The sequence below is a fragment of the Thunnus maccoyii genome, chromosome 16 (assembly GCF_910596095.1).
Source record: "Thunnus maccoyii chromosome 16, fThuMac1.1, whole genome shotgun sequence".
Classification (NCBI taxonomy): Eukaryota; Metazoa; Chordata; class Actinopteri; order Scombriformes; family Scombridae; genus Thunnus; species Thunnus maccoyii.
Window position 1 is genome coordinate 3,386,137 of NC_056548.1, and position 288,358 is coordinate 3,674,494.

At 39.7% G+C, this 288,358-nt stretch overlaps 3 protein-coding genes and 1 long non-coding RNA gene across 8 annotated transcripts; 2 read left to right on the plus strand and 2 right to left on the minus strand.

The window, feature by feature from the left end:
• The first annotated feature begins 2,393 nt into the window (after positions 1-2,393).
• Positions 2,394-18,627, plus strand: LOC121880997. The gene is made up of 3 exons (XR_006091683.1): positions 2,394-2,604; positions 3,599-3,697; positions 18,526-18,627. It is a non-coding gene; the product is annotated as an uncharacterized LOC121880997 (long non-coding RNA).
• gphb5 (glycoprotein hormone subunit beta 5) lies at positions 15,208-19,399 on the minus strand. Its single transcript, XM_042388648.1, has 4 exons — positions 19,347-19,399; positions 18,831-18,885; positions 18,542-18,740; positions 15,208-15,879 (listed from the first exon to the last, which is right to left on the minus strand). Exons 2-4 carry the CDS (start codon positions 18,857-18,859, stop codon positions 15,688-15,690), a joined length of 420 nt encoding a protein of 139 aa, XP_042244582.1. The 5' UTR covers positions 18,860-18,885; positions 19,347-19,399; the 3' UTR covers positions 15,208-15,687.
• A 4,356-nt stretch (positions 19,400-23,755) lies between these two features.
• On the plus strand, positions 23,756-194,327 carry syne2b (spectrin repeat containing, nuclear envelope 2b). The gene is made up of 133 exons (XM_042388688.1): positions 23,756-24,155; positions 33,302-33,425; positions 43,858-43,919; positions 47,573-47,668; positions 47,781-47,858; positions 48,115-48,207; positions 48,633-48,835; positions 49,693-49,892; positions 52,013-52,113; positions 55,565-55,678; positions 55,876-56,013; positions 56,315-56,479; positions 56,703-56,815; positions 57,379-57,547; positions 58,127-58,223; positions 58,444-58,643; positions 59,347-59,511; positions 60,927-61,067; positions 61,418-61,519; positions 62,365-62,538; positions 62,705-62,863; positions 63,138-66,584; positions 66,959-67,093; positions 68,254-68,447; positions 68,718-68,799; positions 68,993-69,093; positions 69,217-69,337; positions 69,489-69,788; positions 70,343-70,938; positions 71,237-71,392; positions 71,581-71,731; positions 72,115-72,273; positions 73,030-73,197; positions 73,367-73,468; positions 73,639-73,839; positions 74,035-74,242; positions 74,576-74,688; positions 74,773-74,975; positions 75,174-75,281; positions 75,962-76,241; positions 76,919-77,248; positions 77,364-77,693; positions 77,809-78,138; positions 78,254-78,583; positions 78,699-79,028; positions 79,144-79,473; positions 80,284-80,583; positions 81,184-81,411; positions 82,335-82,451; positions 83,125-83,451; positions 84,373-84,717; positions 84,890-85,068; positions 85,452-85,668; positions 85,853-85,951; positions 86,664-86,828; positions 87,288-87,635; positions 87,810-87,946; positions 88,560-88,689; positions 89,143-89,316; positions 89,461-91,488; positions 92,379-92,570; positions 93,053-93,208; positions 93,473-93,714; positions 94,007-96,068; positions 96,960-97,294; positions 97,409-97,553; positions 97,646-97,846; positions 97,957-98,216; positions 99,041-99,200; positions 102,082-102,237; positions 102,797-102,937; positions 104,367-104,543; positions 105,260-105,397; positions 106,099-106,284; positions 106,433-106,546; positions 106,725-106,877; positions 106,977-107,093; positions 107,635-107,772; positions 109,169-109,213; positions 110,192-110,269; positions 111,513-111,608; positions 114,215-114,652; positions 116,102-116,425; positions 123,014-123,253; positions 124,291-124,413; positions 125,055-125,170; positions 126,002-126,113; positions 126,349-126,483; positions 127,279-127,440; positions 127,534-127,728; positions 128,887-128,991; positions 129,589-129,708; positions 129,837-130,037; positions 130,131-130,304; positions 130,754-130,885; positions 132,044-132,237; positions 132,382-132,517; positions 133,129-133,359; positions 134,817-134,963; positions 135,254-135,430; positions 135,853-136,008; positions 136,116-136,256; positions 136,497-136,667; positions 138,311-138,444; positions 138,651-138,855; positions 140,367-140,549; positions 140,926-141,036; positions 141,809-141,963; positions 143,022-143,169; positions 143,254-143,348; positions 144,929-145,160; positions 145,972-146,166; positions 148,612-148,737; positions 149,783-149,938; positions 152,659-152,817; positions 154,841-155,007; positions 170,768-170,930; positions 175,602-175,789; positions 176,087-176,237; positions 178,749-178,931; positions 180,988-181,125; positions 181,312-181,506; positions 182,134-182,443; positions 183,681-183,749; positions 184,187-184,323; positions 184,417-184,546; positions 185,630-185,841; positions 186,036-186,236; positions 186,334-186,462; positions 186,619-186,810; positions 187,723-187,803; positions 188,503-188,552; positions 190,125-194,327. The coding sequence occupies exons 2-133, from the start codon at positions 33,341-33,343 to the stop codon at positions 190,333-190,335; spliced, it is 30,282 nt and encodes a 10,093-aa protein (XP_042244622.1). The 5' UTR covers positions 23,756-24,155; positions 33,302-33,340; the 3' UTR covers positions 190,336-194,327.
• Positions 194,328-195,039: 712 nt separating this feature from the next.
• esr2b (estrogen receptor 2b) lies at positions 195,040-236,592 on the minus strand. Of its 5 annotated transcripts, none has more exons than XM_042387830.1 (11): positions 236,340-236,591; positions 232,760-232,892; positions 215,154-215,669; positions 213,386-213,582; positions 213,178-213,294; positions 208,860-209,210; positions 206,377-206,515; positions 201,390-201,523; positions 198,479-198,662; positions 196,750-197,091; positions 195,040-195,974 (listed from the first exon to the last, which is right to left on the minus strand). In XM_042387830.1, the coding sequence occupies exons 3-11, from the start codon at positions 215,594-215,596 to the stop codon at positions 195,860-195,862; spliced, it is 2,022 nt and encodes a 673-aa protein (XP_042243764.1). In that variant the 5' UTR covers positions 215,597-215,669; positions 232,760-232,892; positions 236,340-236,591; the 3' UTR covers positions 195,040-195,859. The 5 variants fall into 5 exon arrangements, with proteins under 5 accessions (XP_042243764.1, XP_042243763.1, XP_042243762.1 ...); XM_042387829.1 differs by lacking the exon at positions 232,760-232,892 and adding an exon at positions 233,415-233,585; XM_042387831.1 differs by lacking the exon at positions 232,760-232,892 and adding an exon at positions 196,570-196,662 and having other exon boundaries at positions 195,886-195,974; positions 236,340-236,592.
• Between the last annotated feature and the right edge of the window lie 51,766 nt (positions 236,593-288,358).

The window sequence follows — 288,358 nt, forward strand, 5'->3', positions numbered from 1 at the left end:
CTTCCTTCCAACCTTCCCATAGTTGCATCTTTTGGAGAAACCATCCCCTGAATTGAGACACAGGTAAGGCCATAAGGTCATACTACTTCCTGCATTCAAAACCAACGTTGCCTCAAAATACTGATCATGACCATGAATGCAGAGAAAAGTTTTATATGGACACAATTTTAACTTTTTTTGGTTGAGTTCATCGTCTCCTGAATATCCCTGAACTTCAACAATCAGATTTTCTTTCTTAACTGTTCCATCAGAAGTCAAATAAAGATTTTGGAAACTTCAAGTCATGTGTTTTCTTCCTGTCCTCCCAGTTTAACATTTTAGATACCTTAATAATATTAATTGTAAGTAATATTCATTGTTCTCCCTTCTCTTCTCAGGCTCTTCCTCGTCGATGTAATATGAAATAATCTTTAGCCCCAGTTTTATGCCACAGAATCTTATTAAAGGGGACTTATTATTGGAAGGGAGATTTTCATTTCTTTTTTGATAATAAAGCTGATCTAAGTGCTATTTAAATACTGTGAAAGTATCAAAATGTTCAGTCCATGAGGAAATGCACATAGACTGTGTTCAGAAATTGTGCCTTTAAATGAGCCGTTTGGATTTCCGTAAGATTGTGATGTCACAACTATACACTCAGCGTTTCCTCTACGCTCCGCCCCTCCTGAAAAAACAAATATCTGTATTTATGTTATTTACCTAATTCATGTGCACCCGATTTATGAGATTTGTGAGAGTCTCTACTGTGTTTTGCTGTAGTTTATGGTCATGCTAGTTTCTCTCCTCTGCAGTGCTCGCTGTGCAGTCAGCCAATCAGAAGAGAGGGGCATTGAGCAGACACAAAACAGCCCCTTTCAGGCCGAGAGGGACTGGCTTATCCAGCTGTAACCAGGTGTTTTTTGACCGTAAAAACATGCAAATGTCTGTAAATAAACCATGAAAATGAAAGTATTAAACTGGGAAAGGGGCATAATATGACCTCTTTAAGATCCTTTGAGAGAAGTGTTTACAGACTTTTTGTGTTGAACTTCTGTTATTTCACCATTCCAAAAGCGTAGCTATTTATTTGTCTGCCTTTCCATCCATTAATCTGTCCAACTAATCCAATCAGGCACCTCTCTGACATCAGGGACAGTTTGTGGTGTGAAAGGCTTTGAATCTCTGTGGGCAATTACCGGCAGACAGCAGAATTATCACGGTTAGTTTCCCGTGGACGGTGAGTGCCGACGGCGAGCCAAAGGAAACACAGAGGAGAAATTAGCCTGTCAAGACTCGGCTGCAGCTCCAGCATGCCCACCTGCGGCTCTGCCCAGACACATGAAGGCTCCATTGTCTCCACATTTTGGTGCCTGCATGCTTATGCCCATTAGCGTCTCCTCACTGCCCGTGAAAATAGAGAGGAGGAGACACACTCTTTTACCCAAATTGACACCCGTCAACTCGGGATGTGCTGGCAGATTCTCATGGAAAAATATACTTAATTGCTGCTGGTGAAAAGTGAAAGTGTGAAACCGCAGTTTGAAGTTAAGCAGGAAGGTGCTTCTGAAGCTCGTTTACTCCAGAATTGTTTGTTTATTAGTGTCAATCATTTTGTGTAGCTGTTTTCTTTTTGTGTGGAAAAAAACAGCTTTAGTGGCAATTTCACTTAGTATTTTATAGTAGTTTTCAAAGTCAAAACATTGTTACAACTCAACTGGACAGACCTGCTCCAAAATGAAAAAAAAATATAGTACTAAGCATAAAATTGTGCACCTTTGTATGTCTAAAATACAGAGTTTGACATCAGCAAGTGTATTTCTTTCCCTTTTTATTCAAAAACTGCAAAAAATGGGTGCAAAGAATTAGCAGCAGCCATGTGAAGAGATCACATCCAAACCTATTTATTATTCATATGTGATTTCAGCTGCACTATTTCATTGCTCTCAGTATGGATTCGGCTGGGTGACTCATTAAATATCGATGATTAGAACAAAAAAGATTTGTGAGATTATTTTACACTTGTTAAAGTTACCAAAATGTTGGAAAATGAGATTCTATGATTCAACAAGATGTCACAGGTGATATTAATATTTAAAATAAGTGGCTTGAGGCTGAATCCAGGAAGTAGAAGAGGAAGTACATTAAAGTGCAATACCACCGATGGCCACTAGATCCTGGCTCCAATTGACTTTCATTCAAAAAGTGTCAACTTCTCTCTAGAAATTCTAAGTCAATCATTTTTTTCAACAAGTCATTATGGTCTCATTTTAGAAATTATAAAATTGAAGACTTACAGTAGCTGTTGTGAGCCTGTTGTGAGGAAACACTTGACACATGAGAAAGATGATATTTCAGTCACTCATTCATAAAATTAGTTACCAGAAAAATCTTAAAAATAACAACTCAACAGGTGAAAGGCAATCTTCTTAGTGACTGTGAGATTAAGTTTAATGCAGCATCGACGTCAGGAGGGCGTAAAGTAATCTCGCCATTATTTTCCTATTTCAGGACACTAGCTAACGGTTTCGCTAACTCCACTAGCTAGCTTGCCAACATAGCCACTCCAACTAGCCTGCTTATGGTTTGTCTGCTAAATGGATAATACACTAGCAAGGTCTATCACAGGTACAGTCTTCAGTCTTCATAATTTCTTTTTATCTAGAGTCCATTTTATAGTACGCTAGCAGTGTCCCAGTACAGGGAACTGGGACACTGGTGGAGGGAACTCTTATTTTTGGACTCTGCTTGGTTCATTATTTTCCTATTTCAGGACACTTGTGTTGTATTTAACCAGCAAATTGTCTATTACCATAAACATAATTTATTCCCAATACTAACTGCCACTCTGCAAATTTGCTTAACTTATAGGATAGCTGTATGCATTGCCATGTTTCGAACATTCATGTCATCGAACCATTGATTTGCAAGTTTATCTTGTAGTCTTTATGAAGATGCAATCTTGCAAGACAAGTGCAAGAGTCATGTGAGGATTAAGTACTGTGCGTGTATGCTCAGTAGGTACAGCAATATATGAATAAATTAGCACTAAATTGCCTTGAAAAGACTTTGGTTGACATGAGGCGTCCATGTTTGCTTTTATCAGGCACTTCCGGATTATTTAGAGCCAAGTTAGATACGTCGGAGCTTCCAGAAAAATGAGTCATACCAGAAGTTGGAAACTCATAATCATTGTAACTTCCACATGATCAGAACCTGTGGCATAAGTGTCAATTAAAACTGACAACTAGACACTGTTGGTAAGGACAACAATTTAAAAAATATCCATTTGGTCCGAACATCATGCTAATTCCGCCGGTGCCATCATCATAATTAAACAGCTGATCTGGATCGATAGATTGTCAAACATCAGTAGAAACACCCTAAAGAAATGAGAATCTTGTCTCTCTTGGATCTATTGCTCTTTGAAGAGACCATCACTGTCTTCACAAATGATCAGATTATCCTCCGTGCTTGTTTTGAAGTGAGTGTGTGTGTGTGTATGCATCATTTTGAATCTTGTGGACTGTGCCGTCATGTATATCTATGTACAGTGTGTGCGTGTCTGTATGTGTTCTGGGTCTGTTTCTTACATGATAAATCATTTGTTTGATTTCAGCAGATTACATCATCAAGAGGAGGTGGAAAGGAATCCAACTGGTGGAATATTCAGGATCTAAAGCCCACCGACCCACTGAGCTAACATCATCATAACTGACAGGTGTGCTCCAATTGGCTCCAATTGCCCTTGCTAAAACGCTTCATAAATAAGTAACTAACCCTGTATAGCAATTTTCAAATCAGAAAGTACAATCTTCACAGAGAGGAAAAAGAAAAAGACAATAAAAGGAGAGGAGCATGAAATAGCCAAAGAATACAAGTGAGTTTTAAGATTTTTTTTTTTTTAAATGTGCACTTATTTGGTATATTTGTTGGTTTGTGTTCCAAAGGCACAAAAGCTGTCATTTCAAATATTTTTTAATTGTAATGGACCACAGATGCAAATTAGCTTCAAGCTAACTCTGGTGCAGTGCATCATTTATGCTTAATACTGCACACTGTCCTAGTCAATAAATCAATTCAATCGATCAATCATTCATTTGGAGTCATGTTTCTGTCCACCTGGTGATTATAAGTCCAATATTCACTCTCTTTTAGCTCTGTTTTTGTTCTCCACCAACTCCTGAGGGAAATATCTGGTTCTTTAGCTGCTAAATGCTCCACTATGTTCACCAGCTAGTTTACAGCTAACTGTGTCAGTTTGCCGTTTGGTGCTGAGCAGGTAGTATACAGTGGCTTTTTACAGCTTTTTCTCTGAAAACGACGCTATGAGAGCGCTGAGAGTGAACCAAAACAGTTAAGTTACAGCCGGACAGATAAACAATGAGCTGAAACTCACTATAAAGCTCCGTAAAGCCGATGGGAGCTGTAGAGTCAGTGATAACTCTCTGTAGGTTCATCAATATGAGCCACGCCCAACACATTACACACTGTCATTTCATACATTGGCATTTAAAAAAATATCAATTATATCAGTTTTAAATCACAGTTTAATACCACGTTTGTTGTTGCCAGAATCAATTTCTGTCTTTTAATTTACAAACAGAGACATTAAATCAACTGCACAGTGTATCTCATTATCTCTCCTCTACTTGTATCCTTCTGTTTCACCACCATCTGTTCCTGAGGTCACTGCATCATCATCAGGTCACAGACATTTTCACATTTGTACTCGTCTCTGTATTGTTTTGCTTCTAAGTATTTGGTACCTGCAGATGAAAGCATCAGCTTAAATCCCTAAAATATGAATGTAGAAGTCTGTATCTCTCTGTGTTGATAAAAAATGCTTTGGCATTTTTTTTTATGCTCCTGGCTGAATGAGATTATGTAATGCCTAACACAGCAGTGTAGTGGCAGTGGGGTGACCTCCCGTTGTTGTAGTGGCATTATTGTTTTTATCTCCTGTAGAGGAGGTGGGCGTGCTGTGACCCCACCGCCACCCGTCACGGTTATATTATATGTCAATGGTATTCAAGGCTGATAGGCTGACAGATTGTATCCGGTGGGCGATCTGCCCTAATGCAGCGAGGGGGGGATGGTGAGACCTATGAACCAATGGTCGAAGTGAATTAAGTAAAACAGATATATCACAGTAGAAATTTACTCTTCTCAGGTAAAAGTATGTGTTCAAAATTATATAAAGGTAAACAAATGTTAATAGGAAAGTATCCAAAGTATAAGGACTCTCATGTGTTCATGTACTTTTGTTTTTATTACATTTACACCATTACTCCATTGCAACTGCATGGAAACTGTATTTCTTATTCTATCTTATTCTACTTTAACAGACTTTATCCTCCTCTCTCTCTAGTGAGTAGTTAGTGGCTGAGTCATTATTTTCCTCTTGTAGAATATTGTATAAATATTGTTCTAATATATTTTTTTCTTTCTATAAAGCGCTTTGAACATTTTGCTTATGTGAATGTGTGTCTAGTTCCAGAATTTTTTTTTTGCATATGGATCAGCTGAACAAGAAATGGAAGGAAAGAAGGAAAGACATTAGGAAGTGTGAAATAAAGATAAGATGGAAAGAACAGGGAAAGAAATAAAATAATAAAGTAGAATGAATGAAGACAGAAAGTTATTACTGCTATTTATCAGCTTATCCCACAAGAAGTCCTCCAAACTAAATATCGATGGCCAAAGCGCAAAACCTCCTATCTGCAGAATTTTCTGATTGGTGGATTTCACTTTGGATGATGAGAACAAAGAAGGCTGCTCATATTCAGTCTGTCTGCAAGATAATCCCGCCCTTCGTTGTGACAGAAAAGTCACACAACAAAACAAAAACACAACGCAGAGTCTCTGGATGTGTAGAGAAGCTACAGCACGAATCACTGAACATTCATTTCCAGCGGACAAGGAGGCAAATATACTGAATTTAAGGAATTTTGACCCCACTATACTACAATGTAGTAACTATTACATTTACTACATCTTTTTACCAGAAAACAATTTTATTTTTGATTTAATTTTAATTATTAACTTAATTTAGAGCATTGTTTTATAGAACCTCTTCCAACTTGCACCAAGTGCAAATGCTCCTATCTGCACTTTGCGAGGCATTAATATCTAGTCGGTATTGTTAACAAATAATATAATTATAAAGTATAATATAATAATATAGTCCAAAAACAGCATATTATGTATTGGGTGTCCTTAACAAATAGCATTCTGCAAGAAAACAAGTTTTTTTTAGTTTTCTCAAAAAAGTGCATTTTTCAGGTAGGAGGTTTTGCTCTTCAGCCATCAATATGTTGTTTGTAATTTCCTTCCAAAATTACCCCTGTCAGCATTTCCGATCTCGCAGCCCTATCAGCCAGTCCCAGTCATGTATCCTAGGAAGTAAGTCCATATTGGATTTACACAGCTCCCTCTAGAGCCACAAAAGGCTTTAGACCTGTTCACATTAGTGGCACTCCCCAAGACCTGTAAACTCAGTTGAGTTCCCCTGTAATTATAGGCACAAAGGCTACATGTTAGAGGTAAGAGAAATTTCGGTTTTGGCACAAAAATGAATTAGTTAGTAAGGTTAAGACAAGATCATGGTTTGGGTTAAAATTACATGCACATTTCCAGGTCTATATGTCTTATTCTGGGGCTCTACTGGAATATCTTTGCATGATTTACAGTTAAAAACTCCTTATTTATCTTCTACTGGCCCTTTATGCAGCCCCTCAGTTCAGCATCTGTCTGAAACAGGCTTTTTTTAGCTCCTGTCTCTTCAAGGACCCCCTCCCACCTCCCAATGAGTCCGCTCTCTAGTAGTCGGAGTGTGCTTCTTTTTCCTGTTCCTGTTCTTTACTGGAAATATAAAGAAAATCAAAAAATCCCTAATGTATATAACCAAGTAAAGTACCAGTACCTGCAAATGTACTTTCCTCCTTAGTTTAAAACCAACAAAGAAACTGATAAATTATTACTTCCCATGTTTCTTTCCATGATTCCACAGCTGGAAAAAAAATGCTGTGTGCAGAATCATCTGCCAATGAAAGCATGTTCATCAATCAGCCATCATTCACGTCACCTCTGTCATATTACATGTCAATGGCAATAAAGGCGATAACGATCTACAGTGGGGTACGTCCCTGGAGAAATCTCACCCAACTCAGCCGCTCTACCACTCTCTCCATCTAAAGGAAGCTCCATCATCCACACAGATCCTCCTCGCCATCCCCGTTTCCCTGCAGGAGCGACTGTATAATTCATAACCCCAGTTGGTATCTGTCAAGCTGTTTCAGAGGCAGCGGAAAGGGAGGTTGCCCTTAAGGTTTGACAGCAAAATCATCTCACCTGCCCTTAATCCCACCCTGTGGGTTATCAGTGAGAAGAAGTGGGAAACTGACCCAGTTTTAGTGACCTACACTTACAGTAGTAGTTTGAGAGAAAGAGCCTGAAAGATGTCAATTAGATGGATTTTAGGTATGTAATTGCCAGGTTGGCACAGCAGTGTAGTGTCACTTCTAATACTGGTTTGTGACTACCATTTAAATCGAGAAAACTACATGTAAAGGCATGTAGTTTGGTTATTTTACTATCTGAAACAGGTTTTATGATCACAAACCACAACATAATTACCTTGTTTCATTGCTGATTAGATTTCTGATTTGGAATTACAACATTTTAGCTTTTTTGACCATGTTACCCCTTCAGAAAATCAAACCTGCACGAAGGATCAACAGTTTGTTATAGTTTTCAGTTTTTCAAGTTCAGGAACTCTCTAATAGGGGTGTGCCTGAATACAAATACATTATTCGGCAAAGCACAAATAGTGGGTTTTATAGGAATATTTGTTTCATACAAATATTTTAAAAATTATTTGAGCATAAGAAAGCTTTACCCAGAGATAAAGCTGAGCTACTGACACAAGCAAAGTGCTCCAAAGGGACTCTCCATAACCTGATGTTCCCCTTCTCCTTTCCACAAAGTTAGGTTGTAAAAAAATAGGCAATAAATGAAAAGTGCAAAGCAATAGTTGCCTTTGAAGTTATTCCCTACACATTACATGGTGTGCTGTCTCTGTGTTATGGGTGTATAAATAGGTAGAGGTCTGTCTGCATGAGGCGATGTCATCTATGATCTGGGAGACTCCAGTTCAAGACCCGATGTGGGGACCTCCGTCATAAGGTAGTTTATTCATGAAAACTTATTGTAACACTTTAATTTTCTAAAATGAAAAGTGTCATAAAAACAAAAACAGGATTTTTAAGCCTCTTTCCACTTTTATTCGAATACAGATACAGATACAAATAATTTTGCTGCCTCAACAAATACAGATACAAATACAAATACTGGGATCTCTGCACATCCCTACTCTCTACACATCTTCAGTGGTAAAATCGCTTTGTGGCAATGTCAGCTGTTGTTTTTCTATGCTCCTTTATTGCTTTTCTTATTCTCAGATTTCATGCAGTTTCAAGTTTGACATTTGCACATAATTATGCAACCAATGAGATGACAATCGTCAGCAACATAACCTGAAAGCGACTCGTGATGAATAAAAAGGATGAGAAAGGTTTCATGCACCCAAACTCTTCTTGTCACCGTCTTAATTTTCTTTATCTCTGATAAAAGATCATTACGAGCGCTTTTTTGTGTTAAACTGTGTAAACTTATTTCTGTATTAAACGAAGAACATCTCACCCTAACCTTAACAAAGTACTGCCAGTGCTTAAACATAACCATACTGCAAGATCAGATATTTTGGTAGGAAAGAAAAGGTCACTGAACATTTCACTTTTTGCAATTTGCCAAATACACTAATTAACAACTTTTCTCATTATGTTGAGAGTCATATATGAGTATAATTTCTTGGAGAGGGGTTGTGCTCTGCCTCTAATCCCACTGATCATATAGAGAGCCTGACGCCTTTGAAGAGCTTTGCTTGACAAGTGTCTTTTTTGCCTCTGAGATATAATGATTGTTCAGTTCTTTTGCTTTGAGTGATTTGGCCATGTGGGGAAGAGGAACTTCCACAAGAGTTGTGTTTATGTCCACCTGATGATTCCCCCCCCCCAACTTTCTTCACCAGCTGGTCACTAACTTTGCCACTCTTTGCTGGTTGGTGCTGGGCAGGTAGTGTGCAGAGTAGGGATGTGCAGAGGGCCCAGTATTTGTATTTGTATCTGTATTTGTTGAGGCAGCAAAATTATTTGTATTTGTATTCGAATAAAAGTGGACAGAGGCTTAAAAATCAATAAGTGCTCATGAAGTGTTCCCTTGGGAGCACCTCATTTGTGTCAGTAGTTCAGCTTTATCTCTGGGGAACATCCCCCAACTCAGGGACTGATGTCCAAATTAGGAAATGTGCATCATGTAGCAGGTGGATGTGACTCCCCTTGTTGAGACCTGCTGATAGACGTAACAGCGGAGCAGAGGAGAGACACTGGGATAGCGATGTAACCGACCTGTGCGCTGGTATTTAACATGATTTTTTTTCTTCCTGAAAACAAATCATTTTTAAAATATTTGTGTAAAACAAATATATGTAAAAAAAAAACAACAACAAAAGGCACTATTTGTGCTTTGCCGAATAACATATTTGTATTTGGGCACACCCCTTGTGCAGAGCTTATTCACTGAAAACAGCTGAACCAGACAGGCTAAAAAGCTTCAAAAAGCTGCAGTGTTGGGGGATAATTCTTTTAATCACCATCAACAGCTCTTTTTACATTACATACAGTCTCTTGATTCATTTTTAATATTAAAATAGCTTTACACAATGAAAATACTAAGCTAGAAGGTATATCATCGTTTTTGTTTCAAAATTCAGAGCATGGGTTGGAAAGTGACTTGTAAAATCAAAAATCTCACCATCTAACAAAGAATTTGTCACAGTAACACAGTTATAGACCCTCTGGATTACCTTTTTAAAAATAAGAATGGCTCGTTTCACCCTGAATAAAGGGCATCTGGCTGAGTCATTGTGTCTCCCTCTGAGCTCCCAGAGGAGGTTTCAGACCTCAGGTTAGGAATCTCTGTTGATGGTAAGAACCTCCTCCTCCGTCTCTGCTTCTGCGTTATAGTCCTCCTGCCAAGAGCTGTTCCAACCACCCCCCCCCCCCCCCCCCCCCCCCACCCCCCCACAGCCGAAGGAGGAAGTGGTAATGTCAGGAATGATTAGGACAGCGGGAGTTGTTAGAGCAACTCTCCTGTCAGGGATGTTGAAGATAATAGAGGTCCCAGGAGAGCTAACCTCTCCTCTGTTTCTCCTTTTAACCTCTCCGTTCTCCCGTCACCCTTAAAAGCCTCTGCAGTATTCACACAGACTGATGTTTGTTTATGCATGTTCCCGTCTTTAGTTACAGCTGTGTAATGTGGTGTTTTCAGCTTCTGCAGGACTGATGGGTGCAAATAATTGCCTTCATTCATAATCATTGCTAGTATTGCTATCGTTGTTGTTATTGTCCTCGGGTTATGTAAAAGGCACTTACAATTGAATTTTTCATTATTATTATTATTATTATTATTATTATAGTATTTTCATTTTATTAGCTGCATATATATATGTACACATACATAATACACACATAATTTCATTTTTTGTATTCTTTAGAGTTGTGTTGAATTATACTGTATCTGCTTTTTCAAACATAGCAATTTTGATTTTTTTCTTTTGTTTGTCTGAATTAAAACTACATTTTGCTTGAATTCCAAATAAGCAAATGCAACGTAAACTCTCCACATTTCACATATAATCTCACATATAAATTAAAACACTCATCTGCAGTAATGTAAAATATAAGTGTAACATTTTAATTCAGATCAAATCTGTAAGAAATAAGTTAAAAGCAGTATTCACTTTTGCATTATTTATCGACAGTTTGGACTTCTACAAAAGGAAAAAAAACACCATATATGCTTCAATGTTTTTTTGTTCACTGTAATATTTAAAAATGTTCACTTGTGTACTCGCTAATGTGGTGTGTACTTATCTAACTGTTGGCAACTGAGCAGATTAAACTGAGCAGGGTGACTCAACCAGATCTATCAGTGGGGTTAGGGTTAGGGTTAGGGTTAGGAGTTAGGGGTTAGGGTTAGGGTTAGGGTTAGGGGGTTAGGGTTAGGGGGTTAGGGTTGGGGTTAGGGTTAGGGGGTTAGGGTTGGGTTAGGGTTAGGGTTAGGATTAGGGGTTAGGTTTAGGGTTAGGGTTAGGGGTTAGGGTTAGGGTTAGGGGCTTAGTGTACTTAGAGGCTGCTCTGTAATTTAAAAGGTCTTTACAAGAGCTCCATCAACAGACAAGCATCTAGTCCTGAACCCATCTGATCCCTGCCTTTAACGTATGTAGATAAGAGTGTCGTCTGTCTGCTGTAACATGTGCTGTAAAAGAAGACAGTAAGCAGATGTAACTTTAGTCTCAACATAGGCCAGTCAAAATACATTTTACTTTGACAGATTACGGTAAGTTTCAGTTTCAGCTTCTAAAAATAGTCTAAAATCAACAACAAAAGGATTCTTCTGTGCATTAAAGGGTACATTTCACTTACAGTCACTCACTGTTTTGAATGTGAAAGTCAACCTGTTAGTTTTACTTGACTCCTATTAGTCAACCAGGTATATATCAAAGTACTGATTTAGCTTCTAAAAATGGAGCAGGATCAATGGCACCTAACGATTATCTTTGCGCTAAGTGACACAGTGTCAGTCATGATGATAACACATCGTCTCTTAGTGTCACTTCGATCTGACCTGACCGGAGCCGGAAGGTCACAAGTTTGGTCGATGTGAGGACATTTACTTTGTCAAAATAAACCTCTAACCTTTTAATTAACTGACACTGAGAATATCAGATAAAATATATGAATGCAGTGATGAATTTGAAAGGAAGTATGTAATGAAAAGGGACAATTTCAATAATATTCTATTTTTTTCTTTTTAATGCTTTGTTTAGGCCTGTCTGAGGTCTGGAAATGTACAATTTATAGCATAAAAACATTTTCTATGAGCTGCACGATGACATTTTAGTCTGTGTGTACAATATAAGTGTGTGGGCTTAGACAGAGGAAAGAAAAGACCTGATTTATATAGAAACAATACAATTTGAAAAAAAAATAGATAAGAGACTGGCTGTGAGTGTGCGTATGTGAGTGAATGAGCATGTTTACACTGCAGCTTACAGCGACTTAGCCCTGATTTAGTTTACAGATTGTATGTTCTCAATGAATTCACAAAATCACCAAGTCTGAACACGTGTGTCTTTATAACATCTGACAGTCAATCACATAGTAAATAGGCTTATTGTTTTCACTTGGCAAAGGCTTTCGTACTGGAGTCTCCCAGATCATAGATGACTGCGCTGACTACTGAGCTAAAACTTTACTCATTGCCTCATTGCAGACAGACCTCTACACTACAGCACACTGTGTAATGTGTAGGGAAGAACTTCAAAGGTGATTATTGCTTTGCACTTTTCATTTATTGCCTATTTTATTGCCCTTTCTTCTTTCTAAAGGAGAGTGGGAACAACAGGTAATGGAGAGTCCCTTGGAAGCACTTCATGTGTCAGTAGCTCAGCTTTATCTCTGGGGAACACCTCTCAACTCCGGGACTGATGTCCAAATTAGGAAATGTGCGTCATGTAGCAGGTGGATGTGACTCCTCTCGTTGAGACCTGCTGATGGACGTAACAGCGGAGCAGAGGAGAGACACTGAGATAGCGATGTGATGACCTGCACTCTGTTATTTGACATGTTTTTATAGGGGTTTCAAATCAGGCTATATTAAAGATGTTCACACCAAACGCTGAGACCAGAGAGATGAGTAGACAACCAGCGGGAGTTTATTTCATTTCACACGAACATACAAAACTCAGAAAATCACCGATGCAGCAGCCCCTTTCAGCTCACACCCAACCCCTATTTATACCAAAGCGAACGTGACTTTTGGCACTTTCGTGAGTCAATGATCACTTGGATTTTGACCAATGGGAGTAGGACATTTCTTAATTTCGTCTTTGCAAGCTGTGTGCAAAGACTATTCCCAGATGTCTCCTGTTTGTCTGGCGGCCTGACATTTTTTGGGTGTGTCAATGATCGGCATAGGTCAGCGCGACCTGGCAACAAGAGTATTTGCTTCTCCAGAGATTGTAACCGGACCTTTTGAAAACAACTCCTCATCTATCTCCTCTGGTTACCCAGCTGTTGTTTTAACATGAAGTGCTCTGTGCTCTGTGTATCAGTTGGCACAAACAACTCTTTATCTAACTTTTCTGGTTATGCAGCTGTTTATTTAACCTGAGGTGCTCTGTGTATTGTTTGGTACGATTCCAAACGCTATCACGTTTCTTAGCTTCTACATTTTCTTTTTCTTCCCGAAAACAAATAATTTTTAAAATATTTGTATGAAACAAATATTCATAAAAAACCCACTATTTGTGCTTTGCTGAGTAACGTATTTGTATTTGGGCACACCCCTAATCACAGCATTTTACAGTGAACAAGGTCGTCTTGTGATGAGGACAGATCAAAATGTCTCTAATAGTAAAAAATGAAGACACAAATGGGGATAAAAACACAATTAAGTTGTTGACTATGCACCAGTAATAAAAAAAAGCTTCAAATTTAATTTTTAAAACAGATTTTCTCCAGATATTTTATTTTGCCCATGTTTTAACATTCAAAATTTTAAAAATTGAGACGGCAGAGTAAAGCCATCCAAAAATAAAATTGGATTCCTGCAGCAGTTGAAAGTGAAGCACGAGGATCTGCAGTGTGAACGAAGCCAAACAGATTTAGACAGAGGAACGGGGAGGGTTTTGTATCGTGGGAGGACTGTGTTCTGTTTCCCTCGCAGCGCCGGGGCTCAAACGCAGCCCCGGCAACCCCTCAGTGACATGTGAGCGCTCAGACGTTACATAAACCCTGTTCTCCTTGGGAATCATACAAATAACAACACTTAGTAAGGGCTGTTTTTCTGCCCCGCCACTGATGACTAACCAGCAGGAAGTTTGGCCTCAGAGCTCAGGTCGGTTAATTAAACACTAACGAGCGGTCACATCACTATGCAACCATCAAAGTCTGATTATTCTTTAAAAGACCAATTATTAATTATGTCAATTACTGCAATCGCAAACCTTACAATGATTGCCTTCTAAGAAAAAGTTATAGCTGCTGCTACTGTGGTGATGTAGTTTGTGGTACAATATAATATGTGATCATATTATTATATTAGGATGATAAGTGGAAGGTCTGAGAAATACTACTAGCAGAATTCTGCATCCCTACTTACTCCAGAGATGCTGTTCTGCAGCTGGGCTTGACCTTTGATCTGCCAATAGAGCTTGTTAAAAGAAAACACACATTTCTAGAGGAGAAAAAACACAGTAAGGGTTGGTGCTCATAGTATTTTAATGAGGAAATGGTTTGACTAAAATGATAATTTTAGATCAAATATGTGCATTTACAGTAGGTGTAAGAGTGGACTTGACTTAAATGATCTATTTGGAATATAATGCAATGTAGGTTAGAGATGCACTCACAATTGTACAGATGAAACTGACATTTATTGTCATTAAAGCAAAGATAGAAAATAAAAATCATAAAATATTAAAAGATAGCAATTACAGTATGAATTACCCAAACATTTCCACTGAATACCTAATGAATTCTTATTGGCAGTTTACAGAATAGAGCATCTGGATTACATTATAAGCAGAGCAGGAAACTACAATAAACATTTCTATAAAGCCAGATAGTTTCAAAGTTACATTTACCTTCAATATTTGGTTCAGAAACAAGATGATCGCCTACTTAACAAACTGGTTGTAGAGTACAAAAATGATGGCTTGGGTTAGTTTTATGTATTTAATGTCTGTTATATAACCTTTTCTAGAGACAGAAATCATTTGAATGGTTAAAGTACTTCTAATAGTGCCAAAGAGCCATCCTCTGAATTTAAAGATTATGGCTGGTGATTTTCTATATTTTTCTTGTTGTTAACAAATCTCACATTTTCAGTCTCTGGAGAGTAGTTCTGTGTAAGCTAGCTTGTTGCGCTACATATCACAACCTCTTGAGTTTATACAAAAGTTATTTACAGCGTACAATGTTGTACAAAGTCTATAGATTGTGATATGTAGTGAAGCACTACAAACGTAACCGCATTCCTGAACATGCTCAGTGGCGTCTGCCTTACATGGAACTACTCTCCGGAGACTGAAAACCTGATCGCTGTTATTATTAGTCTTTGGAGCCATTTCTTAACAAACTATTGATGTGACTCACTGATGTGTTTTTAATAGTTCTGGAGGTGGAAAGTGGAGGTCTCTACAACACGGAGGAATAAGATATATCAGGCTTTGGATGGACACTTCTTAGTAGATCGATTCTTTGTTGGTTTGGCTCTGCAGGAAATGTGTTGACAATAAGAAAAATATAGAAAATCGCCAGATGTATCCTTTAAAGGCAAATCTAAATGGCAAAATCCAAAGTGAGTTTCTTTATTAACCTGTTTATTCTCAATCTCAGATCAGATCCTTTTTTACATTGATCAGTTTTACTTAACAAGCAAATCTGCTTCTATGGCTCATCCACTGATATTTCACTCAACCAATGAGATTCATAGATCTAAATTTACATTTTTCTGATTCCCTGGCAGTAATTAAAGCAAAAAAAAAAAAGTGAAAGCTTTAAAAAATGCGTGTCCAGATTAGTTTTACACAGAGGTGATACACTCAGTGGTGCTGGTCAGACAGACTCCACAGTCACATCTCAGAGCCACAGGATAGGTGTACATCGGGTCAACGTTTGGCAGGCAGCTGGGAAGTTTCACGGTGACCATACGAGTCTCGTTGTACGTACAAACCCGCTGGTAGGACTCAATGAAGGGAGGGTCCACGACAGGCTTCTGGAAACACAAACGAGAAAAAAAAAATCTTGTTTAACTTTTCTCCTGAGATATTTTCTCATCTGATATAGGTGATTAATATGGAAATATCTGATTTATATTTGATTACTCTCGGAGTTCTGCTCTGACTCAGGTCTCAGGTGTAAAACTCTCTGGTGGCCATATTGGATTTCTTCAGCTCAAGAGCAACAAGCTTTTTTCTCTAAATGTACAACTTGGCTCTCTTTGTGCTAATTTTCATAAACAGTTGGTCTTTTAATCACTTCAGAAATGTGTTATGTGATGTCAGATTTTCAGCTCTAGTCAACACATTTGTTCAGCTAATTCCTCTCTAGCTTGAGTTTGGTAGCTAACGGAGAAAACAACTTGGCAACACGAGTGTAAGATTTAAACATCCTGATCAAGACCTTATGGCGAAACAAGATGGCGAAATACAGAAGATTCTTCAAGTAAAAGTAGTTTTTTCACATTCGGTCCTTTGTTAGTTGAGCATCTTATTAGCCATTGAAGTAGCAACATTCACATTTTATCTGCTTTGCTAAATTTGCATCCTAGCAAATTATCTGAGCAATGAAGCCAGTTGAGTATAATTTATTTACCATTTCAGACTAAAGCAGTTCAAATGCTTTACATGATAATAAAATGATAAAACAAATATCTGCTTACACACACACATACATACATACACACATCCATACAAGCACAAGAAATTACATTCATACATTCATGCACATATATACACACACATTGATACATATATACATACTGAGATATGCATTCCTACACCCTCCTTTGATAGATTGAGAAAAAAAATTCTAATATTTTAATTAATATATGTATCTGTATGCTGGAATGCCATCATAAAAATGGCGCCTTTATTGTGTTTGGAGGAGCTCGGATTTTTGAAGTTGCACTTATCTAACCTATTTGTGTATCATTAAGGCTTGTCATTTGTTAAATGCTTGTTCTACATCATATAAAACACCTGCATTTATTACATTAGTTTGTGCTTTTCTTCTTCTTCTCTTTTAAGCGCCACATTTCACACCATTTACAGCAAACACTGAAACACATTTCAGCCCTTTGCAGTTGGCAAAAACGTACCCTTGTGTTTGTGTGCATGTACATACAAGCAATACATGGAACTGCTCCTCAAAACATCACTCATAGCACCAGCAGTGGTCACAATGTGCTACCTTAAATTACTTTTTTTCAAGCAACAAATCTACCTGTCACAGTAACCTAACGTGGAAACAAATCCACCTTATTAGAGTTCTCATTTTTAATAAATTCTTTTTCTCAGCTCGTCACTATTTCCACATAACTAATTTTTCCCGGCGAACCTCCGTTTTTTTTGCGATCGAGCCGTGTTTGACTGGAGATTTATGACACATCTGCAAAGCCTCTGTTAATTGCTTGTAGTGCTGCTGTTCCAGGAATTTAATCTTATTCTGCTGTTGCGGTAATTAAAAGTTTCTCCGGATCAGAACTTCAGCTGAATGCACAGAAGGAAAAAAAAAAAAAAAAGTAAATCCTAAAGCTGAGTAGTTGCAATTAGAGAATGTGTCCTGTGACCTTAAGGTCTCAGATTTGACCCCTCACCCTTTAACTGTCTGTCCTACAGACTGTCCCTAAAGCATTGACATTGACTCCCTCTGCTGCGTTCTGACCTCCCTTTGGGGTAGAGCAAACAAAAAGATGACTCTCCTCCCCCGAGGGTGGGGGGGGCGGGGGAGGGGGATCCAAAGAGTATCGCAAAACAAAGCCCGAGGCCTCCTGCGTACACACACACACACCAGCTACACTGCAATAATGAATCCGAGAGAATCATGAGCTTCCTAATGCCTCCTGTCACTGAATACAATGTACCAGATGAAACTTCAGATTTCACTGCATTTTTTTGTAATCAGTATCCGGCGATTTATGAAATCCAATTGTGTCTTTTATGCACTTGAGGCATTGTTAAGGAAACCGCTGCTGTCACTTCAATCTCTGGATTCCACGCTGCTTTCCATTCTTGCAGAACGCTAACTCAATTTCGGTGCATGCCCGCTCTGAAAGCCTTCTGCAAGCCTCCACCCGCATGCAAGATTTACACTTCAGTCAGCGTCTCATTACTGGGTGACAAAGCTTAGATCTTACTGGGGTATTATAAACACAGAATATATATTTCTTTGACACCACATGTATATATATCCGTCTCTCTGTCTGTCTATATATCTGTCAGTCTATCTATTGTGTCTGTGCTGCAGCTGATTCTCTGCTTGTACTCGCAGCCGACCTTGCACTGACCTCACTGTGGAGGGAGGAAAGTGAAAACAAATTTTCTCCATGGGGATCACCGATCTTTGTATCTACAGTATTTGTCTCCCTGTCTGACTGTGTGTGTCTCCCTCTCTCTCTCTCTCTCTCTCTCTCTGCATTTGGCCGTCCGACTGACTGAATCTGTATCTAATCCTTCTTCTTCTTCTTCTTCTTCTTCTTCTTCTTCTTCTTCTCTCCTTCTGCAAATAAAAGCTGATGCAAACAGCAGACTAATTTCTTTTGTGTAAAGTTGTCAGCTTTGCTTACGTCACCTCCCGGTATAATCACATTTACACTCCTCTCCTCTCCTCTGAATGTGTGTGTGTGTGTGTGTGTGTACAGTACGACAGCTCCTCACCTCCCAAGTCTCACAGCGCCCCCAGCAGGCATCGGTGGTGATGTGCAGGCCCTTGCAGCCGGGCTTCTTGGCCAGGAAGGTGAACTCCCGGACGGCACAACCGATGAAACGCCTCAGGTTGACGGCTGACGCCCGGTGGAGGGAGTCTGGTTGTAGAGAGATCCAGAGCAGAAAGCAGCACAGCAGCGGTCCAGGTCTCCTGAAGGTGAGAAACAGAGAAACAGAACATAAGTGGCTTTTTAATGTCTTGTGTCATCAGATTTAAAGGATAAAGGTTGAATCCACTTACCATTGTGATTTCCTCCTCTGCAGGGTCATCTTAACTGTGACTCACCGTCGTCGTCCTGCAGCCAAACACAGGAATTAAAGCCGCTAATGTTGAAAACACACTTAAATACAATGAAACGCTTAAGTTTAAGCAGGTTTTTGCTACCTAACAAGAAGTTACTCTCACTGTTTTAGCACCCAGACCTGTAGTACTTGCTCTGAAGTTATTCCCTGGCAGTACTCGTCACGGTACGCTCCTCAGACCCAACCCGCCTGCTAATGGATTTGAAAGTACAAGCTGGGGCTTTTTATCATCCTGTGTCCTGCCAATCAGAGGCTGAAGTCCTCACCTCAGTCTCTCTTCTTCCTGACATCATAAATCCCCCCCGGAGGGCCCTTCCACCTGTTGCTGCCCATCTAGTTCAAGCCAGCCAGCTTGTTCCCACTCCATTAGCTTGATTAAGGAAAGAGTCTGCCCTTTTGTTCATAGTCACCCACATGGAAGAAGGAGAACAACATACTCAAACACAGCGCCTACCTGTGTCTACTCTCACTCATCCGAGCTCAATTAGCCGGCTCCAGAGACAGACCCGGCTCCTGTTCTTACATGCCCCGAGCTCCGACACTGTGCTGTTTGCCCTCTATTCATCCACTTTTACTCATGTCTTTCTTTGTTGCCATTTGACATTTCAACATGACATTTCCTCACACACACAAAGAGAGAAAGCTGGATATTACTCAAGCCTCACCACATGGATCGCTCACTGGGACACACACACAGGAAGGATGCATCAGCCCTGGCAGGAAACAATGACAGACGGAGGAGAAAGAGACAGAGACATGTGAAGAAGAAGGAAGAATTGATTTGGGTGAGTAAACGCCTCATCAAGAAATTACCATCATGAGAGGCCCCTGCGGGCAGCGTGTGGAGCCAGCAGAGCAGAACCGCTCTCAAGTAGTTTGGGAAATGAATCTTTTCAAAGTAAAGTTGAAAGTTGAGGCCAAGCAATTAAAGTTAGATTAGAGAAAACATTGAAGAGGATGAGTCAGGGACAGGTTAACACTCCTCTCAGACACTCTGTCCTCCTTGCTGTCAGAGAGAATTACCCATCTGGAGGCTATTATTGAACAATGTGCATGGTGTGGAATAACAAAATGCATGAAATTGGATAACAGAAGTGATTACAAAGAGGTTAATTGTAATCCAGTACAGAGGGAGTAAGCCTGGATTTTCACAATCCGGCTTTTTGAATTGCAAATGAAAGGTTTTAGCTTAATGTCTATGGGGGGAAATTCATCTTCTTCATTTAACCCGTCCTGATTATTATGAAAGAGTTGATGAGGCCACACTGCAGCAACCAGGAACCACATCTTAGATCTGAGGACAACAAAGAGTTAATAAAAACAGTTATAAGATATTATTTAAAAAAAAAAATCAGATACTAAAGCTTTAAAACCTCCAAGGGGAATAAAAGACTCAATGAGTAGCACCTGAAGCCAGTTCTGCCTAGATTAGTGCCAACATGTGAGATATCTGAGGATAAATAGAGTTACTGCAGGCAAAATATGTAGAAATTGATCATCTAATAAAGAAAGTTTTTAAGTTATCCTCATATGAATAAAGACATCACCAGCCCGGTATAACATGATGTTGTACTGACCTCTGCTGATCACTTGTAGTATTAATACTTTCCAAAAACCTGTGAACACACCCCTTGACTTTTATTGTGAGATATGATATTTCACGATATCTAAGATTAGTTTTTGCTTTTATGCCATTCTAGTTGTGTATAAATTGTTTTTACTGAGATCCCTGCTTGAATTCTTGAATGCTTTAAGTTTTGCTGGAACATTTTTCTTGTCTGTTTTTACTGTGTTTAAGCCAATAAAACAGTGAATGTGAATAACCTTGTGGTGGAATAAAAAACAACTATTTTTAATGCACAAGCTACCTCTGGTGATGACTTCAAACCTACAAAATATACTGAGTACTGGTCTTTCATTTACTTTTGTCCTTCCTTTATACTCTGTCTTTTAGGAGCCTTATTTGTCACAATTTTCTTACTGTAATTGATATTATTGACAAATTAAGATGCCAATAATAAATCAATGTTTTACAGATGTAATTTGTCTGGACACTAGAGCTCCACATAGAGCTCAACAGCTGCTCTCCACTGCTGAGCCTGAGCCTGAGTGACCTTTGACCTCTGTGCCGTGTCATCCGATGTGATCCGCAGGGAATCGTACTGTATGGATAGAAGGTGTTTTAACTTGCTTTGTGGTTTTACATCAGCGTAGATGTGCACCAGCATAAACAAACCTTTCATTGTGACAAACACCTGCTCATTTTAAATGCATTAATCAAAATAATTAATCACACAGTAAAGTCGTGGCCATATAGAGAGAATGACATTCAGTGATGGGCGACGCCACAGTGTAAAAATACTGTAAAAGTTCTGTATTAAAGATTTTACTTAAGTAAAAGTATTAACATAGCAACATATTAATTATATTAATTAAAGTAACAAAAGTAAAAGTTACTTTAATGATGCAGCTGTTAAAGGCGGGACCCATTTTAACTACTTCAAATACTGCTGGGTAGCTTAATCTATAATAACACATCATAATTTATTCATTTATTATATTTTGTATCAATAATTTAAAGCAAAGTAACTATTGTATTTCAATAAATGTAGTGGATTAGAAGTAGGAAGTAGCATGAAGGGAATTATTAATTTAAAGTACATGTACCTCACAGTTGTACTTCAATATATTACGTTCCCCGACTGTTGACATTGACCTGTAGCCTAAATATTCTTCATAATTTTCCGACCAAAGTTTTTCTTCCTTATGCCGATTACGTTCATGTACATAACCATCAGCTATAGAAACAGGCAGGTTTACTGCTTCCACTGAAGAGAAAAGACTCTGTTTGCTGTGAGACTGAAAATAAAGTCCATTTTATATTTTATTGCTGATTATATGATGATTTAAGGGCTACACTGTGTAGTAAAATGACCTTCATTTCTGATGATTTTTTTTGGTAGCTGATTTTGTTTGTAGAGTTTAGTACAGAAGACAAAGTCTTTGTAATGTAATGTAAGACGTGTTGTTCTTATACTGTATTTTGGTGTTTTGACAGTTTATGTTGGCTGGACACTAGTATGTGCGATTCATCTTCAAAACCTACACAAAGGATGGCTTTCCCATAACATTTGATAAATTCAAGCATGTGCTCCGGGCGATGACTGTACGCTGTCTGTGTTTGTATGTGCGTTGATGTCTGTGCGTGTTCTTGAATGTGTCCTTTATGGTTTTCTTTTCTTTTGTGTGCCAATGTCAATGGAAAGTACTTTGTGACCTGTGTTAACAAAAATGCTATATAAATAAAGTTTTACTTACTTACTTACAAAATGTGGACGCTTTGAGAAAGTTGTCCTCAAACAAACTTGGTTATAATATAATATATAACTCGGGATAATGTTAGTTGTAACATTTTGAATCTCCATGTAAAGTTGTTCAGTACTTGGTTTCAGTGGTGCACAAATAAAAAGGCCACAGTTTACTGTTTATTGTCATCAGGTAAACAGGACTAAACACATTTTGATGATTTATTGTTGTTGGTGGCATTAAATGCTGCACATTGGTTCAGCATCTGCAGTAAGTTGTCAGAATTAATGCATTAATGCAATTTTTGTAATTTCAACGGTCAGTTAGAAAACTGACTGATCAGCATGTTTTCATCATTTTATTTATTTAATTTATGTAGAAATCTTGATCATACTGAGGCTGAGTGATTTATTAGTTATGTTATGTTTAATAGGCCTTCATGCTGGTGGAGAGTAAGATGTCTGATCCTTAAATACTTGGTTTAACTGATTCTCTTTCCTACAATAGCCTGGCTTTATCAATATTTATGAAGGATAAATTTTACACACAACTTCAAAAGCTATTTTATGGGGACTTTATTTTCTTTTCTGTTAGTTTATGGGATCTTTAGTCTTCTCCAGTTATGGAGATAAGCTTAGAAGAAATCTTGGCTTCCACTGAAGGCTTTCAAATTTACAAAAGAAACATTCAGCAAAAAAATCATTAGCAAAAAAAGAAATTCAGTACAGATAACACGACACAGAAATGGTGACAAATTGGCACAAGTGTGGCACAGAAATGACACAAATCCGGCAGTTACACCTGTTTATACAGGAGCAACACAAACATATTGACCACACTGCCTGCAGTGGTTGTCTCAGGGTCTCCATCTGATAAGATTTTTGCTTTTAGATGTTTTATTACAGAAAGTTTATGAGACCCAGGACCAAAATAGTAAAACATTCTGTCATTGTGTTTCTTATGGATTATATTATAGCGAAAATAAATTATCCCCCTTTTTGCTGGAGACCCCCTGGAACCTCCTAAAGGACCCCTGGGGGTCCTTTGAGAACCACTGTTCTAAGGTATCTGTGCTAATATATATACATATATATAATATCAAATTTAGCAGCTATTTCAGTTCTGCTTTATACACACAAAACAGAAATAATGTTTCAAACCGATTTAACGGAAAACTGCTCTGCACGTGTGAACAACCAACCAAAACAATCGCTGTTTTTTTTATAAGTGCATCAAACAACATTAAACTTCTATTTTACAGCATTAAGATCTCAAACTAATATAAGATCGCCTACTTGTTAAACGCTCTCACCGTTGGAACCAGTGGCCGCCCAGTAAAAAGTAGCGCGTTATGTTGGACTTCCGGTATTTTCCCTGCGCTCCCTGACCAGCAGACACAACCGCTCCAACCTCCCTCCACCCCTCCCTCCACCCTCCACCCCCGCTGTCCAGAGTAAGCATCCCCAGCCGGGGACTTCATCCACATGGACTTTTGTTTTTAGACATTATGATTTTACCATCTGGTTACATTTATATCATACATCTCAGTGTTTGTGAATGAATTAGAGGGGTTGCCGGGCCCTGGATTTGTCCCAGACTGAGCTGACATTACTAAACATGTTGCGGCTGGACCTTTAACCCAGGTGACAGCCACCAGTGCCAAACTGAGGAGTGGGCGTGTGTGTGTTGAACCCTGACTGGTTTCTATATTTAGTGTCCCAGTGAGTTTCCTGCTCGGCCCCCGGTATGGCTCTGGCTTCTCCGGTGACACCCGGTCCGTCCTGGAGCTCTGCAGACTCCAGATCTGTCAAGCTGCGCTTCAGGTTTCATCTCCACCAACTAGTGTTCACTTCAACTGAGAAAGATCTGTTCTTACATACCGAGGATCATTATTATCTGGACCTGCATCTTCACTGTATCCTGCATCTTCAACAAAAACTATCGACTTCTGCTGCATGTGAGTACAATCCACGTTTTAAATGTTTTTTTTTTATTAATCAGAAACGTCATAATAACGGACATAATCCAGCTGTAATTGATCCCAGGTATCAGGTTTCCTCTGCAGCGTGTGTTTTGTAATTACAGCTATAACTGCAGGGCAACCGCTTGTTATCTGCTGTATTAAAAAGTCCTCTGGTCTTCCTCAAGGACTAATTATACGGCTCGGATGAGCTGGTCTGAAAGCAGCCGTACACACACGTGTTCACTGCTGCTATTTTTGGGCCCTGACAGATTCATAACACGGACACTATCTCACATTCCTGCAGTCAACGGTGCACTGCACTTTGCAGCGGTTATAAATTATTGTATGATGTAGTAATAGATTATTTGTGATATTTGTCATTTAATTTATAAAGGATGTAGCGTTTGTTGGTGGTTAATCGACTCCTGTCATTACATTAGTCAGCATTATTTAGGGCTGCATTTAATGGTTATTTTCATTATCAGTTAATCTAGTAATTGTTCGATTAATCAATTAGTCCTTTCGTCTATAAACTGTCTGTAAATGGTGAAAAATGTCTCGTTTTGTCCACAACACAAAGATATTCAATTTACTGTAAGAAAAAAAAAAAAAAAAACATTAAAATATTGACATTTAAGAAGCTGAAATGAAATATTTTTTGTATTTTTTCTTTAAAAAATGACTCAGAATGATTAATCGATGAATCGAAAATGTTTAAATTAATTTAATAGTTGGCAAATAATTGATTAATCAACTATTCATTGCAGTTCTAGCATTATTATAACATCATCATCTCTATCATCATAATAAAAATAAAGCGATGTGGTCTCATCATCAGCACTAATTACTGTATTGACATTTTATTACACACTTCATTTAATACACAGTCATTTAATATTTGTGTTTAGAGCTGAATTGACTTAGTCGATCGACAGAAAGATGATTAGAGCTACAACAATTGGTTGATTAATCGATCAGTCGATCGATAGAAAATTAATCTGCAACTATGTGTAACATTTGCTGGTTGCAGTGGTGAGAATATGAAACTTTTCTGTGTCAAACATGATAATAAACTGAATGTTTGTCCGACAAAACAAAACATTTGAAGATGTCGCCTTTGTCTTTAAGAAATTATAACAGGCAGTTTTCACTGTTTTCTGTCATTTTACAGACATGCATGTGACTAATCGATTAATGGGCTGATAAATCGATAATGAAAATAAGTAACTGAGTTTCCTGTTTCTCAGTTTTGAAGATTTGATGTTTTTCTTTGTCTCATGTGACAGTAAACTCAATATCTTTAGGTCACTTTAGTCATTTTTAGTCACTTTTATCAGCTTAAATTAATCTGGAAACAAGCAGCAGATTAATTGATTATAAAAATAATTGTTAGTTGCAGTCGTATCTGTGTTATGATGGATGTGTTGACTTCATACAGTCACCTTAAACGCATTTTCAGTTTTGGAGAAGTGCAGAATAATCACCATTTCACTCATAATGATGACGCTTGTTAAAATACATGATTTTTTAACAAGCGTCGTTATCCCCGGTGTTATTATCATATAAATGTGTGCACATTGCTGAGTGTTGGAGTTTATTTACTACATCAGTGGTTGTGATGGTAGTGATGGTAGGGGGCAGCATGCTGTTTAACTAGTGTCTCTCCTATAATAAGCAGAGCTGCTGGCTGTGATATTTATACAGACTCTATGACACTAATGTGTCCCTGTGTGAGTCTGTTTGTGACAGTTTTGCTAACAGGTTTATTTTCAGGCTCTAATATGTTCAAACCCATCACACTCTCAAGTGATTTTTTTGGACAGAAAACTGCTGATTGGTACTGTTGCACTTAACAGAACTGTTTATTATCAGGCTGTACTGTCCCACACTGGCTCCTCCATCACATACTTCAGCGTTGTCACAACGTTAGACAGAGCAGCATCTGGAGTATATTCAAGTTATTGAAGCTGTATATGCATCAAAATCTTCTCTGATGTTTCTGAGTTACAGGGTTTGTCTAACTTTAATTGCTTTCTTGTGTAAAGTACAGTATTATGTTGTCAGAGGGTGTTGTTGTAGCTCTTTGTTTGGAACAGTAAGATCTCATTAAAACATGTATGACATGCAAGTCAACACCTCCCGGCCGGTAAAAAGCCGATGAACAACATTTATATAACCCACCTATGCGCAGGATAATTGGTGAACTGAGAGTCGTTCCGCTAAGCACATTGGATTAGAAATGCATTTCATAATGTGAGCAGGTTTAATAAAGGGCATCCCGGGGAACAGTGTCAGCTCAAAGGTTACGGCAGCAAGCTGCTAAATAGGAGTCAAATCTCTCAACCGTCCAGGAAAAGCTTGACGGAGACTGTGACTGTCAGGGCGTTCAGACCCAAAAATAGCCATGTGTTAAAAAAATTCAGAGAGTAGTGAGTCAGTGGTGGTATGTTCAGGTACTAGTGAGACCAAATATGATCCAAGACTACAAGATTTATGAGATCCGTGACTCTGAAGGCTTCTCTGATGCCAAAACACATGAAAAATGTAGGAAAGTTGTCACTGTGACGATAATTTTACCTTTTATTGCAGCAATCACCAGGTTAACCGTAGAAACACACGCTTGAGGTTGCATCAAAATATCCACAAATCATTTTGTTTTGTTCATGTGTTTGATCGGCCTACTGGATGAAATTGCAAACTCCTTTTGCTGGACAACCTGTGCTTTTGCTTGCTGCCTTAATAACATCTGTTAACTGCCATTTATCAAGTTGCTTTAAGTAACAAAGAAGTGACCAAGGAGCTGTTTTTTGTGCCATTTCTGGAATATAATCTCCCCCAGATTATCCTCTTGTATATTTCTGTCAAAATCCCGACTGTCTTTGCTGCAAAACATTTTAATCCTGTTACTGATATTGTTCTGTATCAATAGACATTAACAAGAACGATGCCACACAGTTGTTTGTTAGTTTAAACACTCAACAGAGTGACTGTTGGCCATCATCATCACACCCTCTATTATTAAATCCCTGCAGTGTATTCCACCCCAGCACCCTTTGTTAAAGAAGACGTATCCTGCACATTTCCAGGTCTATATTTATATTCTGGGGCTCTACAGGAATATTTTTGCATGATTTACAGTTCAAAAAACAAAAAAAATATCTTCTACTGGTCCTTTATGTAGCCCCTCAGTTCAGCCTCTGTGTGAAACAGGCCGTTTTAGCTCCTGTCTCTTTAAGGCCCCTGATGAGCCCATTCTGTTCTGATTGGTCAGCTCCCAGAAGCTTCCTCCTGCTCCAGAGGCGACGTAAACAAACAATAGTTGTAGGATTTTGCTTCTATTTCTCCTTCTTAACTTGAAATGGAAGCTTCTCAAACACATCCAATCTGATCCAAAATATGTTGAACATAGAACAACCTTCACAACAAAGACCGCAGAACAGACGGCTGTTTGTAGGCGCAAACAATCTGAGGATGGAAGTAGAGGAAACTTTGCAAACAAAGTATTCAGAGCAGGTTGAAGTCTTGACTTTTGACTTTCAGGGATCATTTCTACATACGTTCACCTTGAGTTTTGGAACTTTGATCATGTTTAACATAGACATCCGACATTACAACAGTATATGAATATGCTTTTTGTGATTTTCTAAATCACAAAAAGATAAATAGAAAATAACAAAAAGCATGATACGTCCCCTTTAACAAGAAATAAGTTCAATTAAGACAGCAAGATGTTCTGAAAATAAGAGTTTTATTGTGTCTTCAACCTCCAGTTTTGCTCCAGTTTCTGCAGCGTAGTGACCAGCAGTAAAACTGGTGATACTGAATGAAAGCAGAAATGGCCTCTCCCCCGTGTTATTATCATATCTTCCAGGGTGTGTTCGTAAACAGGTTCAGCAGCACTGACTCTATAGATTCATTATTCAGGCTCATAGAGCGTAAAAAGACCTGCTGGAAAACATTTAGAGAGAGTTAATGACAGTCTGTTGTTGTTGTTGTTGCAGAGAGACTCACTGCACTGATGATGATGATGATGATGAGAAGGAAGTGTCAGGAGGGAAACTGTCAAACCTTAAACTGCAAAGGATTGTGGTAGATGTGGTTTCCACAGGTGTTTGTTTACAACTACAGTTCCAAGTCTTCAGTTCTGGTTACATCTGAGTAATTCAGATTAGTTTTGTTCAATCAAGTTGTCAGTTCAGTCTATTTCCATTTGAATCTTTATATATATATATATATATTATACTGTACAAAACATCAGGGAAGTTCTTTGAATTCTGTCTTTTGCACAGAATAAAACAGAATCCAAACACTGCAGACTAACAGGTTTGTTGCTATGGTTGCAGGAGAAGCTTATTACAATGATTGAAGAACTGTAAGAGGACACATTAGTCTCATGTAGAGTAAATTGGGTAAAATAATGATTTTTTAAGTATGTCACTTCTCTGTTAATGTTCATTTGACTTGTGCCTCTGAGCATTATAAATTTATAGAACAGATTGTGCCTGATTGTCTTCACTTTCACTCTCATAGTGAGAATGAAAGTATGAAAGGAAAGTTCTCTCACAGATAAAGCAACAGTCTCTGCACGTATGAATGTAAGAACTTCTCAACACCGGATAGAAGCTATAATTCTGAATGTATTTCTAATTCATTATGATGGTTGTCACATCTGTGTCAAACACTTAAGTGAAGATATTCTGATAGTTAATGACAAATGGTTTGATTTTAGTTTGTATGCTGGCGTTTTTTGTCACTTGGTGTCATTTTTTCCAGTATGAATGCTCCACATACTCAGTGTATCCAGCTCTGTTGTAAGTTAGAGGAGGTTTTGTGACCCAGATCTCATTTATTGTCGGCACCTGGAAGTTGCGTGACGTCCTCATATATGTTTAAAGTCTATTTATAATATCAACATCCTGATTTTCTGTCTGTAATTTTGTCATTTTGGGTCATTCTGAGTGCATAACATCTGTTACACATCTGCAGGAGAGGGACACTGTGCTGTAGAGCATATAACTGATATCAGGTTTATATAAATAGAATTGATTTGACTCGGTCGTACCTCTAACCTAACTCTACCAATTTATCAAAATGAAGGTGTTAAGCGATTACCTGGAAAGTTGTGTTCAGCCCAACATCAGTGTTGCATCATAAAAACACAACTTCCCAGTGAGAACTCTGCATTATCACTTCATTGTTTTGGTTTCTGATTAACTTCACAGTGTTATTTTATGCCCAAAAACCTGTGAAGGATAGCTGACGTAAATTTAATCCATTTGAGATAAGAGGATGAGTGAACTTGAACAACATCCAGAAACTTTTTCATCCAATTAGTTGTATTTATTTTTATGTTTCTGTTTTTTTTCTCCATCTTCTCAGACTCTCTTGTATTCTGTTTTTGTGTCAGTAGTGGGTGCAGTAAAAGGAAAGGTTTGGAGATTTCTGCAGTTTAATCAGAGTTTGATCTGTGCTGTAAGATCATCTGATGTGTGTAGTTTTTAGTTGTGATCCTGACTGAATGCATCCTCCACACAGGCTCTTGCTGCTGCTGTTGTAATGTCTGTGCACCTTGACTGGATGAATACATCTAAAAAGCATCTAAAGCGGACGTTCCCCCTCCCTGTGTGTTTTCCACAGTGGTGTGCGATGTGTTTCGCTGCCCTTTGCCTCGATGCTACAATTAGAGCTGACCGGAGTGACTTGTGACTTTGACTCAGGGAAACTCACAGTCAGTCACGGGCTCGCTCTCTGTTTCTGTTTCTCACTTATCCTCTGTTATCCTTTTCTCCCTTCAGTCTCAGACTGTTGCTCTTTACCTCGTGTCTCTTTCTCTCACTTGCTTTGGTTCGTCTGTCTTTCTCTCTTTGTCATTCTCTTCCTCTTTCTCCCTCCTTCGTCGTCTTCTTACTCTCTTGCTATTTTCTTCTCTTATGCCTTGTTTACACTCTTTCCTTTATAATGACTCAGTTAGTTAGGGTTAATGTCCTTTTGGAAATGAAATTGTAGCCTGTGACATCAGAAAAAGACACACAAAAAGTCAAAAATAGTAGCAATGTGCTCTTTATATAACGATAACACCAACAAGCAAGAATGAAGTGCAATTAAATGCAAAATTTGTGGGCATGGGACACCCCCCTCCACCCCCCCCCCCCCCCCCCCCCCCCCCCCCATCACTCATTCTGCAGCTGACATGAAGCCTAGGGATAGCTCAAATGCCGTGCTATAGTGGTTTAACCCCCCCCACCCCCAGGCCCCCCCTCCTCATACACACACACACACACACACACACACATACTTCCCAGTGTAGCTTTATTTCAGTGTGTGTCCACGTGTCCACTTTAATGTTAGAGGGCAGCGGTTCACTTCTGTCCTTGTGTTTTTAGAAATCGCACGTGTTAATTACTGCGGGACTCTTGTGTGGAGGTTTAACGGCTCCGTGGGTCTAACCTCAGACGAATTTCGGCGTCATAGTTGTAATTTTGGTTCATTTGAATACCAGATGTCTCAACGTCAGTGTTATTAAATATTTTGCTTTTAATTTGATATGGAATTGTTTGTACTGACAGTTGCAAACTTGTCTTTCTGAAATGTGATTATATGAAATTATTTGTGTTTATGAGGTGATTGTGATAGCAACTGACAAGGTGTGAAGCCATGTTGTGATCAGTTAAGTTATTAAATGAGAGTCTTAATAATTTGATATGTGCTGCTCAGATTCCCTGAGGGTCAACTTTTTATTTCATAAAGATGTATCTAGTGTCAGTATGTTACTGGAGGTGCTTTCAGGGTTTCCATGGAATTGCTGAACAATAAATGTTTGATATTGATCCAGCAGTTCTAAAGAATTTTTTTTTTTTTTTTTAATGAAACTGACATGTTTACTCCTGCAGTTACTTGAATAAGAACATCTGACACATCCTGTGATTATCCGACACTATCGGAATCCAGATGCAGACGAAACATGTTTGATTCTTAAAATTAAACAAAATTTGACAATTGTGCAAAGTCATTCATTTGTCGGTTTAGAGCACATTAATAAACAGTTATTTTTCATCTGCAGTCCCCGGACAGATGTTACAGAGTCACACTAAAAACAGAATATAAGATTTATTATAAGCATACAGAGCAATAATAAAAGGAAAAGAGAATATTAATGTTAATAATCTTATACTACGTTGTGAGGTACTAATACAGACACAAGCAAAAATACAGACTAAATAAGACCATGTTGTGCTGCATCGTTAGACTGAAACATGCAAAGCAGAAGCACAGACATAAAAATCATCAATCATCAAGGTAAAACCTTTCTGTGAGTCTTTTCTAGCTTTTAGAAAGTTATTATTGACATGCTAAACACTTCATGATGTCTAAACTTTACCCCTTTAGCCTGATAATAAATATGACTTTGACCTTTAATGACTTCATGTCTGTCAGCACAAGGCGAAGACTTCCTGGATTTACATTTTTGTACCTGTGCTACCGGGAGTCTTAGGTATCTAGGGTTTGACACGTAGGCAGTACGGGACATCTGATTCCTCCGTTGTTTAATTAAGGTTAAAACAAACAAACTGCTGCTAGCCAACCTTGTCTGACATGTCGGTGAGGCTTGGCGCTATTTCACACCTTTTTATTTTAGCCCGGCTCACCTGTCCGTCCGCTATAGCTGTCAGTCACACACAGAGAGAAAGACGTTCTGGTCGAATCAAAGGCGCCTTTTTATTTCTCAAGGGTGTCGTTTGTTTAGGCAGGCGTGTTCGGAGAGATGTCAAAATGTCAGATATTTTTTCTCAGCTCACTTATTCATATCCCAGGGTGAGGTGGAACAAGACAAAACACATCCTTCATCCAGCGCACAATGTAAACCGACAGGACAGTGTTTCATTGCTCTATTAAAGATGGAACAAATCCCACTGTTGAGGTGTTTTCTGCTGGATTGTTGTGTTAGCGGTGGTTTATGGCTTTCTAGTGTCTTTGAATGATGCAACCGCTGCACTTGAGGTCTCTTTGTGAGTCTGTTTGGGCTTTTTCTTCTCTGTGTGCCTGTTTGTTCGCTGTCTTCTTTTTCTCGCTTTTTAAAGCACTTTTTAACAAAAGCATCTTACAAATATCTGGCACTTGGCTACATGTGTGCTCGAGGAGAAGTGAACATTTTTTTGGCCTTTTTCTGACAGTGAGGTTCAGAAGATTTACAGCCACTAAGCCAGGAGGTTTTACTTCATTGTTTAGATGATGAAAAGACTTTAAATCCGCCTTGTCTTGTCTTTTCATCACTCTTTATTTCATGCGGGGTTGATTGATCTTTTTTTGCTGTATGCATCTATAGTCCAGCTGCAGATGTAGTTGCAGTTTTAGATGTATAAACAGTACTGTATGTGTGCAAAACCACAATGATGAACCAACAAAGTGGTTTTCATTTTGAAGTAAATATTAATAACTTTTATTGATTGTGATTGGCAATTAGTGGCATTTGTAGTAATACATTACTATGGTTTCTATTGACATAAAGGTTGGTCAGACTCCCCCAGTGGGAATCAAACCTTCTGTTATTTTTATATTGCTATAATGTCAGATGTCTGTGTTAAACATAATCAATGTTCCAAAACTTGAGGTAAACATTTGTAAAAATGCTCCCTGAAAATCAAAAACCAGGGCATCGGCCTGCTCTGCACGCTTCTTATGAAAAGTTACCTCTACTTCCTCCTTGTGATGATGTCAGATTGTTTGCCAGTGCCTACTCTGTTGGTAGCCTTTGTTGCTAAGGTGGTTGCTAAGGTAGTTCCACAGGTTCCTTGCATTGTCCATTTGTATATTTTGGATCAGATTCGGGCTCAAACATGTAGATGTATTTGAGAAGTTTCCATTTCAAGTAAAGAAGGAGAAAAAGAAGTGAAAGCCAACTGCTATAGTTTGTTTACGTAGCCTCCAGAGCTGGTAGAAACTGACCAATCAGAACAGAGCGGGCTCATTAAAGAGACAGGAGCTAAAACGACCTGTTTCAGACAGAGGCTGAACTGAGGGGGGCTGCACAAAGGACCAAACTATTAATATAGACGTGGAAATGTGCATGATACATTACCTTTAAACCTTGCAGAAACACTGTTGTGTTTTAGTTTTTAACACTTTTTCTCTTTATCTTCCAGAGCGGTGCCATGCTGGCGGGAGGCTGTGGATGAGAAAGTATGTCGTCAGACGTATACAGTGATGATGTGGTGGAGAGGGGGTTCCTCCCCCTGGACATCGACAACGTCCACATGCTGCTGCAGGGTCAGTGTCTCCTCACTTCCAGCAAACACAGTGGTTTTAGTTTTCACTGTGGTTTGGTTTTTTTAGTTTCTACACTATTTTTACAGGTTTTAATGATCAAAAATGCTGACCAAGTAGTACGTTTAATACTTTAAACGGTTGGTTCTGGTCTCAGTTGTGGGTTTTTACAACAGCTGTGGCGCTTAAAAGATCAGTGATTTATTTGATAGAAGAGTGAAGGCTCGTTGTTTCTGCTCTTTGCTCACCCTGAGAGAAGTCTGAGGTCATGCACATGAAAAAAGAAATGCCTCATGTCTTGATTTCAGTGTTTTATCTCGGTTACCATGGAAACATAATAACTATTAAGCTCCAGTTATGTGTCCCGCTCAGGGGAGCAGTTTGATGATCTCGTCTCAGTCCACTGCTGGCTATGTCCTGTTTCACTTTCGTCACTTTTTTTTTTTCTTTGAGGTCATGCTTGGTTTAATCTGCTGAAACCGAACCCCTCCACCCCCCCACCCCCCCACCCCTGTTCACTGAGAGGCAGCATGAGTCATATTGCAAAGAGCCATAAGAGCCATCCAGAGGGAGCGAGTGGGAGGGTGGAGGAGATAATAAACGTTGCTCGCTCATCCACTCGTGTGTCTCTCGGGGCATTTTGGAACATTTGAAGAAAAGCTGTGATGCGCTGAGGCTGTCATTCGATCGTATTCTCACTCCATCTATCACAAGATATAAAAACTTTTCAGTGGATGTTTGTGTGTTTTTCCTTTTCTGGTGTTATGAAATGTTTTATTTCAAAATGAGACATGAGAAATCCGCTATGCTGATCTATTCTTATTGATTAGAGCCAAAACAATACATTTTTTTAGTCCATTGGCAAAATATTATTTATCATTTATCAATTATAATAATAATAAATGTGAGTAAATGCTGATTGTCTCAGCTTTGTATCATTGTAGGATCAATACCTTTGGCTTTGCACTTGGGCTGCAACTAATAATTATTGACATTATAGATTAATCTACTGATAATTTTCTCATTTAATTGTTAGTCATCAAATGTCCTGTTTTTCCCAAAAATCCCCAAATACTTAATTAGCTATAATGTAAGACAAGAAGGAAATTCTTCATCAAATCAAGCATTTCTGCTTGAAAAATGACTTAAACGATTAATCAATCAAAATAGTTGTCCATCGACTAATCGATTAATTGACTAATCGCTGCAGCTCTTGTTTGCAATGTTTGTCAGGCAGAACAAGCACTAAGAGAAATTGCGATGAGTTAATCAGAAAAATAATCAAGATTATATTAAGATATTAATTATCATTAGTTGTAGCCCTATGAATGATCAATAGCACAAAATTCACATGACTTATTTAAAAAGAATTAAGTTTGACAGAATCTTACAAATACTTTATTATCCAAAGAAACATAATATACTGTACATTACTAAAATCACAGCCTTATTGTCATGGAGGAGTGTGTGTATCTCTGTGTTGTCAGAGAAACATGTGTGACATTAAGTAGCTTGATTGTACCTTTTTTTTCTTTTAAAAAAAGATATATGAAATAATCAATGTGGCGCTGAAATTCAGTTTTCCCAGTGTGCGTGACGTTTGCAGGAAGGCTTTGATCTTCTGTGTGATCTTATTGCAGCTCTTTTCGGTAAAGTTGTCTGTTATCGAGACCTGGTTCGTTGTCAAAGTTGATTCTCTGGTGACGAGCACGAGGTCACAGTTAAATTCTGAGGCCGGCAGTTTGAGCAGGTATCTGCCCGGGAGACGGTAAATCCGACACGGCTTCATCTTCTCTTTGTACTCATGTGATGATTTGCACCAGTAACTGACTGTGGCGCTGGTTCTGACTGGTTCATTCTCGTTTTATCTCTTTTTTTTGTTACCAATTGTTTTTATTTCCAAAGAAAAAACATAACAGAATTTGTTGCAATAACAACACAAAATAACAAAGTAAAATAACATAAGATATCCCAATGTAACGTGAAGGGGGCAACAGATTTGAAACATTCCAGTAAAGTCCGATACTAATAATGATCTGTCACAACACAACTGACAACAGTGCAGACAATTTTAGGGATTCTTCAAGCAATTAAGATGAACTAAAGTTGCATTCATTTTCTCAAATGAGCAGATTGAATACATATCTTCATAATTCATGATAATAAACTGTTAGACAATACCGATACCATTCAACTTAACAGTTAGGAGATTGCTCGAACATTTACTGTGGTAATACTTATTCAATTAGTTTGCTGAAAAATCCATTATTGGACTGGATGTTTGAGATGCTTATCACTTATCCCTGCCTCCTTCCACCCATGTGGTGTTCAGTTCCCTCCCCTCCTAACCCACAATAGTTCATTGATACATGCTGGAGAAATGCATAAAATTACAACATTACATCAACTTATAATTGCATATCTTATAATGTCACATGAAAACATATTCAAACCAACATCTGTTTAACCTCCGCTATTGCAGAGGCCCATGACTGGACAGTCGATTCTAGCTATGGATTGTTCCATGTATAAAATACTCAGAAAAGACATCATCCATTAAGAATAGGTAAGGGAATGAGGAGGTTTCCATCTAAGAGCTAGCATTTTTTTCGCTGCAGTAATACCTGCAAATAAGATAAATCATTTGGTAGATGGCAGGTTAAGTGTTGAAGTATTGTTCAGAATCAACAATCTGGGACAACAAGGAATGTGCACCCCCAGAAGATTTGATAATGCAGAAGTTATTACTTTCCAGAATGGGCACTCCCAGTACATATGTACAAATGAGCCCACACAGCCTGGAGTACATAGATGACAAAACGGAGAGGGTGAGAGTTTCATAAGATGGAATTTTCTAGGAGTAAGATAAAGTCTATGTAAAAAATTAAAATTAATAAGTTTATGGGTAGGATTTTTAGATGTGCGGTCCAAATTACCCCAAACTGTAAACCAATTGATCATTGATCAATTGTTTTTTTCTCTCTTTGATTTCTTTTCATTGTCTCTCTCTCTCTCTGTCTACATTCACCTCTTTCCTCACCTGTTCTTGCATCTCATATATGAGATCTGTATTGTTCTTGTTCTCACCTCCGTTCTGTCTTCTTGTTTTTTTGGGGACGTCATCATTGGAAGGTTTCTGCATCGAACTATTTTTAGCACATCGCTCCCCACTTTTCCTTCCCGCATTTAGAACATGGTGTTTTTACTGAAGCCTTGTAAATTCTATTCCAGATATGTCATTTCCAGCTGGTACAATTTGCAGAACAGATGATGTAAGCTTAACGCCCCCGTGACAAGCCAGCTTGTTAAAAGACTGGGGAACTTTTTTTTTTTTTTCTCTTTTGTGTGTAAATTTGAAGAGGTAATGATGAAGGAATTTCACTGAAAATAGCTCGTACAGTGTGTGAATGTTGGGTGTATCTGATGTCTGGAGCAGGGTTACTTAAGTTACTTGAGTTACAGGCAGAGAATTTGAAGTGGAAATGTAACAAACTTGAAAACGACAAACAGAAAATAATAATGTAATGAATAAATGAAATAAGAAAACAATCTAAGTGAGTGTTAAGAAGTGGATTAAAAAGGAACAAAGTCAGGTTTAGAAGCTGTATCACAATGTTATCTTTAAGTGGAACAATTGAACTGTGCTCATGTAGTATTACCTGTATTTTGTGTTTAGGTGATGTTAATATCTGTGACAATTATGCATAAGTCAAATAATGACTCTCTAAGATCCTGACATCCAAGCAGCAACTACCACTTACTGAGGCTGAATCGTCTTAAAATTCCACGAACAGCCACTAGATGCTCCAATAAATACAAACAAAAAGTGTTGTGCTCTCAGCTGTGGGTTGTACAGATTCTGATGATCCCACCATCACCGCTGTCAGTCTCTGAAAAGATCCCTGCTCAACATCCGACGAGTCTGAAAAATGAAATTCTTGTTGCAAAACCAACGTCTGTCAAGAAATGTCTAAATGAGACAGACTCGTCCACTGCATGTAAACACCTGCAGGAGTATAAGGAAGCTTTATCTGTGCTGCATTAATTGTATGTAACAGCCTTGATAATTGTTCTTCAGCATCATGTGTCCTATGAGTCATAACCCTCCATCATTACACTGTGTTACATGAAAGAAAGAGGTTAGTTTTAGGGTTAGTGTTAGGGTTAGGGTTAGGGCCAGGGTTAGGGTTAGGGGTTAGGGTTAGGGTTAGGGTTAGGGTTAGGGCCAGGGTTAGGGTTAGGGTTAGGGCCAGGGTTAGGGTTAGGGTTGGGGTCAGGGTTAAGGGTTAGGGTTAGGGTTAGGGTTATTTAGTGATCTTGGCCAATGAGAAATCAATAACAAATACCTTAGACATGGATGAATTTGTTAGAATTTTTGCCATCGGAAACAGGACATTTATCACTGATACATATAATATATAGATAATAATATACTATATATTTATGTGTGTGTATGTGTGTGTGTGTGTGTGCATGTGTATATATATATATATATATAGTTTGAAATTTGAGTACAGGCTTTAGTTGTTTTCAGTTTAAGTAAGTAAGTAAGTAAGTAAAACTTTATTTATATATCACCTTTTTTAACACAGGTTACAAAGTGCTTTACAGTGACATTGGGACACAAAGAAAATAGGACACAAAAACCATGAAAGACACATTCAAGAACACATACAGACATCTCACACATACGAACACAGCAAGCATACAGTCATCACCCAGAGCACACACTTGAATTTATGAAATGTTATGAGAAGGCCATTCTAAAAAAGTAGGTTTTTAGGTGTTTTTTTGAAACAGTCAACAGATTCAGCTGATCTGATGGAAGTCTGGGTGCCATGGCAACAAAAGCACATTCGACTTTGGTTTCTAGTTTGGCACGTGGTACGGCCAACAGGTTTTGGTTGGAAGACCTAAGTGACGGTAGTATACGGGCTCAGTAGCTCGAATATATATGCAGAAGCTAAACCGTGTAAGTTTGAATAAAACTACCTTCTAGTTTGGTAAATATTGGAATAAACAATCAAATCATGATTTATATATGAGAGCTCAAACTTAATTTATTACTTAGTGACTATTATCAGTTCTGTTTTCTATAGAATACTGAGGAAAGTACTAATTTATATATTATTATAGTAATACTGCAGATTATTATCATCTATAAAAAAATCTGCATGCCATACTTTTGTTAAATATGATGCATATGTACATGCAATTTATTTGAATGCAATACAGTATAAAACAGCCAAAAGTTAAACAGTAACTAAAAATAGAAACATACAGCAGTGCTAATGTTTGTAACAGAAATCAGTCAAAAAATATCAAAAACAGCATCTCCCATTCGTCTCTTCTTCTTCACCACATTGGTGGATCATTCAGACGAGCTTATGTTGAGTAAATGTTGCACAGCTGCTAAGATCAGAAATTTAACCCACTTTCTATTGTTGCATAAAGTACCCATGATGCTGCTGGAGGACCAGCTTGTTACAGGTCTTGTTTGGGCAGGTCTGAAAACCTCTGTGAGTCAGATTTAAAAGAGGCGGAGCGCGACTGAACTCACCTGCTTCCCTCCAGGCTGGATTTGTTAGCTGGTTTGACAAGAAATTACTCTCAAACTTATATCAGTTTTTGTCTCTTCGCCTACAATCATGGATCTACGGCAGTCAGTGGAGTAAACCATGTGTTTACAGGAAAAAGACGTTTGGTTTAAAGTGATGTGCAGCAACTGAGTAACATTCCCTCCTGAATCCCATCATGGGTGAGTTTTTTTATTTGTTGTTGTTATAATGACTTATTGGTACAGAACAAAAGTAAAGGAAGAATAAGATATCGGTCTAGACTGGAGAAGTTTAATCTTATCTGTGATTTAATTATAAAAAAATGCAAATTCTCTAAAACGTAATTCAGCTCATATGAGGGGTTGACATAAATACGCAAGGAACAAGTCATGATTTGTCAGTTTACCCGCGTTTTTGTAGGCCACAAGCTTCAACTTCTTGAACTTGTCTCAATTTAGAACATATACACACATATATGAGCATATGTTGAAATACTGTATGTTGTATATTAACCCACTATTGGGGGGGGAAAGGCTCCTATACAGAGACTTTACCTTCATCTGATGTCCATAAAACACTGAATGGAGCTTTGCCCTGAAGGCAGATCTCTGCTGTGACATTTAAGAGAATCCATGTCTGCTCTGCAGGAAACTGGGGAATCACTGTGTGAAAGTTAACACCAAGGTGAAGAGGGTGGAAAATCCCCATCAGTCACCAGTTCAATGCTTTTATGGCTGCTACTGGTTTGCTACTTTTAGACATCATTTTGGATCCTGAACCAAAAGCATCTAGTTCTTTTATAGGTTTTGTGTCGTTTGGTCGCCTGGAAATAGGTTAGCAGGCTTATTTAGCAATGTTAATGTTTACATGGGACTACTAGATTTTACTACTGCTAGCATAAGACCACTATTAGTATGTAAATCAGCCATGTTAACAAGATGGTGGTTGTTAACTAAGCAGATACTAGGTTACAGGCATGGATGTATAATAAGAGCTGCCAATTTTTCCCAGTGGCCACTCGCGGTATTGCAGCAAAAAATCCCCCTGCAGCCCCAAAAAGGATTTTCCACATAGACCATCATTGTAAAAAAGACGCCTGTAAAACTGTTGACAGGACGCCTCAAACTGCAAACAACGTCAATTATGACTCTTTCTGTTATGAACTTTTGATCCATGGAGGTTTTATGTTTGTAAAACTTTCCTCGAGCCGAGAAAAGTGATTTAAAAATCCATGACGTCATCGCAATGTAAAGTCTGTGGGCCGAGTGGGAGCTCGTGGGCGGGGCCAGCAAGGGAGACACTACTGTGCATATTCAGTGGGCCGCACAACACGGAAGCAAACCCGGAAGCTAGAAACTTTTTTTGGCATATGCGCCAGGTGAGCAATTCCTATAGGACTGAATGGGCGCCATTTTTAGTCCGGTATCCAGCTCTTATAATACATCCATGGTTACAGGCATGGATGTATAAAGAGAACTGGATACAGCGTCGGAGGCGGGGCCTCGTTCATTCCTATGAAAGTTGCTCAGTGGTGCATGAAGCAAAAAATAATTGACTTCCTGGTATGAAAGTACCCAGATCTTCTGCATCTGTGCAGCTCATAGAGCATGCGCACTGGTGACTATCGGCCGAGTCGGCTACTTCCTGTTTAGCCCTCCGGCTAACTTGAATGGGGATAAAATAATTCAATCATTCAGCTCTTTTAGGCTTTTGAGATGATTTACAGACGTCTCTTTCACAATGTAAGTCTATGGGAAAAAGTCTTTTTGGGCATCACGTGATGTTGTCGTTACACGGTTTGGCCGCCATGTCAAATTGGCTTCAAAGTCCGGCGTTCTTCCTGGGGGCGTGGTTGCAGGTGTGTTGTTTTTTGTCCCGACTAACAACCCAAAGATATTCAGTTTAAACACCTAGAAGACGAAAGAAACTAGAAAATATTCACATATCAATCAGAATATTTGGAAATTGTCTCCTTGAAAAATGACTTGAATTGATTAATTTATTATCAAAATAGTTGGCAACTAATTGATTAATCCGCTAATTGTTGCAGCTCCTGGTGAGTTGTAGTTTTACATTCAGAACCTGATGTTTCAGCTCTGTAAGGTCTCTGAAATATAACTGAAAATTTTCCTCTTCTTTTTAATTTACATTTTGTCATTTGCTGGATGTTGATACTTTTATAAATTGTCATTCAAGGGGTTACGTTATCAGGAGCATACACAGTTACTAATATGGCAGCACTGTGAACCTCATTAAAGTGCTGTGGGTTTGTTTAAAATAATTCTTCTGGCAAACCCTCAAGTGTGTCGCAGCTCTCTGGTTTCTTCATCCTCTTAATCTGCCAGTCAGGAATTCTTAAAAATACAAATCGGCAAATCGTCACTTTTTTTGCTTTTCCATCGGTTCAGATCAGAGATCAGCTGTGCGTCTGTCCAAAGAGTCGTGTTTCCAAAGAAAAATGAATCCCTTCCTCCTCTGTATCTTTTTGATATCAGATTAATTATAACTCGATGAGTCATCACAGGCTCCCTATGATTAAGATTAGACTGCTAGTGAACTGAAGCCAGAGGTTGCCTGTGCTGTAAAACATATTAAGGCAGAAAATAGTCTCTAAACTGTCAGTTCATGCATCCCAGAGGACCAGGCGGACTGTTGGAAGGAGAGCTGGAGCTCAGCATGGAGGAGAATGGACTTTTGTGAACTGGGAAACTAAAAGATCAAACTTAAACTGGACTTTAGTTTAAATGATGAGGCACTTCTGAAAAGATTTGAGGTAGAAATTGGAGTTTTTGTCATTTCATAGCTATCTTACCTCATAAATACTGTTGATTTTTTACTTTTTTTGCACCGAGCAACAGTTACAACAACCAGGGCCTGTGGAACGAGCTAAATAAAGCTTTGTGAACATATTCCAAAGAACTATTTGGCTCTTGTTGTAAGGTAGTTTGCAAAAAAAAAAGAGATAGGAGGAGATCATTTCTTGGGAGATTCAGATTTTAATCTGACAACCGCAGTGAAACCTCGAGGGAGAAAAGCTTTCACCGAGTAGTTTGCTGAGTCAGGAAGTTGACCTTATGAGGACAATGGAAAATGAGGACTGGATAATATGTGAGACTCTTCATATTGTCGCAGACCTGGATGACTTCATCGAGTTTTACGATGGTGAGTTCTGACCGAGCCTGTCGTTAATGACGCCGCTGAGACCTTTCTGCAGCCTGTTTCACATAATTATGCATATGTAATTATATTTTACAGCTGCTCTTTGTCAGTTACTCCCTTCTTTACATTCACACAGTTACATATTTCTACAGGTGGCAGCTGTCAGGAGGCCAGTACAGTACACATTTTAAATGTATTAATGTGTCAACAGTATATTTAAATGTATTTTCAACATGCAGTTGATACATTTCTCCTGTACTAGCAGAGAAGATTGCAGCTCATCTATTAAACTGTCTACCAGTTATATTTCAAATCTACTGCAAGTGCTTTAAAATTTATTGCAGATGTATATCAGAAATGTACTGCAAACTTGAAACATGTATTTTAGTACGTCAAAACCAAAAATTTATGAATAACAAGGTTTTAAACATCTATATAGGATGCTTGGATATGTGTGTTATTTGTAGTCTTCTTTCTGAGGCTCTCTGCTCGATCAGGAAACACTCAGACTTAAATACTTGTGTTTGTGATTATTATTCCAGAGTGATTGGCCAAACCCTTGAGTGTCAGCAGCTTTAATCATAACCAGCTTTTTTTTAAAGGGCAAAGTTATTACTTCATAAACACCCCGGCTAATTTCACAACAGCCGTACAAAACACTTTATTCCTATTAAATCCTACCATTTAAACAAGAACCTTCTGAGTGTTTTGTGGCCCACAGCTGAGTGTTAAACACTTGATTCCTTTTCACATCTGTCATAGCGGCTCAAGTTGACTTGTTTATATGTGTATCACCTTCTAGAGAAGTCATGTTTTATCGCTACGGGGGATCTAAGAAGGCGTGTTGTGTTTGAAGAATCATGCCATGTGTTTTTGCGATGCATAACACTGGGTGTAGTGGTGCCTTGTATCTAAATGATAAATTATATTTGATAAAGGTGCATGTGACTCGTAAACATCTGGTCAAATTTAGCCATTAAAACAACTTGTTAAAGACAGTTTGTGGTCATGCCTAAGAGAACAGATGCCAGTTTGTAATGTTGAAGTCAGAGTTCAGGTTAGTATATTAGTTGTTTTTTAAGCTACTTGCACACAAAACTGTCATTTTTCTGGAGTGGAAAGTGTTTGTCTTGATCTCATGGTGCCTGCACTTAAAGAGGAACTCCACTGATTTTACAGGTGTTGGGGAGGACTACTGCATATGTGGAAAAAAGTAGTCTTTTGTGTCTCCAGAGGGAGATGTGTGTGAAATCTGATAAATTGCCTCAAGTGAACTTTGAAATTGACAAAAACCTGGAGGTGTGGAGTTAGAGAGCAGTGAGGTTACCAGACATCTGTAGCCTGCTCCTCTCATCTCTCTCTTTGAGGGTAACAGCTCCAGGCCACGATAGTAGCAGAACACACCAGAACTGTAGCCGGTCGGGTTGCATTGTGGGAAATGTAGGCACCAGGTTTTTGACAAGACTGTGTAATATAAAAAAAGACAAGTTCTTCATCCTTTTTTTAACTATGCGATGCTAAATCGGTGGAGTACAGAGATATACAGCACGCACATGCTGTTGCTGATAATATTAGCAGTTCAGGAAATTGAGCCAACTCTTCTGTTACATCATGACCTTAAAGTCATACGATTCACACGCCCGCTACTACTGTGTGGTTTACTGTTGATAGTATAAGTTAAATTAATATCCTGTGTTTCTTCTTTCTTTCTTCAACAGTGGAACAAGTACAGATTCAGAAAAGGACCTTCACTAACTGGGTCAACGCTCAGCTGGCAAAGGTGAGCCGAGTCTCTGACCTCTGACCTCTGACCTCTCTGTAAGGATTGAAGAATTTAAGATGATTCGTCATCATTAGCTGCGCTGGATGTCAGCATGAAATAAGAAGCTTCTAGAAATGACTTGTAATATGTTGAAGAATTAGTCCAGAGAAGACAAAGGTTTCTTCTTTGTGTCTTAAAGTTAGCAGCTTTACAGTGAGTCTAACCATCATTAACATATACAGTTAGCTTGGGAATGCTATAAGACACCTAACCCTAAACCAGAGAAACATAAACGCTGAGTTGCTGCAGTTTAATAACAGCTTGTTCACCTGCATGCAGGAACATGTGATGGCTCACATATTTCTTTCATATATCAAATACTTTCATAATAAGGTGGTGCCAGATAATCAGAAACCAGCGATTAGACACTGAAATATGTTTTCATAACACTGAATTAAAGTCACTCACAGTTTGTTTTGTGCTAATAATAATTATATCCTAGATAGAGATAAGATGATGCATATTTTTAGAGAGAATATATCACTAATACGATTTCAACAAGACATGCGGTTAACTGAAGAGTTTAGATTTAAAATGCTTCCTCATCTGATTATCTTTGTCTTTTTCTGATTGGTCTAAATGTCTCAGGATTGATGTAATAATAATAATAATAACAATAAAGTTTATTTATATACAGTAGCACTTATCAGTATTACAAAGTATTTAACGAGGCATACATAAAAGGAAGAAAGGACAGCATCAAATACACACACATTCCCACATATATATCATTAAAACAAATGTGAATAAATCAATAAATAACAAATATAAGAAAGTCTTACAATAAAAGTGAGTTTTCAGGAGAATTACAAATACGATAGTGAATATTGGTGCTCTGACAGGAAAATCTTTGTCCCCTTTAGACTAAAAGTTTAAGAATAATCATTCAGCTGATTCACCTCATCAGTGGACTTTGTAACCTCTAAAATATGAAGAACATAATCCCTGTCAATTTGTAAAGCATTTAATCCTTTAACATCCACCGAGTCGCCAGCGACCTGCTTAAGCCAGTTGTAAGCGGCAGCATCACAGTAATGAGTCAAAGCAATTGGCACAATTTGGCCAATTGGAGATGATTGGAGAGGTTCAGTGACACCACAAGCTAAAAACTCCCATAAGGTTAGACCTAGAGGTCTGGAATCTTATACAGGTTGACAAGATGTAGAAGGTTTATGGTGTTCTGCATAGTTCTGTCATAAAGCATGTCCTAATTATTGTTATTCAATTGTGACTCATTATAGACGAGGACCAAAAACACTTTTTTGAGCCTCATTTGAACTGATGTAGTTTTGTTTGTGTTTTAGCCACATGCTAAACAAACACATTTCCAGAAACTACAAGATGTCACCTGTCAAATGAAGTCTAATACATGCATCATGGCCTTACAGTTCTTCTGTTATAAGCTTTTCCATTTGGGTGTGTCAAACAGGCGAAAATTCTATAAAAAGGGTGGATGTTAAGGGGTTAATAATCATCATATTAAATTCTTCCTGGAAGACCTCAATTAGCAAAGGTAAACAAACTTAATCCATTCTTTATGAGAGATATCAAACCCTAAAAACATGACTAGAACCTCATTTTAACGACCTATTTGAGGGTTTTGTCAGTCAGCAGTTTGTGTTTTTACTCTAAAATTCAACCAAAGAGCATAAAGAGAGAGAATACAAATCATTACTCGCTTCTTCTCAAACTCCGTCCTAAGACTGAGTCAGCAGGAGCAGCAGCAGGCTGTCGGGTGTCTCTGCTACATGTTGGAGGTCAGCTGTGAATGTGACAGTGGAAGATGGTGGGGTGGGGGGCAGTGGGGGGCGGTGGGGGGGGGGACTGCGTACATAAATATAGCATTGAGGAGCAAGGTTCACAGCACACACAGACAGACAGCAACAGACGGACACCACCCTCCCCTCCCCTTCCCTTCCCTCTGCCACCGCCCACTGCTCACACCCCCATGACCCCCCCCCCGCCCCTCCATCCAGCTCTGGGCTCAGTACTGGTCTCACATCCAGGAGACTCTGCCAATAAACCGAATGGTGGAGATAATTGTTAATCCTTTGGTGGTTGTTCACATTAGAGCTCACATGGCAGCAAACCTTGTGTCACACGTGAATAGCTTTCTTACCCATAATGCTCTACGTCTATTTTGGAAAGTCCAAACTAGTTTAAGTAAAGGAAAAACATGAACACTGCATTGTTTATGTCAGGTATAGACTACTATGAGACATATAGGACATGTTTACAAGACACTAACTTGTTGCTTCTTCATATTAGTTTTTGTCATTTTGGAAACTAAATAAAGGTCGTTTGACTGCTGCGGTTTGTAACTAAAAGGCCTTGTGAAGCAGGTAGTTCATGGATTGTTTTGAATATTTAAAGAAAGTTCAAGAAAATAGGCATTAAAGGTGAAATAAGTTAACATTAACGTTTGACTAATCACTCAGTTTTTCATGTTGTTACTCATATCTAGAGCTGCAACAATTAGATGATTAACCAACCAGCAGAAAGTTCATCGTTTTAGTCATTTTTTTTAAAGGAAAAATGCCAAAAATTTGCTGGTTGTAGTTTCTAAAATGTGAGGATTTGAAGCTTTTCTGTGTCATACATGGCAGAAAACTGAATATCTTTGGGTTTTGGACTGTTGACCTGAAAAAATAAGACATTGGAAGACATCAGTTTGGGCTCTAAGAAATTAGAACAAGCAGACAGTTTATAGACAGCCCTGCTCTTATCAATATTTAAATGAGATAACAAATATATTTAGAAATATTTCAGCCAATATTTGTTTTACGTATCCCATCAATTTGATTATTAAAGAATTGCGTTTTGAGTGGAAAATTTTACAGTTAAAAAATAACCTTGTTAGAGCTTTCAGTTGGACAAATTATATAACAGCAATGATGTTATTCAGTTATTTCAATTCTAAATGACTTCAAACACACCTGACATTTCTGTATTGAATGTAGCATCACAGTAAAGATAAATAAACTGTTCCTCTATCACATCAAGAAAGTGATGATTAACGAGTGATTATATTACCAAAGAAGAAGAATCAGAGCAGGTCTACATCATTATAACATTTTTATCATCATTAAAATTACATAAATAGCACAAAAAAGGTGTCAGTATTGTCACAGAAAATGATGATATAGTTTTATCCTGAGCTTTGATTTGCCTGTCAGGAATAAATACTGAAACTACAATAATCATCATCATCTTCAGAACATTTCACATCTTCTCCAAAACGTCAGTTTGTCAGAAACTAACAGCTTTGTTTTTAGTTTGATCATCACGTATTAAAAGGTTTATCTAGTCTGAGCTACATACACATGGAAACTTCCAAAGTTGCACGTCTTGCAAATTTCTTGACAGATTTTCCAGCAGTTAAACTGTGTTGCTGAACTTTTTTTCAACTCCACATCTCCTCCAATCATCACTGAAATTGATACGTTTTTGCAAAAAACAGCCATAACTCTTCGACTATTATAACTATCTAAAACATATCAGCTTTCTCTTTTTATAAAACTGTAGATCCTGCAGAATTGGTGAACATATGAGTGTTTTCTAGTATCTAACGTGAGCATAAACTAAATGAACGGTGTGTGTTGTTGTGACAGAGGAGGCCACCATGTATGGTCGTGGATCTGTTCAAGGATTTCTGTGACGGCTCCAAACTGTTGGACCTGCTGGAGACGATGAGCGGCCAGCGCATCGTGAGTCCCCGTCTCAGCTACACACTTAACATACTTTCCAGCCAACAGGCCAAAGTTTCAATGGCAACCGACCGACTGACTGACCGACTGAAACTCTGCTTGTGTTTTACAGAGCCGGGAGAGAGGCAGAGGGACTTTTCAGCACAGGAGCAACATTGAGAAAGCTCTCTCCTTTTTAAAGAGTAAATCGGTAAATGATACACTAACAGGTTTCTCCAACTGCCAAATGCCAAATGCAAGCACCAACCATATAGCAAGAAGTATACAGATGATGTTGACAATTTATTCAGGCATAAGATTATATTAATCTGTATATCTGCAGGTCAAAAATTCTGACTCTGGACTGATGAGATCATTAAATTTCAACGAGGATGTTTTTTAACCTTCCTAATGTCTTAATTGAGACTTTGTGCAAGTTTGAAATATTTCCCCCTTTTTCTCTTCAGATCAAACTAGTCAACATAAACATTCCTGACATCATGGATGGTAAACCGTCCATCATCCTCGGCCTCATATGGACGATCATTCTGCAGTATCATGTGAGTTGAATATGTTTTCGTTTTTACAGATTTTCTTTCGTCGTCTTGTCTCTTTTTGTTTCTCGTTATCCTCCCTGATTTACAGCATATTTATCTCATGAAATCATTTCCTGTCGGGCCTGTCAGATAAGGCCTGTCTCTGAGGATTGTAGCAAATTAGAGCAAGAGAGAAATCTCTTATGATGCAGGAAATATGCACATTTATTCAATTTAACATCTCAGAAATATTATGTGTGTAAGCCAGTGGTGTCCAGCAGGTTTTAGATGTAATTTTTGCTATTTTAAGCTTCTTATTTTGTGCATTAGAAGCACTTGTCCTTCCTTTATCTTTCGGAGGTTATTCGTCATTTGACACCTTTCGACCTTTTCACACAGTTTCCAAACATAAATGCTAACCAGAAACTGTGTGTTGATGGTTTCTTCAGATCGAGGAGTTGGCCAGCAGTCTGTCGTTCAGCTCCCGTCAGTCTTCCATGGAGTCTCTGGCCAGTCTGGACTCTCGCTCCACCCTGTCGAGCCGCTCGGCCAGCAGCAGCCCCACTCCTCCCAGAGGCTCGCCGCTGCACAACCGCTTCAGGGTTTCTGCCAAGAAAGCCCTCATGCTCTGGGTCCGGGAGCAGTGCCACAAGTAAGCACCCGATGGAGCGAAACACGCGTCTACATGCGTTGTGTAGAGTTCATGTAGGGACGCGTTGATATATACCAGCTTGTCAAAGCAGAGGAAGCTCTAATAGAGGCCAAGCATGATGTAAGGAGTGATATATCCTCACACAGGGACCTCTCTGATATTCCCATGTCTGGACTTAAATCCAAAAACTGATCAGGGCTTTACTTAGATATTGGAGTTCAAGATGCTTTGCTCTATAATAGACTCCTATACACATGGGCTTTCATAGTATTTCAATAGAAATAGTGATTTTGTCACATATTTAAATCCTGCATCTATTTATAAAATATCAAATTGCTGTTGTGTTCATTTACTGCCATTTGCTGTGTTTTACAGTATATATATATATACATATATATATGTATATATATATATATATAAAAGCTCATAATTCATTTTAAAATAGCTTTTTTAAAGCTGCCTTCGTGTCCAATGACGCCGAGAGGTTATGTGAATTTAAATATGGCACGCTGTTTATTTCTAGAGCACGGAGGGAGCTCCTTTAAGGAAACACCTTTATTTTTAAAACTGAAAATATATCAAGCACATATCAGTATACCCCATTTCATCCGTTATGTTATATCTATTTGGTTTTTACTTAAATATTGTTGGATTCATTCTATTGTCTTTATGATTGTTCATTGTATCCTTATGTATTTTGCTATTTCTGCTTGTCTGTTTTAGTCGTTGATCTTAAAGCCCTTGTGTATTTGATTTGAACGTCTGAATTTCTATAGAAAAAAACTTCAGACAGCAGCGTTTGAAACATTAACTTTTAGTATTATAATAATAATAATAAAACGATTCTTCCCTCTCAGAGCCGGCTGTTCGATAAATGTGAAAGACTTCAAGGCGAGCTGGAGGAGCGGAGTCGTCTTTCTGGCGATCTTATACGCTCTGCGATCCGACCTGGTGGATCTGTCCAAAGCCAGAACCAGAAGCAACAGGCAGAACCTGGAGGAGGCCTTTCGCATCGCGGAGCAAGAGCTGAAGATCCCCAGACTGCTGGATCCTGCCGGTGAGTGACTGAGCTTTACTACGGATAGTTAGTCCGAACACAAGTTTATCTCAGCAGCAGATGAGATAATCCCCAAGATTTCTGTTTTATTTTGTTCTTGGATTTTGTGTTGTTGATGCAGCTTTAGTGGAAAATGTTGAACTTTAATTAAACTGTGTCCCAAATCTATTCCTCCTATCATTCAGATCAATATTTCATGACAACTAAAACAATAATCTGACCTTTTTCATTCAGATTTCTCATTTAGTCCTAAATCTGATAAATATGTTTGTACAGTGATGTACATGTGTTGCTGTTTTCATGTGATTATTTGCAACATTTATCACAGCTCTTTGTTCATCGCAGCTGCAGTGAAGTTATTTAGTAGAGAAACACTAATCAAAGCCTCTTGTTTGCGCTAAACTGATGGTAACGGCAGATAAAGGCTGCAGCGGTGTGTGTGTGTGTTCTCCTGTTTGTGCTGGTTACACACACACACAGCTTCTTACACTGTTTGACTAAAGCAATAACATATGTTAAAGTCAATGTTTAGCTGAAGCTACTGTATGTTAATAAGAGACATAAATGCAGAACTGATACATAGATGTAGGAATAGTTTAAAATACTGTTTGTCTTGCATGTTAAGCTCATTGTCACTGAACCATACCAGTTATAAATCCCCATAAGTGTTTCCCATGTGCACACATTTTTTATTACATATTACGTATCGCTTTCATGACAGAGAAATACAAAGATCAATAGCTAATCTCACATTTAAGCGAGTGTTGTTGTGCCGAGTTTGACTATTCCGGAGAGTTCGTTCTTGTTTTTGACGGTCAGGACGGACGGGAACGCAGGCTGGAAAACTATACGGGAGCTAAGGAGTGAATGGGGAACAGGTCAGAGTCAGGTGACTGGGACGGCAGGAAGGACTGGGGTTAATCGGAGGGCGGCTTAGTTTCAAAGTTATGGTTTGGTTCATGATATTATGGTAAAACATTCAGGTACAGGGACGACCATAACACTTTGAAAGTAGAGGCCAGTGTCTTCAAAATAATTGTAATTATTATTTAGTATCACTGAATCTGTTGATTATTTTCTCAGTTAATCAATATTCAGTTTGCTGTCATAGAAGACTAAAGAAACTAAATAAATTTTTAAATATTCTCTTCTGTTATTTGAGAAGCTGGAATTTAGTTGTTTTTTTCTTAAAAAATGACTCCAAACGATTAATCGATCATCAAAATAGTAAACATATAATTTAAATCGACTGATCATTGCAGCTCTAGTGATGAATATGATAGCTGAAAGACTGAAAATGAAACGCTTACGTACTGTTTCTGCAGATTAAATACATTTTTATATATTTGCACTTTTTTTATCAAACATCTGTAAAACACATTTCCATTTTTATCATCATCAGTCGTTTCTTCTTCTTTAGATCATCGACTCATTTCGACTTGTTTTTTTCATTCTCCTTGCAATTTGTCAAGATGATGCTGATGCAGAAACCGTCTGAGTTTTAAAAAACGCAGACTCACACGGCATGTACATGTGTTGCACGTTTTATTTTAGATTTATGAGTCTTGTCTTCCACACTCTGTTTACTTCACTTGAACTTCCTTAGTTCTACTTATTTCCACGTGAGCTCTGTTGAAGTCTTTTGCTCATTCCTGAGATGATCTCAACATGCTTCTCTTAGGTCTAGGGCCTCCCCCCCCCCCACCCCAAAACAATCTTTCTCCAAATATTCCCACTTTTCTCAATGACCTGCTTGTGTATCGGTAATTGATGTGGTGCCATGTGAATCTTTGTTAATGTGTGCAGATCAGTGTTGTGACTGAACCATGCCCAGCGAGCCTGAGGGCGGGTGGGATGACGATCTGACAGTCTGCTGACTCGCTCGCTGGTTGTTTTGCTTCAGTCTTAGATAAAACCCTCGCTTGTTTCACTTCGCTCTGCCTGTTAGCTTATTAATTTTTATCAGCCGGATGCCATAAAGACAGACAAGTAACACCTTTATTTCTCCGATTTTAATATCAAACTTGAGGAGAGCAGGAGGAAGATTACTGATTATGTTAGTCTAAACCTTTCGGCAGTAGTGTAGAGACTGATCATGGAGGATTGTGATGTCGATGCAGATGTGGATGTCCGAGACCCCGATGAGAAGTCCATCATGACGTACGTGGCCCAGTTCCTGCAGTACTCCAGAGACCAGCCGGTGCTCGAGGAAGAAATGCAGGTCAGTATCATATTCTATGCAAACGCTGAGCAATATATTGCACCATTTCACATTGCTGCAACGCTTGCAGGAAAGTTTTAATGTCACTTGACCACATGTAAACGGATATTTCCCCTCTCCATTTTTAAAAAAATTTGTGTGCACATGACTTTATTAAATATCTCTGCACACACGAGAACCCAACAATGACTACAAACAATTAAAGAAACACGCCGTGCCAGCAGGTAGCGATAAAGCCTACAGCTGTGCAGAGTCAACAACAGGAATGAAGGTTAAAAACTGGGCAAAAATAGTTTGAAAAGTGAGATTTTTAGACTCCAAAGTTACATATTAAATATGAATTTTTGTGACTATATTTCAAAGTGAAACAGGTCCTAACTAGACTGAAATGTAGTCATTGAAACACTGTTAAAATAACAATTTTCTCCAGTTTTAATCTAGACACCTTCATGTTTTACATCCGCAAATGACCAAATCAGTGCTGAACTGTTTCCTTTTCTTTTAACTTCTCCAATCTGTGTGTTTGCTTGTGTCTGATTGACACTTTTGAAGCTGTTGCCAAGATCAATTTTTGAGTTTAAAGATGAATATATATATATATATATATATATATATATATATATATGTGTGTGTGTGTGTGTGTCATGTGTACAGATGTTTAGTTGGGATCCTTTAAACTAAGTCATCAAAGGCTTGTTGTAAAGAACATAAACCAGAGGCAGGGTATTTTCCAGTAGAACAATAAATGTATTATTCTTAACTATTATTTCATAACTCATGTGGTGCAAACAGTCTTGTAAACACTGGAGTCTGCTTTGTAATGTAGTATATATAATGATAACTGTTTCTTACCCCAGATGCACTTTTTGATGGAGTTTGCAAACTGGCCAGTATTTATGCAAATACAGTTATTTATGAGAGGTTGATATTAGTCTTTGATTAATTACGCAGGGTTAATTGTGTTTGGTGGTTACAGCTTGTAGATGATATTTTGTAAATTCAGTATTTTATGTGCTTTATCCAAATTGTATTGTATCTTTCCACTAAAATATTTTGTTTTGGGGTTGGGATTTCTCTCCTTTATGGCCTCCTCTCCTCTTCTCTCTTCTCTTCTCCTTTTTTCCTCCTCACAGACACAATACCTGACTCCTTCTCAATCTCCTTCTCCTATCAACTTGCCTGTTCACTACACTCCTGCTGTTTCCGCTTCACCTCTGCGACAGGTAGACCTGACCGTCACGATCCACCTCCATATTATGTCTCACCTTTCATCCACCTACTAACCTTCCTGTTACTCCAGCGCACTCTAGACTCAATAATAAGTGATGACAGCATAAATCTCCCTGTGAAGTCTTAGTAGCACCTCTTAATGATATGTTGGCTTAACACAAAGACTAAAAATAGGGGGAAACAGCTAGTCTCAGTAAGCAAATAAGCATTTTATTTCCCAAAATGTTTGCGTGAGTTCATCAGTTCCACAACGCCCTACCGCTGCTGTAATGCTTTAAAATTAGGAGGTGGCTACTGGTACGGATTCCTCCATGTCAATAGTCTGTTTATTGTTGGTACAATATTATAAGGCAAGATCACATGATCAAATTCAAATAGTTCCAAAACAGAAGAACATTTTTGCTTGGAGGTGATTTTTTAGGTTAAAATGGTTAAGTTTAGGCACAAAAAACACTTGGTTAGGGTTAGAGAAAGATCATGGTTTGGGGGTTAGGGTTAGGGTTAGGGTTAGGGTTAGGGTTAAGACAATAAAATGCCCTAAAATGTCCTGTTTAATTGCACTAAAATACCCAACCTGATGGTCAAAATGTCTGGTAAATATGTCCCATTTAACGGCACAAAAATGCCTGATGTGATGGTGAAAAAATGTCTGGTTCTTAGTCTACAAGACCGGAAATCTACAAGTATGGCAATAAATTCCGGAAAGCCGTCCCGTACCAATAGAACAAACCACTATCTCCGCTGAAAACCAGTCCAGACCAGCAGCCTGCGGACTACTGGTGCAGGAATCCCGTTCCGTGTCGATCGTCGGTAAATTATTGTGCTGGTTCCGTAGTCGTAGCCGGTGCCTTCAAAACGAACGGATGTTTTTCTCAGCTCATGCCGTGTGTTTGGAAATCCTCTGGCTTGCTAGTTTGGATTTGGCAGCATCATTACTGCCGTGTCACACAGCGTAAATCAGCCACACCAAAACCTTTATAGCACCCACAAATGACTATTTATTTTTATTGTCAAAGATTATATCTCATAAAGACATGGCGCTGCAGCTACTTCAAGCAAAAATCCAGCCGCTAAAAGCCAAGATTAACTTCAAATCACATGGTGGTTAAAACAGCAAGACTGATCACGCAGAATTGGACTAGTTTGCCTTGTTTTCTGGGAACGGATCCAAAGCCACAGGGAGGGTGTGTTTCTCTGCCTCCCATGAGATGAATAAAACGCTTCACGGGGCGACTCTGCAGTGCAGCAATTCCTTCCACTGAGATCCCTGCTGCTGTCGCCTGTCACAGAACTCATGACGGATCAGTCATGGTCAGCTCAGGTTTCTGACGAGATATCAGCGAGTTTAGACGTGGCTGCTGTAGACATTTGAGATTTCGTGTCGGTGTTATTTCATAACTTGGGAAGAACCCTTGCTCTGCTGTGTCTGTGCAAAGATTTGTTGCACAGAAGTTCTGCAAAATGAGGAGTTTTGTTCAAATTTGAGAAAGAAATCTGAAAAATACATCTAAAAGTCCTGGATCTTGCCGCTACACATGGTATTCTTCATATGGTGTGCACATACAACAACACATAACGTTGCAGTTTACAGTGGGAGGAGGATAAAAGGAGGCTGTGCACATGTTCCCATCCTCTTAAGGATAAAAACACCTTGTAGCCAAAACAAACCTCAGTAATTGCTGGGTTTTCCTCTGTGCACAGGCTTACTCACCAAACTAGAAAGAATTTGGCACACCACTCTCTTGTGTAAAATATCTCATGACTGGAGTCGGTGCCTTGTGGGAAAACATTTTGATTAGCTCTAAGTCTGTATCGCCTTTGTTAACATCATTTTTAGCACTAAATATAATATTATGCATGTAAATAAGCCCTTTTTCACAGCGTGTTCATTCGGTTGCCATCTAGTTTGTCTCAGATGTCAAAGATGATAATATAGGACCACTGTTACGCTGTTTTCATGGGTTCAGAGAAGACGGATAAAGGCTTTCTGCTTGCTTGATCACATGGTTGAGGGACTACAGGTGTTCTTCAATCGCATTAGAGCAGAGTAATTGTCATAATCTTTAAATGGACCATGCATTGAAATGCAGAAAAATATTTGTGTATATAAGGCCTTTAATGTGCAGGCAAGATCCATCTATCTATCTAAATCAAACTACATATACAGTATCTTATCACAACAAATACTGACAAATGATGCAACATCGCTCTACGTTGCCAGGTGACACCTGATCGCAAGGCACAGGAAGTGACATGCTGGCTGGTTCAGGCCTATGACGAGCTGCTGGAGGGATGGGACTCCACGGAGGGAGAGAGCTACTCCGAGAGATACAGTGTAGGTTCCCATCAAGATACATTAAGTATCTCCAGTCTTTATTGCTAATGCTATTGTTAGCTTATTTCTACTTAATGTTTAATGTTGTGCTTGTTGTGTTATCAATATGTTGGTTGGTTTACAACTTTGTTGTATAAATTTGAATCCTTTGTTTGTTTTTCCTGTTTAAGTGATTTCAATGATTTTCTGTCTCTCAGGTGTTTCAGACATTTCTGGTGTCCTTCAACGAGCAGCGACGTCCCATCATGCCTTTGCTGACGGCGATGAGACGAACTTCGAAACTGAGCGAGGAGCAGCGGGCGCTCAGAGAGGCATGGGACACCCTGACAGAAAAGGTCAGTTCCACTCAAATCTCTGATCCTATCCATCCTTAAAAAAAATGTACAGAAAGTAAACATTTTGAAGCTGTATGCTCTACATTTCAGCTTCTTTCGTACGGTTGAGTCTGGTTTGTTTTAGTGTAACAATGAATATAAAAAACAAACACTAGCTTTAAAAATGGATCTACCTCTCTGTTATATGCTTCTTTACACATTACTTGTAGCTGTTTGCAGTTTAATGTAAAACAGTGTGTTTCCTTGTAATAAAATGCATTAACTTGACTTTCTTTCTGTCTTTTTTTTTTTTTTAATGTAGCTACGTGAATACAGAATCGAGTTAGATATGAGTCTCCCAGCCCCCCTGGACACAGTGGCGCGCTGGCTGTTGAGAGCGGAGGGGGTTCTGACTGAGGAGCAGGGCGACCCTCAGGACCACGGCCGGGCTGCTGACGAAGCCAGAGAGAAACAGGAACTACTCAAAGTGAGTATTTACTTCATTCAACCATAAACTATTAAAGTGGTTTAAACTGTTCTTCTTCCTCAGAAAACCCACCTCAGGCAGGATTCTTCACATTAAAGAACAAAAAATGCTTTTAAACTGGGGAATGAGGCTTTATCTGGAATAAAAACGCTCCTTGTAAGGTGTTAAAATACAGACTTTTGTTGGATATGCATGTGAATGTGCTCACTGCTGTGTGCTGCAGGTTTGCCTGGAGGAGATGCCCCAGCAGCTGAAGACCTTCCAGGCCTTCCAGAACCTGGACGAGTACGGAAACATGCTGGTTCCTACGGACAAGATGGATGAGCTGAAGAGGAGGTGAGGGTTTCTTCTTCCCAGGAGGTGGACTGTGTGTGTTCTTGTACAGTATTTGTGCACATGTGTGAAATCGTATCTACTGTGCATGAAGTTAAATGTTCTAGAAATACATCTAATGTCATGACCTTCAGCTGGAGATAATCAAAGCTGTTGTTCAAATGCTGATAAAAACATCTGCAACAGTTACAGCGCAAGACACAAAAGTGTTTCGGTTGAATGACACATGAACAAAATGATCCAAGAAAAGCAAAATTAACTTTTACACTGGTGATTATGCTGTTATATTTAAGCCATGAATCATGGAAATGTGATGAGATTTCCAGGCCACATTTATGTCATTATACATATGATTACATTTCAAGTTGTTCAGCAGGAAGTTTGTTGTCTTTCTTAAGTGGAATCTATTTCTTTCAATTCCTTAAAGGCCTTTTTTTTTTTCATCTCACTTTCACAGTTTCCCTGCTTCTGTCCAATTTCTGTCCATTTTTTATCAGTCTTTTTTTTTTTTTTTTTTTTTGCAGTTCTTCAAAGTTTATCTCACTGTCTCAACCTTTCTTCACCAGGTTCACCAGTGTAAGAGTGACCGCTAAGTACCACGGGATCAAGCTGGAGTACCGGGAGCAACGCCACACCGTTTTGGATCTGTTGGGGCAGATCAGGACCAAGCTCCGGGTCTGGAAGAGGCCTTATATATCCCCAGAGGCTGTCAGGGTGCTGCTGCAGGAATGGCATGTGAGTATTTGTTCAGATTTGCCATCTTAATAATGGGAGTAGTTTAAAGGAAGTAATATATTGGCCTTTTACACATTATATGATATATTTTGGGTAAAAGTATACTAATAGATAGAGAAGAAAGTATAATTGTATCATGGAGATTTGGTACAGACATTGACGAACCCCAGAGGATGAATCCAAATGACTTTGGAGATGCCCTGACTTTACCTTTAACGCCAACTATGAGGTCAATATTTCAACTTGTCAAATATTTCCCACAGTTCATGTAAGGATGCCTCAAAAACTGACAAAAAAACTACTGTAACAGTACACACTAAAGTTAGCATGTTTAGCTTTGAGGTAAGTATATGTGCCATGCTAGCATTAATAATGCCAAGGTGCTAATTGTAATGCTAAACATACTAATGCTTACAACAGTATTAGGAAGTTGTGCATTTACCATCTGACAGCTGAGGAGGAAAACAGCCACCATACATCAAATAAACTATTTTGATGTATTTTACATTTTTTAGTGGAAATGATACAAGAAAAGCAAAGTCATCTCTCATTTTTTTTTATAATTTTGTCATTTCACAGGAGCTGGTAAACACGCAGGAGCTGCCTTCTATGTTGGATGCAGCCCTTCATAAGTTGAAGCAGGATTCTGAGAAATATTCAAGCAAATCTGCTCTTGGTAAGTGTTCTGGGACTGCATGACTGATGTATAAAATTCCTTCAGTTTGACTCCTTTTCGTCCAACTGATTAAAGAATGTTGCCGTTCAGCACTTTTTCCTTAACTGTGAACGGAGCAGACAACATCTGTTTTGCTCCTTGCAGCTGGATTGACACTTCACTTCGAGCGATCAGGCCCAGTTTACAGATTGACTGACTTGTTTGTCTCTGTGCTCTTTAGCTGCAGACTACCGCCACGTCAGTCAGCAGGTGAAGCAGCTGCAGGAGGACACGGCCACGGTTTTGGAGGAGGTAACTGCAGCCAAGAGCTCTATGGGACGGGTGCTGTCCACCTGGGACTCCTACAGCGACTGCCTCAGCTCCATGCAGGCATGGATGGAGCAGGGCTCTGCAACACACAGCCACGGCCACAGACCAGAGGTATTATAAACATGTCCTCTATAAACAGTGCAGTCATAGTGGACACGAACGCCGTGGTAATGGTGGTTATCTTTACTCGTGTCATCACTGGCTCTCTGTACAAAGCTGATCTTTTATTTTATTTATGTTGTGTTGGGCGGAGCAGCAAGGAGACAGGGATAGAATAAGAATAAAGTATTTATTTTAAAGGCTGGGGAAAGGGAATGCAGGCCTTGGGAAGCTTGGGTAGACAACTAGGAAACTGGGGCTGGAGATTAGGCTGAAAGCTGGGAACCAGGAGTTGAGCCTCAGCCTTGTACTGGAAGGTCGGGAACCTGGGGCTGGAGCTTGGACCGGAAGCTGGGAAAAGTGGGGGTCCAGGGCAGGGAAGCTTAATCATGTGGCAGAGATAATGCCATTGACCTAATTGTTATGAATAACCAAAAAAAGGAAAATAAAACAATTTTGAAACTGAAAAAGGAGGAAATCTGGTCAAAGTAAAAGATGACATCAGCTAGGCTCCGCTGACTGAAACTTAACTAATCTAATGAGGTTATTCCTGCCTCCAGAGCAGTTCTGTGATTGGAGGAATGTTTGTGTAGATGTATGCTAAAACCTCTGCTAAAATATATCAGAAAATCAATACATTATTATATATCAATAACATATAATCACTTTTCCCTGTCTCTTGATTAAGACTTTTATTTTTCATGTTTTCATGAAGGTGACATCTGAGTCTCTGGCTGAGTGGGGCTCCCGGCAGGCTCATCTGAACGAGATGGGTAACTTCCTGATGGAGTCGACTGACCCTCAGACCAGCAGGAATCTGGCGGAGGAGCTGCGCAGACTTAACATGCAGTGGGCCGAGTTCGTCAAGAGACACACGTTTGTAAGTTACCAAACGAGGAAAAACAGCGAATCATATGTTCTTTGATCAATACCATTAATTTTTGCTGACATCTTTACTGTTAATGTCTCATCCATGATAAATACCCAGTTATTTTTCTGTTTCTACACAAACCACTGATTCTACTTATGAAACTATAAAACTGTTGTTTAACTATTGTTCACCAGAGGATTCATAGATAGATCGATAGACTGACTGTAGGTTGAGCATACTGCTATTGGCCACAAGAAATATGAGATGCAGAGTTAATTTACATGAAATAAGGCTGCAAATAATGATTATAATTATGATTATTTAATTGTCACATCTATCACTTACGATTTTCAATCGTTTACTCTGTAACATGTCAAAAAATAGTAACAGAAAGGCACCTCATGAGTCTGAGGTGACGTCTTCACATTGCTTGTTTTGTCCAACCAACAGTCCTCAACTGTCCAAAACAAAAAAAACAGCAATACAAACAATAATAAAAAACAGAAATGCAACCAATTTGCACTTTTGAGAAGCTGGGAACCAGTAAATAGTGCACATTAAGGACTCGGTGTTTTATCATTGACATGAATGCTCTGCAGATAATAATAATAACAATAATAAGCTTTATTTATAGAGCACCTTTCATGACATAAAATGCATATACACATAGATACATACACACACATATACATATATATACATACAGATATACACACACATACATACATGTATGTGTACATTCATTCACATACATACGCATTAAAATGGGATAAATATCAGTTAAGACATAGTAAAAGAGTAAAAGAGAATTCTGGAAAAGGGATAAAATCATAGAGGTAAAACAAAATCAATTAAATATGAAGTATAGATGAAGAAGTATTTATCTACAGTTTATACTGTTCTCATATATCTAACTCTCTCTGCAGGGCTTTGTCTTTATCAGGACGAGTGTCTTTGTTGTCCTAATGTGTTGGCCTAGTTTCTCCTGTTTTTATAAGGGGGCAGGTGACAGGATTTGGGTAACTTTATCTCTCAGATGATTGGAATTGAAGCTATGATCGTCCCATTGTTATAATTATTCCCAAGCTGTAATATTAAGGAGTGGCTTCGAGTTGACTTTACAGTTTGTGTGGAGGCAATTATAAGTGCATGGCCTTCATCATGCCGTTTCATTGTTTTCTCAGGTTGCATAATGGACAGCTGTATTGTGCACACTGTGGTATTAAATACAGGCCCATTAAAATGCTGGGAGTACATCTGATAAACACACAAACTATGATTTTATCTTTAAAATCAGTCCAAACACATTTCTAGTAAAAGCAAGTTGTTACTTTTTTACAAGCTTTTGTTGTTTGTCTCATTGTTGGGGTTTTTTTTTTTGTAATCTTTTTGTTATTTAACCCCTTTGCTCGTGCTTTTTCCAGGATAGCGTGGCTGAGCCCAGTGCTGACGCCCAGGCCAGACCTGAGGACCTACAGGCTATAATCAGAGAAGCCACTCTTATTCTCAAAGAGCCTCTGGAGACGATGGCAGGTCCTCTACGTACCTACAGGAAAAGAATACAGGTAGGACTAATGGATGAGTAAATCACACGTTGACAGACTGGAGTAGAGTCAGTAGCTCTCTCTTTGACTCAGCTCTAAGCAGAACATAAACATTAAATGTACAATTTTAAGGGAAAAGGAACAAACAGTCCTGTATCCACATAGTGGAGTCTGTTTTCATGCTTATGATACTGATGACATAAAATACTGATTCAAATGGTAATTTTGTATGGTATTAGAAGATTAGTTACAAGATTAATCAATTAGCCTGTCAAGTGTTGAGTGATCATCTTATACACTGTTACAACCATATTACTTTAAATCTCCAGATATGTTTCTCTTGTGTTAACTGTTTGCTTTTTGCCCTTCAGTTTATAATGAGGAAGATAAAAGAAGTGGATCTGGAGGCTCTGGCTCCCTCCCCAGAATGCCCGATGGATCAATTACAGAGACTGAAGCTAGCTATACCTGAAGTATGGACATTTCCTTCCTTTTTTATTCTCTTCATAAAATATCTACCAAATATAAGACAAACTCCCTTTTCCAACACATGTCTTTTACAAAAGACTTTTTGAAGTTGCGAAACATTTTCACACTAGTCCTGATGGGAAATTTTCCCTGACATACTATTAATCCAAGAAGAAAAGAGTCCTCGTCCTTGAATCCTTTTCCCTCATTAAAGTGAAATAAAACTATTAAAGCAGAATGTAAATCCCACATTTGTGTGGCTTGTCTATCAGTTACATATTCACATTCTTTCCTGTCAGTCTCATGGAAACTGTCAAAATCATTTTCTCCAGTAGTTATCTGTAGTTATTCCTCAGACTGCGTTTTTGTCTTGTTGAGCTCCTCGTCATCTGTGACAGTACTAATTCTTGGCTGCTTGATAGAGTGGTCTGTTTCCGAAGTAAAGACGTCAGAAGATGCTTTGGACTTTTTCATTTTCACTCATAAATGTATTTCCAAAGCACATTACAAGAGGTATCAGGAACTCCTGCAAGTGACAGTGGTCTAACGAAACACTTCTAGAGCCAGCTAACTCTAACAGACTCATTATAAATGGACCTGAGGACACTTGTTAGCCAAGCAAACTTAAGGCTACAACCCACAATGCAACACTGGTACTCTCTCCATTCAAAACAAATATCTAATAATGTGAACATGTAATTGTCTTGTTCTCGAATATAAGACGACCCTCAAGTAATTTTCCAGAAATTCTTATATTCAGGCATAGATTGTAATTCATACAGTATGTAATTGTTGCATTGTGCATGTAAGTTTGCCTGTTTGTTACCATCCATGTTCTTGTTGTTGCCAGGTAATGCAGACCCTGTGTGAGGCAGAACAGGTGTGTGCAGAGCTGCAGCACAGTGTGTCGGGCCTGGACAGTCGCTTGGCTGAACTTCTGCACTGGGAGAGAGAAGCCAGGGAGCTCTACCAGCTGCTGAGGGCCGCAGAGCGACAGCAGCAGGGCCAGGACCCAAGAGCCAGGGTGAGATGATCCACAGAAAAGGGAGATTGTTGTGATGTGACTGTATATCCAAATTGCGGTTATTGTGAAAGAATTACAGCTTCAGTAACAAGCTTATTTCATAAAGAAACCAGAATGCTTATTTGGGGAATTGTCAATAGGTATTAGACACTATTTATTCCTGCAGGTCTTGATTTCCCGTGGACTACAGCTGGAGGGTCAAGTTGTGACAGAGGAGCAGGACCTTCAAGTGATGGTGATGACAAATCAGAAGAGCTCTCCCATCCAGTACCTCCATGCATCCGCCATGCAGGACCGAGTGCGAGCTGCTGTTGCTCAGTCACAGGCCAGTTATATTTATATTATTGACTAACCACTGAGTTTGACATGTTCTGTTCTTGAGACAATAGGAAACGAGAAAAGTTAAGGGGGTTTGTTTTCATCCTCATTCCTTCATCTGGTCCATTCAAAGACATTTGTAGGAACAGAGGCTTAAAACAATCATAGCTCCTCCATGAATCAAGTCACGCTCCATTTATGCCAATCTGTCAACACTTATTGTCATGTAATACAATATATCACGAGGTCAGTTTTTGTAATGTCAATTATTCCAATTTCAGGAAGCAGTAGGTATGCTGAGCAGCATAGGAGCCAGAAGAGACAGAAGTAGAAGCCCCCCAGAAGGACCTCCATCAAAAATCTTTATCAAGGCTAAAGACAAACCTCAACATCTGAGAGAGCCGGACACCATGGAGCCAACTCAGGAGCCCGAAACACCAGACATTTCTCATCAATATCAGGAAACTATTGTGCCAAAGATAGTGGTGCAGGAATACAGAGACGAACAAATGACTTCTCCTCCATTGCCATATAGCTATGCACAAGCTGTGACGCAGACTAGGACAAAGTCGCCTCCAGAAGGCCAGGCTGAGGCCTACACAGTGACTACTGCAGAGACTAAGGAGCAAGTATTGATACAGCAACAACAGCTGCAGCAGCAAGAACAACTTGACACACAAATGGAAAAAGAGCTAAAACACCAAAAACCCAAACAGAAGCCACCACAAGAAGTAGTGCAGGAACTGATGCCTAAACAACCACAACAGCAGCAGAAGCAAGAACAAGAACAGATGGAGCAACATCAGGTAGAAATGCATCAATATCAAGCTCAAGAGCATGTGGTCACACATATACAGGTTGAAACACAAGTTAAACAGACACCTGAGACCCACATGCAGACTTCACCCCAACAACCAGCAGCAAAGAAACCTCTAAGCACCAAAGAGCTTCAAAGCAGAAAGGCTCAGGCCATGAAGAACCGGCCCTGGCTTCAGAAACAAGGCTCAGGAGAGCATAAAACTCCAGCTCCAAAGGCAGACCAGGACTCCACTCAGAAACCAGTCCAGACTACACAGCCTGAGGCACATGCTAAGGCTCCTAAACAACCACAAAAACAGCAAAAGAAGCAACAAACACAAACACAGAAGCCTAAAAATCTAGAGCAGCAGCAAAAACAACTTCCAAAACAACAGCAAAAGCAACAGGAAGAATTGTTGCAGCATCAACAACTACAGGAACAACAAAAACAACCACCGCCTATTGTAAAACAGGAACAACCAGATTCAGACGCAAAGGCTAAATCCCAGACTGCAACTATGGTTCAGCCTCACCCACAAACAAAGGCTCAAAGTCAGTCAAAACCTCAAACTATGGTTGAATCTAAATCTCAGGCAGTGGTTCAAGTGCAAGTGCAGTCCACAAGTGTGTCCCACACCACTACAGACAGTCAGCAACAACTGAAGACCATGTCACAAACCACAGTGAGCCAAGGTCAATCACAGACACAAGTTCCTCCACAGCCCCATGGTCCTGTGATTACACAGTTATCGACCCAGACACAGCCACAGCCACAGTTCCAGCCCCAAGGTCCAGTTCAGTCACAGACACGCACCCCAGCTGGGCCTCAGCTGTCTATGCAGCCACAGGGTCAGCTCCAAGCTGTTGCCCCTGGCCAAGCTGTGGCTCAAGTGCAGGCATGGGCTCAAGTCAGACCTTCATCTCCAATGCAGAGCCAAATTCAGCCTCCTTTGCCATCCCACATTCAGCTTCGTAGTCATCCACAGTCATGGGCCCCTGTCAGACCACCCTCCCCAAAGCCACCTATACAAACTCAGGCCAAAACTCACACTCAGTCAATAACGATGGCTCAAACCCATGTCCAAGTGATGGCTGATCCTCAAACTCATGCTCAGTCAATCTTGCATTCTCAAAGCCAACCTCAGTCCATGGCCCAGGTTCAGACTCATCCTCAGTCAATGGTCCGGGGTCAAACCTATCCTCAGCCAAATACCCAGCCTCAAATGCATGCTCAGTCCATGTCCCAGGCTCAAACCCATGTTCAGCGTATGCCCCAGCCTCATACCAATGTTCAACAAATGACACAGCCTCTAATGCATACTCAACCAATGGCTAAATCCCAAGTTCCAACTGCCCAGTCTCAAACCCTTGCCCAGCCAATGGCCCAAACAAGTCGTACCCAAACTTTGACTCAACATCAAACCCAAGCTCGACCTGTTGTCCAGCCTCAGCATCATTCTCATCCTATGACTCAGTATCAAACACATCCTCAGCCCGCAGCCCAGCACCCAGGCCATGTGTCCCAGGGCCAACTGCAGGCTTGGACTCAAGTCAGAACCTCATCCCCAATGCCTATCCAGCGTCCACAGGCTACGGCACAACCCCAGCTCTACCCCCCGGGTTACTCCCAGGCTCACTCTCCATCTCAAGCTCCACAGTCTCAGGGTTATCCAACAGCTCAGGCTGTGCCACAGTGGGGCCAAGCTAGGCCCCAGCAAGGACCTCAAATGGGGCCCCCTGGGTATTCTCACATGGGGCCATCATATACTCAGCCTCAGTTGCAGCAACAAACACAAACCCAACTTTGGGCTCAAGCACAAACCCAAATGAGGCCCCAGAGTCCCATGCAACAACAGCCTCAGATGAGCGCTTATAATATGGTTCATATCCAGACACAAAAAGGCCAAGTTCAGCAACAGACCTGGATGCAGGCTCCACCACATCTCCAGCCCCAGCCTTATCCCCAGGCCCAGCAATATTCACAGGTTGAGCATCAGTCCCAAACTCAGCGTCACCCTCAGCCTCATATCCAAGCTCAAATACCTCCTCAATCACAAACACCACACCATCCTCAGCGTCCTGCACAGCTCCAGCTCCAACCTCAGCTGCAGGCTCAGTCCCAAACATACATTCAGACACAGCCATCTGTACAATCAAATCTTCAGGCCCAGACTCAGCAGCCTCAGCTCAAGCCTCAGTTCCAGCAGGCACCTCCACAAACCAAACCTCAGGCCCAGCTACAACCACAGCTGGAAATTCAGGCACCAACTCAATCTAAAGCTGAATCACAGCCACAGCCCAAACAATTGGTCCCATTAGCACTACAACCTGAAGTTAAATCACCAACTGAACCTAAGGTTCAGTCACCAACCCAACCCAAAGCTGAAAAGCTGCCACAACCCATACCTGAGTCCCAGTTACCACCACAACCCAAGGATCAGTCACCAACCAAACCTGAGGCTGAATCACCACCACAACCCAAACCAGAGGCCCAGATAGCACCACAACCCGAGGCTCAATCACCAGCTCAACCCGAGGCTCAATCACCAACCCAACCCAATGCTGAGTCACTGCCTCAATCCAAGCCTCAATCACCCCCACAAGCCAGCATCCAGACCCAGCCACTTCCACAGTCAACACCTCAAACCCAGTCTCCTCTGCAACCCAAACCTCAACAGCCGCAAACCATTCTCCTCTCCCAGGTCAATGTGTTGCCTCAGGCCCAGGCTGACTCGCCAGACCTCTGCATCAAACCTCTGGCCCTGGCCCAGGCACCTCCCCAGGCCTACACAGAGGCTTACGCCAAAGCCCAAGCTTTGGCCAGGAACGGCTTTGAGGAGGCCAAGCACTGCCTGCAGGAGCACATCCTGGAAGCCATCAATGTCTTCAAAGACAAACGTATATCAGCTGATCAAGCATCAGTGAAAGAGGTAATCATAAATACTGATAATAATTTCTGTAATATCAGTCTTACTAACCACAAGTAGTATTTTTATTCAAGTATATATTTGTTTTAATGCTCTCCATTGCCAGATGATGTAACAGTTAAAACCACATAGTTGGTTATTCTTTCTTGGAAAAAAAATCATATGACACACAGGAGATGAACATTGCATATTTCTGGCAATAGACTGAGAAACTGTGCTGTAATAACTTTTAAAGAGGAAATATTTACAAAAATAATACGCAAAATATGCCAAAATGAGCACACTACTTATCTTTTTTCTTATTTCAGTTGTTTGTAACAAATCAACCGATTTGCAAGGATCCAATCTGCTCATTAAATATGTGCCTTTCCCCTCAGGAGACTCTAAGGGCCCTGGATCCAGAGTTGCTGGAGGAGTTCCTGAGAGCAGCCGAGGGCATGGAGGCCTTCTGTACCCCTTCACAGCTCAGTGACATGGAGTTCTTCACCCAGTCTGTCAGGTCACAGTGGGAGGTAGGACACAAACTCACTTGATATGGGAGTTATGGGTGTTAATGCGTGGTATTTTAATTGCTATTGAGAGTGGAGCAGTAACATATGTTAATTCTAATGAGGCTTTATTGTGTTATTTGAGGTTTGACTGTGCAAGATAATTGCTTGTGCATGTCTTTAAACCACAAATGTGCTACTGTTGGAACATTTTTCTGCCTTTGTCAGCTTTTTGGAAATATGAATGCCAGAAAACTGTTTATTTGTATGCATATAAAGCATGCACATAAAGAATTAATGTCATTACATTTTTATTGAATTCTATGTTCTAACATGTCATGTGGTTTTTCTTAATCCATTTTATTTGATCACCCAGGCCGTGAGAGCTGAAATCTCAGGCTTTTTGCAACAATTACGGTTTGAAGTAACAAGGAAACACTTTAACACAGTTGCCCTGCAGTGTGAGATGAATTTACGCTGCCAATTACGAAACCAAGCCCAGGTAGCTAAATCACTAGAGCTGAACTCTTGGCAGGTGTGGTTTGGTGGATAGATAAGCAGCCAAATTATCTGCTTTGCATATCTTACTTTTTTCTTCCTCCTTCTTTGAATGCCTCAAAGGAGACACTGAGACTGGGACGTGGTAATTGTGATACTTCATTCTGGTTGCATGTCTAAGAGACTGCTGTTTTTATTGGAGTGTGTTTTTACAGTACCGTAAAAGACAAATTATTGCCTTCACAGTATTTTAACAGAAAAAACAGACAAACAACCAGTTTAACCATATTAATTTAAATGAATTTCTCATGAGTTATACAATATAAGCAACACAGTATAGATGACATTACATTTTTAGTAAAAGAAAAAACAGCATTCTTTTATTATTTGTGCTATACTCCTATTGGCTGCTACCATCTGGGGGATGCCTTGCATGTTGCAGTATGCCTGTTAAGCTGTCTTAACTAAAAATGAGAAATAAATTTATTTTAATTTTTTTTTAAATTATTTTATTAATATTAGATTCAAATAAACAGGTGGGTTAAATATATTGTAAGTCTCTATAGATTTTGTAAAATATTTTGGAAAAAAAAAGTAGGACATTTGTAGTATTAATCCTCTGGTTGCAAATGTAATTATTACTATACCTGTTTGCTCACTGTTTCTGATGTGTCAACATTCACCAGGCTTGCTTCTCAGCGGACGGCAGCCTTGCCCAGGCAGAGCAGCACCTGGAGGCCTTGAATGAGCTGTGTGACACGCTGAGCCCTGAGGATGCTCACCGCCTGGCCCAGACTCAGCTGAGGGAATGCGAGAAGAGACTGGCTGCCATCCAGCGTCAGTTCAGCGGAGACCAAGATGCACCACTCCCTGATACAAGGTGAGATATGATAAATAGTGAAAACAGCAAGAAGTGAGCAGCCCCCCCAAAAGTTGTACTTTCTGAATCTGAGGTTAAATCACTTATATATATGTTTGGAGATAAAGATGGACCAGAACAGAAAACCATTTCAGTTAAATTCTGGGTCATGAAGTCCTTCAAACTGTGAAATGTTCCAGTTCCTGTCATGGCTTTTTAAAGACAGATGTTGTCTTGTGCAGCACTTCAGATAAAATGTTAAAATCATTATTATCATTTCTGTTTTTGCAGGATTCCTGTTGTCTTCGGTGAAGATCTGACCCCCAAAAAGGAGCCTACAGGACCAAGTGACAAGCCTCAGGTCACAGCTGAGGTTTGACTCTCTCCCATAGAAACCATGCACTGTCTAGATAAAACTCAACAAGTAGAATTCATTTAAATCTTTAAACTGTTTTCATCCAGGTAAATTTTGCAGACCATGCTAGAACTTCTAACTACCAGTTTCCTTGATTCCAGCTGATCACTGAGCAACTCCATGCAGATAACATACTATTATTCTTCTTTAGGTGTCACAAGTGACAATGAAGACAGTCACTGTGGAGAGGAGGGAGGTTGAAAAGCAGACATCTGTAGAGGAAGAAGTCAACAAAAAGGAGGTTTTAGAAAGGTAAACTGAATTTAGAGCAGTCGAGGCTTCTTGATAAGCTAACATGACACACAGTGTTGTCAAACCTGTCTGGAGGTTAATATATTCAATGTCTCTGTTTGTTTTAACTTATAAAATCTCCAGATATGAGAATTGTAAAAGGACTCTGCAAGCCCAGCTGGCTAAAAATGAACAGAGCATCAAAGATGTTCCCTCGGACTCCGTCTCTCTTAAAGGCCTGCACACACGGCTCCAGGAAATACAGGTACAATATAAGTTTGCGTGTATCAGACTTAAATATTAAATACATATTGGAAGATTGTTTCAGTGTCAGGGGTTCACATTTGTTCTTATGTTTAATAAGCAAACAAATCCCCATGATATGCTAGTAGTTTTGAGTTGAACTCCTTTCTCAGTTTCTGAGGCAGGAAACAGAGTCTCTGTGGTCAGAGTATGCAAACCACTGCTCCCAGTGTTCCCAATTGAGCGGGAACAATGGTCTGGAGCAGGAGAAGGTGGAGCTGAATGAGCAGTGGCGCAGCCAACAGTCCAACCTTCAGAGGAGAGGCAGCTCGCTGGGTTCCGCCCTCAGACAGATCGACTCCACCGAGAACCACATGGTGGACTTCACGGATCGTCTGGACCGCTACTTGAGGCAACCCAAAGACATCACCGCCTTCACACTGTCCAATACCAACATGCTGAAAGACATCAAGGTCTGCTGTCAGCCATGAGTACCTTTCTTTTCTGTTTAATTTAGTCAAATCTGTCCCACAAAAATTATCTATCCATTCATAGATATTTAGGGACCCCTCCCTGAGGCCCAGATTAAGTAAATGTTGAGAAGAGCGCAGCCTGTATTATCAAAATGTAGGAAAAGTAGGAAAACCATTCTGGACACCAAATGAGATGCTTTAAATGCACCGGTGAAATGTGCAAATATCAATTATAGATATTCATATAAAGGCTACCAGCCTTAATAGCTAAAGAATGAATTTGCACTTGTTCTTTTTGTGTGTTTGATTATTTGCAGTTTGTGAGAAATACTAAAGGTATGTTCAGACTGAATCTGAAGTGTTCATTGACTGTAGTGAATAAACAGACCGCAAAAACAGTCTGGTGGTTAAATTTAAACCATTAAAGGCAGGCAAAAACTTGCTTTGCATTTAGTCTGAACACATCTTAACACTGTTTCTAGCTCAAGCAGCTTTGCCACTAAAATGTATAAACCCCCCTAACACGTGTGGTATTTTAACTCCTTTTGCTTCAGGAACTTGATGACAATATCCAGAGTGAACTGGACCAGCTGTCCCGTCTGGACCCTGAATCCAGCAACCTGGACCCCAGAGACTGCTTCCCTCTGTCCCGTGAAGTCAGGACCCACAGAACCAGCCTGGATCAGCTCCGACAGCAGGTCCGGAAGAGTGAAGCAGCTGCTCGTGCCCTTGACCGCTTCCTCATGTCACTTCGCACTGTAGATGAAGACATCTCTGGAGTCCAGGGTGCCCCATGCAGCGATGCTGTGGTACTGCAAGAGTGCCGCTCCAAGCTGGGTCTGATCAGACAGAGCATTGACAGTCTGAAAGACAAGGCGCCTCAGCTGGATCTGCTCCTGCAGGGGGCCAGGCTGACAGTCACCAGGGATGGTGTTCCAGCGTCCTGCCTGGACATGGTGAGCGCTCTGCTGAGGAAGCTGGAGGAGGCTGACAGTGGGCTGGTAGGCCAGCAGAAGAGCCTCAAGAAGGAGACCCAGAGTAAGTCCCTGGGCCTGAGGAAGAGGACGCTGCTGGGGGAGCTGAAGAAGCTTCAGGATACCATTGAAACTCGAGGCCTGAAGGAGCCCACCATGCCTGCTGTGCAACAGAGGTGTGTGTTGAGTGTCTGCTATGCTTTTGATATCATTGTTTAAATGGATTTTTTCAGGTTTAAGGTTTTATTTCAAGTTTTTTAAATGTGTTTACTCTTTTCCCTTGCTGTTTGTGTTTTTGATTACATCTTTTACATTGAAGTGTGTTGTGTGAAAGGTCATACTGTGAACCAGAGTTGTGCACACACAAGATATCTCTTAAAATGTTGATCTGAGAAGTATCTTAATACATTTCTGTGAAGGAGAAAAGCCTGAATTCCAAAAATGATCTCGTAACAATAATCTTGTATTTTTCAGGCTTCGTGTCCTGTCAGATTTGGAGGGTCAGCTGCAGGCTCAGAACTCAGAGCTCCAGAGCCTCCGTGAACTCCAAGAGGGGCAGGAAGGAGAAGAAAACCCCCTTCAGGAGCTGGAGACTCAGTATGAGGAGACTCAGAGCACTTTGACTGACAGGTAGGTTAGACAGGAGGAGCATGTTCAGTACACTGGCCACCTCATAATCATGTGTTTACTAAAAACAGTGATGTTATGTGTCAGTTTTTTATTCAGTTTTGTTTAGACGGTTGACAGACACTGTTGGCCATCAGAGGATACGTGTACATCACCCTAAAATCCCTTCTGTTATCTTCCTCGTCCTGCAGGAAGCAGCAGTGCAGCGTCCTGGTGGAGCTGCTGAAGAAGTTCCAGAGCTGCCGAAGCCACCTGAGCAACACCATGCAGAGAGCAGAGCAGACCATCAGTGATCAGGCCTCCTACATGGGCAAGGACAACCTGCAGAGAAGTATAACCAAGGTGAGTCCACAAAATTATTTTTACACCGTCTACAATATAATTCTTTCTAAATTCAACATTTAATTCTGTAAGCTATGACCCACCCAATAACAAACTTTTTTATGAAATGTTTTTTATATAATAGTGTAACCTTGCAAAGTGCTTTAAACAGCTTAAGATCATGAATAAAAAGCATTTATACATTTATACATATAAGACCACAAATATACAAAACATGATATAGATAAATAGATTTTAAATTTTGTCTCAATTGTTTAAACAAATGCAAACACACACACACATAAACAGTAATTATAATGAACCAGTAGATGGCAGACATATTCTAGAATAAGATCACTGTGTGTTCAGGTGTGTTGTAAGTTCACATGTGTACATTTGTGCAGGTCAGTGATATTAAGGAGGAGCTGAGCGGCCTCGGGGAGCGTATGGAAGAGATGAGGGGTGTTTGCAGGCAGCTCCAGTCCCAACTGAAGAAGTTCCCAGACTGCAGCGAGACTCCGTTCGAGGCAGAGGCTGATACAATGATGGACAGCTGGCTGGATGTAAGCACTTATGTGGGGAAGTGAGATGGGAACGTAACAATTAAGAGAGATTTTGCTAAACTTGTAGTTATAGCAAAATTTATTCAGATCTGTAGATGGAGAGATTTTGAAGTTTTGACACAACTGGGATATGAATTGTAGCAAACAGGCCTTGAGAGTCAGATAATGTAATATGGTGTGATTGAAGTTTTACATTGTAGGAAAAAGTGAGGAAATTTGTTTAGAAACTCCAAAGACTAATAACAGTGATCATGTTTTCAGTCTCTGGAGAATAGTTCTGTGTAAGGAAGATGCCACTGAGCATGTGCAGGAAGGTCAGTTCCATTAGCTTCATTAGCTTGTTGTGCTACATATCACAACTTCTTATAGAATAGAAACCATATAGAAAATCATCAGCTATATCCTTTGATAAAGTACATACAATTAAAAAGTACATACAATGAAATTCTGTTGTGTGCATTACAGTTGATTTTCTTGCAGGTGTAATCCAGTAAATTAGTGGATCCAGCAGCAGCAGTATTAGTATTATTGTATAAACGTGACTAATCGTAATTACTCTGTAAAAGCTCTAAAAATGCTTGGCTGCACCCACTGAGATAGTGGTATCTCCAGCCAACTGATCAGCTTTGCCTCTTAATAAAGATAAAACTAAAAACAGGACATAAGTCTAATTTTGGGAAGATGGGAAAATGGGAAGATCACTTCTGTCTTCAGCTAATCTGAACTGATGATCGATGTTTTTCGGTGCTCTTGCAGGTGACTGAGAAGACAGATGCATACATGGATAACCTCCGGGTGGCACTGGAGGTGTGGGAGAAGCAGCTGATTATGGGGGGAGAGGTAGACAGCTGGGCAGGAGCCAAACTGGTCCTGTTCTCAGAGAGCCACCCCTTCAATAACGAGCAGCAAGTACTTGCCATGAGGGTAAGATTCCCATAGAAGCCTCACAGATATCCTCAGCCGCACCCAACAAGTGTATTCTTATGTGATAGGGATGCAAAATCTTCAGTTATATTGATTACATCTCCAGTTTATGTGATCTACAGTATATTTATAACTTAAGAGTTTTACTAAACTTTGTAATATTTTGTAGGATGATATCCAGCACAATGAGGAGAACATTGAGCATTTCCACAAGAAGTCTGTAGAAATCCAGCAAATGCTGCAGACTCAGGAGGCTCCACTGGAGCTGCAGGTGAGTATCCTTTCTGCTTTTATTATTATGAACATAAACTGATATGAGTGATCCACATTCAATACTTTTGGTGTTCTTGGTTTCACTTCTTTTACAGTGTCTGTGCCTTATTACAGTGTTTTATTCTACTCTACCCTGCTTGTCTCTTTTCTCTTCTCTGCATCTTCCAGGTGATGGAAAGCCAGCTGAGGAAGAGGATGGAGCAGGTGAAGGAGCTGTTTACCGACTGCACTGATGTCTTTGAGGAGCTGATAGCTGTGAAGAAACACCTGGCCGAGAAGATGGAGGAGTGCCAGTCAGCTATAGAGAATATCCAGTGTTCTCTCAGTAAGGTCGATGCTTCAGAGCCAAACGTGGAAACTAAGATTCAGGTAAACAGCTGACTGATGTCGCAACTCACTTTGGTTTAATCCTTTATTCTGGAGACTTACTGTTGTATTTTAGCTTCTGTATCTGTAAAGGATGTTCCACATTGGCGAGTTTAACCCTCACTGGCTGATTTTCTTTGGATTCTGCTGTAACTTGGATACCTTGAATTTCATTGTTGTATATCTCGTCCTCACCAGGATCTGTGTGATGATCTGGAGGCTCAGGAGGACCAGGCTGAGGCCGTGCTGAAGGAGGTGGGTTTGGTTTCCAGTGTGGCTAGTCCTCAGGTGCTGGAGGCGCTCTCAGTGGACTGCAGCAGACTGAAGGAGGCCATCTCCCGCACCAAGGACATGATCCATCTGAAGAGAGAGGAGAGGGACAAGGGTCTTCTGAAGGTTATCAAAGGTTCGTGTTTGAAGTTGTGTCAGCTTTCGTTGCTTTTAGTTTAGTATCCTGTGGAAAGTGACAGGAAGTATTGTGGAGATAAATGATGATATATAATAAAGTTGTGCTGTCTATTGTGATTTTTGATTACTTATTGTGTTTATTTTTCCAATGACAATAATTTCCACAATGAAATATGAAAGAAAAGATGGATATTTAACCAGAAAATGTTGTTTTTGTCCTTGTTTTTCCATATAAATTATACTCATCTTTTATTTATCTTACATTTTGGATATTTTATTCCTTTTTATAGTAAATTGTGATTATAATAATATTATAATTATTTTTCCCTAGATGAAAGACAGTCATTTGAGGAATGGTTCCAGGACTTGCAACTGGCCGTCAATGAGTGCTTTGAGAACCCTGAGAGCAGAACATTTGTGGAAACATATCTGCAAAGACTCACTGTAAGGCTCCAGTGCTGTCCAGTGATGACTGAGACTGTAAATATAAGATGAATAGATCCTTACAGTTGCTCTTCTGTCCATCAGAGCTTCTTAAAATCTAAGGATGCAGAGAGACGTTTGGACCAGCTGAGAGGTCAGCTGGAGAGAGGCGGCGAGCAGATTCCTCCTCAGCAGCTCTCTGAGCTCACAGACTGGCTGAGGGAGCAGCAGGAGGAGGTGGCCACATTCAGAACCCACTGCCACAACAGGCAGACACAAATGGAGTCTCTCCTTAGCGACTTGAACAGGTAAATGCTTCCTTGGTTCCCTCAACAGCACCAGAGCTAATAAATTTCCATTTATGCAAAAAAAAATTTAGCTGTAAATCCACAAGCATAAAAATTTGGACTTTTTTTTAGGAATCTCACAATTTGGAGTGAAATGATGAGTGTGATTGTAACCATTAAGTGAACCTTGTTTCTTGATGTGTGTCATTTATTCTCTAGTCTACAGAAGCATCACAGTAGCTTCTGTGAGTGGCTGCAGAGCAGAGAAAAACAGTCCGTGGAGTCAGACAAAGTCAAACATCTTCTGAAAGACCTTCAGGACGAGAGGTGAGCTCTAATATTCACACAACCAAGACTGGAGATAATGCAGTTAAAAGCAGTACAAATAATACCATTAGAAAACATAGGTATTAATACACAGAAGTGAACATTTCATGTGTAATTCTAAAAAACTGAAGATGCAAATGCATTTTAGTAGCTTTTTGTGGCAAAGTATGATATTGGACGTAATGTTCCAGTGTTTGTTTGATGTCTGTCAACACTTGGTATCATTTCCTGTTAGTACAAAATGTACAGTACTGTGTTATTTACTCTACAGTACAGCATTTAAAACAGTAACAATAGAAACCATTAATATAATAGTCAAAGACACAAACACAAATACAACAAAAAAAATACAACCAAAGCTATATTAAACTTAAGTCAAGAAATGCAAGGATCAAATTCAACCTTTAAAACATTTACCATACTGCAGTTACCACATGTTGACATATTGACATATCTGTAATAAGCCAGAGTTGGCTGAATATATCTCCTTACCATTGTAATGAATGGGCTGTAGAATTTGATTACCTACTTACAGTATCTTCAGTAACCTTGTGTTCATAGACTCCATATTTAAAGAAAGCTAAACTGCCAAAAAACTAGAAAATGAGGCTTAAAATTCAACAAACCAAGAGATCATATGCTATTTTTTTCTTTCTACTTTTTCTTTTTCCATGTCACAGTCAAAGAGCCGACACCCTCAGCGAGCTGTTAGCATCAGTACGCAGACAAGGCGTCAGAGCTGACAGCATCCTGAAGGAAGGAGACAACCTGATACAGCGGTACCAAAACCTGGAGTCCAAGCTACAGAAGCAGGCAGAGGCCCAGAGCGCCCTGGAGGGAGAGTTTGAGAAGTTTAATACCCAGGCTGAGAGCACCAGGGCCTGGCTCAAAGACCTCCTGCAACCCCTCACCTCTCTTGGCAGAGACTCCCAGACGGAAGAGATGAAACAAAAAGCACAGGTCAGTGAGAGGAGTTTAAATCCAATATGACTGACATCAGTATATGAAGATATTAAAAAAGTAATAACCTCTATAGCCTTTGAACAAATTGTGCTGTTTTTTTTCCCTCTTTCTGATTTCTTAGAACCAAAAAACTATCTTTTTAGTGTAGATTTTCTTATTAAAATGTCCAAATTTATAAGCTAATCTGCATGTACCAGGACAGAAAACAAGACAGGAACAAGAGGGGAACACACTGATGAGACTAAATTCAACCTAGCCAGTCTCACACAGAGTTCATATGTTATTGATCCCTCTATCATGTATTCATTTTAGCCTGTTAGCATACCTTTAGCCTCAATCTCAAATCTCTGATCAAAATTCAGTCGTTAGTTTTAGAGGTATCTCTTCATGAACTGAATCGTTGGACAAAAAGAAAATTGAACTTGTTGGTTGCATGAGATGAAAAATCAGGATACCACCAAAGTTATTAGAATTCATCCTCTGGGGGCAGTAAATATCTGACCAAAATTTCATGTCAATCCATCCAAGACTTTTTGCAATATTTCAATCTTAGACGAGACTGTTTGACCAACAGACTGACAGAAATTTGCAATTCCTAGAGCCACACTGCTAACATGTCTAAAAATATTTTTCTTTCCAAACGTTTTCATAATTACTCCCTTTTTTGACACCAGGCCATCCTGAGTTCCAAACCCGAGGGAGACTCTATGGTGAACAACCTGAGAAGACAAAGCCAGACTCTGTGTGAGCACAAGGACCTGGAGGAGAGCAAGAAACAAGAAGTCCATCAGTCAGTCAAGGATACAGAGGAGCAGTGGAGGAGAGTCCTGCAGGCTGCTGAGGAGGCTCTCAACAAGGCAGAAACACAAGAACTTCTAGACAAAGACCTGGACTCTTTCAAAACCGAGAATGAAAGTGTCCAGTCTTGGATCAGAGACCAGGATCAGAACCTCCAGTGTCTTGGTGGTCACATGCAAATTGAAAAGAAGCTACAGATTGCACAAGTGAGTTTAGAATGATTGTTGAAGGTTGCGTTGTGTTGTAGAGAATGTCTTGTGAACACTTGTTTTTGAAGATCAAGGCAAAGTGGTCACCTAAAGGGATATTTGTTCTCTTTAGGCTACTCTGAACTCTAAGGCTGACGGAGAGTCAAAGCTCCAGGACCTGAAGAGACGCTGCCAGAGTCTATGTGACAACCAGGACTTGGATGAATGCCAGAGACGAGACGTTCAGGAAGCAGTGAGACACACAGAGGAGCAGTGGAGGAGAGTCCTGCAGGTTGCTGAGGAGGTTCTCAACAAGGCAGAGACACAAGGACTTTTAGACAAAGACCTGGACGCTTTCAAAACCCAGAATGAAAGTGTCCAGTCCTGGATCAGAGAGCAGAATCAGAACCTGCAGTCTATTGATGGTCACATGCAAGTTGAAGAAAAGCGACAGATTGCACAAGTGAGTTAGGAATGATTGTTGAAGGTTGCAGTGTGTTGTAGAGAATGTCTTGTGAACACTTGTTTTAGAAGATCAAGGCAAAGTATTCACCTAAAGAGATATTTGTTCTCTTTAGGCTACTCTGAACTCCAAGGCTGATGGAGAATCAAAGCTCCAGGACCTGAAGGGACGATGCCAGAGTCTATGTGACAACCCGGACTTGGATGAACGCCGGAAACAAGACGTTCAGGAAGCAGTGAGACACACAGAGGAGCAGTGGAAGACAGTCCTGCAAGTTGCTGAGGAGGCTGTCAACAAGACAGAGACACAAGGACTTTTAGACAAAGACCTGGATGCTTTCAAAACCCAGAATGAAAGTGTCCAGTCCTGGATCAGAGACCGGTATCAGAACCTGCAGTCTCTTGATGGTCACATGCAAGTTGAAGAAAAGCTACAGATTACACAAGTGAGTTTAGAATGATTGTTGAAGGTTGTGGTGTGTTGTAGAGAATGTCTTGTGAACACTTGTTTTTGAAGATCAAGGCAAAGTATTCACCTAAAGGGATATTTGTTCTCTTTAGGCTACTCTGAGCTCCAAGGCTGATGGAGAATCAAAGCTCCAGGACCTGAAGGGACGATGCCAGAGTCTATGTGACAACCAGGACTTGGATGAATGCCGGAGACAAGAGGTTCAAGAAGCAGTGAGACACACGAAGGAGCAGTGGAGGACAGTCCTGCAGGTTGCTGAGGAGGCCCTAAACAAGGCAGAGACACAAGGACTTTTAGACAAAGACCTGGATGCTTTCAAAACCCAGAATGAAAGTGTCCAGTCCTGGATCAGAGACCTGGATCAGAACCTGCAGTCTATTGATGGTCACATGCAAGTTGAAGAAAAGCGACAAATTGCACAAGTGAGTTAGGAATGATTGTTGAAGGTTGTGGTGTGTTGTAGAGAATGTCTTGTGAACACTTGTTTTAGGAGATCAAGACAAAGTGGTCACCGAAAGGCATATTTTTTCTCTCTAGGCTACTCTGAACTCCAAGGCTGACGGAGAATCAAAGCTCCGGGACCTGAAGGGACGATGCCAGAGTCTATGTGACAACCAGGACTTGGATGAATGCCGGAGACGAGACGTTCAGGAAGCAGTGAGACACACAGAGGAGCAGTGGAGGACAGTCCTGCAGGTTGCTGAGGAGGCCCTAAACAAGGCAGAGACACAAGGACTTTTAGACAAAGACCTGGATGCTTTCAAAACCCAGAATGAAAGTGTCCAGTCCTGGATCAGAGACCTGGATCAGAACCTGCAGTCTCTTGGTGGTCACATGCAAGTTGAAGAAAAGCTACAGATTGCACAAGTGAGTTTAGAATGATTGTTGCCTGTTGCAGTGTGTTGTAGAGAATGTCTGGTGAACACTTGTTTTAGAAAATCAAGACAAAGTGGTCACCTAAAGGGATATTTGTTCTCTTTAGGCTATCCTGAGCTCCAAGCCTGACGGAGAATCAAAGCTCCAGGACCTGAAGGGACGATGCCAGAGTCTATGTGACAACCAGGACATGGATGAATGCCGAAGACGAGAGGTTCAGGAAGCAGTGAGACACACTCAGGAGCAGTGGAGGACAGTCCTGCATGTTGCCAAGGAGGTTGTCAACCATGCAGACACCGAAGCCACCACTGAAAGAGAATTTGTTGCCTTCAAGAGCAACAATGAAAGCATCCAGTCCTGGATCAGAGAGCAGAAGCAGAAGCTGTTGTCCCTCGGTAGTCATATGCCATTTGAAGAAAGGTTAAAGACTGCACAGGTGAGTTTATAAGTAAGGATTGGATTGAAAGTCTCAAGTAGTAAAGCGTCTGTAATCAGAAATTATAATTTGGTTTCAGTGTTGTATTTTTGTGAAAGTTTTTGTCACTTTGCCAGTGTTATTGGAACCATTTTCTAAATTCCAATATTTTAATTTTCATTGTTTTTTCAGATCTAGACACAACAGCATAAGCACACACATGATATAACATTAAACACGTAGTTGCCAATAGCAACTCAGACATGAATACACTCTCAAATTTCCAGTTATTCCATATCCCAAAAGCTAAATGTGAAATATAAATGATCCACTTTTTCCAGTTATTGTCAAAAATATTTCCCTTTAACTCCCAGCAGGTAGGTCAACTTTTCCACTGAGTAAATATCCCAGACAATTCCAAATCATTGCTCTTTCCATGGAGGATCAGCTTTACACCATTCCCCTTTTATAGCTTTTCTGCTGGCTATAAGCTAAAGTTTTCCCAGATATCTGTTTTTTCATTGTATTGCCTCCTCAATCCTACTGAGATGCTAGTGGAACCATTTTCAAACAGCAGATTGGATGATGCTTATATCTTACACCTGGATATCACATGGCTTTCAGTTCATTGTATGAAGAACACTGAATTGCTTTTTAAACAAAATGTCCTACATCATGTTTGATTGATTAATGACCCTGTAGTTTTTACAAGTAACAACTTAATTGTTGGAGTAAAGTCAAGAGCAACTTTTTACCTTTAAGTTCATTTAACTGGCTTACCTTTAAGTACTTTAAGTACCGTCATTGTCATTTATCTGTCTTCACCTTTAGGCTGTTTTGACTTCCAAACTTGAGGGAGAATCCAAGGTGCTCGACCTGAAGACACAAGGAGAACGTCTGTGCAAGCAGCTGGAGGAGAGCAGGAAACCTGAGATTGAGCAGCTGGTAAAAGACACCGAGCAGCAGTGGAAAACAGTCCTGCAAGCCGCCAAACAGGCAGAACTCCGAAGTCTTTCAGACGACTTCGACAGTCAGAGTCAAAACACTCAGTCCTGGATCAGAGACCACCAACAGCAGCTACAGTTTGTGGGCAGTCAAACACCACCTGAAGAAAGATGTGACACAGCTGAGGTCTGTCTGAATTCACTGATATTATAGTAGCAATGTGATTGATAAGTTGGATTTAACAAGATATATGAGATATTAAGAGTCATTTTAAGGTGACCCTGATGCTGGGAACTGTAGAACTAATGGGGATCGATAGTGTTCTGAAATACAAGTTAGTGGGGAACATTGTTTGAATGGAAAGTACAGAGAACAACAGGAGTTTCAGAGGCCAGAATCTCAGCAACATAATAAATGCTGCCTGCAGGACAAACTTAACATATCTGGCCTCACTAGATATAAGATCTAAGAATAGCTAAGAGCATTGCAGCCTCGCTTTCCTCTCCATCATAATATGTTGTCTTATCCAATTAATTATTTTAAAGGAGGTTTTATCAAATCAGTTTTTTCCAAATCTATTATTATCATTAAGTATTAATTTATTCATTTTATTTTCATATTAAAAGTCACGTTCTTTTAATTTTGATATTTTACTTGTATCTTGGTGGTCATTAGTCTCCCAATCCATATTTACCATCCTGTGTGTTTGTCAATCACTTGGTTGTTTTTTAGTTCTGGATGAATGAACTATTGTATTTATTGAATATTGTTTTTTTTTGTCACCAGACTATCTTGAGCTCCAAACCTGACGGCGATTGTATGGTGAACAACCTGAGGAGGCGAGGCCAGAGTCTGTGTGACCATCAGGATGTTGAAGAGAGGAGAAAACTCCAAGTTCAGCAGACAGTCAGAGACACAGAGGAGGAGTGGAGGGCTCTCCTGCATGCTGCTAAACAAATGGAGGCAGCTGCACAAGTTGAGATCACCCAGGACACTGAGAGGAGAAAGATGGAGGTGAGAGAACTCAGTGTTAACTTTTTGACAGTTGTTACAGTTTTCATGAATTGCGGGGGCTCGTCCATATCAAATAAAATGGCTCATAACCAACCTATGAAACATTCTGAAACCTGATCAAGGTCAAGGTAGAATTAAGTAATTTTCTGCATATACAACACTCATTATACAGGGGAACAAAACTGTGGGCTCCAACTAATGATTATTTTCATTGACTTATCTGCCGAATTTGGTCTATAAAATGTCAAAAATAGTGAAAATTTCAACTGAGGCGAGGCTGATGCCGAGGCTCATGTCTTTAAATGTCTTTTTTTGTCCGAACAATAGTTCAAAACCCAAAGACATTCAGCTCGCCATCACAGAAGACAAAGAAAAACATAAAATCCTCATATTTTAGAAGCTGGAATCAGCAAATGTTTGGCGTTTTTGCTTAAAAAATGACTGAAATGATTATTTGATTATCAGAATAGTTGCCCAATTTTCTGTCGATCGATAAATAATTGCAGCTCTGCTTCAGTGCTCCAAGAACACCATAAACACAAATACAATTAAAAGACATCAAAGTGCAAGTAGTATTGAATAGTAAGTGCAATGGAAGAAAAATGTTGTCATACATGTAGGGATGTGCTAATGGATAGAAAATGTACATAAAAATAATAATACTACCTGCAACAATAAAGTGTGAGTTTAGATGACTTTGAATATATTTAATTAATAAATATTAATGTCAGATGCTTCTTTGATTTAAGTAAGTGTCTTAAGTGTGCACTTAAAGTGGGAGTGTATGATGAAGAAATGCTACATTAACATGAGCCAATCAAAAAGGCCAAACAGTTAATGCAATTAATTACTAAAGAAACTTGGTTTTCATGGAGCCATTTTTAACCACCTCATTATTTAATTGGGTATATTTTTCTTTTCAGCTGAGAGAATTTAACACCTGTCATCAGGACACCGGCCACTGGCTCACAGACCTCCAACAACGACTGGAGTCACTGAGCAGCCAAACCAAAGCTGAGGACAGACTGCAAGCAGCACAGGTGAGCGGACAGGTCAGGAGGAGTGTGCATCATGTTACAGCGAGAAATGACATCCTTTGGTGGCACAAAGATGCATTGATAAGAAAGGTGGGTTTTTTTAATGATTTGATCACCAATTCAGCTCCCAGTAAGAGCTCTTTTAGCCTCCTTTAGCTCATTGTTTTGATTATATAGCATATTTACTGTATGTACTGCATACAGTCTCAGCATTTGCAGCAGCAGACAGCTGTTTTCAGGAAACAAGCTCTGATAAAGATACTGTAAACTACTTACCCAGCACCAAACAGCAGGCAGACAAAGTTAAAGACTAACTGGTGAACATATTGGAGCGTTTAGCAGCTAATAATCCAGATATTTGTTGGTGGAGACCAAACCAGTGCTAAAAGAAGAGTGAATTTTAGGCTTTAATTCATCAGGTGGACACAAACACAACTCCAAATGTATGGTAATGTTGCTCTGTGTGTGCTCGATATTTAAATAGTGAACCACAGTATCATTTGTGGACTGTTGGGTTAGTGTTTTTTAGTCAGTCATATGCTTTACTGACCTGAGTATGTAGGTTTGTGCCCCAACCAAACAATAATGCTGTTGATTTGACAGACTGTGTTCACAGCTGAACTCAGGTAAAACAACTCGTACCTTCTTGATATGACTTCTATCATTTTATCCCCAGGCTATTACAAGCTTCAAGCCTGAGGGAGACTCCAAGCTCCAGCAGCTGAAGAGACAAGGCCAGAGTTTGTGCAGTCAGGACCTCGAGGAAGACAAGAAACAAGAGGTTCAGCAGACAGCGAAAGACGTTGAGGAGAAGTGGTTAAGAATCCTGCGGGATGCTAAAAAGGCACTGGATCAGGCTGAGAAGCGGTGCGCTATGGAGACTCAGCTGATGATCTATGAAGCCCTGAGAGAAAACACCAGAGTCTGGCTGGAAGAGAGGCAGCAGCGCCTCATCTCTCTGGACAGTCACACAGATCCTGAACAGACAATAAACACTGCACAGGTCAGTTTCAACATTAAAGGGTTTGACTGAATGTTAAAACATCCAAACACATACACACCTGTGCAAACTAATACACATTAAAATGTAACTTTAGCTTACAAGCATGACGTTGTGGACCTTTGTCTACCTTTTGCATATATCTGTCTTTTATTTGCCTTCAGGTGTGCACAAACTAAATAAATATAATTTCTTAGTTGTCCTGTCCTCCGCTAAGAAAGTTGTGTTTTTGCCCTTGTTGGTTTCTCTTGTCATCAAAATTTCAGGATATTTGGTGGTGAAATTGATCCTGAATTAAGTTCATATTGGATCATTTTGTTTTATCTGTAACTATGTTACTGACAGATGTTTGGACTTTGAATCAATTTCACTTCAACTGACAGGATTGACTAGAGTGTTAAGTTTATTTTGTCAGACAAGATTAAGTGCTTTGGTATAAATTCTTACATTCTCTCTTATACGTACTCTTCCATAGTTATATTATATTTTCTCTGTCTTTTTAGAGCTGAAATAATTAGTTGATTAATCAGTTAATTGATCAACAGAAAATCTACAACTGCTTAAATAATCAAATAATCTTTAAAGTCATTTTACAAACAATGAAAATCAAACATTTTCTATTTGCAGCTCTTGAATTAGGAGGATTTGATGTTCCTCGTTATCTTATGTGATAGTAAATTGATCATTTTGGAGTTTTGAGCTGTTGATGTGAGAAGTTATTTGGGCTTTAGGAAATGAGCACAATATTAAGACATGTTATCAACCAAACGGCTAATAAAAAACACAATCAGCTGATCAAACAATGATAAAAAAAATATATGCTGCCCAAAACCATTTATGGTGTTTCTTTTGTTAATAAAATGCTTTGTAACCTCAGAGTTGAATAAAACAAAGACTTAACTTAGATTTTTGTTTTATCCTCAGACCATCCTGAGCTCCAAACCTGTTGGAGACTCCAAGCTGGCAGAGCTGAGGAGACAAAGCCGGACTCTGTGTGACCGAGACGACCTGGAAGAGAGCACAAGACAAGAGGCTCAGCAGAGAGTAAAAGACTCAGAAGAGCAGTGGACGACGATCCTGCAGACGGCCGAGAACGCTCTGAAAAAAGCTGAGATCCAATACTCACTCTCCAGAGAGCTGGAAGCCTTCTATACCCAAGCAAGGAGCACTAAAACCTGGGTTGAAGAGCTGCAGCAACGGGCCGACTCCAATGGTAGTGGTACTCAGGGCAGCCAGGCTCAGATAGAGGACAGGCTGAACGCAACACAGGTAAAACATAGAATAGGAGTTTTTATTTAATTATACAGTGTTTTATTCCAAAATACTATGTACATGATTAATTAGTCACTGTTTTGAAATACAGGTAGATACATTATTCTAATGGTGGATATTGATTCAGTATATAAATATTAAAAAACTGTTTTTTTGGTTTTGTCCGCAGGCCATCTTGAGCTCCAAGTCGAATGGTGAGACTCAAATGATGGAGCTGAAGAGACGAGCACAGAGTCTGTGTGACCACGAGGAGCTGGAGGGAGACAAGAAACTGGAGGTTCAGGAGAAGGTCAGAGACACAGAAGAGCAGTGGAGGACAGTCCTGCAGGCTGCTGACGACGCACACAGGTACAGGAAGCCGTTTATATATGTCTTCCACTTCTTTCTTTCACATATATTCTACTGCGAGGCTCAGCTTCAGATCAGCACCCTGAAGCTTGCTCTAAGTGTCCTTAAAAAACACAATAAATTCACAGTATTTAGGTTAACCATCTATTTAAAGTAAATAATATTAGTAAAATTAGACTGACACCTGAAAGATAACACTTTTATTTGTTAGCTACAAGAAGACCTGAATGTTTTATTAACTGCTCACTAATAAAAAAAGAGGTTTGAGCTTAAAAATCAGGGAATTTTTATCAACATTGAACCCATTTTTAGAACTCCCAAAAAGTTGAATTAAAACCGAATTCATTCTAATTTCTAACGTTTCATCTGCTGGTACCTATCAGGCAGTTGCAGGGTGTTGTGCAGCGTCTGGGGTCCTGTCGCAGCCAGAGAGACCAGGCTGAGGCCCGTCTGGCTGAGCTCCAGAAGCAGACGTCCAACCTGCCGCGTGTCTTCCCCTGGCCGGGCCTTGGAGAGCGGAGGCAGGTGGTGGAAGAGGCCCGGACCCTGCTGGACAAGAGCACAGCCCTGGCCCCCGTCCTGTCAGACCTCCACAAACAGGTAGAGCTCAAACTGGACAGAGTGTTCAACTGTCTGATATCTTGGTGTTGTCAAAGTTTTGTAAGTTCATAAGGAGAATTTCCTACTTTTCCCGTATGTGTGAATGAGGGAAATATTATTAGATTGAGTTGCTCACAAAATCAAAGTAAAACATCTACACTGTATTACAACTGTTCTCCCTCAGGCTACAGAGATGTTTGAGATCACACAGCACCCCAGCTGGTCCGATCCCTCGTGGAGAACTATGGAGGAGTCAATCCCTGCTCTACTCAAAGAGATAACCGTGAGTTCATCACTCTCTACTGACAAGATACACAGTAATCCTAGAGAAAAAATATACAATTTATCTTTTATGTGTCACTAACTCATGTAAATCTGTCAGAAAACAGAGCCAAAAATTCCTCCATATTCCGCCTCCTCGTTCCCATTGCCCCAATATAAATGTATATTTGTACTGACACGCTGGGCCCTGGTTGCAAATGCAATGATAAGTGCAGCATGGTAGGTCTTAAATGCACAGACAGTGTGGGTGTCTTCAGTGCAACGTGCAAAAGGGCTGGGTGAAGGTGACTATAGATCAGCGGGTGTGGTGATTATTAAATACTTTCTCAGCCAATCACAGAGCCCGTTGTGTTGATGTAAATATGTCTAAATATGACTCAGTTAACTCTTATGAATCAGTGGGTAATCACTAGTTACTGAGGTATGAAATGTCTTATTTAGCAATTCATAATGTGTCAGTCAGCATAGAAAATGGAAGTGTCTGCTGTCTTTTACATTCTATTATTGGTGGACCCTTTAATTTGTGAATGCTGCCCACTTCAATGTTGCATTACACAATCATGTGTGGTCTCTTGTCTTCTGGATAAAAGCTAACAATGTATCATTCAGCACAGCTGTCTCCTTCATCCCTTTGTTTCCTTTCTTTTCCCTTTCAAAACTAAAATATCTTACACTTACCATGTGTGTGTAAAAGTATCTTCTTTTGTCATCAGGAGGCGATACCTAACCTGGAGCAGGGAATCCTGACGGAGAGGCAGTGCACCCAGCTGGTAGAGCAGCATGAAGCAGCACAGGACTGGCTGAGAGAGCAGGTTAAAGGCCTGGGAGCTCCTCCAGCAGACAGACAGGGTCTGCACAGCGCTGTCAACACTCTGAAGGTCAGATAATAAAACACAAACACAGTAGGAGTCTTGAGAGAAGCCAGTAGTTTTATCTCAGTGAAAATTTCCTGTTGCATTGAATCAAACTGAGGAATATGTCCAGTTATTCACTAACATGCAGCAAAAGTCATACTGTACCTAAGTGAGGCATGATCTAGACTATTTTAACAAGCTGAAGAATTAAAACCATGTTATTAAATTATATACAGTAGACAACTGGTGTGAAACAAAGATGAACATTTTGCTATTGATTTGGTCTCCTTTTTGTTCTCATTTCATCCTTGTTCTAAACAGTCCATAATGCACCTGTTGAGCGCTCTTATCATGGACGTATCTGAATCTAACCATTGTCCCCAAGTCTTTGACTTTGAGCCAGCAGCTCGTTCTAATGATGTGAAAACTGCTGACACTGCATTGTAATAATCTGGTTCTCCTCCTTCTCTTTCCCGGTGCCAGGCTTTACTCCAGACACTGGACAGGGAGAAGAGGGAGATGAAGGAGCTGGACTCTGCCAGAGACAGTTTGCTGAGCCTCTGCACCCCTGGAGGTCAGGATGCCCTGACCCTGGAGGTCAGCCACCTTCATGACCTTTGCGCCACCTCAGAACAGGAGGTGAGGCAGCGCCTGACGGCCTGTGAGGCCCAGCTGGAGGAGCTGGACAAGCAGCTGGCCAAGAGAACCGAGGAGCTGAAGGAGAGAGCTGCAGCCCTGCAGTGGGAGCTCCGATCTCTGGACCAGGCGCTCAGTTACAGCGAGTCACAGAACAACATCACTCAGCTGCAACAGCACTGGCACAGCCTTCAGGTTATTACTACTTTATTCATCCAAGCACGTGATCTGACGTAACTACACCACTGAATGATCTATTTGGGCTGAAAAAAGGGGTGTGTTAGTGAATAATAGAGTTGGTAGCTGCCAGATGAGACTGTGCAAATATCACGTACTTAATTATGTGATGTTCTTGCCCCCTTCTGTTAGAACTGTGAGAAGTCACTGGAAAGTTTGGGTGTGAAAGTTCATGAGCTGCACCAGGAAGTGAAGTCTGCACCTGCCGCCAACGAGCTGCCGGCAGAAATAATCACCGTGGTGGATTCTTTATGCCAGCAACATGACAGGTATCATGATGAATGATGATATTGTAATAAAGCTGTCACCAATAAATAATGAAGAATGCAATAAGATAAGATGGGTGGACTATTGTTACCACTTTTTTAAATTCATATTTGTTTGATTCCCAATATATTCCAGATATCGTCCAATACAAACCTGATCTGCACACATGGCACGCAGCCACATCTGTCCACTTCACCACTGGGGCTTTTTAAACTGTACATTGTGCACTTAAGCAGATTTAACATGACAAATTCTCAGCTGGCATTCCTCTATTTCAATTAAGCTTTCAATTATTTTTACATGCCTCAGCCGGTCATTCTGCTCTTGATCAATGACATGAAAACACAGAGTTCGCTTTTATTAAAACCTATTTAAGACATCTAAAGAATAATACATCTAATCTGATGCCTAGTCTCTTGAACTCAGCAATAGGACACATGCATCTTTCTTTTGTTAGTTAATGTGTCAGAAAAAGGTTTTTTTTTATGATTTGTTCTTGCAGTAGTTCATTTTGTGTTCTATTTTACTCAGATTTGCTTTTCTTGAATTTTTATTTATATTTTAGTATACCTGCAAATGCCATACAAAACAATAAATGTGATTTGATGTTTACAGTCTGAAGTCCAGGCTGAGTGAGCGTCAGGGTACCTGCTCTACAAACACAGTTCGCTGTCTGACAGATTCTCTACACGCCCTGCAGCAATGGAAAAACAGCAAGCCATCAGAGTCCGTCGCTTCTGTGCAGGTTCCTGTTTTTTAATCTACTTTTACTTATGTATAATGTACATACGTGATTTCAGGTCGGCTTTCGGTAACATTTTTGATTGTAATACACAGTATATGTATAGCTTTTCTTCTCCTGTTAGGTGAGTGTTTACCTCAGGGGCATCTTGCTGATAGATGTTGGACATATGAAGAGTGTCATTCATTCAGTCCATGCCCACATTTTTAATGCTATCTTAAACTAATTAAGCAGCCAGTATTTGAAAGAAAAGAATCCAACAAAAGTTCTCCGCTTTAAAAAGATTTGTGAGTTTAGGGATTTGTGATGTAACATTTTAACACTGTGGAACAAATCAGTGGCTTTTTTATGCTCAATTGGCAACGTGTGATCCATTTGCACATAATATTTCACGCACAAATGCACAGATTTGTCATCACTACAAAAACTTCAACATCTCTTTCCTCCTGGTGTTAGGTGACATTAGACGAAGGTGAAAAGTTGCAGGCTGTCTTGCGGGAGGCGCTTTCTCACCAGCAGTTTCTAACAGACTGTCTGGCACCGGACTTGTTTGAGAAACTGGTGAGAGAAGGTTCAGAGACGCTCCGAGAAGCAGACACGCAGAAGACTTCTCTCAGCAAAAGCTTAAAGGTATTTAAATTAAATGTATTTGAGTGCATCACAGGATGTCATACCAGTTTTTAAAACAATCTAAAATCCTTACTATAACATATCTCATGCAACTGCAGTTATACCTCTGTAGTAATTAATGTCATTTTTATCCTTCCATTAAAGGAACTGGATGAAAGGGAAAAACAAAAACACCCTGACGTTCAGCCATCTGATGTCGTTCGTAGCAATCTAGAGGAGATGAAGACATCTGTGGTGGCACCACCACGGAAAAACAAGCGCTCAGCTGAGAAAAACCAACTTAAACTACAACAAAACATTCCCGTAACAGACAAATCTACTTCAGTTGAGACTGAATTGTCAGCTTCAGCTGACTCCTTGCAAACTGAGGCTAAAACATTTAAGTCTGCTGTGACAATGGAAGACACAAAAAGTACTGCTGTGGAGCAAATCAAAATTGAAACGAGTCCAACATATGGTCCAGAACCTATTACAGCACAAAGTTGTGACCACCCAGAGTTTGGTGGAGAGCAAGTTGAAACTGCTGTTGTGGAACAAAGAAAGCTTCTACCACCCAAGAGAAGGTCAAAGAGTACAGAACTTTCTCTTAAACTTGCTGACACTGAGGCACCACAGACAAAGGACGAAGATGAAGGTCAAAAATCTTTGAGTTCCAATGATCAAAATAAAAGTGTTATCAAAGAAACAAAGCTTGTACCAACAAGAAGAAAGTCCAAGACTACTGACCTTTCCACACCTTCAGAGCCAGTCGTTACCCATATTAGAACTACTGATGTGGAGTCTTCAACTCCAGATGTGGTCACAGGATCAGCTGAATTTACTGTTGTGCAAAAAGGTAAACTCTCACCAACCAAAAGGAGGTCAAAGGGCCTGAAAAGTTCTCCAGAACTTGCTACTGAGGAGGTGACCATGAAAGAGCCTGACAGTGGGAAAGCTCATTCAACTGCACAGGTAGTCACAGAGGTAACTGAGGCTGCTATTGTGGAAGAAGGAAAGCTCTTGCCAACCAAAAGAAGATCAAAGAGTGTAAAGGCTTCTCCCGAACTTTCTAAAAAAGAGCCGACAGAGACAAAGGAGGAAGCTGACAGTCAGAGGCCCTCTTCAACTCCAGATGTGGTCACAAGACCTACTGAAATTACTGTTGTGGAAAAAGGTAAAATCTCACCAACCAAAAGAAAGTCAAAGGATCTGAAGGTTTCCCCAGAACTTGCTACCAAAGAGGCATCAGAGATTGTGAAAGAGTCTGACAGTCATACGGTTTCTGATTCTAGAGAGCAAACTGAAGAAGTAGTTTCGGAAGTAACAAAGCTCATACCAACCAAGAGGAAGTCAAAAAGTCTTGGTGTTTCCACAGCTCCAGAGCCGGTCTCTGCCCTTGGTGGAGCCACTGATTTGGTGTCTAAGGAAGCTAGGAAAGAACCTGAAAGTGAGAAAGCCTCTTCAACTGCCCAGGTAATCACAGGAGTAACTGAAGCTGCTATTGTGGAGGAAGGAAAGCTCTCACCAACCAAAAGAAAGTCAAAAAGTCCAAAGGCTTCCCCAGAACTTTCCTACAAGGAGAAAGTTTCACCTGCTGTCCCTCAAGAAGTGCAAACCATAGAGAGTCAAACTACGGTTGAAGGCATCGATGCCATTCAGGAGAGTCCAGAAAAGAAAGTGGCTAAACCTACACATTCTGACTTACAGGAGCCTAAAGGCAGATCCAAAGAGGCCCCAGAACAAACCACTGCCCAGTCTACAGAGAGAAGTACAGTGCCTCAAACACAACCACCTCTCGAGTCTACTGACCCTCTGTATGGGGCAAATTACATGGACAACTTATGGAGCAACACAGCTGAGATTCAGAAGAGATATTTCGTCCTAGACCTGCCCGACGTAGGAGTTACCCAGACTTCTGGTTTTGCAGCAGTGCAGCCACATGAAGCAGAGACATTTACAGAAATAAGCTTATCTGAAGAAACAAACATCTCAGTTCAAACAGTGTCTGAAGACCAATATATGACTACTGCTGATGCCAAGTCAAAGAAGCCTGAGATAGAACTGCACAGTAGCAGCATGATTCAGGAAGAGGAACAGGGAAAAGTTGACAGGTTTGAACCACAAAATGTTCCTCCCCCAATGGCCACAGCAACCACCACTGAAGTGAGGCTTCAGAGGGTGGATTTGCCACAGGTAAGACACAAGGGGAACTGATCTGCCTTCTTTAATTATTGTTTGAAAAAGTGTAAGTTTTGTTTGTTTTGGGGGACTGTCTTCTGTGAACTGTAAGTGAACTACCATTCCAGAGAACAATTGCAGTATTTTGCATTTTTCAGTAGAAGATACTCATCAATATTTGTAGTGTTTAATAAGCTACCCTTTTTTGAAGAACCACATGTATCACCACTAATTTGTGGCCAATATCCATCCAATTAAAATATTTCTCTCACTCTACAGTATGTCTTTAAAGAGATATATGCTGTATTAAACAAATGGGAATCCTATTCTCCCTTTCAATTTTCTTTTTTCTTCCCTTAAGAAACATGCCAGTTTGCAGTATCAGTAACAGTGCAATATATATATATATACAATATTTATATAATATAATTTTACATATTCAAAGACAAGTTGAGGAGAGAGACAAAAAATTATCCAAAGAATAAGAGAATAAATAGAGTTTTACATCCTCTATTGCTCTCGGGTCCTGCATTTACTTGTTTTCATTTGCTCCATAACATTCTTCATTTACCTTTAAAACTTCTGTAAAAGCTGAGTTCTGAAAATATTTGCTTTATTATTGCAGTTGTACAAGTGACATACAATTCTACATTTACATTACAAAGCAAAGAATATAAGCCTGACGCATTTATACCTGTCCTACTAAAGGTTTCAGGTTACTGCAGGAATATGAGTTAACTCGTATATGATATCATTGTCTTACAAGTCATAGCTTGGTGCACCTTAAGACATAAAATATAATTCAAAGTACATACAGTTGTTGCACAAGGTTCAACTGAACAGTATACAATCTTATGTTAGATATTTTCAAGTGTTAATACTGATGTTTTGTGTCACTATCGCAGCAGGCTGACATTACCCCTGGTGAGGTAACCCAGGTGGAAGAACTACCCTCTAAGGAAAACCAAGCTGCTGCAGAAACTAGTGTTGTGAAGACTGCAGAACTAGTTCTTGACATACCAGACTCTCCGATGAAGAACATCTTCTTAGAGATACAGCAGCTCACGGGGACAGGACCCATCAGTCATCTCATTGAGGTATTAGTGAGTTAAGTCTGCCATAGTGTCTTTTCTGATATTACCACAAAGTTAGAAATGGTCACGTCTTATCTGTAGGGGCTTGTGTAAGAAATATTAAATGAGATTTGCACCACTGAGCATTTTTGTCACTCGTTGCTGGTTTGAATCTAGTCATGTTATCCTGCCTCCGCTGTATATTAACTAGGGGTGTAATGGTACACAATATTCACGTGACACTACATGAGCAGGGTAGTCAGGGTAACTGAGAATCCTGTACCAAACGGTTCAACATGAATACACATACTGCTATACCCCCAATATTAACAAATACACTTGGTAAAAGTAGTAACTTTAATCCTGTTGATGGGTGCTATATTTCAGTGCATCGATCGTCACATTTTACATGCATTTAGGAGGACAAATGAGATTCAATTGAGTTTCTTATTTTATTATTTCTTATCTAAATTGGTTGTAAAGCAAGATTGTTTTTCTGTCTTAAGGGTAAACCACTTGAGGATTCTCCAGAGGCTCTGATAACATCCACAAATGATCTGGATGATCGACTTAGCAGGCTGGTTTCTAAACTCCTGAGCTGCAAGAATCGCCCAGCTGAGCTCAACCCAACAGCCATGGCCCAGCAGGTGGAGGAGTCTCAGGTGAGACTCCACATGATAGACTGCATGACTCACCAGACAAATAAAAAATAAGTTATTGCAGCTGCTGGATTTGTAGATACTGATGGAGTTGGACAGCAGGTTGACAAAACCTAGGTAGTGATGCCAAAATGCCTCCAGAATTGGGCCTCTCTAAAACTTATCAGTACCTGCTTGTTTCAGAAAATCTCAACATAAAATAACATTTGCAATGAAAATACAAGCTTTTAATAATTTTCTATGTTAACTTGTACTTCCTGAGTACAGGAGTGTCAGAAGAATGCACAGGCCCAGGTGTTGTTGCTCTCACAGCTGAGAGGAGCTGAGGCTGAAAACACAGATGCTCTGGAGTATATGGAGGACCGGTGGAGCACTGCTGCCCAGGATGCAGTTGCCGTCATCCAGAGTAAAGAAACCCAGCTGCAACTGGTGACCGATTACTGCAAACACACCCAAGCAGCCAAGGACACGCTGGAGAGACTGACGGCAGAACTGGATGCTGTGAAAATGTGAGTTGTTGTCTAATGGTTTCCATTTATTTTCTAAACTGATGGTTGTGGTTGAAGAGATTATGTAAAATACAATACAATTTTTAACCTTTAATCTCTTTAATCTAGAAATTGTGCATTCTCTGTAATGTTCTGATTGAAGAAATTAGCAGTGTGTTCTTGGCAATATAAATAAAAATCAAGTGCATCTTGGTACACACTCAGCCTCATTATACCTAATGTCTTGTATAATCTGTTGCCAAAGCCTAAATGCCAAACACATGGTTTATAGACTCTACTGTTTTTCTTTCAGGTCCCCAGCAGAGAGCAGCTCCAAGGAGACAGAGCGACTGTGTTCCTTACAGAAAAGTATGGAGGAGAACCGGATGGTGCTCGGGGAGTTGCTCATGACCTATACCGAGTTGTGCCCCCACCTCAGCTGGTCTGAGCGAGCAACTGCAAAGATTGAGCAGAAGAGCCTACAGGAGGGGTGGAGCGGCCTGGAAAGAGCTGTGGAGAAGTCATTGCATTGCACAAATGTTCACTCTGACGAGACCAGCAGCCTTCTGTTGGCGATGTCACATCTGCAGGAACACCTGAAAACAATCGACAAAGACTTTGAAGGCAAGTCTGTTCCTCAGTGGAATTGCAAGAAGGCCCGGCAGCTGATGGTGGCAAATGCGGAGGTTAAAGGTGCGCAGCGAACATATCTCCATTTGCAGCAGCTGTCAGAGGCGCTACTCCTCAGCTCACAGTGGAAGAAGGAAACAAAGGAGATACAACAGGAGCTCCAGAGGGTCAAAGACCAACTTTGCCACACAGAGGAACTAGTTTCCACCCAAACTGACAACAGCAGTAATCCCATCATGGAGAAAATTATCATGGTGACGAAGGATGGCCTTGCCTGGGCTAAGCAGACAGAGAGTGACATTGAGGGCAGGAGGAAGAGGGTGGCTCTTCTACCTGAGGAGGTTCACCAACAGCTCAGGGATCTGAAGAAGCTGCAGTCTGAGGTCATAGTCAAAGAGGGTCAGTTGGAGTCACTGGTGGAGGAGGTAACAGAGCTCCTTCCACAGCTGGATCAGGCTGAGGAGGTGCCTATGGTGCGCTCCTCTCTGGAATCCCTGGAAGAACTCTCAAAGTCCACCACTGAGAAGCTGGCCACGGCAATGAGAGAGATGGAATCAGGCCTGCAGACCAGAGAAAAGCTGTCAGAGCAGATTGCTGATCTAGACTCCTGGGTTGTGGCTCACCTGCACAGAGAGGCCTCTAGGAGTGCAGAAGGGGAGCTCAGGAGCCCCGCTGAACTTGATCGCAGAGCTCGTCAGATCCAAGAGACACTGGTTGAGGCTGAGAAGCAGGCCGCTGTCTGTGAGGCTCTTTTAATCAAGAGTAAAGACATTGCCTCAGAGCTCAGCATCACAGAGAACTGCCAGCTTTATGACAAGCTTACCAACCTCCAGAAGAACATCAGAGCCATTAGCAGCTATGAGGAGGCCAACAAAAAGGAGCTGGATGAACTCATCCAGGCTGTAGATTCAAGCAAGAAAGACCTAATCACAGTCGAAAAAAGCCTGATGGAGATGTTAGTAAAGCTGAGCGAACACAGGTTCCCAATCACAAAAGAGTCCCTGCAAGCTTTGGAACCTTTCAAACACACGATTTTGGAACATAAGGCCCAAGTTGACCTTCTGAAACCCTGGATTCCTCAGGAAAAGACACGGGAACTGCACTCACTCATTTCTGAAATTCACAGCAAAATGGTTACCTTGCAAATGAAGGCCAGAGATCACGAGATGTACCTGAACACGAGGCAGTGTGTGGAGGACCTCAGGGAGAGTGTTCAGGAGCAGGTCCATCAGAGCAACGACAACAGCAGGGAGGTGGAGGAGAAGTACAAGATCTGTCAGACGCTCCTTGTTCAGTTTCCTCTGATCAAAGGTCTATGTGAGGAGGCTGGCTCCAAACTCCAGGCGATCTCCGCTGACCTCTACCCCTCACAGCTGCACACAGAGCAACAGAGACTTAAACAAAATGAGGGGAAGCTTAACACCTGTGAGATGACGGTCTACAACAACCTCAGCTTCATCGAGTGGAGTCTACTGAAAGAACTGAACCTTAACACAGAAACAAAAGTCACTCAGGCCTCCCTCAGGGCGACCCAGCAGGAGCTCAAGACACTTCCTGTGATGGAGCCAAAAGAAACAGCGATTAATAAGGAATACAAGAGAATCATGTCTTTGAAGAAAACTGTCGAGTCAATAATGAGAGCATGGGAGCTTTTAGAGCAAAAGAAAGGACACAAACAAGGAAGTGGATCCCAGGATCTGATGGACTTGAAGAATGCAGTGCTACATGAATGTGACTGCCAAATGGCAAGTTTTTGTTGTTTTTTGGTATTGATAATTAGGCTTTAAGAAGTTTGGCCAATCACAGAGAACCATTAAAAGTTAATTTACTATATTATTATATGTCTAACAACACTTATATCCTAGTATATAATACATGAGTATGATATGTAGACTGCTTTAAGTTCAACTCCAAGACATCTCCAAGGACAAGTCCACTAAAGTTTGTGTAAGGATGTGGTTCAACACAAAGTCAACAAGCCAGATCACACTCAGTCCTTTTCAAAACTTAATGCAGAAAAACTCCTGATTCAGAAATAGTGAAAAGAGTTTCCTAAAAGAAAATTCTGCATTGTGTTTGTTTATTTTAGCTTATGTCGGTAGGTGCAAGGCTATTAAAAACATCACCAAAAAGAAAAGAGTAACATCTGTACACTAAACCACAATTTTTATTCAAATAGACAACATTTCAATCCAAGTCAGATCTTCATCAGGTCAAACTGTTATGTTGAAATTTTTTTTACAATTAGGGTCATATTTTCATACTAATTGGCCATCAACGTCTACCATCAGTGATGAAATTTCAGACTTAATTAGCTGAAATCTGAGCATGCGGTAACATCATCAACAAGTTTTACCACACAATGACTATATACTTTACTCAGTAATCACTACAGTAAGCCATTACCCAAACTGTCAAATCTTGAACCTGCCACAATTACTGTAATTGTATGTTCACAAAATATTTCAAAACAATTTAACAATTATTTTTGTGCTAATATTTACTTTTAATTCCCAGATAAGTTTAGATAAAACGTTGAAAATGTGTCTAAAAAATGGACTGCAAAACTAAGATGATGTAAGTGGTTCAGCCCTGATATGATAACAAGTTAACAAGTGCTGTTAATTACATTTCAGGAGAACATCTCCCAGGCTGGGGAGTCTTTGAGGAGCTACACCTGTGCTGTTAAACAAGCAGTACAGTTCCTGAGGGACACCGAGGTCTTTCTGCTGCCGCCGCAGGGCCCAGCCGGACTCTGCTCTGAAAGGCTGGAGGAGACCCGGCAGGTCTTGGCTTTACTGGACCAGCACTTCCAGACTCATGTGGACCTTCTCCAGAGCAAGGCTCCCCTGCATCCTTACTTATCCACCCAAGAAGTAGAGCGTCTCAAAGAGAATATTCTGAGCCAGCTCCTGGTGAGGATGTCCACGCTCAAGGCAAAGGTCCACGTGCAACTGGAGTTTTTCAGCAGGTATTAATCTCAAAGATGAAAGTCTGATCCCTCAACCTCACATGAAAGTATTCTAGGTGTCAGTGGGTACATACATCATCTTGTACATTAACAGATCAAATTTGCGTCTTTCAGGTGTGCAGAACATTACCAAAAATACAGTAAAAGCAAAGAAGACATCAGCCAGAGTGTGAAGAGCGCAGAGCAGAGCCTCTCACAGTTAATCTCTCAAAAGGTCACCTGTCTCGCTGACTGCACCGACCAACACGAGAAGCTCAGAGTACGTATCAGACTGCTTCTCTACAAGGTTGACAACTGAGAAAAGTCTCTCATCACTCAATTTGTCGTGACCCTCTTGGCTCTCTGGTACAGGCTCTGTGTGAGGACGTGGAGTCTTTGCAGAAGCGTCTGGAAGAGCTGATGGAGTGGTGCCCGCAGCAGAGCTGTCGTGGAGGCAGGGAGATCGCCGCCGCCGCTGCGTGGAAACGAGTATCAAGTCTACGTCGCTGCACACAGGAGCTGACAACTTGTAGCAAACAGAGGATTGCAGAATGGAGCGATATCACCAACAGTGTAAGTACAAGTTTCTTGATTTCTCAAGTAAATGCATAAATATCTCAGCGACTGGTTAAAGAATATTCTGTGATAATATGCTAAGACCATCCTGCGGTCCCTCCTCTCAGGTGGAGAAGGCCTCTGCCGTCCTGCAGCAGGTGGAGGCGGAGCTTCCCGTTGACTCAGGGGCGAAGGCCTCCACTGAGGAGCTTCATGACCTGCTGCTGTCCTGGGAACAGTACCAGGACAGACTGGACTGCGAACATCGCGCTTTGTCCGCACTGGAACTCCGCATCGCCAGGCTGCTGGGCGTCCCCGCCCACCTGGAGCAGGCCCCTCCCACTCCAGTCTGTCAGCAGCTACAAGCGATGCAGGGCAGGTACAGCAGGTGAGATGCTGTTTAAACCTGAAGTTCATAACTTAATTTGCATCATCTATCACTGTTGATGAAGACTTCTGGAGAAGATCTATGAGAGTCAAGTTTGATATTCTTTTATTGGTTAACTTACATTAGTATGGCATCATTAACTAACAGTTTATGTGAATAGTTGCATTGGAAAATAGATGATGGATAATATACATGTACAATTTAAGTTTCCCTAGAAAATCCCATCGTATTGATAAAGTTCATCGTTTGGTCACAAAGAAACATCCAACTTAAAACACACAAGATAAAAAGCAGTTTATAAAACCATATTGCATATTGTCATCTATCTCTGCTCCTGTAAAGTCTTTATTGAGAAAATTAGGCACAAAAACTCATTTACCCATAAATCCTGTCACCTGCTATGCCTGACTAAGCAATCAGGGGAAAGTGGGTCAGACGTAGACCGCAGTACCTCTGAAGTTGTGCAGTGTTTAAATTTGATTACACTGATGGTTCTTAAACTCTGGTCTTTGAGTTTAATTTTGATGTTGTTCTTAATGAAGACTTTCACTGTCATGGATTTAGGGTAAGAGACTGCAAAGCTGTGTGTCTGTTGATGTTGTTGTTGTTTAAAGGCTGGTTTAAAGTGAAATTTATCTTTACCCTGTGGGATTGAAAAAGTGACTTGTACACTAGACCGCTTTGACATTGCATAACAACAGTTAGATTTTATGTAACAAGTGATGCTCTCCTGACTGAAACAAAGGATGTAGTGTAGATACATTGAACATATTAGATTATATATATATAAATTGCTGGATGTATGTGTTTGTGTGTTTCCAAAGTGTGAAGAAGAGGAGCAAGGAGGGTTTGGAGACAGCCAAACTGGAGCTGGAGGAGAGGGAAAAGTTCGGGAAGGAGCTGCACGGCGTCCAGGTTTGGCTGGAGGCTGCCGACAGCCTTCTGTCAGAGATGGAGCAGAGCAGCAGCACGCAGGAGCTACAGGTGGGACGATTCTTCCTTTAAGCTCAGGACATCTGCAAGTCCTGACAAGTCCTAAAAAAGCATCAAATTTAGTTTCCTCAGAAAAGACTTTAGTTAGTTATGAGATGTAATTCTATCTGATTGCGGACTGCCAGGAGACGTTATACACCTACAGACATGTTTGAGGACAAACAAATACTGCTTGGGAATTGTGTCCATTCTCAGTGTTTGTGCATTGGAGACTTCAAGTTTCCACATCACACTTGTGTGAGTTGCATACTGGACCTGGATCGACTCCCAAACTAGTTGTGATGTCACAAATCATGCTTGACATGTTAGATTGAGCTCAGAGAAGAGAACAACTAAAGAGAATAAGAAGAAAAATTTGACTGGAGGGTGACTTCAAGTATTTATCATTAAGCAAGTAAAACACCAGGATAGGGGTGTGCCCAAATACAAATATATTATTCAGCAAAGCACAAATAGTGGGGTTTTTTTTACGAATATTTATTTCGTACAAATATTTCAAAAATTATTTGTTTTCAGGAAGAAAAATAAACCATGTCAAATACCAGAGCGCATGTCGGTTACATCGCTATCTCAGTGTCTCTCCTCTGCTCCGCTGTGACGTCTATCAGCAGGTCTCAGCGAGGGGAGTCACATCCACCTGCTACATGACGCATATTTCCTAATTTGGACATCAGTCCCCGAGTTGGGAGTGTTGCCCAGAGATAAAGCTGAGCTACTGACACACACTTCATGAACACTTATTGTAGCACTTTAATTTTCTAAAATTAATAATAAAAACAAAAACAGGATTTTTAAACCTTTTTCCACTTTTATTCGAATACAAATACAAATAATTTTGCTGCCTCAACAAATACAGATACAAATACAAATACTGGGCTCTCTGCACATCCCTACGTCAGGACCCTCTGAGGGACCTCAGGGGGTCTTCAGATCCCACTAAACAACACATCACAGTGGGTTTAGAGTTTTGAGTGTCTCTTTCCCTCCCGGCCGTTGGAGTGTAAGTAACTGGTTTCTAATGAGACCAGTTGAATTGTCTGAACTGAAAACACAAAGGAACGTTTGTACTCAACATCATACAGTAGCTCATTGCTATTTTTAACATTGTAGGAAACTCACTGGTCTTCAAATCTGGAGAGCAAAGACACACTGAAAGTAATGTTAAGATTATGACAACTAATATTAAAAAACTGGCGAAAATCTGATTTAAAAAGTCAAACAATGACATCCTCTCAGATCTGCCGTTAAAAGCTTTTCTTAAACGTTCTGAATGAATGTAGAGATAGAGAGCGGCTGTTGACTGAGACAGTTTGCTGTAAATATGAAACGTCTGAATCTAACCGTCGGCCTGGCCTCGGTCCCAGAGGCTGTTTGGTGTTCACTTCTATCATCCCACCAAACAGAAGAATCACTCTGCCCTTTGTCCCGAAACCTGAGCACAGGCCAACATCTCCCCATCCACACACACAAACACACACACACACACACATTTCCCTTCCCCTGCAGAGGGTCTGTATTGCTGAAAGACCCGAACAACCCCCTCACTGCCCCCTCCTCCATCATCCCCACCCCTCCTCTTGTACCAGACACCTTTTGTTCCCTGTTGTAAGTGGATCTTCCAGGTGGCCTCTGTGGCCAAGTCACTTCATAGACACACACACGATTGTACTACATTGTAAACCTGTGAGGACACTTATTGACATAATGCATTCCTCAGCCCCTAAAACCTAAAACTAAGTCTGAACATTCAAATAGCTCTTGAGGGTTAAAGGCCGGACAGAATGTCCTCACTTTCCAAAAATCAAGATCGAAGATTTCTTTATTGTTATTTCTCTTTCAGAATAAACGATTTAAACGAACTTAACTGCTAAAAATATAGCATATTTATTAAGTAAGTTTCAGAAACATAAAATAAATGAATTATATAAATACACACAAGTACATCAAAGTATAAAAGCAGCAAAGGTAAATGTAGACTTTCTAAAAACATCCTGTCCTTTGAAAAATGTACATTTTCTTCTTTCAAAAATGACTTTTTCTTCCTAAAATATCTTCACTATCCAAAAACGTACTTAAAAAAAAGTCCTCACTCTCCATAAATGTCTTCTCATCTTAAATATACTCAGTTTTATAAAAGTTTCTTCACTAGAAAGGTCTAAAAATGCAAATCGGTCGTCACTAAGATAGACATACAAGAACACACACACACACTCACACACTTCTGCACTCAGCATGTCCCTCTCTCCAAAAAAGAAAACCATCTCCCCCCGTCCCCTCTCTTCCTCCCCTCCTTTGTATCACACACACACACACACACACACACACACACACACACACACACACACACACACAAACATGCTCCGTTTCTCAGTGATAACAAGATTCACCTCCCTCTGTAGCAGAGCATCGGGACACTCAGGTAGCCTCCCCCCGTGTTATGTCTTACATTTCTTAACATTTTTTTTACAAATGTTCTTTTTTTTACTTTTGTGTTTGAAAAGTAGAATCTCGTTGAGGTGAAAAAGTTCACTCTTAACTCTTGTGGGAATGAAGGACTTGGAGAGGAAGGCTGTGTTTGATGAAAGAAGCAAAGGAGAGAGCGAACAAAGCAGCTTCGAGCAGTTTGTTCAGTGAGAGATGTAGATGAGATCGATGTCTGTGTGATTTTATTTCAGATTTCTGTTTGAAAAATTACAACCTTTCTGACAAAAATGTTAAAAAAGTTAAAAATCTGCTTGCAAGAATTTCTTTGAAAGAAGCAAATTTAAGTTTATGTTGAGAAATTACTGATATGTGGTATTTTCCTTCATCAGACTTGACTTCTCTGCGTCTCTTCTATTTACACAGTTCTTCTCTCTCTCTGTGGTTTCAGGAGGTTCATAGCCAGCTGTGCATCCAGAAGGCTTTGCTGCAGCGCATCATGGAGAACCTGAGGATGAAATATTCTGACATGTACACGCTGGTCCCCGTCGAGATCGAAGGCCAAATGCAGGAGATCACACAGGCGCTGGAGCAAGTAGAAGTAAAGGTACACAGTGTTTTGGTTTTACCGTGGCTAGTATTAGGTTAAAGGATCATTCCTCCTGTTCATACTGGATATTAAAAGATCCTTCAAATATGCTTTCAATGTAAGTGATGGAGGCCAAAATCCACAGTGAAGCTTATATTCAGCTTCAGCAGTCTGAGTTAGTCATATCAAGTGGATATCTGACACATTTACAGTCTTTTTAGCATCAAATTCCCTCTTTGTGTTTCCTCGGACAGTGTTTCCCTGTTGAGCTGCAGGTGGAAGTATAGTAACAAAAAGAGGGACTTTGGCACTAAAAAGACTGTAACGTTGAACGATATGCAATATGCAATATATTTTTGCACAGGAGGAGGACTGTGGATTTTGTCCTCCATCACTTACATTGTAAGGTCATTATGAAGGGATCTTCTAACGGTCAGTCTGAACAGGAGGATATTTTTAGATTTAAAAAGGGGATTAGATTAGTTATCCAATTTTGGCTGTGATGCTCAACACCTAAACCTGGAAACCTATCTTCTTCTGTAATTATTGATGTTTTTGTACATGGTTGGTCCATCAGGTGACAGAGGCGGTGGAGAGGAGCGGTCCCGTCCACAGGCTCGGCGCCAAGCTGTCCGAGATCCAGGCCGGCCTGAAGTCAGTGCAGAATAGACTGGACCATATAAGTCCCACTGTGGCTGAAGCAAAGTTCACTCAGAAGGTGAGAAGTGACGACGACTTAAATCTGTCTTCTAACAGAAAAATGTCTAATCATATATGAATGTCAAGTAGCTTATGATGGATAGAGCCAAACTTTTTGCTTTTAGGACAGCTTGAGTCTTCCTTGTAAGTCTTTAAAAGCATTTAGCAGGATAGCAAACTTTTCTCCAAGCTGCAAAGCCTCTGTTTCTTTGAGGAGTGGAGCATTAAAGGTACACTATGCAGGATTTTCCTAAAAAAACAATGCATAGACTACAAAAATAATCATCACTTTTGACCCACTAGAAGTGTTTGGCGGTGTATGTATCTACAGAGACTCTGCCCTCTGCCTGTATTTCCTTATTTTCTTATTATTCTGCTGTGTTCGAGAAGCCTCTGGGCGTCAACCTTTAGGCAGCGGGTGTGTAGCTCGCAGCCATTAACAGTGCGCAGGGTGTGAGGTCGGGACTGGTAGCGTAGCGACCAGGTTACATGGCTGTCTCCGTGTCTCTCCTCTGCTCCGCTCTGCTCTGTGTCTCTGTGTCATGGATGTATAAAGAGCAGCAGGTCTGTGTGTGTCTGTTTGACCGAGTTACACACACGCAGAGCGGAGAGGCCACAGCGGACAGGATGGAGCTCTGCATTCACATGAAATACAGCAACGCAGCACCGTCCTGCAGGGTTGTGCATGTTTGCTTTAGAACGTAGCCACCATGAAACGATCAGAAAATAAAGTTTTATTTATCAGATTCACTTTGGCTTTGTTCTCGCCGGCGCTGCTCGCTCTCTTCATTCACTCTCTAGCTCGCTCGACCACTCTCTCTCTCAGCTCACTCCTTTCAAACACCAACCAACAAATCCTGCATATTATACGTTTAAGTATTCAGCTTTCTATACGGATGAAGTGATTTTTGTATCGAGTCACTGGGACTGGGGAGGCCATGGAAAACATTTGACTCCATTCTGGTATTTTTACAAATCCAATTTAGAAAATCTAATTTGTTTTGTGGTGCTTTGATGTCTTGTCAAGACCACAAGCAAATAGGAACATCAATAGGGCACATTGTCTTCACCAGAGCACACCTGGTCCTATTCATCAGACTAAAATTCATACTACCATGATACCACTGTTACTTTCTGCTAATGCGGTTTGTCTGTGTTTGAGATTTGTAAGGTTGTGATTGTTGTTTGGCGTCTGTGGACTGCAGTAAAGCTTAAAACATGGAAAGAAAATAGAACTGTTGATGGTCAATGCTGTTTAAAAGCTTAAATTTACTCCTAAGTGATATGTTAAAGCAGCTATAATCAATATTTTTATAATAAAAATGTATGAAATGATGAGTGTTGTGTTCACTACGTGTTTCTGCTGAAAACTAGTGGACAAAAAAATCAGTTAATGCAGGTTTAATTCATGTTAATTGCTCCTCACGCTCGCTGGTATCTGTGTACAGCGTGTGTGGGACGAGCTGGACAAGTGGCACTCGAGTCTGGCGTCGCTGGAGGTGGACATGCAGGACCTGGAGAAGCCAGAGGACACGATGATCCTCACAGAGAGACTGGTGGAGGTGCAGCAGCTCCACTCTCAGCTGGCCAAGCAGGCGGAGCAGAGGACGACCTTCCTCAGCAAGGTCAGAGAAACTTCAGTAACAACCTTTCCCTTCTTCTTCTGTCGTATGGCTGTCAGTGTTTAGTGTTAACTTCCCAAATCCGTCCTCATGAGTGCTGAGTTGTAATTTTGAGCTGTTGTGACTCCAGATTTGTTTGGTAATAACTAGTTTTATTTGTTGCTGTTGTAATTTTGAAATCACACAGCTTAATTAATGTTTATACTGTTTGTTTGATCGTCACTGCTGAACATCTGATGTTGTGCGTCACTCTCGCCTGCTCAACAACACTTATTAGCAGAGTTTCCCGCAGAGCCTTTTAGGAAACACACATGACCTTCACCTCAGTAGTTACATCTATGAACAACAAAAAAATCTTTCCCACTTGTTCAGCAAGCAGCACTTTGTTGTGTCAATCATGTGAACTGATTTCTAATTTCTGACAGTTTTTCCTCATAATTCACTGTGTGATGAGTAGTCTATCCCCCTTATACACTATAATGTAGTTGCGAGCAGCTAAAAGAACATTTTTATCTGTTTTATTATGTATTTGTCAACAATTATAACTTCTATGTCCTTATAGTTGCTTACAATATTATAGTGAGTTATAAACAATTTGAAATACTACTCATAAATGCTAAATAGAGGAGGTTAAAGTGTTACCCATAAAACATTTGAATAGCTTTTATGCAACATGTGTTTAGGTTTATATTAAATGTTGTTTTGTTGTTTCTGGTCAGATCCATACTTGGCTTCAGGAGCATCAGGAGATGATCAAAAGCTCTAAAAGCTGGATGACTGAAGCTCAGTCGTGGCTCGCTGCTCCCTGCACCTACACCACGGCTAAATGTCTGAGCAGCCACGTGCACGCTCTGAAGGTCGGTACTCTGACTCTCTGAACTGCACTTTATACAGTGTTTTACTCTTCCATTATATACTGGTCAACCTTTTCAACCAAGTAAATGTGATAAATGTTAAGGTATATCATGTTTTAGACTTAAATGCTTCTTTATGGATCAGATTTTTGTAATAATAATGTAATTGTCGCATTAATATCTTGATTTGTTTTGAAGTGATGAGGCAATAATATAATAAAAATCCAATACTTAGGCTTTGACAGCATTTCAGACATTACGTTACAAGTAAATTATACCCAACAGTAGACAACATATATTTAAAATGTATTCAACATTTACATGTGCAACAATATAATTTACATAATCAATCAGATGGGCCTTTTAATCAGGTATTGTTCTAAAAATTACAATACACTAACCAGTAATTGAGAAAGATCTCTGCACACCTGGATATGCGACAGGTGTGTCAGAGGAAGGTGCAACTTGAAAACAATGAGAAGAACTCCTGCACGCTGTCTCGCTTACTGCTGGAATATTGATGAAATCACAACGTTTCTATCTAAAGATCTCTGCACACCTGCTAGAATAAATATTCCAGCTGTAAGCCAAACTGTGTGCAAGAGTTTTTCTCATTGTTTTCACAATAAAATTCCCAAAAATGAAGCTACCTACCGTGTCGTCCATGTTTTTGCTGATGGATCTTATTTGTCTTATGTTGTCAGATGGTGTTGGATGACTCGGCACAGATCCGAACCACCCTGCAGGGTTTCAGGTCAGTCCTGAAGGAAATGTCAGAAGTCTGTGATGTCACGGCTCTCGAGGAACAGCTGATGGAAGCTGATCACCAAGTGGCCGCTGTTCAAGACAACTTCATAGCTCCTCTGTCTCAACTAGAGCACGCTGCTGATGTGAGTCTTATTCTTTTTACATTTTCTTTCTCAAGTGCAGTTTTTCTCTCTTTATGGTGTCTGTTAATCTGTTCTTATGCCTCTGCTCATATACCTCACTGTTTTTTTATAAATAACCAAATATATTGATTGATTTCTTGTTTTCTAGGAGGTTGAAGCCATCGAGAGTGAAGTCAGGAGGATGGAGAATGACGTTGCCCAGATCAAGACTTTATTATCTTCTCCAGAGACTTTCCCCAGCCCCAGAGAGGAGAGCCTCAAGGTGAGACATGGCAAAAGATCCTGTGATTGTCTGTACAGGAAAACTGATCAAGTGATTGTAGATGTAGGAAGTATGCTTTAGAACAAAAAAGGCATGTTTCTAAACTGACCAACAGTTCCAGTTTGGTTAGTTTGGTCACTAAAAATACAAAAGAATGGTTTTATTTTGTTGTTCACAGGTGGTTGAGGAGAGGATCCAGTCCATGAGGACGACCATCGCTGAGATCCAGAGATGTAAACCAGGACTTTGTCTTCCAGAGAAAGCTGAAGAGACTCTGACCGTCTTTACTGTAGTAGATCAGCTCCAGAATCTGCTGCTGGAACTGGAGAAGGTCAGTCAGTCGATCAACCAATCAATCAATTAATTAATTGGTGAGACGGGTAATTGAACTAGAAGTGGCCAACACCTGTTTTCTGTTTGACTCTTGTAGAAAGTCCCGGCTTTGTTTATCCAGCAGCCTCCGACCCCGATCCAAGCCAAAGCTCCGTCAGTCCAGCAAAAGGAATCTCAGCCTCAACTCCAAAAATCCACTTCAGTGGAGGCCGAGGTGAGTCTGGTGCTTTTGACTGATCTGAAAGTGGTTTAGAAGATATGTGTTTCAGTGAAATATTCAGTAAATATTTCAGGAAATATCTAAAAGTTTTCTTTTGATTTGGGATAAATGTTTTTACTTTAACTTGTAAATGAAAGCAGCGGTCAAGTGGCGCCTATTTGTATTAAAATAACATGACTTTTATTAAAGGTTACAAATGCCAAGTCTTATTTTTAAACCATAAATCGTATCCTGTTTCCTGCCAAACATTGGCCATTTACAACCACAAAGAAATTAATGTAGAATAAAAACAAAACAAAATACAAGACAAATACAGACAGATAATGGATATTAAATCTTATATTTTGTCATATTAATATGAAAAAGTTGAACAAATGTTAACCTTTTATATTACTAGACTTATCCAAAGTTCTGCAATGACTGTGAAGTAGTCGGAAAAGTATGTTAAGTGACTTTAAATCCAAGAATATGAACAGCCACAAAGTCATCATGTGTGATAAGTAGGAATAATCTACACTTTTTTTCCATCTGTCAGAGGGAAGACACAGAGCAGGGCCAAATCAGAATCGTCCATGTTGAAGAGGACGTACTGAAAAGATCCGGAGCCCAGCTGCTGACTGTGGAGCAGAGCTCACCTGAACAGAGGCTGTCACGGACACCTGACAGTGTTCAGGTAAGGAAGCCGGGGATCAATCCGTTTGTCCCTGCTTGCTGAAGCTCTTGTTTGTGGAAACCTACAACAATAAAAACTGCATCTTAACGTGCAAACAGTGGAACGAAACCTTCAGTGGTGTGTGATGTGTGAAATGAGCTTCACTAGATAGAAAAAAACTTACACCCAAAGGTAGCTGTGAAAAATGTATAGTTTGATCTTTTGTTAGTCCAGAGTACTCACATGCATGCTCTTTTATGTGTTATTAAAAAAAATATTTGTTCCCTTTGTTCCCTGCATGCGTAATACCACTAATTTTTCTATCGGAAATGTTTTTTTGGGTATGTGTTCAGCACATACTGTTAAAAGAGCTGATGTTTGAGTTATTGCTGTGAACTCATTAGCAGTGAGATAAACCTCTGCAACTGGATTCAAGAGAAAAGCTTTGTGTAAACCTGCTAAACTTTTACTTTATTTTCAAGTGGAGATTCCAGAGTATGTCAGGTTAAATTTAGGGGGAAATTGTATAAAATTTTATAAAAGATATGTAGGATAAAGGTACGGCCATCAACTATAAGCATGGTTTCCTGAGTTTTGATATGACATTTAGCGGAGACATCGTAGGTTAAATTATGTGTGTTAACATTAAACTATCATGGTATACAAGTGTCAGAGTTGATGAGAAAAAAGCAAAAATGTTAAAGGGGACATAATATGCACATTTCCAGGCATATATTTTTATTCTGGGGCTCTATTGGAATATCTTTTCATGATTTGCAGTTCAAAAAACACCTTATTTATCTCATACTGGTCCTTTATGCAGCCCCTCAGTTCAGCCTCTGTCTGAAACAAACCGTTTTAGCTCCTGTCTCTTTAAGTAAACCCCCCAAAAAAACCATGAAACAAACTATAGAGGTAGGACTTCACTACTTTTTCTCATTCTTTGCTCGACAACAAGCTAACGTCAGCTTGTTGTCAAGGTAGGAAAAAACGTTGCAAACGAAGCTTTAAGATCACATTGAAGCCCCGGATTTTGACTTGCAGGGAGAATTTCTACATATGTTTGCCTCAAGTTTTGGAGCTTTGAAAATGTTTAACATCCAACATCATTACAGTGTATAAACAAGAGAAAATCTGAAGAAGCATAATATGTCTCCTTTAAGAAATCCATTAAAAGAAATCTGCCCCAAAACTTTACTTGTTTCTTGACCTATGGCCTAATCTTTGTCTAAATGTCATTGGACGAAGAGAGACTATGTTTTTTTTATTATTTTTTTAAAGCTGCTTTGAGTGCAAAAAGTAAATAATGACACTCAAGCAGCAGCAGCAGCAGCAGCAGCCGCAGCAATGACCAGGCTTGCAGCTCGGTGTGCCAGATGTACTTTTACTACACTCCGACCGTGTTTCGTGTCAGCAGCAGCGGGAGTATCAGCTCCAGGCTGAAGAAGCCGGTGAGAAAAACGTGAGTGAGGAGCAGAAAAAGGAAGAAGGTGGGGGTGGTGTTCTCTGGTGGCTCTGGGATGCTTTCCTGGGTGTTTCTCCGGAGGTAAAAAAAAAAAAAGATGGAGAGCTGCTGTGGAAAAACCTTTCATCCATTTTTCATCCATTTTTCTTTCTCTGTCCTTAAACATTTTTTTGGTCACCTGTTTTTCACCTCGGGGTTTCCTGTGACCCAAGGTTAGCTTCTTAAAATGCAGGCCAGAGGGATTCTATAACGAGTTAAAGAACAAATTATAGGAGTTAATTAATTTTTTCTTAGACTGATAATACACCTGAGACAACATGACTAATCCCATCATCCTAAATCCCAACAATCTAGTTCCAATTAAATCATTTCTAACAGCTGTATGACTAAAACCTTCTTTGACCTGGGTCACTCTGCTCTCCACGTCACCGCTGGCACTGAGTTCATTCGCCTCCCTCACCTCTACTGCCATCTTTTTTTTATCAGAAAGCTTTTATGAATGTTTGATATGTTGTTTTGACAGTGTGTAACTTCATTTTATTCCCCTCTGTTTTTCTTTTAATTGTCATTTGTTTGTTTTTTTCCTTTCCATTAAGCACTTTGTAGCTTTGTTAAGAAAGGTGCTATATAAATAAAGTTTATTATTATTATTATTATTATTATTATTATCTCCCTCATCATGCTCATCATATCAGCTGCTTGCTGCTTCTTCAAACCCATTTTCTGATCCTATAATACATCTCTTCACTCTGCATTTTCTGATTCACCTCCAACCTCAACTGTCTGTATACTTTTCTTCCTCTAGAGGGCAGAATCGAACAGTGTTTGCATGTTGTGTGACAGCATATAGACAGTTAAATCATTAAAGCTTACCAACAGCATTTGGTCAGTTAGTTCACTATTGATTATCCTTGTTAACATTTTGGTTTTGTTGCTTGTATGGAGTGTTTTAATATTTGTTGTTGTCGGTGTCAGGAACCTGTGGTTAATATCCCAGAAGAGACTGAAGCTGCCACTGGACAGACTGAAAGCCAGTCTGGAGAAGACAGAAAGGTAACTTAACTTTCAAACACTGTCAAAGATTGTAATCGGCATTACTGGAGTTATTTAAATCATTAGTTCTCAACCTTTTTAATTGGAAAAAGTCTGGTGATATTCTGTATTTTCTTATTGTCAACAAAAGTCATGGAACTTCTAACAAGTATGGTGTGTAGGGCTGCAACTAACGATTATTACGTTATCATTAATCTGCAGATTATTTTCTTGATTAATCCATCGGTGCATAAAATGTTGAAACAGTCCAAACACTAATGATTTTTAATTAACTGTTAGATATGACAAAGAAAAGCAGCAAATCCTCTCATTTAAGAAGCTTAAAACAGAGAATATTTGGCATTTTTGCTTGAAAAATTACGAAATCAATTATTCATTTATCAACATAGTTGCCCATTAATTTTCTGTCTATCAACAAATCGATTAATTGACTATTTGTTGCAACTCGAATCATGTGTGTATCCAAAGCCTGATGAATCTTATTCCTCTGTGCCCCATCATTGTCCAAAAACTATTAAAAACACATCAATGACCCATGAACACACACACACTGTAGTTTATCTGGACTCCTGCTGCCAGAAATACTCACTAGAGCACCAAAGGTGTATTAATCCGCCACTGAAAATAGTCCCCAACAAATGCACTATTTACTACTATTTCAGTAAAGTTTGCAAAAAAAACAACAACTACACAGCTCTTTTGGGAAATTGTTTAGTCTTTCTTAGAAATGAAGGTATATATTCATCAACATCATAATATATCAACAAATATATCATATATCAACATCATAAATGGTTGGTTTTTGTCTTTTCATGGGATTAGTTGACAATAACAACAATATAGAATATCGCCAGCCTTATCTTTTCATTAATCTCCAGTATAGTTTTTCGGTGGATATTTGTTTCTTATCAGTTACTTTTCAGTATTTGAGATAGAGTTTGTGCCACATGCCTATGTTGTACTCGCTGTGTAGTGTGTAAGTGTAAAATTACTTTATATTTACATTTACATTATTGATGTCAGCTTCCATATTCTTGGCGAATCCTTTACTAAGTATTGAAAACTGTTAATAAGAACCACTGGATTTGTAGGTTGTATAAGATGACATAACCAAAAGATGTCCGTAACATGATGTAATATAATTCCTTAACAGAGTGTGTCAGTAACTGTGTGACCCCTTAGCTTTGATTAATGTATTTAACTGACTGACTTGACTGATCTTCTAACCCTGCTCATGTTTCAGGATGTTGATGTCTCTGACACCACAGAAGCAAGTTCATCTGAAGCTAATTCAAAAACCCCGGGCACAGTCAGAACTCAGACCCTGCCTCAGAGCATGGTAAACACTTCCTCGACCGTATACGTCACCAAATACGACCCTGCGTCCCAGCAGAAATGTGTAGTCTCCTAGATCTAGAACCTGTATGAGTAGAACTTCTCACCTCTTATGAATCTAAGCCTGAGACTTCTGTGCAGAAAACCCTCCTAGAAGCAAGCCTAGATTCCACTGTTTCTTCTAGAACCAAAACACCAATGTCCTCCCCAACTTTTTCTAGATCTCCCGACATCTTCTAGATCTAATCATAAATGGAGTGTGTTTTCTAGAATCAAACTTAGATTTCAAGATCTTCCAGAGCAAGGTTTGAAATCCTACCTCCTCCACCAAAGCGTTGGAACTCCCAAAGTCTTGTAGACCAGATCTAAAGCTTCATTCTTATTTTTACTTTTTCAAGAATTATGTTTTAAGGTTTCAGCAAAACTTCAGAACTCCTAACTCCTTCTATAACCAACCCTAGAAGATTTTCTTCTACAGTGTATTCTAGATCTCCCAATATCTTCTAGATCAAAAGGCAGGACTCCCAATGTCTCCCAGACTCAAGCCTAGATTTCAAGGCTTGCTCTAGAAGCCTCTAGAAAAGGGCCTGGCACTCCTACCTCTTCCAGAGCATCTTAACTCCCAAATTCCTCTAGTCCAAAGTCTAGAGCTTCTACATCTACATCCAGACCTTGAGCAGATTGTAGAGCTCTATGTTTTTTTTCTACAACCAACCTCAGAACTCTTAATTTCTTCTAGAGTCAAACCTAGAGCGCCAGTTTCTTGTTAAACCTATATTAGGGCTCCTGTTTTCTTTTAGATTCAATCTGAGAGCTTTAGAGAGTGTCTTTTACAATAAAGCCTAAATTTCAAGGATTCCTTGAAGAACAAGCCATGGAGCACATCTAGCCCCATCTTCCAGCACAAAGCCAACAACCAAGTCTAGAGCTCTGTACTTCAGTTTTCATCAGCTGTAGAGCTCTTGACATTTTTTAGAACCAAATCCAGAAAACTCTTCTACAACCTGTACTAGAATTTTCCCAATATCCTCCAGATTACAATTCCTAGCATGTTCTAGCGTAGAGTTCATAACGCAATCTAGAGTTCTACAATTTATACTTTTTGTAGGACATTGTAATTCCTCTAGTCTATAACCCCTACGCCTACACCCGGATCTAGAGCTCCATATTTCTTCTCCAGGTAGCAGTAGAGCCACTGACCTAATAACATCACCTTCTTCTAGATCCTACCAAAGAGCATGCATCCTAAATTGAAAGGCTTCCTCTAGAGTCTTCTAGAACAAACCCTGGAACTCACTCTTTACTTTTTACTACATCCAATGCTTCTCTAAAACCAAACTTCTTCTTGAACACTCACCTTTTTAGAACCGAGTCTAGAACAACTGATGTATTCAAGCGCCAAGCCTAGACCTCTTCTAGAGTTCTTCTAGAACTTTTTCTCTTTCAACCGTCAGTGCATTTACATGGCAAGAATTCCATATATTGGTTTCAGTGTTATTTTAATAAAAATAGAGGATATGATTAAGTAATTAAAATAAGTTAATGTGTGCCAAAGATCTACTTTTTCTACTTGTATGTTTACATGAAGGATCTGTCTAGTCAGTTATATGTGTAGATGTGGCTCATGGCTGTGAAAGATGATACAGTGCATTATTTGAAACTAAGTGAGGAGTGTTGGACAGGGTGACGGTTACTATTTTCACCAAAAACTGAAAACAGACTGGTGGTATTTAGCATGTGTGGTGGATGGTTTTTTAACAGTCTGACATATGTTTTTGCATGGACCTTTACTTCTGATGTTTTTATAAAAGGCAGTCTTTAATTCTGTGCAATTTTAAGTCTACTAATAGACAGATTTTGTGAACTATGTTTTATAATGTATCATATAGGGAATGGAGATTAAAAGTAGATAATCTTTTTGATTGTTGACTTTTCATTTACTACCTGAGGTTTTATGCCAACAAACGCAGAGCTTATGTTAAAATAAACCATTGTTTGCTTTGCTTATATGAATCTGCTATTTGTATTTCCACAAGCTGAACATGATAATAAACTGAAGTATGTTGTTTACAGAGATTGAATGATAATTGCCCAGTCGCTGCCTGGCAGCAGGAGAGTATGGAGAAAGATTCCTGCTTGTTATGAACCAGCATATTCACTCTACAATACAGCTTTTATACTCAAGAAAATTACCTTTTAAGATGATTGTTGGCCATGAAAATGCACTGGTTTGACATTATTACTGATTAACACATTGCTGTTAACAGGTGAAAACCACATAACTCCAAATTTTCCACATTATTTGATAGAAAGATTGGTTCAAATAGTGTGACTCAAACTTTGTAGCCCTTTCAAAGGCTCATTTATGATTTCAGCTATATGTTGATATCAATTTAGAAATAAAAGTAATTACACCTGAACTGTTGGCCTTTTTTTTTTTTTTTTGGAGATTTCACCTGAAAGCAGTAGTATTGAGACGTCTTACATTACATGGCATGTACATTGTTCCACTTTTGTCTTTCCATTCTGTCTACATATCCAAACAAGAGTACAAATACAAATAAACTCACAACAGTGATCTACTCCTCCGTCTCTCTTTTTCTGTGTCAGGAGCTCATGAGGGGACAGAGAGGGCTTGCATGGAGGGGGGATGACAGCCAGCCAGAGGGGCTGAAGACACACCCAGCATATACACACTGCACACAGGCTGAGGACTCATTCACACCTGTCCAAAACACACTCACGAAGGACTCATGTACACATAGCGAGGAAATCAAGGATCTCACAGCTGTAAGATCAGAAAGTGGTGAGGTAGACAGCGGTATGTGGTCAGTGGAGACATTTCAGAGCCTGGGTCAGCCATGTTCTCCTGAATCTGTAGAGTTAAAACCCTCTACGATCCCTCTAGAAACAGCATCAACCATCACACTTTCACACGCAACATCAGCAGAGCAAGCAGAGGCCTCAGAGCCTATAACTGCCCCCGCCTCCACATTCAGACCCCAGCATCAGGACGACACTGAGGGCCTGCGACCCGCAGACGCCCCGGTAAGCAAAAGATAAATAAAATAAAATGACACTCACTGCTCTGGTTCCAGCATGATACACAAACAAGAGCACCGTCCTCCTGCTAACTCTCTAACCGTGGAGGACTGTATGCACACAAATAACTCTCTGATGGATTGAGTTGACAAAACTGTCTCTCAGTCAGATGATAATTATGGTTAATTTGTTGACTGATTTTAGCAAAACACCAATTTTTCTGGCACTTGGCATTTTTGAAGTGCAAGTTGTTTTGAGTTTACTCACTCTGAACCCTTTATTTGTTTGATTAGCATTTACCTTTTGTGCATTTTTATAACATGTTTTTACATTACATTCATTATGAGCTTGGGAGGTGTCACAAGGGGGGAAAGTTATTTCTCTAAATGAGCAATTTGTGGCCTTAAATTACTGATTATTGCACTTCACATACTTGTTTAGTTGCATAAATTTAGTAATTTGTATTCTTAATCTCATCCCATTTGTCTTTGTCACCTCACACACTCACTATGTACTGTACATTTAATTTAAATCCACAGATATACTTCAAACGTAGCCACTAAACACCATGTTTTGTTATCTTTGACGTTCCTTGTTGAATTAGTTTTGCTGCCCTCCAGAACAGAAGCGAGGGGCAAATTATTTTCAGAGCATAATCTAGTATTTCAAACGCACAAATCATGCATTTGAGGGAACAATTTGAGTAATTTGAAAGTATAAGATACATAAATCAGTTTACTAGAGCATACAATAAGTGTACTGACTGCACAAATTAATCATTTTAGGGAACTTTTTATGTGACATATTCTCCTTTATGAAATACCGGGCTCTTAGATTTTTACTGACACCAAATCCTGTTGAATGGTCGAGTTGAGTGATTAATCCTGACATTCAAACTGGGTTTGTTGACTCTTGGTGTTCACCTCCTGTTAATGCATTGTAAGCTGTGTTTTGGACCTGCAACATGCTCATAATTCAGTCTTTAGAGGAAGCAGGGGAAACAGAACCAAACTCTTAACATGAAGCTCTGATAGTATTGACTATTTGGATGATTGACAGCTACAAGCTACACTAAGAGCTCCAGGAGGAAGTAGGAAAGGGTTTGCTGTGCTGTGTTTACTGCTTACTCAGCTCACCCGGCCCTCCGTCTGGGCTCCACCCCTGTAGCCTGAGGCCTCTTTCTTTTTCAGTCTCTATGTCATTCTCTCTCGTGCTCTCTGTGATAATGAGTCGCTGTCACTGGAGCCCTGCCACCGCTCCAGGAAGTAGTTTCTGCCACAGGTGGGTGGAGCAGACAGGGAAAGAAAAGAGCAAAGAGAGAGAGAGTGAGTGCAAGGGGAGAAAGAGAAAGAGAGATAAGTGAGCAGGGAGTGGAAAGACAGTGTGAGAAGTTACAGGTTTTAAGTCTTTGTTTAATTCTTTTATCAACATTAGAGCTACAACCTGCTCAGGTAGACTCAACTGAAAGCTCCAGTTTGCTCAGGACACAGTTCAGCTCTCACCCTCCCTTCCCCTTTCCTCTCTTTGCCTGCGATCCTGGAGCAGCAGAGAGGCTCAGTCAGGTGTCTTGTGTCCGTGTCCCAGACCCCGGAGGAGCCTCGGCCGGACGGGTCCCATCCCGGGCCCCGCCGCCCCGGAGAAGGTGTCCTCCATGTGTGTCTGGAGAGGGTCAGCCAGCTGGAGCTGTGGCTGCAGAAAGCCCAGGGGAGCCTGGTAGCCGGCGGGGCTGCCGGTTCAACCATGCAGGACAGCGTGGAGCAGCAACTCCTCACCTGCCAGGTAGGATCCGCCCACCAGGACACTCCCAGTAAAAACTGAGCTGGTGGATTGTTTTTACATGTCTGGGTTACATGTAACTGGTGTTTAAATGACAACCTTTCAATAACAAGTGGATCCTAACTACATGTTTAGGTATTCTCATTGAAATGCTATTTAAGAATTTCAAATTTAAATGTAAATAAACAAATTTAGACGAGTTTTCTAGGTTTCCATGATTAGAGATGTCATTCTCATAAGAACAGGTGTGTGCTTTGAAACATAAACTATTAATTAATAATTAATATTTTCTATATTTGCTCATGTAAACCTGTAGTATCAGACAGATCTTTCTAGTCACACATTCACACAAAAAATAACAATAAAAATAGAAAATACGAGACATAAGCCTGAGAAAACAGAAAGGATTTAAGTTTTCTTTTAAACGTGGAAACAGCAGTGATTGATCTCAGGTCATCTGGTAGTTTGATTCAGAGAGCAGGACCAAAGTAACTCACAGCTCCCTCTGAAGACCTGGATCTTATCCTGGGTACAGTTAGACCACAACTACCAGGTGACCTGAGGGATCTAGTTGAACTGTAGTCAGTGAGCAGGTCAGGAATATACTGAGAAGCCAAAAACCTTTAAGTGATTTTTAGACTATTTTAGCAGAATTTTGAAGTTCATTCTGTGCTGTACTGGGAGCCAGTGAAGAGATTAAAGAACTGGTGTAATATGTTTGTATTTCCGTGTTTGTGGAAGAGGTCTAGCTGCTGTATTCTGAATGAGCTGCGGCCTCCAGCATAGAGAGCATTACAGTAGTCCAGTCTGCTAGAGATGATGCATGGACCAGTTTTTCAGAATCTGCTTGAGATATGAACCCTTTGACTTTGGATTTATTCTTTACGTAATAGAAAGCTGTCCCAGTTATGCACCAACATGACTTTCAAAGTAAAACTCTGCTCACCTGCTCACTATATTGTAGAGACAGTGAATCTAAATGTGAATATATTTTCTGTCTCTGTTTTGTTTTCTCTTTTCTCTCTCTCACTCCGTCTCTCTCTGATGAGATGAGCTCATTTGATCGGCCATTACTGAAGCTCTCCCCAACTCCACCTGCTGACTTTATATTCCTCCCACTAATATTGTATTCAGTCTCTCCTCCACATTGCGCCTGGCTGAGCCCAGAGTGTCCTTCTGCTTATCAGGAAAAATGCAAAAATGTATTGGACTCACCCACACATGCTCCAGTAATTAAATTTTGGATCTGCACTTACGCCCCATTCCAGGGAAATTGTTTTAAGAACTAAGAAGAAGTTAAACCAGCTTCTCAGATCTGTGTGCATCAGTTAGTTAAATATAGTAACATTAATAGGTCACTGCTCACGTCATGTGACGCTACAAACATTTTAAGTTGCACAATTTAGTTTCAAGAGCAAAATATGATTCATGAATTATTTCCTAATTCTTGCAACATCAGCTCACCACACATTTCAGGCCTTTTCTTCCAGAGATGCAAAGTTAAGAAACTACATGCTGAGGAGTAATTTGGCACCTCAGAGGTTTAAATTTTCCTCCCACACTGGTTTGTTTCAGTCTAACATATGATGTAAGAATTATGATACATGAGGCTCTGGTGCAGGGAGAAATATTAAAGACATATTTGCATGTCTGTGAACGCTGTGCTTGTGTGAACTGTGACACAAACAGACCGTCTGTCTGTGTTCTCCAGCAGCTGAACGTCGCAGCTCTGACTCATAGTGTAGGTTAATGATCTGTTTGTTTTTACTATCTCAGTGATGATAACATGATAATGCGGACAGTGTCACCATTTACTGCTGTAAACACAACTGTCATATTAAATTTGATGTGTGTGTGTGTTTTATGGCTCGGTGCCAACAGCTTCACGGTTAAAAGATCCTTTAGAACAAAGTCCCTTAAACTTTCACTGCTGCTGCTGCTTCGTGGATTAAACTTCAACTAAGTTTTTGGTGCCAAAGAGAACCATCTTTAAATTAAAGTGACCATAAAATGGAAATGTATAATGTTAAAGAGAAGTGGATTTGTAAATGGAATATGGTCTGGCACACACACATCAAAAAAATGGAATAAAAAAAAAATGCGACAGTAAAAATTGCAATTTTGCAATTTCATTTTAAAATGCTGTCATTAATTCATCATTTCAAGGAAGGAAATTATTAATAGAATTTTTGATTGGCAATTTGTGTCATCTTTTTGTAATTTTTTTGATTATTAACACATAATTTAAACACAAATTCAAAGAAAAAGTCTATGATTATTCATTCCAAGGGTATTCTATAAACTATACATTCAATACTCATCATATAAACTCTGAGCTATAACCAGTATTGCTTTTTGTAGTTGACATTTGATGATATTCACCTGACAACAGCAACATGCAGAAGTGGAATTAATGAATAACGCATCTATATAAAATGCTAAATAACTGTAATTATTCAGATTTATCCACAGTTTACATGATTTTAGTCAAACATGTCTTTTTTTATTTTTAGCTTTTTTTAAAAAAAATTACAGTCTGAATAATAACTCACATTGTAAAATTTAACAACATTAACAAAGTTTAACACAAGTTATGAAGCCAGCATTGTACTGCATCCCAAAAATATTTTCAGAATATCTTTAAAATAGTTTTAAAATATACAATATCTAGATGTAAGATATTATTGTCATTCCTGGACATAAACTGTTGGATGATATTATTGTTCCTTCCTTGTTCTCAGGTCAGAGCGTCCCCAGATGAGTCTCAGTGACCAGAATTCATTAACAGTTCATATTTTATAACCTCTGCTTGTAAATGAAAGACTGTCCAATCAAAATCAAGGAAAATGAAAGAATAACTCTGTCAATCTTTAACCCAAAGCCCTCTAGTTCAAACATCAAATAGTTTTATTACCTATTTAACTACTGCTGTCTGACTCTTTTTTAAATGTACTGATGCTCCATATAATAATATTTAGGGCCTGAGCCCCAAAGTGGCGAAGACCCTCTTGTATCTGTTCTGTTTCTTTCTTTCTTTCTTTCTTTCTGTATTATCTCGCCACTTCAGACCCAAATTTGACCCTCTAAACATCGGTATCGGCTTCAAACTTAAATACATGACTTATCACACTCTGCTGAACAAAAGTTGTTAAAAACTTTGTAATAACGGTTTAGATTCAATAAGCCCCGAAAGTTGAGAGTGCCTCATCGCACCTTACGATGTAAACCAATGGGGAGGCGATCTCTGGGCGTGGACTTTGTGCCAAACTGGGGCGTCTGACGTCTAAACTATAAGTCAGACCACTTTCAAACCTGTATCAATGGATTCGCGACGAAAATTCCTACAAAAATGTGATTTTTAATGTAAGATTTGGCCAAAGTCATGGGATTTATGAAGATATTTCCACTAGAAGACTGCTCTGAAATCAATCTGACAGGGAGAAGGAGGGAAGAAAGGCGTGGGATGGGTGTGACAGTTGAATGTAGCTCAGTTTTATAGGGTCTATATACTTACAGTACATTATATACAAACTTTGTATGAAGTTTGGTGTTATTATCATTTATTTTACAATAATTGTAGGTCTTATCTGTATAATCAGTCGTGGGGATGACCTATGAGGGGAAGGGAAAAAATGGAGTGAGGCTGACAGTAAAGTGATAAAGTGCTGCAGAAAAATAAAATCATAACTAAATTTCCGGTCGCACCAAACTTTACATGTTTGTGAAGTCAGACCTGTCAGCCCAGGTCTGGAGACATCTACATGCCCGTAACAGAACCCCTTGGACTGCACCGCGCCCCGACATGCGCAAGGGTGGGAAGGCCCGTTCAACGCTGCTTGCAGCTTTAATTTAGATTGTGACTGGAACTCTTTTTTTTGTTGATTGAACTGAGGACATACAGACTAGGACTTATAGAGAGCAACTGTTTAACAAACACTAACTGCCAGCTGCTGGTATTTGCATTGAGGGCGCAGTGTGGCTGCAGAGGTGGTGACCAAACATACAAAGATCAGGAGGTCAGAAATCAACGAATCAAGTGCTGTAGTTTGAAACTCAGCCAAGAACTGCCTAACTACCAAATAAACACATGAAAACATCTAACAGGCTGCAGTTTAGTTTGTTCTGTTGTGTAAATTCTCTAAATACTATTTGTGTCTAAAATGCACGTATTGTTATCAAGATCTAAAGGTTGTTTATGCCTAAAAAGTTCCTGAAAGTTCCTAACAAGTTTACATTGTGGACATACAATATTTTTACCCATCAGCATCCATATTTTATGGGCTCGTCTCATGTTTAATGTTTAATGTTTAACTCCAGTTATCAGAGAAATTAAGACATTTCAGTGGCAGGAAAGTAGAAAATCTCAAAGAATGAAAATACTCATGCAAAGTACAAAATACCCCATAATCACACTTAAAGATTTAGGACTTTATCACCTCATACCTGGTACACAGGTTTAAACTTGTACTTGACATTTTATGTTTTATGACCTGTATGACCCAGACTATGGTGGAGTGGAATTAAATCAATGGAGTCGTGTCCTCACAGGCTTCATCATTATGTCTTTTTTTCAAAGCTTTTGCAAGAGTTTTCCTCCCAGTATTCACTCCCTGTTGACCCTGAGAGTGTAACTGGAGCCCCCATTAAAGTTTCAGAGGTTAAACACAGCCCACGTTCACACACGTCACATTTGAGTGAAGCTTTGTGGGCAAACAAACACAACTTGTGAGATCTTGTCTCCTATTCAAATGTACTAAAGAGAATCCTTCTTCAATAACGCACATCTGACCTTAGCATCATATGTGAACCTTTGTGTTGTTCACAACTGACATGAAGTGTTGTTTTTGGCACAATAGTGTCAGCAAAAATGAAACCAGGTTATGAGGGTAAAGAGATTGTTAAGATATAAAAGAGGAGTTCAAAAACCAGAGAAGAAAAATACAGACAAGGGAGTGTTTAGCAGGTGGCCCAGAGTGGCCAAGGCAAACCATCACATCCTGACATCCTGAATTATGATTACACGTTGGCCACGTTAGAGGCGGTCCCATCAAGACAGTAATATTTAGCTCAAAACTGAGATTCCCACAGTCATGTTGCTCTACACAGAGGAAAACAAACAGGAGCTTTTATGTGATACAAAAACAGTATTTGTGACTGAACTTGCAAAGTAATAAAAACATTACCTGAGCTACTGGGCTGGTTGAAAACATTTAAAATTGTTTACTAAACATATTGGAACTGGCAGATTTCTATAAAGATAATTTACATGTGCCTACCTTAGCTGAAAATTGCAGCACTGAAAGAAACTGAAGTGTCAGTAGACATGAAAGTGCTGAAAGTTGCTGAAGACTCAGTGCAAGTGCGGAAGGAGTTGAAGAGTTAGTTGATGTGTAAGCACAAAGTGTAAGCACTGAAAGGAGTTGAAGAGTTGGTGTAAGCAGTGAAAGGAGTTGAAGAGCTGGTATAAGCACTGAAAGGAGTTGAAGAGCTGGTGTAAGCACTGAAAGGATTTGAAGAGTTAGTGTAAGCACTGAAAGGAGTTGAAGAGTTGGTATAAGCACTGAAAAGAGTTGAAGAGCTGGTGTAAGCACTGAAAGGAGTTGAAGAGTTGGTGTAAGCACTGAAAGGAGTTGAAGAGTTGGTGTAAGCACTGAAAGGAGTTGAAGAGCTGGTGTAAGCAGTGAAAGGAGTTGAAGAGTTGGTGTAAGCAGTGAAAGGAGTTGAAATGTCAGTTGAACTGTGAGCACTTATTTCCACTGAAGTGTCAGTGGAAGTAAAAATGCTGAATGGAGTTAAAGAGTCAGGTTAAGTGTAAGCACTGAAAGGACTTGAAGAGTTAGTTAAAGGAGACGCACAGTTAAAGCGTAAGCACAGAAAAGAGTTAAAGACTTAATTGAAGTTCAAGCGCTGAAAGGAGTTAAAGTATCAGTAGAAGTAAAACTGCTAAAAGGAGTTGAAGAGTCTTTTCAGTGAGACTTTTCAGTGCAAGCACTGAAAGCATTGAGTTTGTTTGTTGAAGCACTAAAAGGAGTTAAAGTGTTAAAGTGTAAGAACAAAATATAAACACTGAAAAGAATGAAAGTGTCAGTGTAAGTGCAGAAAGGAGTTGAAGAGTTAATTGAGTTGTAAGCATGAAGTGTAAGCACTGAAATGAAATATAAGTTAAAGAGTAACCACTGAAAGACATTTAGTTGTCAGAGGAAGAAAATATGTTGAAAGGCACTTAAGAGTTAGCTGAAGTGCAGACACTGAAAGCTGTCGAGAGTTAAAGAGTAAGCGGTGAAAGAAGGTGAAGAGTTAGTTGAAGAGAAAACATGAGGTGAAAGCACTGAAAGGGATTCAAATGTCAGTTGAAGTGAAGTGTAAACATTACAAGGAGTTGCAGCGTAAGCACTGAGAGGGGTGTAATGATAGCACGCAGGATGAGGATGACCACACCAATTCATTTGCTAAAACAATGTTAACAATTTAATAAATTAAACAAAAATATAAGCCAGTTTTTGCAATGTTTCTACTCTCCGCATCACTTTGCTGAATATCTTATTCAGAGAAATGATTTGATGTGTGTGTGTATGTGTTTTCCATGTGTAGGAGATGTTCCTGGAGATCGAGCAGAAGGTAGCCAGCCTCTCTGCGCTCGGTCAGGCCACTGATCAGCAGCAACAGCAGCAGCAGGATGAACTGGGAGCTGTGGGATCCCAGCAGGAGGCGGCTGAACTGCTCTCCTCCAAACTGGAACTCCTGAAGTCAAACCTGGTCGTCTTCCAGCAGCTGCTAATGGACAAACAGGTAGAGGAGAAGACGATCATCCATAAAGAGCCACAAGAACAGGTACCATACATCCGGTCTGTATTACTAGATATCAGCCAATCATGTCTGGTGTCATATCTCAAATCTTTGCCAATTTTAGTTGTGTGACCTCTCTGGTTTTGTCATACTGATCCAATAAAAATATTGCAAAAACAATTTCAGAATATGAGAGAAATGCAGATATTCCTGTATATCAGGTCAATCAGTTTCATTATAAATAAACTTCAGTGTTACCAGAGTTTCTGCCCCACTATTATTCAGATAATTTATTATTTTAATATGTCAGCATGAAGATACAATTTTAATATTTATCATCAAAACTTTCATGATGTTACAGAAGAAACTGACCAACTTTTCTTCTCAAAAACTGTTAATGTACTTTACAGGTTTAGAGGTTTCTGCTGCTGACAGCAGACACTGCACATGTGACAAAGTCGCTCCTTGATAATTATTAACAAGTTTGCAAATAAACCATTACAGACTCACCTTGTCAGTGGTTTCCTGCTCAGTGTGGAAGCAGATCTGTGTAGTTTCATACCTGCGGGTTCGAAGCAGGTCCCAGTTAAATCACAAGTCTTCATAAGCAAACTGCCAGTCAAGATACAAGTCTTGAGTTCTGACCTTTACAAGCGTTTTCCTTTCAAAGCTTTGTTAAAGTCAAAACCAAAGACGTGAATATTTCTGTTTCAAGTGGAGTCAAGTCTGTTGAAAATCAAATCTCAAGTTAGTCAAATTTCAAGTGTCAAGTCCTGATTTTTAAGTCTGACTTGAGTCCAAGTCTAATGTATAAAGACTAACTCTTCTTAGACATATTTGTAATCTGATAATAAATAAATGTACATGTTCACAAACTAACAAATGACCACAACATGCCTCCAAGATGTTGATTGATACGTTAGACAATAGCTATGACAAACTTTTCTTAGACTCTGAAACGCTTGTTAGTTGAAATCATTTTGGTTTTAATAATGAAAGCAATGCTGACTAGAACTGTTACCATAACGATGATGCTTAAAACACTAATAAACTTCTTCCTTTCTTTTATCATTCCTCCTCAGATGTCGGTACCTCAGGCAGAGCGCCACCTTGAGCCGAGGTTGAAGCGCAGCAGCAGCGTTCAGGAGATTTTCTCCTCACCGAGAAACAAACTGCTCAGACAGAGCAGCCTGCAGCAGCAGAAGGTAGTCGGACTCTACTGACTGCTGAGATTTACAGTTTGACTGATGTGGGATTTTGAACGGATGCCAGTGTTTCAAATGAATGAATCATCAAATTTTGACCTTTTTTTGAGCTGTTAGACCATCACGGGACACTAAACGTCTCCACTGAAATGCAAAACTAATAAATAAAACTGTTTTTACTGATACTTTTCTGTAGCTTTGAGGAAAGTCTATATCAGAGATGGATGACATGACTGATTACATAATTAATACATAAACATCAACCTCGCTGTAAAGCAAACTAGCGTATCATCACCTTCCTAAAATAATGGCCCAAGTCATTTTTTGACAAAAATGATTTTTTTGCCTAAATCATCTCCTCATGATGCCACCTCTGGTAAAACTCTCCGAGCATCCTTCCTCTATGTGTCCCACACTTCTGCTGTTTTTGAGCAAATGCAACATCAGGAAGGCCTTTAGTAGCCCAAAATAAATCCAAAATCCAGTCTGTTATCTTGATACGCTCAATGGTCATTTTGAGTCACTTATATGTTAAGTGTCATAAACTTTATATGTTAAATATGGTAAATAAAGCAGCTACATGTTCTGTACATGTAACTGTATGACATGTTGTTGTTTGTTTGTTTGTATTTGTTGTGCAGGAGTTGGAGCAGCAGCTGACCGAGCAGAGAGGTTTGACTCAGGCCATCGCGCGGCAGGGCAGCAGAGCTCGACTCCACAGCCTGGAGACAGAGGACCACAGCTTGCCGTCGCCACGGTAACACGTTACATCTTCACTCTGTTATATGATCATATGTAGGCTCCTGTTTATGTTAAATGCATTACAGTGTGTATGTGATTCTGTTCTGTTTTTCTTTATCTTAGTTAATTTTTACCAATTTTAATTCAGCTACACAAAAATAAATAAAATCATTTTATCCTTTATGAGTCCTTAAAAGATTTTGTGTTTTTAAAAGTTAAAAAAAATCTGCCAATGGGCTTTTTTCCAATACAAATCAATTTATTTCAAGAAATTTCTAGAAATAAGAAACAAGACAGAATAATGCACACAGCAGCGCTAGAATAAAAGACAATGACATTTTATATAAAATATATATTTCTGTTTATATATAATGAAGTGTGATTATGTGAAATACTGTATAACTGCAATGTTCATGGTTTGATTCTGGACACTGACCTGTGTTGCATGTCTCATTCTACCCTTGTTATCTTGTCTATCTGGACTTTTGACTATCAATTAAAGGCAAAAAAATATTAATAGATAATAAAATATTAATAAAATAATGAATAACATAAATATAAATACAATAATAAACAAATGAAACATATGAATGCATAAAAAAATGGGAAAAAACAGGATTTTTGTTCAGTTTATTGCAGTTTTTTTAATTTATTTTTTGATTCAATGCAGTTTGATTTTTATATCCATTTCCTAATTTGGACAAAAGTAGGAATGTGATTAGAACAGAAAGAAAGAAAGATTGACAAAAGAAAGAAAATGACAGAAACTAGTAAAAAAAAGAAAGACAGAAAAATGGAGTGAAAAATGAAATGAAGTGTTAATTTTCGGCTTTTTCTCTCCCCGCAGGTTGCCTCCCGCTGAGGCTGATGTGGAGGAGGACTCTGCTCAGAGGAAGTGGGATCGTCTTCACAGTCGGCTGCTGGCTTTGGAGGAGAGCTGGCTGCTTCCTCCCTCTGAAGTAAAGTCTTCATCATGAGAGCTGAAGTGCTTGATTATCACTTTTCAAATACAAAAAAAAAGAAAAAAAAGAAAAGAGAAATCGGTGTTCCTGCCATGCTTGATTATCACCTTCTTTGAGCAGAAGGCACTTTGTTGTCTCTTTTGGTGTTATGGGGGACTCCTGCAGGGCTGGATAAGAGTCATGTGTGGCTCAGAGTTCTCTTTATATGTGACTCTTTCTTGTCTGTCTGAAGGTGACAAACTCATCTGGGAGGCTCGGTGATGGAACAGCGGGACGTATGATTGGCACACAAACCGTGAAAGAGCTCCAAACTCACATCGGACATTTGACAGAGCTGGGACACGCGGCCGCAGATCTTCTCAGTCGGGTGAGGAGCCGTTATGATGGAGGTTTATCGGACAGGATGTGACGTGTGACTCCTGGTTTCATTCGCTACACCCAGATTTTCCCAACTTGAGGTTTAAGGTCCTTCTTGGGGGTCACAAGATGATTAAACCCTTAAAATCCTGTTTTCCCCTTTTACGTGTAGCTTTTAAAGCATAAGGCTGACTTCCTGTTTCATGTAAAGAGAAAAATAAACTGGAAACAACCTCAGATTTACCACCTTGATGAGAGCAAGATCGCACAAAAAGTTCAGGGAACAAAACATAATGAGAGTTGTGCAACTTTTATTAAAGTGCAAAAAAAACCCAACAACAGTAGTTTCTTGTCTAGTCTTTGTAGATCAGATTTCGATCAGATTTCTTTGTGGTCTGATGAAATGAAAATGAGCTCAAAATAAAATTGTGTCTGTCTGGAATCTCTGCCCACCACACGAGATGTATTTTGACATCACACTTTACAACAAGAGGAACAACAAACATGAAAGACGGCTGGCTGGACACATGTTGTAAAGGTGCTTCTTCAATAACACAGCACATAGCAGCCTCATCTTCCTCTTCCTCTTCCTCCCTGAATAAGTTCTGACTATAAAATGTTTCATGACAACAGTCAGAAAAAGCAAAAATTCAGTCTAACTGACTCATTTGTCGCATCTCAGTTTCTTGTTTTCTTTTGAAAACTATTTAAACTCACATCCTGTCTCGACTTCGGAAAAAAACTTGATGTTCAACTTGATGACAAGTTCGTGTTCTAGTTTGAGATCTTACTATCTGCTCTCCAGGCCTCCCCTGTGGACGACGGCTCCCGTCAGACGCTGGACGAGGGTTTGTTCGATGTTTTGTCCGGGTTGTCCCTGTCTCTGTCCTCCATCAACAACCTGCTGCACTCGCCCGCCAGGACGACACATGAAGAAGACGCACAGCAGAGGCTGCTACAGCTGCAGGTGGGACGAACACTCAGTTATGTTCAGTTCATTATTAATTAGGACCATAATTAAGACTTCCCTTGTTATGACAATGATGTCGTTCCTTTTCAGAGTCTGTCAGCAGAGCTGTCCACCCTGGGCAGCGAGTTGGCCTCTCAGGGTTCAAAGGTCAGCGGTGTTCTGGGGTCAGGGTCGGGTCAGCGGTGTGCAGACGACCTCTGCAGATTCCTTCCTGTGGTCCAGGCTGCTCTGACCAGCAGAGAGAAGCAGCTCAGAGACCTGCTGGAGGAGACTGCGAAGCAACAGGTCAGACTTTAAAGAATGTCATCATTAACTTTTACTTTACTGCACAGCTTGAAGATGAATACAATCAACCACCCAGAAACAAACATACCACTATACAACACTGGATCTACAACCGCTACAACCACTTTACACTGGATCAGGCTGACAACAGCTGTAGTTGAGCTGAATATTTACTCTCATTTGGAACAGACAGTGATGGTTGTCAGCCTTGTTTTAGCTGGATGATGCTACTTTTTTGGCAAAGAGTTTTAAACAAGCCAAGTGTTAAAAAATGATCTCAACCCATGGGAACATGTAACCTTTCAACTGATTTTAACCCTTTAACATCCACCCTTTTTATAGAATTTTATTATTTATTTATTCACCTATTTGGCATACCCAAATGGAAAAGCTTATAACAGAAGAACTGTAAGGCCATGATGCATGTATTAGACTTCATTTGACATCTTCTAGTTTCTGGAAATGTGTTTGTTTAGCATGTGGCTAAAACACAAACAAAACTACATCAGTTCAAATAAGGCTCAAAAAAGTGTTTTTCCTTGTCTATAATGAGTCATATTTGAATAACAGTAATTAGGACATGCTTTATGCAAGAACTATGCAGAACACCATAAACCTTCTACATCTTGTCAACCTGTATAAAATCTCAGACCTCTAGGCCGAACATTATGGGAGCTAGCCAGTTATCTCCTTATGGGAGCTAGGGGAGTTTTTAGTTTGTGGTGTCACTCGTGTCCCCGAACCTCTCCAATCAAACTGTGCCAATTGCTTTTACTCATTACTGCGTGATGCTACCACTGGATGTTAAGAGGTTAAAGCAAATGATGAAAATCACTAAAAATTTAGATAAAGGATTTCACCTGACAGCAAAGTGTTTGTTTTTGTCTTCCTGTGTAACCCTTTTTTTTTTACTGTGCAGTGATAATTTAATCAGTATGGTTATTTTTTATTATTTAATGGTCTGTTTGTCCGTTCTACTATCTTCTGTTTCCTTCCTGTTTCCCATTTTTCTGTAACTCACCTCCTCGATATTATACCTGAGTCCAAAACTTACCTATAACAAGTACAGTTTTATCAGAAACATCAAATATTTTTCTGTTTGTTCACTTTGTTCAGTGAATGGAAGCATGCAACAGTGTTTTCTGTCTAACCCAACAGAGACTCCTTAAAGAATTGCATGCAGCCTTCACTTCTAACCAGACAACTGTTCAGCACATAATTAATGAATCCAACGGAACGCCGGGACTTAACGAACGACTGCAGGTACCATTTCCATAGAGTTGTCAAACTGTTGCAGAATGCTCGTATTATAAACATGTCAGAATGTATAAACACTATTTGTTGTTCATTTAAATGCAGGTCTGTCTTATTAATATTTTACCAGATAATTACATCATCAACCCTTTAGCTCACGAGCCTCTGTCATGATGGACAAAACTAATTGTTTGAAAGGTCAAAGGTCATGCATGTCAAGCTTGTTATTGTAAATCTATACAGTAGGTTGCATTTTATTCAGCCCAAATTAAAGGAACAAATGTTAAAAGCGTAAAAATAACATTACAAGGAAAAATATAAGCAATATCTTAAGGAAGATAAGCTGCAATCAAACATAGAGAATCTATCTGGTTCTATGAGGGAGTATCATGTTTTATTTACTGGTATTTATCATTATCTTTGTGCAGTAAACCATTTTAACTGTATGTAACATCAGCCAACAGCCTCTTCTTCATCTGGAGATCTAAAATGTTCAATAACATCAAAGATAACTGTGTCTGTGTTCGGGAAGAGTTAGTTTCGTCTGTTTGTCTGCTGTCATAAACTTTTCCATTTATTACAGTGGATGTGTGTTTTATTTTGCAGGCTGTGGTTCAGATGCAGGAGTCTCTGCAGCTGCAGGCTGAGCAGGTGAACTCTCTGCTGGAGGAGGCTGACGGACAAAACCTGCCCGCCTCTCTCATTCACCAGGCCACACGGCTGCAGGTACGTTAGCTGCTGTATGTCATACATGAGTCAGGTGTTTAAAAGGAAGCTTACACCCTAAACATAAAGGAAATACGAGATGATTAAGTTGCCACATGCATCTTCAAATTGTGTTTTTCTCTGTGCAGGGTGAGCTGGACGGTACACTCGGCGGTGTTCGCTCCCACTGTGAGGAGCTGAGGAGCAGCGTGGAGCTGCAGCAGCAGTACAAGCGGCTGGTCCACAGTCTGAAGGAGTTGCTCGATGTGGGCTCTGAACGTCTCACACAACAGCCTGACACAGAGTTCCAGAGCAGAGCTCAGCTCCAGCAGCAGCTCAACAGTCATACGGTCAGTGTGTGAGAGAAACAGATGATCTCACTACTAAGATCACTAAAATGCTTAAAAATCATCTTAAACACCACACATCCTTTTTATTTTCAGAAGTTCTTCCAGTTCCTGGGCCACCATTTTCACATCCTGCAGTACTTGACCCAGAGAGTTCCAGAGAGCGCCCTCCAGAGTTGGGAGGGTGTAGTGACGGGTCTGCAGGATGAGGTGGCCCGACTGCAGCAGCGTGGACTCGAGAGAGGAACCAGCATGCAGGAAACCTTACAGGTAGCAATGCAGTTCATTTATGAGTGTGTGAAGTTAAGTTATAAAAGATTAATACAGTAATAGAAAAAGTGTTAAATCCCCCCAGAAAAGATACAAACAAGCAACCTGAGAGCCGACAAGACAAGACACTACTTAAAAATGTTGAAATATGATTTATTTCTGTACGTCCACAAACAGTATTTTCTCCCATCATATTTACACCATCCAAAAAAGTAAAGTACAATTCAATTTGGGGCCATAATTCTGTATAATAAGTGTTATGATATGCAACTACAGCTTGTGTTATGGACTAAGTAGTAAAATATTACAAGGTTTTTTTTCATTCATTTTCATTTAATTTCATTTTTTCATTCATGAATAAGTGGAGTTAATCAGAGCTATCATCAAATTAGAAGAATCATTAAAAAGCTAATTTAATTTTACTAACAGCATCATCTCTTCTGTCTCAGATGTGGTCTTGGTGGGAGGAGGACAGCGCCTGGTCCGACTCCCTGCTGAGAGACACAGAGACTTCATTTCCCAAGAGGCATGGCGGGAGGGATCCTGAGGAACAGATATCAGCGAGGCTCTCTGTTTACCGGGTAATTTTTATTAGATCTTCTTACTGTCGGGGGATAATCCTGATTTAAGCAGCAGACCAGAGGACGGAGCGCATGTTGTAATGTTCTCATTTGGAGACTCCAAAACCTAATTGGCCCAATTAAAGAGGGACTGCACACTTAAACGTGTTTTTTGAGCGGTAAACTAAATTATATGACTGTACTGTGATGAAACACTGGTTTCGTGACACCAAATTTATAAAAAAAATCACCATTTCATGGGTTGAAAATGGGTCAACACATTTTCTTTTTGTTTTAAATCAGCCCTGAACTGTACAAAGCCAATGCTGACATAGAGTTGACTGTTTGGGGCTTATCTACGTCATGAAATACCTCCCCGTGTCATACACTGTCAGATATCCACTTGATATGACTAACTCAGACTGCTGAAGCCTCATATAAGCTTCACAGAGACTTTTAAATGACTGTGTGGACACACTGTGGATTTTGGCCTCCATCACTTCCATTGAAAGCACATTTGAAGGATCTTTTTATATCCAGTATGAACGGGAGGAATGATTACAGCGAGGGAAACCTCTTTCACTGTTCATATGGACACCTGACTGCTATTTTGAGATACACTGGAAAAATTGTGAATCTGTCCTTTAATGCTAATGTTCATGCTAGCATGCTAATTAAAGGAAAAGTCTGGCGATTTTCTATATTTTTCTTACTGTCAACAAATATCATGTTTGGATCCAAACCAACAATGAACTGATCTACTAACAAGAGCTGTGTGCCTGATATATCTTATTCCTCTGTGCCGTAGATGTCTGTTGTTGTCCAAAACTCAAACAAACAAAAAAACAGTCAATAACAAGTGAGTTGCTTCGCCCTGAAGACAGTGGTTATGTAGCTTGCTTAGAAACGGCTCCAAAAACTAATACCAGCAATCATATTTTCACTCTCAGGAGAGAAGTTCCTTGTAAGACAGACACCACTGAACATGTGCAGGAATGCTAGCTTCACTAGCTTGTTGTGCTACATATAACAGCCTCTTGACTTGACTGGCACATGTACAGTGGCGTTTGCCTTACAAAGAACTACTCTCCAGAGACTAAAAATGTAATCGCTACAGTCTATCGCACCGAGGAATGAATTTATCGGTGTGTGTTACAAAGTTGTGTTATTCTCTGGCAGGAGCTGGATGGCGTTCTGGAGGAGAACAAGGCGAGGTTCGGTCGGATGCTGGAGGTGGGGCTAAGACTGCAGAAGGCGGGCTGTAGGGGAGTGGGCGTGGCCAGCAGCGAGCTGGAAGCACGCTGGAGAGCTCTGCACAGGAGGGTGAAGCAAGAAAGCGTTAACACAGAGAGGAACAGGAAGTTGAAGAACAGGTGAGCTTAACAACATGTTTTCAATTTTAAATAAAACAGCATGAGATAAGAATCTATATACATATAATAAAAGTCATTATTTAGATGCTACTGTATTCTGGCTGATTTTTAAATCAAAATTTGTTGTTTTCCTTCAAATAACAGGTTTGTTTGTGGTTCTGCTGTACTGACCGACTGGATGGGCGGCGCCAGAGAGCTGATTGACAAATGGAGTCAAATCACCTCAGCCAATGAGGACACAGATCTCGAGCAGAGGCGCGAGCACTACCATCAGTTTGTGGTGAGTTTACAGATGGAAACAATCTCTAAATTCATGGAACCAAATATTTTATTACATTTGTTGCAAGACATAACATCATCAGCAGGATTGACTAGAACGTGCCATAAAAATGAATTATTGCCTCAAGTTTTTCTTCTTTTCGTCTTTTCTGAATTAGAATTTGAGCAGCAAGTTTTGATGTCAGTATAGACCTTTGACTTTGCTTCATTTTGTTTAGTTTTAAGTGGTTCAGTGATTGCAGTGAGGGAGCGTTAAAACCAGGCTCAATTTGGTTGAAAAGTCAAAGTTTTTTATGACGTCCAAGTTACATATATTCACAGTTTCAACATAATTTTAATGGTCGTATTTCAGTGTGTAGCAGGTTGTAACTGCACATTGAAATATTGTAACTGAAAGGATGTTTAAACAAACTTTTTAACCAAATTTGACGATGCTTCTAGGTTCTTTTGTATAACTGAAAATGGCAAAGATTTACCTTTTTAATAAAAAGAGAGTATATATGATAGGTGTTGATTCATGACTCTATCAAACCTCACAGAAAAACTGTATTTTGGCCACATTTTAACTTCTGTTGTGGACAAAAATCTAAAAAAAAAATGCTTCTTTGTCAGGCGTTGACCAAAGAGATGGAAACCAAATCTGGACTAAAAGTGTCGGTGATCTGCGCCGGCACCAAGCTCAGCGAATCAGAAGAAGACTCCGATAAAGATCTGGAGGACGAAGTGACTCCACCACCGCACCAGACCTCAGACCTGGACCTCAACGCTCAGCTCAGACTGGTGGAGCTGAACTGGTCCAGTCTGCTGGCCGACGTTCCCATCATCCAACAAGCTCTGCATAAGGTGAGGAGATTCATGTTTTTTTATGAATATTTATCAACTTATTAATCACATCTTCTTTATTATTGAATTTTAGCATTATTTTATGATGTAGTTTCTTGACTTTAATGTTTTTACTTACAAATCAAGCGGTGAGAGTCCTCCAGGTTTCTTGACTTCATGTGTTTTTGTAAATGTCAGAGGTTTTACCTGAGATTAGCCCACAGCTCTCTGCCCACATGTACAGTACGGAGCAGTTTGATATTTCAAAAAAAGCACGCTGCAGTCTTCTTGTCACCAATTAGTTTATACATCCCCACTGAGCAGCACAATGCCCTCCTGAGGACTCTCCTCGCTCTTATGGGTGTGAAAGCCTTCTCCCTCCATCCGTCTATCTATCTGTCTGTCTGTCTTTCTTTCTTTCTTCACTCACATCTCCTTTGCTTCCAGTATTTTTCTTCTACGCTCTTGTTTTCTTCTGCCTGTCTGTCCCATTTTTCCTAACATCCTCTCAGCTCTGCTCTTTCCGCTGTTCTCCTTGTTATTATCTGTTCCTCTCATCTCTCTTCCTCCTTTTCACCTTTTTTTTTTGCCTTATCTGTAATTTTCTCTTCACCTCTTCTGGTTCTTTGCCCTCTCATTCACCTCTCGCTCTTCTTGTATTTCTATTTTTTTCATTCCTCTCCTCTTTAGACCTTTTATGACTCCTTCTTGCACACTATAAATTGAAAAGAATTTATTTTAAAAGCTCGTTTCATACACGTGCATCTCAAATTTGAAACAAACACCAGTCAGAAATCACTTTAATTATTGAGTATTTGCATATTATTTTTGTTTTTTTTAAATTTTGGGTCAATGTGCAGTATTTCTTTCATATCTTACGGTGCTGTTTCTTCTCGGCTTCATGCACCTGATGCTACTTTTTTTTTTTTGCTACTAAAACCAAGAGTGCAAAACTTTTCAGGTTGCATATTTTAACATTTAAACACTAAAAGCTACATTTTCAACTTGAGTAAAGAATTATTTAAGGAACCCAAAAAAGACGTGAGACGTCTGCTGGATTACCAAGTGAAATTTTGTTACTACTGTTTATTTCTTGATATAGTTTGTAGTATTTGGAGTATTTGGAGTAATACTGGGTATCTTTTGAAATGTCTCAATACTGACGTCAGTATGAATTTTGGAACTGATGCTGAAAAGATTAATTTTCAATACCTCATAAAATAAAAAATCTATAAAAACCTTTTTTTCCCACTTAACCAACTTGTGTGTTTCGATGCTTTTTAACACAAAGCAGCCATAGAAGAACTTTGCCTAAATAAAATGCAGAATAGAAAGAGTAAAAATCAGTCAAAGAATAAGAACAAGTGAACAGGAATAAGACCCTGACCGTGCATTAGATGCATCTGATGCTACAGTAAAGCAGAGTCAACAAACGTGTGTGGCAGTAAGTTTTTGATCTACCTTCTTCATCTCCTCAGCGGTGGATGGAGACGTTGACCCAGCAGGAAGTGCTGCTGGAGCTTCAGGTCTGGCTGGAAGCTGCAGAGTCTCAGTTAAAGCAACGCAGCAACCGAACCTCCTCCTGCACCAGCGCTGATCTCACTCAGCTCCTCAGATACTGCAAGGTATCACTATTATTATTAAAGCTATTATTATTATTATTATAAGGTAGAGATGGACACGCTGATTGTTTTATATTCTTGTGAGAATTTATACTTTTATCCACACCATAATCAATAAATAAGACACAGACATTTTATGTAAGTATTGCTTTTTCCACCCACATTGCCAGTATTTTCATTATGTTTTTATCTGACAGCTGTACTGATAAATAAAGGCTGTTGCGAGTTGAACTTGTCTACCTGCATCACTGTTTGACCTACTCTCTCTCTCTCTCTCTCTCTCCAACACTCAGGAGTGTCAGGTGGAGATGTCCTCCCATCAGGCCACACTGGACTACGTGAACCAGCCGTTACTGACGTGCAGTACCGACGACGACCAGAGGGGGCGCTACGAACACAACCAGTTCGCAGAGGAGCAGCGTCGTCTCAACCATCAGTGGCTCAGTTTGCAGGAAACCCTCAACTCTGAGGTCAGAAAACACACGACAGCCTTTGACAAAACATCCCAACACAGGCTGAAGCTTTTTCTGGAGCTTTCAGCCATTTCACACTGTCTTCATCTGCTCGACTTCATAGAATATCAGATTGTTTTTAGAGATTCAGCCTCACTAATCTATTTTTTTCTTTTTCTTATTTTTATTTCTGATTATTTAAGGCTCCATATCACCTTATAATTGGTTTTAATAATTCATGTAGTATAAATGTCCATTTCTGAAATAAAGCATCAAACCTTAACTGGAGAGGATGAGAGCATCAACATCAGGGTTTTGAGCAAAAGAGGGATCATCTGAATGTAACAGCAGTTAGTTTGATTACTAAATTATGCTCAGCAATAACTTGTGTTAAAATGTTCAGCTCTTTTATAATATCCTGACGGTGTGTTGAACTCCAGATTCAGGAGGCGGAGCAGGAGCTGAGGAGCAGAGCGGAGCGGGAGGCCCGGCTGCAGCGGATCAACAGCTGGATGACAGATCAGAACCTCTGGATGGAGTCGGCTCAGACACCCAGCAGCCTGACGGAGCTGCAGAGGAGCATCAGCACCTGCCAGGTCAGGAGTCGACATCCTCGGAGGCTTTTGCAAGGATTTATAAAGAGCTACCTGTTATTAAACCTATTATAAAACTCATATATGTTTACGTTGCGTCTGTGTATCAGGACCTGCAGGAGAAGATCAAGCTGAAATCTGCGGCTCTTCAGGAGTTAAGAGACAAACACGGCGGAGGAGGAAACAGCAGCCAGGATTTTATCTGTCAGACAGATAATTCCACTCAGACGTGCGCAGCTCTCATGCAGCAGGTAAGAGACGCCTGGAAAATGTGGAAGTTAAATGTTTTATGTGCATAAAGGAAACAGGTGATGATTTAGTTTGGCGGTCTGTAGAACTGATGTGATGCTCGGCAGCAACATTCTCTCAAAAAACAGACGTAGCATCAAATATGGATCAATTTTTTCGTTCGTACGCAAATTTTTTCAAACTGTGGTGCTTTAGTTTGTATGTTGACCCGACTCAGACATGTCCTGTCTGTTCTTATATAGAATGAATCTGTTAAACGGAGGCTGATTGAGGTGCAGCAGCTGTGGGACTGTGCGGAGAACAAACTGAATGAAATGATGCTGAAAACAGTGAGAACGTCTCAGACTCTGGATTATCACAGCGGCCCTCCGTTCTCCCTGCAGGCACACAGACATCTCCATGAAAGGCTGCAGGTAGGTAACGGGACACCTGCATGCTCTCAGGACGTTTCAAAGCCAAATAAAGCTTTTTCCAAAATTAAAGAGCAGTATGTTTAGATTCGGTGGTAGTTTGTGTAAACCAGCACTACTAATGTTGGAGCCTTTAAATGCACCAACAAGGAGAGTTTTCACCTTTCTCAAGTTCATTTTCAAGTTTTTTTTTGTAAACTTCTGGAGTATTTTATTTATAGCAACATAACTTTATTTAAACATGTAGAGACGATGTTATAAAACCAGTTGAAAGTGCTGATGTGGGGCTTTCACACAGAGTCTCATTCATGTCTGTAGTTCATAAAACAGTTTGAGTGATTCACAGACACACATATACAGTACTTCCAGTGACAAAAGCTCAAAAACAAGTAGGGATGAAGCCACTTTACATGTAAATATTCTGTATTATAGTTTTATTTCTCACGTTTTTCAGCTGTATGTGTGTGCATGAAGAGTGAAACAATCATTTTGTTCTATAATAATATTTTCAGTGATTATCACTAAAGTTACAAAGACTCTGAATATATTATTTGCCCATATTATTATTATTTTAGATGAGATTTTGATTGACAGATTAGATTATGATAAAAAGGACCCAATATAGGAGAATTAAAAACAAATAGTCAGAAACTGTGTCTGCATATCACTGCGAAAAAGTTTCAAAGAAGATGTAAATACTTTCTAGTCCAGACTTTCCTCAACATGAAAAATCAAATGCTTATAACTAATGTTTCTCTGACTAGCGCCCTCTTGTGGCCGTCTGAATAATGACTCTTGTCTGTCAGGTGAGAAGGTGGAAATAGTTTATGGATGCATGAATCTCCGACCAAAGTCAACGTTGGTTTCTGATCATGATGTTCTCCAAAACATAACCAAGACATTTTAATAGCTACAAACATTAGAGTTAAATAAACTAATTATAAATACTATATAGCTCCAGTGACGCTTAATAGGTTTGATGATACAAACTCATTTATGTGTAGAAAATGTGGAATTGAATCAGAAACGTTTATGCATTTATTTTGGTATTATAAAGCTGTTTACTCCCTCTGGGAGAAGGTCCATAAAGTAATTCAAGATATGTGTAATTGTACTTTGGAGCTAAGCCCTATGCTATATTTGTTGAATTTTGATGTGGAAAATAAGTTTCCCTTTGCAAGAAAGCATGTTTACAATGTTTACTTATTTTGCTAAAAAAAAAAAAGGTATCCCCATCACATGGATTTCCCGATCAGGACCCATCATGGGTCAATGGCCTATTGAAAAAATCACATGTGAACGGCATTTAAGATTGCAAGATTTCCAATCCACATGGTCCTCAGTACTATATAAAGACTGTAAAATGACAAATTCACATTGAATAGTGGACAACCCATAGACCATGGTTGCGTAGGAAGGTTTTTTTTTGTCGTTTTTTTGTTTTGTTTTGTCCTGTGAGCACATCTAGTCTGTATTGTCCCTGTTGTTCTGTGTGATATCGTGTGGCTTTTTATAGGAGTATGTGTGTGATATGTGCTAAATTAATAAAAAAACACTCATATGGGTCATTACGGAAGGCAAACGTCGTCATTTAGATGTAAGTATAATAATATTCAGGTCAATTATCCTCCCCTGTTTGTGAGCAGCTTCTTCATGAGGAGACAGAAGCTTCGGAGGCAGAGTGGGATGAACTGAGTCGGACCGTCTCCTCTCTCAGAGACATGATCAGTCCTGCTGCTGCTGCTCTTCTCACCCAGCAGCTGGACAGACAGAGAGACAGGTGAGACAGAGCCGGCCAAACATGCAAACATCTCCAAAACCAAAGATATGATCACTGACTTCCAGAAAACATCACTTCCACCTTCCCAGACTATTGTTACAGGACAGATAGTAGAAGTTTTAGAGAGCTACAGGTACCTCAGCACAACAAAGGCTGCATTTTCTGCAGAGTTTAAATGTTTTGAATGTCATATATCTGTCTTCCAGTTGGACGGTGGTGTCCGGAGCGTTGGACCAGCAGCTCCAGAGGAGTCGGGCCGTCCTGCAGGTCTGGGAGGTTTACGCTCAGCTGGCTGCGTCCTTCTCCCAGCGGCTGCAGACGCTGCAGAGCGACGTCACGTCTGCGCTGAGCCGAGCAGCCGAACACGACGACACGGCGGAGCAGGTCGCTGTCAAGATACACGACGTTCAGGTGAGATGGAGGATACAAACGGAAACCAGCACACAGGAAGTGAAGTTCAAAGAAGCCAAAAGTGAAATTATCACTAAAACACAACAAAATTTTCAACGTTTTTCACTCCCAGTAACTCAGCTTTCCTTCTCCAGTGAGTGAATCGATCCTATTTCTGTCTTCACAAACTCTTAATTCATCTGAAACTTACTGTTAGACAAAGTACTTTAATCCTCCTTTATCAATTATTTATAAGTAATAAGTAATCTGTCACGTAATTAAGTATGTGACAGCATGGATCCATTTTTATATTTGCACTCAAGGAGGAAGCTGTGACACAAGTGATGAAACTGAAATTCAAAGATCTTCAGTGTCAAAAAGCCAAACATGTGTCTATAAAGTCTTATTTTCTTCTCGTTCCTTCTCCACAAGCTGAGAACCGTCTCAAGAGTCTGATGTCAGAGAAACTTATGACACATTTACATGTTTTGGGAAGTTAAATGTTCCTCCTTCTTAAAGTTGCTCTTCAAAGTGAACACAGTACATGAAACTCTGAATCTAAAAATGACTGATGCATGTTGTTGTTCAGTTTTTACATTTGCACTTCTTATAAGAGGGAAAAAATAATAATTTTAAAGAAAAGTAAAGTGAAAAGTGAGATCATCAACAAAATGTTCGTAAAGTTAGTTTGTCACTTCACCAGCTGGATTTGTTGACTTTCAAAAAATATTTTCTATGGTTTGGAAACTCAAGACTTGGTCTTAATATACAAACTCTTAATCTCACTAATACTCAGTTTTATGGAAAGTAAAACATCCTGATCTTCTTCTCTGAATCATCATATTCAGCTTCCCGAAAACGTTGTCTGCTTCTTTTTTATCATAACTTAAGATGCTGATCTCACGTTTTTGTACCATTTTTATCATTATCAATTAATCTGATTTTTTTTTATTTTTTTGATTCATCAATTAATGGTTTTGTCTACAAAATGTCAGAAAATAGTGAAAAATTCCTGCGATAATTTCCCACAATTCAAAGTGACGTCTTCAAATGTTTTCAGTTTACTGTGATGTATGAAACATAAAAGCTTCAACTCCTCACATCTGAAAAACAGAAACCAGCTGATTTTTTGGCATTTTCCAACATTTTGATTATCAAAATAGTGGCCGATTAATTTTCTGTTGATTGACTAATCAATTAATCAACTAATCATTGAGGCTCCAGTTTGCACCTCACCAAAGAAGGAAACAGTATTTAACAGATATTGTTTTATGATGTTGCAAACTTATTTTAAAACACATAAAAAACCTTGTTCAGATGCCTGGTTTGCTGGTTTATTGTGCTATTTTCTCCTCTCAGTATCAGAATATTTTCTTTTTCTCATGAGCATTTTTAACATTACATATCCTGAGTTTTGGACATTCCATATTTTCTTATCTATTCCAGGAACAAATCCAGACCTTCCAGCTGAAGACCAGCTGTGTTTACAAAATCTGCACTCTTCTTCTTAAAAGTATTTCTGTTTCCTCCAGAGTCTCCGGGAGAGGACCGACACTCTGCAGTCCGACCTGGAGGGGGTGCTGGAGGCCTCCAAGGACTTGATTGACCACCTGGAACCTTCAGCTGCTAGTCTGATCCAATCAGAGAGCCGCTTGTTGTCACGTGGTGTCCTGCGGCTCAGCCAGACTCTGACAGGGAAGCTGGGTCAGCTGCAGGTACAAATTCATGAATGAATGAATGAATGTGTTTGTGGGATTTAGCAAAGTAAGACGCAAAACAGTGAACTAATGAAGTATTTGACATGTGGAGAGTGTTTGAAATACATAACCTGCTGCTTTTCTAACTGTTTACAAGTCATAACTGATTTTATTTCCTTTTTTATTATCAGTTTCCAAGTTTAGACCCTGTAAAGTCACATACAAGCTACATTTTCTATCATTTTTTTTATCTTTTAGCACATTCTCTGATGTGAAGTTTACGCCGCTGCATTTGTTTCCTAACCTGTCACCTACAGTAGATGCTCTAAGCGTCACAGTGACCTATCAATTAAGAGCCATATGGCCGCGTGCCATGTGTCATGTTTGCGTGCAGGAGGAGCTTACGAGGCTGCAGGAGGTCGGAGACGTTCTGGAGTCACTGGAGAGAAACCTGGAGCTTTGGCAGCAGCGTCTGGACGATGTGGCTTCTACAGCAGCAGACCAGGTGAGTTTATGAATGACTGGAGTAACGCTGCGTAATCTGTGCTCTGGTTTCCAGTAATGAACTGGACAAGAGGGATGTTTTTGAGATTGTTTATGTGGGTTAAAATGATGTTTTGTGTTCTTTGTGCAGGTTTAGTTTATTTCATAGTTGGATAACAAGACATTTAGTCCATTATTGAGTCTTTAAAACTGTATTTTCTTTCAAGATTAATGTTTTTTCAATACAAATGAACTCGTTTCAAGATGCAGAAAATGATCTCTTTAAAATTTGTCAAAACAATCTCACTACAAGGTTCCTTTTGTTGCTGTTCTGGAGCTTTTGATCGTATCACATGATCATCTTCAGTTTGCGCAGTTGTAATGGAATTATGGATATTTAAATATTTCAATTAAAACTCAGTGTCAACACAGGTTTGAATAATCACACCCAGATGACAGCTTAGTTTTATTATTAATATTAATATTTTTGGGACTCACTAATAAACCAAATTATTTGTAAAGATGTAGATTTTTGCAGAATTAATTTTGATATTATTGAGAATAAAACTGTAAGGGACAATTTTCACTTCATTACAAAAGCAGTTGGTGTTCACCTTACTTTACACCTCTGACTGGGAACCAATCAGATAAAAAACTGCAGAGCAACAATTGAAAGAAACAGGAAGAAGTAGAGAAATAAGAGAAGAGTAAATGAGGGCAGAAGATCATGTGTGTAGTATGCACCTTGATGATGTCATGCATATAGTCTGAGTCTCACCATATGTTTCCACCAGACTGGCCTCCTGGAGCTGAGCGGTCTGTCTGCTGACCTGGATGTGCTGAATGAGCTGAGCTGCAGCTTGACACTGGGCGACGCTGCAGCACGACGCCTGCAACGTCTCAACCACCGCTGGGCCGACGCCTCCGCCAGAGCCGAGGAGGCCTGCAGGTCAGAGAGCGAGCGAAGAGATCTGTACAATAACGCATGCATGAACCGGGGAACTAATGTCGGTTTTGAGAAAATGTTCCATATACATAAACATATACTGCATGAAAATAATAATGATATTAGAATGATATTATGATTAACAATTATTCCCAATATTGATGGATCTATCAGTTATTTTTTGAATGAGTTGATTAATCATTTAGTCTAATCTAAACATGCTTGTCCAGAGCTCAAAGTTTAGCAGTAAGCAAAGCAAAGTTTAATTTAAACTGATTTAAGAGAGAAAAGAAGTGAATCCTCATCTTAGAAAAGATAAAACCAGAGACTATTCTTGATGATTGACTCGAACAGTTAATCAATTATCAAAATTGTTGCTTATCAATTTTCTGTCAAACTTTTTCTGTCAGATTGTTTCAGCTCTAGTTGCTCAAATTTCTCAGAAAAACGACAGAAATTCAGCTGCTCCCAGCATGTTTAAAGTGTGTTTTTGTAACAATCAGCTGTTTGGAGAATTTTCATCCAATCAGACACCAGAATTAATGAGAAAAAGTACTACAAAAATTGATAAATAATAAATAAGTCTTGTTTTTACATCAGACTTTGTTTAAAATATCATGTCGTACTGAACTAAAGTAGCAATAAGCAGGTTTTTCCTGTTATACGGTTAAAGACATAATATATTTATGGAATTTAGGTCAGAGATGTTGATCAATAGTTTTTTACTTTTCTTGATGCTAAGATTGAAAACTCACTTTCTGCTCTTTGTTTTGTAGCAAAAACCAACTAAAGACATTCGCATTCTCAATAAATATCACGTTTAAAGGCTAAAAACTTTGTTGTCAAGCTAAAAAGGTAAATGTAAAGTGCAAAAACAGTTTAAGAATTACCAAAATTGAAGGTTTGATTCAATATGTGGCAGTGAAATTTGTGTAAAATGAAACTTTTTTACATTTTTAAAGACACTAAAGTAGAGATTTAAATAGAAATTCATGATTTAAGAGATTGAGATTATTAGATATACCAGTGTTGTTTTGTGACGGTGGGTTTTGTGCGTGCAGTGAGCTGCAGATGGAGGCTCTGAGGCAGCAGAGCTTTGAGCAGAAGTGTGAGAGCTGGATGTGTTTCCTGCAGAGGATGGAGGACAGTCTGGCCGTAGACGTGGCCGGCTCTTACGTCGGCCTCAGACAGCAGCTCTGCACACACAAGGTATCCTGCACGATTATTAACAGACTCACTGACAGACTCAACAAAAACACTGAGATGTAATCCTGATCTGCTCTGGTGTTTCAGCGTTTCCATGCAGAGCTGTCTACCGGTCACCAGATCCTTCATTCAGTCATCACTGAAGCTCTTCATCTGCTGCAGAAAGGAGAGGTGGAGGACAGGTAGGAGGAAGAACCACTGGAAGTCAAATAAAGAGGTTGTCAGTAGCTTTTGTTTGATTTTGATGGGAGAAAAGCTAAAACTTTGCCACAGTTTTTAGACCTTTTGTGTTTTTAGTCAACCTGGTATTGAGGCTGTGTGTGGTCTGTCAGTCTGTCAGAGTTCAGCGTGAGATATTTTGACAAGTATTGGATGGATTTCCATGAAGTGTGTACAGATTTTCTTAGTGTGGATCATAATGACTTTGAAGACACCGTAACTTTTCATCTAGTGACGCTAACAGACACAAAACAAATCACCAAATTCCTGTAAACCTCAGCTGTACTTTCAATTTCAATTTTTATTTATATAGCGCCAAATCACAATAAAAGTCATCTCAGGGCTCTTTTCACATGGAGCAGGTCTAGACCGTACTCTGAACTCCGGGGAAGAAGTCAAGTTAGTGACATGCATTAATGGTAAATGAATACATACAGATGGCGAAGAGGAGGAGAGAGGAGCTAAGTGCATCAATGGAAGTCCCCCGGCAGTCTAGGCCTATAGCAGCATAACTAAGCCCTAACTATAAGCTTTATCAAAAAGGAAAGTTTTAAGCCAACTCTTAAACATAGAGAGGGTGTCTGCCCCCCGGACCGAATCTGGAAGATGGTTCCACAAGAGAGGAGCCTGATAGCTGGTGACTGTAGGAACCACCAGTAAGCTGCATACTGGGAGGGCAGTGCTCTAGTGGGGAAATAGGGTACTATGAGCTCTTTGAGATACATCAGTATGATACACATACTATGAGACGTCTGAGTCACTCAGGAGAAATGCTTTTGATCTCCGTGTGTATCAGTTGAAGTATGCATGTCCAGGGTCAAAAAAGTTGAAATGAGTTCTTCTGTAGAGGAAACGCAGCACACAAGCAACCAATGAGTGTTGAGGGATGGATTTGGAAAACTGACCTCACTGTTTTCACTTCATTATTCTTATTTAAATTGGAAAACCAAACTGTATTCTTGACTAGAGTCTCAGTTCTTCCCTGGTTACACACATCTGACCTTTGACATTTAGTCATTCCTGCATGTTGAAATAACAATCTGACATTTCCTCTAATACATCCTGGATTTAAATATGTTATGAGAACTTCAATAGAAGAAGTTGCAAAGTGTTAGTGGTCTAATTAGTGGTGTTATCATCCCTCCTAATCATACTGATCATCAGAAGATCCCTTCATAATGCACTTACAATGTAAATGATGGGGGACAGAATCCACAGTCCTCGTTTTGAGAAAAAATTTACTTAAAAGATATATAATAGCATCAAATTCCCTCTTTGTGTTTCCCTGTTGAGCTGCGGTGGAAGTATAGTAACAAAAAGAGGGACATTGATACTAAAAAGACTGTAACGTTGAAAGATATCTACTTGATTTGACTCATTTGGATGCTGAAGCTTCATATTAGCTTCAGATAAACTTTTAAATCCATTTTTGCACAGAAGGAGGACTGTGGATTTTGTCCTCCATCACTTCCATTGTAAGTGCATTATGAAGGGATGTTTCACTATTGTTTTCATGACATTTTAAATGTGTGATTGCATCTAGGAGCGACTTCATCCTGAAGCTGGCTCAGCTCAGGGAGCACTGGCAGGGTGCGGTGCAGCGGGCGGACCAGCGGCGCTCTTTAGTGGAAGGGTTGGTAAAACACTGGCACCTGTACAGCCGCAGCCTGAGGAAGCTGCAGAGGTTCCTGTCGGACACTCAGACCCTCCTGCCCCCCGCGGGGCCGCCCCGCTGCAGCCTGCAGCAGCTCCGACGCTCCCTGCAGGACCTCCAGGTGAGACTCCGGGTGAAAAACAGGCAATCGACAGGAAGAAGATGGAAACATCAGGGAATTTATGAAGCAGGAGAACATCAAAATGTGTTTAATAACTTGTTTCAAACACCAACTGACAGACAGACAACTGAAATTCTCTCAGATAAAATGACACAAATCAAATGTTTTGTAGTTAAAATACTATAATATAAAGTTATATTAATGGATTGGAAAGACTCAACAAACATGCAGTACAAATACCTGAAAACTGTATTTACAGTAAGTGCTGAACATCATTCATTTCCAGCTCTGTCCCTGATTTTTAAAACCACTTTTTGCCATTTTCAGACCTTTACAAACCCAGAAATGATCAACATGTTATTCTGTACAGTCTTCTAATGGTCTCTGAATGCTGCAGGTGGTTGTTTTATTCAGAATAAGATCAGTCTGAACTACTGACAGAAACAACCAGCTGCTTAAAGCTCAGCCAGTAGGCTGATTTGAGATTTAAGAAAGTGAAAAACGACTGCTGCTGATTGCATTTACATGAGAACAAAGACAAATGAAATGAGGCAAATGAGTCTTTGATTAGCATGAAAGGTGAGTGAGGAGATTTGAACTGAGTGTGAATGATAATAGAGGAAACAGATCACTTTATTGTCCTGCAGCGTGTTGATAGCTGCTCTAATAAAAGGGACCAGTTTGCTCTTCACTCATTAAACCACAAACAGAACAACTCACTGGTTGGCTCACTGGTTGGCTCACTGGTTGGCTGACTGGTTGGCTCACTGGTTAACCCCTTTTTTTTCTTCCTGCTTCTATTGATCTTCAGCACACAGAGCTGTTGTTCCAGAGGTATCAGTGCAGCTTCATCCACACTCTGGAGGTCGGCCGGCAGCTCTTCTCCATGGGGGACGAGGAGACCCAGACTCAGCTCCAGGCGGATCTGGGGACCTTGCAGGAGGAGTGGGACAACCTCCACAGCCTGCTGGGCAGGAGGATGGACCTCACCGAGGCTATCGTCAAGGTACTCAGTCACTTCCTGCCAAGTTCTTATAACTCAATCCAGATTAAATGATACTTCCAGGAGCGTTTTGTAGGTGTTCCTCACTGCGAGACTCTTGAGATGTTTACTTTCAACTATTAGTTGATTAATCAATCTGAAGAATATTAATCGGCAACTAATTTCATAATTTAATAACCGTTTTAGTCATTTTTTTTAAGCAAAATTACCAAACATTAGCTGGTTCCGGCTTCTCAGAAAAGCGAGGATTTGATTTTCTTTTGTTGTTCATGAGAGTAAAGCGAATATATTTGGGTTTCTGACTGTTTGTCATACAAAAACAAGACATTTGAAGGTCATCTTGAGAGGCAAATTTCACTAATTTTATAGATTTTATAGACCAAATGATTCATTGATTAAATAAGAAAATGATCGTTACTTGTTTCAGCTGCTTTTCTGAAATGTTTGTCTTGGAGTTGTTCTGCTCTTGGTCAGTATAAAACTCCAAAGGCTCTGTTTTTAATTATCTGTTTTGGTCCATTTTGTCTTATTTTGTCAATACATTATTTCAATAGATGAATTGGTTTAGCGTATTTATCTGAAGTTTTCTGAAAGTTTCCCTACGATGCTTCTTTTGACTTCATTACAGTCCTCAGTCATTTAAAAACAGCTGCATTGTTTTAACATTTATATGCGTTTTTTTTATGTGTTTCAATTTGATACATTACCATAAAATTCAGCTGAGCACATATAGTGCTGAAAACTGTCTGATGGCAACAAAAACATAAAGAATATGAGCAGAATACTAAAGAAAATCTTGTCTGTAATTCAGTTTTCTGCCTTTTCTTCTCTTTCTGAGAACGTATCATATTTTTGACAAATCAGAAACTGAATCTCAGAGCAGATCATCCTACATCAGGTTATTTATTACCTGTCAGCTGTGAAGTTATCAGTGGTTTGTGTTGGAGGTTCAGCTGTGTGAAACCCAACCAGTGGGCTCCAGTCAATAAAAGGAAGAATGGAAGGTCAGATTTCACTGGAAAATACAAAATCAATGAAATTTAAGAAAGGTGATCTGTTCAGTCAGAGAGACGGCAGCACTGCTGGTCCCTCGACACACTTACATCACCTGCTATGGATCCTGATCTCTCTTTGTTTGGTTCTTTAGTTTTACCAGAATATTATTAAAATCTAAAAGATCATTTGGTCAAAGTATGCAATGTATTATATTTTATTTCTAATTCTATGACTGAAGATAAAATGTGACCATTTTAATAGATTGTAATAAAATGACTGTGATGTAATTTGTCTCTTTGGAAGACAGTAAGATCAAATGTTCTGGATGAAGTTTATGAATCTGACTGATCCATACAGACACTTCTTCATCTTACTGTGTAATTACGGTCTTTGTCAATGATACACATGATGAAAGACCCATCAATTAAAGTAAAGTACAGAAACCCCTTTACAAGCAGAACAACACCAGGCGCTTGATTATTGTTCCTCTCAATACAAACTCAGTGTCCAGTTAGCCGCCACATTTCTACTTTCTTTTTGTTGTTTTTTTGGAAATAACTGTATACAGAAGCTGATAAAGATGATCAATCCTCTCAGCTGTGGTTTTTAGTCATTTGGTCGTTCAGTTTGTGGTCATCATGTGTTGATGGGAACACTTGGTTTGCTTTCACCAGCAGATTAGAAACACAGGAAGAGCGGTTTTATTCATACATTCTTCCACTCCCAGCAATACTACAAGCATGTACTGTTTGTCACTGATACATTCACTTGTACAGTTCATGTTAAGCGCTTTATTCAAAGACACTTGTCTGTTTATTCTATTTAGAATCACAGCAAATTTTGACAGATTAAAACACAAAACAAAAACATTAAAATAGTTCTAGGTCCACTATAGCTGACATCATTCAAATATCCTCTTGTAGACACTTAGTGAAACTAAACTACATACCTGTATGTGCTGAATGCATTTCCTTCCTCATAAAACATTTGCTAAAGTATTTTAAATCCTGTATTTACATCACGTTAACTAGCCTGCAGGCTGCTTCTTCTTCTCTGCAAGCAAATGTTGGCGCATTGCTGCGTTTCTTGGTGCATTACAACCACCTGTAGACCAGCGGATGCACGACACAAACAAAGCAGCTCCACAGTGCTACTAGAGGTCAGAAACAGGCTTCCTTTAAGCAGGAGACATGGAGGAATAGTAAACAACAATACGGACCGACACCTGTCCTCTCTGCCTGTTCTGGATCTGGATCTGTCCCCCTGTAGCCTCTGATGGTTTCTCTGTGCCAAGTTAATCCAATCTGCTGTAATTAATGACACAGGACATGTTTAGAAAGTGAAGACAATAGAAGCGTGATTGTTTTCCTGTCATTCTCAAAGCCAAGAATCCACAGCACTGATGTGATCTGTGTGATGGGTTTTTACTTTTTATTATTTATCGTGTCTCAGAACTGGGAGCGCTGCGAGGCCGGACTGGCAGACAGCGTGCTGCAGCTGAAGGACGTGAAGACCAGGCTGAACCAGTCGATGCCAGAGTGTGACGACGAGCTGCAGAACGCTGAGAAATTCAACAAGGTACAGAAAAACGTCTGCAAAACACCTGAAAAAGACTTTTAATGTACATGAGTTTTATTTACTCAGATGAGGTGTTGAAGTGTTTGTGTTCTGTATTGTCAGAATTTTTTGGGTTTTTTTGTAGTATGAAGTAATTTGAAGGAATTTCCTGAGTGTCACTGAAAGAGGGACGTTTCCACAATTTCACAAAATACATGGATTTTTTTAAAAGTTCAGCTTCACTGTGCAAAACGATATTTGTGCAGAGTTTGTTTACACATTCATCTGGAAGAGTAGATGTAGAATTATTTTTTTTATATCTTAAAACATGTCTGGAGGGGATTAAACTGTTTAAAGGAACAGATCATGGATGTCAATTTGTCTCCTCACATCCAAAAGTTAATGTGTTCACTGCTGCATGAAGACACTTTAGTGACTAGTTTACAACAAACAGTGTGCTTATCTGATGATGAATGCTCATCATCTTCATTCTTTCCAAGTAAAACAAAAAAAGAAAGATAATTAGACAGAAAACTACAGAGCGGTTTCATTGCAAGTGGAGTTAAATCTGATTTTCACACAGTTTTTAACCCTTATAACCTACTCCTGTTGGGGCCATCTTCTGCCTAAATAACAAAACAAACAGAAGTGTTGTAACATTAAACTGTGGAGGAAATACAAACACACATTCAGCCTGCAGACAGTTTGTTTGTGAAACATTCACTTCCATCCCCTTGAGGGAAAAAAAGCCAAGTTTGAAACAGGTTTGACTCAAAACTCATCTTCTCCGACCCATCAGAGAGCCTTTTTTATCCTCCACCCTTCCCTCAAACCCCTCCCCCCTTTGACATCACCCCTCCCCCGGCCCGGCCCAGCCCGGCCTGCAGCCTGCTGCCGCCTGTGGCCCTTAATCCTCTCTCTGGGCGGGGAGAAACAAAGGGGCCGGTCAGAGAGAGACATTAGGGAGTAGCGAGTGTGTGTGTGTGTGTGTGTGAGAGAGAGCGGAGCTGTGGAGGGGGTCTCTGACTGGGTTTGTTGTGGTGGTTCGGTGTGTTATGGTATGCAGGAGAACGAGGACTCCCTGGAGGACTGGGCTGAGAGCCTGACGGAGCTGAGCACCATGAAGACCGATCTGTCCCAGTACATCATCGCGGACGACGTCCTGCTGCTGCAGGAGCAGGTGGAGCACCTGCACTGCCAGTGGGAGGAACTCTGCCTCAAGGTTAGTCTCTACTCTAGACTCAAACTAGACTCATGCCTAAAACTGAAAACAGGCTGGATTTCATCCTCTGAAGTACTTTAGGATGCCTTCTGCTCATCTAATCACCTCCTTTTTACCTTGCTTGCTCTGAAAAAGCTTCTTTCCCTGTTTATCTGCTTTTATATAGTAAAATCTTTATTTCACTGAGCTCCTGACGCTTGTATTCCTCACTGATATTTGCTGCTTGTAGTTTAGATGAATTTATTTGGAGTGACATCGACTGAATGTCTAAAATGTAAAAGTACTTGACTGGAAACATGTGAGTGAATGATCCAGTGTTCACCAAGTTCGTTCACCATCTTCGCTAAAAAATGTTTTTAGTCACATCTGTGATCCAGCTTGAAACAAATACAGTTAAATAATTAAGGAAAGACATATCAAGGCATCGCTGATGTAGAGATTTATAGTAAGTGAAAGATCATCAAACTTTCTTCTTCTTCTGAGACACATTTTTAGCCCCTTTAACATGTGGTTTCCTTTAGTATCTCCTCTAAAGTAGCTTTAAAGTTAGAAAAATGTCAACTTGTTCCTTCTCTTCAATGAAATAATATCTTATAAATATATTCAAACGCAAGAAAATGTGTTTTTGTGGTTGAACCTTTCAGTTGTTTATGCATCATTTTATACACTCAGTCATATGTGGTGTCTGTGGAAACGTTGGGATCTCCACTATAATTTAAAATAAAGTTCTGTGGGTTCGAACAGTGTTTTGCACAGCATGAATACATTTGAATCAAATGTAGAAGTCATTTTAAGGTAGCCGTGGTGCAAAGATCAATATAAAGCGTACAAGGAGAGTGTAAGACCAAAAACAAGAGTCATTGGTGAGGAGACTTATATTAAGAATGACTTTTTCTGTGTTCCTTTAAACCTTTTTTTTGAAAACCAGGCGTGTAGATGGTTAATCATTGAAGAGCTAACACGTGTAACCAGCAGCTTTGTTTTGTTAGAGTGTGTGTGTGTGTGTGCGTTTTGGGACAGCAGACAAGAGACGATTTAGCTCCTCAAACTGCTCCAGGATGAAGCGAGGGAGGGAGGGAGGGAGGGAGGGGAAAGTTGTTTTTTTTAGAGGCTTAAAGGCTAAATGCAGAAGCTTAATTTTCTTTTTTAAAATCAAAGGCTGTTTTAGAAAAAAAAAAAAAAAGGGAGTCATCTGACTCGTTTGTGACCGTTCTCACGTCTCACAATTTACAACCTGCTTTTCCACAGAGTTTCTTTGTCTGTTTTCCAGTCATTCGTGTTAAAAGTCTGAGCCATTAATGAGCAGTGAAGTTAGTAAATCTAAGTGAGTCTTTAGAGGGCGTCTGAACGACCAACAGGTCTGAATAGGGGGGTAATGATGGTTGAGGGGGGGTGAGGAGGGCGGGTGTTGTAGGAACAGATGGTGACAGGAGAGAAATGTTGAAATGAGCATCAGGATGAAGAGCTTTTGTATTTAAATGAGTTTTAGGGGGAGGGGGGGAGTAATAGTGATCGTACTCACTTTCACTTTTTACTGTCTCTCTGTTTGTTTTTGACTCAGTATTTGCTTCTTTGTTTGTGTATTTGCACACGCAGCCCTATGTGAGACTGTCTAATCCACATCAAGCCTCCTACTGAGAGTTTAGGAAAGTTACTGAGTGCTGCTTGATACTGGAGCTGCAAATTTAACCCGAGATACATTTAAGTCTTCATCGTTTTAAGTGTTGAAACATTTTGTTTTTAAATACTCCTGATAAAGGATAAATCTTACCTTTCTGCGGTTTGTCCTGGAATGTTTGACGAGGGGAAAACACCAACTTTAACTTGGTCTTCAGTTCAGTCGTCACTGGACACAAGAGGCAGCCAGGAGGCCAAAAATATGTGGACAATTTGTTTAATTTCTGTACAAAACAAGGCTCTGAACAGGCAAACATTGTTGCCCTAATTATTCTCCTAATCAAGGTTATAGTGACCAAAAGTTTGGCTTTATCATTAAATATGTGCATTGAACCCAACTGTGCATTGCTTCTTTCAGCCATATTTGATTTTTGGGTCTTCTTGCAACTTAGCTTTGTGTCATAAGTATCGTTATATCAGAAATAAGTTTAATGTACAATGTATAATAATACACTTTATCCATATCTCACGTATCATGTAAGTGATAACCATAACTGCATATAACTTAGTGAAGTTACAAAGAGCTTTACAAGAATTTTTTTTTTTTTTTTTAAAAAAGCAAATGCAAGAGGGAAAAAAGTAATGAAATCATAAAACACAAGGAAGATAAAATAATATTTGATGCAGATAAAAACATAAAATGTCTGGAGGCTCCAGCTGCAAAGGTCTGATCAACCTTAAAGGCCAATTCATTAGTCAGCAGATGGGATGTAGGAATGACCTGCAAGACTGAACAAATCAGTGAAATACTCTGAAAGTGAAACCATTTAACCAGTTAACTTTCCCTCCAATAAAGAGCTTTAAACTTTTCAAAATAAGAAACATCCGAGTGTGTTTCTTGTACTGTTGGGCTTATGTGTATCATGATTGTAACATGACAGCATGCGCACAAATTAAATTAAACTGATATAAAAATTAAAAAAAACATCCGGTGCCCCTCAGTTGCATGTGTATCAGTAATAACAGGAGATAGATTAGGCATATAAGCATCTTAAAGTAACAAAGCTTATTTCATTTCTCTCCTCCAATCCTCTTTGTGTCAGGTGTCTCTGCGTAAACAGGAGATCGCAGACCGTCTGAACGCTTGGATCATCTTCAACGAGAAGAACAAGGAGCTGTGCGAGTGGCTGACGCAGATGGAGAACAAGGTGGCGCACAACTCCGACCTCAACATTGAGGAGATGGTGGAGAAACTCAAGAAGGTGGGGGGAGGCTGCGGCAAAGACACACACACACACACACACACACACACACATCGATACTCAGCAGCTCGTTAGATCGGCCTGATGATTGGATTAACATCATTTCACGCTTTTCCATCACATCCCCTAAAATGATCAAAGTGTGTTCATACAATGAACCAAAGTGGAAAAGCTGCACTTTCAATAAGGCTGCAAGAGCATCAATTCAAGGAAAACAGTTGTTTTTGGTCCAATTTTGTCGCTCCTGTCAGCAAAATATCTCAAAAACTGCTTTCAGTGTGGATTTTTGGTGTCTGATTTTTCAAAAAAAGTATCAGTAAATATTGTGAGAAAGGAATGTTGTTATTTATGTACTTTTTTTTCTCACGAACTAGCGCTCCTACTTGAATGAAAACATCCCATGACTGCATAAAACTACATGTTAATATCCAAATGCAGAGTAAACAGCTTTCTAAAATATTAGAATAACTTATTTAGAAGATTGTGTTATGTCTGTGAGTTTCTGGTTATATATATATTTATTATTGCAATGATATTGTAAAGAGAGCATGAACATAAAGTAAAAGACTAAATCAACACCATGAACTCAAGAGCTTTTATACATATTATATGTAAGTAAAATAAACTAGACTTACAGTAGTATGATAAAAGGTAAACTGGAAGCTGTGTTTATGAGATATAGTTAGAGCTGCAACCATTAGTCCATTAATCAATCAACAGAAAATTAATCACCAACTGTTTTGATAATTGATTCATCGTTTTGAGTCATTTTTTTAAGGAAATTTCTCTGATTCCAGCTTCTCAAATATGAATAGCTTCTAGTTTCTTTAGTCCTTTATGATTGTAAACTGAATATCTTTGGGTTTGTGGACTGTTGGTCGGGACAAAAGAAGTTTCTGACATGTTATAGACCGAACAACTTATTAATTTATCTAGAAATAATCGTAAGTTGCAGCTCTTGACAATAAATAGCTTAAAAAATAACTTTTTTTTTTAATATTGTACACCCAGTCGATCCATTGATCAGATTGAGGTATGTCACCAATAGCATTCTAGCTTTTCTAGTTATTTTGTGATATTTGTTGCAGTCTCTGTCGCTATAGAAAATCTTTAATAAGCAAAACATGAACTCAAAAAAGTTTTGAAGTGGAAGATACATTTTGCTTTTTATGATTTAGAGTTTCTTCATCCCATGTGACTGTTTGAACCCCACCGGGTTCATTTTGCTGTGTCATTCAGTCACTCTGTGTCGGGACGTGACGGTCTGAGCTTTTCAAAAAGCTGCGAATTCCCTCCTGATTGTTAAAGAGCCGACAGCTGTTTCAGCCCCAGCAGGGCCACGCGGGTTTGTTTTGTGTCAAACTCGCGGCCCGTTTCATTTGTTTTCCGCATGTGTGGGGGGCGGTGAAGAGGAGGAGGAGGAGGAGGGGGGGAGGGGGGGTGGAGCGAAGTCAAATCTATTGGTGTTACTGAAGCTCACAGTTATTGCCCTGGCAGGAGGGCTTTAAACCTTTTTCAAGCTTTGGAGCTTTAAATTGATTTGCCCCCAGGACGCAGGAGCTGTGTTACTTTCTGGCAAATTTCCAAAGTCAGACATTGTCATGAGTTTTTTTTTGCCTAAAAAGTTGTTTTAAATAGGGATGTATTGAAAGCTAAATGAACTTAAATGCATTTACTCATTTTATTGTTTGTTTGTTTGAGTTTATACATTTTTTTAGGCAGAAATGTGTGTAAACAGAATGTTAATGGGCTTCATTTCTGTAGTAAGTAGTTTCAGTTTTATACATGTTACATGAAAAGTTGGTATTGTAAGGGAACAAATGAATTAATAGATGGCAGAATTGTTCTTGGTTTGATTCATGGTTGTGTTTGTCAAATAGTTTATGCTACTTTAAAGCTAATACTGTCCTTTATGTTAGCATTGATAATAATACCACTTTACTAGAACTGTTAGAGAAATGATAAAATGTCTCATATGTGTGAGTTTGGAAATCTAAACTCTTGTTCTTTCTTCCTCTGTTAGGATTGTATGGAGGAGATCAACCTCTTCAGTGAGAATAAAACCCACCTGAAGCAGCTTGGAGAACAACTCATCACCGCCAGCAACAAGACCAAGGAGACGGAGATCAACGACAAGCTGAAGGACATCAACGACCGCTGGCAGCATCTGTTTGACCACATAGAGGCCAGGTAGGAAACCAAAGCAAAAAAGAAGATATAGATGCATTGCTTGAGTTTGAGAATTCAGCTTCAAGTTTTTTTTGAAGGTTTTCAAAAAGAGTTTCCCAGCTGTGTGAGCTATTTGAGGGGACAGTAGAGTCAATTGGTCTGCCTGTTGATCCAACACTTGGGTTTAGATTAGTAGTAGATTATTTTCACTAAATATTGAATGCTAACATTAGCATACATGCTCAATGATAAGACACTAGCATGCTTAAAGGTACATGCTAAACGTTTACATATTAACAAGCTTACAGTTAAGGACCTGATATACTCCAGACGTGACAGCCGGGTGAACAGAGGACACACACACACAGTTCTGTTTATACTACATTGAGTGTCTGTGTAAGTGGATGTTGTTCACACATGTGTAGTTTGCATGATGTATGCTATTCAGGGACATGATGGTCTACTATTCATAAAATTTTGGCTGTACAGAAATGTCTTGGAGGATGTTGGAAACATTAGCATTTAGCTCAAAGCGTAATGTAACAGTAGCCAGCAGGTACAGTGCTGTTCAGTGAGTAAACCTCACGCTAACAGGTGTTAGCATCCGTGAGTTTTAGCCTCCTCTCCTTCAACCTTTCCGAGGTTGTGAGTTCGTGTCCAGTGCGGGACGCTGAGTCTGACTGAATCCAGCTTAGACTAATGAAAGTTTAAAGTGTTCCATTAACTGGCTTCTACTGGGGAATTTTGTCTCTTTTTTTTTTTTTACTGTAGTTCACATGACTCTGTTGATCAATAACCACAAGATCAGCCCTTCTTGTAAAGCGACTCTAAGTATTTCCCTGCTGGGATACTAACAGCAACTCTGTACCTTTAACTGCTGCTTTCTCTTATAAAGAGTACTGTTGTTATTCATTGTTGTTCTTGCAATGACATTGAACAGTTCTGGATTAAAATCATCCTGTAGTCGCTGCAGCATGAGGGATAAGATGGAAAACCTCTTTTTAAGAATGAGATTTTTTATGAAATAACTGTTCTTATTGCATGATCTTTGAGACACTCTAAGTTCAGGTAAGTATAGATCTTTTAAGGTGGAATGTATAGCAATGTTTAGACTCTGAAAATGATTTCTTGCCTCCACTTTGCCACAAATGCTTCTTAAAAATAAGACCACATTTCCCATAAAACCCATAAAAACCTGCGCAGCTTTATCTGCAAGTTGTCGGTTTTCTCTCTGAGAACAAGAGCAGGCAGAGCACAGCTGTTTTTTCTACTGTGGCTGCAGATTAAAGTATGAAAAGCTCAGAGCAAACAGAGGATAGAGTGATATTATTTATTAATCCATAAATGCAAATCTCATTCCAACACACACAGAGGACAGAGAGGAGTGGTGGCTGTATGCAGAGGAGCTGCTGAAATATCTATCCAGCAGCTTAGTGCCACTTTACTGCTGATCTACATGGAGCAGCATTATGCAGTGTTTGACTGATAGGTTTGAGAACAAGGTCGAGATAAATGCTGAGAATGAGCCGGCTGTGAATGGCTGTGAATATTAAGCGAAACGGAGGTGGTGAATCGTATGAGACTCGTTTTTTCAACCACTTCTGAAGGCAAAAGAGTCGCTTAATGTCACACCTGGACACGCCGGGTCAAATGCTGCATAATATGGGCGCGATTGTCAGATAGCTGGTTTCAAATGTTAGAAAGATTCAGACACGGCTGCCCTTGATTCTGTCGTCAGAAAGGGGGTTTAAGGTGCTGTTAGAAAAGTTTTTTTAGCTAATTTAACTGACCAAGAACACAGTCTTATGCACAGTAGAGCACTGCTTTTCAACACGGGGTCGCAAGATGATTGACAGGATGGGAAAGCAGAGATAAAATATTTCTGCTACGATATATATTTATTCTTTCTAGTCTTGCAGGATAATTGCATCTCTTCAGACCTCTTAAAGTTATATAATTATAAAACTCTGTGAAAATTCTCAGTCATGCAGGTCATTGTTTATCCAAAAGTGTTGAGTCAAGAGCAACTGCTTTGTTGCTGCGTCACATGACAGACAAGAGGACTAAAGAACCACACGTGACCTCGACAACTCTGATGGTGTAAAGAACCCAACAAGGGTCAAATACCTGGGACTCCTCAGGTCAGTCAGTCAGTGCTGAAGAAGCCTTTTTGGAGGAGAGTTGAAATGTTTTCAAGAATCTACAACTAGTCCAGTTGCTCTCTGGATAGAATTTATAAAGGTATAACAAGGAAATATATACTTCTTGGTATATGACGAGGGGTTGCAAGTAGACAGGTTTCATTTTAAGGGGTCACAAGTCAGAAAGGTTGGTAATCACTTGATAAAAGGTTATTTAGAGGCTTTAGTTCATCTGGATTCCCGCTGGCTTCTTCGTCTTCATTGGCTAATCCTCCAGGGTCAGCGCCATGGTCAAGAATACTTAGACGGTGGTCTCTGATGTTTAATCCATATTTTTCACTCTGCAACCTTTATTTCTTGATAATTAAGTTGGGTTTTTTGCAATTTGCCTCTATGCTTGGTGCTAAGCAGTGTTTGATTTCTTCTTCTGTGGATTTCTCTGTTGATTCTTTGTCTGTTTTGCCATCGACGGCCATCAAAGCTCTTGCTAGTTCTTCCTCTTTTCAATATAAAGAAACCAGAAGTACATTTTTCATGTGATTTGAGGGTGTTTATGGGGAAACAAAGACATTAACTGGCTGTATTTTATCAATGACACAAGAAAAACAAGCATGACCCTACAATAAAACGTTGCAGATTTTGACATCGGTGTCAATCAGAGTTCAGTGCTACACATGTGACTTTTGGCTTCATCATTTCACTGATGCAATAATATGAATCTTCTGCCAGCAGTTTGCTTCAGTTTGAGTGTTTTGATCAGATTATCTGGATAATTATGTGTTCTTTTACCGCTAGCAAAGGCTGATCTCAGAAACAAGTATTAGTGGAGGGTTTTGACCTTCTTGCTGTCTGTTAGTAACTTTGCTTTCTCATAGTCAAACAGAACAGTAATTATGTCCTCTCTGTGCAGCAGAGTGGATGCAGGGAGGTGGAGTGCACAACAATTACTGGTGCATCTCTGGCGAACAATCGGACGGCGATTTTTTTTAAGCTGATGATTGAATTTCTCGTAATTTCCTGTTTGTTGACTTTTTTGAAATCACTCTGTGTTTAACAGATGGCAGGTTCATAAAAGTCGACACAACAAATCAGAGAAAACGGAGTCGATCTGAACTGCAGTGGAATGTTTTTTTTCTCGGAGCCAGATGGGTTAAACTGGTCCGTGTGTGGGGGATGGAGGTGACTTATCCTCCATGAGAATGACTGGCTTAAATCTGCCATATGGTAGCTGTTTAGTGACCACGGCTGCTCAGTGTCTCCTCAGGCTCTCCTCTCTCACATTTTAACTCAAAGGAGACATTTTAGCATTAACTTTAGCTAAATAAATCATTTCAAGATATCTGAGTTAGTTAGTTAGTCCAGACAGGAAGTATTTGAACAGTTACACTTTTATTTTCTTCAGGCTCTGCGCTTCAGCACTTTTAATTTGAAATAAAATAATGGATGCTTCATTAAAGTGCCATGTTTCAGCTTAAATTTGAGTAGATTTACATCAGTATAGAAAGAGCTGTGCAGGACATATAGTCCTTTTAACACATAGCGCCCAAACCATTTTATAATCCAAATTACCAACCAAACTCTGTACAATTTTTACGTTATTTTAAAAAAAATCACAATATTACCCCAGTCTGAACAGTGTTTGACAAACAAACTGTACAATTTTGTGAGCATTTTTAAAAATCAGAGTATTACATTTTATTATTATTATTATTAGTTCAATTATATTGTCTGTGATTTTCATCTCCTTATATTACAGTCTAAATGTTTTCCATTATTGTGGACTGAGTAGAAATTTCAAGCGGATGAGTGTCTATATTATGACTGACAGGTTGTTACAGAGACATGCCCTCAGTCTGTAATAGAAGAGGGGCAGCAGCAGAGAGGGAGTGTGACACACAATAGTGGATCTGCCCCTCCCCTCAGCTGCCCCCCCCCCCCCCCCTCGTCCCCTCAGGGACTGACCAGCATAACAAGGCTAAGCCTGTTAATGAGTCGCTGCAGAGGCACGAGCCTCGTGGCTGTGATGGAATGTGCACTTGTCGCACTCTGATTTAGTGTTTTTATTATACTGCAACCACAGAAGATACTTATTTCTGATTGGCCTTAAAATTTGTATATCAGGACACTTAAAACATTTTTAATGACAGTTTGAAGTTGAACATGAAATCAAACCCTTTTTTAATACTATTTGTAGTCAGCATTTTCTCCGCAATAGTCATTCAATGATGAATGGTAATTGTCTCTCTATATTGTAGTTTTTATTGTTAGTGGCGGAGTTACCGCTGATGCAATGCAACCATTTCCTACTGCCAGTGCTTCACAATAAAGCGCTCAACTGGAGAAACAGGGTGGCTTTTATTATGAAGCGCTGACAGGAAACACAGTGTATTTGTTATAGACGATAGCGCCGACCGCCTTTTGGTAAAATGCATCTACAAAAACTGTAATAATGTTCACTGTCTTATAGAGTTGTATCAATGAAAACAGAACATCTTCAGTGCACAAACTACAGGTAACATACTGTGTATCATTGCAACATTTCTGCCTCGTGTATTTCTCACAGTGTAAACAAGATGTCCTTATAGAAGATAATGGACTTTATGTGGAAAGCCGAACATTACACTGATATGTGAAACCATGAGCTTTAATCTGCTCTCTTCTGCTATGGTTTTCTGCCAGATATTAGAAACTGGCTGCAGGGATTTGCTGTCATTCAGCTACAAGAGCATTAGTGAGGTCTGACACTGATGTGGGGTGATAAAAACCTGGCTCACAGTCATTTTTATTCATATAACCCAAAATCACCACATTTGCCTCAGTGAGCTTTACAATCTGTACAGCATCTATCCTTAAACCCCTTGATTCAGATAAGGAAAACTAATTATCTTCACCTGAATATGTGTCACATTCATTATGATACCCTAAGAGCAATTAAGATGAACAAGAGTGAAAACCCACTGTGGGATTTGAGGCTCAGGATCTTCTGTGTCAGACTGTAGTGAGGGGGTGAAAACCCACTAAGTAGATAAACGCGGGGAGTCTGGCCATACTGGTCTTTACAAATCTGCTTAACATGATCAGGGAAGCATTTCACTCTTATCATGTCTGTACTGTTCACATCTCAAAACCATCAGAGCAAGTCAGGGTCCAGATAAAGGACGCCATCGGGTGTATTTACTTGTATTATATTGGCTCAGGGTCACAATGACAAATATTAGTAATCATGGTCAGTTTGAGCACATATACTCACTTCTCAGAGACAGACTCAGCTATGTTTTCCAGCACTGAGACTAATCACAGCTAGTGTGTGTGTGTGTTGGTTGGGTAAAAAGTAGAGACAGAGCTAAAAGTAGCTTTGTAGATCAGTGCTCCGGGCCTCACTTAACCTCCCAGCAGTCTAATCCAGTCAGGCACGCACGCTACTAGAGGACACTCCCCCAGCTCTGTGAGCCAGTGATAACACACACACTGCAAGAAGCTGATGAGAATTAAGGTGCTGCACTTTTTCTCTGGTTTGATTCCTGGTAAATATATATAAACCTTTGTTATTGGTTTGTCTCTGCACAATTACACCAAAAAAAAAGTAGATTGATCACCACCATTGGCTGGAAGTTGATGTAATATGTAATTATTCTGCATTAAAATGTCAAAAAACAACTAGACCTATGATATATATTTTGTTGAGTTGTGTACTGACACTATCCCAGAGAAATCTGTAATTTTAATCAAAGTAACAGTCAATTTCATTTGGTTGCCTGTAAATGGCGTCACACCCCCTCTACCAAAGAGTATAGCGCACAAGATGCATACGGCGGCGCTGTGTTTGTCCGCTACAATGGCGTCTACCAAAGAGTAACTTACACACATACAAGATAATACATCGGCGTTGTGGTTGTTCCACAGAAACTGTTATAAATTGACTTTTATTCAGTTTTAAGCCACATTTTCATGATGAATTTTGGTTGTTTTTAACTATGTCTGTTAGCCGGATGAAGGATTTTAGTTGTCGGACGTCTGGATCTTAAGTTATCAGAGAAATTAACTGGGCAAATGTTGGCAGCATTAACAGCAGCTAAGCTAAAAGCCCCTCCAGGAAGTCCAGTGCTCGCTGAACATCATCAGAGAAACACTGATTTTTTTTTAGGTTAAACTGCTTTATTCAGTGTTTTTACCTGTAATCACCAGGTCTGTTTGTTCTGGAGAGGAGGAGACCTCTGCGGGTAATTCAGCTCCCGGTAAAAACATCCTGAATGATGAACACTGGAGTAATCAATGATTAACAATGAAGAAAACAACTCCCATGATCCCACGCTACTTCACACCGTCATCACACTCCATTACATATTATGTGTTTAAGGTCCAAAAAACTAATTTAGCTTTTTCTAGGATGTGTCCAGGTGGAAGAAAGCAGATGTTATAGCTTAAACTTTCATTAACTGGTCTGATTTTTGGCTACTTTAACCCTAACCCTAACTTTCACATATTACCAGCTTATAAATTTAATATGGCAAACGTGTTAACAAACAGTTGCATATTTACACATTAGCATTCATTTGGAGTCATATTTAATCCACTTGATGAATGTAAGACCAATATTCACTCTACTTTTAGCTCTGTTTTAGTCTCTACTAACTCCTGAGGGAAATATCTGGCTGATGAGAGCCGTGAGAGTCAACCAAAACAATAAAGTTGCAGCCGTACAACCAAAACAATGAGCTGAAAGATGCAAAAAAAAAAATACTCCGTAGTGCTGAGGGGGAGAGTCAGGTGATAATCTGAGCGATTTACACAACTTTTATTTGTTTACCTGCCGTAGACTGTAACATTAGTTTTTTTCTTTTGTATCTGATCGTGGCCTGTCAAAAGACGGTATTAACCTATTAAAAGTATGATTATTTCGACGGTGGATTGTGCCGCAGGAGGCTGTTTAGTCCTGTTTTTGTGGAGTTTCAGTCAGCATCATCAGACCTGTAGCAAACACTGTGACTACTGCTAGCTACAGTAGCCTGGAGGCTTATCAACTCATAATGGGCAAAGTGTCAAAAATGTCATTATTTAACCGTTCCATCCATTTTCTGCTGCTTATTCAGGTGAAGATTGCATTAATTTAGTAATACGAGAATAATTTCACACTTTGGTTGGTATTACTACTTAAAAGTTATTAAATTGGCATTCTATATTGTATTAAAAAGGTCTTAAAAAGTCTTGAATTTTAACTTAGCTTCCGGTTCTTTCCATCATATGAAGAGAAGAAGTCCACAGAGCTGAAGTGAGTCAGTGCTCATACGTGTTGGCCCTTTTCCAGAGTCCTGCAGTACTGTGTCACATGTTTTGATAAGCGCCGATCGAGTTCAAGAAGAGCTGATTCAGAGTCAGTGATGACTGTGGCATCCCTCTGCCTTTTGTCCGCGTCTCGCCTCACTAGGTTACGGCAGATGACTGCTGAGGTTTGACTTGCTGAGGGATTAGATGCGTTGACACTGGTGCGCTGCTCGCCTTTGTCCCCCAAAACAAACCGGGTGCTCCGTCACCGGGCCCAGCAGCTGCCGTCTGCTGACACGAGCCTTTGTGCTGACGGGCCCTCGGCCTCGGGGGGGGGGGGGGACCACCATCCTCTCTCCTCATTGTCTGAATAAGATGCATGCGACGCAGATGTTTGTCTTTTTTAAAAAACAGTCTCCCTGCTTTCCTCTCGCCTCCTTCTCCTCCTCCGTGTCCTCACACCTGGTACAAATTCACCTCCTTTATTGTCACATCGAGGGGGTTTTGTCTCTAAATTGCAGTTTGTTTAGCTTTGACTCGTTATTTAGTGTCATATTGTCCGGCGGTTGAAATAGCTGACATATAAATAAAGTATGCACTCGAGTCCATTAAGCTCTGTTCTGAAGTGGTCGTAGACTTGGTTGTCATGGTGATGATGATGCCGTGCTTTTTGTGGTGCCGGCTGACTCGGTTGCCACAGCGATGTGTGAGGTTTGAACAAGGAGGTTGTGAGGCGGAGAGATTGAGTGTGTATGTGGCAGCGGAGTTGAGTTATGGTTCACTGTTGGTTTCAATCTGTTGTGTGTGTGTGTGTGTGTGTGTGTGTGCAATCTTTCGTTTTCAAAAAGCCTAAATCCTACTTTCAAGACAGTGTTAGACTTTTTAATATTGTATAATTAATGCATTAAAGCACTATGAATTGCCCTTGAAATGTGCTGTACAAAAATCACTGAAAAAAGGCTTCACACACCACAAGATCAATTAACGATCAGTTAATCCATAAATCAATCGACAGAAAACTAAATGGCAACTATTATCATAATCGAGTAATCATTTTAGCCATTTTTAAGCAACATTACCAACATTTGTAATCCTATGTGAGGATGTATGATAGTAAACTGGAGTAGACTGAAGTAATAAAACTCTCTGGTCTCTGTTGTCTTACATGAAAGCTTTTATTCTGGATCCAGGAAGTAAAGTGTACATTTGAATAGAACATGCTTAGCTTTCACAGTGAATCTTCACACTTTATACAGACTTCCAGCTTCAGAATCTCCCACTTGGAGACAGTCCTGACAGTACACATCAATACAAGATGACACATCGACTGGGTCTGTGGATGTATGACATAAAAAACACATAGTTATGAACATCATGAACGACCCAACAGAGACTAAGCTTCTCAGTGCACAACTTCAGCAGCTCAGAAAACTTCCATCACAGTCAGTAAATTTCCACCGCACATCTGAAGGTCACTAGAAATTAAACGCTCAGTCTTGTGCATCAGGTGCCAAATATTATGTGAGCATTGTGAATAAAGCCATAACGAACATTTAAAAGACACCTGTCTCTGAATGACAGAAAGCCATTACTTAAACAGATCGATGAAGCCGTCAATGTTTTGTATTCCGTGTCTGTTAACCCTAACCCTGACCCTGACCCTAAACCTAAACCCAACCCTGGCCCTGGTCCTGGCCCTAACCCTAACCCTAACCCTGGCCCTGGCCCTGGCCCTAACCCTAACCCTAACCCTAACCCTGGTCCTGGCCCTAACCCTAACCCTAAACCCTAACCCTAACCCTAACCCTAACCATGGCCCTAACCCTAAACCTAAACCTAAACCTGGCCCTAGCCCTAGCCCTAGCCCTAAACCCAACCCTGGTCCTGGCCCTAACCCTAACCCTAACCCTAACCCTGGTCCTGGCCCTAACCCTAACCCTAAACCCTAACCCTGACCCTAACCCTAACCCTAACCCTAAACCTAAACCTAAACCTGGCCCTAGCCCTAGCCCTAACCCTAACCCTGGCCCTAAACCTAAACCTAAACCTGGCCCTAGCCCTAGCCCTAGCCCTAGCCCTAAACCCAACCCTGGTCCTGGCCCTAACCCTAACCCTAACCCTAACCCTGGTCCTGGCCCTAACCCTAACCCTAAACCCTAACCCTGACCCTAACCCTAACCCTAACCCTAAACCCAACCCTAACCCTAACCCTGGCCCTAGCCCTAGCCCTAACCCTGACACTGGCCCTAACCTTACCCCTGACCCTGACCCTGACCCTAACCCTAACCCTAAACCCTAACCCTAACCCTAACCCTAACCCTAGCCCTGTTAAGCTTTACATTTCTGTTTTCTTTCTTCAAGCCTTTTTTTGCCGTTTATCTGTATGTTCTCGTCATTCTTTCTTCTCCTCCACTTTTATCAGACTTCATTATTCAGACCTGTAATATATTGCTTGTTTTTAGTGCTCTGAACCGCGGGGGTGGTTCGCTTAAAATGGAAGAAGTAGGCAGTTTTCCAGGATGAGGTTCCCTGCTGGGTCTGTCTGTGTCAGCAGCTTCGGTGCTGCTGGCGATAATGTCTGAGGTCGTATCCGGTAACGGTAACAGCAATCGACAGCTGCACCTGTTAAAGACCTGGACTAACTTTAATGGGCTTCTGTTACTGTGTTCCTGCTTGTTTTCGCTGTTGCTTCAGGATATTACGGGTCGTAAAATAATGCTCCACTGAACTAGATTGTTCAGATTTTTTTTCAGTGTAAATATTTCAGTTTTCTTTTATTATGTGTCTTTGGTCTTGTTGAGTTTTCCTGAAGCTCTGATATCTAAACACCAACACACACAGTACGACACGCTGGAGCTCTATATCTAAAATATGTGATTTGTGCATCATTTTAGATCATTTTATATTTTTTATGAACATTTTGTAGCACTAATTATATCTTAAAATAGGATTCTTTTATCAAAATTGAAATCCAGGTGGATTTAGTAAATTACAGAATGACGGGTTGTCATCGAATTGTGTTGTAGACGAGATTACATCATTTAATTCAGCTCAAGGCCTCAATAGTTCTGTTTTTAGCCGTGGTTCCAGGCATAGCAAATCTCTGTTTGTTGTTCAGTTCACCACTTTGGTCCAGACTGAAATATCTCAACCACTATTGAAAGGTTTGCCACAGAATTTAGTCCAGATTCATGTTCCCCTCTGGATGACTTGAAATCACTTTGGTAATTTGTTTCATCTATTCATCTAACTTTCTCTATAGTCTAAGCCTTATATAGTCTAAATATGTGAGTAATGAGTAATGATTTAGGAAAGTAAGGACAAAAGATCACTCGGCAGGAGTAAAGTAATGTAACATTTTTGCTTTGATGCTAATAAATGCTGTAGATAAAGTGCCTCTAGATTAGTCTTAACGGATCAATTCACTCAAAGGGATAATGTTTTTAATGCTGTGAGCATCCATTCTGAATGAATTGCATTTATTCGCAAAATTTGAAACATTGTGCACATTGTGACAAGTCAGATATAAAAAAATCAAATCCAATACATTGGACACGACCTTCATCCACTCATACAGTCCTGTTCTGATACAAGTACGTGCTCTTTAAAACTTTTAAAGACAGGCAGGAATCATATCACTCTGACAGACTCAATCCTAAAGTCTTTACTAAGCAAAATGTCAAATATGTGCTGTTCTAAGCTTCTCAAATTTTAGGATTCTCCACCTTTCTGCTATATGTTTTTGTAAATTGCAAACGTTGTAGTGTTTGGACTGTTTGTCAGACAAAACAAGCAATTTAAAGTCTATCACCTCTGTTTTCTAACATGTTATAGACTACAGTGTTAATCAAATAATAATTACAATAACTGACACATTAATCAGTAATGGTAATAACTGTTAGTTCAACTATTTGCAGTTTTTCAAAAGAGCTTCTGACGTTGTGTATCCTTGAGTGAACCTGTTACTGAATCCAGCTGTTTGGATGAGCTGGAAGAGGAGGAGGGAGGATGGAGAGAGCGGAGGAGGAGGAGGAGGAGGAGGAGGATGGGGACACGTGCACCGCAAAAGAGGAAGGGAGGGAGGGAGGGGGGCAGTGCTTGCTAGCAGATGAGCCATCGCCATGGAGTAGCCTCCTCACCGGCCCGTAAGTACCTCTCGCCCTGATCCCGAGCACCTCATCACACACCCGGCGCACTCGGCCAACGTGGGGCTGAGGAGGCAGACGGGTGAAAGGGCAACAGATCGGGTGTTTTGTTGTGATAAAGAGAAGCAGAAGGAGGAGGAGGAGGAGGAGGAGAGACGGAGAGCAGGAGTGAAGGGGGATGGGCCAGGTTTTTGTCGGTGCAGGCATGTAGGCAGGCAGACGCGCGCCAAGTGATTCAGAGCAAATTCAATTCAGCTCGCCAGCTCCAGCCGTCTTGTGTGTGTTGGTATTTCTGCAAGCTGGCAGCTTGGACAGCAGGTGTGTGTGTGTGGTTTTTTTTTTGTGTGGATGCATGAACCTTTAAATATCCGTGTGTGATCGCTGCAGCATGGCATGAATGATGTCACTGACTGTTGCTTTCCGCCCGCCTCCATCTACTGCCACGTCCTCACATAGACGCATGCAACCTTGAGCTCACACCTGTATGCACGCACATAAACACAAACACATGCATGCAGATGCATCAGGAGCCAGAAATAGCACAGGAACAACCCTCAACAGTCTCTATTATTGCAGCATCAGCATCAAACGTTGTGATGTTCCGATTATGCAAAGCATAAAAAATTTGTTTTTGATGTGACATGTTGGCCGGAAGGTAAAGCAAAGCAGCCTCATGCATGGTGGAATGACAGCTGCTCGTTGCTGCGTTGGTGTCAGTGTTGCATCATTCAGCTGTCTGTCTGCTACAGCAACAGTAAATAAATAATGGATGAGGATGGATTTAATACCTTTTTGAATTCAGGGGACAGACAGAGTAAGATAACACACACCATAGAGAGAATATATATCATCCCTCTCATCCATACTGCTGTGCTCGTGATGTGCAGGTGAATGCACGGAGCATCCCGTCACTATACAGATGTTTTCATGTAGTCAGATAAACTAAAGCTCTCTTACTTGAGACTCAACAAACAGTTAAAATCTTGGTGTATTATTTCAAGCATGCGTTGTCACCAAGCATGCTATTATGCTAACACGCTATGCAGTACTCTCACTTGCCAGTTTATTAAGTACATCTTACTAAAACTAAACAATACAACAGCTGCAACTATAATAAATCCAACCTTCATTAAGGTTATAATGTTCAATATTTGTTAAACCTGTTTTACAGAGGCGTTGATTCAACTTAATGGTTATTTTGGAGGTTTTATTCAGTTATATACTGAGTGATGTTTTTCCTCTCATTGATGTAAACGAAGTAGATGAAATATAGAAACATCTGTCAGTATAAAGGAAGCAGCACCACAAACTACTGCCTCTAAAATCACTGTGGAGTTTAACACGTTTATAAAACAATTTCAACAAGCTCAACATTATATTATATTGGGGCTGCTCTATTAGACTGCATTAGTTTTAGCTATGTGTGCCTAATAAACTGACAACTGCCATTGTAAACATGCATAACTGCAACTGTGGGCATGTTAACATGTTAGCATTCCAATTTTAGCATTCAAGTCAAAATATAGCTGAGGATTGTGGGGTTGTGGTTCCAAATGTGGCAACAACACTAATGTTGCTGCAGCAGACGGTGATCACAGACACAGCAAATAAGCGAGCAACCTCTTATCCCAATTATAAAACCTTTTTTTGGCTGTGAGAGTCAACCTGGAAGAAAAGGCAAGCTACACACGCAGGTATGTTCAGGCAATCAAAAACACAATAATGACAGACAAACAAATCTCCAATCATCCCCTAGTTGCTCTAAGTGGTGAGAAATCACACAGCAGCAGGTGATCAACAACAAGAACCACTAAGATTTCCTCCATTTTTGTTATTGCACAGATCTGTTGATTGAATAGCAGAACAAAACAGCAGTGACTGGAGCATTTACTTTGTCAGAGTTGAACTTTTTTCCAACTCAAGAGGCTCGGAGTAGAGATGGACTAATAAATCATGTTATTATCTTGTCGAAAAGTAAAAGAAATTGTAGTCCAGAAATTATAAAGATATGTTTGAGATCATTTAGAAACCACAACAGAGCAAATGTATTTTTCGGGTTTTTCGGGTTAACCCTAACCCCTAACCCCCTAACCCTAACTGTAAAATGTCCCACATAGTACATATTTGAGTCATAACAGAAAAATAGTTTAGGGGATCCTTAGTTAAAGTTTTTGTATATGTAATGAATATCAACCATATTTTGTAACTCAAATTTCAATATCAATATCAGACTTAAAAATCCAGTTTTGGTCGGGCTGCAGGTGTCCAGAACACTCAAGCACAGCGCAAAATGCTGGTGTCACATGCAGATTGATGTAACCTGCTGTGTATTTGTTTAACTCGTCCAACCACACACACACACACTTAGACACTCAGAGGTGGATTTCGGTGGAAGGCTCTCACCGGCTGCGGTCACACGGCGGTGCAGTGTCACCCCTTCTCTGCATTGTGTCGGTTTGCGCAGGAGAATGAACCGATGTAGGTCACTGACCTGAGAGCTGAACTGGAATGCGGTCTCTCTCCCAGACTGCACCCAGCTCTCTCAGTCAGATGTAGGTCAGCCTGCAGCTCGGCTATAATGGCTCCTGTTGTTGTGTCATACGTGAGAATGACAGCAGCGCTTCCCAGACACCGTGACAACCTGCCACAGCGCTAATCTGTGGTGTAGAGCTGAACGCGGTGCTGACAAAAGCAGGGTTATGGGTGTGATTCTCACCGTGGATGGCCGCACTCAACATTTCAGCGCTGTGAAGTGAGGTTGTGTTCACGCCGCGTCTCAAAGTGTCCCAATTCAGATTTTTTTTCTTCTCATATGAGACATTCAGCAGATTTAATGTGTTTGAACAGAGAGATCCTGCATTGTACAAACTTTCATTCCAAGGCATGTGACCACCTTAGAAATTGTTTATTTGAATACTGAAATCCAAATTTAGCAAACAAACTTTAACAAAATAAGACGATGTATCTGTCAAACAGGGCTGCTTTTTGGTGGAGTAGTAATTTGAGTGTTTATGTGCACCTGTTGAGTTAAGAAACCGTCCTGTAACTAAGAGTTTAATCTCTGTACATTAATGGAGAAGTCTGGCAATGTTCTATATTGTTACAAATCCATGAAAAGGAATCTATCCGCTAACAAGTTTTATCTGTATATATCTTATTCCTCCGTAGATCTCTGTTGTAGTCCAAAAGCTATTAAAACACGTTGGTGAGCCACACCGCTGCACTGGTTGACATGTTCCTTCATCACCATTATTTTGTCTCAATGTCACACACATTGTCCTGCAGCCAGAAATACTCACTAGATTCCCCCCAGTTTTACACAATGGGTTCATGACCTACTGTTTTTCATTAAATTAGAGAAAATAAAATATTCTTTGAGAGGTTCCATGAATAAATTTTATAAAACATGGAACCCTTTCTTGATTTATGTTAGAGAAAACATCCAGCTGCCTACTGCTCCTTAAACTCTTTAAACTGTTTTTCATCTTCTGAACCCAACGTGTGATGTAAGAATCATCACCAGTTTAGATGCATTTGTCATCATGAGGTTTCTTCGCCTACAACCTTAACTATGTCTTTGTATCCATTCAGTCAGATTTGTATATACAAAGTTATTTTATAACTTTTATTTATTTGTAGACTGTCATTATCTGTTGTTGTTTTTCTGTGTTTGCAAAACCAAAAAAAAAAAAAAAAAAAGAAATACTCACTAGAGCACCAAATGTGGATTCATCCGCCACTGCAAATAGTCCCCAGAAAATGCTCTATTTCTACCTGTGTGATTGAAGTTTGCTTAAAAACTACAGCGACCAGCTGTTTTAGAAAATTACTGAGCCTTTTTAAAAAAAAAATTAAAATATATATTTGTGAGCTGTTCATCTAAAAGATGTTCATCTTCAGTAGGAGCCGATAAGCTTGGAGCTGAGAGCCACAGACAGGGAAGGGAAGTCAGAGAGTATTGAGAGATGAACTAACACATTGTTGGTTTTGGTCTTTTCATTGAATTTGTTGACAATAAGAAAAATTATTAGAATAAAGAAATAAATGTTATAATAATTTGAAAATAGAATACTGATACATGTGCATACTGAAATAATTCCTTCAAACTGGTGATGTAGAAGAGAGAAAGACCAGAGGAATTAATGTAACAAGACTGCTGACAGGTTTTGGTCTTCAGTAGAAATGATCTTTGACCAGTTTAACTACAGCAGTACTCTCTTTTTCCGTCTGCAGGGTGAGGAAGCTGAAGGAGACGCTGGTGACGGTGCAGCAGCTGGATAAGAACATGAGCAACCTGCGGACATGGCTGTCTCGGATCGAGGCGGAGCTGGCCAAGCCGGTGGTCTACAACGTCTGCCACAGCGACGAGATCCAGAGGAAACTGGCCGAGCAGCAGGTGAGCGGAGACAGAATGATTTTTAATTCTAATGAGATGTTTGAGCATTTATGAAATTTGAATAGAGTCAAACATCTAGTTAACGGAAAGGTTAAGTACAGCTTTATTCAGTTAAGCATTTAAATGATTAAAACCAAGACCACCAGTCAAATTGGTTGTGATCTTGAATAAGTCAGGTCTAGCAGAGTTATTTTTAGTTCACTGTTACGTGACTGACAGTTGGAGCAGTTGAAGGCTTGAATGAACATAAAACTCTCCTTATTGAATGATCAGTGCATCAGTAAATGATCAGTTGTGTTAGAAAATATCAGAAGTATGTGGTTGTGTACGTACAAATCTAGAGAGAGCAGCAAACTACAACTCCCAAGAAGCATTTCAGTAAGAAACATCCAGGAAGTATCCGGTTACTTATGGCGTTATACTGCAGGTAAATCTCATTACTGAGCTCTCGGTGGTGACATTTTGAGGAAATACAGAAAAAGATGTTTGCAAGCACATAAATTATATTTTGTAGAGACATTATTGTCTTGCATAGAATAATTTAATCTAAGCAATTATGTGCTCAATAAGTTTAACACCGCAAACACTGCACAGCCGTTTATAATACCGTCAGACAAGTTTTTACAACTCTCCAGAGTTAGTACCGCAGCAGTCGTTTTATCTTTTGTTGTAATGATCATGAGATAAACTGTAGAAATATAGTGTTCATTTATATGCTCTTTAAAGTAGCGCCTTGCCGGAGGAAGTCATACTGAGGTCCAGCAAACGTTGAGACCCTCGCTGTGTCGACAGACTGTGTTTTGTCTTGTAGGACTGAAGTCGGTCTAAACACTCGGTCACATTGTTTTTCTGCTCTGTGCACAATCAACCTGACAGAGTGTTACAGTATGCCACAATTTTATTGACACAATCCAATTAGCTTTTGTTTCCCGCCCCCCCAATCCGATTTCTAGTAGGATTTTGGTCACTAGGGAATTAGGAAAAGCACAGGGAGAAGTATGCAAGTGCTAAAGATCTTGTAGAAACACAGTTTAAATTAGTTCACTCAGATTCTGGGTCAATAAATTAATCCGGCAACAACAGCGTAACATTTTGTTCCAAATAACAATGACGAAGCATTTTGCTTTTGCTACATCTCAATATTGTCTTTTCCATAGCAACAACATCTGAGCCTCATGGATTTTGTAGTATTTAAAGCCATTCAACATAATAAACAGACAGGAAAAAGGGAGATTTCAGGAACAAAAGTGAAATGATTTAAAACACAAGAGGAAACTCCAGGAGAGTCCTGTGTTTCTCTGTCGGGGAACAAAGAGAGAAAACTTTCAAATGGGAATTTATAGTGAGGGAAAAATACAGCTCTATCTAACTGCTGAGCTTTGGAAAAAAAAAGGGTGTTTTACTTACTCCACTATGAGGCGAGACACCACAGGGTACTTTTTAGGGAATGTAAGGGCAGGAAGTACCTTACTTGCACACGGGTGACGCTCACCTGCTTTTAAACCCTTTATGTTATAGCCTACCCCAGCAGCGGTCCTCAGCATAATAACACAAGAATAGAGTAATGTGAGCTACAAAGTATAATCTCAGCAAGCTGCAGGAAGCGGTGTATTTGTGAAGGAGGAAGCTGCCATGCTGGGCTTAGAGACGGCAAATGCACTGAGAGCCGGGCCTCGGGGGGCGGGGGGGGGGGCGGTCCGGCGTGCTCACAAAATGGACTTCAGCCCATTTGTAGACTGCTGGACTACCACTTTACTAAATGCAGGAAAGATTCTGGGTTTATGGAGAGGTGAAAAGATTCAGAGGAAGGATTATTCCAACAGAGGATGAATGGGATTTGCTTTTAGATACAGTACGCTCTCTACCAATGTCTTGCATTTGTGTTTTTGTTTTTTGTTTTTTTTACATTTATTTATTCAGGGAAGTTTCACTGAGAGGAAACCTCTCATCTTTTGCAGGAACACCCTGATCACATTCACATAGTTACATACAGTCACACTTGGAAGATGCTTTTTCACCTCTCACACCAGGATTTATCCTGCCGGTCCGGGGATTGAACCCTTGTGACCGGATTGATGCCGGTCACAAGTTCACTTCTCTAACCTTTAGGCCGCAGCTGCTCCACCTCTTGTGTATGATCAAGCACTTCCTGCTGGGGTTTGACGATAAGACAAACAAGACGTGTGCTTCCTCTGAGTGCTCTGTCGAGGTTTTTTACTCAAAAACATCAGCCGAAGACAATAAAAAAAGCTTTCAGATCGCTGCTAAGTTGATATATCACAATTATTAATATATTGCAATGTCAGACAGTCAGTCGGTCCACTGCTTTGATCCAGACTGAAGTATCTCAGAGTTTGAATCCTCCTGGCTTCATTTAGTGATCACAGCAGGTCAAAGTTCTGAACATCGAGTGAAATATCTCAACATCTACCCGACAGATTAGGACAAAGTTTTGTACAGACGTTCATGGTTCTCAGACGGTTAATGATACCGACGTTAGATATCCAATAACATTTCTTCTGGTGCCACCATTGAGTTTTTAAGTGAAATGTCTCACCAACTATTGGATGGATCGCTATGAAATTAGGTTCACACATTCATTTTCCCCTGACGATGAATTGTGAATTGATTTTTGATGATCTCGCTCCATCATCATGTTCAATTTTAATTTGTCCAATACTTTGGTTTATGACCAAATACATGCAAAACGAATGACATCCCCATCATGCTAATGTGCTAAGCTAAAATGGTAAACATACCTGCTAAACTTTAGCCTCTTTGCATTGTCATTGTGAGCATGTATGCTGACGTTAGCATTTAGCTCAAAGCATTCATGTATGTTAATGGGGTGGACAAAATATAAGGAACACTTTTCAATATAATGTACTCCAGTTCACCACCACCAAACACTACAACCTCAGTGATAAACATAAAGTAGATTTATCACCTTTCTGACGATGTCAACAAAAATTAAAAATGTATAAGCTTCATAAAAGTAGAATTTATGGCAGAGCTGTTGTACACACATCCTGTTAAGAAACATCAGAGTTTATATGTTAAGATTTACAACTTGAATGGGTAATTATTGTAAACTCAGCTCTCACTCTGCACTGCCTAGACTGGTTTTTTTTTGTGAGGAGAAACAAAAAGAGGCACCTTTCCCCACATTAGCAGCTCATTTAATCTCACCTGTTGCTTCTGTTATATCTGATCCCATCACCTTTTAAACTGCAGATACTGAATTATGTCAGAATATTCACATTATACAGTAATTCAGCTCTCCGTCAACACTGCAGCACACTGTGGGGAACATGAAAACACAGCCTCTTCTTCATTGAGATTGGTTGACTTTTCTTGCTTTTCTGGGAAATTTAACATTTTTTAAACTTACAAGTTCTCTGAACTGTCAAAAAACAACAGTCAGAGTGCTTTTTGCTGTCAGTCTTTATGTGTTTGTATTTTTTTTAAAAGGACTAACATTTTGAAATAAAAGCTATAATGTGCTCTTAACAGGGTTGATTGGATATTTCTTTCTAGTTCTAGTTTTATGATGGATTTTGTGGACAGAGTGCAAATGCATTGATTTCACAAGATGTGACGGAGGCTGACCTACGCTAATTTGTTGACGCGCTGATAATCTCTTGCTAATTACTTTTCTCTCCCCTCAAAATACTTGTGAGATCTTTTGAAACAACAACAGAAGAAATTAAAAAAAAAAAAAACTCTAGAAATCCTCAAAACAAATTGGACTTGATTCGCCTGTCTGAGGAGAGAAATAGCTCTATTCACAAAGGGGAGAGATAGAGAAAGTTGGCAGACAGGCAGAGAGAACGAGGAAGAAAACACGAGCAAATTGGTGAGAGGAAGAGGAAGAGACGGAGAGCCGCGCCGGCTGAAAGAGACGGGGACTTATCCTGTTCTTCAGAAAAGGCTGCAGGTCTCTCCATTAGTGGATGAAGGACGGCTGAAATGACTCCTGTGTGGATGGGCTCTTTAAGCTTTCACCGGTCACCATGGCAACCCAGAGAGTGGTAACTTTGAACAAACAAGAGCCAACAAAAAGTGCTGTCAGGCCTCGGTGAGGTAGCGACAGAAGCACACACCGCAAAAAAAAAAAATCTGATGTTGAAGTGCTGGAATAAAAGTACTAATCCCACCGTTTACTGACCGACTCTGACTCATAGTGAACAAACTTCATGTCTTTGTGTGGCCGAAGTTCAATATGTCACTCAATGACAACTGAGCTCTCTCCATCTGCTGAAAACATTGGAAATGATTGAACATTCCAACAAACACAAATAGCTAAAAATAAATCCATTTGGCAGATGTTCTCTTGGGGAAAAAAACTGATTTCTTTGGAAACTCCTTTTTTTGCACCGAGCCATCATGTGTTGCAGTCAGGATCAACTACTTCTGTAAATTATGGTCCAACTCTGGAGTGTTAATGTGGTTTATTTTGGCAGCTACGAACAATTTGAACTCAACTTGACCATAGTGAGCCTCAATCTGCCTCCAAGTAGATTGTTGTATCAAACCTTTGATCAATAAATGAACTCTAAACAAGCTGAAACACAAAATTGCACCAAATTTAAACTAGTCTTTTGTGGTCCAGACCAGAGGAAACAAACTGTAGATGTGATCTAAGTGCGTCTGTGCTGTTTTGAACTACAGGATCTGCAGCGGGACATCGAGCAGCACACGGAGAGCGTGGCGTCGGTGCTGACGCTGTGTGACGTCCTGCTCCACGATGCCGACGCCTGCGGTGGCGACTCGGAAAACGACTCGATCCAGCAGACGACCCGCAGCCTGGACCGACGCTGGAGGAACATCTGTGCCATGTCCATGGAAAGGAGGATGAGGTGAGCGGTTATACCAGGTTTCAGTGACTCCTCCTGCAATAAACTGCCCTCAATAGTTTACTGGTGCTGTTTGTTTCTGGTGTAAAAGTCTCAACTGTGTGTTTTTCTCTTGACAGAAAATGCACTTACTTAAATTTATGTAGTGAACCTGACTCACATGACAAATGACTCATTGATTTATATTTGTTTTTAGGAGATGATGATTCAATGAAATAAGCAGTAATAAATCTGAATTCATAATTTATCCTGTTTCCTGCTGCCAGGCTGCTTAGTTGAATTTCCTCGTGTTGTTTTCAGGATTGAGGAGACCTGGCGTCTCTGGTGTAAGTTCATGGATGACTATTCTCGCTTTGAAGACTGGCTAAAGACAGCTGAGCTCACTGCAGCCCAGCCTGACTCAGCCGACGTCCTCTACACCAGTGCCAAGGAGGAGCTCAAGAAGTTTGAGGTAAGCAGAAGGCTGGACAGGGAAAGCTGTGGCATGAAAGAGGCTCTGCTAGACCTAAGAATGGGGGCAAGTCTGTCCTGGTGATGTAGGAAAGGCCATAGGTTCATTAAAATCAAGAGAGTTTGTCTGGTTGGTAACACGATTCAGTAAATTCAATTAAAGTTGCTATAAAGCAAACTTTAGGCCTGATGGTTCATCCTTTGGGGAGCAAAGGGTTAGGTTGAATTGAATGAATGAAACTGTCTGTTTGATTTATAATTCTTTTGTGTACAAGATGAGGTTTTGACCAAGCGACAACCTCCGGGGCTGAAAAATGAAGCCAATGCGGAAGTGCCAAAAACCCATAGACCCCCATGTTAAAATGCAGCAGAAATAAACATGTTTACAGTCTGGTACAAACAACGGTTTTGGTCTCTGTAGCTAATTTCCCCTTTCATTACAACTGTACGGGGGGTGAATTTTTTTATAACTCACCTGTTTAAATTTTATTAAACCGTAAAGTTCTGCATAATGAAGGACATGGCTGCTTTGAGTGACAGGTCCGCCAGCCTCTACGTGGCTTGTTTCAGCCATTCGGCCCGCCTCTTTGCCCATTTTTGATTGGCTGGGAGTTAGGCAGCGTCACGCACTGCCAAGATGGCGACGGCCGGAGCGGCTCGCTTTGAGCTTCAAAACCGCTCTTCATAAACCAACGGGTGGCGTCATGGTAACTACGTCCATATTTTTATACAGTCTATGGTTTTGACCAGATGATGGCACCAGGAGAAAGGTTACAGGATGACCTAAAACATATAAGGGTTCATCCTCTGGCGAGTGTGAATATTCACCGCAAATCTCACTAAAATCTGGCCAGTAGTTGTTAAAACATCTGGCTGTGAACCAAAGTGTCGTACAAACCGGCAAGGTGGCGTTTTAACCAACAGACATTAGCAATGACTCCAGTCTTTCCAGTTTCAGAGAATGAATTAGTTGTTGTAAATCTCTCTTTGTTTCGTTTCCTATCAAAATATGTCCAAGAGATTAAAGGTACAATATGTAAGAATCAGAAATTCCGTCTCATTAGTGACACCGGTGGCTGTTAAGTGAACTGCAGTCAGTCGTGCTATCGTGTATGCTTGCACATATAGCACCTTTTCCATTTTTACACAGTTTTAGAATTCAGAGTCACATATGTTCCCCGATTCTCTTAGCTTTTGGAAGTATCCAACATCTGGGACCAGCTGCAAAAAAAAGCAGTGCATTGGTTTATTTTGTCAGATAGTTAAATAACAGCCAAAAAAAATAATGCCTGCAGCTTTGGAAACTTTTTATTTATGATATGTTTCAGTCTGAATGCAGTTTCAGGTTCAGGTGTTCAGCTGTTGCTAAGTAACCTTTGATGTGTCATTCTGGATTAGAAACACAGATTAGCGTCTGTTAATCTCCGACTCCGCTGAGGTGCCCCCATCTCTATGGCGACATGTATTCAGTGTAGACGGTGATGCTTACTAAACACACTTCATCCTGCGGAGAACCAGTGACCTACTGGATATACTGACTGTCACATGTAATGGAAGCTGTGGGAGTGTAATCGTTAGAGAAGTTCAAATCCACAAACGGACTGGAAAAGGTTGTTAATCCTCTGAGCGGCTGATAGCGGGGGCCTGCTGTGTGCTTTGTTCAGTGTCAAAGTGTCAAACTGTATATTGACTTTACTGTAGAAATGTTAGGCAGAAAAAGAGCATAGATAGAGCATGTTTTATATCAAATTAGTATAGTTTATCTAACTATCTATCCAGTTAATGAGATTGAACAAAAATACAAATACTCATATTCATTTTCCAGGCCTTTGATCAAAGCCTTCTCTTGAGAATTTGCCATTTGTGTACATAATCTGCCATGGTATTGATTATAATGAATTTTTTGTAAATCAGTCAAACAAGCTCACACTGCAATCAAGTACCTTTCATATAGGATGGTATAGCTTAAAATAGGGTTTTACTAGTAAATGCGAATGTGTTTGAAAAAGGAACTTGATTTAGTTCAGGTTGGATTGAACAAGACAGATAGAAAGGTTTGAAAAGAGATTAATTAGCGTTGCATTTAATGTAATAATGTAATAATCAAATATCAAAACCCAACCATACTCCATACTAAAATAAGAATAAAAGGTGAGAGCAGTGACATAATGGAAGTCAGTGGACACAAAGTTAAGTAAAAATGTGAATAAATAGTATTAAGTGTGACGATAACAGAATAAAATGTTTCTTATTATGCCGGCTCTGACAACTAAACTCTTTTCTTTAGTGCTTCATACTGGTCATGGTTCCAACCTGGTTCCTGACATCTGTTGTCTCTGGCTTACATGGAGTTCAATATCAAGTTTAGAAAATATAACTTTTTGTACTTTTAATGGAGTGTAAAACCACAAAAAGATTTCAGTTTCAGGATTCATGTTCATGTCTGCATGTCTGAAGTTTGAAATTCGTCCGAAAATTAGTTTGTCTTCATACTCTCATGTTCTCCTCTCAGGCGTTCCAGCGGCAGGTTCACGAGCGCCTGACTCAGCTGGAGCTCGTCAACAAACAGTACCGCCGCCTGGCCCGGGAGAACCGCACAGACGCCGCCAGCAAGCTCAAAGTTATGGTCCACGAGGGGAACCAGCGGTGGGACAGCCTGCAGAGGAGGGTGGCCGCTGTACTCCGCAGACTCAAGGTGAGACGAGAGGTCAGAGGTCAGGAGCGTGATTTTATATGATTGCTCCTCAAAAATAATGTTTAAGACCTTTGGTATACATTTTATTTACATTTATAAACATTTAATAATGGGTTATGGCTGTAATGTAGTTGTAAGTAGATATACATAGTATATACATAGTAAAACACAGTTGTAATAATATAAAATATGGCTTCATAGGAGAAGTTATAATTGCCGACAGTATTAACAAACTTAAAAATGTCCTTATGTCTAGTTATAACTACATTATAATGTGCTATAAACTTTTATTAAATGTGTGTATACTGCTTATAAACGCTAAATTGGGGGACTTAAAGTGTCACAAAGACTTTTAATTGCAGATGGGAGATAATCATGATTAATATTTAGTGCTGTGTTAGGAAACTTCCCCAAAATAGAAGCAAAATATTGAGAAATTTGAACTTCAATACCTAGAAATCCAGTATCAGAGGCGAAATTGATTGACTCTGAGACAAAAATCAGAAACCAAACATCAGCATGTATCAAACCTTTCCCCTTGATCTCTGCGGTATCTCTCCCGGCTCTGGGCTCCGCCCTAAGCCGTCAGGATTTAGGTCACCTCTCAGACGGTGACGAGGCACGAGGAGTCACGTTGGCAGGAGGCTGGTTTCATCGTGGCATGTGGCGCTGAGCAGATGGAGGATGTTTATGTTGCTTTAGAAAGATTGCGTGTAATCAAAGGAGTCAGCCGGCGGTTGACCTTTGCATGCTCGGCCCCTGTAAGCTATATTCACATCACGGTAATACGAGGAAGACCGGGGTCACCAGAGCTTAATAGTATGTGTAGAAACATCCAATCACAGGAGTTAATTCATAGACTAGTGATGAAGGAGAGAAAGACTCAAAAATGGAGCTGAGTTTTTATTACCAGACTGCATTTTGATCTATTGAGACGTAAAAAGTTCAGCTGTTAGAAATCCAAGCAGACATTGGATATCTGTAAAAAAATTAGCATTTTCACACATTCTCACGCCACACGTCCATTTTCTCACACAGTGAAAAACAAATTCATAACTGATAATGTTGCGGCACGAAAAGAAGACACTGACGGCGCACAGACAGACAAGACAGAGCAGCACATTCAGACCATCAGGGGGGAAAGCCAGAAATATACACAAATCCATTATATTGTAATATATTCCCATGCATGCTGCTCAGAGTAATCTGTCAGCGGCTCTTCTGGCAGCAGCACAGCATCTTTCCATCTCTTCTTGTGCCATGCACACGCAGGTGGAAGTGAGTTACCATGGTTACTACGGGGACGCTCTGTGTCTTTGTCACTCTGAAACTTTCTCGCAATTTCCAATAATAGGTTTTTTGGTTATTTGTGAGGCCATTTCATTCATCCAAATTGTTTGCAATTGTTAGGCTTTGAAGATGGCCAGCTGAGTATTGAGAATAGCAGCCCTCAGGTTTAACATTATATAACCAGGTTTAATTATCTGAATCATATTGTGATGTGTTGTAAGGCTGTTTCATTTATATAAATTGTTTTTCCTTGTTTGATCTTGATGATGGCCTAGAAGCCTGCAACCTTCTAACATTTTAGGCTACGTAATGTTTTCATGAATATAATTTCAAATTTGAAGTAGCCATTCTTCTGATAATCATTTCCTGATCCACCCAATTATACACTGTTGTTGATGCATTCTTGGTTTTCATAGCACCCACAATCTAAGTAATCTAGACTGGTGCAGATGTCTGTCTGTAGTTGGTGTTTTAAATTACCTCCATCCCCCCCGATGAGCAAGGATAATATTTGCCTCACAAATTGCACAATCATAGAACTTCTCTATCATTGTCCATGCAGCTCCAGGAAGCTAAGATTTATTTTTTATATGTTAACTCAGTCCTGTGTGTTGTAAGAAATCTCCTTTCTTCGGTCTGACCTTGGTCCGTCTCATCTTTCTAAGCAAAACAGAGGGAATCAATAAGGGATTGTTATACTCTCTGAAATGAAGCCAAAGAGAATTCAAATAACAATCTCATCATCTTCTGCTCTGTGCCCTCGCAGCACTTTACCTCTCAGAGAGAAGACTTTGAGGGAACTCGTGAGGGGATCCTGGTATGGCTGACTGAGATGGACCTCCAACTCACCAACGTGGAGCACTTCTCTGAGAGCGACATCGAAGACAAGATGAGGCAGCTGAATGTAAGTCTGCTCCCACTCATCATTACACTCTGCTTATTATACATGTTTATCTGCAATATGCCATAAATCACCCCGCAGTTCTCCTTTTAATAAACTGAATCCTGAACTGTCTACATATTTCCAGTTACTCTGGACCCCTACATTTCTAAAAATGTCTGTTTTCCTCCCTGGTGTCACCCTCCGCAGGGTTTCCAGCAGGAGATCACGTTGAACACCAACAAGATCGATGCCCTGATCGTGTTCGGGGAGAACCTGATCCAGAAAAGCGCTCCTCTGGACGCCGTGCTGATCGAGGACGAGCTGGAGGAGCTCCACTCCTACTGCCAGGAGGTGTTCGGCAGGGTGGCTCGTTTCCACCACCGCCTCGTCAACAGACGCCCGGTCAGTCGGACCACTAAGGTCCTATACTGTTACAACAGGTTTTATGTTTTGTCAGGTCAGGTTTTATTTGAAGAAAACTTGCACGAGACAGAACTGTAGGACCCAGATTTTGCTGTTTGTTTGGTTCACCAACAATAAATGGGATGTCATATAGAACAAGCTCAGGAAGAACCGCCTGTACAAACAAGAATGTTGGTATTTTTCAAGCATCTGCTTGTGCACATACAGGTATATTATTCTTAGTGAAACTCCCTCATATGTGTTCAACCCAAGCAGCAACCTCCGGGGCTGTAAAATGAAGCCAATGCGAAAGTGCCAAAAACTGCAGTTCCTTGAATGGCCACTTGAGGCTCCAAAAGTCAATCCCCATAGACCCCCATGTTAAAATGCCCAACTTTACAGCAGAAATAAACATGTTTACAGCCTGGTACAAAAAACAGTTTTGGTCTCTATAGCCAATTTCCCCTTTCATGTCAACTGTACAGGGGCTGATTTTTTTTATAACTCACCCGTTTAAATTTTATGAAGCCATAAAGTTATGCATAATGAAAAGAAAATGGGTTGTTTTAATTAAATTCTTTAAATTAAACGATTTATAATTTCTTGATCTTCCTCTTTGCCCTGCAGGTTCTGGAAGAGGAGAGGGAGCTGTCAGACCGCGACACGGACCTGGACGACTCACCCGATCTCACCAACGGGACCTCCTGGAGGAAGACGAGTAAGAAAGAGGAGGAGGAAGAGGTTCCAGCGGTAGGCGGCGTCTCGGCCGGACGGCAGGCCATGTGCCACCTCCTGGCGCCCCCTCTGGAGCGGTCTGGAAGAGAGACCCCCGTCAGCGTGGACTCTATCCCGCTGGAGTGGGATCACACGGTCGACGTGGGAGGATCGTCATCACATGAGGATGACGAGGACGCCACCTTCTTCAGCGCCCTGTCAGGTAAGACGGCTGCTTATCTGCAGAACTGCAGGTGTTCGCTTCTCTCAGTCAGTCATCATTTGGGGATTATATGTTGTAGCGTTTTAACTACAAATTGTACAATTTCACATTTTGTTGATAAAGTTTTTAGATTTCTCACTTCTTCTAAGCAGCCATTTGTTTCCGTTTATTTTAAGACTGTACATATGATATATATGAACAGTTTGTCAGCTTTATTTTTCCTCAGAATTTACAGACGGCTGACAAATTAAAGGACAAACTGGTCCAGGTCTGAATGTTTGACCCCTACAGTGAGGGGATCTGGTGGCTCTGTTATGCTTTGGGGGTCATTTTGCTGGCTTGGTTTGGGTCCACTTGTCCCCTTAGGGGGAGGAGTCACCTTTAACCTATGATTAAACATTTCCATCCTGATGGGAGTGGTCTCTACTAGGATGACAATGCCCCAATTCACAGGGCACGAGGGGTCGTTGAATGGTTTGATGAGTATGAAAATGATGTGAATCATATGTTATGACCTTCACAGTCACCAGATCTCAACCTTATCGAACACCTATGGGAGATTTTGGATTGACGGTACTCTCCACCACCATCATCAAAACACCAAATGAGGGAATATCTTTTTGAAGAATGGTGTTCATCCCTCCAGAAGAGTTCAGAGACTTGTAGAATCGATACCAAGGCTGAGGAACACCATTTGTCAAAAAAATGTTCGCCATGACTGACATCTCCTTTGTCTCAAACAAATTTCAGGTCTTTGCGAGTTAGTTTCCAGACTGTAGTGAAATGAAATGATCAATAAAGACAGTTTTTTTAGAATAAAGTCCAACTTTATTATCCACCAAGATGTTCCATCTGGTGGTTCAATAAAATGTACACTCGCAGGACAACACAGTGACAGTGTACTGTCTCTCTAAATAATAAAACACAACCAGTCCCTGGAGAAAAAAAACAGATTAATATTGATTCTCTAGGAAATAAGCAAAACAATTTTCTGTGGGAAAATTGCTTTTTATATGTGTTCTTGTTGCCAAAAGAGTTTAAAATGATGGAAAATGAATCATAAACTTGGGAAATGGTCAGCAGTAATGAAAAATTTGATATTTGTACTTAATAAATGAGAGACGACAAAACGGGGACCCGCACTGTTAACTTTGATACTTTGATGCTCATGAAACAGCTTCATAAGCTCCATCCCTTTTAGCTGTCGGACGCCGTTGACCTCCGCTCTCTCTTACAGATGTGAAGGTCACAGAGAGCTCAGAGTCGTTTGTTAAAGCGACTGTCAGGGCAGTGAAAGCAGCTTCGGGTAGGCGCTCTGCCTGCTGCATGCGACTGCCTCACTGTGTGCTTAAGGACCCACTTCCCGTCTCCTAGCAACCGCATCCCCTCCTTCCCCATCCCTCAGCAGTTATCCATCTAATTTTTTTTGTCTTTGCTTCACCCAATATGTATTTAAAGTCACAGATGTGGCTCTGAACCACTACAACAGTCTTTTGTTTGCCAAGATCAAGTGACACATGAAACTTGCATGATACTGTGATCCATTTGTGCTGTTTTCATGCATGTTATTCACAGATGTTTTTAGTTTTGTGCATGTGTCAGATCTTTGATGGAAAAACCACAAGACTATCTTCTCTGTGGTTTATTTTTTTTTACCTTGTTGTCATTCTGGTTATGCATGTCTCTCTTTCTTACTTTCTTAATTTTTCATTACTTTTGTTAAGCATTTCTTCTTCTCTTCAGTTAAGTCAGTGACCGACCCACCCAGCTGGCACCAGCCCGGCTCCCCGGAGAGGAAACGACTTCCCCGAGAAATGATCAGAGGCCTGAGCTCGTCTCCCACACACACCACCAGCACTCCTTTCCGCCAGCAGGGATATGTAAGCACACACACAGTTATTGTCTGACACAGCGTTCCTTCACTGTAGATGTAAAACGGTGTTTGAGATGAACGTTGCATTGTGTGCATTCAGGCTAAGCTGATGTCGGAGTGCAGCGGCAGCATCAACAGTGTGAAGAGAGTCAAGCTGATCCTGAACGATGAAGAGGAGCTGGAGGAAACGGGTCTGACCAGCAGCACGGCCGACAAACAGACCAGCACAGGTAGAGCAGTGACGAAGAGAAACTCTGATAACAAATGAATTCAAAGTCTTGGTTTAGATTCAGAAAATACAAATAGTGATAGAAGTGTAACTTGTTGTAGGCTGGTCTATGTACTGTCAAAATTGAGACCACCCGTGACTTTGCCATGAACTTATGCATTTACATTTCAAGAACATTTTTTTTCTGGATTTACTGAAGCTGGATGAGATTTTTGTGTTGTAAACCAAACCGGCTGACAATTGTAAAAAAAGAGCTGCAACTAATGATTATTTTCATAATCGATTAATCTGCTTAATTATCTTCTTGTTTAATTGTTTTCATAATATCCCAAAGCACAAGGTGACATCATCAAAATGTCATATTTTGTCGGACATGAAGTCCAAAACTCCCCAAAATATGATTAACTATAATTTAAAACCAAGATAAGCATTTTTGTCTAAAAAAAAATTACTTATTAAATTATCAAAATGATAGTAGATTAATTTTCTTTCATTCAATTAATTTTTTTGCTGATCTAGTTTTCATGATTTATTTATTTATTTAATGTGCTCATAATTTTTTTTGGATTAATCATTAGTCTATGGAGTGTGAGAGTCCCCAGAGCTCAGTGTCTTTAAATTGCTTGTTTTGTCAAACCAACAAGCCAAAACCCAAATGTACTCAGTTCACAATGATAAAAAAAAACAGAGAAGAAGAAAACATTTACATTTGAGAAGCTGGAACCACCAAATAGTTGCCATGTTCTGCAGTTGTTGTCATTTATGTTTCAGCACTGATGTAAAAGATCATGAAAGACTTCTGTGTGATCATCATATTTTGTCTGAATGTCTCAGAAATAAAGTGGTTATGATTTATTGATGTTGAAACCCTGAATTAAATACCTTTATTAATACTTCCAGTAGCATAATTAGCTGTAGAACAAAAGCTTAAAAATACCATTTATCACCCAAATGCACATTTAACTCTCACTTGTGCTCTCAATCCTGGACTGATATTAACAAGGAAATAAATTAGTAGTAATAATAATATTTTTAAAGAGAGTCTGGACGTTTCCTCACAGTGACTCTCTTTGTGTCTGGTCAGGTGTGATCGAGCGCTGGGAGCTGCTACAAGCGCAGAAGTTTGACAACGAGACGGACATTAAGCAGGACCTGGAGCAGTGGCAGAAGCTGAACTCTGACCTCTGTGATGTCACTTCCTGGCTGGGCAGGGTGCTGCCGGAGCTGGAGAGGCTGCAGAGAATCGCACCGTCCACCAGCATCCGAGACACAGAGGTCAACATCAGGAAACTCAAGGTAACAACGACAGAGCTGCACAGTCATTTTTTTCATGACTTATATTTTAAACCGTAAACACTGGGACAGAAATGAGGAAATGTATTGATCTTACAAGGAATGATACTTTCTAATCACACAAGACGACTAATTTGGAAGGATAAACACTTCATTCCATCCCCACAAACATCAATCTCCCCCTTTCTTTCCTTCAGGAGATGCAGAAGACTTTCAACAGCTACAAGTGTCTGATGATCTCCGTCAACCTGAGCAGCCGTCACTTCCTGCGGGGCGACAGCGCCGAGCTGCGGGAGCTGCAGGACGCTCTGAGCTCCGCCAACCACAGCTGGACGCAGGCCTGCGGCGGGCTGGAGAGCTGGGAGAGGAGGCTACACTCTGCGCTCATGCAGTGTCAGGTGAGGGCTGACGACAATTAAGACAATTAAGATACTTGAACCTAAACTTTAAATGTAGTATGACCTTTGACCTCTGTGATTTTTTTTTCTTCCTTAGGAGTTTCATGAGACGCTGCACTCTCTGCTGTTGTGGCTCGCTCAGACAGAGAATAAACTCAGAGCCATAAACATCAGCGACCTGTCGACCTCACGCTCCACCCTGCTGGAGCACAGAGACACGCTGACGGTGAGGAGACGACCGCCATGATCATTTAATGCTTAATATTCACTCTCTGACACTCAACAAGCTTGGAAAATGTTCTAAACATTCACTGTGATGGAAGAAAATTTGGGGGATTTAGAGGAATAAAGGCTTGTGCTCTCTGTCGCCCCCCTGCTGCAGGCTCTGCAGGAGGAGCTGCGTAGCCGCCAGCGAGACGTCTCCTCGCTGCAGGAGATCTCCTCCCAGCTCCTCCTGGAGGTCACCAGAGAGGACAGCGTGGAGGCCAAGGAGAAGGTCCACGTCATCGGCAACAAACTGCATCTCCTGCTGCGACAGGTGGCCGCCGACCTGCACGCGCTGCGGGGAAGACTGGTAGGACGAGTTTCATTTTTACCTCGGTTTTTTCCAGGTTTAGCTGAGCATGAGGGCTCATAACATCTCACCTTATTAGACAGACGTTCCATTCATTGCAGTTTTTCCTGCCATAAAGTGATTGGAACAGCAAGTGACGAAACTTTAATGTCTTTTTTTTTTTTAAATACTAGTGCCAATATTATTATTGTTATAATATTATTGTTTGTAATGATACTAAAACAGCACCTTTTCAGCATTTTACTTGGCTGGGTCCTTTTTCAAAATCTTTTTTTACATTTATTTAAAAAACTATTTTTAAAAACGTGTCAGTATTTAATATTTAATGTAGAGCCACAAGACAACTTAAAAACACAGCATCAAATGAACAAAACTGTCATTTAAAGCTCCAAATCACTTTGTTCTTCCCAAAGATTTATTAGGATTTTATTTTGAATTGTAAAATAAACTGTTACCAAGAAAATGTAAGGTTTTGGGGACACTAATGAAACCAGTGATTGTACCTTTAAATCAATATCTGATCAAATGACAATTAAAACCAGACTGTCAGTACTTATTTTAGGTATTCGTTGCCACATAAACAATTTGTTTGGTCTAATTTAAAAAAAATCTTATAACCACCCTTTCCTGCATCAATTAGTAATCTGAAGTAAAATTGTTATTTTAAGATCTTAAAAAAAGTATAAAAGTTATATAACGAAACCTTAAGTTAGCTAATCTGAGACAAAGTTGTTATTTTGGGATGTTATATACACTGTAAATAAAACGGGTTTGACTAGTAAGTGAGATGCAATCTACAGTCATGAGGAGGAGGGAGGACCGTCAGTGCTTTATGACCTCTGATCCTGTTGACTTTGACTTGGTTTGTTCAGTGTTATCTGATGTTCTGTTTGTTTCCTGTCTGTGTTTCAGGAAACCTGCTCAACCAGCTCTGAAATGGACAGCATCGGTCTGGGAACGCTCAGCTCTCCTCTGCTGCTGCAGCAGCACAAGGTACACCTGAATATTTACTAATGTCAGACTCTCTACAAGGTGAATAATGACATACACATACAGCAGATGTTCCCCACATGGGGTTTTCAAGATAAATCTAAGGGGTTGTGGGATGATTAACAGGATAGGAAAGTGAAAAAAAGTATTTATTTTTCAGACTTTGTTTGGAAAATTGTGAATTTTACCTCTAAAATTAATGTAGTTTAAGTCGTCATGGTAACATTTCTAAAACAGAGCTAAAATGCAAAATCAATGCAATCACACTTAAGTAAAATTCCAGTTATATTACCCTAAAAAAAAGACATTTAGCCTGAGTCACCAAAGGAAATGTCATGTTATCTAAATAAAAAAAGAGGTTATCCTCTCTACGGTGGCCATTTTGGGACATAAGACTCATATCCGGAGCAGCTCCATGCTACCAAATGCTAGCATGCTAATGCTATCATGTTAACAATCTCACAATTAGCATGTTGACATTAAATCTCAAATTAAAAGATTATAAGTCACAAGTTTAAGTGGTATGCCATTATTAACTGTAATGTTGGACAACTTAACCTGTTTTGACATTTTTTTTTGAAGCTACACTGACATTATATTTACTATACATCACTTAATTTCTAATTTAATTCTTCAGTTGTTCAGTCATATATTGAAAGTAGAGAAGTGATTGATGCCTTTTTATCTTGTTCTTTGCTTTAGGAGGAGGCTGGTCTACAGGCAGCTACAGTCAGACAACCAGCGACTAGAAGGTACGTTTTACAAGCCAACAGTTATTATATTACTTGATTTTTAGTAAATTAACTAAAAGGTTCAGTTCACCCAAATTACAAAAAGAAATCTCACTTTCTGGCTAGTTTGTTTTATTTCATTTTCTCAGTTTGTTGCCTCCATCACAATACAATGGAGGTAAATGGAAATAAGTTTGTGTTGCTCACAAAATGAAAAAATTAGACTTAAAAAAATTAAACTGTTCTCATTGGAACTACTTTCTACCAAATAAATAGTTCCAATGAAAATTGTTAATAGTGAAGTCTGTGGATTATCCTGTAATTTTTCAATGTTTTGAACACAACAAACAAAATTCCATTTACCTCCATTGTACTGGGACATAAACGGGCATTTTAAAACCTGGTTAAATAAAACCAAAACTGCATCTGCATGGCGAGATAATACTGAAATATTGAGTGAACTGATCTTTTAAACAAACTAAACGAAACCACTGGTTCTTCAGGAACAGTTGAACATTTTGGAAAATATGGTTATCTGCCTTCTTGACAAGCATTAGATGAGAAGATTTACAGTGTATCAGTCCCATGTCTGTGTGTTAAGTAAGAAGCTAAAGCTCAGCATAAAGAATGGAAACAGCTAGCCTGGCTCTGTTCAAAAATCAAAATTACAGCTACGAACACGTCTGAAGCTCACTAATTAACACATATCTGTTTTTTAAATCCTCACACAAATAGAAATGTTTAAAAAAGTGGTTTTACTTGGTTTTAATGTCTATCTCTAAAACTTCATTGTCATATTTACATTTCTGTTTGCATATCAATTAAACTAACAACATATGTGTTAATTAAGCTGTGTCTCAAATCACATACTTCTGTTAGTACACTTTCATGTGGTACGCTGTTTACACTATATATTACTGGCGTAGTGCGCAAATTTTGACAGGGTAGTGTTGTCGATCGCAACAATCGCAAATTAGCATTAGCGAGCTTTAGCATTTGCATTATCGTTTGCGCTACCAAATCATTACAGGCTGCTAAATTAACCCAAAAAACATGCTGATGGCTTATATCTGACAACAGTATAGTGATGCTTAGTGCTAAAAAACACATTTATAACTTACATTTGTATAATGTGGCGATGTTCACTGTAGTTACAATGTACCCGGCTGCCATTTCCAGTTTGAAAAGTGGTCCCTCCCCTTCGCTACGTAGCCAAGATGGCGACCATTGAGGGCGAGAAGTGTCCATAGTTCCACACTCAACTTTTTGACTGTTTTGAGTGCACCATCCTGGTACTCGCAGTGCACTTATGCACTCAAAATGTTAAGTGTAAGTACAGAAGTATGCGATTTGAGACACAGCACAGCTTTAAAGTTAGTGCCAGGGTGTATTTTTGAAATTCAGACAGAGCCAGGCTTGCCATTTCCCCCCAGCTTTTAGTATTTATGCTAAGCTAATCGCCATTCATTCTTAACGCACAGACGATAGTGGCATCAGTCTTCTCATCTAACACTCAGCAGGACAGCATATAAGCTAAAATGTCAAATTATTCCTTTGTAATCGAACTTATAAGCCTACTTTGTTCGTATCCAGGGAGGAGAGGAGGGATTCCTCCCCACACAGACCCTTCTTCTTGCGGGTTCTACGAGCGGCCTTTCCCCTGCACCTGCTCTTCTTCATGCTTCTGGTTCTGGCCTGCCTGGTGCCTCTGACTGAAGAGGATTACAGCTGTACACTGTCCAACAACTTTGCCCGTTCCTTCTATCCGATGCTGCGTTACACCAACGGCCCTCCTCCCACATGAAAACTGCCACAACACTCAGCAGTGAAGTTCATCTCTAACTTCTCCCGACAAGGAGAAGGAGGACTGAAGCCGTGACGAAGGCTGAAATCCAAAATGGACTCCTTAACAGTGTTAAGGTGCAAGTTCACCACCACACAAAAGACACCTTCTCCCCTCCACAAAAGAAGCACCGCCGTTCCTATATGAAGGCCTCATCTTGTGTTTTTTTTTTTGACTAAATTTTATTGGTGTATTTAAAAATTTATTTATTTATTCTCTGTGGAGCAGCGCCACACATATGAAAAGCCATATCACTGGTTTGTTTTAAAAGTTTTTAAATGTAGTTGACGTCCCCCCCCCCACCGACCATCTTCAACATATGGTGCAAAGAAAAGAAATGTCTCAAGATTTATTTTGATATCTACAGTATATTTTCATTTTTGTACTCTGACAATAGTCCGTGGGATCCAGTTTGGAGGATAAAGGACAATTATCACCAAAGCATCCAGAAATTGAGGACTACGCTGGCCATTTTCTACCACAGCAGCTATTTTTACCTTTTTTTTTTTTCATAGAAGGCAGCCACTTGTTAGCATATTTTGTACATTAAGGAAATACGGTGTGTTGTTTTGTTTTTGTTGTTTGATTTAGAGGTATTTAAGATATGAAGATCTGTAAGATATGACCATTTTTTAAAATCCTGGCAGTGACTCATCTGCAGACATGCCTTTCTGTAGCCAAATGGTTTTTGAATTATCATACTTTTATCAGATAACAATGTACTTTTAATGCTGTTGTTAATGAATTTTGTATATAATGGCAACTACTGAGAAAGAAATAGATAAATTATTGTTTCTGTGTACGAATGTGTGTTTGAGTGTGGCACTGAAAACTGTCACACCTGGTCTAATGATAACTTTGAAATACTTCTTTCTATACATTTATACAGAGTTACCATTAGGACAATAATTGCCACAAACATAAAAAAGTGGCTGCCAGTACTTTGAGACAAATATTTTCCTATGATTATGTAAATTTCATGGCCAGTGTTTTGGAGGTCATTTTTGAAGATTTTAGCAGGTAACTGAACCTGAAGATTTTGCAAAGATCCTCAAATTAAAGCTGCATTAAGCAATTTTTGACCACTGAGGGGCAGAAAGATTTTAAACACACTGAAACACAACCCTTTATACACCAATAGCTAGTCAAGTGCATAAAGCTAACATATTAGCAAAAAATAGAAAGAAAACAAAGAACATTATGATCCTTCCACTGGTGTTCATGGCCAACTGTTTCAGTCTACAGGTGCTACATGTTCCACTTTATTAAACGGCTAGTAGCTAACTTTGTCCATCTGCTATTTGGTCCTGGACACATATAGCTACACTCTGCTTGTTAGCTGAGAACAGCTAGCTATGATTTTTTTATGGAGGGTTGTTAAGTGCCAGTGAGATTCAACCATATTGTCCATCTACAGCTGTAAAACCAAAACTGTGAGCTGAGAGAGGCTAAAAATCTCTGTACAGCTACAAAGTTGGGAGTTCATTCTCAGTGGTATTGGCACTATGAGCCACCTTTTAACACACTACACAGTCATTTGATTCAATGTAATATCAAAAATATTGCTTAATGAAGCTTTAAAGGGAGTTTTTTTTTGAGAAATGGTTAATATTCATGCAGGGGGGTATTAGCTTTATCTGGGAGTCCTGTGTCAAGAGATTAATACCACTACACATCCTGCCTTTTTGCTGTTTAACAAAGAACACACGGCATCATCTTATGTCGAAAAAAATCTAAACTACACCCTTTAAGACTAATTTTATAAAAAGGTTCACAACTTACCATACACAACCCGAGTTGACCCATGGAGTAAAGCCCTGCAGGCATCAAAACATCAAACAGGTTAAAACAAAGATTTTTTAAAATGCAATTTGTTGTTATTGTTTGTAATGTGCGTGTGGAATTTACCTGAACACTGCTTTAAAAAACACTTCTCCCATGTAGTTGGAAAATCTATAACGTGCCAGACTCGGAGTAGAACATGAATGTAACTGAACCTTTTGGGCATCGAATGTAGCTGTCTACATGCACAATCAAAGATCAATAAATGTAGGTTATTTACAATGCTAATAGTATTGATACTAAATGTTACAGAGGATTCTGTGTATGACTGAATTCTGGCTCCCTGTTTGAAATCTTGATCCTAATTTGTACATAATCTCAGCTTCGCACTTTGCTCAGAGGTCTAACAGAACATAAACGAACAACAAGAAGGTGTGTAAAGTTTGATTTATTTTGTGAACTTGTATTTATGGGATGTAGAGATTGTCATTTTTGACTGACAATAAACCGTGTTTACCATGATTTGCTGCTTTGCGTTTACTGTAATCGCTGGGTTAGAGAAAAATCCAGGCTAAGAGCTGACAGGTTCGACAGGCAAAAAACTTCTCACAAGATCTGTGTTATGGAAGTGTGTGTGTGTGTGTCTGTGTGTGTGTGTGTGTGTGAGCATGCATCTACAAGCCACAGACATCAGGAAAGAAAGAATAGTGAACATGTATCTGTCTATTAGCAGTGATAGGATAATCTGGCGTTAAGGCTGCATTTACACTGGCAGACAAGTGGCACAGACTCATGACTGGATGTCCAAAAAAACAATCAGTGGTGCATTCAGGACATTTCATCCAAAACTCTGGAGCATTTACTCCTTTGTTTTGTTTTGCCATTTGGACTCGGATGGATGGTATGAAATTTTCCAAGAGAGTTGTGATATGTGTAAATGACTAATTGACTGTAACCACGGTAAACAAGCCTCCAAAACAAGGCTATAACAGAACAAAAGTGAGTTCTGCACTGCTGTTCATATTTAGCTTTTTCTTCTGGTGTTATTCACTAGAGAAGATGCATATATTATAACAGAGATGCATATATATTACAACGAAGATGCATAAATTACAAGATTCCATCATGTTTAGTTGTAAATTATAAAAAAAAATTAGTTCTAATCGATTTTTATACACATCTTTAAATTTAAAATCAGACAGTGTTAAATATAAATGTGCATGAAATTAAACTGGACTGTATTTTTATGTTTTACTTTCATGGCAGCGAAACAAACACTGTTTAATTCAGTAAAACATGCAAACTTTTTGTTTAGATTTGGTAGGCTAGCTTGTTTTAAATGGTAACATAGCATGTCACCATTAATGAAGTTAGCTGTTAATTAAAGTAGAGTTGTGTTGTTGTTTATCGTGTAAAGTTAAGCATGTTAGGATACAAACGTGTACAGTTAGCATAGTAATATGCTAACATATAGCATATTAGCTTTAATCCTGAAATTAAGGTTCAAATAAAGTCAGTCATTTGTTTTTGAAGTTTCATGTCCTCAACTAAATGTCTAATGTGAGACAAGAGATCTTCATTTAATTGCTAACATGGTTAGTGATATGTGATATGATCTTTTTCTAGCATTTAGCATGTTAGCAGTAATCGCTATGGCTGTCAGGCATTTACTAGCTTTTCCAAACTCATACTATTGCAAGACGTCAAGAATGAACTTTGAAATTTAGTTTGTTGCATTGCTGAGATTAAGCGTGTCAATGTTCCAGCCTTAGCATGTTATTATTACTGTCAACAGCTAACAGGCGTCATAAATGCATGTGTATAGATCACATACGCATACATGTACATTAAGTTAATTGAACTGAGTAATTTGATTTAGGCAAACTGCAAACATTTGTGGTTTGTCTTAGTTTGGTATTATTAACAGGGTAAGTATGCATGTCAGTTGAAATGTACTGTATGCAATTAGAAAGTAATATTGTTGTTATTATGTTGTTATTATTATGTTGGGGTATATTATGCATATGGAGTTTACATGTTAGCATATTGCCTTGCTAACATCACAGTTGCTGACAATAAGTACAATTTAATATAAAGTAACTACGGCTACAGGACTTGATAGGCATCCTGTCATCGACTACATAATACATCATGTAAACACAGCACAAAAAGTAAGGAAATTTGTGTTTGGTAGATTATTTCTTTGTTGTAACAATGTTTCTTGGCAATAAATCTTATAACGTTGGAAAGCCTCTTTATTTCCCTTTTAAATGGTGCCACATTTGTAAGGAACATGCATTTGTGGGATGAGCAGCAGAGCTGAGTATGTGAGTTGTGCCCATGAAAAATATGCCAAATCTTCTCTGCCAATGCCAGAGTGGATTGGATAATTGAAGTTTGAAGAAACAAGACATATTTGGCAGTTTAACAATTTATTTAACAAATAGGAGCCTCAGTAGCGTGCGGAAGAACCATACGCAGCCACAACAGCCTGGCACCTCCTCCTCATGCTGGTCACCAGCCTGGTCACACACTGCTGTGGGATGGCATCCCATTCTTACCAGCATTTGTCGGTTTGTGGGGTTTATCAGAGACTACCTCCAGAATTAGGGAGTGGAGAGGATGGAATGGCCTGCCAGCAGTCCTGACCTCAACCCCATTAAACACTTGTGGGATCAGCTTGGGCGTGCTGTTCGTGCCAGAGTGACCAATACAACCACGTTGGCTAACTTGCGACAAATGCTGGTTGAAGAATGGGATGCCACGAGGCCACAAATGCATGTTCCTTACAAATGTGGCACCATTTAAAAGGGAAATAAACAGGCTTTCCAACAGTATAAGATTTATTGCCAAGAAGCATTGTTACAACAAAGAAATAATCTACCAAACACAAATTTCCTTACTTTTTGTGCTATGTTTAGTTTACATAAATGTTAAAAATGTTGTTATTTGGACTGTTTTGCTGGTGCTTAAGTGTTTAATTCAATGAAACGTGGTTTACTCGTGTTCCAGTAAAAAGAACAGATCTGTGCCACATATCATAAAGTGTAAATCCAGACTTAGTTTAGCCAGATGAACAGAGAAAAAAGCTATTTTAACAGTCATTTTGTGAAAAGGCCACTTCTACTTCTGCTTCTTGACTTGACTGACTTTGTACAAAGGAGAGTAGAAAAATCCTGGATGAACAGGCACCGATTAAAACATCAAAGTACACAATAGTAGTGAAGAAGAAGAAAAAAAAAACACCAGTGTGATAGAAAACACTGCCCTTTTACAGCTGTATTAATGGAAATGGATGTTAACTGTTGACCACATGCATGTTTCTGTAAGTCACTGCAGGTGGTTTGTAGATGGCTTGTTCTGGATATAACACCAAGGTGGAAAAAAAAAGATACAAATACTGTATATCAAAAAAGAGCACAAACCGACTGGCAGAGTTTAGCGATGTTCTCATGAACACCTACTGTAGTGCACATTCACAAGAAATATTTACGCACACAAAATATACATTCAATCAAAAACTGCTTCTTTTTTTTTTATACGCAAAGACTAAAAACATCTCAACAAGAGAAAAAAACTTTTACCTCACAACAGCACTTTGTTTTTTTGTTTTTTTTATCCTTTTTTTTGTTTGTTTGTTTCCTTTTCTCCATCTTTCGTGGTGGAAAGTTGTTCAGTCTCCGTTTGTCTCTTTACAGTCCAGTCACCCCTCTAAGGTGGTGTCCATGACAACTCCTTCAGCGATGACGTAGTCCCTCACTTCCTCCGCAAGACCCGCATCTCCTGAATCCAGTGACCACGGCTCAGGATGGATGTAACTGTGAGGAAAAGTGTGAAACGATCACTAAAAAGATATTTTTGGTGTACAAGACTTGGACAGGATGGACGGTATTTAATCAACTGGTGCTTTTTTCTCTACGACTGAATCTCGTGACTGGATTGAAACCAACTCAGTCACAACATACTCCAACTGGAAAGTAAATAAGTAAAAGTACTGCACTCCCTTCCTTCCTTTCTATAAATTTGTCCTTAATTTTTTTACTTTTGTTCCCTCTTTTCCTTATTTCTTTACTTTTTTCCTTACACTGTTCCCTTTTTCTTTCCTTCCTTCTGTCTTTCCTTTAATCTTTACTATTCTGTCCTCTGTTCCTACTTCCTTCCCAACATCTGTCCTTATTTCTTTCCTTCTTTCTCCCTTCCTACCTTCCTTTTTCCCCCTTTTCTTGTTTGGTGTCCTTTTTCTTTACTTTTCCTTCTTTATTTCCTTCCTTTTTTCCTTCTTTCCTTGCAATTCTTCCTTCATACCTGCTTTATCCTTCCCCCTTTCCATCCTTTCTTTTTCTCTGTCTTTTCTCTCCTTCCATCTGTCCTTGTTTTTTCATTCTTTCTGTGCAATTCTTCCATCATACCTACTTCCTTCCTCCTTTTCTTCTTCCACTTTCTTGTTTTTACTTCTTTCCTCTCTCGCTTTCTTCACCTGATCTGAAAGCATGAAAATGTCCACAACTGCAGAAATTAGGTTTTCACCTCACTTCATTCTAATTACTTTTATTACAGTTAATCCATTTTACTCAAATAACTTCTTGAACTCACTCATTGCTCTCCAAAGCCATGTGAGCCACCACGAAACTCGGTGGAGGTGTGGACTGGAGGGCCGAAGCCTGCAGGTGTCTGTCCATGATCAGAGCTGGATCAGCTGGTCCGTGCGGAAGCACGGCGGCGTGGTCAGCGGTGGTCTGGTTTGCGCCGGGCTGCGGGTGGGGAGGGGGTTGGGGGTACTGGTGCTCCTCGGAGACGGTGTCAGAGCTCAGCGAGGACGCAGACGTGTGACTGCTGCTGCTGGACGTGTTGGCCTCCAGCATCTCCAGGAGGAGGTCGTACACCAGCACCACGTTCTTCCTCTTCATGGTGGACAGATGGTCCATGCCTTTGTTACTGCGGAGAGAGCAGAGCATTTTTGTCTGTTATTTAATACTAAATTTCAATTTTTTTAAATTTAAGTGTATTATTCTTGATTTAAACACCAATTTTAACGTGTCATTTCAATACCTTAAAACTGTTTTCTAGAAAATTCTTAAAAGACGGTTAAATAAGCTTTGTACATTCTCAGATTTTACCCCTTTTTTTTTTAAGAAAACAAGACTTTTGGAGTCAATAATACAGACTTTTTGTAGTGTAATGCTGTGTTTATGTAATATGGGTTTGATAGTAGAGATGGGAAAAGAAGGTTGTATGATAACTGAGTTGGTCAGAATTTAAAATACTGTGCATTGAAAAAAATTACATGTCCAATAAATTTGGGGCTTAATTACATCAAACGACAGACTTTGGCCGACGTGATGTGTTCATGCTCGCTCGGTTTTCAGGCACTTCTGTATTATAAAGTGCCAGGTCGTATCAGTTTCCACTGTGAGAATTACGACTCGGTTGTTGACATGAAAGCTATTTATTAGAGGGAAACTTGTAAATGTGATAACGCTGATATGATGCGAATGCAGCATAATATACAGCTTACCAAGTGTGCGAACTGATTATATAAGTGAGGCTAATGTGTCACACGCGTAGAACGTGAACATGAGTTGAACATGAGTTCTTTACAAGCTTTTAAACTACTATATATAAAGAGTTTGTACCTCATAATGCTAAATATTAAGAGAACAGTGCAGTGTCCCAATATTTGATTTAGCCCATTATCTCTGTATTGTGGATTCGAATGATCTTTTTCCTATTTTGTTTCTCATTAAGATACCCATCGACAAGCTCAGGGACTGTTTCAAGCTCCAGTCATTTAAGTTGAGTGTGAAACCAGCTGTGTACTTGGAATGAAACTGAATATGAGTCTAAATGTCAGGTTTGCAGAGAGCCAGTCCAAATGTTTTTGGGACTATAAACAGATTTTGACATCCTACCATTTTAATGATAAATAAATTAAATTTAAATCACTCCTCCTTTCTCTCTCAACCCAACCGGGTCAAGGCAGATGGCCGCCCACCTAGAGCCCAGTTCTGCTTGAGGTTTCTTCCCATTAAAGGGGAGTTCTTCCTCACTGCTGTCGCCAAGTGCTGCTCATGGAGGAAACATTGGGTCTCTGTAAATTAAAGAGTTCAGTCTAGACCTGCTCTATGTGAAAAGTGCCTTGAGATGACTTCTGTTGTTCCTGCATATGAGTGTACACATACAGTGCACGAGTTTGTCAAAAAAAGAGCAGAGAAATTTCCACTAGTTTTCACGTAAATGTCTACGAGTATGTGATGTTTTTTCAGTGGATTTCTCTGTATTCTGCTGCTGTTTCACAGTTTCCTGTCAACTCTCTGGTTGTTACCTGACATGGCGGATGTGGGAGAGCAGCATGGTGAGGTGTCCAAGGCGCAGAGTCTGCTGCTGGGTCGTCAGGCCCATTTTGGAAATCACCCACACAAGAGCATCAATCACCGAGTCCAGCAGACGCAGCATTTTGTTCCTGCTCTCCAGCTCCTCGGCTGTCTGCGGGGAGTTCGTACACAAATCTGAAAGAAACAGCACGGCGACGTTTCAACACATCACACATTTACCGTTTATTACATTATGGGTTGATTACTAATCTGCCAATCAATTATTGTACATCACCAGTTATGATGTCCACTAACGATACACCTGAAGTTCTTCTAAAATGCACTAAACATCATGTAAAACTATTATGTGCAACATTTTTTTAAGCATTTTGTGCAGAAATAAACAAGTTATCAATGCAATGAAATTCTTAGTTCACTATACTAGTCTTCCTGGTGTCGTCAATTACACCATTATTACTCTATATACTCTAAATATACTAGAAACTATGTTTAATAAAGGATTTAAAAAGTATTTGTAGCAAGTAGATAATATCTACTGAAAATGTCAACAAAATCCAGCCATACGTTTTTGAGATACCAGGTCATGGACCAAGGGAAGGATCAGAGGGAAATGAAGGTCAGGGGTCACCAAAAGGATTACCCAGCATCCTCTGGGGTTCATAGACCTTTTTTTTCCACAGCAGACATTTTGACATGTCAAAGCATGAAAAGCTCAGGTGGAAATAATAATAATAATATTAATGATGATGACTATATTCCATTTAGATGAGCCAGTTCCAACGTTTTGATCCTCACTGATATGGTTTACTGGAAAATGTTATTAATTACACCTTCCTGCTTTTACAAGTCAAAATGTCTTCCGTGAAAAGGGTCTATTGATATTCCAACAACATTTTATGGCAATGTAAGAAATATCTGTTGAAATGTCTTGCTGACAGACTGAGCAGTCCACCTGAATTGCTAATCTTTTGGTCCCACTGGTTGTCAAAAACCCATTTCAGTTGAAAATCCACTGTGCATACAAAGAGCTATGGTCCATTTAAAGTCGTATTTGTATTTGACTGTTTTCATTCATCTTAAAAAATACTGAAATTAGCAACTCTGTGTGTGTGCGTCTTTGAATTAAACAGTTACTGTAGGTAGAAGAGTCCCAGAGACAAACTTCCTCTTTTGACTAAATATTCTAAATACATGAGATTCACATGACAACTCCAATAGTAACCACATACTTGCTTGTCTTTATAAAGCACCTCAAAGACTTATGAAAACCAAAAGATTTTTATATAAAACACCAAAACCTAACCCAGGTTTCTCATATCTCAAGTAGAAGCTGAAGTTGTGACATTTACACAAGTCAATTTAAAACCATTTGCATGTTAAAGGTTGAGCTCCTGCTCCTCAAAAGACCCCAAAAGGCTTCATAATGAACGTGTGAGTCCAGATGAAACACTAGAGGACAGCAGAGAGGAGAAACAGTCCTCCCTCCACCGGGACAAAGGACAGACTGAGTAGTTGAGCCACAACGTTCCATCTGTCCACATTGATAAATCCTACATTTCCTCCCTGTTCTCTTGACTTTTCAGACTCTATTTCACTTCTTGCACAACTTGTACTTTTTTTTTTTTTCCACCCTCGTCGCAGAGGAGCAGAGTCAACAGAGAGAACAGAGGTCTGGCAGATGACTCTGTGTGTGTGTGTGTCTGTCTATTTGTTAGGGAGGAACTTTGTTAATCTCTGTGAGGACATGCAGAGAGGTCAGTAACCTCCATGAAACCTGTACAGTGGCTGCTGGTGCTGCTGGTGGTGGTGTTGGTGGTGGTGGGTGAGGACTGGGTGAGGACGTTTTGACCGCTGGATACACATGAAAAGGTTAAAAAAACAAAAGCCGCACGGCAATTAAGTCCATCTTCACAGGTCATTTCATCTCCAGCTTCCTTCAAACTAACTGAAAGTTCTGCCAGGGCAAATATTTGTAGGAGGATTAGCAACACTTTTAAAGATGTTGAGGATAAAAAACACATAAACAGGCTCATGTAGTGTAACCCTGGTGTACAATACTTTAAAAGCCTTTTATTGGAAAGTTCAACATTAGCAATTTCATAAACTTCATGAGTGAATTACCAAAAAAACCCTGAAAGCACTCAGCATACATCTCTGCCAAGGTTGTCAAAGTATTTATTTTAATCCCAAATATTCAAGAGTTTCTAATAATATTTGTGTGAAAATACACCTGGTGAAAAACATTCATGCTGCTTTATTGAAAATATCTAAATCTTTGGAATATTCAGGCTTTCTACAAAAATCAGTTATGCATAAGTCAAGCAAGCTAGAGACTGAATGAAGAGAAGAGAGCGGCGGCAGAGAGAAAGCCAGATCAGTACTAGAGCACAAATAAACGCAACCGCACCTCCGTACAACTCTGAGGCAGTGCACCGCAACACCTGACTAAACTTAAGGCTGAACAAATATTAGTGAAATTTGTTGAGTAGAATTTTCCAGATATCCTGCAAACTAACAGATTCACTAACAGACACATGGGACCAAAATACATAAAAGTGAAAATAAATATATTGCAATGATTTTGATTTTTGAGTAAATGTTATGGCTATCAGGTCAAAGAGCATTATTCTGAAATAATAAGTTTGTTTTTTGCTGTGGTCAGATCTGTTTTATTATGTGTGTCAGATACGTGTCAGCTGTCATTGACCCATTTAGTTTCAGATTATTGTTTCAGTAACCACAACAAAGCCGAGGGACAAACTGATCCCGGTTGTTCAAGAACCAAAAACACGCCGTGCTGTACTGACAGGACAGGATTTATTGCTCGCTGCAAAACCAACTCATCCGTCTCGAGAGGAAATGAAGTGAAGACTGCGGTTTGTCTGCATCAGTAAAACTCACTGGAGTTGAGGAGGATCATGGCCTTGAGACAGACGTACTCCTCCCTCTGCAGCTTCAGCTCGCGAAACCGAGAAGTGGCTGCCAGCAGCATGTCGAAAATCTCCACGATGCCCTCCACGCACTGTCCCTCATCCCTGCAGAGAGACAGAAACGTAGAAAAAGGTTCAAATAGAATAGGGAAGAGGAAAGTGGAATTAAAAAGAGAACACAAGAGAGGTAAGAGAAAGGTGGAAAGACAGAGAAGTAGAAAGAGAAGAACAGGGGGAAAACAAAGGGTAAGAATAATAAAGAAAAAAACAAGTGGGACAAAGATGGAAAGACAGAAGAGGCAGAAGGCAACAGAATAAAGAAAAACATGGATAAAAAGTGAAAAATGATAGACAGATGGAAAGAGACAGGTAAGGAATGAGAGAGAGATAGAAAGGTAAAGGTATTGAATAGGGCAGGGTTCACACTACTTTATATACAGTTAGCTAGTTTAGTCCAGTGGTTCCCAACCTAGGGGTCGGGCCCCTCCAAAGGGTCAGCAGATAAATCTGAGGGGTCGTGAGATGATTAATGGGAGAGGAAAGAAGAAAAAACAAAGTTCTGATACACAAATCTGTTTTCAGTTTTTGGACTTTTTCTCTAATCTTTGATTTTTGCTGAAATATTGGATCATTTAAACATTTATTGAAATGAAAGCATGTTAGAAGTTTAGAGGGAAAAATCACTATTTGGTGGAGCTGTTAACAACTCATAGACATGTGAAATGTGACCCCGACTACACACTGCTTTTTGTAAGACGTCAAAAGACAAAAAGGTTGGAAACCACTGGTTTCATCTTTAACAATGTGTTGTATTTTAAAAGCTTGTTATATTATCCATTGTGTCAAATCTTCATCTGAAAAGTAACTAAAGCTGTCAAATAAATGTAGTGGAGTAGAAAGTACAATATTTCCCTCTGAAATGTAGTAGAGTGGAAGTATAAAGTAGCATCACATGGAAACACTCAAGTAAAGTACAAGTACCTCAAAATTGTACTTGAGTAAATGTACTTTCCACCACTGGGTAATGTTCACTTTAAGCTACAGTCTATCAGAAAATAAATGCTACAGCTTTTAAAATACCCAAGCGAAGTTTGCTAGTTTTGTTGAGCAGCTGAATATATTGAAGGGATTAACCCTGAATCTATAAAGCCGTCTCTCTGTGCTCCCTGACCTCAGTCTGGAGGCCAGAGCAGCAGTCTGTCACACAAGCATTTATTAAAATAATGTCAAAGATGCCACTGCTGCCGCCACAGCATACTATCAAACAAGACTATTATCATTATTACATTATATTGCTGTATTGTTATTATTATCATTATTATTATTATAATAATTATTGACGCTCTCACTTTCTCTTTCCCCCCCTCCTCTCTCTCTCTTCTTTTCTCACTTTCATTCACTCACCCCCCCTTCCCCTTTCCCACAATCAATCCATATTGCTTAGTTGCTTTCTACATTTACTACTTTTTTCATTGTAATATGATGTTGTCATTGCTGTTGTTTGTCATTATTTTTGTTTGTCTATCTGCTTGATTTGTCTTTTTTTTTTGTTTTTTTTTTTGTTTTGTTTTGTTTTGTTTTGTTTTTGTTTGTTTTGTTTCCACTATGTCTTGTCAACAGTATCACCAATAAAATAAAATAAAAAAAAATAATGTCAAAGATCCGGCTAATAATGAGATAACAGAAGTCATAAAAGTGTTATTCAAATATATAGTATACGTTAAACGGAGCCATATTTTACTGATATTTCTGGTTTTGGCAAAAAGTTATTTTTTAGTACAAATAACTAATAAGAGCTCCACTGTGAGGACGGAGAATCTTGTTTACAAGTGTATTTAATATCTTTTGATCAATTGTTACTGAGATAAACGTGACATTTAATTGTGATATTGATCTTAGGTGATGTCACCCGACACCAGTATTGAACCTCAACCAACCAACCAATCAAATGTGTGCAGTGAATGCTTCTTCTACATAATCTTTGTTTTTTTTCCTTAATGAAACATCAGTGAATAAATAACAGTCTGTTTTTTTATACTTATTTTAATCACTTTAAGTTCATGTACAGCTGTTTTAACAATACTCAGCTCTACTTTCTACAACTTCTTGGCCGGCAGCTTGAGTATTTTACTTTTTTTTTTTAAACATTGCAGCTCAGTAGATCACACAAAGAGCAGAAGCAACTTGGTGCTGCTGTTATTTCGATTATAACTGCAGAAAATGTAAAATAAACTCTGAGGATGTGGAGCCAATGTGATGTAAATTTATGCGGTGAACCGGAGACGGGAGGGGGGGAGAGGGGGGGGGGGATTTATCAAATTCTTCACATTTGTTCCCACAACAATATATTAAGTGTTGATTGGTTACTTACAAAAACATGAACTATGAGCCTGTTATGTTCTAAAAACTTTGCACCTTCAACTTGACAAAATTTCGTTATTCGAGTTACCGAAACGGCTCCCGACTGGGTAATTCACACCGCCGCGACTTTTTTAATAAAACACTTGAAAATCCGCTTTATCTGTCTGAACTGGCTTTAAAAGAAAGGAGCGAGTAAAGAACCACAGGGGTAATAACGTGAAAATGTGACGGTGAAAGAAGCGGGTGACAGTGTGTGTGACTGAGAAAGAAGAGAGATTAAAAAGAGTCGATTAGACAGAGAAAATTAGAAAGTGACTCTTTGTTTTCTGGCTTTGTTCGGGCCTCTTGTTGAGTAAGTAGATGGATTTGCATCCAGGATGTTTTCCTCAGCTGTCCCCAAGGAGAAAAAAAGGTTACCTCAGGCTAACAGAGACCACTCAACAGAGAAAAGTAAGGCTGTGTTATGAGAACACATCAAGGTTAACTTAAAGCCTATAGTGATAGTTTCCGTGGTAGTGGAGGAAAGAAAGGTCAAACACTAAACTCAATCCACCAGTCCAGTGGATTTAGTGGAAGACTTTCTCTTTTCTGTTTCTATATTCCTGCATTTATTAGTATTATCTCTCCATTTTTACACCATGTGTTTTAATCCACCATTGAAAATAGTCCCAACAAACACACCATTTCCTCCTCTTTGATTAACGTTTGCTGGAAACTACAGTCACCATCTATTTTAAATTAAACTGTGTATATTATATACACAATCTAATGCAACAGCTCTGCCATACAATCTACTTTTACGAAGCTTATACATGTTCAGCTTTTGCTGACATTGTCAGAAAGGTGATAATTCTACTTTATGTTTATTATTGAAAAGTGTTCCTATTATTTTGTCCCCCCTCATGTATGTTAATGGAGTGGAAATATGTCGACACGCCTCCCTGATGGCTCATTTTGGAATAAAGAAGTCTCAAGACATGCGTGTGCAACCCTTTTCTGGTTAATTACTGGCCGACAGAGAAAATGCAACCACATATAAATATATATATAAATATATTTAAAGTTTCCCAAAGCTTTGAGACATGTAATTGGGTTTATAGATGTTGGATTTGGTCATTTATGCTGCTGCTGCTGCACATTAGAGACAATAATCTGCACCACAAACACCTGATAATCTATTCATTACCTTCAAATGCTTTATTAAGATTACACTCGTAGCTTTAATCCGGTTCATCAGGCTGGTAGAGCCGCAGCCTAATTACAGCGTGTTTACCGTGAATTTAAAAAAAAAGGTGAACACAGTGCCAGAAAACAGCCTGGAACTGTCGCCTGGACAAAGTTGAAGGTCAACGCAGAAGGGAACACTGAGTGATAAAAAGATTTTTGGCAAGAAAACCAGTCGGCGGTCCAGAAGAATCAGTGATATATCTGCGGCAAACTGCTGCTGATATCTTTACGGTTTCAAGGTCTGAGTGAACTCCCCCGTTTATTGTGTGATGTCGACTCGTCGTGGCAGTGTAATGACGTGGGGAAGATTACGCCGTAACCATGTGGCAGCTGCACACGAGACTCACTTTCAGAACGTGAGCGGTTCACCTTTATTCATTGTTTTAGTAGAATCAAGGACCATAAATAATTCAGAGCAGCTGCAGCCTTTATTTAACATGAGAACCAGGCTTTTATGTGGGACGGATTGTTATTTATCTTCTTCTTCAGTGGTTTAATAAGTAGTCAGATCTTTTACTTAAGTGTGTGTGTGCACGTAAATGTGCATATGCGTGATTTAGCATTAGAACATATGCATCTATATACTTTATTACCTTGTTTTTTAATACTTTATTATCATTATATTAGTATATTACTGCATATATATTTTTAATAGTTCATTTTATTGCCTTTACTTTTACATGTGGTTGATCCTTAACAATGTATCATATCTTACAAGCTGATCACGTGTTTTGGATTATAGTAATAAGAATAAGAGCGATAAGAGTTATTAGTAACAATAGCCAACTGTAGTGGAGTAACAAGTACAATATTTCTCCCTGACATGCAGCATTAAGTAGCATAAAATAGAAATTGTCACGTTAAATACAAAATTACACCAGATAGGTTAACATGCAACACATCATGTTTGGACTGCAGATTAAAAATATTTTTTAAAAAAACACTTGAATGGACACAAACACACTGAACAAAACAGGTTTCAGCCAACAAAAGCGAACAAGCTTTAACATGTGGGAGTTCCAGACAAGAAAAAGACTTTGCCAAGGGCACGTCTGTAAAAAACATATTAATGATGATTCATGATATTAAACCTGCACACTGGCCCGTTTTCAAGGCTTCTTAAGATCAGATCCAAGAATTATCCGTCATATTTGGAAGTATATTAAATATCTGAACTATCCATGTGTAATATATATTGAAGACAGTGGTGGATTTTATTACTGAGTCTTCTGTCTCAGCTTCCTCCTCCTCACAACACAGCAATACATCAGATTATTAATAGTCTTATAAAGACATAAAATTCGTGGTGAGTTGGATACGACATGCTCACCGAGGATGAATAACGCCGTTTCTGTCTGTTGCTTCCTCACCTGTTGAGTTTGAAGTCTGGAGAGAAGATGAGTTTTCCAGGATGATCCACTGACCTCCAGATCAGACCCAGCATCAGGACCTCCAGCCAGCAGCACTTCAGCAGGTGGATCTGGTCTGCTAGATTCAGCTCTACAAAGCCTGAAGACGCAACAACACACAGAGGGGAAGGGGGGGGGGGGGGGATAATTAAGCTTTAGATCTGTCTGGAATGAACATGCCTCTTCCATCCTTACACCGCCAAGACGCAGCAACGTTTAGTTAGCAGCTGGAACATATTTACTGTTTACACACTGTGAAATCCAGGAATCCAGACACTGAGCAGTGAAGGTTGATCATATAGGTGATGATTAATTCTCATGTACAGTGCATGCAAAACAGGCAGGATGCTGCAGTAGAGCCTCTGTTAGTGCGCTGCGTTTGCAATATCTTCTCTTTGTAGTGAAACTTAATGAAGAAACAGAAACAGTACTGGGGAGGTGAACTTCATCTGGAGAACCGATTCTCGCTTAATAGGTGTTTCAAAAGGTGGTCAAGTTACATCCCCCTTCTGAAACTAGAGTCCCCATACAAAATTCACTCTCTGAAAGTGGCTGTTAACCTCTTTTCTCCACCAATGCTTGCATCAAAGCTATCAATACAACCTTCTGAACACACCAAGAATACAGGGAGGCGACGCAACTTCAGCATACGAGTCAACATAAAGAGGAAAAACATTAACGAACAAGCTCATAACGGCTCGTGTCTTGCCTACAAACTGTATGAGTCCTTGCACAGGGATGATTTAACCAGCTTTAATGGTAGTATCCACCATTAACACAAGAAGTGCATTTGTAGATAACATCAGCAATTAAACTCGGTCATGTGGAAACCACCGTCAGTCTAATGAAAGATCCTTTAAATTGAAAGTCTTCTCATGGTTCACTGTCTCAATGTCTCAAAATGGAAATTCATATATGGTTTAATTCTCATCTGACTACCTGAAAAAAAGCACACAAGATTACTTCACAAAATGTCAGAGTAATAAGTAATACATACTGTAGAACACAAAGATATGAAACTGATATAAATCTTCTCTTCTAACTCTTGTAAGATGTCAGAGGATGTCATGAAACTGCGCTGGGTTAATGATCTACAACCATGCGGTGCTCCCTCTGCTACCTCTGTATCCTTAAAGGTTCATCAAGTCCAATGACATCATTGAACAGCACTTTCCTCACCTGTCACGCTGTCTTAGCAGACAATGCAATACTCATTTTCACTTGTCTAAGTAAAAAAAAAAAAAAAAAAAAGGGTCTTTATTCAAAAAAACTGAGTCTTTGTGATCCCTTCACATTATCATCTCTCTCCTGGGAAGTTACCTGCTGACCTGAACACTGGCTGAGGAGAGGAAGAGGAGAAAGAGAGGAAGGATAAGTACGGAAGAAAAAAAAAGAAATTCACTGCAGCCTAGAATTTTAGACATTTATAATTAGTGATTATACTCTATGGATCAGTGTAAATCTGTCTGGTTTGTTTACGCTACATCTCAAACACTGACATGACTGACGGGTGGATGATGTGTTTACTGCAGCCTCAGGTTTGTTTTTACTGTAACTCTCAGTCTTGTTTCCACGTCTTCAGTGAGCCGGACTTCTACACGTTGTTGACGGTGACAAAGCATGTGAAGCATGTTGACACGCACGTTGACATCTGACACTTTTAATTGTTTAAAATGTATTTAGTCTCTGTCTTGTATTTTTTTTAAATCATCTCAGTAGCAACATACCGACACAATATGAAAACAGAATGTACTGAATTAAATACTAATTTATTGTAGTAATATTAGCCTACTGTTAGCATTAAACATAAGTATTTTGATATGAAAACCATCATTTTTGCTCAACAAAGTATTCTATATTAGACAGAAATGTCTCCCAAACTGCTGGAAAAACTGATTTTTGTTCATGAATAGAGGTTTGAGTTTGGACACAAAGCAGAGCCGCACGCTTTGTCAAGTTTGAGAAAAGAAGGTTCGTGTTGAACCTTCAGAACATTTAAAAAGAAAGTACAAAAACATTTCCAAACTGAGTTTTATAATTCCTGAGATTCAAAAGTCAGCTGAACAAAGACAAACTTTGTAACAAGGAGAAAAAGTATTAGAACACAAAATAAGAAGATTTAAAATATCATAAAAGTGTAAAACTTTAGATTTGAACTGGTAGATTTTTTAATGCTTGTACATTTATTATTTTTCAAAGTTCAAACTTTAATGTTAACCTCACTTAAAAATGTTTCAAGCAACCGTTTATTATTTAACTCCATATAAAAATTAATAATACATTTTGGCACTGATCTGTTTCCTTAATGAGCATCGCAAACCTCAAAGTGTACGCTGCGTTCAAGAGAAGAAAAACATCACTTTTTAAAATTCTGCAGAGAAAGACTCGACATCAGAAGCTAAAGATGAGAAGACTGATCATACGGCCCTGCAGATGTATTTTACCTGGAATCTTTTTGGCCCAGCTGATCATGAAGACCAGCTCCTTGTCAGCCAGGCTGGTGAGGGACATCATCATGGTGGCTTCGGTGAAGGGCTTCTTCAGATCCTCCATGAGGTAAATCTCCGGAGGCTCGGCGTCCATGATGCGGGAGATGAACTCCTCGGGGCTCATGGCCGAGTTGCGCATTTGGTTCGACCGAAGGAGCGGAGCGAGGGGAACCTCCAGGTGGAGATGCCGCTGGGCCCGAGCACCGAGCCCCACCCTGACCATACCCTTGCCTGTGGGATCCCGGGAGTGAAATCCACCGCGGCGGTGCCGGGTTCCTCGGTAGCTGCAGCGTTCACGCCTCACACCTGGTGAACGAAGACAGCGAGACGAAGAGCACAAATATTAGCTACTAGCAGTTTTAAAACAAGAATATAAACCTAAATCCAGACTTTCAGCTTTCCTAAAAACTTAGATGCACTGGAGACGTCCTGACTATTAGCAACAGGATCTACACACGCCTGAGCAGGTTTTCTGGAAGCTGTTTGGCTGCGTTAAGCAGAGCAAAGTAGACACAAAGCTCATCATCACTATGTCTAACACTGTTTTTCTTATTCTCAAGTGGAACAGCCTGATTCTCAGCATCGCTGTAGTGCTACAAACCAAGGTCAGGCCACATTCACACAGTAATCCATTTTAAACAGACTTTCAAAGAGCATATAAAGACCGATACATACAGTGAATGGTTTGTATTGAAACGTGTCAATACGGAGATCTTAAAGGTCAACAGCTGATGATTACAACAAGTGGAATCAAAATACAAGGAACAAAGTAACTTGCAGGTTTTCTGGATTGCACTCTCAAAGTCTACACATCAGCACACTTTACTTTTAATGCTTTAAATAGTTTTATTAGTTGTCTCTTGAATTGTTTTTTTTTTAATATACAAACCCAGAATCCTTGATGAGTGGAGACTGTGATGCTGTAGGATAATGAACCCAGGAATATAAGAGGAAAAGTTTAATTCTTTCAAAAACATGATTCCTTCGGCCCAACAGTCTCTGTAAGTGCGGGAACACACACACACGTGTACACGGACCCAATAACCTCTGACCTAAAGGCATAATGATATCAAGGAAACATTGGACAGGACTAAAAACCCACCATTTCACATTTGGTTATGCTGCAGCCTTATGTTTATTATTTATTAAAACGGGAAAACTGAAATATCATACATATTCAGACCCTTTGCTATGACACTAGAAATTTAGCTCAGGTGCACATGTGGGACCCCAGGGACTCGGGGACTGGTCAGGGTTGAGGGAAAGCTGAACGGAGCAAAGTACAGAGATATCTTTAATGAAAACCTGGTCCAGAGCCTCAGACTGGGCCAAAGGTTCACCTTCACACAGCCAAGACAACGCAGGAGAGGCTGAGGGACAAGTCTGTGAATGTCCTTGAGTGGTCCACCCAGAACCCTGACTTGAACCCAATCAAACATCTCTGGAGAGACCTGAAAACGTTCCACCGACGGTCCCCGTCCAATCTGACAGAGCTTGAGAGGATCTGCAGAGACGAATGGCAGAAAATCCCCAAATCCAGATGTGCAAAGCTTGTCGCGTCAAACCCCAAGAAGACTCGAGGCTGCGATAGCTGCTGAGTAAAGGGTCTGAATACTGTCGTCAACGTGATGTTTCAGTTTGTCATTTTTAATAAATGTGCAAAAATTTCTAAAACTCTGTTTTCACTTTGTCATTATGAAGTATTTAGTGTAGATAGAATGATGAGGGAAAAAATGGATTTAAACAATTTTAGCATAAGATTGCAACATAATAAATTGTGAAAAAGTGAAGGGGTCTGAAAACTTTCTGAATGCACTGTATGTGTGTGTATGTATATATATATATATATATATATATATATATATACACATATACATACACACACACACACACACACACACACACACACACACACACACATATGATTAGTGTTTCCCATTCATCTCTTCTCCTTGGTAGTTAAATATCTTGATTTATAGCCAAGTCGTTGTATTTGTATTTTGTCCTTTATATCAGAGATGGAGGTTCATGACTTTCAGATATAAGACTGATTAATTTGATTTAATTATTTTTCCTCCTAATTAATGAATTTATTTATGAATCAATGGAGGTGGTGCCCCTATGATTTTACAAGTGCACAATATTAATTTCAAGTGTAGAGTTTATTCCTAAAAGGAGCAAACAAGTTAAACTCTTCTGTCTTCTATTTGTCAGCAGTCGTCGTCCACCTGCCTGGTTGACATTAGTTTTTGGGAGGTTCTCAGGTAGAAATGTGTGTAACTGGGTGACTCTCAAGTATTAACATTGCTGGAGGAGAGTCTGGCTTCCAGTTGAAGAAATTATATCTCAGAAGTGAAATCTCTGCAGTACATGTCTTAGATTTATGTACTAAAATACCTCTAAACAGTGTCCTGTCACTGTCCAGCAGCTAAAATCCAGATGGGAGAAACTTTGAGAAACATACAAAACACATTCCCCCCTCAAAATAAGTAAATAAATAGATAAAATAGGTAAAATAAAATAAAAAATATAGCAAGGAAGGACTGTACTGATAATGACTTCAGTGTGATCAATAACACTGAAATAGTAGCATTGAAGTTCACAATGTAAAATAGAGACAGAAAAAAGAGGAAATTAGATTCAAGTGAGACTATCCTAATTTGCAGGATATTTAACCGATACCATCATCCCATAATCACATTTGCACTAAAAGGTTCATGTAGCTTTAGCTCCTCTTCTACATCTCTCAGAAAAGGTCGCCAGATCTTACAGGATTTGCCGGATGAACCTCGCAGTGTGTGCTTAATTTTTTTCTAACCTCATATAATATAAGACATTCCTGATCCGCCGCGTATGAGATGGAGGGAATTTGCGTCTTTCCATTTGAGTGGGATTAGACAACAAGCAAGCAGAACGATGAGAAGTCACACTGGAGCTCGTTCAAAGAGAAGACAACAGAGGAAACTCCAAAAAAAGAGCTATAAAGCTATAAAAGTGTCTTAAACACAGAAGTCTAGTAAATTGCTAGCTCGGAGCAGTTCCAACATGTACGATCATTTTACCACAGTTACACGCTGGATCTCTGTCCAATGTGTCCGATGTAGTATTTTACACTGTAGTAACACGTGTCCTGCACAGATGGAGGAGGTGCGGACTCATTTTAGCATCACAAGTTTTATCTGCCGTGTCCCCACCCAGGTCTTTAAATGATTGACCTGGTGCTAATAGGAAGTCAATATCAGAATTTGGGGAAAGTTCTGTAAATTGAGGGCACTGTGTGCATGCAGAGTTTAGTACACAATGGTTGAAACGAGGCATTACTCTTCTAATGTAGAAATGCATTATCCCACAGAGAGAGAGAGGCCAAACATATGACTCTTATATTAATGTACTGGTGATTTAAAGCTTGTGTGTGTAGAATTTGAAAATGTATGTCTTTGGTCATTTTAGAGGTAATATTCAAAAATATACAACACTAGGCCACTGGATTGTCAGATTTTCTGATTTTTCTGCAAAAAAATACAGATTCCATCAAAGTAACTTGAAAGATGCTATAATCACAAAAAATGATTCTGATCCTGTGTCGTTTTCTCAAAGTTCAAACTCCATAATGAGCTCAGAGGTAACACTTTTGTGCTGCTGTTGTGAAAGAAAATTGAATAGAAGGTTATCATTTTATAAATCTTTATGCATATATATATGTTACAAATGTTTCCAACTAAAGAGTCAATGTTTGTTATCAACTGAACATGATGTAATGTCGTTGTCATTATGGGGATACGTGTTGGTGAAGAAATCCTACTCCTAGGCTCGTTGAACTCTTGAACTTGTTTCTATCTGAGGATTGCTCGCTGACCGCTGGGGTTAGCTAGAGATATCTTTGTCTTAAGCCTACTGTTAGAGACCATACTTGTTTGTAAGAAGGTGTAACGGTTTGTGGAAGTGTCCATTTAGGGACCAGACTGTTTTTATCTTTGCTTCTGGAGAGGTATAAAGCTAGCTCTAGTTTGGGTTCACAATCTTTAGAGAAAGGGCCAGCTGAACAACATGCTTTCTCTCCAAAAATACAAGATGATTGTATTTTTGTTTGTGTTTGGACATTCCTATAATTGTTACTGATGGTGTGATGGATTGTCTACAACTGCTTCAACAAGTAACAATGTTTCATGCTTTCTTTATGTCTTTATATGAATCTTTCTGAAGAAAATTTCCACAACACTGTAACATGACAAAATGTTAAAGACCCTAATTATTAGGTGTCTTGAGTACCTACCACACTTCATCATTCCCACTTCATAGCATTTGCGTAGGCGACAGGCCTGGCAGCTTTTACGCCGGTTCTTGTCAATAGTGCACTGGTTCGTGGCGGGGCAGATGTAGTCATTGTGTCCTAAAAAAGAAAGGGAAGACATAGGATTATTTTTGACAGATGAAGTCAAGGAAGAAATGGTGAATATATATATAGTCTAAAAAGTTCACACCTTGGATACTCCTCTTGAAAAAAGCCTTGCATCCCTCGCAGGACCACACGCCGTAGTGGTACCCGGAGGCGTAGTCGTGGCACACGGCGCAGAAGTGCATGTCGGCTTTCCCTACCACGGATGAACACGAGGAGTTCACGACTTCCATTCCTTCCTCTGATCTCTTCCCCATCAGCTTGTTACAGCTGACGATGGAACTGCAAGAAGCAAAGCAAACTCTGTGAAAGGGACAACTTGACATTTGGAATTTTAGCCCGTCATTCACCTGTCATCAGTCTTGCAAGCAGGTACTCTGCTGCTGAAAATGTCTCCACAACCGCATTTCAGTCAACTGGAGAATTGCATTAGAAAACTGACAGCGCTATATAGGATGTCTTCAACTGCAGATGCTATTATGACTATCAACTGGACATCTCGTAGCACAGATAATCAGTAAATATACAGAACCAGATATACATTAAATCAAGTGTGCTGTGAGAGTGGATCAATACACTAGTTGCAAATGTTTGATTAAGTTTTCTTCCAAATTGGGGTTTCTGTGATGCATGTAGGGATGCATGATATTATGGGCATGTCATCGGCCGATATCAGCTCTAAAATGAAATATTGGCATCGGCCCGCAATGAACATTTTCTGCCGATTATGAGAGGCCGATTTGTTGCCTTCTCCTCCCCCACCTGACTGTGCTTCCCTCCATGAACTGTTTCACCCTGACGGTCCCGGTGTTTCCTCCGCAGGCTCCACTTCACTCAAGCTGCCCGTCAGACCAGCTGCTTCTTCCCACTTTAACCTGCGGAGCGTTAGCAGCAGCATAACCGGAGGCTAGCCAGCTAGCCTCTCAGCTAACATTAGCCCCGGCTCTCCGTGTGGATCCAACCGGAGCACCGAGCCCCGGTTTGTTATTCGGGTCTGACTGGCAGCTGAGTGAAGTGCAGCCTGCGGAGGAAACACCGGGACCGTCGGGGTGAGACAGTCCGCGGAGGAGCTGCTATGATCGGCTGCACAGATAGGAAACACCTCGGCTGACAGGATGTAAAAAAAAAATCTTCTTCTTTTTGGTTTATAACGGCGGTTGGCAACCAGCGTATTAGGTGCATTACCGCCACCTTCTGCTCCGGAGTGTGGACCAGAGATTAAATCCTGCACTTTAATCCTGTCTGTCTAATAAACTCAAAGAAAACTCTACTGCTCCTCCCACTTGGCAGGTTCATTAAAGTTTTAATGCTGAGCTCCTGAACTCCAGTCTTCCAAAGATCTTCCTTCATATATTGTCTTTCTTGATCATACTTAGTACAATCTATGCTTGCATGCATAATAGTCTCCTCAGCCAGCTGGAAAAAAATATGTGCATATATCGGTATCGGCAATCGACAACAATGAGTTGGAAATATCAGCATATTGGATATCAGCAAAAAATCCAATATCGTGCATCCCTAGATGCATGAAACCCCAATCTTTAGTTCTGCTGTCAATCACCATATCATATCATAATATACCAATACTTCAAAAGTGCAGAGTATACACTGTTTTCTACACGACTCTTCTGAAATTTTTCCCTTTTAAACAAGCTAGTAAAATGTTTTTACTTTCAAAAAAATGTATTACTTATTCCTTTCATTTATGTTGAGACAAAAACACATGATATAAACAAACGAGAACGATGAAAATTGAAAAAATTATTACTTATAACTCCTTTTTATTATATATATCTTCATTTTGTGAGAGTTACTATACAGCTCCATCCATAATTCAGTGTCAGTAAACCTACCTGCTGGTGTTGATGCTGGGGGTTTTGGGCTCCAGCCAGGCTGCGTGCGTGTTGGGTTCGTTGTAGACGAGAGGCTGAGGACAGCGGAGGGTGAGCGAGGGCACGTTGGGGTGGTTTTGGGACGGCCACAAGGGGCTGAGGGATTGGCACAGAGATGACGGACTGTCAGTGATGGGCGGTCGGGCATAGCTCAGCACTGACGGGCTGTAGAAGGTCAGAGGTCCGTGTCCGTGGTTGTACTCGTGGCTATTGTCGGTGTACGGAGAGGGAATGCAGACGGCGTGGTTGTCCATGCCCATAGGAGGGCTGTACATGCCGGGCAGGAGTCCCGGGGAGTTCAGCCTCTCTGAGGCTTTGCTGGAGTCCACCTCCTGGAGCTGAAGCAGGGGCAGTGGGTCGGCATCCAGCCCGGGAGAGGAAGCCATCATGAGGCAATCTACCATATGATGGTGACACCGATGATGAATGTGATGATCCAGCTGATCCCTCTATTGCATAATCTACTGGAAACAAGTCCTGTGGCAGAGGAGGAGAGACATACAATGTTATAGTTAAGATATTTAATATAAACCAAATTAAAAAATAAAGAGAACAACAAACACACAAATGGTCAAATCATGAAGGTCAAAAAACATCTAGTTGCTTAGGTTAGAAAGTCTTAAATTTGTGAAATGCAAAGGTTTTTACATTCCTAGATTGAATATAATCACTGTTTCAACATTCATTTCAAAAATTAAATTTTATTCTGAAGCAAGGTTTAACTAGTACAGCCATTAAATGTTGGGAAAAAAAGTATGTAGTCTAGACATCTCAAAACTTCTCAGTTTCACTTTCAGTATCTCACTTTTCAAGAAAATTCTGCCCAGTTTAAGATGTCCTTGATGTGCAGATAACCAAATCACTGCTTACTGGGAAGGTCCCAGTATGACCCGTATTTTGTCTCCACAGTCTTGTGCACTTAAGTGTGCATTCATGCACAGTCAGGTAGTAGGCAAGTGTGTATAATGGAAGAGTAACGCGCACTGAGGGTTGTAGTGAGGTGCTGATCAGATGACGTTTCGGCCCTCAGGCCTTTTTCCAGTATTACAATCAATGAATAAATGTACACGGAGCCAGAGTGTGCAACACTTTTTTCCTTCTTTCAAGTAGGAACCACAGCTAAAATATGATGCACGGTAAAAGCCAAAAAACTGTCAGACTACAAAGTTATGGGAGAACCTCCACAGATAATTACATCATAATATTATATCTGTTCTTCTGGATGTGACTGATAAGCCTAATAGCTCTTTGCATATCTGACACTGTCAAGATTACTGTAATACCGTTTGGTTGATCCAACATGTGTTCCGACAAATCATTTGAGCTCAGTTGTACCACGTACAGTATTTCTATTTGTGCAAGAGACTGGATGTCCATATTAATCAAGCGTGTCCTAGTGAGCTCTGATAAACCTTCACACTCTTACAGTCTTTAAGGACAGGTTCACAAATTTTCAAGTCTGTCCTAAAACAGAATTATTTTGATTAAGCGATTAGTTGTTTGGTCTATAAAATGTCAGAAAATGGTGAAACATGACGTTCACGGTTTCCTTAAGCCCATGATGACGTCTTCAAATGTCTTCTTTTGTTCCGACCAACAGTCCACAGCATAAAGATATTCAGTTTACTGTCATAGACGACTGAAGAAACCAGAAAATATTTGCATTTGAGAAGCTGGAACCAGATATTTTTTATATTAATCTTTGCAGCTCTAGGACAGATCCTATCAACACCAGAGTCTTTCTCTGCAGCTGTCTCTGACCTTTGACCCTTCAATGGGAAACTGACAGGAAAATGCTCCACCAGCTAATCAACTAACGAACGACACAAAAAGTGACGTCTACTCTGGCCTCCAAGGTCTCGATATAAAAGATGTTTTAGGTTCACGGCGCCAGAGTCAGGCCCTGTAGACTTAGCTCATTTCCATAAATCCAACATTGGACATCTCTCCTTCACAAATGAACATTTTTTTCTCTCACAATCACTTTAAGAGAACAGAAACAAAGGTGTCATGACCTGTTATTTCCAAGGTCATTTCCAAAATGCATCCTTTCTACGGAAAGAACGTTTCAGGACCAGAGAGACCTAATAAGTCCTTTTTTATTGCTTTTCTTTTATTTCATCTAGACAACATCAGGCTCTCTCTACTAATATTGAGCTATTGTGACTCAGTTCAGTTCACTGGGAGTTAACAGCGACCGTCCTACCGCCAGCCGTGTTGCTATTATTCAAGGACACACAAGAAACCGCATGAAAAACACAAGATAATGGGATGTTTTTCTTTACTGAGTCAGTCAGAGGGCAAAGTGAGATCCTGCTGCTGCACATGTGGACCAGATCTGACAAAACAGTTTGAAGTAACACGTTTAAAAAGGTCTTTTCCACCACAGGAACCTCTCTAGAAGCTCGGGAACTTTTACCTGCATTTCAGCTGAAGTAACCGGTTTTAATTTAATTCCAGTCCTGTAGTTCCTGCTCCCTCAATACAACGGCCAACTAGGATTAGGACTGTGGATTGGGATTACATCTGATGTTTGACATTTAAACTATTTAAAACTGTTACATTTTTTAGTTGACTACTTTTCAATTTACCACCTATTGCTGTGATGTGACCTGGTAATACTCAATACACAAGAAGACCCAGAATAAACTGGAGCCAGACACTCCTCCTACCAAATATATAGATTTTATTGACAATGCATGAAATATAAGATTTGTTTCCATTCAACTAGGTGGCAGCAAGGTGGTTTTAATAGAAAGCTTAAATGCAGGCAATCATAACGGAGGGATGGAGTAAATTATACAGTTAATAGATCAATCAAGTCGACGATAAATGAACAAGCAAAGAAAATAAATCAGGGTTAGTGTAGAGTTATGCATAAAAAAGAGAAAATTGTCACAAAACATGTAAGTAAATTATGAATAAAGCACCGCTACACACAAACCAATTAGAACCAAATCAAAACGGTTCTACAACACTCAAATTTACCTGTAAACATCAAGCTAAAGTGACTAAAAGCACACAATAAAGCACACATGAAAGATGGCGACTCTACCACTCAGACCCCCCTTTAACACAGCAGAAAGCCCCACATGAAAAATAAAACAGAAAACGGATTAATTAGTTAAAGACACATTAAAATCTAATAAGTTTGGTAAAAACAGTGGTCGGCTCCTCTATCAGTGTCTTTGTTTAAAAACTAAAAGAAACAGAAGCACATTAATATACAAAAGGAAAGTTTACAAGAAATATTTTACAAAACATATGCAACTTAAAAAAGTAAATAATACACCTGGCTTGACTGGAACACAGTCCCCTTCCCCCCAGACATGCAGGTGACTGGAATCTAGATTTAAGAATCATGTTAATATTGTATTAAAAGGGCTAAAAACCTGTTTTTAAAAATATCTCCGTTCTGCTTGAGCAGACCTTGTTCCTAGGCTGATGTGACCAAGCAATCGCTCCAAGTTTTAGTCCCTCACCAAACCTTCTTTAAATTCATGCTTTTAACCATATTTTTAAAAAGCAAGCGTACCAAATCAAACACACTGACCTCAGCTGCTCTCTCAGGTGTGTCTCAGTAGCCTTTTTATAGACTCTGTCCCTCAACTGGGTCCTCGTATTAACTGTCTGTTACCTTCTCTTCCACAATGAGACACATATTAAAGCAGAAAAGTAACCTGACAACAGGTTGGTACTTTCTACAGACAGATGTCTCGCCTTTCTGCATTTTCAGTCCTCTGTTCCACCTCTGACTTTCCCACCTTCAAACATCAAAGTCTAGTAGCAGTAAATTGAGTAAAAACACGACACAATCACATTGCCAAAGAATATGTTACGATGAATATAACGCATACGGACAAACGCACTTACAGCAAACTTGAACGGCTTGTTTAGAAGCGTAAAAAAGGAACATCCTTGAGTTCTGGATTTAGTTGCAAAGTGTCTATTAGGTCAAAAAGCATCAATATACAGTAGCAGCGTTTTCTCACGAGAGGCACAAAAGTGAATATTTTGTGCGAGGTAGTGTGTAGAATAAAAAGCAACATATAGTTCTACAGAGCAGCTAGCTGGGAAGCTACGGACCAGAGACTTTGGGATCATGGACTACACTGGAACATAAACAATCAATAATAATTTTCAAACTTGATATTTCCTCGTCCTCTGAAATTTTAATCCATATATCCAATACTCTTCAACACAGTAAAATTCTCGCCATAACTTGTCAGAGTCCCATCTGTTGTGTTCTGGAGGTCGACGCATTTGGGTCAAAGTTAAATTTACTGAAAATGGGGGAAAATCTGAAAAGCATGTCACATATGGGCTATTTGTGTGAAAGCAATGTATGTGGCATTATAAGTCATAATAATTCAGAAAATGTGCAAGTTCCTGCAGTATATTAGATTATAAATTATTGCCCTAAATGCTAGGTCACATAAATAACTGACAGGTCATTTATGTGATCTAGATCTGGAAGTCCGAATATTCCAACAGAGACGCAGGTATTTTATTGATCATTAGCACCTACTCTCCCACACACACTGATTCATTTTAACTATGGTGCAACAGTTTATTTATTGTGCCAAAGGTAAATGAATAAAAAAACAAACCTGTATTCACTAACAGTTTATTTAATCTATCAACATTTGTTCCAAGACAGAACGTAAAAAAGAACAAAATTACCTCATTTAGTTTGCAAAATACTGTAACCAAACTGTGCCAGAGGAGCCATCAGCTGGTTAATCAGTGCCAGAATCAACAACATAACAGCCGGTAGCTCTCCTGAGTCAACATGAATGACAAGTAGAGACATACAGCTGAGATGTCTGGGAGGTTTGGTGGCTTTTTTTAGGCTGCAACTGACCATTATTTTCATTATCGATTAATCTGTTAAGTGGTTTGGTCTATAAAATGTCTGAAAATACTGAAAAATGCCCATTATAATTTTCCACAGTCTGAGTTGACGTCTTTCATTGTCTTGTTTTGTCCAAAGAACATAAAATCCTTTGAGGAGTTGCAACCAGCAAATGTTTCACGTTTTCTTAACCCTCCTGTTGTCCTCGCGTCACAATTGACCCGGGAGGACAACAGGTGTCATAATGTGCTGTCATCAAAAAAATTGAAATGGTTTCCAAACAGTATCTTGACTAAGAAATTATGAATTATTTTAACTATAGTTGAGATCAGAGGAAAATATGTTGATGGATTATTGCAGACTGGTATATGTAAAAGTTTAGTCAGGATACTGTTTTAAAACCATTTCAATTTTTTTGATGACAGCACATAAGTTAAGAAATGACTACAGCGATAATCAAAATAGTCCCTGGTTAATTTTCTGTTAATCAATTAGACGACTAATTATTGCAGCTCTACTGTTTTTAAATGTCTTTTTGGAGATTTTTGCCTTTGATACTAAGACAGCAGGAATTCTTGAGTAAAGGTTATTGTCAGGACATCTGCATGTAGCAACGCCTTGAACAAACAGCGGTCTGAGTCTGTGGTGTTTTTCAAGATGCACTTCAAACACAATTTGTTGAAACTTTGAATAATATATTGTACAAAAAAAGGGGTTACAAACATTGACAAAAACGGTTCCATAATCCCTATTAAACTCAAAAGATATTGGGGAAAAAACTGAATAGCTATAAAGTGGTCAAAATTGGCAATGAACCAAAGCCTCAACCAACCAAGACTGACTCACCAGCAGCGATAACTAGGTGTGAGTATACGGCTGCCATTCAGTCACCTAACTTAACAATTATGCCTCTTCAAACAAATATAATCATATCGAATTACATTCAAAGTTCTACATGTTCTACATGAAGGTCTACATTTATGCTTACAGTATCTGACATTAATGCTGGAATTAATTTCATGAAGCAAACAGGATCTCGGCTTTAAAGAAACAGAAATTATTTCTTCCTTCCTCTATAAAGACCACATTCCCAACAAATGGTAAAGTATGGGGCATTCATGAGCGCATGTTCTCTCGAGAGTGTCCACATATCAACCAGGAAGTGAATCTCAGAGAAAACAAGGGTTAGAAACGAAAACATCCCACATTAAGCAGGTGTGACAATCAATTGAATCGGCTCTGAAATGTGGTAGATAAATCTGTGTTGCATAACCAAAAGAACCAAAAGTCAAACTCAAGTAGTGACTCCGGCAGATTTTCAGGTTTGGTGAGGGAGTGACTGTTGATGCTGATAACCACTACATCTACCAATGTTGTGCTGTGGAAAAACTGGACTCATGGACAGACTATGAAAGCTGCGATATGATCATTCTTTAAAGTTCACAACCACTGCATAGCGACTGCAGAGTGGACAGGATGCTACACGCCGAACAGCCGCAAGGTTGGTCACATCAACAGTCAATATGCGTGTCTAACAGGTCAGATCAAAGTGGCCTTAGGCAAAACAATACACCGTTACCTGTCCACTCTGACTATCTGTGTCCTAATTCAGCAGCTGCATCCTTTGAAGTTGTCATTTGTACCAACCGTACATTTCAAACAATTCAAATGCAGCCTTCTTTTAACTAAATTTGGAAGGTTTCATTGTACACCAGCCAGTTGTTTCATTGCACCAGTGGAGAGGATGAGTCAATCATTATCAACTTGGTACGTTATATTATGTCACATCATCGCATACAGCCTCAGCCTCAACATACTATAAATCACAAGGCATTAAAGATCCATTTAGGTGACATAGATAAGAGTATATTTGCTTTCAACCTGGTAGAATATTTATCAGTTGTCCATCATTTGCTGATGTTGAACATCACAGCCTGTACTGTAAACTTAGGGATCATGGAACATGTCCCAGTTTTGAGGGAAACTTCCTGGTGACAAGATTGGAAACTATTAACAAGAAGCAACTGATTGCACTGATAGCTGTGGACTCTCAAGGTCTCCCCTTTTCACACCAGACATTGTGACATGTCACAGCAGGAAAGTGTAAATAAATAACATTACTAAGAACTGATTTCAGATTAGTTCCACCTGTGTTTTTTTCTGCTATGACATCGAAATCTCTTCCATGAAAAAGCATAAGCAGGCAAAGCCAAGCCTGAAGTCATTTAAAAAGGACACACCTTTGTTGGCTGCACGATCCAGCTGCTAAATTGGGATGTAGCAAATATCAGATCAAATAAGTTGTGTTTGCTTTGAGATGAAAGTCTGGAAAAGATTCTCTGAGAACCAACCACATACGAATTTTACCACAACAGGACCAAGAGCTATGGTAAATATATAGATAATATGACTTTTCATAACTCCAGAACCATGCAAACAAATATTTAAAGCTGCAGTACGCCATTTTGACCACTGGGAGGCAGAAAAACTCAAAACATTAAGGTAATAGCAACAACTACTATCCTACACATGCAGTAGAAACCAAGCAGGTAGCTCCAGGTCTGAAAAGCAAAGCCAAAGTTTAAGTGCCTTAAATCTGCATCCTCTCTAATGGCCAGTAGGGGGCGACTCCACTTGAAGTCTTTGGGAAAATGACACTGCCTCTCACCTGATTTCTTACCTCAGTAAAACACTTTCCCAATGAGTGTATGGTCTCAATTGCTAGTTTCAAGTCTTGTTCAATACAGCATGATTTTCATTTTGTAAATTATGGCCCCATTTAGAGTAAAATAGACGATAAAGCAGGGTGTGCTTTAGGGCGTGGCTACCTTGTGATTGACAAGTCGCGACGACCGTGGTGTGTGAGGTGCTGTAGTTGGACCCTGGGGAGCTCCTCCCCAGCTCCACACTCTCGTCCAAACATGGTCACTTCTCATCACTTCTGGCTCCAAAAAACCAAGATGGCGACAGTCAAAATGCCAAACTCAAGGCTCCACAAAACAATGGGTGACATCATGGTGGCTACGTTTGTTATTTTTATAGTCTATGGCGGAAACAGAGCAACATGAGGATCCCATTGAAGTCAAATGTTATCACCAGCTTTCTAGCTCTACCAACATTTTAGCTTCTTTTAACTCATGGTTTTGGTTTTTTGGCACCTTTATTGTGCTCTTATCAGCCTTGTTTCCAGCAGCAAGAGGCAGCTGTTTTCAGCAAACAAACTGATTAACCCACTGTACAGTAGCTGCCCAGCACCAAACAGCCAAAAAAACAAAGTTAGAGACTAGCTGGTAGAGAAGGGGAACTTCTACCACCTAAAAAGCCAGATATTTTTCTCATAAGTTGGTAAGACCAAACCAGAGCTAAAACAAGAGTGAATATTGGACTTAATGTTCATCAGGTGAACACAAAAACGACTCTAGTTGGATGACACGTTAGTAGTAACAACTTTATGAGGCAATATAATGTTAGGGCTGAGTGTCTCTCTCTCTCTCTCTCTTCTGCCCCTTTGTGGCCACAAAAATATCAACAGATACAGCTTGAAACACCACACCCTGTTTGACTTTATCTCCCAAATGTCAACAGCAATGGTCTAATCAGTATGGACGAATCAGGACTCCAATACATCGGATAATTATAACCAGTGTTGGAAATTAACTTCTTCTTCCACCAACAACAAAATACGGACACCCAAACAGCGGTGCAGTGTAGATTCATTTTAAGTCAGAACAATCTACCACACATTACACACACACTCATTGCAGCCGGAGCCAATTTTCCTTGTACGATGCAGGTCATCTCCTTTGTAAATGGTAAATGGTAAATGGACCCATTCACACACATTCATATGCTGAATGGGTATAGGGGCTACCATGCAAGGTCCCAACCTGCCCATCAGAGGAAACTAACCATTCACACACATTCATACACTGATGGCACAGCCATCAGGAGCAATTTGGGGTTAAGTATCTTGCCCAAGGACACATTGGCATGTGGACTGGAGGAGCCGGGAATCAAACCGCCGATCTTCCGATTAGTGGACGACCCGCTCTACCTCATGAGCCACAGCCGCCCCATGATTAACACCAATTTAAAATTTTTGGTGCCCACAATAAAGCTGTTTCTAGAGATGTACCGATCCAAAACAATGATCGGCCATGACCAGTGACCGGCTCTGATCAGTCTCATATATCCGCCTTTTTTCTGGTCAAATTTACACACATATGTCGCACATATTCACATGATGGTTCACACTGCACACACGCAGTGGCACAGACAGTAACGTCACAGTCACACAAATGCTAAAACTAAATGATACGCACTGCAGCAGAGACTTGCCATCATTTGGTAACGTTACAGCACGTCAGCTGCCGTTGCTGGCAGGTAAAAAGCAAATTCACCAGCATTTGGCCAGTGGCCGGTGCTAATTTCCATCCCTGATTATAACTGTTCGACTTCCAAATAGGTCAAATTGTTGGCAAACAAGATCAATTAACTTTGTTTCCATAAATTGGTAGATGCCTCTAAACACACTTTACACAGTACCATAACTGCATATCTGCTGTAGATAAAAGTTTTTGTTGTTGTTGACATATAATTCAGTTGACCACATGTTCTACTGAATTTTGACTCAAAAACAAAAATTGGACACCAAACTTAGTAACAACACAACACCATGTCAGTGAAATCCTTGATATGGAAAGTGTAAATGTTCATAAATGTCCATAAAAATGGGCTGAATATAACCAGATCAAGGTTTATAAAAACAAACAACTACACAACAACAGGAGTGGTCATAAAAAATTACACCATTTCAATAAAACACTTGTGAGGTACACGTAAAAAAAAAATAAGAATCATAGTCATAAACTTTGAATATCTTCTCAAACTTGCCAGAATTAAACAGTCTAGATATAATTCATTAATCACAGTCTTTCAATGGTATTTGGAAAAAAGCCTGAAGTTAAACATTTCCCCCAAACCACAGGGCCAAGCACAAGCTTAGAAAACATTGCACAACGTATCGAAAGACATCAAAAAGATCAGACGGCTCACTTACTTCTTCAGGCCCCTGTGGCTGAACTCTTTGGCTCTCGCCCATCGACTATGCAGAAAGTTGTTTTGAAAGAATGTCTGTGCTGAAGTTTGAGCTTTGGACAGACTGGTTTTCATGGCAGCTTTCCATGGTACATCACCGGGGCAGGCCACAAAGGGTCAAAGGACACTGTCTCAATTCAACTAACGCAAATTAAACTGTCAGCTGAGGAACAAATACTGACACACTTTTAACGCAGCAGTCCAATACAACAAGATATATACTGAAATATTGGGACAGTTTTGAAAGTTTCACTAAAATGTATGACAACCTCTCATCCACAGCAACCAATTCATCATTGTGGTTTCATCAAATACTGTACTGCTTTCAATTTTTATATAGTTTGTTCAAATCACACCAAAAAGCAGTTATTAGTAGTAGGTTTAACTTGGTAGCCATGAACCACAATGTCCCCACCAATGATTGCCTTGTATTTATCATACAGATTGTATTTATTATCTCACACTGATGGCTTCTTATGTGTTATGTGTTGTTTTTATGTGGTGTAATTGTTGTTCTGTGCCCAAGGACACAACAGATGTCAGCTACCAGCCAACTGTTGTGCAATTACTTGTAATTACACACTGTCCCTGTAAAATTAAACAATAACAGAAAAGAAAGATAGTTTGTTTAACGGGCATCTCAAACTAGCCTACTAACAAAGACAAAGATCATCACTAACTGCTCTAAAAGTAATTTTCTGCTGTTATCACCTGTTTGGTGAAAGCAAACCTGAGTCAAGGTTAACTTGACTAGCTGTGCCTTTTAAGTTATCGAGCAGCAACACACAGCATGACAGGTCAAAGGTCTGTGTGTCACCTGGAAAGGTTGTTTTCCCACTGAGGGAGGATATAAAATAATGTGCAAATAATATCCATCATAGAAAAGTCAACTCATCTTGTATTGAGTCTTAAATTCTAGTTTCAAGTGTTAATTTCTCTGAAATAGAGGAATTATGGCAATATTACTGATGGCAGTGACAGATATTTAAGTAATGATCTGATTTCACAGACTACATTAAATGTCTCGCTGACATTTGACTTGCAATGTAGCTAATTCAGCAGAAGCTAGAACAAATCGAAAGAAGCACTCATGAGATTACAAGAAAAAAAAGATGTTTTAGTCAGTTACTGTTTTAGTGAATAAGAGGGAAAAAGTAATTCTATTATTTGGTTTGAAAATGAATCTGAATCTACACCTGTGTACAAAATTCTGATTATCTTTCCACTTATTTTCATTTTGTGTTTTTCTTATCTAAGAGTTTTCTATGCAATCTATGCGTTTTCTCAAACTTTTGATGCTGATGACGCTTGTGTAGAAGTTGTAAATAAATAATCCGGCAACAATCAAGACAACTTTTTTCACTTTTACCCGAGATGCACCGTCTTCCGACAAGCCTGCCTCACATCCAGATGTGCAGACATTTTATTATGTTATGTTATTTGAAGATGTTTGAGTTTCAGTGTCATCCAGTATGTAAATGTCATCCCACATACAGTACTGTAACTATTTGACAGAGAGATATGAAATACAATAATAATAATGATCTTTATTTATACAGCACTTTTCAAAACAGAGCAGCAAAGTGCTTTGCAGGGACTGAAATATTTAGGGAATGAGGCAGTAAAATCACAATAAAAGATGATAAAACGATAAAAACAACAGTAGTAATAAAACAGATTAGACATGTTGGAAATAACATAGTGTGCTACCAATTAAATCAGATCCTTAGGCAGAGATATCTGAAGATTCTCAGTCATCCAGGTGTTATCCATGGAGGGTTGAACTGAGGGCAACTGGACGTCACTGTAAACACTTTCTCATCCAATGGGCCACTTCAGTTCTAACTAACTGGCGGGGAGTCATGGTTAGAAAGAAGAGTGAAGGATCTACATCAAGTCAGAGAAACCATCTACACCACTTATCCCCCACCTACAACGCTCCCAGGAGACTTAATAACCATTCATGTGACGACTCCAACAACTGTCATTTACACTCTGCCTCAGGTAACTCCAACAACTCTAACACCTGTCATTACAACAGCCAGGAGCACTAACGAACCAAGTGGTATCAGTGACATTGATAACGACCTGGCAGAGGTTAAATATCTGGGACTGTCCTCCAGTCAGTTAGAAGTGAAGACCTTTGGATAAGAGGCGAAATATCTTCAAGTATCGTCAGCCAAGTCAAGTTGCCCTCGATTCAACCGTCCTTGGACACTCAGGCAGAAGTTCAAGAACTGAGATCTTAAAAAGGTCATTTCCAAATTTAAAGGTTTCAGGAAATGATATTGGTCTTATTAAAGGATTTAATATGCTCAAACTAGTTTTATATTTGTCATCGCAAAAAAAACAAACACAGCTTCATCAGACCTTTTTTGACAGATGACGCTGAATTTGAATTTTTGAAAAGGTGTTTAGGATCAGTTATTTTTCAGTCATGTAAACCCTCATAAAGGCTTTCTGCTTTTACTAGATGATCTTTCTGTGGTCACAGAATTACTATCAAAACATTGCCGCTTTGACTCTTGACCTTTCTAGTTGCTTGTTGCTCACTACCTTAGTAATATTTACAATATTTTTCTACTCCTACACTTCTGGACAAGAGCATCATCTGAATGTGTGAGCAGCAAATATAAACACTGGATGTGGCTCGTTGTTATGTCATTCAGTTATTTATAACATTTAGGTACTGTACTGTTTATAAAACAGTACATAGGATCCATACTAAAAGTGTACATGTGCACAAAAACTATAAAATAATGATGTACATATGTTCCTTTCACTGGATCGATCAGTCCCTCTCTCTCGAGACGCCTGACGAATCAGCGTCAAGAGTCAGCGCATCAGGAACTCTCGTTCATTATTTGCACTCGGGCAGCTGCAGAGAAAGGACCATGCCAATCACCACCGTGAACAGACTTTTTACTGTTGTATTTCCCTATTTTCGGACTTCCTGAAGTTATGTGTGTGTAATCCAAAACAACCATATACAACTTCTGGTTGTGGATCATAAAGTCAGACATCTCTGGCTAAGCTTCTTACCAGACACCCTGCAGCGGGCCAGATCCTAGTTAACCAGTTTAAAGTAATTTTTACACCACACACTCGATATCTAAAAACGCAAGAAACAGCGTGTTCATTTACAGCATACAGGTGTTTCTCTAATTTACAGAGTAGTGTGTGGCAGCAGTCTCTCTACTGACAGTCATGTGTTCAATGCAGTGATTTTACACACAAAAACTATATGAAAACTAATTAAAATCATCCCTGGTGATATAAACACAGTATTAGAAGATATTACTAAAAATCAATCAGAGCTCTGTTCTGCAATTCTATACATTTATTTGATGTCATCTTGGATTTTTACAACCGATGATGATAATTTCATCAGTTAGTTTCCAGCTGATGAAATGCTGAGTGGACTTTGATTTGAGATCCGAGTTGGATTATATCTTTTCAAATTGAAAGGTGCTTATGGAATAGTTATGACTCACTGGCACAAGCACAAATAACATTACTGGTTTGAATGTTTATGATAAAGTGGATCAATAATTAACATGTGAAACCTGCGTCACCAATTTTCACCCCGTCTCCAAAATGTTGGTATGCACGGGTCAGATTTTGCGTACAGGTGCACACGCTCTCCCACAAAGTTTGTTTTTAAAGATCACAACTTTTGCACCAGAAGTGGCATCTGCCTCTTTCAGGCTCACAATGGTTATAAATGAGACCCCAGGTCATCACTCATGAAGGAACAAACTATATCTGGAACACTCAGCCAGAGAGAAAAAGTCCATCCAAGACCTTGTTCACACTGGAGAACAAAAAAAAAAAAAGTGTTTCTTCTGATAACAATAAGATCTCGTTGATGCTGTTTCTGCCACCTTTTGAAGATAGAAGATGAGATGAAAGCATGTTCTCCGAAAACAGAATATCACAGAGCTGCACTTTAAAAAAAACATCCATCTATGAGCAGCTCCAAGCAGCACACATGGCTGTTACGCTTCGACAAAGCATGCATCAGCAACAAATCCCAGAACACTGGGTCATAACATGAGTGTGCTGCATGAAACAAGACACAAATATGATTGAAAATACGATATCTTTCTCAAGACAGCATAGTCTGCAGGCCAGTAAATAAAAAAAAAAAACAAGTCTATTTCTTTTGTATGGAGCATGGAGCCCTCAGAACAAGGCTCCCAGCCAGCAGCACATACCGAAACACAAAGACCCCCCAGCAAAACCATTAGCCAGCCTTTATTCCGCCATTCTCTCTCCCTTACAAAGCCAACAAGGAGCTGCTGGAGGAGAGCTGTGTTGAATTGAGGAGATGGACAGGTTACATGGGAGTGGGAGGAGCTGGATCGAGGCACTTCTGGCTAACGGAGGAGCTGAACAGCGAGAGGCTTCAGCAGGCTACACGGGCTACCTGGCAAACAGGTCTGTCCCGTCTACTGACACTTCAGACTGTTTATGGTCAGTTCAGGTTAATTTCACCAGTGGCATGTACTGGACTGTTGCTGATTTACAAAAAAAGGTGATGAAACTATTGACTAGAACTGTTTTTGTGATGTTCTGATATATGACACCATATTTAAAAGGATATGTCTGGCAAAGGAGCTGGAACCAGATAATTTTGGCAATTTTTCTTAAAAAAATAACTTGAAACAACTCATTTTTAAATATTTTTTGAACTCTCAAAATTGTTACTGGCCTCATAAATCCCGAATCAGTCGGGCTACACTCAACACCTGCTTAGAATTTATGTGAAGTCTGGATTTAGGACACTGCAGATTAGATGATCAGTAGCTGACAACGACCTTTGACCTCTACAAATGATAAACTAGGAAGCAAAGACACACCGGTATTAAACATTTTTTTGCTCAGACACATCAAGCTTGATGCCAGGACATGTCATGTCAACGTGACATGACGGAGGCTAAATTTGTTTTTTTGCTTATATCAATGATCTTCATCATGCAACTGTAGGTGAAGGTTTCTGCACAAAGTGTATTTCTAATGTTATGACAAAATGGTTTATGTATAAACTAAAGCTAAATGACCAACAGCACACAAATACAGATCATACACACAAAAACAACCACAGACATTGTCACCTAATTAAAAAATAAACTTCAAAAGCTCGTCCTCAAGCACTCACCATACAGCTCTAATAATAATATAATGCACAATGACCAAAAAACAATCTCTCTCTTCATTTAGACTGAAACTGTCAGTCTTGTGATGACCAAAAAAAACAGATCCTTGCATCATGTTAAAAAAAAAAAACAAAAAAAAAAACAGCCTACATCAAGTGACCTCCAACACCCCATGAACAATCAGCAGCAGGGCAGCTGACTATGACACCATCAGCTGTACAGCGATGTGTTTATCATACCAGTTCAGAGCAGAGAAACATTGATTGTATCTAAAAAATTCAATTCAATTCAACATGCTGACTTCAATTATAGGACTCAGTGCAGAGATGCATACTTTATGTCTTCAAATTGGATGTATTTCTGTTGTTAATACTTGTTTTATGCATGTTCTCTTTACAATTTCATGTTTGTTTTTTATGTTGCCTCAAATATAATATTTGAACATGGCACCCAGTGGCATTCATCAATTTTCTCGTGATCAGAATTTTCTCTTAGGTAGAAATAAAATTTAGTCATGTTCAGATGGTCTCTAACTTTCTTCACAAGAGGAGAAACATTTAGAGTCATAATGTCTCAATCTGAATGAATTTGGAGTTTAAATATAATACAGAAATCACCTAAAATGATATAACTAAAACAAACTTTTCTTAGATTTTATGATTTTTACTTATACTTTTACAAATTTACTGCAAATTGCAGCTGCTTCAGGGTCTTTCTGCAGGTCTCTGTTCAGTATCATTTTGTGTTGCAGCTGACAGTGTAATATTCTCTCCTCTAATACCTCTATGACTGTCACATCCCTCGACCGCCTCCCATCACAGACCACTTAGCTTCTGAAAGACGTCTTTTAGTATCTAACTTCTAGTCAAAGCATTCCCTCTTTACTTCTGTCTCACAAACGCGCACCTCCTCATGAACAGGTGACGTTTGTCAGGCTGAAACAAGCGATTTACAACACGTTCAGGCAGTTAAGAGAGTTTTTGAATCTAACTTGGAACACTTGTACGGGTTAGGGTTAGGGGTTAGGGGTTAGGGGTTAGGGTTAGGGTTAGGGGTTAGGGGTTAGGGTTAGGGTTAGGGTTAGGAGTTAGGAGTTAGGAGTTAGGGTTAGGATTAGAGTTAGGGTTTAGGGGTTAGGGGTTAGGGGTTAGGGTTAGGGTTAGGGTTAGGGGTTAGGGGTTAGGGGTTAGGGTTAGGGGTTAGGGATTAGGGTTAGGAGTTAGGGGTTAGGGTTAACCCTAACCCAAACCTCACAGAAAAAGCCAGTTTTAGAACAAGAAAATGGAAGCATTCAATCAACCAAACAATACAGTAAAACATTTGCAAATAATTTTTTTTGTAATATTCTGATACTTAATATTCTGCTCCTTTATAGACAATTGCTACGTTAAGAAGCACATTACTCCCACCGCCATCAACGACCTCTGCAGTCAGCAGAAATGTCACCCCGTGCTTGTAGCTTGCATGTGCATCCTCATTATCAAACACTCTTCAGTCTTGTCAGAACAGCTCTACTGAGTGGTCAAAAACTCCTCCACTCAGGATAAGTTTCGACTCTTATGGGTAGATATTAGCGTTGGAAAGGTTCACTTTTTTTCCCCCTTTTCTTAAAACAATACTCAAATGAACACATACCCATTTAAACTAATTACTGTAATCATTCCTCTTGTCCATACTTGCTGTGAAGAAGAAATCCCATCCTAACACAACTCTGATGTGAGAGACAGGAGACAAAATCCAGCACCTTCCTTCAGTGCATTCAAAGTCTAGGTGCAGTCTGAGTTGGACAAATCAAGAGGATATCTTCCAAAGTTTGTTTTTTTTAAATCAGAAATCTCCTCTTTGTGTTAGTATCCCTCCGCCACAGCTCAGCGAGGAGACACAGAGAAAGAATTTCACACTCAAAAGACAATAAGTTTGTCTAACTTGGACTGCTAAAGCCTCATATTACTGTAGATTCAACTGATCTTTACAGTGCATCTCTGCACAGTACAGACATGTGGATTTCGCCCACCATCACTTATATTGAAATCATAGATGTGTAAGATAATTTCACAGGCTGTTACTGCTGTTCCTGTTGCTGTATGGGGGACAGTTGGGTTTTGCTGGAGTACATTAATCATCAAAGATTCAAGCTTATACATGCAAAAGCACTGATATCAGTGAGTATGAGTCTGTGCTGTGGTTTATACTAAATTTAATTTGTCCTCCACAGATTTCTGTACAAATGCTGGTTATCAGATATCAACGTCTATGAAAGCTTAAGTGGTTCAAATGACATCAGTCTTCTTCTCAGAAGACCTTATCAGGATTTTCATGAATCTTTCAAGCCTGCAGTGGACAGCACTGCTGCCAAAAAACCCTGAACGCTCCAAGCATGAAACAAACTGCCTTAAAACATGTTTAGTGTGGTAACAGCCCGATGCTAGACACAGTGACTGCACTACAACACCCACCTCCCACCTGCTTGGAAACACCCAATAACCGGATGACTGCGGCAGGGAAACAAACGTGCAACGCTGCTTTTCAGCTCAATCCTGCCATGTTTTAGTTACACTCTGTTCTCGTGTATCTCGGGTGATGGACGACCTGTGGGTTAGAGTGGGAGGGTATCAGGGATTGTTGAGCAGCGTGACCTTGAAGAGTTTTTCGGCGCCGGCCGGTGGAATGCTTTTCAATGTGGGCGAAATCCGGAGAACGGAAGGGAATGTGCTTAAAGTCTAACGTCTTATTTCTGGTAATGGCAGGACTTCCCTACATCCTCCCCTTTACGCACACACACACGCATACTTTCAACTCCCCCACAACTCGGTTATTTGCATGTGGAAAAGGAATCTGGTATTTACAGCAACAGCCAGATTATTATTACACGGTGAGCAGTCTCAAGGCTGTGGAGAGGAGGTTGCCAAGCTTACATCCTCACTGATTTCCACCGCAGAGCCGGCAGAACAGGAGCAGATAGGGTCGGTTTTGTTGATGTGATAAAATAATCACCAGCGGCGTCGAAAGATTAGAGTGCAAACCAAATGTCCCTTTTCAAGAAAACTATAGTAATGTTGTAATAAACTGAAATGCAAGTCCCTTAAAGAAGTTTATCCCTTTCACACCTACCTCGTTTGGTAGACTTTAGGACTTTTCAGTTTGATCCCAACCAAAATTACAAGTGTGAAACCTCTCCTGGACCACGATCCGGACCAAACGACGAATACCGTGGTTCAGTTCGTTTCTGGCGTCAAAACTTTTTCTGGACTTTTCAGACCGATTACAGGAAGTTCCAGTAAGCTATCGTCATGGGGAGAAAAAAAAGAAAAAGAAATGAGCCGCAGCAGCACACGAGGAGAGGAGGAGACCAAGTTTTTAATTAAAATATGGTATGACGACGTTATAAAAGAGTCGACTGGGAAAAACTCATAAAAATGCCAACAACTCCCAGGTATTGGAGAGGATGAGAAAGAAAGGATAAGAGAGGACGGGAGAGCAAAGCCACCTGAAGATGAAGAAACTGTAGTGTGTGTACATATATATGTATATATATATATAAAATATAGTGGCAACGAAATGAATCTGTTCATTCATTTTTCTCCATTAATTCAAACGCCGATAGAAAGCTACCTGCTGAATTGACAACACGTCTACGTCAGACGCCGTCCCATCTTCAAACCAATCAATGTCAAGCATAAGGGGACGCAGCCCAGCTAGGTGATGATGACAGGATGAAGGTATGTCATGTAAGGTTTTAGTGCTCTGCATAATTGCAACGTGAGACCAAAACTATCCGGATCAAATGTTCATAATGTAACAAAAACACAAACCTCGGTTTGGGCTTTCAGGTGTGAAAAGGCTCTAAGTCTCTGCAGGAATATCAACTTCTTTTAAAACTGAACTGACTGATCTGATCGGTTTCATTTACACCTGCTGTTGTGTGATATGCAAACTTTTTCATATCAAGGCTGTTCATCAACTGCAGAGACAGATATCATTGTGCAGTGCAGCGGTGAAGGATTTGCAAAATTTGGGATGAAGCGATGGTCCTTTCACTACAGACCAGATGTTAGATATGACAGATAGTATAAGCTACATTTTGCAAATTATTTATGGAAACATTTTCATCAGGTTCCACTCATGTTTGCATTAATATACAGTATATATTCTCTTTTTTGGGTGCAGAGGCTTCTCAAGCCTTTCAAAGTAAAATTCTGGCAGAAATTATTCATCAAACGGAAATTCTGGACTTTAAATATATCAAAATTGAGCCTTCACAGCCTTGAAAGGGTCAAATCTATCCCCTAGTAGAGTGTCACAGAGCTGAGTGTGAAAATAAAAACTGAAAATCGAGGCGAGGGTGTAAAGACAGAGCGTGTTGTTTGATGTACAGATCGTAAAGGAAGTCTGGACTGACAGCTTTTATCCTCAGGCTATCAGACTGATCAACAGATCCAACCCACAGCCTCTGCCCCCACACTGACCCACCTCACCATACAGGAAGCTTCACTCTGCCCCGTCTCCCACTCCCTCCACACACACACACACACGCACGCACGCACACGCACACACACACACACACGCACACTCAGACATTCACCCGCTGTCTGTATATAGAATCGTGCACATATATTTAATCGCCTGATACTGGTATATTGGTATGGTGGTATATTGTATTATTACTTTTTTTTTAATCTCTCCTGACATTTTATTATTAATTTTCTTTATTTTTATCATTTCTATACCTTGTGTTTCTTTGATAAACGGTATTCAGAGTGAAAGGCAAAGGAAGGATTTCATTGTACAGGGAAACTTGTAACTGTGCATATGACAATAAACGCTTTGACTTGACTGACGCTCCATGAGGAAAAATTGCAATTTGTGATATTTGGTTATATAAATACCACTGAAAATGTGTGTTCCATTTGGCTGGTGGACTTCCGGTGGGATCTGGATCCACTGGATTCCACTTTAGGGGCTTACAGGTCTGGACTTTTCCTTTTACCGAGAGACTGAGGAAGATTCAGCCTTATAAAAAGGAAGGAGGAGCGGTCGGGTCTGATGTCTCTATTGTCTCTGTCAGACCAGCACAAGTGAAGCCAAACTCAGCTCTTGACTGAGACACTGAACATTACTTTTGTCCATAAACGCCTCACAGAAAAAGCGCATTCAAACTTCTCAATTCAACAACAAAAAGTGTGTTTTTTACTGCCGTAGTACAGGTGCTTACATCCAGCCCGAGGTAGAGTGCAAATTAACTTTTTTTATCCACCAGGCAAATGGTTCATGAATGTTCTGATTTTATCAGCCACTCAATGGATCACCACTGTTTTTATGGCTGCTGAGTGAAGCAAATCTACCAACCACTCACATATTTTACCAGCATTTAGCTGCTAATTATGTGCCCTGCAGCCAAAGCTTTAGACTGTATGACTCAACACTGACCTCTGTGAAATAATCTTGTTTTTGACAAATTCTGTGTAACTCTGTGACATATTAGTTTTCTTCTGCGGTCTCTCCGCACAGGACTATAGTTTGGTTTTATCAGTAGATACTGAACACAGAGCAACATTATCATATTTGTTGATATCTTTAACCATCACCTTTGATCACACTGTAATAAACTCTTGTCATATTTCCAGGAGTTAAAGAAATATTTTAGGATTCCCTTAAAAATTAAAGAATCCTACAGCCTGAAACAAAACCACTTCTTCAATTTAAACCTTTTTGCTCCTTTTGCAGTGATTCAGCTGATTCTAACAAGTTGCCATCCTGACAAATAATCAATAAAACAATCACAATGAATTGCTTGTTAATATATTGAGGCTGCAAAGCACCGTTTAAGTTGTTGCTGGAGCTGAGCTTCTTAAATCCAGATAATTCTTATAAAGAGAAAGAATTTACTTTCAGGATCAGAGCAGAAGCTGCACCTGTTCAACCTGAATCCGAACCACTGGTCACTTTTCCCCCCGAAACGCACCGCAGTCAAAGTCTTTTCTCTTCTTCTATGGTAGTAAAGTTGGAGATTAAAAAATATTATTTCATGTCACGAACCTGTCAGTGGTTTCAGCCGGTGATCTGCTGCTGCTGTTGTTGTTGTTGTTGTTGGAGTTTTTGTCGGTTTTCAGCGCCTCCGTTGTTGCCGCCGCTGCTGAAGGCAGAAAAAAAAAACAGCTGTGACGCGTAAAAGTGAAACTATAAACACGAATCACATGAACAGACGCTTATTCCCTCCGCGTTATTCCTCCAAGAACTTCACTCCACGCGTTTCAGTATTTCCTTTATCCCTCTCTTTCCACTGGATTCTCAAAGTACCAGGTTTATGGGTCTGGCCGATTCGGAGACGTCACTGGTCACGCCTTTTTGGAGAGCTGCCCGGCAGCGCTGCTCACAGGAGGAGGAGGGTCAGTAACTTTACACAGCTGACGAATAAAATGCTTTTTTGGCATTATTTTTTTTTCTGTAGTCTTTATAAGACATATGCCATATATAAGTAGAAGTTAAGTGTTCTGATCAGACCACAAACTGAACATCTGTCATTTCTGAGCGGTCATCTGCTCAGTTAATCATTAAAAGAGATAGAACACAATAAAAAAAAACACCATGAGACCAAATGGAGCCACCAGCACAATTTATATCCACCAAGAAAATATCTGATCCTATAAACTGCAATTAACGCTGAACTGACATTTGAACAAAAACCTCCAGATTGAAGCTGCTGCATCTTTGGTTTGGATTTGATTCAACTTTAATCACCTTTCTGAGTCCATGTGATACATTTTGATTGTGTAAATTCACAATAAGCTGTAACTGATGTTATGATGAAGGCAATAAAACATCAGTATTACCTGGAGTCATGCTGTTTTACTGTTTATTGCTGTTTCTCCATTCACCAGTCACATACTGTATATTTAATGGCTGTAGCTACTTTTTTTCTTCCTCACACTACTGTTATTTTGTGCATCATAATCAATAAGATCACAATAATCCTAACTCTTCACTAGAAATATATTAGTTGCATATGTTGATAGAAATTCAAAATGTCTTTTTTATTGTTTAGATTCAGTTTTTTTTCCTTAACTGACTGTTTATTCTCTTTTTTTTACATTTGAGGCTATATTTTCTTCTGTATATCCTTCTTATATTCCAGTTTTGACATAATTTCCCAACAGGATCATGAATGTTTCCATCTATCATATCTGCTTTGAGTGTTGCAGTTTGACGTACTTGTTGCCTTTGTTGCATAACTTTGTTGTATGTGTAAATATTGTCCATGATGTGTCAGAGACAAATTCTCTGCGGTCATGTCTGAAGCTGTACCGTATTGCATAATATTATTCAAGTTCACCTTATTGTGTCCACTTCTTGCTTCTACAGGTGTCGACAGATCCGGAGGTGGCAAAGTGGTGAAGACACGACGAGCAGCCAGAGATGTTGATAATAAACAGCAGCAGCGGTGGATGTTTGAACATGCAGAGCAGAACTTCATCATCAGAAATGTATTATTTACTACGACGAGGGTCGTGTGACTGACAAAAACAGACCAAGATCTCAGATATTTGCTAATAAAAAACTATCAGAGGGCTGGAAAGTAATACAATTGGTTTAAAAAAATTAGAATTTTCCTTTTTTCCATTTTTTAGTTTTTAAGGTATTTGTGAGTATTAACTTCAGACCACCAAGCATTGATGTAAATCTTTGTTGCTTCATGAATTTTCATAAAGAAACACATTTGTTTATGGATTATATTACCACATAAGGTGATTCCCAATTATGTCATTATATACCTATAATACAGAGTATCAATTAAGTATGCAGGGTATCAAATTGATTCAGATGATGCTTTAAAATCAAGTTACGGTTAAACGTGCGTAGCAGCAAGTTTAGTCTGAGTCTCACCTTTGGGTTTATGTCAGTGTTGCTGATGAATTTACCTGTGTGTTTTGCAAACAGAATAATCAATCATACATTTCACAGGAGGAAACTACATCAGTGCCACCGAAGCTACTTGTCCTCTTTGCATTTCTCATCCAAATCGTTTCTCTCGAGATGACTTTGCTATAAACCATCTCAGACTGGTCAGTTGCAGTAAAGATGAACATGCTGTGTGCTGTGAACTGGTTTCAGAATATCTGTTGATTCACAGTTTTCAAACTGTTACCTCCTGTTGCCACTTAGAAAATGCCAATTTACAACAGAGCTTACAGAGCGGCTTTAACTCTATTAGAATAGAAACATAAATAGAATTTACATAGAGACAGACTGATGCGGCAGAGAGAAGCTAATGGTTTAAATTTTTCCATGTTTTTTGTAAAGACTCACAGGGAAACTTTGCATTGATTGCTTATTTGTGCTGTTAATGTGAATTTTAAGGGATTTTCCTGACGAATCAGTCTAATGTCTACAGTATATATATTACCACCACATACTGTATGTGTGGTCTGATGTCTAACAAGAAGGCTCAGCTTGAAATATTTTCTGCATAAGTCATGGTGTGATTCAGACTTTTCAGTTTGTCTGATGTTCTAGGCTTCACATGCCATGCTATATTCAGTTTAACCAGGGAATTACAGAACATCAAGTGCGATGTCACAGAAATTTTTAATGACTAACAGTTGCAAGTAATCTTGTTTAGCAACTTCTCTGTTATTCTGGTTTTTATAATGAAGACGAGGTGCAGAGTTATTATTCCCTATATGGAATTAAGACCAGCTCTTTTTCTTTTTAACAGAATATATGAAAGCTCTTTGTTCCATATAATAAATCTGTCTATCAAGCAAAGAAAAGTTCCAACTGAGTCTAAGAGTGCTTGAGTTATTCCTCTCTATATAAAAGTTAACAAATTAGACAAAGGAAACTACAGACCAGTCTCAATCTTATGTGTGCTGTCCACAATTATGAAAAGGATAATTTATGAACAAATTGAAGAGTTCTTTTCAGGGCTAAATATATTGTATGAGTTACAGTCAGGATTTAGAAGAGCCCACTCGACTCGGCTGAAACCTGTATTCTGTCCTTACCTGACCACATCAGGAAGGAGGTAGATGCTGGCAACCTCTGTTGTACGGTCCTGCTTGATCTCCAAAAAGCCTCTGATACTGTAGATCATTGGATCTTGTTGTACAAACTGATAGCTGTTGGTTCAGTGAAGCAGCCGCCAAATGTATTAAGTCTTATATTTCAGGTAGACTTCAAAAGGTGGATGTTAATGGGACACTTTCTAGACCTAAGCCCATAACTTGTGGGGTCCCTCAGGGGAATGTCCTGGGACAACTACTTTTTTCATTGTATATTAATGACTGTTCAAGTGATCTCTTTCTTTATGCAGATGATGCTGTCCTGTGCACTAACGTGAACGCCCCCTGCTGATTGGCCGGAGTAGTGTTGCGTGACTTGTTTACAGAGCCAATGCTGTGTATGGACACTGTACTTTTTTCAGTACACCCACAGAACGGACAGCTAGCGGACTGTGATGAGATATTCGCTGAATTTGCCAAAAAAAGTGTATTGGATTGGAATTGCTGACCCTACCTTTAAGGTAGGGCAGATAGCAATAGCAGCAAAAACTGCTGTAAATTATTTAGGCTGTATTCTCGATAATCAGTTTACAGGGGGAGGCCATGGCATTAAAAGCACTCAGGAAAATGTGTCGATAGACTAAATACTTAGCCAGAAAAGCAGTTCTGCTAGATAGTGTAACATTAGAAAATTCTGGCTGGGGCTCTGATTCAGTGTCACTTTGATTATGCTGCCACCTTCTGGTGCAGCAGTTCTCCACAACACAAAAAAACAAGCTGCAGACTGCTCAATAAAAGCTTATTATAGGTGTACTCAAATTTCCTCTCCGAACACATTCAGAGCCGGCACACTTCCAAAACCTTAATTATGTCAGCGTGGAAAGAAGGATGATACAAACTAAATTAGGTATCACTTACAGAATAATGAAGGATACAGCTCCCAGTTACTTCTACATCAGGGATCATCATAACAATGCAACAAGATGTAACTTAATAAACATCATTCCTTTCAAATTCAAGAGTTCTGTATGAAAAACACATTGTTATACACTGCTGCAGTTCTCTGGAACAGTTCTCCGAGTTCTCTGAAGCAACAGCAGACTGAGAGGGGTTTTAAACTTTTAATAAAGAAATGGTTTGTGTTTGGATAAGTTTGTTTTGCATGTTGTATGATTATTCTGCTTTGGTCATTGTTGGTTAGTTTGATTATATTTTGTTATTGCATGTGTTGCCTGACTTGAGTATCTGCCGTCCTACCCCCCTTTTTCCCCTCAGAGGACCATAATGGAAATAAGATTTTAGCTTTATTGTGTTTTTATCTTCAATAATTTAACTGTATGTCAGGACTGCATGACTATCTATCGATCTATCTGATAAATAATGGTGCGTCAAAATTTACACACTTTCAAGCTGACTGCAGGAAGACTTCATTTTCAAAACCTTTACATTTCTTTTGAGTTATAATTTGCCAATCTAGTGCTGTATTTACCAACTAGCCACTTAAAAGTAGCATCATTATTTTCATTTTTTAGGCTATTGGCCTTTTTGTGTATGTAGGTTTTTTCAAACAGTGGACATATGATTAAAATAAACCTTTTCAGTTTTAAGTTGATGATTTTTCAGTGTGTTGGCTCTAACTAGTTAAGTCTGAGCAGGATTTAGGGCTCCTAGACAACCTTTTTGATTTGACTTCCATCTTTGATTGAGGTTTTCTAAACCGATCTCAGCACTAGGAGGGGTGCATCCGAAGTCTCTTAAATTGCATCCACGTTTCCCTCACTTGCGTCTTTTCCTTGCGTCTTAGTCCCTCCCATCGTGGATGCATGGAGAGACGTGAGGAAACCAAGCGAGGAGAGAGGAAACGAGGAAATTTGTTTTAAGAGATATGAGACGTGCTTAAGGTCATCCTGCTTTATTGCAGCTGCCTACGGTGCGGCGGTGACCTCATTTCCATATTCAGATCTCAAGGCTTTACAAAAAAAAAAAAATCTGATCCACCAATGTCCACCAATCTATCATGCAGCTGTGGTGGTCAGCAGGTTCAGGGTTGTTCAGTTCTGTCTTTTACAGCTGAAATGAAATCTGAGTGGATTTGCAAAGCTTGTTTGACATTTTTAAAATAGTTTCCAAGGCCAATTTAAAGGGCCGAAAGAGTAGATCAGACTGATTTTGACCTTTTACTGACCTTTTACTTCTGTCAATGATGCCTGCTGATAATATAAAAGAGCAGAACAATGTTGGTAAAACTAGCTTCTAACCCCTTTGTGTCTGGGTAGACCAGAAAGTTGCACAGCAAAATTTATTCCACTGGGAAAATCACCCCATCGCCAACGTATTTGTACTGTCCACAAGTGTCTCAAGACAATATCTCTTCTGTTGAGTTATTTTAGTCCAGTATTGTCTGGAATTACTTACGTATTGGACAATTCTTCATCTTGATTTACGTCCAATGTCAACATTCAGTTCCAACACAAGAAGTATTGAGTCCTTTTGGAGTCTCGTCATGAACCAGCGATTAACGTTCTCCTTTTTATCAACCATAACCACGATCTTTGCATAACCATAACCAAATGTTTTAGTTGCCAAACCCTAAATTTACATTAACCAAAGTGTATAAGCCATAACCACAGTCGTTTCTCAGCCTTACAAATGTTGTAGACAGTTAGAATTTTAAAAAATCTGGCGCTGAATGTTAAAAAACCATCATCATTGAAGGTGATTCAGGGTTTTGCAGAAACGTCCAACGTCAACGCTGAGGTTGAGTGGTTGAATGGTTGAGAAAATTGGATAGTGCAACACAAAAATGATGGCTTCTTCCATTTTGGACTCTCCAACTCACTCCAAGGTCAGCACTGTAAAGATACTTTGCAGTTGGTCAACGGCATGAATTTATGTGTCAAACTGTATATGAAAGATCTGCATGAATTTACTAGCAAATGCAGTCATAATGGAGATTTCATTGAAATTAATTGATGAAATTTTGCTGTTTTTTTATGAGTCTGATTTTAGCCTTTTACGGTATTTAATAGCAGATATCAGTCAGTCGATGCTATCAGCTTACAATAAGATAGAGATGCTGAATATTTACTCAGTCTGCTTCATGCTATGTACAACCAGACACTGTTCCTGCCTCAAACTCAGATAAAGAGGAAATAACCCAGAATCAGAATCAGATTTATTTATTATATGTTTTCACATACAAGGAATTTGTCTTGGTGTAGTGCTGCATAACAAGTAGTGGAGAGAAAACAAGTATCTATACAAAGTGAGAAGAATTACCACAAGAGACAGGTGCTATGAATATATAAATATAATTTTACAATAAAGAATAAGTAAAAAATGTTCTATATGAAGAGAGCTGTAGAGTTTACACCATGTTAGATGTGATGAGTTCACGTATGTGCATTATAAGATTATAGATTTCACATTGATATAATTTGTGGTGACTATGAGTGGGATAGAGCGGGGGGGTCGCGGACCTTGTTGATGAGGCCGGCTGCAGTCAGGAAGAAACTATTCTTGTGGCGAGAAGTTTTTGGTCAAGACGGACTGCAGCCTCTTGTCGGAGGAGAGTGTTCGAAAAAGTTTATGTCCATGGTGGGAGGGGTCATAACATGCATAAAACTTAACAAACCTCATGTCAGTGTCTTAATGTCCACTGTAAATAAATGTGATAGAATTGGGTCAGTTTTTCCATCAAAACAAGAGATGTCGTAAGATCTGCTCTTGACCTAAACGGTTAGTCTGTAGCAACAAAAACTTTTGGGAGCCAATTTTCAGCTATAACGATGATCAGTTTTTGGCCGATATGAACAATTAGCAGCTTCAACCCCAAAATATCTGCTTTTAAAACCAATTTCACCATCATTTTTTTTCCTTTGTGAAAATGGACAGGGTAAAGGGAGGGATCTGATTGAAATACAAAATAAAAAACCAACAGGAGGAAAATCAAATATTGCTGCAGGTTTGGTTTGAGGAGTGTTTGAATTCTTTAGACGTGATGTGCTGAACATACAATCCGGAGCCAGAAACACAACAAAGAAGGAAGAAATGGAGTTTTGATAGAACTCCGCTTTGTTTTCTCCCCTCTGTTTGTTTACCTCAGATGATTCATTCATTCAGTTTTTTTTCAGTTCTTTAGAAATACAGCATGCTCGCTCTGATTCATAGATTCTTCTCCGCCTTCTTCAATTATCTTCTGATATTTCTATTTGCCATATTAGTCGACTGAAGCATGATGTTATATGATACGAGGCAGCACCAGTGGACTACTTCCCTTCCAAAAAAAAAAAAATCCTGAGTGAAGGGAGGAACTGCGTGTTCCCTCTTGTGTGTCCTCTCTCCTCCGTTTGCCTTTGCTCCAGTAGCACAGAGACCAGTAAGAGAAAGATAGATGCCCTCCCACTCAGACTGGGAAATGTGTGTGTGTGTGTGTGTGTGTGTTTGAATGAGTGTGTCATGTGCTTTTTTGTACAGGGTTTTCTGCACTGATGTAGACTCGCTCTGCTTCTTGCGTTTCCAAAAATTCTTTGCAAATTCAAGCTGATTCATCTTTTGCCCAAATTTTTTCCTTCATCATGTCTGAATTACTTTTATTGGCCCTCTGTGCTCCGGCCACTTTGGCAGTAATGACAAACGGGGGAGAAGAGGTTGGATTCCATCTGCCTGCTTCCTATTACTCCAGTAATAGAGGGAAGATTGAGCTGCACGGGCTCCGACGTGAAGCACTGGTTAGGTCGGGAGGGGACTGATGGATTATTAGCATCAATACAGATCTATCTTCTGAATGAAAGGAGCTGAACAGAGCGCAGGTTTTGAGAAAAAAACCAAACATATCCTCTCAGAGGAGCTGGAGGGGAGGAACTCAGAGTTGTGCTCAAATCCAATTCAAGTCTATATTTTAGTTTTATTGTGATATAAAGTGGAAATATAATTGAATTTTGAGTTAAATTAAGTGCAAATAGTATCTAATTAATTTAAGCTTTCACTGTACTGTCCATTTACATGACATGTAGAGGTAAAAACCAATAGATTTTCCTGCCAATTAAAGCCAAACCTTTAATTCCTGAAATATACTGTTATTTTAAAACTAAAAAAAAAAAATCCTGAATTACATCATGTCCTTCCCACACAACTGTATCCTATCAAAGTATTTTTTGAGCTCTTCCCAGCTTTTAATTGTGACTTGGATCCAAACAAAGAGCAGTGTGGGAGTGAGGAGGAGCGGCAGGACAGGTTACCTTGAACTCTTGTACCTTCAGTCTGGTGGAAATCCTTCCCTTGTCTGGGCAATTTAGGACTTTTACGAAAATTTACTGGCAAGACTGCTTTCCGTCCTTGACCAGAAGACACAAACCCTGACGGCAAACTCCTTGTTCATCAAGGATATGGGCTCCACGACAGAAATCACATTTACACTTTAAGTAATTAGCTGGTGGTCCTTTTAGGAGCTTTTATGATTCTGTTTCTAACATTACATGAAAGAGATGCAAGAGTCAGAGCCACAGAGTGCTGACTTATCACATTTCATGGCCTCAAAATCACCAGGTGTAGATGTGGCAGCAATGCAAACATCAGTGTTTAGTTTCTGAGTTTAGATCCTGGAGCTCCTTCATTTCTGCAACTATGTATTTGATCAAACAGGCCCAGAGGTGAGTAAATGGTAAGTTTTGGGGTTTAAAGTGGCTATAATTGATATTTTTCATAATAACAATGTATTAAATGTCAGTGTGTAATGTGTTTGGCTTGTAGTGATGAATCTACAGAGAATTATCAGTGTCTCTGCAGCTCCTCTCAGCTTTACGGAGCTTTAAAGTGAGTTTCAGCTCATTGTTTAGTTGTCCGGCTGCAACTTTACTGTTTTGGTTCACTCTTAGCGCTCACATAGCGCTATTTTCAGAGAAAAAGCTCTAAAAACTCACTGTACACTACCTGCTCAGCGCCAAACAGCAAACAGACACAGTTAGCTGTAGTGTAGCTGGTGAACATAGTGGAACATTTAGCAGCTAAAGAGCCAGATATTTCCCTCAGGAGTTGGTAGAGAGCAAAAACAGAGCTATAAGAGAGTGAATATTGGACTTAAATTCACCAGGTGGACAGAAACACGACTCCAAATGAATAATAATGTTGCTCTGTAACTGCTGGATGTGGAAATAAGCAACTGTTTGCTAACAAGGGGAGGGGGAGCTGCGGAAGGTTCATCACTATGAGCCACCAACAACCCATTACACACTGACATTTCATGAATTATAAAAAATATCAATTATTGCCAATTTAAGGTTTGGTTACTTTAAAATCTTGGGTAGGTATAAGTACGTTGTTAAGGTTAGGATAAGAATATTAATTTGGGTTAATACTTCATTAAGTTTAGGGTTGAGTTGTTGTCATAAATAACATCACTGTCATTATAAACTATGGCCACTAGAGGTCACTGTCACTTGAATGTAAACATGTTGTTTTGAGGCACTTCCTGAAATGACCTTCTGACGTTTTTCTTGGGATTAGTCTCAAAATACGGAAACAAAAAAACAAAAACAGAATTTCCTGAAATACAAGAGTTTATGAAAATAAAAAATCATGTTTTTTAATTCAGGTACAAAGGATGTGAGATGTATTTGGCCCATGTACTCTACCTTCATCCAAACACATATAGACTCAGAGACAAACAGAAACTGGTACATACACTTCACCTTCCATCAACGTTGTTTACTGGTATCATCTGCCTGTTGCTATGGGATTTTTAGCACTCGGCCTTCTCTCACTCACGCTGGTCCTCTAGAGAACAAACAAACATACACATAAAGGACATTAAGGGAGAAGGATTGGTATCACAGGCCTGGATTCTCACAAAACTGTGTTTATTTTTGTGAGGTAAGGGTAAGGGTTGCTGGCAGAAAGTGGAAAATGAGTCAATCATATTTTTAATCTGCTTTTAATTAACCAAGTTATCTGGGTACACATTCAGTGGAGTGCTCTGCTTTTTATGAAGCAGTGATACTGTTTATTTTAACTTAAACAGTTTCTAAGATAGAAACTTTGGAGTTTAAAGAGACGCTGTCGGGAGAATTTCTTTCTTTTTATATGTTAAATGAAGACACTGGTAAAAGATAAGTGTTTAAGTATTCACGCAGTTATGACACGCAGTTTATAACCTTAGTAAAAACATCATAACTGGATTGAAATTTAGCTAATTTTGGAGCATTTAGATAAAAATCTCTTTACCTTCTTTAAATTAGAGGAGCTGGTTTTGTTGGTCAGTGTCCAGTATTGCGACAAGTCTTCATATCTAATCAGTTAATGCGGGGGAGAGGGGAGTTCAGGGTAAATTTGTGAGTAATGTCGATTTGGAGAAAAGCTGAGTAATAGACTGAGTGGGGCCAAGAATTTGAGTAAAAGTGAGTCAAGTTTATGATATTGTGTCGCCATGCCTCGATGATGATGGTGAGAATAGCATGCATGTAACATTACTAAAGCCAATAAGTGATGAATCATCCTTATTCATGAATCATACATCAAGAATAGCCCAATTTTATGCATGATTCATGATGATGAAGATACAGAAAAACAAAAATGCATGGCAAAATAGCATATTCAATATTTTAGAGACCCCCCCCCCCCCCCCCAAAATGTCATAAATCATGTTTTCAGGGAAGCTCATGTCTTATTAAGAGGAGCCAAGCTGCCCGGTAGTTTGCACCTTGAGTTAATGCCCTTTTAACAAAACTATCATCTGTTTAAAACCATGTCAATTAACTTCTATTCATAAATCTCCTTCCCTCCTCAAATAGCTTTGCAACCTCCTTTGTTTCAGATAAGGAGACACTTCACCTGAGAAAATCCTTCTTACAGAGGAAAAGAAAAACGAAGAAACGTCAGAACAGCAACAGAACAGACAGACATGCAATAGATGTTTGTACAGAATAGATCAAAATAAAAATAGTGAAATGGCAAAGCACAAAAAGATTTTCAGTAGCTGTGCTCTTATCTTGAGCCCAGTTTACTTCAAAACAAGTGCATACTACTAAATTAAATCTGAATCCAAATCTGCATCAAATACACATAGTGACAATCATGCTGATTAGCTGAGAATATCTCAATCCTGATCAGGAAAATCAGGGCTTGGAAGAAAAATTAATATATCAAATTTTAAATGACGAATGACCACAAGTTATGAGCACAAACTGTCCATGGTTATGACCATAAAAATGTTTTCCTGTTGCTCTAATACAATCAAAGTTTGAATTTATTTGATTGCAGTTACACAATGAGTTCAAGAATGATGTATATGGCAATCTATGGTATATGCCAAAAAAAAAAAAGATAGTACCAAACTTGGCGAAGACTGGCTGGAAAACAGGGGAAAAAAAGGATTGGCATAAAAATATAATTAGGAAGAAAGAGAGAGAAGAGTGTAAATGTTCTTTCTTAGCCTACAGAACCTACGGATAATCTTAACTCAAGGTCCATTTTTTTTGGAACTTTCCACTAATACAGTACAGAACAATATCAGCAAATACCACTTACAACACAAAAGATCAGTCGTGAAGACCTTCAACACAGAACACAGAGAGAAGGATGCAGTGAATAAAATCACTGGTTCTGCTGTATTGATTTCCATCGTTTTTTTGTGCAATGCTAAATCTGTGGAGTGCTCTTTTAAGAACAGAATGGACAATGAATCAATGTCAAGTCAATTTTATTTGTATAGCCCAATATCACAAAACACAAATTTGCTTCAGAGGGCTTTACAGTCTGTACAGCAATACATCACCCATCCTTAGACCCTCGATTCGAGTAAGGAAAAACACCAAGCAGCTTCCAGGTGCCACCAGAACAGAATAGGACCTGAGCCACACAACCTCCATCAACATGGAGACCTGGCAGGAGGACATGCACACAGGGGAGACTCAAATCACACCATTCAGACATACACAGAGGAAAAGAGACAAGAAAAGACATCATTCACAGAGAGAGACATCAGGTGAGGCTGAACTACTGCAGGATGGGGAACCAGATTCAAAACCTCAGGAAATGGCACCGACAGCCAGGGAAGCAGAGCGGTTCCAGGATGGGCGCTGGTCCAGCAACAGATGCCCCATTAGGAGCATCCCAGTGGGACTCCCTTACATGGTTCGGCTGTTGGAACATCTCGCCAGAGTCTTCACGTCACAAGGATTCAACACAGTCTCTCTGCTGGTACATCCCAAAGTAGTTACATACTTAGATCATGTGATGACGACTGAGCCATCTCCTTGATAACTGAGCAAAATCAAAGTGGGTTGGCTCATGGGTGTAACTTTCCAATAAATGTCACAGAAATGTGTTCACAACTTTATGTGATGTCCTGGCAGCTATTATAAAAAATAAACAGATAAACAAGGCCAAAATAAACAATGTTAAAACTGAATAAATAGGACTTTTAAGACTCTGCAATCTACTTGTATCATCTGACACAAGGAGCCACCTTTTGGTTTGAATTCCTCTGACGATCAGACAACGTGATTATCACAGTCCACAGCTGCAGTCCTACATAACCAAAATCTGATTAATTCATGATTATCAGATCTGTCCTATCTCACAGGTCAAACATGCGTGTTCTCTAGATATACCTGTTCATACAGATGTAAACATTTAGAGCTGGAGGTGTTTTTGCATCAATGCTGCCCTGCTTGCAGCACTCTGCTGCCATGGTGACATGGAGGTTGTTTACCCAAACTGGGAAGCAAGTGAACCAATTTAATTCATGTGTTTTTCCACTGCATGGAAATGCTGCTGTGTCTAAACATGCCATGTGTTTTTTAGGTTCCATTTGAGCAAACCTCTTTTCTTTTTCTTCTTCTACCAAGTGATGCAGTGACCTTCTCACCAGTCACATCCTAACTTTCACTGTGAACTAAACCTGACATGATCTGCTTTTCCCACCTGAATCATCACCTGTATTCCCATATTTCCCTCCCCATTTCCTGTCTTTATCCCCTTTCTGAAATGAAAAATACAAGAGTACGAATGTTAAGGAATGTATTAAACAGTGTATTTATCAGTGTAAGCTGCAAACGTTAGCATGCCTGACTAACTAACTTTAATCTTATTACATACAGTAGTAAACTAGTGATACTTCCAAGGCCAAGAGTTACCATATTATTCGCTAACTACTATTTTGGGGGGTGACATTAGCAGAACATCCGTTCAGGATTGACACGTCAGCTGTGTGGAAGCCGGCCTAACACAGACGCTACTATATCAGAGTTTAGAGTAACTTTAGCATCTGTGTTCTGCTTTTGGTAACGTTTACCAAACTCATTAGTTCTAGATCCTCATCCCAAAGTCCTTTTTCTCATTTGTGTTGCTTGTCCAAGTAACTCCTTATGTAGGCTATCTCCATCTCATTGGCGTTCGAGAAATATCAGTCTGATATAATTTTTTATCTAATAATATTGTAGAATAATACTAGGACTAGGTTATCTAGCTTTACAATATAAGAACAATCCTTTATTTCCATGGGTTTTACTTGGATCATCAACTGGGACTGGGATGCCAGCTTTACCTGAGACATATAGCTTTAATTAGCTAGCTAGCCCCCCCCCCCAAAGTGACATACAGATGCACTCCAGGACCCCATGACATCACTGTTGGATGTGGTTACAGCTGCAACAAAGCACACATCTGACTACACTCACCACATCAAACTACACCCGCATTATTTCTGTGATTATATAATGATTATAATACATTAGAAGAAAGGAAATTAAAGGGAAATTAAAGGCAAAAATAGGTAAAAAGAGCGAAAACGGCGAGTGGAGATAGGAATTTATTCCAAGTAGATAAAGGTACTGGGTCTGATGAATACCAGCAGAGTCACCTTTGATATTTGCAACAGCTGCAGCATATCACTGTATGACTCCACTTGATCAAAGTTTGCAGATGCACAGGCATAAAGGATATAATTTTCAGCTGTGGCATAAATTTTAGGTTGTTTTCACTGTTTGAAATAAAAAGCTTTATTTCGATGGGGAACATTTTTCTTACTCAATCAGACCCAAAGCTCTGCTCCGGGAGTCACCAGAACAGAGAGAAGTCAACAAGCATTATCATCAACCTGGTTGCTATGCAACACAAATTTTGAAAATGGTGTGACAGACAAAAATTAGCACTGGCTACCTAATACATGGTAACAAAGAAGATAATGATATCAAATTTAACAAACAAGAGCAAGGCAGTGATTTGCTGAAGAAAATGATGAGAAGCTCATTCCGAAATAGAGGACGAGAGAACATGACGTCCCACCAGAGAGAACAAAGTGCATGTTGTGCAAAAACTCAACTTAACAGTACCAGTTTAAAGGACCACGTGGACTGGAGCTAGCGTTAGCTCCAGTCCAAGGTAGTGGGGCGTGTTTCCAGAGTGTGAAAGGCAACACTCCGCACTTGATGTCCTGGCTCCAAACAGAAAAGATGGTGGAAACGGACTTTCTCCAGGAGAAATCTAGTCCTACTTCCCTACTGGTGGATGTGGTCACATTGCAGAAGGTGTTTTTCAACACAATAGCTTGGACCTAGAGAATATGATGAATCTTTGTTGAGCAAAACAACTTTCTTCAGACATCCTATCATTGGATGATTGAGGTGAACCCTCACAGACATCTTATCCCAAAGATCCCCTTCCCCTTGTGCCGACAACCCAATCAAACTGTGGGATTTGTTAGTGCAGGATATGATCCCTCACTGGCTTCCCAAGGCACAACCAAACAGAGAGCACTGCCACTGCTACTTTTTTTTGTATTAACTGCTTTATTACACACTTGAGTTCAGAAGCACAGGTTTATTAAGTTTTATTTAATGAGGACAAAGGCTTTATCAACATAATAGACAGTCAAAGGAAACAAAATGGGATAGATAGTTGCCCTACCACTGACTAATAGTCTGAGTTCAAGCTAATAACACTGAGAGCACATGTATTCTTTGACCTGCTGAGTCACCAAGAAGCTCCATGTGTTTGTTGCATGTGACCGCTCAGCTCTGTGGGCCTGATTATTAAGGGTGGAGTGTTGTCAGCATCCAGGAACACAGAGTAACACACGGTACAGTAATTTTCTGCCACAGGGCCAGTATATGAAATATATGAAATACATGACATATTAATATTTATCATTAAAACCTTGGAGTAGGCTTTTAAAGTCATGGCCACCTCCAATGAAAGGATTTATATCTAAATGACACTGAATCATGAGGGAGCTGAAGAAATAACAGACATGAATGCAGTCTTTGGCAAAGCAAAAGTAATGCATTTTATTCTATTTCCATATGTTTTTTCAGAATTTGTTAATAATTAATTGTATTTAAAAGCCTATGAAAACACTGGATATCAGTTTTGTCTTTACTTTTTGGTAATTCTTAACCTTGGAAACACCAGTTGAAAAAATAATCCCACACGACGTTCATTTGGTAGCTACTCTGGAGCTTTCGATCGCATCACACGATCTTCATTAACAGATGGAAATTTAATCAGATGTCATGGAATTGTAGCTGTTCAAATTTCCCAACCTTTTCTCAGCCCTTTCAGGACTTTTAGATTTAACCTTTATTGTAGCCTTCTCTTCTTCTACTTTTTTTGCCTTTTTTTCAGTCTAAGAACTCAAAACGCAGCTGCTTGGCTCTAAACCACTAGTGTTCATCAATGTGATTATTTTGAGCTTCTGGCAGAGCTGTGCCTCAAAGAAATGCTTCAATCTGATAATGTCGATCACTTACACTCTCCAATCAGATCTTCCACCCAGCACCGATATTTGAACCAAATACTTCAGAATGACAAGACGAGAGCTGTGTCCCAATTCCAGACTGCAGTACATACTACTTGTCAGCAGGATTTGCATATGCAGATTGAACTAAATTACATTTTTGAGTGTGATGTTGATGGACACTGGATGGTTGTGACACTACTCCAGAAAGATCCCAGAAAACAAAAAAAATACAATAGTAAACCTTAGGAAAAGTGAGGTTTAAAAGATAATTGCAGTTTATTACAATTTGAGTCTGATTTTTGTAGGTTAGGCCATTCATTTCATCAATTGTGATAATATAGTTGTCATCATGCACTGCATTTAAAGGTTGACATCATGACAGCTCCCCAAAAGTGAAGCCAAAACATCTTGATCACCCCCTGGTGGCTGGTTGCAGTACAGGTCATAAGCCCCGCCCCCTCCATGTTAATAGATGGGACATGAGACGAACTGAAAAATCAAAGTACACGTCAAATAAATATTTCCCAAAGATGGTTTCTGTCATATTAGGTAGTTCTTGTCATGCTGATGTTTGTCCAAGTGCTCATGTTTCTGATAAGTTTGTTTTTAATTAGTCATTTGATGATATAGAAGGGGGTCTGACATCATGATTGACAGCTGTGACAGCCACTCTCAAACCTCCATCAGGCAGTGGGACGGCTGAGGGGGCGTGTTCTGTTGGCCGTCATCCCGCCGCCTGACTTTGCTGCGTGGACTCTGGCTCCTAATGATGTCACACAAGCAAGACGGCAGCTCCCGGAAAGGAGACATTCTGGCGTCACTTTTGCATAGCAGAAGGAAGCGAAGACCTGGCGTCCATATTTATATGCAGTCTATGGTTGTCGTCAAGTTAGTTGCTAACATCAGGGAACATGGTGATGTCCCTATAAAGAAATCAGACGGGTCATGAAAAACAAGCAGTCAGACAATCAGACAGACTGTAAATGACCCAACAGTTTGTACAGATTATATAAACCACTTTATTTGGAGGTAAAACAGAAAGAGAGTGCACCTTAAATTTTGGTAATGATTCCTCATTTCAAAGAGTGTGCACATAAATACAATAAGTACAGTAAGTGATTGAACTAAAACGGTTTGTAAACTGTTTGGGTAATAATCTTAATGTTCGTCTTAGTTTTCTCTTTCAAATTAATTTGGCTAACGTGGAGTTTTATTCTAAACCCGTCTGATCTTCTTTTTAGTTATCTGCCATGACATGCAGCTTTGCAGAGGTGCTCAAGAGGAAAGTCTGCCACTTTATCTGGAGTTTTATGTGAATACGTTTTGGGTATAAAAGCTTGCTCTGCAGCTGAGTCGTGTTCTTTTTTTCTTTGATGATCAGTAACAGGTGCTGGCCTTGTAAAAGGATAATGATTTACTGAGGATACAGTACAAAGACTAAGTGGAATTAACAGCAGATCTATCTCGTCTGACAGAACACACAAACAAGATCTCCTTTTGCTAACCCTCCAACACATTAAAGGCACTTACACTCAACAGACATTTCAAATGTAGCCTATTTAGCATCTAGTTCCAACTCTTGAACTGACATTTCAACTGCCTACATACTAACTGACACCTCATCTGACCTCATCCTACTTACAAGTATTGTGCACGTATCCAAAGTCTGATATGTCTTATTCCTCTGTGCAATAGACCTCTGTTATTGTCCAAAAACTATTAAAAACAAGTTAATGAGCCACACCGCTGCACTGCGTGACAATGTTCCTCCAGTCCTGAGGACAGTAGCTATGGTAGCTTGTTAAGAAACAGCCCTAAAGAGTAAAATCAGCGATAAGATACTAATCCTCAGGAGAGATGTTCCTAGTAAGGCAGATGCCACTGAGCATGTACAAGAACACCGTTCTGTTTACAGCTTCGCTGTCTTGTTGAGCTACATAACACAACCTCTTGATTTTGTACTACATTATGCATTTCTCAGAGAACTCCAGTACAAAGTCAATCAGTTGTGGTATGTGGCACAACAAGCTAGCGAAACTGTGTAGGTGGGACCACATTCCCGCACATGTGCAGTGACATGTTACTCTTTACTTTACATTTTAACTGCTTTCATTGCTTAGACATGGATTGACATTTAATAATAATAATAATGAAATTTATTTATAGAGCACCTTTCATGACATAAAATGCAGCTCAAAGTGCTTTTCCAAGGAAATATTAAAAGAAATATATATATATATATATATATATATATATATATATATATATATATATATATATATATATATCAATTAAGACATAGTAAAAGAGTAAAATCCTTTGAGTTATTGAAACTCTTTTAAGTTTGAGAAAATTGTCATTCATCTACTGCACAATACTGGAGAAGCAGTTTAGCAAAGGACTTAGGGCATCCTTATTCTCAGGTGCTACAGATAGATACAGCTGGGTGTCATCAGCATAACAGTGAAAATGAATCCCTTGGTCACAGATAATTTTTCCAAGCGGGATCATGTATAGGGAAAACAACAACGGACCAAGGATCGAGCCCTGAGGAACACCATAGAGAATGCTTCGCTTCTCGGAAACATAGTCACCAAGACTCACAAAGTATTTTCTGTCTGTGAGGTAGGTATTAAACCAGGTCAGTGTGGTTCCCGAGAGACCAGTCCAGCCTTCAAGTCTGTTCAGAAGTATCTCATGATCAATGGTATCGAACGAGCAGCACTCAAATCGAGAAGAACAAGGACAGAAACTTTCTTTTTATCTGCACTCATTCCAAGATAATTTAGGACTTTAGTGAGTGCAGTCTCGTGCTATGTCTACTTCTGAAACCAGACTGAAATTTTTCAATATCATTGTCATGTAAAAAGCTGTATCAGCACAGCCCTTTCCAGGATTTTACCAAGAAAGGGCACGTTGGCCATGGGCCTGTAGTTACTCAGAACAGAGGAATCTAGTGTGTTTTTTTTGAGTAGACGCCTAACTAGAGTAGTTTTAAGTAAGTTTTAAGGAACAGTTTACAATATCCAGTACATCAAGAATAAAACTATCTATGACCTTTTCCTAAAATTTCCTCAAGCAGTGCCGCCATATTTTTGATTAGTAGTATTCATAATACTAGTCCTTTTTTTTTTGGGATTATTCCCAATAGTGCTAAGAATTTCAGAAAAATATGCCCGCCTTTCACATTGCAAGGCATCGTTGTAAACATAAATAGAGTTTAAGAGAATCTCGCGGTGGACTGTTAGTTTGTTTTTCCTTCATACACGCTCTGCTTGACGGCATTCCCTCTTTAGGAGGCCTGTTTGCTCATTTTTCCAAGGGGGTGGCCTTAGTTTGTGATTTCAGACACTTCAAACCCCTCAGTGCTTCAACTTCAACTTCTTCAAATGCTCCAATTTCAACTGCAACCATCATACAACATCTCACATACAAACACTTCAAATTTTAAGACATTTTAATCCGTTTACACTACTTACACATGCAATTCTAAGCACAAGTGGGCTTTTTCTAGTGTTTCGGTCTTTCTCGTGGACAAACATCTCACATCACACAGACGAACACTTAAAAACATCTAAATGTCAGTTTATCCTGATGCGTAACTTTATATCTGTGATCTACAGTAGTTGAGTCACAAAACTTTGAAGATTTTCAGTGCAGCTTATCTGCTTCATCTCTGCAGATGAACTCAGCCAAGCATTTAGTCTTATTAATTCTGAGACTGATACAGTAAACACAGTTTTATTACAGCACAGATCTGTAACCGGAGAGGAATGTTTGCTCACTTTTAATAAATGCTCTCTTAAAATCCTGAGGGCTTTATAGAAGAAACAGGGAGAGGTGACGGTTGAATATTCATGCAAGCAAATCTGACATCTCCTCCGAGGAGACCTAATACCCTTCATTTGACTGTGGCTTTATTGGTGAACCTACTGTCAAAAGGGTCGAATTTCCTTTTTTCTATCAGCCTTTTTTTTTTATTAGACATCTCTTTTTTCTCTTTCTTTTTCCTTCCCAAATAACTGTCTTCAACCTGAACTGACAGACACTTTAATGTACCAAGCAGCCTTCTCCCTGCCTCTCGAAACCGATGACACTATTCAGCTCTGACCTTTTTTTCTCTGTTGGCACTGTTTGGCCTGACAATGGAACAGGAGGAGGTTAATATAAGTTACGGCGCTGGGAAAAGTATATTCGGAAAAGGTTCGAACTCTCCTCTTTTTCCCTCGCTATCTTTTTCTGTCTTTTCATTGTTCTCTTGGTGCACAAAAGGGCCTTTCAGCATCCAGATGTGATGGAAATTGAAATCCAGAGTAAAATCAGGGAATAGTATGTATAACAAAGGAGGAGGCCATTCAATCAGGGAAAAGTCTCTCTTTCTGCTCAAAACAGGGATGAGACAACACCAGGCATGATGATCTGCAGCACAGCTTGTGATAAGTATGGACACCTGTACATCAGCATCTTGTGTTACAATATAATGTACATGTGTGCATACCACTGTTAAACGTAACTTGTTTCAATTTAAAAATATGAGTGAAAGGGCAGCATTAAAATTTTAGGTTAAGTCAAGAAATACAAATAGTTTTTCTAACACCACCAAAAGTTATCTTGACTAATATTGTATGTTGTATGAACCCCTGTCATTGTCTGGTGGTTTTAGTTCTGTTAATTTACTGAACTGCTAAGTAATGTTAATTCTGTTAATGAAAACTATGACTAAAAATGTTTGCCAATGACCTTTTTCCATGAGTAAGACAGCACATAACAGTGAAAATGAATCCTTTGGTCACGGATAATTTTTCCAAGTGGGATCATGTATAGGGAAAACAACAACGGACCAAGGATCGAGCCCTGAGGAACACCATAGAGAATGCTTCGCTTCTTGGAAACATAGTCACCAAGACTCACAAAGTAATTTCTGTCTGTGAGGTAGGTATTAAACCAGGTCAGTGTGGTTCCCGAGAGACCAGTCCAGCCTTCAAGTCTGTTCAGAAGTATCTCATGATCAATGTACAATCAGCGTACATTGATCATTGATCAGCGTACAATATTATCGACGAAAAAAGACAGAACTAAAATGTAGTTAAAAAAATACTTTTCCAAAATCTCTCTTTATTTTCACTGACAGAAAAGAGAAGACAAAATATTACAGACTCACGGGAGGCGTAGCCTGAGCAGCACGTTAGCAGAGCAGCACGTTAGCAGAGCAGCATCAGCGAGTGCTCCGTCTTTGTGTCTGTACTGGAGGCGTTCGGGTGCAGTGTTGAGTGTAGGTCACCAACGTTTTGGAAGCACTCAGAGCCCAAAACACAATGATTGTAGCTGCACGCATGAAACAGAGAGAAGTAGACTTCAGGTCATGTTTACATGTATATAGTGCGACTGAAACACGAGCAGTATGTAATATTACCTTTCCTCTTATTGTGGTTGTTGTCAGCAAACCAACCTCAGATCTATTAATTTTATTTTTTTAATGCAAGCAGATTGCAATTGGCGTGTGTGTACAGTATTCTTTTCAATTTTATTAGGCTAACTACTTTTATTTCTATTAATCAGAACAGAAAGGTAAGTTTGTACTTTGGGCAACCTAAAAATGGTTTTAAAATGTTTTATTGTCTGTACAGCTCTCATTGTTTTAAAGAGTATTGGGCCCCAGTTGTTCAATCATGTTGGTTCAAAATAGATATGCAAATCTGTTCCACGTCTAGATGTATTCCTTAAACTGATACCATCAGACCACACACTTTCTGCAAAACTACATTCTTAATTATTCTACTTGTTTTTCATCAGATAATGATAAAATATAATCTTATGTGAAATACGTTTGTCTAAAATGACAAAAAATTAAAAAAAAAAAAAAAAAAAAAAAAATACTGGTTTTAGCTAGACTAGATTGACTGCAATGTTCAATATAATCTGATGGCTAAAAAAGACCAAAATGTCAACAGTTAACTAAGAGAAGACTTTAAGTCAACTAAAAGAAAACTAAACTAAATATGATAAAAACTAACAAGAACATCACTGACCTTTTGTTGGAAACTTGCTGTGATATTACTATCAGACTTGGAGATGGTATTTCTCAGAAAAATACCTGAAATGGTTGTTGTTTCAAACAGCTTTAAACAACATTAAGTTCACAGTAAAGATTTGCTTTTTTAGTTTAACCATGTCTATGATGTTTCCTGAATCTGAGCTAAATTAAAAGAGATTTTCTGTTATTTATATGGTTTTATGATGTTGAATATCTATGTTAAACATGTTTGAAAAGTTGACTTTAACATATAAAGAAATGCTCCTTGACAGTCAAAATCCAGGGCTTCAACTTGCTCTGAACACTTCGTTTATGACAGTTTTTGTTCTACCTTGCTGACGAGCTGACGTTGTGTGCCCATAAACAGCCGTCTGTTCCGTCACCTTTGTCACTAAGACTGAACGTGTAGGGATGTATTTAAGAAACTGAGAAAAAGTAGCAAATTCCTTCTATTGTAGTTCGTTTCATGGTTTGTTTGCGTAATCTCTGGAGTGGCCAGATGTCAGCTGAGGGGCAGCTTCCAAGAGCTGACCAATCAGAACAGAGTGGGCTCACTGGAAGGGGGGCCTTAAAGAGACAGGAGCTAAAACGGCCTGTTTCAGACAGAGGCTGAACTGAGGGGCTGCATAAAGAGCCAGTATAGATTAAAAAATTTGTTTCTTGGACTGTGAATTATGCCAAGATATTGAAATAAAGCCCCAGATTCAAAACATGGAAATGTGAATATAATATAATGAGTCCCCGTTAAGCTTTTCTGGAGGATCTCTTCTCTCTTGTTCCCATTTATTGTTTTGATTTCCATTGTTGTACTTGCATTTACAAGAACATTCTGTTAAATGTTGCACTGTGTCCATTCAGCCACCAGCAACAGGTTTCAACTGGGTGTTCTGTTGCTACTAGCAACTCCGCACTTCCTGCTAAACTAACTACATCCATCTCCTAGCTACATCCGGCCTTTTGTCAGATCTGTGACCAAACAAATACTGACAGACATTGTTTATCTTTTTCTCCAAATATCGTTTTCTGTACTTGTTGAATTACTGTTGGGCTAACTGTTCAGTCTTTTACTCTTTTTGCTTGTACTCTTGTTGATTATAAGTGTATGCTTACTAGACTAATTACAGCGCTGTACTTTCTATGGGGACTTAATGTTGATCTTTACTGGTTACATCAGGCACACATCCATCCACCTGTTTTTGCCTGTTTCTTTTCTAATTTTTAATTGCAATCATTGAATTTTAATTTGAATACAGTTTTTACAGTTTCACAATTTGCTTCCAGTAAAAACCTGCTTTCTTCAACCGTTATTGGAAGTGTGTTTAGCTCGCTGCTTAGTCTACATGCATAGTGAGAGCAGAAGAGTGTGTGTGTGTGTGTGTGTGTGTGTGTGTGTGTGTGTGTGTGTCTGCCAGCACATGTCGACCCCAATTTGGAAAAAGTGATGATCAGACTGAAGCTCATCCTTGTTGTCTCAGCTTGGTTCATGTTTTGGAGGACAGAGAGGTGGATGAGAAAAGGCTCAATGGCGCCATCTGTTGAAAGAAAACACAACAGCTTTGATTCTCAATGTTCATTTAAGGAAAACATACTGATGATTGGATTTAAAGGCTCTGTTCTGTGTTCTGGGTATAAACATGTATAACAGGAAGGACGTATTGTACTTTTTACTTCACTACATGTATCTATTTTAAATGTATTGGAAATGTGATTCGTTGCTTCTATGTGAAATACTTTGTATCACATTTTATGCATGAATGTGATGTGTTATTAGTAGTTTAGAATGCAGGACTTTTAATTTCTTACTCTGACATCGTGATATGAGGGCTACCTTAATTGTTTTTTTAAAACTCTGCTCCTGCAGTCACCTGTCTGCCTGTAGGAAATGTTCAAATGTTTCCTGTCTGAATCATATGTATAGCAGTCATAAATGGCCTTTTTGAATCTTGTGTTGTTTTTCCTCTTTTTTTTCTATTTTGCACATGAAAATGTCGCAATATGAAAGTCCACTCCATTTTTAAGTGGGAACCTCAGTGAAATAAAATGACTTAAATTACATTAAATTGAAATAAATTGTGTTAAATCTGGAAAGATGGAGGGTAACTTAACTCAAAGCTTGACATAATGATAACGTCTAGACTGAATCCTCAGTTTTTCAGAGACAGTAAATAATGGACCTAAGATAGTATAATTTTTTTCCTGACTAAAATGACATGTAGCATTTTTTATTTTTTTATTTTTTATTTTGAGCTTCTAGCTGGTAGAAAAACACAATCCCTGCACGTACCTGCAGCATCCTCTCTAAACCTGATACACTTTTTCTTTCCCTCCACCATTAGTGAATGCAGAGGACTGGATGTACCGGCTGTACGCCGCTACAGGTTGCTTTCTAGGAATCTGCTCTGTGAGTTTCCCAGAATCTCAACAGAGCTTTATTGGTTCCTATAAATATTCACCTGGATGATCCCAGCTCCTTTCCTCTGAATTATTTACAGACACAGGCAGAAGAACAGATTGTCTGTCATAAACACTCTGAGCTTGACATGAACATCAAGAACAGAATGAAATCCATAGAATAGAATATGAAGTTCTCTTAATTGGCAGGTTAAACATCTGTTCCTCCAATCAGAAACATGTTGGAGTGATGTCAGGTGTTTCTGAAAGGTTTAGTCTGACGATGTTCTATATTTTTGTCAACAACGACCATCAGAACTCATAATGAACTGACACACATAAAAAGTGTCGTGTGTATCAAAAGCCTGATATATCTTATTCTTCTGTCACAATTTTTTTTATTATCAATATATCAATACCAGGTTTAAACCTTTACAATGTAAGTGGTTAATGAAAATCTGTATTACACCGTGTAAACTACATAAATTCAATCCTAATATTCCAGATTAGTGCATTAAATGTAACAAAGATGAAGGGACACTATACTGTTGTTCATGGTTCATGAATATCCTGTTATCAAAGATGTTTGGAAGAAAGTGATGTGAAATGTTTCCCGCATTGTTAATTATGATCTTCCTTTGTGCCCCAGGTTATGTTTACTTGGTATATTTTCTACTGTAAGTAACCTAAGTTGTGAAAAGAAAAAGATGGTATATTTTTGTTATCTTCATGCTAAATATGCAATTGCTGTGTGCAAGAAAATGGCACTAAAGCCTTCAATGGCTGAAAGAACTTTCAAGCTCGTTATGTAATGAAAAAATTACATTTGTGTTGAAGGGAAAATCCAAGGACTTTGAAAAGATGTGGGCACCATTTATGGATTTCCTGACAATGAGTCCTATGGATGATTTTTCAAACGAAACTTACGTTTGACCAAACTGTAAACCATTAGTAGTTTTTTTCTTTTGTCCTGCTGCCAGAAATACTCATTAGAGCACCAAATGTGGATTCATCCACCACTGAAAATAATCCCCAACAAATGAAGGTTGGGGATTACTACAAACGTTTAGCTTTGAGTTTGTCTTGAAACAATTTCGGCACACTGAGAATAAGACAGAGAATCTCCACACCAGACCTGCCTGTGACACTTTTTATAGGAATGGCAATGACTGTTGGTCAGCCCACCACTTTGGTCCAGACTAAAATATCTCAATAACTTTTGGATGCATTGCAATGAACTTTTGTACAGACATTCATGGTCCGATGAGGATGAATCCCAACGACTTTGGTCATTGGACTGTGGATCAACTTCCTCTGTCTTCCTTCCAGCACCACAAGGATTTTGAAATTTTAGGCTTTCAGTGAAATATCCACTTAAATTCACAGATATTCATGTCCCCCTTTGGATGAAGTGTAATATTTTTGGTGACCCCTTTACTTTTCATCTAGCACCATCATCATCATTTGTCCAACACTTTATGACCAAATACCTGCAAAAATAATGACAGTCACATCAGCCCCACAGAGCTACTAGCTGACTAGCTAACTACTATGGCTGTATAGACTCTTAATATTGTTTCTATGTGATGAACTAATGAATTATGTTTGTAATTAACTTAACGTCCATAAGTGTTAATTGATAAAAATGTTGCCTGTGTTTTTCTTTTTTTTTTTACAAACACATCCATTTTCTGTGGAAAAAGCCAAAGAAAATGATTTCTGACCACATCTTATTTTTGCAACTTAATTTCATTTTACAACATTTGATCATATCAGAGCTGGAATTTCTGCAAACTGTAGCTTTTAATTATTCTGAGAGAAATCTAATCAAACCAAACAGGATCATCTCTTTCATTTGAACTTTGTCTTTTTATAAACTTAATAATGTTGCAGATGAATCAAAACTTTATTTAAGCCGCCAGGTTTTCAGTAGAAAAACTCATTAGACTTTCATCAAGCTGCTGTTTCCATAACTGTCAGTTCTGCTTTAAATCAAAGATAGAAAATTAATGTGTGTGTGTGTGTGTGTTTATCTTTCTACCTGCTAAATGCAATCACTTGTGTGAGGCAGCTTTTTAATTTGAAAGCAAGACATGTGATTTATGTTAACATATACAGTATTTGTTTATAAAATATGTGATATTCATCGATGGCAATAATAATGGATAATAATAATAATAATCTAAATTATGAGTGGTGAACTCATGAGGGTGGAACATTGAGTGGATGGAAGCAAACACTGATGCAGTTTATAATGTTAGGCAACCCATATTACGTAGCTAATATTGCTGTATGTTAGATATTGTTGTCATGGAGATAGCCTAGATGGAGATACCTGTAATCAGTGGGGGAGATTCTGGGTCACTGTCTCTTTTCAGAAGGTCTTTAGTGAATTAAAGTCCAACTGACATCACATATATTCATCTCTTTTTGCAGTCAGAAGTAATGACAACATGTTATTTAAATGTATTAATAATAATTTTTTATTATAAAGAAGAAGAAAAAGCATATTTGGGGAAATATCAGAATTGCTCCATTAAGTTTCAGCCAGCAGGGGTTAGGGTTAGGGTGTTTGTGCTGGTAAAGAACAAGAGACAAAGTAAACAAACAGCTGTAACTACAAGTCATGGACAGGCAGTGCGTGGCTAACAGGGATTTTAAAGAGTAAGAACCAAACCAGCACCTAACAGGTCTGAAGTCACATTTTCAGACATGTTTAAATGCTGTTTAATGTGCTTCAGCTGAGCAGCTAATTAGCTACCTAGCCTGATAGCTGACATTAGCGGTGCACTTTCCCCTGTTGAATGTTTGTTCGGTGGCTCGTTCAACAAGCTAAGCTGCAGGACATGACGTATGTTCATGTTTGTTAGTTAGATAAGATGGAGACTTTAGCAGGAAAGCTAATGTGGGTTGTTGTTCAGAGTCCGTGGCTCTTGTGTTGTGTAGCAGGATGCAATCAGGCTCAGTGTGACCGTCTGTGCTGCCTATGATAGAACGACACGTCATCACTTTATGAAAAGATTTAATTGGCTGTATGGAAATAAGGTCTCCATGTGCGTTGACTAGGGGGCGTCAAAAAAATATAAAATACACATTTCTCCCTTTTGGTTTCATTTTCAGACATGTTTAAATGCTGTTTAATGTGCTTCAGCTGAGCAGCTAACTAGCTACCTAGCCTGCTGGCTGACATTAGCGGTGCACTTTCCCCTGTTGAATGTTTGTTCGGTGGCTCGTTCAACAAGCTAAGCTGCAGGACATGACATATGTTCATGTTTGTTAGTTAGATAAGATGGAGACTTTAGCAGGAAAGCTAATGTGGGTTGTTGTTCAGAGTCCGTGGCTCTTGTGTTGTGTAGCAGGATGCAATCAGGCTCAGTGTGACCGTCTGTGCTGCCTATGATAGAACGACACGTCATCACTTTATGAAAAGATTTAATTGGCTGTATGGAAATAAGGTCTCCATGTGCGTTGACTAGAGGGCGTCAAAAAATATAAAATATACATTTCTCCCTTTTGGTTTCTGATTTTTTCCTCAAAGGAGAAAAGAGATTTATAGATACAGTATGTGTGCTGTAGCAGACATAAAATGCAAAAAATGACACTAATTTAAGACCCAAACAGACACTGCAAAATCAACAAGAACCACCAGAAGCATCCCAGTCAGACTACTGTAAACGTGGCTGGTCTGTTACAACATCTAGTAGAGGTTTTAAAGTCACATGCAGTCCATTCAACACAATTCAGTAACTTCAGATTTGTGCTTGTACACCCCAAAGACAGGACGTCTATCACATGACATCACCTGGGGACAGAGACCATCTCCATTCCCACAAAGCAAACTCCATTAAGGTTTTTAATTGTTTCTATAGCTTTAAAGAATATCATGTAGTCCTTTTTGATACTGTTCTAGTATGAAATCAACCCACTTCTGATCCCTGAAGTAAGAGCTGAAGAGGAGCTCATGAAAGCAGAACATGTGTAACCTGAACACAACACTAGAGGGCAGCGTTTCCTCACATATATCAGCTGAAATGACAGCGGGAACATGTTGCACACTGTGCTGTGAGACCTTTGGATGCCTTCATGATTCTCTGTGGATCAGTGACCATAAACACAGACAGACAACTGCTGAACCTGTCAATGATCTCTCTGGTGGTGAAACAAGTCTGTCAGCAGAGTCCCGGGCTCCTAATACAGACATTCACTTCATTCTGTAGCACTGTAGATGTTTACTATTGTTGTACTTTTATATATTACTTTATGTATTATTCATGAACTGTGTCTTGTATTTATTCTGTCTGTTCTGTATGTTTGTGTGTGTGCACCCTGCTAGGGATAAATAAAGTTGAATTAGATTGAATTTAATGATTCTGGATACTATTCCCCAACTAGAGGGTAATCAGATATCAGGCAATAATCTCAACATCTTTAAAAACAAACAATTCATAATAACCAGAAAATTCCAACCAGACATGTTGTTGCAATGCTGACCAACATAATCAGTATATCTCAGCTCAGTGACTGCAGGTCTGATTATCCTTCAACCGTGTTTTCAACCCACAAGCTCAACAGACTGATGGGTTTGGTTACTGTGCCTGATGTAACAGAAGTTGTAGTGAATATTGTTGTTCTTTCTTTACTCTATGTTTGGTAATGTCATACCAAGGAGTTGAATGTAAAGGATCCTAAAGGAGCAGCATGCTGAGAAAGTGAGTTGTGTCCTTTTAAACATACATGCAGCTCTGGTTTGAACTGAGAAGCAGCAACACATCAAGTCAAGTCAATATTTATTTATAGCCTATTATGACAAATCACAAATTTTGCCTCAAGGGGCTTTATAATCTGCACATCTTCTACCCTTAGACTGTTGATTTGAATAAGAGAAAACGCCTCCCAGCAAAAAAAAAAACTTCAACAGGGAAAATATTGAAGGAACCTCAGAAGGAGCAACATTTGATTTGCCTTTGAAATTGTTAAATCTACTTATGTTTAAATGTTCCACTGCGATTACTGACTCTGTGTCTGCACAGCTGCGAGGCTCCACATGATGTAAATCTTGTCAGCTGCTCATATTAGCGAGGGTCCTTAACTGTATGTGTTGTCCTAAGCCTGGATTGCACATGTGTCAACACATCTGCATATGCAGACCTCCAGTGTTGCATAAACAGTCTTTTTATGCCCTTTTTTGTAACTGTCTCCACACTGGGAGGAGTTTTAACAAGGGAAAACACTGTTTAGGGAAAAACAAAGAGGAAATTTTGCACTAAAAAGACTTTAACTTTGGGAGATATCCACTTGATACGACTAACTCAGACTGCTGGAGCCTCATATTAGCTTCAGATAAACCTTTGAATACATTTTTGCACAAAACAAAGCCTGTGGATTTTGTCCCCCACTACAAACTTACATTGATAGAACACCAGAAAGGCATCTTTTTATGGTCCGTTTGATCAGGAGAAATGATTACAGCGAACAAAACCTATTTCAGTGTTGATATTGGCATCTGACTATTGTTTTAAGACTGACTTGAAGACAAACTTTCATTAGCCTGAACCAAGTAGATTTAGTTGCCAAAATGCATTTTACTATGATCAACATAGAAACTGAAAAAACAGAATAAAAGTGGTCTGTTTCTGATAGAGTCTGATAGATTCGGGTCTGCAACTCTTTGCATTTGCTGGAGGTTCCTGAACTTAACCAAACCTTAATCATAGAGGTGAAAGTTCAACACTCATGGAGGTGATTTTGGAAGGAACAGAGTAGGTATGAGAACTTGTCGGATACTAAGAGACTCTTAAAGCTTGAAGGTGTTCATAGTAATGCCACAGTTTCTCCCATCAGCAGACAGGTACTGTACGTACACGTCACCTGTTAGCAACCAGCTAGCTGGAGCCTGGAGCCACCGGACCATCTGATGAGGCGGCTATGACTGCAGATGAAGCAACACTAACGCACCGTAGAGTACAAGATTCAACAAGCTCGATAAGGAACTTCGCCACAGTGAAGCTATTACAACATTACACTGAGCGTTTGCTACAAAGCACCGGGGGGGACGGGCAGGGGGCAGGGGGGGACTGGAGGTGTCGTAGACATGCAACATGCTGATGTGACACATTTACACTTTCACAATGCTGTTCTCTGACATCATGCTGTCCATCATGCCACGACTGAATCCTCCTCTGGCGGTAAAGTGGAGGAGAGCGGGGGGGAGATTGGAATCCGAGGCACTTTGAATCCCTTACACAAGAGCTTTAGAGCTGTATCGACTTGGCCTGTTTTATTAAAGGGTGTGTGTGTGTGTGTGCACATGCATGTGATGGTGTCTTATTTGTTTTTATTCCTTCCTTGATCATCAGTACTTGTAATTTTTGTTCCCTGCTTTATGTTTCTTATGTCTCTTGATGTCTTGTTAAGCACCTTGAGTTGCATTTATGTCCATGTGGTCAACAGTAAAAAGCTTTTCTATGATGGGATATGAATGAAATTACTTCTGTTAACAATAGACTACTGTATAAGAAGGGATAATTATGTAATAGTTCTTATTTTCCAAAAACGAAAGCATGCAGGGAAAGGGTGTAAAACAGATTTAAAAGAAAAACAATTATGCAAAATGCCATATGTTAAAGGATTGTAGCACAACCAGTCTGTAGTTTAACCTTTTATTCTGCTTATTTGTGCTTTCTTCCACATTCTTCCATGTTCTCTCTTCACTTTGTAAATCTTTTCTGTAATTGATTTGACTCCTGGTTCTTTAGAAAAGGTTTTATCCCATTTAGTGTTTTTAGTCTGAAATGTCTTTTGTACCCACAGCTCTAAATCTTTTGAGTCACATGTGATACTTGCTTGTTTTCTGATATTATCTTTCAGGTTTCATTTGATATTTATTGCCTGTTTCATTGGTCCTGCGTCACTAAAGTCCTCTTGCAATATGTTTGTGCATTAGTGATACTAATCAGTCTTTCATATGTTGTTTGCTGACCGACCTGCGTCTCTTTTCTTATCGGTCATTGTGCATGAGTGACCGAAGTAGTTCCTCCTCTGTGAATTAATACAGTTATCAAAAATGTATTGCAACAGGACCTAAATAAATGTAACCTGTGGTAATGATTGTCTACTCGCAGTAGGAGACAACTTTTAAATGTGTTAGAACATGAAATCAAGGTGAAAAATTGGTTGAATCTGGTCTTTCTGGGTATTTTTGTTGGCAAAAATTGGTAAAAAATGAAAGATTGAGCCTAATTTATAAGCCAGCTTGCAGGTTTTGCTTATAAAAAGTATGTGACATAAGGTATTATAAAATAATAAACTGAAGCTGAGATTGTTTTTTAAATACCTAAATGTAAACTGCCTTTTGTTTTCATTTGTCGGCCACAATTCTAGGTCAATAGACCCATCAGATATTTCAGAATAGAACACAGCAGGACAAGAGAGGAGAAAAAATAAAGCAAACACTGTTCATTATGTGGAGAAGTGATACCCGCTCCTCGTCCAAACCAGTAATGTGCAGCCAGCTGAGAGCTCCATTAGGGTAATTGCCTTTGCAACTGGGAGGTAGTGGCACTCTACCCGCACCGAACACCAGATCCTGGACCAGATCCCGCACCAGCGTTACCAACCGCCGTCCCTCAAGTGGCCCCCGTCGACAATCCAGCCCTCTCAAATCCAATAAGTGCCCCCCCCACCACCCTCCTCAGTCGAAACGGCTAATTGCGCGGCTCATTGTGGCGGTGGGCACGGCTGAAACCGCTCACGCTCTCACATTGTTTTCACATTTTCATGTTTTGTTGCCATGGCAAGGGGGAGGCATGGAAACGTAGGGGGCTCGGCCCGGGGCCCGTATATTTTCAATAGGAACTTGGCACCAGCCGGGCTGAAATGTAACCACGCTTCTTATTCTTATTGCTTGGAATCAGCCCTCCCCTCTCTCCTCTCTTTTCAACCACTTCAATTACAGAGAGAGAGACATGCATGTGACAGTGGTAGGATTACACAACGGGGGGTGGGGGCAGGCAGGAGAGAGGGTGGGGGGGGGGGGGTAGGGGGACCAAATGTAGCCAAAGGCAGGAAAAACAGTCCCTCTCCTCTGCTATGTTATTTGTTGGTGTCATGGCCCCGTCCAAATGCTTCCAAACAGCCATAATAACATATTACAGAACTACCATCCTGTGTGCCAGTGTACACTTCTACAACAGACCTGAATAGAAAATGAGCACACACACACATACACACACACACACACACACACACACACACACACACTGTGTTTTCAGTTGCAACTGTTTGGAAACTAGTTGGATGGTCAAGGATTAGGAAACTACTTCACATGGTGAAACCTTGGCCAATATTTTCAGAGTGCTGGATGCACAAATATACTCGTTCAAGTGGCGCAATTCAGGTTAATTATATAAACTGCTGCTGTAAAGTCGCTTTTATTACCGGTCTTGTGATTTTAGTGGAGTCTTTAAGTTTTGATTTGGGGCTTTAACAGCAGCAGCTCTTCACATCCCCGCCATGAAAACTAACTTTGATAGCAAATCTGGTTTCTCTTTGCGGAGGCTCTTTGACTCGATTTCATCATTTTTGAGTGTGTGTCATCATTTTCTCGCGGAGCATGACACGACTTTTGGAGAAAGTCAAAGACTCATCATTTCGCTGTCACTTTAATAAACCACAAAACCAGGGTTACTCAGATAAATTTGTTTTCAGCACACCATGTTAGACCGCATTTATATTTGTCATTTCACGTCTCATATCTGGATAAAACACAGATTACATTTTGGTCTACATTTAACCACATATATGTGTCTCTCCGTTGGCCCGGATCACAAAGCTGAGATTACGTATGCGAGAAACAGATGAATTTACATCTTTTCAACATCTGACTTTAATTTAATTTCAATACAATTAGTCTTCTAGCCTCTCAGATGCATTTTTTTTTTTTGGAGATCAGATAGCCGTAAGTGTAAATGGGGTCATTCATTAACTCAGTTTACACTTCATCTGTAACATCACACAGTCAGACACATTTCATGCAGCTGCTCACATTCACAGTATTCACAGGCAGTAAGAAAACTGCAGTAATATATACTACATACTTAATTAACACATGTAGATATAGAAGTCTGTGCTTTTTACTTTTACATTTAAAGGTACCATGTGGAGATTTTGACTTTTTTTGTGGTGTGTTCATGTGCATGCGGGTGATGTGATACATATTCCTGCTGATGCATTCACATTATTCCACTGATCATATGTGGAAATAATGCGCTAAGATACCCAAAAAAAAATGCAGGGAAGAAGACTAGCTAGCTAATAAACAAAAAAATATCAGCTTTGCAAATGTTTTTATGAGAAAGGAAACACATTCATAACATTTGTTAGATATCAAGGATACGCACAATATATTTTTTTGGAGAGAAACACTGAATATAAACAGAAACTTTGTTTGTTTACATGAACACTCCATAGGACACCTTTAAAATGACCTATGACTATATTTTCCTGACAGGCAACCTCTTGCGGTCGGAGAGTCTGGTTGGTTTCTTTTAACGACGACCGCCATATTTTCCTAACCTTAACCGAGTAGTTTAAGTTTCCCCAAATCAAAACAGACTCTGACCAAAGAGGTGGGAGATCAACGTTCATATGAATTATTTTTGAAACAGCACGTTCTGTTCTGAACGGCGCTGACAAATGATCTATTTTGTCGTGAAGGGCAGACTTACTTTGAAAGCAAATACATGCTTTTTTTTTTTATTATGCATTTGTAAAAATTGGAAAGAAATGTTATTTTTTAATAATTTAACAAAGCGATTTTACACAGGAAATGGTGCCAGAAAGTCATAGAGTGATATTTTAAAAGCTGAAACCTGTTAATTCACTGATACTAAACCATCTCTTCAGTTTCTGCTCACATCCAGTAGTAGTGGTGAAGAGCTGAGTTAACTACAGGAAACGTGTGTGCAGAGAATCAAGTATAAATACTGTTTTCCTCTTCAAATTTAATGCCAGTTTGCCTCCATCGTACACCACAATCTCCTAAATCATGTCAGGGAGGGGGCTGGGTGTGTGTGTGTGTGCGTGTGTGTGTGTGTGTGTATGTGGGGGGGGTCGGGGGTAAGTCGGTGTGTTTGTTTTACAGTGATTAGCCTATTATGCGGTCCGGCGGTGCCAAGCTACACACATGCCTCCGTGACCTCGCTGTGCCGAGTGGGTGAGCCGCAGGCGTCGTTATGGTCGCTGTCCCGTACGGCTGACAGTCAGCTGGGCGGGGTTTTCGGCTCCGGCTCTGTCGCTGCTGACAAGAGGCCAGAAAGGTCCGTGAGTTCAACAGTGGGGAGGTCACAGCAGGTCAAACGGAGCTGTGTCACTGGAGTGTTGTGTCAATGCTGTTAAAGTCACACCACACAGGGGAGAGTGTGTGTGCGTGTGTCCAATAATGACATTTCGCTTTTTTGTCTCCCCACATCAAGTTTTCCTCAGACGTCGTGAGAGGAGAAGTTGTTTATAGGCAGCTATCTAATCTGTGGTCATTTTGGCTTCACCGACCAATGGAAACACAGAATGAGGGACAGTTGGTGTGTGTGTGTGCTTTCTTGGCTCTATGTGTGTGTGTGTGTGTGTGTGTGTGTGTGTGTGAGTGTGTGGAGTGATGGCTTCAATTGCGTGTCCATAAAATTGTGAAACAGAAAAGCTTGAGGCTGTGGGTCAGATTTGGCTCGTGTCGTCGGCCTCATTGGATTTCCTAAAACAAACTCACAAACTCACTCGACAATTCTATGGTTTAACTGGAAGCAAATGGGAGTACAACTACATTTACATAAGAAAAATGAAAATAAAACAGCAGGCATTTAAAACCAGCAGTTGCTAAAAGAGTCTCAAGTCGCTCTATATTTACTCTTTCCTCATTTAGTATTTACTCAAAATCCCAAAATACATAAGATCTGATCTGAAATGAAAAATGTAGGCATCTTTAAGTGGTTTTAAACCTATTTTTATATGCATATTATATATAATTTCAAAGTTTAATTACATAAAAAGGGGCTGTTTTTTTCAAAAGGCGTGTCGTAACATCTGAAGAAGAGAAATACAACCTGATATTTTGATGAAACCAAAGTATCTTTTTTGATTCGAGATCTCACTGCGAGGTCCATTTAGTAGCTTCGGTCATACAGTATCACATGACCTTCATCAGCGAATGCCCAAGTATCAAGGATGAGAAGTCAACTTCACTCCTCCGTCTGCTGATGAGGATCATGCAATGTGATCAAAAGCTGCAAAACACCTACCAAAATGACCTTGAGGTGAGATTTTCTTGTCGGTTTTTTATATATTTTAATCCAGAAATCTCAACCTTACAAGCTACAACCTGCGCCTCACAAGCCTGAAGTCAAACTCTAAAGGTGAGCTGAGTGACGCCTTAACGAGCATCCAGTCGAGGCGGCGATGAAAAGATAAACTATCGACTCTTTTCACACTTTTGAGAAATAATCGCGCTTCTCTCTGCCGTCTAATTTGCTGGTGGCGGTTTTATCCGCGGCCGAGTCCTCTCTCTCTCTTCTCTCGTCTCTCTCGAGCCCTTGAGGCCTGAGAGCGAGGATCACACACACCCTTCAATCTGCCTACAATATCACATTCATCGTAGATGACGTCTTCATCAGGGGCAGAGCTGCAGCTACGCCTACGTCTTCTAAAAAAACACACACTGCAACTTTTCAGATCTTGCATGTAATCTTTAAAGCAGCCAAAACTCTTGAGACATGCAAAAAAAAAAAAAAAAAAGTACCAGACAGTGTTCAGATATGTTTACATCTAGATCAGGGCTGCAACTGATAATATATGTCATTATCTATTAATCTGTTTTTTTTTTCCAATTGAATAACGTGGCTTATAAAAATGTTAGAAAACAGTGAAAAATAGTGTATCCGCTGCCCGTGGCAATGTGTTGAAATTGCTTTTCCAGTGACAAGTCTAAAACCTGAAGGCAGCAAATCCTCACTTTTGACAAACTGTGTTGATTCATTTTTCTGGCGTTAATCTCACACGATTGAATTCTCTCACAAAATTTTTGCAGATCTGACCTGGACGATACAATCATCCTCACGTCATAGTGGATACACATCTGGTGACCTTTTTTGGGGGGAGGGGGAATCACACACACACACACACACACTGCAAAAGTCTGCAGAAAGTTGAACTCACAAATCATGACTGTTCATTTTGTAATGTTTGTTTGTTTTGCAACTTATTTTTGAATGACACATCCAGTGTGTAGTTGGGCAACAAAAGCACTTTGCTTAAGTTTAGTGATAGATTGCAGTGACATACGGGAGACTGGAACTCACATTGTGTCACATACCTGAAATGAATGTTGCCAGTTTTTTTATAACCATAACAATAATCTTTCCATAACCTCAATCATACTGTGGTAGAAAGCTTCAGATTCGTCCAATATCAACGTTCTTGATCTTACGCTACAAATGTCATGATGTCAGGGTAACGATTTTCCTCACAAGTGTTAGAAATTCATTTGTCAACTAATGCGGCCAGTGTGGGAGACCAAAATTTTCATTTAGAACAGCAATCATGTCAGAGCAATCACTGAAACCAATAACTTTTTTGGGATAATGTCATCTAATTGAATGTTTACAAGGAAGTGTAGGAGACTCATTTATTTACGACTCTTAGCAGGAAACAGACTCATAGTATTTCTATTTTGAGAGAGACCGTATATGTCAATACATACATGGCTGTAAAAACACCCACTGGTCCTGGAATTTCAAAAGCATCACTCTCTTAGAGCTCTAAAAACCTACTCGGGCTGCCAAGTAGTGAAAGCTGACTGATGCAGGAGAGGTCTGATTTACACCAAAGTCAATAAAAATCCCCCAACATTTGAGTTTTATTAACAGTAGTGGTGGATGGAAAAAGCAGATTTGACAGGCCTGGTGCCGCTGTGAAAGCCAGAGTGTCTCCACATTGTCTTGTGTCTCGTCTCTCGCCTGTCGTCCCTGCCTGACTCTCTGCGAACGACTACATCATATCTTGGCATGCAGATTAAAAAAAAAAAAAAAACCCTCGGGAGGTTTTTTTGGACATGGAAGGATAACCACATGAGAGTAATTACTGCATTAGAAAAAAATTACAGCTGTTTCTAAAAAAGACTGCCTCGATCAATAAATCAAGCTGGAATGAGTGTCGGCTCTTAAAGACACTAGATGTGGTGAAGTTATTTGTGAAAATGCGCTTAAAAGGCACTTTAGCGCAGTAAAACCGAGCGCCTGCGGAGCGTGTGGTGCGCTACATTTCAAACACATTCAGTCACTCCGTCAATTGTGATACCCGTCCGCCTCGCGTTGGTATCAGACTTTATGTTTATCAGTGTTGACTCTAAAGCTTTCCCAAAAAAAAAAGAAAGAATAGACAGCTGTAACAACTAGACCTCAAAATATATTCAGTTTACTTTGCATCAGTCATAACTATGTAACCAGGAAAAGTCATCAGTTTCTGCCTGAATTTAAGAAGTTCTAACAGTAGTTTTTCTAAGCTTATCCCCAGACATTAATCAAGCAGTTACCTGACAATAATCTGCAGCTCAAGACATCCAAAACTCACAAACTTATCATCAACCTTAAGCACAAATCATACTCTAAAATCCCCCCTCATAATCATCAATGTCAGCCCTTCACATGGGCCTCCCATTTCCAACCACATCACGTCAAATACACACATGCCTGAGCCAGCTCTACTCGCTGAATAACCATGAGATACGGTTGAAAGCTTCGATATTAGTGAGTCGACCTTTTGCGCTTAGATTATCTCTCCGCCAAACAGGAAAACAATTATTCGCTGATTTGCCGATCATCCAGATTAAAACTCGGTTATATAAGGTCACAAACTGTAAATGTTTAGGTTGTAAATAACTGTTACACCAGCAATGACTGTTCAATTCAATGTGTATTTTGGACCTGCTTCACATTGAAATATAGTCATTGTGATGCTGTTGAAACTGCGCTTATGTCTCCTAGACGTCTGTTTCTCAACCTGATTCTGATCCAGTTTTAACCGAGACGTCCTTTAACATTCACATGACCACAGCATTACGCTCACAGAGAAGGTAAAGTAAGTTTCATTCATGAAGGAAAAGAACATGCTCTGCTGAGTTTTTTGGACTGTATAATCTTAACCACAAGTTTTTTTTCTAAATTTGAATGTTAAAGTCAAGTACTGGTATCAGAAAAGATCCACTGACACCAAGCATTTAATGTCACATTTCCACCCTGTCTCTTAGATATTACATATACATACTCATCTAATACATTTCAACAGCAAATGTGTTTTTTTTCCAGAACAACTCATGCTGTTAATTAACATATTTGGCAAGTTGCAAAAATGTTCACACTGAACATATGAAGGAAATAGTCCAAATTAATACAATTTTAGTTTTTTCCCAATTATACAGTTTATTAAACTTTTTTATAGTTATGTTTAGGTACTGGCAGCACTTTAGGGAAGATCATGGTCTTGGTTTACAGACTTGAAGCACAAGACATCAGCATCTATCACTGACTTTAGCCAAAGATGTGAAGATGTCATGTGCATTTTGTTCACCGCCATCCACCCCGACCACCTCCTGACTTCATCACGGTACATAAATGTAGCGCTTCATTCATTCGATAAAACATTTTCTATGAGCAATCCATATAAATGTAATTTCTAGGAGGACGGGTATGGACATAAAGATTTTTCTGGATGCTACTTTGAGGATTACAAATGCGGAACAGGAATCCTGTGACCAGGATGCCATGACCTTCAGCCCCGGGATGACGGTGAGGTTGACGGTGGCAGACTGTCTCCAGGAGAAGAGAAACAACTGTGAAAACAGTCTTATTAAATTGTACAACGCCCCCCCCCCCCCCCCCCCGATCCTCTGCCCTCCCCTTCTTATACAACAACTGAAAATGCAGTAAAGGACACTGAAGATGAGACAATGGGATCGACTTTCAGAGGTATCCGTCGCCCCTCGGCACACTCCCGGGAGTTTGTGCTGCTGTCAGTCACATGGCTGGCGAGTCATCATTCAGGCTGAACCCCCCCCCCCCCCCCCCCCACCCAACCCAACTCACACTGACACACGCTCGCCAACGAGAGAAATGTGTTTCCTGGAACAAACACGCATGCAGTCACTTTCTGAAAAATATACATGCACCCAGTGAGCAGGCAGTGCAAACATTACCACAAATACACGCAGACGTGACACTCAGACAGTGAAAGAACGCCCGATTTAACACTCTACAATCAAAGACATAACATGGTTTCATCAACTTGTAATCACAGAAGGACACATAACACACACTGTCACAGCCCCCCTTCTGCCTCCCAGTCTGCTCTGGTGCTTCAGCGTCACCTGTTGAACTCCCTCACACACACACACACACACACACACACACTTCTCAGACACAGCCAGACAACCACAAGACTGCTTGTCGGGTCAAAATGCCACCAAGAGCCCAGAGGCTGCTGTCTGATGCAACAGGACGCTTAAAAATGACTAAACTAGCTCTGAACATTGTTGCCGCAGCGAGTTGCTACGCTTACATGACAAAATGGGTCGACTGTCAGCGCTCGACACGATCGAAAACAACTCACATGACTGTTTATGATCTGCCAGCGCTTTGGTTAAAGTTTGGTGAAGTTTGATCAGTTAAAATGACTTTATTGAGGTTAGGAGAAGATCACCTTCACAGGTAAAAGAAACGGTTGCTGACTGTCAGTAGAGGACAACTTGAGACACTTTGAACGTCCAACCGTCCATCTAGACCTCCTGCATAAGAGATTTTATGAGGTTATCACAATGTCACTCAACTTTCAGCTTTACTTGTCAAAGAGAACAGACATCATCTGAATGACAAGAACCGAAGGGCCAGTGCTGCTGTTTCTGTGGAGTATGTTGAATGAAAGAAACAACCTGTAAGAGAATAAACGGGGCCTAAACCACTCATATAAACAGATTTATTTGTGGCACATACTAGTAATTTAAGACTATTAATGAGCACTCACCAATTTTTGTATAATTTTCTATATGCACAAACAAAATTCAAGAGTGATTCAAGCAGATGGTACAGATAGTCTCCTTGTTCGAAAAACCACAAGAATTATCCCGCATTAATCTGAAAAAAAAAAGAGTTTCAATATATTAAATGGTAAATGGACTGTACTTGTATTGCACCCTTCTAGTCTTCCAACCACTCAAAGTGCTTTTTACACTACAAATCACATTCACCCATTCACACTCATTCATACGCTGAATGGGTATAGGGGCTACCATGCAAGGTCCCAACCTGCCCAATTAAACTTAATGTAAAATTAATGTTTTGTTCACTGAATTGGTATGTGTAGTCTATGGGCATGAGTACTTCTAAACCTAACCAGACCTTCACCATGGTGCTGGTTACAGGTGGCATAAGGGCAAAGTTTATAATCAGATCTCAGAAACAGGAGGCATTCATCTAATTGAATCAAGCAATTTACAACTGCATATACAAAAAAAGTTCTGAATGTCTAGACATGGCTAGTGGTACAGTTACTATGTGAAGGCTAAAAAGCTGCTCTATGATCAGAAAATTGTTACATGAACCAGTTTTATGACAACAGAAGCTCCTAAAAAAAGCAATCAGAAGCCACAGACCTGCATGTTTACAATAGTGTGTTTTCATCACCTCACACTCGTCTTTATATCTACTTGAAACAACCTTGTTGTGGCAGCAGGATATTAAAACTGCCACTGTGAGAAATTTGTTAGAACAGAATTGTCCTTACACACACACAAAAACATGATTACACATTATATCTGCAACAGAAACAGAAACACACAATCCATCTCTGCTGTCTATCATCTCTGCTGTCACTTCAACCTCTACAAAAGCCATTTCCTTCCACAAAACTTCTTATTCTGAGGAGATAATTACACGTCCCGCCAGATAAGACAAGGCAAGGAATCAAAATAAACGCTCTCTCTTCGCTTCCCACCGTCAATCAACTGAGCCCGAGCGAGCGAGCGGCTGGTGGCGGAGCTGGCCCCGGGGTGACAGCGATTACGCAACGACGGGAAACAAAACCAAAATAACAGAGAGATGCTGTAACAGATACGCAGGGAGAGACGGAGAGAAGGAGGCCGAGAGGAAGGAGGGATGTGACACAGATAGGAGGAGAGATAAGGAGATTGGAAACGAGGAGGTGACATGTGAGTAAGGAGGCGAGAGGAGAGAGAGAGAGAGGGAGGGTGAAAAAGATAAAAATGAGGGCAGGTAGATGAAAGAGGAAGCAAGCAGTAAATAACTTACACACAAACATAACAAAAAAATTCACGTTTACAGTCAATGTCTCTCAATAAACGGCTTTCTGTGCATCCTCAAACCTGCATTACCCATTTTTTGGCCACTTGGGGGCAGCAGAGACAAGTAGTGTCTTAACAACATCGACATATTCACTCTCTTTTAGCTCTGTTTTTGCTCTCTACCAACTCCTGAGGGAAATATCTGGCTCTTTAGCTGCTAAATGCTCCACTATGTTCACCAGCTAGTCTACAGCTAACTGTGTCTGTTTGCTATTTGGTGTTGAGCAGTGGGTTTTTAGAGGTTTTCCTCTGAAAACAGCTGCCTGCTGCGGCCCAAAATGACACTATGAGAGCACTGAGAGTGAACCACAACAGTTAAGTTGCAGCCAGACAGCTAAACAATGAGAATGAAGAATGAAACTCACTTTAAAGCTCCGTAAAGCCGAGGGGAGCTGCGACCAACACATTACACACTGACATTTCATGCATTGTTATAAAAAATATTGACTATAGCTGCTTTAAGGTCTAATAAACATGTTGAATGTATTTCCTTCCATCTGCAAAGCCATTTTTAAAAAAAATACTAGATATTGTGCATTGTTTACATTGATGTTTGCTTGGAATAGAAGAGAATAGGAAGAGGGGAACAAATATGGAGGTGAAAATGTAAATATGAGAGGAAAAGATAAGCAGGTGAGAGAAAGTAAAGAAGAGAGAAAAATTAAAGGAGGTAAGAGACTTAGAGGAAAAGGAAAGAAGATGAAAGAAAGGTAAGAAGAAGAACAGAAAGAGACTAAATGAAGCAGGAGAGAGTGTGATTGGAGATAAGGAGGGGGGTAAGAAGTGATGGATGAGGGAGAGACAGAGGGAAGGAGGGAGAGAGCGAGGGAGGGAGGGAGGGAGGACAGTCATTGTCACCCCACCTGTCTGTGATTGCAGGATTTCCGGCGCTGGCGGTATTCTTTTCTCTCCTTTATGTGGTTTACAGCCCCCAGGATACGGGGAAGCGTCTGGATATCTTTACACACTTCCTGTACAGCACAAAGCTGCCCGGCGTTGCTCTGCAGATCACAAGATAATCCCAACACGCATGCTGTGTGTTTAACAGAGACCCAGAAACACAAGACCTGAGTGACGCTGGGTGTCACACCTGATGCCGCTTTCAACACGTCAAAATCACGATGTTCACTACTTTAAATCAAAGCTCACAATAAAAACCACAAGTTTTATTGTTGGTGAGTGCTCTACCAGAACTGTTCCGCCAAATATGTTTACTGCCTGGATTATATTATTATTATTGATGGAACAGCCAATATTTTTTCCAGTCCAGTTGGTTTTGTGTTTCTGTATCTGGGTGGATGGTGAGCATACAAATAGCAGAAGTCAGACACTGGATATCTCAGTTTGCATCTGTGTGTGGTTAGGGTTTCGGCAACAAAAACACTTGGTTAGGATTAACAAGATTAAGATTGTGGTTTTTGGTTAAATATTGAAAAGTGCACATTTCTTGTCTTGTGATAGTTGTGACAACTATCACGGTTTGAGGCTGAAGCCACTGACAGCCGCTGACAGCAGCTCCAACTGACTCCCATTCAAAAAGGCCTCAACTTCTCTCTAGAGATACAAAGTTAATCTTTTTTTTTCAACGAGTCATTCTGGTCTCAATCTCTAAATTCAGGCCCTCTGATAAATGTGCATTTTAACTTTGGTTAATAAGATTTTTGTCGCAATATTTCACAAAGTTTAATGTTACTTTGATTACGATACCTGTGCTGTTAGCACAATTTAGCTAAAGTAGCTAACGTTAGCCCCAAGTGCGCAGCGCTCCCAGTAAGCTAGCATTAGCTTGGGTCTGAAGTAGCAAGGGTGTGTTTCCAGGGCGTGAAAGGCAACGCCCCACATTCTTTATTTGGAAGGTCCTGGTTCCAAAAGTAGACTTGCACGTCTGGAGAAATATCAGTTTATTCTTAAAACAGAAGCTCTGAAAGTCTGAGTATGCGAGTCCCGGAGCCGGGGAGAGCAGCAGGTGAGCCAACTGTCAATGGACACCAACACGACAGACATCAAAGCTACCATAAGTCATCAAATCTTTTCCAAAATGACCACCAGCACATTTATTAGAGGGCCTGAATTTAGAGATTGAGACCAACAATGACTTGTCAAAAAAAAAGATTGATTTAGTTGAATTTTTTGGAGCTGGCATCTAGCAGCCATCAGTGGCGTTGCGCTGTAAATTACTTCCTCATGGTAGTTGCCATTTGAGTCTAATGCATAGTCTTTCATTTCTCTCGCTCAAGTAACAACATGCAAGTACCCCGACCAACCAGTCACTATTGTGGCAACAGGGTAAAAACCCTCCTACACTGGAACAAACACGTAATCAAGCTAAAGTTATCGCTACTGGGAATTCAAGCCCAGGTCTTTGTGGGGGGGTGTTTCCATCAAGAACTTGACAAGACAATAGTATTGCTTGGAAATTACAGAACATAGCAGGTCCCAAGATGACAGTGTAGTGGTGCCAGTTTTCCCACATGGAGTTGTACTGATGTAACGTAAAATATTGAGAAAATAGTTTCACATAATAGTTTCATAGTCTTACAGAAACCTTTTCCCTATTTTACCCCTCTCAGCAGCCACCGAGAGACTTGAAACGATTACAACAGTCTAATTTGATTAAATGTCTCGGTTGCCAATAATAAAAAGCAACCAGCAGACAGGAATGTGAATGTGAATGTGAATCATTCTTCTGATACAGACATGTACAACAACACCCACGTCTAACTGCCAGGAAACCTGCCTCGCGGGCCTCTTCAGCTACCACAGGAGAACATCATTTCACTCAACCTATAGAGATTTTTCAACCCGCTGCCGTCTAAAGTTGACTGATGCGTTTGTGGGGCTGAATAACGACGCTTGTTGGCTCCACAAAGGCAGCTGGTAGCTTTTGTTGCCAAAGATGACAAGCAGAATCGCCTTACTCTGGCCGGGACAATGGAGGGTTGAGATGATACGGTATTGTGTGTCAGCATTATATGTGGCTGTGCTCTGCTTTTTTTTTTTTTTTTTTTAGGTCTCTGTGAAGAGGTTCTCTACCATCACACACAAGATTTAATTTCTTGTGAAGCCCCCCCCCCCCCAAACAACAAAGAAGCTTTTTTTTGCTGGAAGTCGGAAAGGATGAATACAAACAAAGCGCTCAGGATCATAAGTGTTACAGCTGTTTCTAAAGTGCACGCCTTAAGAGGATTAAAGGGAAAATCCAACTTAAAACACAAGTCACCTACAACTCCTGTGATCTACAACCAATCTTTTAATAATGATGATGGCCTATGATCTGGGAATTTTGAAATATCTGCAGACAGAACCAGGACTGCGTCTGGTGATGTCATTCAGAGACAAATCCTGCAGCTGCTCCACTGAAAACAAACACACTGACTGTAACCGGAGTAATCTCACACACTTCTGTACGGTACAATCTCCAGTCCAGTAACCCCAATATATGATGTAAAGCTATTTTATGTATCTTAAAAACACAGATAATATGCTGAAAGAAACCTCAACTATCAGTAGTTGCAGCATCAGGCGGGTTCAGCCGAGGTTGAGTTTGAGGCTCATGCAGAACTCAAGCGTACAGTGGATTAATCAGATGGTCCCGCTGCAAACAACATTATGCAAGCGCTGCCCCTAGATGAGCGTTAACTCTTGACCCTAAAATCAAAACGGAAAGCAGCTAAAACGCTCCGTAGAGCCGAAGGGAACCGCAGTCAGGTGATAATCCTCGATGGATTCATCACTGCATCACGTTACACCATCATGTTTTTTCCACTATTATATATTATGTTTAAAAAAAAAAAAAATTGATCGGTGCAGCTTTTAAGTAGGTTATTAAATGTACATCAGCATCTGTTTTGACATTTCAGTGGTTGTTTTACAGGCTAATTATTTCCAGCTAACACAGTTGTCATGCCTGAAGCCAGAAAAAATGCCAAACATGCAAGACGGCAAAGAAAACACAAGTCACTGTAACACACACACACACACACACACACACACACACACACACACTGTCTCTTCGCTTCTCTCAGTCTTTCACACACTCGTTTTCACTCTGACACACATATTCACATCTCTATTTCTGCTCTCTCTCACTCACTCACATTCAGGGTTTTATAACTGTGAGGATCCCAGTTGATATAAAACATTTCCGATCCATTAAAACTTAATTTTAACCGTCAAAGAAACGACGTTCAGAGGTGTCAAACTTAATGTGTTCCCGCACACAAGCTAAAAAGAACACAGACACACACACCAGCTTCCACTAACACAACAGGAGAAAATCAATAACATCTACTGTGCCCCGACACTCTCACACACACACACACACACACACACACACACACACACACACACACACCTCCGAACCCACAGGCCCCCCTCCCTGTGACCAAAGAACAGGTGATCAGCTGCAAATGGGCAAAGTGAGGGAGGTGGGAGGGGAGGGGAGGAGGGAAGAGACAAGCCATTCATCACCCCGTGGTCTGCCACCAACCATCTCCCCCCCCACCACACACACACACACACACACACACACACACACACACACACACTGCAGCAGACATCTCCATTTAAGAGCACTTGAACAGCAGCTAAACAAACTCGAGCCCTCAGGTCGACCACTCGGGGGCCACACACAACCGGGTTTGATGCTCGGCCGACGTGCAGCCCGGCCACCTATTAGGGCGAAGTTCAAAGGAGACGCACACACACACATACACACACACATCTTCAATCACAGGCGACACAGCAGGGAGGGGCGGGGCGGGGTGAGGTGAGGTGAGGTGGGAGTAGATAGATCAAACAGGCTGGTGACTCACCAGGTGATAATTGAATAATCCAGAATTTGTGTCAACTTTTGTGTTTTTGTGTGAATTTTCTTTATTGACTACATGTGTGTGAATATTTGTGTGCAGTTCACTCAGTCAGGAAAAAAGAAACAAATGTACAAATTAAATTAAATTTAAAAAGTTGGAAAGTCTGAGAGAGATGACGTTATTTACAACACTTCTAATGAAGCAGTGGAGCAGCAGTTATTGTGTAATACTGGCAGGAGATATTACACCACAGTGAAGCTGCATATAATACCATATTATTACATTATTTATATTATTATAAATATAATAAATGTACATTTATTTGTTTTTATTAATTTATTACATCATTATTTATCAATCAAGCTCTTTTTTTTATAGGTAAATAGACCAAAGATTGCACAGTAAATTTTTTATGTGCAATTTTTAAAGAATTTCTGTCATCTGAAAAACATATTATGCAGTCAAAACTTATTCACTCCAATGCAAGACTGCAACCAGGTTCACTGTGTGGCAGTTCATTTTTGGTGATTTGATCAATTGCTGTTTTTTTTTTTTTTGTTTGTTTTGTTTGTTTTTTGGGTAAAAGTACGATGACACCCAATGTCCTGTTCTGTAAAGGGTCCCTGAGATTAAACATCTAGTGTTAAAGCTTCTATCATTTCAATATAACTGAAAAACAAAACACCACAGACATCGATGACAGTTTCTAAGCTATTGTGTAAACAGATGTTTCCAGATATAAATAATTGTCTAAAAGCCTTGAAAGGCAAATTTCCATCTTGTATCCTCAGCCAGACTTTTTTCAAGTCTGTCTTAAAACAACAGTCAGGAGCCCAAATGAACAGTGAAACCTGTTTTTCTTGCTGTAATCATTCCTCCTGTTCATACTGACCATTAGAAGATCTCTTCATAATGACCTTACAATGGAAGTGATGGAGGACAAAATCCACACACAATATGAAGCTTCAGCGTCCAATCAACTGACCAGAACACATCCACCAACACAGGTGACAAACAAGACATTATAACAACAGACGATATAAATGATCATTAAAATTTCAAATATGTTATTGGTCTTTTCTGGGTTTCTCCTCTTTGTCTCCTTCAGCTCTACAGACTCCACTTTTTTTTCCTCCTCGTTTCACACTTTGTAAATCAGCTGGAAGCGACAAGAGGTGAACTCATGGGGTGAGACTGGCTGTCTGCCGCTCGACGTCTCAGTCAAAGGCCGACGACCTCCTGACCTCTACGTGAGGCCACACGTAAAGCCGAGTGCCGCTCACACAGAACGCGCAGCTTCAATCACTGCAACATAAAAATAATCTCAAATTATTTCACAAATAAAAGCCAACAGTCACCTTTCATCATGCTTTGCCGACTTTACTTTTAATCAGGGCTTTTTTTTTTAATGATTTCATTAACATGCTTTTCCACCTGGGGGAGCTATAGACAGCAACTTAAAGCAAGCGTAAAAGTCTGGTGAACTTCCACTGTGGTGAGCTGATCTCTCTAATTACTGTACACTCAGGAGGGGGGGGGGGGGGGGGAATCTATACGGGGGCAAATCTGCGTCCAAGCTCGATCTCATAAGTGCAGGCTGGAGTGGCAGCGGGTTTAATGTCTGTTTATGCTTGTTCACAAGAGGTTATGATTACTGGCGACAGCGGCGTCACGGAGGGAAACACAGTCAGCAGGTGCAGACGGAGAGAGGCTGACCAAAAACACAAGTCTGGGAGGTGTAAATACATCCAAATGTCCAGCTCTGTCATAAAAGTTAAGCTCTCCAGCTGCTGATAACCATAATCGTGGATTTTTTATTTCACTGCCCCCGTTCAAACAAATTGCTCTGCAACTGCGGCGGGACGGACGAGGCTGCATCTCGAAGGAGAAGCAGCTTATTAAACCGTTTAATCATATAGCAGAGGCGCTTTAAAATTGATGGATACATCTTCAAATGACTGTTATTGGTATTAACAGTGTACACTTCACCTTGAAATCAGTCTTGCAGAACTTGCAGCTTCGGGGGTTAGTTTGTTTCTGACGTGACATTTTTTTTCTTGAGAGGGGATTACTATAAATTAAGCATTTTGGTAATCGTCTGTTAATCGAGCATTTTGTAACACGAGAGCGAAAGCTGGCTGACAGGAGGCTGTAACGCAGAGCTGAATGCACGTCGGGCAGGCAGGCAGGCACAGGCAGTGCCAGTCGGTAAACCCAAACTGCCCCGGGGGGCCACTTCAGCTGTGTGACACACCTCTGCAGCCCAGAGTTTATGAAGCCTGGGATTTACCAAACATCTCAGTCGCAGCACTACGCTGTTCTCTTTTTGCCTCTTTTTGACCTATAATGTGTCGATCCAACTTATTTCATGTCCTGTTTTTTTCTAAGTTTAGGGCTTTAAATTTTGTTTGAACGTTTCTGAAAGGTCAGCATGTCAGGAGTTGATAACATACCCATGTTTTGAGCCTGAGCTCCATCAGCATCAGAAGTCTGTGAACATTAGACCAAAACCAGAAGTCAGTGGATGAGAGTGGGAAAGTGTGTCAATGTGGCCGTACACATCCGATGTCAGAGACCGTCTTTGAACAGAAACATATACAACCTTTTGTTATTATTATGTGATCAAACCTGAACAAGTTCCTTTTGCTGCTCATGGGTCCAGCTTCTTCATCATCGTGTCTTGTTGTCCTCCATCGTAACACCGGCTCAGTCTATGTGGCATCAAAACAAAATCAACCATATTAAAATGCAGCCCAGGTAGCCAGAATGTCTTAAGGCCTATAGTAAGTATGCTTATAACAAAAGACCTTGTCTGACAGCCAGATGTGAAAGTACTGCGAGGCAGGTTTGAACTTCTTTCTGGAGCTCTCTCTCTCTTTCCTTTCATTCTTTGGACTACTTGGACTACTTCCGGCACGTTTTGAGTTCAACACCTTCAAATGCCTTCGAGGAGAAAGTGTGCTGATCCCCATTCATCACTTTGAGACTATGAAGACGTGCGAAAGGCACAGAGCTCACGGAGAGGGATTAGGGAAGCAGTGGGATGCAGCCAAGAGGAGAACATGACTTTTTTTTTTTTTTTTTTCCCTGTGTTTGAGTGTGTCAGGCCAGGTATTACACACTTCTGCCTTTCAAGCATACTAAACTCTTTAGCCTAACAACAGCGTACCATGAATGAATGAATGAAACTGGTCTGATTTACATGTGCAGACTTCTCACTTCTTTAATATGTCATGTCCACAGCTCCACATTCTAGTTAAGTCTGATAGGAGTCGGCTCCTATTTGGTCTGTTTGGTGCCAGAAGACGGCCGATTGAGCCGACACAAGCTCGGCTACATGGGAGAGAAATTCCCTTTTTTGCGTGAAGATGTATGCAGATGATCAGATTTTGAAAAATGCAGCTCCGTGCAGATTTAACCGTTTCTTCCCCTCTTCCCTTTCTTCCCTTTCTAATGAACTATTTTTCTTTTTCTTTTTCCTTATTTAGATTCTACGTCCTACTTTCTTTTCATCCTTTCCTTCCTTCCTGTATCCTTTCTTTTCTCCTTATTTCTTATCTTGTATCCTTCCTTCTGCCATTTGCTTCCTTTCTTATATTCTTCTTTTCTTTCTTCAAATGAGACTATACGGAAACATAAAAAACTGGAGCTTGAAACAGTTTCCACCTGAGAGTGAAGCTAAACACTACTGCCTTAGCTTTGAATAACTCAGTACATTTTTACTGCAAATAGAATTTGATTTTTAAGTGTTGAAGTAAAAGATTTAAACGCCCTTTTTATAGGACTTGTTACAAATGTCATTCCCAAATGTCCCTGAAGACCTCAGTGTCTACATTTACTCCTCTATGTGTTGTGTGTGTGTGTGTGTGTGTGTGTGTTTGAGGACTGATGAAAAAATGAAGACTTGATGTCACCGAAGCATCCCTGTAAACACCAAACATGCTAACATAATTTAAAGCGGTGTAACTTAACCCCGCCCCGCCTCCTCGTCCCTCCAGCCGTCCCTCCGTAAACCTACTTGACGACCTACCGACAGTTATATAGATGAACCTCTGCACCGTCTACCGCCACCACCACCCACCACCGCCACCGTCCTCCAGCCGCCGTCGCTGTCACCCCATTCCTCAACACATGCATACATCTCACATTCCTTCTGGATCCTTAGATCTGCAGCAGGGTCAGCTCACATGTCTGGGCATGTCCTGTGGTGACTGCAACATGGTCCACTGAGCACAGACCTGCTGTTACTATGACGATCTTCACTGTCACACAGATCTGATCTTTTGTTATTAAATGAAAAGTTACTCATCCATTTCAGATTTCTCTCCAGCCTCTAGGATTCCTGGGTTTTGCATTTTTTTCCCCATTTTTTTTTGACTACGTTTTTCATATTTTACAAAGTTTATTATGAATGTTTAATTTAATGGCTGCCGGTCAAGTAATATGAAATGACAGCTGCACAGACCTGCGTTATCTGTCAGTTTTCATCCAGATACATGTGTGAAGTAGGGATGTGCAGAGGGCCCAGTATTTGTATTTGTATCTGTATTTGTTGAGGCAGCAAAATTATTTGTATTTGTATTCAAATACAAGTGGAAAGAGGCTTAAAAATCCTGTTTTTGTTTTTTTTTACGCTTTTAAAGATGAACATTAAAGTGATGTCCAAATTAAGAAATATGCGTCATGTAGCAGGTGGATGTGACTCCCCTCATTGAGACCTGCTGACAGAAGGAGGAGAGACACTGAGATAGCGACTATAACTGACCTGCTCGCTGGTATTTGACATGTTTTTTTTTCTTCCCAAAAACAAATGATTTTTAAAATATTTGTATGAAACAAATATTCGTAAAAAAAACCCCTCTATTTGTGCTTTGCCGAATAACGTATTTGTATTCGAGCACACCCGTAGTGTGAACCATGAACTGTGTATAAATATGGACGTAGCGAGGTGTGACGTCAGTGGTTTGAAGCCCAGAGTCGCTGCCATCTTTTCCATTTGGAGCCTCCAAATAAGGAGTGCAGGGTGTTTCCTTTCATGCTCTGGAAACACACCCTGTTAGCTAGCCTACCGGAAAAATTGGGCAGTGTAATGTTAGCTACTTTAGCTAAATTGTGCTAACAGAGCAGGTATCATAATCGAGTAACATTAAACTTACTGAAATATTGCAACAATAAGCTGACTCAGCTGCAGGTGAGCAACTGTCAATCACAGCTGTCAATCAAAGCCCCCACACAGCAGACATCAAAACTACTATAAGTCATCAAATCTTATTAATGGAGCAATAATTTTTAAAATGACTACCTGCACACTCATTATAGAGCCTGAATTTAGAAATTGAGACCCAGTGACTTGTTGAAAAAAATAATTCACTCAGTATTTCTAGAGAGATGTTGATGCTGGTCACCGGCACTGTACGTTTCCACAAACCACAGAAACGTTGAATATCTCTGTTTCAACATGTGAAATACGTAGCATATTGACATTTCAACAATATGTATCATCTCAACATTTCTAAAGTGACGTAGTTCACATGTGATCTATATGAGTTGATCTTTCCTATATAGGAGGAGGAGGAGCAGGTGGATGGTTAGTAAGTTTCTTGGCTTCTTCCAACTTGGCAGCAAGTTCGAAACCACCTCGAAACCGAAACCAAAGTCCGCTTCCTGTTTCAACCGACAAAAGCAGGTG

Excerpts from the sequence above, each read along its gene's own strand:
- syne2b (XM_042388688.1), top strand. The coding sequence starts at position 33,341 with ATGTCGTCAGACGTATACAGTGATGATGTGGTGGAGAGGGGGTTCCTC. Across the intron at positions 125,171-126,001 it reads CACAGCTTGCCGTCGCCACG|GTTGCCTCCCGCTGAGGCTG; the intron begins GTAACACGTTAC and ends CTCTCCCCGCAG. Across the intron at positions 134,964-135,253 it reads AGCTCCTCAGATACTGCAAG|GAGTGTCAGGTGGAGATGTC; the intron begins GTATCACTATTA and ends TCCAACACTCAG.
- esr2b (XM_042387828.1), bottom strand. The coding sequence starts at position 215,596 with ATGGTAGATTGCCTCATGATGGCTTCCTCTCCCGGGCTGGATGCCGAC. Across the intron at positions 213,295-213,385 it reads TTTCAAGAGGAGTATCCAAG|GACACAATGACTACATCTGC; the intron begins GTGTGAACTTTT and ends TTTCTTTTTTAG. Across the intron at positions 197,092-198,478 it reads TCCCACATCCGCCATGTCAG|TAACAAAGGCATGGACCATC; the intron begins GTAACAACCAGA and ends CTCTCTCCGCAG.
- gphb5 (XM_042388648.1), bottom strand. The coding sequence starts at position 18,859 with ATGACCCTGCAGAGGAGGAAATCACAATG. Across the intron at positions 18,741-18,830 it reads CAGAGGAGGAAATCACAATG|GAGACCTGGACCGCTGCTGT; the intron begins GTAAGTGGATTC and ends TCTCACCTTCAG. Across the intron at positions 15,880-18,541 it reads GGCGCTGTGAGACTTGGGAG|AAGCCTGTCGTGGACCCTCC; the intron begins GTGAGGAGCTGT and ends TTGTGTTTCCAG.